Source organism: Felis catus, chromosome B3 (genome assembly GCF_018350175.1).
Source record: "Felis catus isolate Fca126 chromosome B3, F.catus_Fca126_mat1.0, whole genome shotgun sequence".
Lineage (NCBI taxonomy): Eukaryota > Metazoa > Chordata > Mammalia > Carnivora > Felidae > Felis > Felis catus.
This window is the reverse complement of record NC_058373.1, coordinates 32,291,669-32,529,111: the sequence shown is the minus strand read 5'-3', so window position 1 is coordinate 32,529,111 and position 237,443 is coordinate 32,291,669. Positions and strand designations below refer to the sequence as shown.

The 237,443-nt window shown below is 40.3% G+C and overlaps 2 protein-coding genes and 1 pseudogene across 3 annotated transcripts; 1 reads left to right on the top strand and 2 right to left on the bottom strand.

The window, feature by feature from the left end:
- The first annotated feature begins 11,921 nt into the window (after window positions 1–11,921).
- Window positions 11,922–118,632, top strand: REC114 (REC114 meiotic recombination protein). Its single transcript, XM_019832084.3, has 6 exons — window positions 11,922–12,482; window positions 35,232–35,321; window positions 101,604–101,687; window positions 109,621–109,833; window positions 115,525–115,614; window positions 118,368–118,632. The coding sequence occupies exons 1-6, from the start codon at window positions 12,324–12,326 to the stop codon at window positions 118,530–118,532; spliced, it is 801 nt and encodes a 266-aa protein (XP_019687643.3). The 5' UTR covers window positions 11,922–12,323; the 3' UTR covers window positions 118,533–118,632.
- On the bottom strand, window positions 118,631–193,208 carry NPTN (neuroplastin). Of its 2 annotated transcripts, none has more exons than XM_019832083.3 (9): window positions 193,002–193,208; window positions 154,883–155,230; window positions 149,824–149,995; window positions 146,110–146,204; window positions 133,463–133,596; window positions 128,049–128,322; window positions 121,113–121,122; window positions 120,208–120,282; window positions 118,631–119,657 (listed from the first exon to the last, which is right to left on the bottom strand). In XM_019832083.3, the coding sequence occupies exons 1-8, from the start codon at window positions 193,090–193,092 to the stop codon at window positions 120,222–120,224; spliced, it is 1,185 nt and encodes a 394-aa protein (XP_019687642.1). In that variant the 5' UTR covers window positions 193,093–193,208; the 3' UTR covers window positions 118,631–119,657; window positions 120,208–120,221. The 2 variants fall into 2 exon arrangements, with proteins under 2 accessions (XP_019687642.1, XP_019687641.1); XM_019832082.3 differs by having other exon boundaries at window positions 121,113–121,134; window positions 193,002–193,206.
- Window positions 193,209–218,972: 25,764 nt separating this feature from the next.
- On the bottom strand, window positions 218,973–219,477 carry LOC101089868 (annotated as a pseudogene).
- Between the last annotated feature and the right edge of the window lie 17,966 nt (window positions 219,478–237,443).

Below are 237,443 nucleotides of genomic sequence, written 5' to 3'. Positions count from 1 at the left end.
CCAGAATTTCCGACTTTGTGCTCCCCTATTTATAGAGTCCTAATGGTATTGAAACCCTCTCCTTTCTCCCTGTCAATGTTTTTGGGGAACAGATTTCTTGTTCAGTCCCTTGTGTTTCCACTCTTTGTCTTTCTCCCCAGCTACTTTTGGGAGAAGCGCTTTTCCTGAACTCTCCCCCACTTTCTCTGTCCTCTTTCCACAAAAACAGCTCCCTACCCTCTGTGGCTTCTCTCTCCCCCAGTTCACCTCTCTGCACTACATACCTGACAAGTTCTGTGGCTTAAGTTATGTCCTTATCTTTTCTCTTTGTCTTTATGTCTTACTTTCTGAGATAGTTCCTCAAATTTATTTTCCAACTCTTCTACTTTCTTTTATATTTATCCACAATCATATCTTTTATTTTCTGAGAGTACTCTCTTTTCTGTAATTACTTTTTTTTTCATAGCAACCTGTTCTTGTTTTATAGATGCACTAGCTTTTCATGTCTCTGCAGATTTTAATTATTATTTTTCTTCTCCTCCCCCCATGTTACCTTTATCCCCTAGGGTCATTTATCCTTTCTCAAAATCTCTTTTTTATGGTGAAATTTTTCTCAAATGTCTGATAATATTGTTGGTTTTTATTTAAGCGTGAGGCACTAAGCTGTTTGGAGATGTATAATGGGTTAGGCTTTAGAATTGGTGAACTTTGTCTTATGTTATCAGATAGGAAGTTTGCTTTTCCTGTGAGTGGTCCCCAAAAGTCAGATAAATAGGAATTATTCGGTTCTCCATGAAAGAACCCTCTGCCTTGGGAGAGATGCCCTGTGGCTAGATGTTTTACATTTAACTTGTGAGAAGTGGTTCATTTGTAGACATTCAATTCATCCATGTTTTCTGCCCCTTTGGGGATACATGCCATCTCTGCCCTTTGGTGATACATGCCATCTCTGCGGGCATGTTGGCTTTCTTCTACGTTATACTGTCCTTCTGGTATGCTCCAGGCTGCAAATTCCCTTGTCCTACTCTATCAATTCCCCTTCTTGATGTAATTTTCTCTCTTCAGAAACTTATTGAATTCTCTCCTCCACTTTGCTTTGAGATCATAGCCTTTTTTCCTCCCAGGTGAGCTGGTAATCTAAATTTATAAAAATGACAATACATTTGGTCTTTTAGGTTATTCCTTTGTTTAATACTTTCTTGTTATTTTACTATATTGATGTTTCACTTTATAATCTGTGTTTACTTTTCTGGGATATGTATGTATAACTGTGTATGTGGTGTTTTCTTCTGATAATTTGGATGTTTTACAGTCTGCTGTTCTTGTAATTGATAATATTATAATTCTAACATATAATTAATGTTATGTAATATAATTAATTCTAGCATATAACTAGATTTTTAAAAAATGCAATCTGATAATTCATGTTTTAATAAGTGTGTATAATCTATTTACATTTTTGTGAGTATGTGCATATCTGAATTTTTAATACCAGTTTATGCAGATTTCTGTTTACCATTTTTTCTTTATTCTTTCTTTCTGTTGATAGATTTTTCTTATCCCAATTCTCATGTTTTAGTGTACTTCTTTGAAAGCTATAGATTGTATTTCTATTTCTTAGTAGTTTCTCTAATTTTTTGAACATATACACAATTTCTTACCTTCTAACAAAACTAATGTTCTTAAATATTTCAGTTCTACCTTTGGACATTTTCATAATTTAACTGCTCTTCAAATACTTCTCATTCTTCATTTTATTATACTTCTTTAGAATTTCGCTTTTATATTTTTACACAAAAAGTATTTTTTTACACTCAATAGTTAAATTTCTCTACATTTTAATCAAGTTTCTGTGCTATCATTAAATGCATCCTCTAATAATTATTTCAATGAGTGTCTGGAAGTACTCTCTTAGTTGTTCTCATATTTAAAAATGTTAGGGCGCCTATGTGGCTCAGCAGGTTAAGCATCTGACTTCGGCTCAGGTCATGATCTCTCAGATCATGAGTTCGAGCCCTGCATCGGGCTCTGTGCTGACAGCTCAGAACCTGGAGCCTGCTTCAGATTCTGTGTCTCCCTCTCTCTCTCTGCCCCTCCCCCCCCCCTCTCAAAAATAAACATTAAAAATTGTTTAAAGATTTAAAAATGTATTTATTGCTTATATTGAATATTAAATTAGTGAATACCAAACCATTGTTCATAGGGAAAATACAGGGTTAGGCTCGTGAGAACCTCTGGAAACATTTCATAAACCAATCAACACATAATTTTGCTCAGTGTGTGTTTCTGCTTGATGATCCCTTATTTAATATATATTGTTGACTCATTAACACAAAATTCATGGCCAACAGCACTATAACTCAGGTCTGAAGGAAATTTATCTAACACACATATTTTCTACATAAGCATATCACAGCTTCTTGAGCTTAGGAAGACTAGCCAGCATTTTAGACAGCTTAAAAAAAGCACAAAAGGCACAAAAAATGCAAAATACATGGCACTAGGCAGACTACAAAAAGGATAATTGTTTACAATATGAAGATTGAAATAAGAAGGCAGAATGTTACCTTGAGTTTGACCTCAGATGGGACCATAAACATCTGATAACTCAAAATGTCCCCCTTACTGCTTATATCTGCGAATGACCACAAAGGGTACATGTGTTGATTTGGGGTTACAAATAAATTTTTGTGAGTAGGCAAATTCACAAATACAAAATCTGCAAATAATGAAGATTGACCCTATGTATAACACAATGACTTTTCACAAAGTAAAGGCATCCATGTAGCAAGTACCCAAGTCAAGAAACATAACATTTGTATCATGTCTTTGGGCTCTTTTCCAAAAGTAACCACTGTCCTGACTTCTAACATCATAGTGTAGTTTACCTATTTTTTCAAATCATTGTAAGCATGAGTTGTGTCCTCTTGTGTCTGGCTTTTTTTTGTTCAATATTACATTATTTATCCATGTTGTTGCAGGTTGTAATAATATTGCTCATCTTAAAGCATTTTTATTAGTCTGTTCTGTATAATTAGTTTTGTCAGAAGTGAGTTTATATTCTTATTGTTGCTTTGGTTGGCTTTCCTAGAATTGTATTTCCTCGTGAGTTTTGGATTTTCGATTTTCAAGTTCATTTTCAGTGGGAAGCTTCCTGCTTCCTCATCTCTCCCTTACTTTCTAGTAGTGTAGCAGGTGTACTGGTGCTTTCCCTGAACCTCCCCAGGCCCCAGTCCAGTCTTACAGGCATGTCTCTGCATACCTTCTCTGCAGCAACATTGGGGACATCCAGTCTCAGAGCCTGCAGGAGCCTTGGCTCGGGTCCTGCTTATGACGCTGTGTCCGTCCATCTGCCTCTGTAGGTCCTGATTTTCCTGAAAACAGTTACATTGAGCAGCAGAGTGGCAGCATTCTGGACCCCCTTCAAAGGAGGGGCTCCCCACTCCAGCCCCTAGCTTCATGCAGGGTGCCTGACTCTATGCTGTGCCTTGTGTGGAGCTGTTTCATTCCTGCTTCTCTGCTGGAATCAGTCTCCCACCACCATTGTCTGGGTCCAGAGCTGGAGCCCAGCAGGCCCTGGCTTCATCTTTGCTCACCTTTGTGGATTTCTGGTCCCAGAGATGCCTACCTTGTCTTTCATCTCAGCTATCTCTTTTTGGTTGTCTCTTCTTATATTTGACCTGTCACTGCTGTGTCTGGAGGTGGGAGAAGTTGTTGAGGACTGAACTTTACCATGCTCTCTGGAAGTCTGTATTGCTTTGTTTTTATCAGCAGAGCATTTTTATTCTTTTATTCTGAAATAAATAAAGCACTGTTCAGGAGTCCTCATCCAGGTGGAAACAACCCAAATGTCCATCAGCCAATGAGGGGTAAACAAAATGATATATATCTATACAATATAATATCAGCCAACCATCAAAAAGAGTGAAGTACCAGGGCACCTGGGTGGCTCAGTCGGTTAAATGTCCGACTTTGGCTCAGGTCATGATCTCGTGGTCCATGAGTTCGAGCCCCGCGTCGGGCTCTGTGCTGACAGCTCAGAGTCTGGAACCTGTTTCAGACTCTGTGTCTCCCTCTCTCTCTCTGCCCCTCCCCTGCTCACACTCTGTCTCTCTCTCAAAAATAAATAAACATTTAAAAAAATTAAAAAGAGTGAAGTACGACTATATGCCATAACATGGATGAATCTTGAAAAAATTATGCTGATTAAAAAGCCAAACGGGAAAGGCCAAACATTGTATTATTCCATTTATATGAAATATCCACAACAGGCAAATCCATTGAGACAGAAAGCAGATTGGTGGTTTCTAGGATATGGGGGAGGGGGAAATGGGAAGTGACTACTAATGTGTATGGGATTTCCTCCTGGGTAATGAAGATGTTCCAGAACTAGACAGTGGTGGTTGTTGCACAACATTGTAAATGTGCTAAATGCTGCTGAATTGTGTGCTTTAAAAGGGTTAAACTCATAGGGGCGCCTGGGTGGCTCCGATGGTTAAGCATCTGATTCTTGGTTTTGGCTCACAGTTTGTGAGTTGGAGGCCTGCAGGTTGGGCTCCGTGCTAATAGCACGGAGCCTGCTTGGGATTCTCTCTCTCTCCCTCTCTCTCTGCCCCTCTTCTGCTCACACTCGCTCTCTCTCAGAATAAAATAAACTTTTAAGAAAATAAATAAAATGGTTAAATGTGAATTTTAGCACAAGACACCTTACTGCCCACTTCCCTAACTGCTCCTGTTGGACAGTATCACCCTTTCTCTTTCTCGCACCTTCAGTGAGCATCTTTCACATTATATTGCAAGATGTTTGTCTTTGTGTCTGTCCCACCACCAGACCATAAGCACTGGCAGGAGGGGAGTGTGTCCTATTCAAATTGTTTCCCTGTCACCTTGCTTGGTGTCTGGCACAGAGTAAGCCCAACAAATACTTGCTGAATAAATGAAGGAACAAATTAGTTCAGCTCTTGTGACCACCGAGAAAAAAAATTCACTCTTCCTCTAGGTCTCTCAGTTTATTGTTAGAGTTATCCCCCCTGGAGAAAGGATTTTCATTCGGAAAACACATTGTGGGGCACGCGCTGAAGCCTTTTGTGTGAGGAAACAGGGCAAACAGCCCTGACCATTCCCCAGGGGAGTGGGGGGGTGGGGGGTGGGGGCTGAGGGGGTGGCTACAACTTTGTCCTCCCAGTCTCCGCCAGTCCCCAGTCCTCACCTAGCGTCTGCTGGAGGTGCAGTCCCAATGGCTGCAGGCTCAATTACTCAAAATATTCCCAACAACTAAGTGCAGAGATGCTTCTGCTGAGTCACCCTTCAGCACAAAGCGTTTTTTACTATGATGCTCTCATCTGTCCTCTGGGGTGTAAATTGCAAATATTGCAGCCTCACTCTACAGAGTGGGTTTAAACGACTTCTCCTGGCTTAGGCAACAAATGGTGAATAAACAATGTATCAGATTGGAAGAGACTTGAAGGGGCGCATTCTGTCTCTGCTCCTATATTTGACTCCATATTTGTGGGCTTCGGGGTTACACATTTCCTGACGATACCAGCTATCCAATTAAGGTTTTGAGATATAAAAATGTCTTCCTTGGCTTTGGCTACAATTTTCTTTATGACATGGCCAAAGATGTTTCTTCTTGTTCCAGCTCATGCGGAGATAAGGGTGGGGAAAAGTCATTAACCATTTCCCTCGTGTTTGCCCTTTATAGCCTCAAAGTGACTTTTAACCGATCCCTCTCACTCTCTCATATTAGAATTTGCAATCCTTGGGGCACCTGGGTGGCTCAGTTACTTGAGCTTCAACTTTGGCTCAGGTCATGATCTCATGGTTAGGTTTGTGAGTTTGAGCCCCACAGGGGCTTGCTGCTGTTAGCACAGAGCCCGCTTCAGATCCTCTGTCTTCATCTCTCTACCCCTCTCCCTGCTCTCTCTCTCTCAAAAATAAATAAGAAGCATTTTTTAAAAATTTGCAATCCTTTCATAAAAAAATTTAAGAATCTACCATGTGCCAGAAACTCTCGATTCCGACATAAGTAAAATATAATCCCTCTCTTCGAGGTATGAGTTCATTAGTCTTTCTTGAGGATTTGCTCCAAGTTCCTATTTCTGACTCTAACCCAGCTTTGTAAAATGTACCCGCAAATTTACCAGCTGGTAAACATTTTTGACTACCCTACTATTCTCTGTGCTTTTTAAAAAAATATTTGTTTATTTTTGAGAGAGACAAAATGAGAGTGGGGGAGGCACAGAGAGAGAGAGGGAGACACAGAATCCGAAGCAGGCTCCAGGCTGCGAGCTGTCAGTATAGAACCCTACGCAGGGTTCAAACTTACAGACCGGGTGACATCATGAGCTAAGCTGAAGTTGGATGCTTAACCAACTGAGCCACCCAGGCACCCTCTCTTTGCTTTTAATAAGTGGATAAAGTCACTATTAATCTCTCTTCGTGTTGTTGCAAATGCTCAGCAGCCTCTGGACAGGTTGGGATTGTCTGTGTCTAGTCACGCTGAAATCTCTTCAGTTACCTCAAATGGAGCAGTTAGTTTTTGCATGTGAAAGGTACAGAGTAGACGCTTGAAAATAATTGCTTTCTAGCAGTGAGTGTAGAGTTCCATGGAAACATGCCCTTCTTACATAGCATCCCCAGGTCTGACATCATGGCTTTTCTGGGAAACCCCACAGCCATCGACAGTGCCCTGCAGTTCTCAATCACTCTGTGTGGTTCCCAGAGCTGTTGTAAAGGGACATGGCAGGCAGAATAAAGGTGCTTATTTCTCTATCATCCAGAAGATAGACCCAAGGAGGCTGAAGCCACCATTTCCTTTGCTTCATTTCCTTTGGGGTCCCTGGTCTGCTTTGAGACGGATGTACTGGAATTCTGAAGCCAGCCCTACAGCCTGCTCCAACAATGATGCTGACTGCTAATGCAGCCAATATTTCTCTGTCATTCATACTACCTGCAAAATGGAGTTGAACAGTAAAAGGATTTGGGATAAAAAATGTTCAATGAAATAAACAAACTTTTTTTTTTTACTTTAGGTGCTAGGTTTTTGGTTTTTATTTCATTTTTGTAAAAAACTGGTAATAGCCTCTGAAAAGGGAGGGAGAGGTGCTAACTCATAGTCACCTGTCATTCATTAGTCCTGACCACAAATGCTGTTGTTCTGTTACTGGTGGTCAGCTTGATGTTGGCGGGTCTGCTTTGGATATGAGAATGACTTCTTCCTCCTCTTACTGCCTCCTGTACTATCTTGTATGCAACTATATTGTAGCAAAATACATGAAGGCGGGGACCTGTCTGTCTTGTTTGTCACTGTCTTAGTTTGGGTTCCCTCAGAAGCAGACCTTGGGGCAAAGATTCCTGAAAGTAATTTATCTGAGAGGCAATTCCAGGAAACAGTGGTTGGGGAGGAAGACAGGAGAGGGAGACCGGGAAGGGAAGCTAGCCAAAAACAGAAACATTATGAAGAAAGTTACAGCTTGGGTAACTGGAGCCTAATCCCATGAGTGAACTCTGGGAAACAGGGTATTACACAAATCTCAAAGTTATCCCACCTGAGGAGTGAAGAGATTGGGGTATTTATATGTCAACTTCCAACAGTCCTTGCTAAAAGGTTGTTCCTATCTAACATTAACTGCATATCTGCATAAAAAAAAAAACCAACCTTAAGTCCTACTTCATTTCCTCCAAACAATTTAGGGCCATATGCCTAGATGTAAAAGTTGGAACCATAAACTTTCTAGAAGAAAACATAGGAAAGCATGTGAACAACCTTAGGGTATGCAAAGATTTCTTACGACACACAAAGCACTAAAGAAAAAAAAGCACCTGAAAGATTAATAAATTGTTTCCATTCAGAATTAAATAATTCTGCTCTTTGAAAAACATTATGAAGAACATGAAAAGACAAATCACAGCACGGGAAAACTATTTTCAACACATATATCCGACAAAAGACATATATCCGACAAAAGACTTATATCCAGACTATGTAAAGAACTCTTACAAATGAATAACAGCAAATGATTTGAACAGACACTTCATAAAATAAGATATGCAAATGGCCAGTAAGCCATTGGAAATGGGCTGAATATTATTTATCATCAGGGAGATGCCAATTAAAACTACAATGAGACGTTACTATATATCCACTAGAGTTGCTGAACTAAAAGGACTTGACATAGCAAAGGTCAGCGAGGACAACTGGACCTCTCATATTTTACTATTAAGGAGTGTGAATTGTACAAGCAAACAAACTCTTTGGCAGTTTTTTTTAGCTTATTTATTATTTGAGAGAGAGAGAGAGAGAGAGTGAGGAAGGGGCAGAGAGAGAGGGAGAGAGAATCCCAAGCAGGCTCTGCACTGTCAGCAGAGCTGGATGTGTGGCTCGATCTCAGAAACTGTGAAATCATGACCTGAGCCGAAATCAAGAGTCAGACTCTTAACTGACTGAGCCACCCAGGCCACCCCTCATTGGCAGTTTTGTATATGATAAAAATACATCTCCCTAGAATACAGCAATTTCACTCCTAGGCATATATTGAATATAAGTGGCAGCACATATCTCTGAAAAAGACTGGTACAAAAAATATTCCTAACAGCTTTAAAAAAACACCAAAAATGGGGCACCTGGGTGGCTCAGTCGGTTAAGCGGCCGACTTCGGCTCAGGTCATGATCTCGTGGTCCATGAGTTCTAGCCCCACGTCGGGCTCTGTGCTCACAGCCAGAGCCTGGAGCCTGCTTTGGATTCTGGGTATGCCCCCCTCTCTCTGCCCCTCCCCCACTCGTGCTCTGTCTCACTCTGTCTCTCAAAAATAAATAAATGTTAAAAAATAATAATAAAAAATAAAAGAGCACCAAAAACAACCCAAATGACCATCAACAGGTGAAGAACAAATTACAACACAATCATACAATAGAATGCTATTTAGCACTAAAAAGGAATGGATTACTGATACACATAACAACACGGGATGAAGGTAAAAGACAAATTTATGCTGACCAAAGGAAGCACATATAAAAGGGTACATTCTGTATGATTTCATGTATGTTAAGTCCAGGAAAAGGAAAGCCAAGCCTTAGTGATAAAAAACAGACCAACAGTTGCTCTTGGGAGTTGGAGATTGACAAGAACAAGGCACTCCTAAGAGAACTTGGGGCTTTTGGAAATGTTTTATATCTTTTTTTTGGATGGTGGTTATACGAGTGTACGTGCCCAGACTTCCTTAATTGAACATGTAAGATCTGTGCTTTCATTGCATAAAATTGTACCTCAATAAATATTATAGATCTATCTTTAAGAAAGAAAATACAATGACCATTAAAAATATGGAGTAATTTGCTCAGTGTTCTGCACCCCCTCCCCAACTCCCTCCACCCTCCTGCTAGACTGTAAGCTTCAGGAGGGTAGAAGCCATACCTGGTTTGTTCTCTACTGTATCCCCAGCACCTAGCACAGCATCTGGGACCTTTTGAATGCTCGAGTCGCATTTGTTAATATCATAAGTTTTTAAGAGCCTCTGTGCATTGTGGTGTGGCTTTCTCATATCTCCCTTTGCAGACATGATCTGTTCTTGGCAGACACTGGTGGCCCCAGAAGCTCAAGCACAGGTGCATTGTCTAGGAAGGGAGCTTGCAGGTGGGAACCCAGCAGGGCCCTGGGTGTCCTTGGGCACTGACAGGGTCCCAACTGTGAGCACCATCTGCTCCTGTGAAGGGTGTCTGACAGCATCCACAGCCCTGGACCTGGAAGGTGAGTGCCTCTGAGACCGAATGTCAGGCTCCCATTCTCATCCTCCTGCCTACAGGGAGCCCACAGAAAGTCACTTTAACCCTGCAAATAGAAAGCACCAACATGTGGACTGCTTTGTAACTTACCAAGTATTTTCCCTCATATGATCTTATTTTATCCTTCCTGTGGCCCTGTATTTGCTAACCCTATTTTACAGAGAGGTTAAGTGACTTCCCCAAGGTCACACAGCTGGCAAGTGGTGGAACTGGGATTCCAACCAAATTTCTAACTATTCACTACTACATTAAATGCAGTAGTGCTGTGTCATTTGAGGACCTTCAGAAACAGTTTCTGAAATCTGACCCTTTCAAGCTCTACTGGCTAATGGAAAGATAAGTAACATATATCCTTTGCCTTGAATGCAATTTATTCTGTATGCCCCCCAAAAATCAGCCTGCCTTAGACCACCATTATAACAGTGTCACTCCCCTACACACACGTTCCAAGCTGCTTATCACCTACCAAGTAAAATTCACTCTCTTAAGCTGCTGTTCAGTGCTCTTTGGCCCAACTCAACTTTGTGGCTTCATCTTCCTTAAAACACCTTGCGCTCTAGCTGGTTATGTCACTATCTTCACCCCTGAAACTTTGCTCCTCAACTTGCCCTCCAGTTTCTTCTGTCTTCCCTTGGGAAAATTTCTCACCCTTCAAGTTCACACTGAAATGCCACTGCCATTCTTCCTCTGAATCCTTAGAGAACATGGTTTGTACGTTTCACGTGGCAGTAGCTATCAGGTATCATGGGTACCTCTCACCTTTCTTATAAGATGCTGAGGTCCTAGAAGGCTAGATGCATGCCTTAACCATTTCTGTAAACAAAGGGTGACTAGACACACTGTGGGTATTTAATCGGTGCTTTGAAGGATGAATAAGTTACCACCTCTCCAACCATTGTCTATCCACTTACTACCCTTTGACATTCAGTTTTAAAATTTATATGTGGGGCACCTGGGTGGCTCAGTCTGTTGAGTGTCGGACCTCAGCTCAGGTCATGATCTCTCACCGTTTGTGAGTTCGAGTTTCACATCAGGCTCTGTGCTGACAGTTTGGAGCCTGGAGACTGCTTCAGATTTTGTGTGTGTGTGTCTCTCTCTCTCTCTCAAAAATAAATAAACATTAAGGGGCGCCTGGGTGGCTCAGTCGGTTAAGCATCCGACTTCGGCTCAGGTCACGATCTCGGGTATGTGAGTTCGAGCCCCGCGCCGGGCTCTGTGCTGACTGCTCAGAGCCTGGAGCCTGTTTCCGATTCTGTGTCTCCCTCTCTCTCTGACCCTCCCCCATTCATGCTCTGTCTCTCTCTGTCTCAAAAATAAATAAACGTTAAAAAAAATTAAAAAAAAAATTACTTGCACCGGGCACCTGGGTGGCTCAGTTGGCTGAGCGACTTGACTTCGGCTCAGGTCATGATCTCGGGGTTTGTAGATTAAAGCGTCATACCAGGCTCTGTGCTGACAACTCAGAGACTGGAGTCTGTTTCAGATTCTGTCTCTAGCTTTCTGCCCCTCCCCCGCTTGCGCGCGCGCGCGCTCTCTCGCTCTCTCTCTCTCTCTCTCTCTCTGTCTCTCTCTTAAATATAAATAAATGTTAAAAAATTATTTGCATTATAACTCTATTTTATGTGTTTGGTTAACATAGTCTCCATCCTCTGTATACTCTGCTTCTGACTTGACACAGACTCGGTGACTACCTAAAATCTTGGCAAGTGGGGTGGACACTTGGGAGAGATTGTGGAGACCACAGTTTTGCTCTGGTTGTGTAACCCTGGGCAAATCGCTTTGACCCTCAGGGCCTTATTTTGCCTCCCATCTATTCAATGGGGGGCAATAATCTCTTTTTTGCTTAATTCACAAGGTTGTTGGGAGGGCAAATGAAATAACAGATGTAGAAGTGCTTTGTCAACGACTCTAAATCACCCAGACCTGTCATTTAGTTGCACCTGCTGTTTGATTGAGGCACATCTTTTATTGCCTGCAGCATGCTACCTATTTGCTTCTCTCTTTTGGAGAGAACTTAAGGGTCTGGAGGGAGTAGGTCCACAGAACGAGGAGAAAATAGCCTTACTTCCTGAACGGCGGGTGGAATTGATGCTGTGTTGTGATGGGTTTGGGGTGGGCAGGGACACTGTCATCTGAAAGGCTGCTGTGAGTAAGGGAAATATACTTGTCCACGCAGCCTCAGTCAGCGAGCCTAGTCTCAGCGCGTAGTTACAGGGAGTCCGCCAGCTTTGGGAAATGTCCCAGTCTGAGGGGCTGGACCGTGACACGGGCGGCCTGAGGGAAGGTGAGGGCCTCAAGGATGTAGAGGAGAGGCCAACTACTATCTCCTAGCGTCCCAGCCCCTCCTCAAGGTGGAAGTTACTCTCTCCACTTTGCCAAGGAAGAGGAGAAGGTCACAAGAGTTCAGGTGCCCACAGCCTCAGAAGCATGCAGGAGTCTTCGGGCCCGTCCATTGGCTTCCACTAGTGGGGGAGGTGGGCTTTGGGCCGTCTCGCTTCCTGATTGGTTGGCTGCGCAGATTGGCAGGTGTCCGCCTGCAGTGCACGTCGGGAAGCTGAACATGGCGGAGGCGGGAAAAGAGCCTGCAGGCCTCGCGTTCCCGGGAGGAGGTGCCACCCAATGGCCTCTGCAGCGGTATGGACGCTTCATGCCCTCAGGCACCGGAGAGCCTCCTGGTCCTGGTCAGGGCGCGGGGACAGCCTCTTCCCTCACATGGAAGGTGAGGCCTGAGGGAGGGAAAAGCCGCGAGGCGCTCACTCCCGTGGGGTAGGTGGGGGAGGGAGGGTAGACCGTGGCCAGATGCCACGCAGGGTTCAGTCCTCGAATGCCATGCAGGCAGGAGGAGGGGACACCGCGGGACTGACAGGAATGGCTACAGCTAACAGAAAAAAAAAATCTATGTAATATCTCGTGTTTGGACCCAACACATTCTCAAAATAATTATGCAAGGGAGTAGTCATATATTTAATATAGATTTACTGAGCGTCAATTATGTGTTAGATTTTATTCAGGGTGATTGGGAATATATCATCAGTGAACAAGATCGAAATGGTCCCTACCCTCATTTATGTTTCCAGTCTAGCGGAGGACACAGTATTTATCCAAATAACTTTGTAATTATTAGACCGGTTCCATACCCCTTATGTGGAAGCAATGGTTGAATAGTCCATAACCAAGTTGTCACGCTACAGGCAGTCAAGCACTCCCACAGAAGAAGGACTAAATTTCAATCCTTGCTTTGCCACTGAATTTCTGTGACCTTGGTTAAGTTATGGATCCCCTCTGTACCTTATTTAACTTACCTTAAAATAGAGATAGTAATAGTAACCACTTCATAAGGCTGTTGTGAGCAATGAATAAGTCAACATATATACATTACTTAAATCAGTGCCTTATACATTTATAGAAGGGTTTGCTATTATTATTTTCTGTTGTGGTGGTGGTATGTTTGGTATATTTTAACGCCAAGCGTTGCTAATCATTCAGTTCCTTTCGATCTGGTTTGACTTAGTTGACCCTGAAGTTTTGGATTGTGCCTGTGTATGGTAGTGTGATTTGGGTAGCAATGGGTAGGAAAAGAGTAAAAGAACAGATATTTCAGGTAGAGTTTGCAGCAAATGCAAAGGCCCTACACCTGGAAAACCTCAGTGTGTATAATGTATGGAGAAAAGAATAAGGCTGGTATTTAGAGGACAAAGGGAATGATAGCATGAGGCGAGATTGTCTGGAGAGGTATACAGGTGCCTTGTGAACATCATCCTAAAACAAGCTGGAAGTCACTGAAGGGTTTTAAGTAGGAGAATCTTCATATTTGAAAGATCATTGGCCGAAGTCTGAAGACAGAATTGAAGGGGAATAGGAGTAGATTCAGGAAGATCACTTAGAATGCCATTGCACTAGGCAGGTGATGATGACTAGAGTGGGAAGGGGTGTTGGAGAGGATGACAGTGAGGTTGGGGAAATGGCATATTGAAACTATATTTTGGAGGCCAAAATGATAGGATTTGGAGCTTGATTGGGTAGGAGTGGTGAGAGTAAAGGACTTCTGGGCTTCTAGCAGGAGCAACTGGGTAAATGATAAAGGAATCGAGAACATTGGAGGAGGAACAGTGAGAGAAAGATCCAAGGCTTCAGTTTTGGATGTATTGAGTTCAAATGTGTTTATGAAACATTCATATGGAGATGTTGAGTCGATAGTTGGGTATACTGGTGTAGGAGAAAGATCTGGGTTGGAGATGTAAATATGTTATCAGGCTGAAGGTGGGTCAACAGCATGAAGATGGTGTTTGTAGTTACGAGATTACATGAAATTCCAGGACCAAGTCCCAAGATAGTCCAACATTTGTAGGTCAGGTAGAGTAGACAGAGTCCCTAAAGAAGACTGACAAGGGACAGGGAGTTGGGAGGCACCCAGGAGAAAGCAGGTCTATCAAAGCTACAGAAAGTTGTTTTAAGAGGGAGAGAACAGTGAACTTTGTTCAATGATGCTGCAAGGTAGAGAAAAATGATAACAAAGGGATGTCAGTTGGATTTAGCAACATGAAGGTCCTTATGGTCTTTACTAAGAGAAGTTTCAGTGGAGTGAAGTGCAAACCAGATGCAGTGGGTTGAAGAGTGACAGGTAGGTGAGGGAGTGGAGCTGACATTCCTAGATCATTCTTCTGAGAGACTTGGCTGTGGATGAGAGTAGAGATGGGGCATAATGAATTGTTTGCCAAATTTTTGAATATTATAGCTAGGGACATTACTTAAAGCTTGAAATCAATATATCTAGGGCCATAAAAAGGGAGTTCAATACTTAGTTGTACTCTTGTAGAATGCTTTCTATATTCTGGAAAATTATATAGGCTGCAAATGCAAAAAGGCATGAGTAAAGTTAAATAGAAGGATGACTGATCTATAATTGTGTCTTATAAAAAACCTGGGCATGTTTGAGGACATATTTAATTTCTGAGATTGCCCATAACATTCCTTCACACCTTCTCTTAACACCGCTTCAAACTCTTTCTCCCAAGGCATCCGTGTTGGGTGCGTTGGCTCAGATGTACATGGGTAACTCTTGGATTCTTGTTCTGCAGCCCAGAGGCCATGGACATTTGGCTATTGTAAGGAGTTCATTGTTATTGCAGTTATTTTTCCCTTCTCTTTGCAAAGCTCTTCATAATTGCTTATGAGGAATGGCACTTTTCAACAGTTCTCAAATGTTTGGCATAAAGCCACAGCTCCAGTGACAAGAGATGAAGTTGGCTTTTGCAGTGCTTTTGAAAACTGAACATTTGTACCTTCCTTTGAATCTGTGCTGAAGCATCCTACCTGCTGTGATCAGTTTCAGCCTAGGTCTGTCATTTTTCTTTTTGGAAAAGCGAAAGAGAAAACAAGATTTGTTCTATTTTATGTGCACTGTGACTATTGTGTAATAGTAATAATAAAAGATGAGCCATCTAAAGAACTGTACTAAGTCCCATGTGAATTTCTTATTTTAAAACTATGTGGTACCTGCAGTAAAAAATATGTGTTAGGTAAAGCATAAAAATATATTATTGTGGAGGATAGAATCATTCTGGTCGTCTTTTCCCTAGGGAACTTTCTCTCCCCCCCCCCCCCCCCCCAGGGAACTTTCAAGTTCAACCTTGGTTGAAATTATTTTGAATTTTTCATTTTTTTCTGAAATTATGGGGGGAACTGATCTGGTATTGTTCTATATAGTTATTTAATTACACAGAAGATTTTGTCACAGTGGCCACATGCTAATGCTCACAAAAATGTTGACTCGAGAAAGTATGGATAGTACAGCAAGTCTTCTAAGACTTGAAATCATGGTTGAGAGGGGAGGTCAAGTCTGAGACATAAATATTATATAGAGAACATCTAATATATGTATATCAATTGGATTTATTTGTCTGAATTAAATATTCTTAAAAAAAATTTTTTTTTTTAATTTTGAGGGTGGGCAGGGGCAGAGGAGGGGGAGAGAGAGAATCCCAAGCAGGCTCTGCACTGTCAGCACAGAGCCCCATGCGGCTCGAACTCACAAACCAGACCGTGAGATCATGACCTGAGCTGAAACCAAGAGTCAGTCGCTCAACCGACTGAGCCACCCAGGCGCCCCTGAATTGAATTATTCTTGATGAAGAGTTACTATCTGGAGATAAGTCAATCAGTGTTTGGAAGCAAATAAACTTTTTGTAATACTGTTAAAAAAAAAAAAAAGTATGGAAAAAGATCAAGAATTTAAAACTTTGCTATTCAGGTTTCATTGTGCATAAAATCACTTGGGGGAGGGGGTGCCTAGGTGGCTCAGTCGGTTAAGCATCCAACTTCAGGTCATTGAGGGTTCATGGATTCCAGCCCCATATCGGGCTCTGTGCTGACAGCTAAGAGCCTGGAGCCTGGTTTGGATTCTGTATCTCCTTCTGTCTCTGCTCCTTCCCCACTCGTGCTCTCTCTCTGTCTCTCAAAAATAAATAAACGTTAAAAAAAAAAAAGAACTCACTTGGGGATTCTTTTTTAATGCACATTTGACTCAGTAGGTCTGGTATGCAGAATAAAATTCTGTAGTTCTAACAAGTTTCCAGGTGATGCTGATGCTCTGGTTATAGAACCACACTTGGAGAGGCAAGGGTTTAAAAGACCTTGAATGAAATGGGCAACCATACAATAAAATTAATAAAATGAATTTATGGAGTTATGAAGTAAGGCAAGTAGATTCATAATGAAAGTGCAGATGTTTTGTTAATAGGGTTAATATTTAAGCCATCTGTCATTTAAGTGGAATGAGCAAATGAAATACAAACTTGAACTTGATTTTATTTTATTTTATTTTTAAAATTAAAAAAAAAATTTTTTTTAACGTTTATTTATTTTTGAGACAGAGAGAGACAGAGCATGAACAGGGGAGGGGCAGAGAGAGAGGGAGACACAGAATCTGAAACAGGCTCCAGGCTCTGAGCTGTCCGCACAGAGCCCAACGCGGGGCTCGAACTCACGGACTGTGAGATCATGACCTGAGCCGACGTCAGACACTCAACCGACCAAGCCACCCAGGCGCCCCATTTAACTTGATTTTAAATCCTTACATCTGTTAGCCCAAGCCTTTCTGAAAAGATTATCACAATAACAGATTGGTCCATTTTGTGTATTTTACATCTGAATATAATTTGTTATACTAATTTCAGAATAATTTTGAAAGGTGGTGTTAATTGTAGGTTCCTTTTAAATTAAAGTTTTATCACGTTTTTCAGATTTCAGGATTTCTTAGACATGCCCTAATTGGTTGAACCTGACAATTTCTTATTTTTCCCTTTCAAAGGGAAAAAAAATCAACCTTTAATTTTTATAGGAGGAACTTAAAATAATTGCCCTACTTAGAAATTAAGAAACAGAATATGAAGTTTGTACTTGAGATGAACTACGAAATGCGGATTCAACATAAAATATACTTCGGGTCCTCTCTATAGTGGTCTTTTTTTTTTTTTTTTCCGTTGTATTCCTAGTGCCTAAATACCAACTAGCATATGATAGTTCCTCAGTAAATGTTTGAGTGTATGCTAATTTTTCTAAACTTTCCTTATGATGATGTGATAATTATGACATGATAGCTACTGTTTATTCAGTGTTTACTTTGGTATGTTTCTTATAGAAGCCCTATGAAGCAAATATTATCATACCATTTTATAGATAAGTAAGCCAAAATTCAGAGAGGTTCAGTGGCTTGCCCAGGAACAGAGATAAGAGTTTATTCAGAGTCTGGTTTTTCTGCCTCCAAAGCTTGTGCTTTTAACCACTATGCTGTTTGTCTTTGAAGAGTTAATATTTCATATGGGGAATAACAGTTCAATTATGTAGATGAGGGATTTTTGAGATTAACACACAGGGTGAAAATGATAAAAATGACAGTTTTTTTTTTTTTTTTTAAGGAAAATTTAAGATTCAGTAAAACCCCAAGAAAACTATTTTTAAAATAGCAAAGTAGTAGTTCTTCTTTACATGACTGGTAATTTTTGATTGGATGCTTGATGTTGTGAATTTTACCCTGTTGGATGCAGGATATTTTTGTATTCCTATAAATATTCTTGACTTTTCTGGGATAAGTTATCTGGAAACAGTTTGATCCTTTCAGGTCTTGCTTTAAAGCTTTGTCAGGTTGGGACCAGAGCAGCATTTGATCTAGGGCTAATTTTTTCCTCACACCTGAGGCAAAACTCTTCGGCCTATCCTACCCAATGAGAAATTATGAGGGTTTTCACCTGAGCTGATGAGAACAGGCACTATCCCCTGCCCTATGTGAGGTCTCTGGATTGTTGTCTTAAATCCTTTCAGGTGTTTTTTTTGCCCAGCCTCACACACACACACACATACATGCTGAAGAGTTGAGTCTCTGCAGGCATTGGGAGTTCTTTTTTCTGGTATTCTGTCCTGTGAACTGTAGCCACACTGTCCTTCCTGCACTCACAGCTCTATTCCCTAAACTCAGGAACACCTCACCTGGTTCTGCCTGAGCTCCTCATCTTTCTACTTTGGCCTGGAAACTTTCTCCAGGCAGTTGTAAGGCTCCCCTTTGTTTCCTGTTATTTCTCAGGAATCATGTTTTTTATTACCTAATATCCAGTGTCTTGAAAACTGTTGTGTCCTCTAATTTGCCCTTTTTTTTTTAGTTGTTTCAGGCAGGAAGGTAAATTCGGTCCCTGTTATTTTCTTGGCCAGAAATGGTGGGTCATTTGATTTGGTTCCACTTTGTCATTCTCCACGTCAGTTCATCAGTTCAACAAAATATTATTAAATTATCTACTGGGTACTTAGCATTTAGTGAGGCACTGGAGAGGCTATGGAGCTGTCCTTATGTTTCATCATGATCTTTTTTTTTTTTTTTTTTTAGCATTTATTTATTTTTGAGAGAGAGAGTACATGCCAGTGGGGGAGGGACAGAGAGAGGGAGACGGAAGATCTAAAGCAGGCCCCAACACGGACAGCAGAGAGCCCGAGTGGGGCCCAAACCCATGAGCTGTGAGATATGACCTGATCCGAAGTCGAAGTCGATGCTTAACAGACTAAGCCACCCAGGCGCCCCTCTTCACGCTCTTAAAATAACAGAGCATCAAGCACAGGATAACAAGGATGGGTAGCACCTGATCATAGAGCAGTGTTTCTCAAGGTGTAACGGGCACATTGCTTTCAACAGTGTCTTGGGGTATGTACTGAAAATGCAGTTTTGTGGTTCCTGTGCTAGACCTAATGAACCAGTCTCTGGGAGTGATGCTCCAGGTTATGTTTATGTACTGCAATCCATTCTCATGCTCCAATTCTGAAGGAAGGGTGGGGAAGAAGGAATAACTGACAAAGTAATTGATACTATATAGCTGTTTACAATTTGTAGAGTATTTTTGTAAACCTCTTCCAATTCTCACAACTTTTTAGATCTGTCTTACTACCATTTTATAGAGGAAGTTGAGGCCTGCCCAGGTTAAATGGCTTGCCAGAGGTTTTACGTAGGAAGTAGAAGAATTCGTTCCAAAACTCAAGTCTTAATACAAGCCAGTCCTCATTCTGTTGTACACTGCTGCTTCCTACATTGGTATTTTCTCTTAATGTAGATGTAGGAATATCATTGAGAGTTATTATTCTTTCATGCAGCTTGCTTTTTTTAAAGAGTTAACAGTTATGTTTTGTATTAGAATTGATATTGACTCTGAGTAACAATATAAAATAACAGTGGATTAAATGAGATGAAAGTTTATTATTCTCCACATGAAAGTTCAGGGCTGATATGACACTCCACAGTGTTAGGAACTGAGGAGCCTGTTTTGTTCCTCTGCCCCGTGTGGCCATGGTCAAATAGTCCAAGATAGAATTGATACTCCAGCTTGGTGGAGAGAGGGATCAAGAAGTTAAAGGCTATACACATGCTGTCTCTTAAGGAAGATTTCCCATAAGCTGCCACATGATACTACCTCCTACGGCACGGTGGCCAGGACTTGGACCTGAGGCCATCGTAACTGCATGGGCAGCTGGCATATGTAGTCTGTATTCCACGAGATCATGTGTCCAGCTAAAACCCAGCAGTTCTGTTACCATGTAGAAAGGAAAATGGATATTAGAGAATAGCTAGAAGTCTGCCACACACTCTTCTGAATCTGGAGACTGCTAAAAAATGAAGGCTTATTCCTAGGTTCCCTGGTTGGAACTGAAAGGCATTTTCTAATAACAATAGCAATAACCAAAAAAAAAAAAAACAAAACCCTGTTATTTAGTGCATAATTGCTGTGTGGCAATAGGTATGTATCATTACTTGTTTGTTTGTTTGTTTTTGCTCTGGGTGTTATGCTGTTGTAATTGTTTTTATTGTTACTATTAACACTTAGCATTTCTATGAAACAGCAAAAACACTGAATTTTATAGTTTGGTAATGGGTATGTAGCAGGATCACTTTTATTAGCATATATACTCTACTAGTTTGTTGAAATAATTTATGAGGCACTTTAGCTACCAAGAGGGAAGCAGCTGATAGCCTACTTAGCAGTTTTGCATGTTTTTCATATTTTGTAATGCATAAATTCCTTAGGGCCAATATATACAACTGTGACACTTTCTGAGGGGCCTCAAAAGCAGGAAAAAAAAAAAAAAACCCTTAATCAAGTACATAATTTGTCACATCTGGAGAGTAATGCTGTTTTAACCTTTCATCTAAGTATATTTGAAATATTTTTCTATATTTTCATATATTTCTTTTAACTGTTTTCCTTTTAACTTTAGTGTTATAGTGCAGTCTTGCACAAATACATGCATATAAAATATTAGAATATAAAAATATGCATGTATCTGATTTAACCAATGTATAAACTGTGTCTGAAAAACGAGCTTGTAATAGATAGGCTCTATATCTTAGTGCATCCTATTGTATTGATGTCAAAACACCACAATAGACAGAGGTCAGGTTGATGTAAACCTCCCCCCCCCAGTTTTATTGAGATATAATTGACATATAACGTTAAGTTTTTGATACACAACATAATGATTTGAAATATGTAAATATTGTGAAATGATTACCACAGTAAGTTTAGTTAACATCTGTAACCTTACATAGTTATACATTTTTTTCCTTGTGATGAGAAGCTTTAAGATCTACCCCCAGCAGTTTTCAAATATATAATCCAGTGTTGTTAGCTGTAGTCATCATGTTGTATATTGTATCCCCAGAACTTATAAGTGGAAGCCTGTACCTTTTGACCACTTTCACCTATTTTGCCCGCCTCTATTCTCCACCAATCTGTTTTCTGTTTCTATGAGTTTGGCTTTTTTTTTTTTTTTCAGATTTCACATGTAGGTAAGGTCATGCAGTATTTATCCTTCTGTGTCTGGCTTATTTTACTTAGCATAATGCCCTCAAGTTTCATCCATATTGCTTCAAATGGCAGGATTTCCTTCTTTTTCATGGCTGAATAATACTTCATTGTGTATGTATAAGTCTCAAATTATCTTTATCCTTTCATCTGTCTCTTGACCCTTAGATTGTTTTCATGTCTTGGCTATTGTAAATAATGGTGCAGGAAACATGGAGGTGCAGATATCTCCTTAAGGTAGTGATTTCATTTTCTTCAGATATGTACCCAGAAGTGGATTTGCTAGATGATGTGGTGGTTCTTTTAATGTTGTTTTTTTTTTTTTTTTGAGGAACCTCTATACTGTTCTCCTTCATAGTTATACGAATTTACATTCCCACCAACAGTGTACAAGGGTTTCCTTTTTTCCATATCCTTGCCAGCACTTGTTATCTCATGTCTTTTTCATAATAGCCATTCTAACACATCTGAGGTGATAACATATTGTGGTTTTGATTTATATTTCCCTGATGGTTAGTGATATTGAGCCTTATATCATGTACCTTTTGAACATCTTTGGGAAAATGTCTTTTCAGGTCCTTTGCGCATTTAAAAATTGGATTATGTGCTTTTTTGCTATTGAGTTATATGAGCTGCTTGTATATTTTGGATGTTAACCCTTTGTTAGATATGTGGTTTGCAAATATTTTGCCTTATCCATTGGTTGTCTTTTCATTTTGTTAATAGTTTCTTTTTTTATGCAGAAACTTGTTAGTTTGATGTAGTCTACTTGTTTATTTTTGCTTTTGTTTCTTGTGCTTTAGTTGTCATATCCAAAAAAATCATTACCTAGACCAGTGTCAAAGAGCTGTTTCCCTGTGTTTTCTTCTAGAAGTTTTATGGTTTCAGGTCCTACAGTTAAATTTTCAATCCCTTTTGAGTTAATTTTTGTGAGTGATGCAAGATGGGGTACTAGTTTCATTTTTTTTGCATGTGAATATCCAGTTTTCCCAGCACCGTTTATTGAAGAAACTGTCTTTTCTCCATTGAGTATTCTTGGATCCCTTGTCAAATATTACTTGACTGTATATGCATGGGTTTATTTCTAGGTTCTCCATTCTGTTCCATTGGTCTATGTGTCTGTTTTTGTGCCAATACCGTGCATACTTTTTTTGATGACCTAAATCTTAAGCCACATTTAGGTTAGAAACTAAAAAGAAGAGAAGATGTGAACAGGATAAATGTTCTCTCTGACAAATTAAAATTAATGTCTTTTTCTCTGATGACTTGGTCATTAGAGATAACATTTTTCTTTGAGCTTTCCATATTGTGCTAATGTGAACATTTCAGTAAAATGCTAAATCATCACTCATTAAAAATATTTCCCAAGAACCAGAAATAAGTAATTTCTTTTCTCAGATGCCTGGATTATACTAGGCATTATGATATTTGGAATTTGTAGAGTTAGGACACTGCATGTAGTATTCCTATGCTTTGTGTAAGCTAAATGCTTTCCTTAACCATAATTCTACCTATTCAACAAAGAAAATGGAAGGCTCTTATAAAACTTTTTGTTGTAAAGAAATTCAAACATAATCAAAGATAGATAAAAGAGTATAGTAAACTCACATGTATGTATCACCAGCTTCAATGGTTATCAACTCATGACCAATCTGGTTTCATCTATATCCTGTGTCCATTGTGTTATTTTGAAGGAAATCTCAGACAGCATACCATTTCATCGATTATTTCAATTACCTCTAAAAGATAAGGGACCAGGGGCGCCTGGGTGGCTTGGTTGGTTAAGCATCTGACTTTGGCTCAGGTCATGATCTCACGGTCCGTGAGTTCAGGCCCTGCGTTGGGCTCTGTGCTGACAGCTCAGAGCCTGGAGCCTGTTTCAGATTCTGTGTCTCCCTCTCTCTCTGCCCCTCCCCTGTTCATGCTCTGTCTCTCTCTGTCTCAAAAATAAATAAACGTTAAAAAATTTTTTTTTAAAAAATAAAAGATAAGGGACCAGTTTTTGTTTTATTTTATTTTTTTTAGAGAGAGAGAGAAAGTGTGCGCACATGTGCACATGCAAATGAGCAGGGGAGGGGCAGAGAGAAGGAGAAGGAGAGAGCATCTCAAGCAGGCTCTGTGCTATTGGTACAGAGCCAGACACAGGCTGGATCTCACAAATCATGAGATTGTGACCCGAGCTGCAATCAAGAGTCCCGACAATCCGACACTTAACTGACTGAGCCACCCAGGTGCCCCTGGATGCTGACTTTTCTTTCTTTCTTTTTCTTTCTTTTTCTTTCTTTTTTCTTCCTTCCTTCCTTCCTTCCTTCCTTCCTTCCTTCCTTCCTTCCTTCCTTCCTTCCTTTCTTTTGTTTTCTTTCTTTTGTTTTCTTTCTTTTTCTTTCTTTCTTTTTCTTTCTTTTCTTTCTTTCTTTCTTTCTTTCTTTCTTTCTTTCTTTCTTTCTTTCTTTCTTTCAAAATGTTTATTTACTTATTTTGAGAGAGACAGAGAGTGTATGCACACACATGTGAGTGGGGGAGGGGAGAGAGAATATCCCAAGCAGGTTCTGTACTGTCAGCATGGAGCCTGATGTGGAGTTCAGACTCACGAACAATGAGATCATGACCCTAGCCAAAACCAAGAAGAGTTGGATGCTTAACCAACTGAGCCACCCAGGCACCCCTGGATGCTGATTTTTAATAACTGCTCAAGGTGGGGTGCCTGGGTGGCTCAGTTAGTTAAGTGTCTGATTTTGGCTCAGGTCATGATCTCGTGGTTTGTGGGTTTGAGCCCTGAGCCGGGCAGAGCCTGGAGCCTGCTTTGGATTCTGTTGCTCTTCCTCTCTCTGCCCCTCCTCTGCTCATGCTTTGTCTTTCTCTCTCTGTTTCTCAATAATAAATAAACGTTAAAAAAATTAATAACTGCTCAAGGAAAGGTAATTGGTATTTGGTTTGGATTTGGGAAGGAAAGACTGTAAGGATGCAAGCTACGGTTTTTCCTAACTCCTTAGAAACTTCTAATTAGACAATTTCAGAATGTATGAGCATACTTTTAAGATCTTTTAGATGAAGGATTGCAACAAATATTTGAAAAATAGTATTATATACCCAGGTATTTGTGTAACCCTCTCATGCCTTCAAGTCTTTGCTCAAGCCTCACCTTCTCATGATGCCTACTGTGACCACATATTTATATTGTAACTTTCATGCCCTGTCTTTACACTCCTATTCTCTTGACCCTGCTTTACTATTTCCCTACCTCCTAGCACTTTCTGATATACTAGATTATTTATTTATTTATTATGTTAAGTGATGTGCCTAGAGCATTTGATACCCAGAGTGGATAATTTTTTTTAACATTTTTTATTTATTTTTGAGAGAGAGAGGGAGAGAGAGAGACAGACAGACACTGAGCACGAGCAGGGGAGGGGCAGATAGAGAGGGAGACATAGAATCTGAAGCAGACTCCAGGCTCTGAGCTGTCATCACTGAGCCTGAGGTGGGGCTTAAACTCATGAACCACGAGATCATGACCTGAGCTGAAGTTAGACGCTTAACTGACTGAACCACCCAGGCGCCCCTGGAGTGGATAACTTTTTTTAAAAATGTTTATTTATTTTTGAGAGAGGACAGAGCACAAGCGGGAGAGGGGGTAGAGAGAGAAGAAGACACAGAATCTGAAGCAGGTTCCCGGCTCCGAGCTGTCAGCCCAGAGCCTGATGCGGGGCTCAAACCCATGAACCACGGGATCATGACCTGAGCTGAAGTCAGATGCTTAACAGACTGAGCCACCCAGGTGCCCCTGGAGTGGATAATTTTTTAACACTCCACTTCCCTAAATGATGACATTATTTTCATAAAATTTTCACAAATGAAATTGTTCATTTATTTTGTAGATAGTAAATTTTTCTATTGAGCTTCATTATTATACTCATGGCAGTAAAATCAATGAGAAAAGGGAAATACACATTATAGTATAAGACAGGAAAAAAGCATAACTCCTTAGCCAATTGTTTTTACATCTTGTTAACTGAACTTTGATTCTTTGGTTAGAGGCTGATACTTTATGTAATTAATCACCCACAAACTAACAAATGATTAAAAAACCTGAATCTCCAATGGTACAATCTAAGCAACTAATGATAAAATTGCTGTTTTGTTCTCCTTTTTGTTCTTTAGTTTGGAAACATTTAATAATTTAAAATGTTAAAGTTATTATTAAAGTGTAGTAAAATACTTTTAGTGTGAGCTAAAATTTACACTTCAACAAAATGTCCCATCTTGTCAGTTGCACTTATAATAAACACAAATCTAAATACCAAGAGGTCCCAGATTTTGAGTAACTTAAATCCGTTTTTTTGTCTTTACAATCAGTGTGCTATCATTGTTTATTTTGAATCTAGTTTAAATGCAGAAGGACATAGTACCACAGGTTTGAAGTAAACTGCATCCTAAGAAAGAGTTGGAGACAAGAACTTTGCATTAAACAAGCTTGAAGTATTTCAAATCTTTGTGAGCTATTCTTGAAACAAATGTATGTGGTTAAGTCTGCATTTAAGTGGGCCAACGTTATAACTGGGAGTTTTCCAAATGAATGCGTAAAAGACCAAGTTTATTAAAGAATAACAATATGATAATTTGAAGCTTACATATGTGTTATTTAAACTTAGCAGTAATTGTAGCAGTTGTTTGGAACTAAGACCAACAAAAGACTTCTTTCAGGGAGTATTTTCTCAGTGACATTGATTAGAATTGTGGGCATGTGGTGGTAGTAAAAAGCAGAGTGCTTGTTAGTCAGTTTGACTATTGTTTATAAATTCTTGACAAAGCATTCCCTTATTGCCTGAACCAGGATTGACTGCTCTCAACATCCCACCCTTAGAGTGCCACTAATTATACTTGTTTATTGTAGTCTCTACCCTTGCCCAGCATCCCATCCCACATTAGCTCCATGAGGCCAACTAATATTTTGTTCAGTGATGTATCACATCTTTCAAAAAAAAAAAAAAACAACACACTTGACATCTAGTAGGTGCTCAATAAATATTTGTTGAATGAACAAATGAATGAATGAAGCTCAAGGTCAGGGACATTCCTTGCCATGTTTTTTTTTTTCTTTCCAAAATAGTTATAAAAGAAATTGGTGTATAGTGGATAGTACTTTGTTAATGTTAACCTAGTGAAATGCTTGATATATGGTGTTTTTGATCTCTACAGAAGAGTTTAGAATTTTTATTACTGCTATAAAAAATTGCCACAAACTTAGTGGCTTATGACAACTCAAACTTATTCTTTTATAGTTCTCGTGGTCAAAATAGGTCTTATGGGGCTAAAATCAAGGTGTCGGCAGGCTGCATTCTTTCTGGAGGCTCTAGGGGAGAATCTTTTTCTTTCCTGTTCCAGCCTCTAGTGGCTACCTGAATTCCTTGCCTTGTACTACCTTCCATCTTCCAAAGCCATCAATCACATTTCCGTCTCTGACTCTTCTGCCTCCTCTTTCCTTTATAAGAACTCTTGTGATTATATTGGGCCCCCCTGGACAATCCAGGCGCTCTCTCATCTCAAGATCCTTAACTTGCATTGCCTCTGCAGAGTCTCCTTTGCCACATAAGAAAGCATAATCATAGGTTCTAGAGATTAAGACATGGAAGTCTTTGAGGGGCCATTATTCTGCCTGCCTCAGCATTGTACCAATACTAGATGTTCCTATCCGTGAACAAAATGTCTCACTCCATAGATTTACATGTTCTTAAATTTCTGTCAATTTTCAGTGTGCAGGTCTTTCACTTTTCCTCATATTTATCCCTAAGTATTTCATATTTTTGATGCTGTGATAAATGTTGATATTTTTAAAATTTCAAATCCTTTTTTATTACAGTTTATTTATTTTGAGAGAGAGAGAGAGTGTGTGCGCATGTGCAGGAGGGGCAGAGAGAATATCCCAAGTAGGCTCCACGCTGTCAGCATGGAGTCTAGCATGGGGCTGAAATCCAGGAACCGTGAGATCATGACCTGAGCCAAAATCAAGAGCTGGGCACTTAACTGACTGAGCCACACAAGTGCCCCTAAAATTTCAAGTTCTAATTGTTCTTTACTAGTTTGTATACATTTAGTTTTCCTTTATTGCTCTTGTATCCTGTAACCTTTCTAGAATTCATTTATTCTAGGAAAATCAATTGGACTTTCTACATAAGTGATCCTGTTGTTTGTGAATTAAGACAGTTTTACTTCTTTCTTTACAATCTGGGTGTTTTCTTTCTTTTTCTTGCCTGATTGCAATTGTTAGAACCTCCAGGACAGTGTTGAATAGGAGTAGTGAGAGCTAATGTTGTTTGTCTTGTTCTTTATCTTAGAGAGAAAGCTTTTAGTCTTTCACTCTTAAGTATGATGTTAACTGTAGGTTTTTCATAGATGCCCTTTGTCAGCTCTAGGAAATTCCTTCTATACCTGGTTTGCTGAGTTTTTAAATCAGGAATGGATGTTAGATTTTGTCAGATGCCTTTTCTGTATTCTGTCATTATTGAGGTGATCATATGGTTTTTCTTTTTGAGTTTGTTAAAATGGTGAATTACATTCATTTCAAAATACTTCCTAATTTCCCTTTTAATTTCTTATTTGCTCATGGGTTATTTAGAAATATACTATGTAGTTTCAAAATATCTGGGGATTTTTTTCAGAGATTTTTCTGTTAGTGATTTCTAGTTTAATTGTGCTCAGAGAACATACTTATAAATTCACCAAGACTTGTTTTATGGCCCAGAATTTTGTCTGTCTTGGTAAATGCTTTCTGTACACTTGAGAAGAATGTGTATTTTTGCTGGTATTGGGTGAAGTATTCTATAAATATCAATTGGATTATGTTGGATGATAGTGTTGTTCAAGTCTACTATATACATTTGTTGATTTTCTATGTACTTGTTCTATCAATTTTTGAGAGAGGGGTATTGACATCTCTGAATGTAATTGTGGATTTGTCTGTATCCCCCTACAGTTCTATCAATTATTGCTTCATGTATTTTTAAGCTTTGTTATTGGAGACACAAATGTTTAGGATAATTATGTCTCTTGATTAACCTACTCCTTTATCAATAAAAATGAAATGACCTTCTCTATACTTTTTGATACTCTTGCCTAATGTTAATATAGATACTTCAATTTTCTTTTGACTAGTATTTGCATGATATTATATTTTCCCCACTCTTTTGTTTTTAACCTGTTCATGTTTTTATATTTAAAATGTGGGGTGCCTGGGTGGCTCAGTCGGTTAAGCATCCAACTTCGGCTCAAGTCATGATCTCCTATTTCGTGGGTTCGAGCCCTTCATTGGGATCTGTGCTGACAGCTCAGAGCCTGGAGCCTGCTTCGGATTCTATGTCTCCCTCTCTCTCTACCCCTCCCCTGCTCGTGCTCTTTCTGTCTGTCTGTCTCTCTCTCTCTCAAAAATATAAACACTTTTTCTTGAAATTTTAGATTCTTCTTTTATTTATTTATTTTTCTCATTCTGGTTTTTTTCTTCATTTAATTTTTTATTTAATTTTTTATTCAATTTTTTATTTTAACTTACATCCAAGTTAGCATATAGTGCAACAATGATTTCAGGAGTAGATTCCTTAATGCCCCGTGCCCATTTAGCCCATCCCCCTGCCCACAACCCCTCCAGCAACCCTCTGTTTGCTCTCCATATTTAAGAGTCTTTTATGTTTTTGTCCCCCTCCCTGTTTTTATATTATTTTTGCTTCCCTTCCCTTATGTTCATCTGTTTTGTATCTTAAAGTCCTCATATGAGTGAAGTCATGTGATATTTGTCTTTCTCTGACTAATTTCGCTTAGCATAATACCCTCTAGTTCCATCCACGTAGTTGCAAATGGCAAGATTTCATTCTTTTTTATTGCTGAGTGGTACTCCGTTGTATATACATATATGTATATATACCACGTCTTCTTTATCCATTCATCCATTGATGGACATTTGGGCTCTTTCCATAGTTTGGCTATTGTTGATAGTGCTGCTATAAACATTGGGGTGCATGGGCCCCTTAGAAACAGCATACCTGTATCCCTTGGATAAATACCTATTAGTGCAATTGCTGGGTTGTAGGGTGGTTCTATTTTTAATTTTTTGAGGAACCTCCATACTATTTTCCAGAGTGGCTGCACCAGCTTGCATTCCTACCAGCAGTGCAAAAGAGATCCTCTTTCTCCTCCTCCTCGCCAACATCTGTTGTTGCCCGAGTTGTTAATGTTAACCATTCTGACAGGTATAAGGTAGTATCTCATTGTGGTTTTGATTTGTTTTTCCCTGATGATGAGTAATGTTGAGCATTTTTTCATGTTTTGGTTGGCCATCTGGATGTCTTCTTTGGAGAAGTGTCTATTCATGTCTTTTGCCCATTCCTTCACTGGATTATTTGTTTTTTGGGTATTGAGTTTGATAAGTTCTTTATAGATTTTTGGATACTAACCCATTATCTGATATGTCATTTGCAAATATCTTCTCCCATTCCATTGGTTGCCTTTTAGTTTTGCTGAGTGTTTCCTTTGCTGTGCAGAAGCTTTTTATTTTGATGAGGTCCCAGTAGTTCATTTTTGCTTTTGTTTCTCTTGCCTCCAGGGACATGTTGAGTAACAAGTTGCTGTAGCCAAGGTCAAAGAGATTTTTGCCTGCTTTCTCCTCGAGGATTTTGATGGCTTCCTGTCTTACATTTAGGTCTTTCATCCATTTTGAATTTTTTTTGTGTGTATGGTGTAAGAAAGTGGTCCAGGTTCATTTTTCTGCATGTCGCTGTCCAGTTTTCCCAGCACCACTTGCTGAAGAGACTGTCTTTGTTCCATTGGATATTTTTTCCTGCTTTGTCAAAAGTTAGTTGGCCATACGTTTGTGGGTCCATTTCTGAGTTCTCTATTCTGTCACGTTGATCAAGTGTCTGTTCTTGTGCCAGTACCATACTGTCTTGATGATTACAGCTTTGTAATACAGCTTGAAGTCTGGGATTGTGATGCTTCCTGCTTTGGTTTTCTTTTTCAAGATTGCTTTGGCTATTCGGGGTCTTTTGTGGTTCCATACAAATTTTAGGATTGTTTGTTCTAGCTCTGTGAAGAATGCTAGTGTTATTTTGATACGTATTGCATTGAATATGTAGATTGCTTTGGGTAGTATTGATGTCTTAACAATATTTGTTCTTCCTACCCAGGAACGTGGAATATTTTTCCTTTTTTTGTGTCTTCTTCAATTTCTTTCATAAGCTTTCTATAGTTTTCAGTGTATAGATTTTTCACCTCTTTGGTTAGATTTATTCCTAGGTATTTTAAGGTTTTTGGTGCAATTGTAAATGGGATCAACTCCTTGATTTCTCTTTCTGTTGCTTCATTGTTGGTGTATAGAAATGCAACCGATTTCTGTGCATTGATTTTATGTCTTGCCACTTTGCTGAATTAATGGATCAGTTCTAGTAGTTTTTTGGTGGAATCTTTTGGATTTTCCATATAGAGTATCCTGTCATCTGCAAAGAGTGAAAGTTTGACCTCCTCCTGGCCGATTTGGATGCCTTTTATTTCTTTGTGTTGTCTGATTGCTGAGGCTAAGACTTCTAATACTATGTTGAATAACAGTGGCAAAGTGGTCATCCTTGTCTTGTCCCTGACCTTCGGGGGAAAGCTCTCAGTTTTTCCCCATTGAGGATGATATTAGTGTTGGGTCTTTCATATATGGCTTTTATGATCTTGAGGTATGATCCTTCTATCCCTACTTTCTTAAGAGTTTTTATCAAGAAGGATAATGTATTTTGTCAAATGCTTTCTCTGCATCTGTTGAGAGGATCATGTGGTTCTTGTCCTTTCTTTTATTGATGTGATGAATCACATTGATTGTTTTGTGGATATTGAACTGCGCCTGCATCCCAGGTATAAATCCCAGTTGGTCGTGGTGAATAATTTTTTTAATGTATTGTTGTATCCAAAACTAAATACACGTTTTAAAAAATAAAATGCATTTCAGGGTGTCTGGGTGGCTCAGTTGGTTGAGCCTCCGACTCCGGCTCCGGTCATGATCTCACAATTTGTGAGTTTGAGCATCCATTAGGCTCTGTGCTGACAGCTCAGAGCTTGGGGCCTGCTTCAGGTTCTATGTCTCCCTCTCTCTCTGCCCCTCCCCTGCTCACACTCTGTCTCTCTCAAAAATGAATAAACATTAAAATATAAATAAAATAAATTAAAGTGCATTTCTTATAGGCAGGGTATAGTCATACCTTTTTGTCCTGTTAGATTGTCTTTTATTCGGGTATTTAAGCCATTTACACTTAATGTGATCGATCATTGATAGGGTGGGTATAAGTGTATAATCTTGGTATTTGTTTTGTGCTTGTCCCATCTGTTCTTTGTTCCCTTTTTATTCTTATTCTGACTTTCAGATTGAGTATTGTTTATAATCCCATTTATCAATTACATTTTAAAGAAAATAGGTAGATAACAAGTAAATATAAAGTAACAAAAGTGGAAAGAACTATGGAGGAAAGCAAAGCTGGAAAAAGGAATAGGAGCCATCTGGTTTGGCAATGAGAGGAATTGGTGGCAGTTTTCAGTAGGATGGTCAGGAAAGGTATTACCTGAAAAGGTGATATTTAAGCAAAGACTTGAAGAAGTTGAAGGAGTGAGTTATGTGAATATAAGAGAATTTTAGATAGAACAGGACTGAAAAAGCCCTGAGATTTATAATCACGAATTTTCCTAGTAGGTTCAAAGAGCAGCAAGGAGGCCAGTGTGGATGGAGCAGAGTGCCCAAGGGTGATGAGAGCAAAGGGGCAGTAGGGGCTGGGTTGTAGAATACTTTGCATGAGTTTCCGAATGAGATGCAGGGCTACTGCAGGGCTTTGAGCTGGAAATAACATGATCTAACTTAGGTTTTAAAAGGATCACTCTGGAGGGGGCTCCTGGGTGGTTCAGTTAGTTAAGTGTCTGACTCTTGATTTCAGCTCAGGTCATGATCTCACAGTTCACAGGATCAAGCTGCTTGTCGGGCTCTGTGCTGATAGCATGGAGCCTCCCTCTCTCTCTGCCCTTCCCTGGTCACACTTTCCCTCCCACTCTCTCAAAATAAATAAACTCTAAAAAAAAAAAAAAATCACTCTGCTTACTTTATTGAGAATAAATTGTGTGTGTGTGGGGAGCAAGAACACAAAGGGAAAGCCATTTAGGAGGTTATTATGTTAATACAACTGGAGATGGTAACTCAGACCAGACCCGTGAGAAGTGATTGGATGCTGAATATTTTGAAGATAGACATGAAGGATATGCTGATGGATTGATTTGGATATGAGGAAAGGAGAGGATTTAAGAATGATTCCACCATTTACCTAAGAATTATATTCTTTGATGTGAAACTGTGGGAGTCAGATACCTACAACAGCCTGGTATGTGGTATGCATTTTGTGTTGGGAAGGCAGTCTTTTGTGCATGTAGTCTTTCAGGTCTTTTAGCCAAGACCATAAGAATGGGTCTGAAGCCTGGAACACTTCCTTTACCAAGGGAGAGTCCTCATAGCCCATGCTCCTTTGTTCTGCTTAAGTGTTATATGGCACCCAGCCAACCCTACTGCTGTATCTGTCCCTTTGGGGGAGGGAATGGCGTCCTTCTGCTGCAGCACCAGAGGGCTGAGAACAGGCCAACTGCTCTGTGTGGCTGCTGAGAGGGACCTGTTCTCTCTCCCCCGCCAGGGGGAACTGACCCCCACTACTCATGCTCATCTTGCTCTATTTATTCTGTATGTGAGTAAAGTGCTGTTCCATCCAGTACTTGACTGTGTTGTGTTTTCCATAGTGACTCCAGTACCAAAATGCAGTGGGCAGAAATGGTTGGATTTCTACTCCTGGTGATAGGCAACAGATGTCACTTGCTCGACACTTTATAAATATTCAGTGAATAAATGAATGAGTGGAGGGTTTGGACTTGGAATTAGGAGCTGTTAATTTTGAAATGACTGTTGGACCTTTAAGTGGAAATAATGAGTGGGCAATTAGATGTAACAATTTGGAGCCCAGGGGAGAAGTCTACTGGGATTCTCTTGGAAGTCATTAGTCACTACTTGAAAAACTTATAAAATAATTGGGAAAGAATTGGGGTCTCCATAGTGAGTGTTCCTACCTAACAAAAGACATATATAAAAATGTTCATAACAGCATTGTTAGTGGTAGACCTAAACTGGAAAACAATATTGATCAACAAGAGAATGAAAAAATAAATTGTGGTGTAGTCATAGAATGGTATTGTACAGTAATGAAAATGAATGAACTGGGTACATGCAACAACACTGATGAAGCCAGACGTAATTCTTTCTATATGATTCTATTCTTATAAATAAAGCTAAACTATGGTGTTAGAAATCAAGCTGTGTTAGGGGGAGGAAGGAGCAGGTAGTGATTGGGAGACAGCACTAGGGTACCTTCTGGAAGGCTGGCAATGTTCTGTTTCTTCACCTGGGTGGTAATTGTTATATGTTGACGTTATCATTATTCACTGAGTTGTACATTTAAGTGTTGGACACTTTGGGGGATATTTTCAGGGTGTATATTACATTTCTAAAAAAAATAAACTATCATGTTAACATATTGCCTCCTAAAGAATTTGTTGACCAGGCTCTAGTTTTGAAAGCTTCTCGTGACTCCTAGCTATCCTTGTGGTTTTAAGTGGTCATGAAGCATAAAAGATAATCTATTTAAACTGTGGCAGGAAGAGTATCATACAAATAGCTGAATTCTTAATACTAGAAAAGAGGCAGAATAACAACCACTGAAGTTTAGATTTTAGCATACCTTCCTTGACATCTAAAAATCCTTCAAGTTTTTTTAAGGTTGGAATTTAAAGTGAATTAGAGGAAACTCAGTAGGAAATCTTAAGTTTAAATATAGCATTAAAGCTGTAAACCCCACATATGAAACTATAAGAACATTATTTCTCAATAGAATGTAGTAACCTCATAAAGATATACTTGAGTTAGGTATGTGTTAATTGTTTTGAGCTTTGAGCATTGAGGTGAATCCATAATTTCATCTTATTATTTCTACAAGGTTGTTTACCTTACAGTGTATGAAAACCACCTATACAGGGTAGCCACTTAAGACCCAAATTCTACTAGTCTGTATCTGTCAGTCATGTCCTCCTTGACATTTTGATTTCATTGCCTCAACTCCCTACGAAAACTATGGACCAAATTTAACAAGATAAAATATAATGAGAATACATGCAAGGTCTTACATTTAGGTTCAGATGAAAATGAAAGTCTGATTTACCAGTATAAGTGATGAAGTTTCAGGAAGTTTTGCTGATATCAGATCATTCTTCAAATGGGACTACCCCCTCAAAAGGTTAATGTGATTATAGGCTGCATTAGTGCAAAAAATAGGAGATAGTTAGACCACACCAAGCGTATTATGGTCAGTTTTGGGCACCATATTTTAAGAGTGACATGGACAAATTAAAGTTCATGCAAGGAAAAACACCAGGTTTTGAGGGATTATAAAAATGGATTGTATGGCTGATGAAAGGAGGACTCTGAAGTCTCATAGCAACACTGTAGGGCATTATCCCCATTTTACAGAAAGGAAATTGAGGCTCAAAGATAATTAATGACTAATTAAAATGATACTGAAAAGTGGTTGGCTTAGGGCCCACATCTCCTTATTTTTAATCTAGTATTCTTTTCATTTCAAAATATATGTTTTAGTTATATTTTTTAAAAGCTGACTGTTAGCCCCTATAGAGGAGAAATTTGAAATGATAAGTAAATGATTACAGATCTGTAAATTTTTTTAATGTTTATTTTTTTTTAAAGAGAGAGAGAGAGAGAGAGAGAGAGAGCGCGCGCGCGTGAGTGGGGGAGGGGCAGAGAGAGAGGGAGACACAGAATCTGAAGCAGGCTCCAGGCTCCGAGCTGTCAGCACAAACTCCAATGCAGGGCTCAAAGTCATGAACCACGGGATCATGACCTGAGCCAAAGTTAGAGCTTAACAGACTCAACCACCCAGCCGCCCCTACAAATTAAACAGAAGGAAAAGAAATGTTCAGAGTAGGAAGCTCAGTGTGAGAAGATATTATACATTTATTGGTATTTCAGAAGTGTATTGTCTTATGCACATTTCTTTCACTTTTTCTTTTTCAAGGTTTTTGACTCCAGTGAAGAATCTGGGTATCTTGTTCTCACCATCGTTATATCAGGTCATTTCTTCATTTCCCAAGGACCCACACTGCTGGTAGGTTTTATGCATATAGTTTAATATGCAAATATATTTCTTTATATTTGTAGCTTTACATTAATTTTTGTATTCTCATGCTTCAGTCTCACAGAAATTCATCAGGTTCAACAAATTAAGCATTTATTGAATGTTCTTTAGCAGTAGGTAATACAGATACATACTGAAGAGGTTTAGGGTTCTGTTTTGGGAATCAAAGTGGATCAAAGGATTGAGATTAACCAGTATTATAAAGGATTCTTAACTGGGGAAATTGGGTTGAGACCGGCTAAATTTATAGAGAAATGTGTGGAGGGTTTTTCAAAGAAGGTAAAGAACATATGCAGAGGGATAGATTTGAGGAAATAGAAAACTTGAAACAGGCTATTAGTAACTTACATAGCCCTCTATAAAACTAATTTTATAAAGGTGCATTTGTTCTTTATTCTGAACACACACATGTATTGTAGGAAATTTTTGAAATGAAGAAATAAAGGAGAAAATAACATTCATTTTTGCTTGAAAGTTTGTCTGAATTGGTATTTAGAAACAAAATGAAGAAACAAGACAACTTCTAGTCAAAGAATTGTAAAAGAAAGGAAATATAAAGGAAGGTTATTACATCATTTACCTGTGAATAATATCTACATAGACATAATAAATTTGTACAGATATTTACTGAATATCAACATAGGCATAACTTATTCACTTAACGGGTATTTATTGAGCAATTATTACATAGTAGGCATTGTTCTAGGTGCTAGGGATACAGCAGTAAACAAAGACAGAAATCCCTATCATCATGGAGTGTCATCATTTTAGTGGGGAGAAACATCATAAACAAATAGGTCAAATAATAAACAAATAGGTCAAATATAGTTAAAAGATATGAATTTTTGGTGGATCCCTTATACATTCTATTTTATTAGGATGGCAGCATCCCACAGTCGTATATTGTGATGATCTGTCTCTCCACTTACGTGGTGTATAGCCTTATCCTTGAATGTGAAGTGACCTGCAAAGTCCTTTTTGTGTTCCTCCTGATTTTTAAAACTGCAGCAATGGTATCATTTTTGCTTTATTTACCACTGTTAGGGCTTGAATCATTTGCAGAAGAAAAGATGTCTTCTTTAGCTTTGAATGAAGAATATTCCAGATGGTGGACAGGGGGATGCCTGGTACACAGCTAAGTTTTCCTCTATGAATATTGTGAGACTTCACTGAATGATGACAGTAAGGCAATTTGGCTTCCTGAGACATAGGAGGACATCCTGTGCTTTGTCTGCTCCATCTGTTTGTACCAGTGGTAAATGTTGTTACAAACTGATAGAGGTCTCTTTGTATCATACATGAAACGATTTTTGCAAAGCAGTTGTAAAACTAAGGTTATCAAATTCCAAAGAACCACTACTGAGAAATACAGTGGTAACTCCACAGTTTGTTGCCTGTTGCCTGTACATATATACCTTATATATTGGATAATACTTAAAAAAAAAAAATTCTAGGTAGGCTTCATTCCCAGTATGGGGCTTGAACTCATGATCCTGAGATCAAGAGTCACATGTTCTACTGACTGAGTCAGCCAGGCACCCCTATTGGATAATACTTTTTAAAAGTCTTGCAGTGCCTGGGTGATTCAGTTGGTTAAGCCTCCAACTTTGGCTCAGGTCATGATATCACAGTTTGTGAGTTTGAGCCCTGCGTTGGGCTCTGCACTGAAGCTCAGAGCCTGGAGCCTGTTTCAGATTATGTGTCTCCCTCTCTCTCTGCCCTCCTCTGCTTGCACTCTGTCTGTCTCTCTCTCAAAAATAAACATTAAAAATTTTTTTTAAATCTTTATTAAATGCTTTGTTTTACTTTTTTTAATGTTTATTTATTTTCGAGAGAGAAAGAGAGACAGAGCACGAGTGGGAGAGGGGCACAGAGAGGAGACACAGAATCCAAAGCAGGCTCCAGGCTCCCAGCACAGAGCCCAACGCGGGGCTCAAACCCACGGACCATGAGATCATGACCTGAGCTGAAGCCAGATGCTTAACTGGCTGAGCCACCCACATACCCCTGTTAAGCACTTTTTGAAACTGTTTTATTGGGGTATAATTTACATAAAATCACTAATTTTCAGTGTTCAATTTGATGTGTTTTGGGAAATGAATATAGTTGTGTAACCACCATCACAGTTGTGATGTAGAACATCCCAAATAACTCTAAAAGTTTCTGTGTGCCCTGTTGTAGTCAGTCCCCTCTGAGGGGGGGAATCTACCCTTCTACCCTCAGATCCTGCTCTCTGTACCTACTGTTTTGCCTTCTGTAAAATTTCATGTAAATGAAATCTGATAATATGTAGTGTTTTGTGTCTGCCTTTTCCCACTTAGCATAATGCTTTTGAGATTCATCCATATTGTTCACTCCTTTTCATTACTGAATAGCATTTACTTTATATAAACCTCATTTGCTTCTATCCATTCATTCACCTTTTGATAAACATTTGGGTTGTTTCCATTTTGTTAATATGAATGATGCTGGTATAGCCATTTGTGTACAAGCCTTTGTATCTTTGTATGAACAAACGTGTTTTAATTTTTCTTTGATAAATTCCCAAGAAAGGAACTGCCGCAGGGTCATGTAGTACATCTGTGTTTATAAAATGCTGCACAGCTGTTTTTCAAAGTGGCATTCACACAAACAATGTATGGAGGTTCCAGTTGTTCCATGTCCCACTAACACTTGGTATTGTCAGTCTTAAGTTTATTTTAATGGGTGTCTGGTGGCATCTCATGGTGGTTTTAATTTGCATTCCCTTAATAACTAATGACATTGAACAACTTTTTATGTGTTGACAGGTGTACCTTGGAGATACCGCAGGTTAAGTACTGAACCACTGCAATAAAATGAGCACAATGAAGTGAATCAAATGAATCTTTTTTTATTTCCCAGTGTATATATGTTAGGTTTACATTACTCTGTAGTCTGTTAAGTGTGCCATAGCACTGTGTTTGAAAAAAAAAAACAACAGTGTACATGGATGCCTGGGTGGCTCAGTAGGCTAAGCATCCGACTCTGAATTTCGTCTCAGGTCATGAGCTCATAGTTTGTGAGATTGAGCCCCACATTGGGCTTTGCACTGACAGTGCAGAGCCTGCTTGGGATTCTCTCTCTACCTCCCTCTCTCCTCTCTCTCTCTGTCTCTGTTTCTAAGTAAATAAATAAACATTTAAAAATTCAAAAAATAGTGTACATACCTTAAATAAAAAATACTGTATGACTGAAAAATGCTAACTACCATCTAAGTTTTTGGTAAGCCATAATCTTCTTGCTGGTGGAGGGTCTTGCCTTGATGGTGATAGCTGCTGACTGATCAGGGTGGTGGGTGCTGAGGATTGGGGTGGCTGTGGCATTTCTTAAAACAAGACAACAGTGCGCTTTGCTGTATTGATGACTCTTCCTTTCACGAATGATTCCCTGTAGCGTGCAATGCTACATTTCCCCACAGAACTCCTTTCAAAATTGGAGCTGATACTCTCAAATCCTGCTGCTGCTTTATCAGCTAAGCTTCTGTCATATTCTAAATCCTTTGTTGTCGTTTCAACAGTCTTCACAGCATCTTCACCAGGAGCAGTTTCCATCTCAAGAAACCACCTTCTTTGCTCACCCATAAGAAACAACTACTTATCCGTTAAAGTCCTGTCATGATATTGCAGTAATTCAATCCTGTCTTCAGGTTCCACTTCTAGTTCTCTTGCTGTTTCCACCACATGTGGAGTTTCTTCCTCCACTCAAGTCCTGAACCCCTCAAAGTACTCCATGAGGGTTGAAATCCACTTCTAAACTCCTGTTCATGTTGATATTTTGACCTCTTCCCTTGAATCAGGAATGTTCTGAATGGCATCTAGAATGGTTAATTCTTTCCAGAAGGTTTTCAATTTACTTTGTCCAGATCCATCATAAGACCCTCTACAGCAGCTATCACCTTACAAAGCATAGTTCTTAAATAAAACTTGAAAGTCAAAATGACTCGTTGATCCACAGGCTGCAGAATGACTGTTATGTTTGCAGACATGAAAACAACATTAATCTTGTCATACATATTCATCAGAGCTTTTGGGTGACCGGGTGCATTGTCAATGTGCAGTCATATTTCGAAAGGAATCTTTCTCCGAGCAGAAGGTCTCAACAGTGGGTTTCAAATGTTCAGTAAACCGTGCTGTAAACAGGTATGCTATCATCCAGGTAATGTTGTATTTATAGAACACAGGCAAAGTAGATTTGCCATAATTCGGAAGGCCCTGGGATTTTTGGAATGGTAAATGAGCATTGGCTTCAACTTCCAGTCACCAGCTGCATTAGCTCTTAACAGGAGAGCCAGCCTGTCCTTTGAAGCCTTGAGGCCTGGTATTGACTTCTCTTTAGCTGTGAAAGTCTGAGACAGCATCTTCTTCCACTATAAGGCTGTTTCACCTACACTGAAAATCTTTTGTTTAGTATAGCCACCTTCATTATCTGAGCAGGATCTTCTGGATAACTTGCTGCTTCACCTTGCACTTTTATGTTATGCTTTCCTTACACCTCCTGAACCAACCTGTGCTGCCTTCAAACTTTTCTTCTGCAGCTTCCTCACCTCTCTCAGCCTTCATAGAATTGAAAAGAGTTAGGGCCTTTTTCTGGATTAGGCTTTGGCTTAAGGGAATGTTGTGGTTGGTTTGATCTTCTGTCCAGACCGTTAAAACTTTCTCTGTATCAGCAAGAAGACTGTTTCACTTTTGAATCATTCATGTGTTCACTGGAGTAGCACTGGTAATTTCCTTCAAGAACTCTTCCTTTGCATTCACAACTTGGCTAACTTGTTTGGCACCATTTGCTTGCACCTCATGTTTGGTACAAGTGGCCTAGCTTTCGACCTGTTCCAGCTTTCAACATGCCTTCCTCACTAAGCTTAATCATTTCTAGCTTTTGATTCAAAGCAAGAGACGTGTGACTCTTTATTTCACTTGAACACTTAGAAGCCATTTCACTGTGGGGTTATTACTTGGCCTAATTTCAGTATTGTTGTGTCTCAGGGAATTGAGAGGCCCAAGGAGAGGGAGAGAGATGGGGAAATGGCTGGTCAACAGAGCAGTCAGAACACACACAACATTTATTAAGTTTGCTGTCTTAGATGGGTGTGGCTCATGACTCCCCAGAACAATTATAATAGTAATATCAAAGATAACTGATCACAGATCACCCTAACAAATATAGTAATAATTAAATAATGTGAAATATTGTGAGAATTACCAAAACATGACACAAAGACATGAAGTGAGCAAATGCTGTTGGAAAAATGGCACCAATATACATGGCTTTGCACAGGCTTGCCACAAACCTTCCATTTGTTATAAAAACACAGTGTATGTGAAGCACAGAGGTTAAGTATTGCACAAAAGTGAAGTGCAATAAAATGATGTATGCCTGTATTTGCCATTTGTATGTCTTACTGGTATAGTGCCTTTTTATATCTCTTAAGCATTTTTAATTCAGTTGTCTTTTTATGTTTGAATTAAAGGAGTTCTTATTCTGATTACAGCTCTTTTATCAGAAATATGTTCTGCAAATATATTTCTGTGGCTTACCTTTTTATTTCTTAACAGTTTTTTGATGAGCAGAAGCCTAAAATTTTGATGAAGTCCTTTTTTCTTTACTTTATGGTTCATGCTTTTTATTTTTGAGAGAGAGAGAGAGAAAGAGCGAGCGAGCGCACGCACTGCTGCTTGTGCTCATGCAGGGAAGGAGGAGAGATAGAATCCCAAGCAGGTTTTGTACTGTCAGTGCAGAGCCTGATGGAGGGTTCGATCTCTCGAACTGTGAGATCATGACCTGAGCCAAAACTAACAGTTGGACGCTTAACCAACTGAACCACCCAGATGCCCCTATGGCTCATGCTTTTTTATGCTGTTTTAGAAATATTTGTCAATTTGCCACGATTGCAATAAAAATTTTCTGTGTTTTCTTCTGGAAATGTTAAAGTTTTAGCTCTTACATTTAGGCTTATGGTCCATTATGAATTTTTAGTATTAGTTGATGACACTAATATTTATTAGGGCCCCTTCTTCCCCTTAATTAAAGCAATGGGTATTGAGAAAAATTACTATATTGTGAAATATGATCATGGATCTTAGGGAATCTACTTCTGGAACCATTGAGTTAATTTTTAATGTATGGTGAGAATTAAGGGTCTGGATTAATTTTTTTGCAAGTAGATAGCAAATGTTCCAGCACCATTTGTTGCAAGACTAGCCTTTGCTCATTGAATTACCTTGGTACCTTTATGAAAATCAATTAGTGATGTATGTGTGGGCATATTTCTGGACTCTCTTTTCTATTGATCTATATGTCTATCCTTTCTTCCAGGAAGAGACTGTCTTGATTACTTTAACTTAGTTGTAATTTTTGAAGCAGGTAGTATAATTCCTCCAAATTTGTTCTTCAAAGTTGTTCTGGCTATTTTAGGTCATTTGCATTTCCATATAAATTTTAGAATCAGCTTTCCTATCAAAAAACCCTGCTGGGGTTTTCACTGTGATGCTTTGATTCTATAAATCATTTTGGGGGAGAACTGACATCTTCATAGTGAGTGAACATGTTATGATTATTTATATTCATTATTCCATTTGTTATATATACTTTTCCTCAGCAGTGTTTTGAAGTTTTCATAATAGGTCTTGCACATATTTAACTAACTTTATCCATAAATACTTCATAGTTTTTATGTTATTATAAATATAATTTTATGAATCTCAGTGTCTAATAGTTTGTTGCTAATGTGTAGAAACACAACTGATTTTTTACTTTGTATCCTGTGATGTTGCTAAACTCATTAGTTCCATAGCTTTTTTGTGGAGTTTTTGTAGAATTTTCCATATAGATGATCTGTTGTCAATACAGTTTTCCATTCTTTCTAATCCAACTACTCTCCCTTGCCTCCCTCCTTTCTTTTCCCCCAGGTGACACTGGATAGGACATCCTTTACAGTGTTGAATAGAAATGGTGAAAGTTGACATCCTTGCCTGTTCCTGATCTTAGGGGGAAGCATTCAGTCCATTCACCAATAAGTATAATGTTAGCACTGAGGTTTTTGTAGATACCCTTTATCAGACTGAGGAAGTTCCCTTCCATTCTAGTTTGCTGAGAGTTTTAATCATGAATAGGAGTTGAATTTTGTTGAATGCTTTTTCTGCATCTACTGAGATGGATTGTCTTTATTTTTTTAGTTCTGTTGATGTAATACATTTTTAAAGATATCTAGTTTCTTATTGAATCTTCCTTTATCATAGAAGTATTTGCTTTTTAAAATAATATACATGTCTAAGTGATTAAAAATAAGAATGCATATTAAAAAATGTACCACCTAAATTAATTAAACAACAATTTTTGTCAGTTCATACTATTTTTTTTTACAGTATTTCTGGGGTTCCACAAGAACCAAAGTATAGAAGAGCAAACACATTGGAATTATAAAACATTTTAATTACAATTTTATATTGGTATTATATTTATACACCCTCCCCCCCTCATGCTAATCTGGGTTGTGATATATTTTTAGAATTTTTCCCCTAAAAAGTAGGGACATAACAGCTATGGAAAGTTTAAGCCACTTCTGTTTTAGTAAGAGAATCCAATTGTTGGCATAGATTAAATTGTGCTATATTTGTACTATCAAATCTTTGTGGAAGCTGCACAAACCTCTAAAAAAGTCATTTATTTCAGAGAAACTGATAGCTAGGGCTCAGTGACAGCTCCCACTAGATATGTTTTTGTAGAAATCCAGACAGGTCAACAAGGCTTTGGACTTTCTGCTTGGATCTAGCCCCTATTTAAACTTCATTTCCCTTAAATTTCTTGGTTCTCAGATTGTCACTTCCTATTGAGGTCCATGGGAACTTAGTGTTTCAGATTAAATGTAACTTGGTGTCCAGTAGTACAATGGATTTTCGTTTAGCTCGTTCAGTTAGCACTTGCACTCTGGTGATGATTCACTGTTGGAAGGCGCTATGCACACCTACCACTGGGCCGTTCTATTGTTACTTCTTAAGGAGGGTTAGGATGGCAAGAAGACAGGGAGACCTTGGTGCCATCCTCATTCTGCCTTGGACTTGAGCTCAACAGGTTTCCCCTTTCCAGTCTTGGCATTTTGAACAGATTCTCCTTTGGCTATTTTGGGCTTTTAAAATTTGTTTTTATATAATTGTAAAATGCACATAACATAAAACGTGCCATTTTAACCATTTAAGTGTATTGTCCACTGGTATTAAGTGCATTCAGCATGATTGTGCAGCCAGGACTACTGTCCATCTCCAGAAGTCTTTTCATTTGCAAAACTGAAACTCTGTACCCATTAAACAGTAGCTCCCTACTTCTAGCCTAGCACCTGGCAACAATCATTCTACTTTCTATCTCTGTGAATGGTAACTAATCTAGGCACCTCATATAAGTGGGATCATACAGTATTTGTCTTTGTGTGAGTGGCTTATTTCACTTAGCAGAATGGCCTCGAGCTTTATCCAGCTGAAACATGTATCAGAATTTTCTTCCTTTTTATTTCATTGTTTTTTATTAATATTTTTTGAGTAGGCTCCACGCCCAGTGTGGAGCCCAACATGGGGCTTGAACTCACGATCTGAGCTGAAATCAAGAGTTGGACGCTCAACCAACCGAGCCACCCAGGAGCCTATCCCTCCTTTTTAAAGCTGAATAATACTCCATTTTATGTGTATACTACATTTTGTTTATTTATCTGTCCGTAGACACGGGTTCTTTCTACCTTTGCCTACTGTAACTAATACTGCTATGAACATGGGTGTACAGATATCTCTGTGAGACTCTGCTTTCAATTTTGGGGGGTATATACCCAGAAGTGGGATTATTGGATCCTATTATAATTCTGTCTTAAGAAAAGAACTGCCATACCCTTTTCCCACAGCGGATACGGTATTTGAAGCTCCCACTAACACTGCACAAAGGTTCCAATCTGTGCCAACACTTGTTATTTTGTTGTTGTTTCTTTAGTTGAGGCATCATTGACATACCATTATTTAGTTTCAGGTGTATAATGTAATTATTTGATATGTGTATACACTGTTAAATGATCACTACAACCATCTGGTTTAACATCTGTCACCTTATATAGTTACAAAACTTTTTTTCTTGTGATGAGAACTTTAATAAGATTTATTCTCTTAGCAACTATTTAATATGCAACACTATTATTAACTATAGACACCATGGTGTACATTACATCTCCACGACTTACTTATTTTACAACTGGGAGTTTGTACCTTTTGACTCCCTTTTCTTATTCCTCTCCTGCCCCCCACCAGTATCCACTCCTGGCAGCCACCAATCTCTTTGCTGTATCTGTGAGCTTGTTTTTGTTTTTGTTTTTAGATTCCACATATAAATGAGGTCATAGGGTATTTGTCTTTCTCTGTCACTTATTTCACTTAATATAATACTCTCGGGTATATCCATGTTATCTCAAATGACAGGATTCTTTTTTATGTCTGACTAACAGCCTGGTTTTGTGTGTGTGTGTGTGTGTGTGTGTGTGTGTAACATTTTCTTTATCCATTCATCCACTGAATGGACACTTAGGTTGTTTCCATGGCATGGCTATTGTAAATAATGATGCAGTGAACATGCGCTTTCATTTTCTTTATTTAATAAAGCATATTTAATAGTTGCTTTTCATTTTCTTCAGATAAAATAACCAGAGGTAATATTGCTGGATCATATGATAGTTCTAGTTTTAATTTTTTGAGGAACCTCCATTGTTTTCCATAGTGACTGCATCAGTTTACATCCCCACCAGCAGTACACAGAGGTTCCCTTTTCTCTGTATTGTTGCCAACACTTGTAATTTCTTATCTTTTTGATAATAGCCATTTTAACAAGTACTAAGGTGATATTTCACTGTGGTTTTGATTTGCATGGTGTATGATCCTTTTAATGTGTTGTATTTGGTTTGCTAATATTTTATTGAGGATTTTTGCATCTATTTTCCTCATAGATATGTTATTGGGCCATGATTTTTTTTTCCTTTGGTGTCCTTGTCTGGTTTTGGTATCAGGGTAATAATGCTGGTCTCGTAAAAGGAGTTCGGAAGCATTCCCTCTTCTTCTGTTTTTTATTTTATTTTATTTTATTTTTAAAGACTTTGAGAAGGATTGGTATTAATTGAATGTTTGGTAGAATTCACCAGTGGAGCATCCTGGTCCTTTTGAGAGGTTTTGATTATTGTCTTTTGAGAGGTTTTGATTGTTGATCCAATCTCTTTACTAGTAGTTGATCTGTTCAGGTTTTCTTTTTCTTTTCTTTTTTTTTTTAATTTTTTTTTAATGTTTGTTTATTTTTGAGACAGAGAGAGGCAGAGCATGAACAGGGGAGGGTCAGAGAGAGAGGGAGACACAGAATCCGAAGCAGGCTCCAAGCTCCGAGCTGTCAGCACAGAGCCTGACGCGGGGCTCGAACTCACAGACTGTGAGATCATGTCCTGAGCCGAAGTCAGACGCTCAACCAACTGAGCCACCCAGGCGCCCCTGTTCAGGTTTCCTTTAAAAAAAATGTTTTAACGTTTATTTATTTTTGAGAGATAGATCATGAGCTGGGGAGGGGCAGAGAGAGAGGGAGACACAGAATCTGATGCAGGCTCCAGGCTCTGAGTTGTCAGCGCAGAACCTGATGTGGGGCTCCAACTCATGAACTGTGAGATCATGACCTGAGCCGAAGTCGATGCTTAACTGACTGAGCCACCCAGGCACCCTTGATCTATTCAGGTTTTCTATTTCTTCATGATTCAGTCTTAGTAGGTTGTATGTTCCTAAGAATTTATCCATTTTTTCTAGGTTGTCAAATTTGGTGGCATATTGTTCACAGTAGTCTCATGATTCTTTGTATTTCTGTGGTATCAGTCATAAAGTCTCCTCTTTTCTTTCTTTTTTTTTTTTTAACATTTATTTATTTTTGAGACAGAGAGAGACAGAGCATGAACGGGGGAGGGTCAGAGAGAGGGAGACACAGAATCTGAAACAGGCTTCAGGCTCTGAGCTATCAGCACAGAGCCCGACGCGGGGCTCGAACTCACGGACCGCGAGATCTTGACCTGAGCTGAAGTCGGCCGCCCAACCGACTGAGCCACCCAGGCGCCCCTTTTATTTCTGATTTTATTTATTTGAGTCCTTGAGTCTAGCTAAATGTTTATCAATGTTGTATATCTTTTCAAAGAACCAGCTCATAGTTTCATTGATCTTTTCTGTTGTTATTTTACCTTCTATTTCTTTTTTCTTTTCTCTTTCTTGTTTGCTTGCTTGTTTGCTTTTTTGACTACCTCATCCTAATAGGAGTGAGGTAGTATCTCAGTGTGGTTTGATTTGTGTTCACTAATTATCAGTGATGTTCACTGTCTTTTCATGTGCATTTTGACAATTTGTAGATCATCTTGGGAGAAATCTCTGTTCAAGTCTTTGCATATTTTCTGATTTTTTTTATATTTCTGTTTTTAATTTAAATTTTAGTTAATATACAGTGTATTGTGTACTGGTTTCAGAAGTAGAATTCAGTAATTCATCACTTACGTACAGTACCCAGTGCTCATCGCAACTAGTGCCCTCCTTATTACCCATCACCAATCTAGCCCATCCCCCATCCACCTCCTCTATCAACCCTTAGTTTATTCTCTGTTGTTAAGAGTCTCTTGTGGTTTGTTTCCCTTTGTTCTCTTTCCCCCCTTCCCATGTGTTCATCTCTCTTGTTTCTTAAATTTCACATAGGAGTGAAATCATATGAATTTGTCTTTCTCTGATTGACTTATTTCACTTAGCATAATACATTCTAGCTCCATCCACGTTGTTGCAGATGGCAAGATTTCATTTTTTTTCCTGGCTGAGTAATACACACACACACACACACACACACACACACACACACACACACCCCATATCTTTACCTGTTCATCAGTCAGAGAACATTTGGGCTCTCTCCATAGTTTGGCTATTGTTGATTGGGGTTTTTTGTTGCTGTAGGATTGAGAGTTTGTTGTTGTTGTTACTGAAGTATATTATCACATTTAACACACACACACACACACACACACACACACACACACACACACACAGAAGCTGATGAATGCAGCTTCTTTTTTACTAGGTCTTATGTGATTTTCTTTTTCTCCCTTGTTTCTTCTTTCAGCTTGGGTAAGTATAGGCTGAGCATTGTGAGTCTTCTTTAGGAGGAAGACATGGAATAATGGCCTTTCTGGGGCACATCATTCTGCACCCTGCTGACCCTCACCCAGTCACCATTAAGTGCAAGATTGCCCCTGCCTCTGCTCAGTCCTGCTTGGCTCCTGCCCTCTTGGTGCTGGAGCTCCAGGTCAGAGTGAATTTATCCTTCAGTGAGATGTCATCTGTTTTCTCTTTCTCAAACCCTTTTTAAAAAATCTAGAATTCCTTGTACCCCAATGTTTATAGCAGCACTCTCAACAATAGCCAAATTGTGGAGAAAGCCTAAATGTCCATCAACTGATGAATGGATAAAGAAATTGCGGTTTATATACACAATGGAGTACTACGTGGCAATGAGAAAGAATGAAATATGGCCCTTTGTAGCAACGTGGATGGAACTGGACAGTGTGATGCTAAGTGAAATAAGCCATACAGAGAAAGATAGATACCATATGTGTTCACTCTTATGTGGATCCTGAGAAACTTAACAGAAACCCATGGGGGAGGGGAAGGAAAAAAAAAAAAAAGAGGTTAGAGTGGGAGAGAGCCAAAGCATAAGAGACTCTTAAAAACTGAGAACAAACTGAGGGTTGATGGGGGGTGGGAGGGAGGGTAGGGTAGGTGATGGGCATTGAAGAGGGCATCTTTTGGGATGAGCACTGGGTGTTGTATGGAAACCAATTTGACAATAAATTTCATATATTAAAAAAATCTAGAATTCATAACTCCTTTTGAGATATTTTTCTCCCATCCAAGTACTAACCAGGCCCGACCCTGCTTAGCTTCTGAGATCAGACAAGATCGGGCGCGTTTAGGGTGGTATGGCCATAGACGAGATATTTTTCTAAAGTTAAAAACATATTCTGTATATAATTGTAGATCTATAAAGATCCACCTTTTATCAGCATCTCCCTTCTCAAGCTAGAAGTTGCAGAAACCAAAATTCTAAAGATATCCAAATGGGGGAAATTACTTCCTAAGACTTTAGCCTTTATTTCCAGCCACTCCTTTTTATCTCACTTGGTTCTGATCCAGAACAAGTGTCTTCACCTAAATAAAACTATGTCTGAAACACAGGAGTTAAATGGTCTTGAGACAATATAAATTCTGTCTTCTTGGGGAACATGGGTCATCCTGGAAGTGATGGCATTCATAGTTTTTGTTCTGTTTTCCTTTTAACTTTTCACACTCAGCCCAAATATTCTTCAAAAAGAAATTGTCTTTCTGTTTACCAGTAGAAATGTTAAATTCCTATGTACATGAACTCTGGAAACTTCAAACACTACTTCTAACCCAGTTTAAGAAATATTTGTTTAAGTCTCAGTCTGAACTTAATAATCTTCTGAGAGGAAAGACTCATCAGAGAGTTTTAAAATCAGGTTATTGTTCACACAGTTAAATTCTTTAAATTAGAACCAGTCTTTTCTTTGGCCATCTTTTCAAGAAGGATCAAGGACAACAGAGCTTTTGTAACTTTATTATCACCCCCCTTCCCACATTTGAGACCACTGGCATCAACTGTATCATTGTTTTTTTGTCTTTTATCTCCCCTCCAGAGAGAATTGGGTTAGCAAGAGTTAAAGTATTCCGCTGCTCTATTTTTATACTTTCCCACTTCTAAATAAACTTCAGCGCCTATGCGGTACTGGCCTGAAAAGTTACTGACTACTCATCTAAGAGGCATGTGCAGGGCACCCTCCATCATGCCTCCCCTATCTCCCTGTGCTGCCTTTGGGGAACTGTAATCATTCCCACCACCTTCATTAGTGAGCTATCTGTGACTTACACATTAAACTGTCTTGCCTTTCCTCTTTTAAATTATCCATTGGGCTCAACTTGTCAATAAGTAAGAGAACAGCCTGTGAACTCCACTCATGACTACTCCAGAAAAAACAACTCTCATAGCTGCTGTAATTTCTCTCATCTCTGCCCAGACTTCCTCAGTCGTCACTTTCCTCTCTTGTCTTCCCAACACTCTTTCCAGACTTGTTTAACAAGGATGGTGGTGTGTCTGTGCCAGTCTCACTTGCCAATTTCAGGTGGGTGGAAGGAGAAGGCACACTCATGCACAATGGAGTTCAAGTTCCTTGCTTAATTGGCAATGGGAATATTATTAGAAGTCAGGTGACCACAGCTGACTGCAGTAGATACAGTGAATGTCAGCAGAGTCTCCCTCACTCTCTTGTCTGATGACACTGGTTTTTGCCAGGCTCTAGAAAAACTCACTTTTTGCTAATCCATAGCTTTTTATATGTGAGACTTATGTTACCATTCCAGAAAAATGAATCAGTCAGCTTCTGATTAAGGAAATGTTGGCAAGTATTAGATTCACATCTGTATCTTTTTTAAGATGGAAAACTGTCAGGGGTGCCTGGGTGGCTCAGTCGTTTAAGTGTCCTACTTCAGCTCAGGTCATGATCTCGCCACTCGTGGGTTCAAGCCCCGTGTCAGGCTCTCTGCTGACAGCTCAGAGCCTGGAGTCTGCTTCGGATTCTGTGTCTCCCTCTCTCTCGCTGCCTCTCTCCTGCTCACACTCTCTTTCTCTCAAAAATAAATAAACATTAAGAAAAAAAAAAAAGATGGAAAGCTGTCAGTGCTCAGGGGTTTCTGCAAGCTTTTCAGCATTCTGGAAACCCACGGTGTCTTTCACATTTTCTGTTGGGAAACTGGAGTTTTGTTGTTGGTATTATTGGCATTATCTTTCTAGAGTAAGAATATTAAATCTTTGAATGTATGGTGAAATCTATTTTCTTTTTTTTTTTTTTAAGTTTATTTTGAGAGAGAGAGTGCGTGTGTGCATGAGTCATGGAGGGGCAGAGAGAGGGAGAGAGAGAATCCCAAGCAGTTCCACACTGTCAGCACAGAGCCAAATATGGGGCTCGAACTCACAAACCATGAGATCATGACCTGAGCTGAAGTCAGATGCTTAACCAACTGAGTCATCCAGATGCCTGAAATCTTTTTTTCTTGATTTTCCATTAGCTTTTTTGAAAATGATTTTAATTGGAGTATAACTTACATAAAATAAAATGTACTCATTGAGTGCATGGAGTTTTGATAAATGTATATATACAGCCATACAAAGCATCATCACAAGCATGATATGGAACTTTTATTCCTCCAAATTCCTTCATGGCCACCCATCTCCATCCCCAGGCAACCACTTTCTTTCTGCCCTGCTGTCGCTGCAGATTAGTTTTGCCTTTGCTAACAATTGGTATAAATGGAATCGTATACTATGTACTCTTTCTTGTCTGGTTTCTCTTACACAGAATAATGTTTTCAAAACTGGTCCCTGTTGTTGTGTGTATCATGTGCTCTTTTATTGCTGGTTAGAATTTCATTTTATGAGTGTACTGCAATTTGTTTATCCACCATCTGTTGATGGATATTTGGTTATTTCCAGTTTGGGTCAATTATGACTAAAGCACTATGAACATTTATTTGTATACAAGTGTTTGTATGGACTGATGTTTTAATGTGTCTTAAGTAATACCTAGGAGTAGAATTGCTGGGTCACGTGGGTAAATGAATGTTTAACTTTATAAGAAACTACTGTACTGATTTCAAAGTAGTCCTATGATTTTTGCTTTCCCACCAGCTCTGTTTGTTAGTCCATGTTGCTCTACACTCTTGTTAACACTTGATAGTGTTGCTTTTTATAATAGCGATTCTAGTGTCTGTGTAATGGCATGTCATTGTAGTTTAATTCCCATTTCCTGAATGACTATTGATGCACATCTTTCATACACTTATTGTCCAGATTAAGAAACAGAACGTTTTTTGAAGTATAATTGACATATAATACTATGTTAGTTTCAAGCATATGATAAAATGATTCAGTGTTTGTATATATTATGAAATAGTCCCCCCAATAAGTCCAGTTAACATTCATCACCATACATAGTTACAAAGATTTTTTTCTTGTGATAAGAACTTTTAAGATCTACTCTTTTAGCAACTTCAAATATGCAGTACAGTATTATTGACTGTAGTCACCATGCTATACGTTACATCCTCTGACTTACTTATCTTACAGCTGGAAATTTGTACCTAAGAAAGAGAAAAAAGAGAACATTTTGATCACCCCAGAAACCTCTCATGTTCTCCTCCAGTCATTATTGTATATTACCACCCTCCTAAAGGCTAACCACCATTCTGACTTCCAACAGTATAGATGAGTTTTGCCAGGTTTTATATTTTATATAAAATGAGTAAATACCTGGTCTCTTCTATACCTGGATTCTTTCACTCACTATCATATTTATGAGACTTATCCATATTGTTGTATGCAAATATAAATTATCCATTCTCACTTTGTGAATATATCACAATTTACTTATCCATTGAATTGTTTATGGGTATTTGGTTAACTTCCAATATTTAGCTATTAGAAACAATGCTGCTGTGAATATTCTAGTACATATCTTTCAGTGAACACTTGTATATACTTTTGTTGGGCATGTAGGTAGGTGAGATGGGACAGCAGCTCTGCACTTAAAATTTTTTTTAATATTTATTATTGAGAGACAGAGAGAGACAGAACATGAGCATGGGAGGGGCAGAGAGAGGAGGAGCCACAGAATCTGAAGCAGGCTTCAGGCTCTGAGCTGTCAGCACAGAGCCCGATGCGGGGCTCAAACTCACAAACCGCAAGATCATGACCTGAGCCAAAGTCAGACGCCCAACTGACTGAGCCACCCAGGCGCCCCAGCAGTTCTGCAACTTTAATGTGCCTTGGCTCTTAATAAAATACCTGTTGTGAATCAGCAGGTTTTGGGTGTGGCCTAAGATTTTGCATTTCTTTTTTGTTTTGTTTTGTTTCGTAAAGAATTTATTTATTTTAGAGAGAGAGGGAAAGAGAGAATCTTAAGCAGGCTCTGTGCTTAGCACAGAGCCAATGCGGGGCTTGATCTCACAACCTTGAGATAATGACCAGAGCCAAAATCAAGAGTTGGACACTTAGCTGACTGAGCCATCCAGGTGGCCCCCCTTTAAAATAAAAAAAAGAAAAGAAAAAATACAAATAAATTTAAAAAATTAAAAAAATTTATCTTAGAATGGGGGAGAGGGACAGAAGGGAAAAGAGAGAATTGCAGGCAGGCTCCACGCTCATTGCAGAGCCTGACACGGGGCTGGATCCCGTGAACCCCAGGATCATGACCGGAGCCAGAATCAAGACTTGGACGCTCAACCAACTGAGCCACCCAGGCACTGCTAAGATTTTGCATTTCTAACAAACTCCAAGGTGATGCTGTTGCTACTAATCCCTAGACACACTCAGGGATATGCCTATGTTCAGCTTTCGTAGATACCACCCAAGAGTTTCCAGTGTGATTATGTTCAGTTTTTACTGTCATTAATAATGTGTGAGAGTGCTTCACATTTTTGACAACACTTGGTATTTTCTTTTTATTTTGGCAATTTTGGTAGGTGTGTGGTGATCTCGTGATTTTAATTTATATTTTTCTACTTACTAATGAAATTGTGTCCTTCTTCTTATATTTATTGGCAATCTGGATATCCCCTTCTGTGAAGTATATGTTGAAATCTTCTGCTCATTTTTCTATTGGATTATCATTGATGCAGTTTTTACTTCTGCTATTACACTTATTATTCTTCTGTTAACATTTTTTTAAAATTAAAAATTTTATTTTCATTTTTGAGGGTGAGAGAGACAGAGCACGAGCAGGGGAGGGCAAAGAGAAAGGGAGACACAGAACCCGAAGCAGGCTCCCGGCTCTGAGCTTGTGCGCACAGAGCCTCATGCGGGGCTCGAACTCATGAACCGCGAGATCATGGCCTAAGCTGAAGTCGGATGCTCAACCGACTGAGCCACCCAGGTGCCCCTAAATTTTTTTTAATGTTTATTTTTTGAGAGAGAGAGAGAGAGAGAGCGCGAGAGAGCGCATACACGAGTGGGGGAGGGGCAGGGGCAGAGAGAGAGGGGAGTCACAGATTCCAAAGCAGGCTCCAGGCTCTGAGCTGTCAGCACAGAGCCGGAGGCAGAGCTCAAACTGATGAATCTCAAGATGATGACCTGAGCTGAAGTTAGACACAAACAACTGAGCCACCCAGTCGCCCCATCCTGTTAACACCTTTTTATTCTGTTACATCTCTTAGTCGTCTTACTCTTTTCTTAATCTTTCTTTCTTTCCTTCCTTCCTTCCTTCCTTCCTTCCTTCCTTCCTTCCTTCCTTCCTTCCTTCCTTCCTTCCGCTCCCTACTTATTTCTGTTGACTCTTAGCCAGACTTCAGTCTGGTATACAATATCTGATCTGATAGCTCTGTTTTCAAAGAACCTGTTTTTTAAGTTTTTATTAAATTTCAATGTTTATTTATTTTTGGGACAGAGAGAGACAGAGCATGAACGGGGGAGGGACAGAGAGAGAGGGAGACACAGAATCAGAAACAGGCTCCAGGCTCTGAGCCATCAGCCCAGAGCCTGACGCGGGGCTCAAACTCACGGATCGTGAGATCGTGACCTGGCTGAAGTCGGACGCTTAACCGACTGCGCCACCCAGGTGCCCCGAGTTTTTATTAAATTTCATAAAATGCAATGTTAATTAAAATTTCTGTTTCCAGGGTTTTTTCAAAACTGTATGCCCTTGTCTGTATCTTGAGTGTTATATTTGACTTTTTTCCTTTTTTGCTACAGAACAATTTCATAGACCCAGCATGTGTGTTTTTTTTTCGCCTCCTCTGTTTACCTCTTCCCATCCTCTTTTTCCTCTTTTTCCTCTTTTTCCTCTTCTTCCTTCTCTTCCTCTTTCTCCTCCTTTTTTCTGTTTTATTAATCCTTATGCTTGGAGAAGTCTCATCCAGGGCTTGTGGGTGGATTCATTTGCAACAACCTCACTGTCCTTGGATACTAATAGATTTTCCTTTCAATTATTACATAAGTGACCTGGTTGATAGAAATTTATGTTTCTGTTCATCTACCCAGAAGCCTAAGAGGAGTAGATTGGGAGCCTGTCCTAGCAAGGAGTGTTGTCTCCAATTTCTTCTATGAGGAATTAAACTCATCAGAAGCTACGAGGCTAGCTTTTGCTAGTTGCAAGGCCAACAAAAAATATTATACAACTGTAATGTTGTTTCATCCACCTTCCTAGTAGATCTGCCCACTGTTTCTGGGAGAAATTGCTAGATTTCCTAAAACATTGTTTGGTATACTGCAGTGCATATCCTGGGGGTACAGTTGTTTCCAGCACTTTTGGCCAGTAGAACAGATTTCACATGAAAGGTTTCTTATTTTTTTCCCATGGTGTACCTGTTCCCTAGCTCTTGCCCTTCTTATTAAGGTATTTTTGCCAGTATCTCCTCTACTTTCTCTCTGACTCACAGCTCTCCTTTCTCAGGAAGATAAGTCACTAGTCGACTCTTAATATCTTTTTTCCGTCCCAGATTTATCTTTCTATGTCTTGCAGAAATTCTTCAGTTTTGTCCTATGAATCTCATCCATTCCTAGTTTCTAACATTGGTATAGTTCTCTCTTATTTTAGATTTGTTTTGGCATTTTAATTGTGATGAGATGAAGGTGATGAGTTTAATGCCACTATTCAAGATGTTCTCCTAACTGGGAGTATAAAAACCCTTTAGGTAATTTTTATGATTTTTTCCCACTGAAATATTTTATTCCACCAAAATGGAATAGAGTAACACCATAGAGTAACAAACATAGAATTAAAGTTTTGCAATTTTCTGTGAGGCTTGGTTGTTCATTGTATCTCAGATGAGTCTGTATTAGTAATTGGGTGATCTTCTATTAGTGGACTGGAATATCCAAATATAAATCAAGAACATTTCTGTACTTGAAAGTACTTAACAGACTATACTGGATCAGACAGATGAGGCACTCTAAATGGGTGATCTTTGACCTAAGCCTGAGTTACTTTGTTATACTAAGTGTTTTGTGGTGAGTGAGTGTATATATCTAGCTTCACTGATAAGGTAATGGCTCTGATAGGGAATTTAAGGGCTTATCTAGCCTGCTTTGCTTTTAAAACTATAATTATACTTTTGTTAGTTGGATTTTACTGGGGCTTTTCTGTGTATTTCTTGTCCTTCTTAAAGGACTAATTCATGACAGTCATTTGTAAAAAAGCTTCTATTTTGTATTTAGTGTGAAAACTCATAAGCATGTACAGCCCGTAATACTGATCATTTCTTCTTCTCTTTTCTCTAAAGTGAGTCATAACTTTGGAATGATGCTTTTGAAGGGGTATCAGCTACACACAAAGAGAAATTTGGACACTTGAAACCCAAGTGCTTCCCCCCATTCCTTTTCATGTCCACACATCTTGGAGTCAAATATATTTGCCAGATTTTGTGGATTGTGTCTTTGTTTTTAAAGCTCCCATTTACTTTACCAGATTGTAGTTTGGAAGAAAAAGTGGCTCTTTGGGGCTGAATTCTGGTTGGTTCTTATTTCATATGTTGAAAGTGTTTATCAATATAGAGCTCACCAGTTATCTGTGGTATACTCAAACAAAATATTGTGAATATCATAGTCTTAAAATTTTTTACAGGGCAAATCTTTTAAAAAAAATTCTTTTCATATTGTGTTTTACTGCAACAAATTCTTGGTTAATTAATATTCCTCTTCACTGTCTTATCAAAGGATGTGGCATGAGTTTAATCACAGGACTCAGCCAGGCTTCTAGATTCCTTCTCTGGTTAAGAAGTTATAGAATTTAGAGTCTTTCTTAAAATACATCTTTGGTATAAGATTTTTTTCCCTGTAGTATTCAAGCCTACACAGGTTTCAATTGGATCAGCTTTCCTTGGGTTGTTTTAAAATAGTAAATCTTTTACTATTATTGGAGAAAAGTCTTTTTTTGTGTGTGTTGCCAATCATTAACGAAGAGGAAAAGAACAGATTTTACTTTGGCCATTACTACTTAAACTCTTCTTTTTAAAAATAAATTAAAAATAATTTAATACTTGAGAATGTTTAGTTCTTCAGTGGAGCTTACTTAGGAGACAAAATTTATACACTTGCAACAAAGAAAATGCAACTCCAACTGATACGGTTTAGATTATAAGCACCAATAACTTTTTTTTTAACTGGTTATTTGGAAATAATTTCAGACCTAAACCAAAAGGTTGCAAAAATAATACAAGGAATTCCCACATACCTTTCACTCAGCTTCTCCAAATGTTCACATGTAGCAGAGAACAATGCTCAAAACCAGGAAATTCACATTGACACAATGCTATCGACTAATCTGCCTATTTTACCAGTTCCACTGGTCTAACTTAGGATCCCACGCTGTGCTTGGTTGTCATTTCTCCTTGAGCTCTTTCAATCTGGGACACCTCCTCAGTCTTTGTTTTGTTGTGCATGTCTTTGATACTTTAAGAGTACTGGCCAGTTATTTTGTAGGATGTACTAAAAGAAGTGTTTGGCCCTTCTCACTTCACCATCTCAGGAGGTACCTGATATTGCTAGGTCTCATTGCTGGTGAGGGCCACTTGCTTAAGGTAGTATCTGCCAACTTTCTCCATTGTAAACTTACTGTTTTCCCCTTGTAATGTGTATCTTGTGGGGAGATACTCTGAGGTATACAAGTTTCCTGTTTCTCATTATAGTCTGGTCCATTAATTTTACCATCCACTGATGACTCTTGCCAGCAACAGTTACTACTCTAGTGTTTGCCAAATGGTGGTTTTCTGTTTCTGTTATTTGGTCCACATTTATTCATTGGAAGGGGTGTCCCTTTCCCCTTATTTGTTTATTCATTTAGTTGGTTATATTGGTATGGACTCATGGATATTCTGTAGATTATCATCCACAACTATTATTAATTTTGCCACTAGCACCTTTTTTTTTTTTTTTTTTTAAGAATATCAGGGTTCTTAACTTTCCTGTGTACCATGAAATTTGGTTTCAGGCAAAATATTCAACTATTCTCACCCTCCAGTATATTCAGTAAAATGGAAATAATATCTGCTCTACTGTGTATAAAATAGATTTGCAAGTGCTAAAATGTGATACAAATGGTAACATTGTTACTATTTTGTTGTTAAATGCCTATGGCTATTCAGAGGACAAAGGCTGTTTTCAGGGGCAGACTTGAGAGTTCATTCTTTTAGACTCGGTCCTCAAGTCTCCTTCGCCACAGGGAGGACCAAGTCTAAATGAATGAAGGTGGAGAGAAATAGCTATATGGAGATAAGAGTCTGAAGAAAGACAGAAGTAAATCATAGATATACAGAGGCAGCACACATTCTCACATTCTGCTGTGTGCAATAAATATTTTCTGAATGCCCTAGAATATTATGCAATAGTAAATGTATTTCTTTGACTATTAATTTTGAAAACTCCTTTGTTTTGTGTAGCAAAATAGGTTGCCAGATTAAATATAAAAACAACATAATTTTTTCTTGTATCTTAAAGCATTGTCTGGTTTGGAAACGTTATCTCTGGTGTACTTTATTAAGGGTGTGTGAAACACAAGACCATAAGGTACCATGGATGTTATTGCTTTTGGCTTTTTTTTTTTTTTCCAATTTGCTTTGTGAGTCTTTCTTGGTACCTATGACAATACTGTGTGCAGAAGTGCAGAAATACTTGATGTGTCTTCCTCTTATTAAGTTTCTGAATCAATACCTATATGCTCTGCCCAGGATGATTTGTTCCTCTATCCTCTTTGCTTTAGATATTTGGGAGATACATCGAACATTAAATTTGCGACTTAAGAGCTCTCTTTTTTTGTCTTTGGGGATGAAAGTTTTATTTCTTCGTGTCACCACAATCAGGCAAAAAATAGTAGACTAAGCTGCTAAGTAGGTCGACCTGCCTCAGCACGGTGAGGTGGCAAATTCTAATGAGATTTCCTGACTTCAGCAGTTACTAGTGATGGGGACGGGGAGTGGAAATAGCAGTACTTGAACTGCAAATAGTCAAGGAAGAATAGATGAGATTCCACTGTGTTCAGCATTGTAACTGAGGAGACAGAAGACTTTACATCACAGTACGTTTTTTTCTATTTCATGTTAAAGAATGTGGCCAGATAAAGGCATGAAACCAGAATGAAATAAAGAACAGTCACAGTAAATAATTATATTAATGGATGGAGGACATTTCATTTGGCATCTTTTGTGTTCTCTTCTGCAGTAAAACATTAGAAATAGACTTGCCTCATCATTCTGTATGTTTATAAAAGCTAACATGAGGTACTGAAGCCATCAAAGGTTAATGTTTTTTTGCCAGTTATTTCAGGGATGGATGTTTTATAAAGTCCAGAGACCTCAAAATCAACAATAAATGCAGTGAACCTCAAACTTTGGGTTTGGCTTAGCTTTTGCTTTTAGCTTGGAATTTCATCTTTTTTTGTTGGTTTTCAGCTGTTGACTTGTTTGCACAATGGCACTCAGCTGAACTCTCCTCCTTGTCACTGCTGTTCTGACTTGGTCTGCCAAGTAGCTAAGATTCTCCAGCTGACCGTGAGGACATTGGACACTCTCAAGGAACACCTGCCAAGGTGTTAGTACTTCTTCTTTTAATTTTTTTTAATGTTTATATATTTAATTTAGAGAGAGAGAGAGAGTGCGAACAGGGGAAGTACAGAGAAAGAGGGAAAGACAGAATCTGAAGCAGGCTCCAGTCTCTGAGCTGTCAGCACAAAGCCCTACATGGGGTGCAAACCCACAAGCTGTGAGATCATGACCTGAGCCGAAGTCGGACGCTTAATTTACTGACCCAGGCGCATCAAGGTGTTAGTACTTCTAAGTCAATTAGTTTGATTCCTTTTGTTTTGTCGAACTGAAACCTATTATGAGGGGTAAAGTATTATGGAAAAATATGTTTAATTGCTGTAAGGCTGTGTGGAGAATTTTTAAACAGAAAAACTAAATATTCACCAGAATTCAGTTTGACCATTTGCTATCTAATGCAACCTTTTGTGCTAAATCTTTTAGGTTTGTATACAAAGAACAAAAAGCTAATTAAAAAATGTTTTAATTGAAGTATAATTAACATACAGTGCTATATTAGTTGCAGGTATACAGTATACAGCTGATTCTACAATTCTGTACATTATGGTATGGCTACCACAGTAAGTGTGGTCACCATCTGCCATCATACAGCAGTATCATTGACTGTATTCCCTATGCTGTACTTTTCATCTTTGAGATTTATTTTTTAAAATGTTTATTTACTACCCAGGGCACCTAGGTGGCTCAGTCAGTTAAACATCTGACTTTGGCTCAGGTCATGATTTCACGGTTCATGGGTTCGAGCCCTGTGCTGACAGCTCGGAGCCCGGAGCCTGCTTCAGATTCTGTGTCTCCCTCTCTCTCTGCCCCTCCCACACTCGTGCTCTGTCTCTCTCTCAAAAAATAAAATAAACATAAAAAAAAAATGTTTATTTACTTTTGAGAGAGCGAGAGAGTGAGCATGAGCACACGGGGAGAGAATGAGAGAATCTCAAGCAGGCTCTACACTGCTAGTGCAGAGCCTGACGTGGGGCTCGAACTCACAAACTGTGAGATCATGACCTGAGCCGAAATCAAGAGTTGGACGCTTAACCAGCTGAACCACCTAAGTGCCCCTTGACTTATTTATTTTGTAAGTGGAAGTTTATAGATCTTAATCCCCTTTATCTATTTCACCCATCCTCCCACCCACTTCCCGTCTGGCAGCCAACAGTTCTCTGCATTTAAGAATGTTTTGTTGTTCTGTTTGTTCTGTTGTTGTTGTTTTGTTTCTCAGATTCCACTTATAAGTGAAATTACACAGTATTTGTCTCAGTTTGACATATTTCACTTAGCATAATAGCATCTAGGTCCACCTGTATTGTCACAAATGGCAAGATCTCATTCTTTTTTATGACTAAGATTCCATCATATATATGTACCACATCTTTCTCCGTTCATCAATAAATGGCCTAACATGTGATCTATCCTGGAGAACCTTCCGTGTGTACTTGTAAAGAATGTGCATTCTGCTGGTTTTGGATGGACTATTCTGTGTATATCTAATAGGTCCATCTGGTCTAATGTGTTGTTCAAAGCCATTGTTTGATTTTCTGTCTGGAGGATCTATCCATTGATTTAAGTGAGGTGTTAAAATCCCCTACTATTGTTGTATTGCCATCAGTTTCTCTCTTTATGTTTGTTAATATTTGCTTTAGATATTTAGGTGCTTCTGTGTTGGTTGCATAGATAGTTCCAGGTGTCACATCCTCTTGTTGGATTGATTCTTTTATCATTATGTAGTGCCCTTCTTTGTCTCTTGCTACAGTCTTTGTGTTAAAGTCTATTTTGCCTGATAGAAGTATTGCTACCCTGGCCTTTTTTTCCCTGTTCTTCCATTTACATGGTGTTTTTTCCATCCCTTCGCTTTCACTATGTGTGCATCTTTAGGTCTGAAGAGGGGCGCCTGGGTGGCTCAGTTGGTTGAGCATCAGACTTTGGCTCGGGTCATGATCTCACAGTTTGTGGGTTTGAGCCCTGCGTCGGGCTCTGTGCTTGACAGCTGAGGGCCTGGAGCCTGCTTCGGATTCTGTGTCTCCCTCTCTTTCTGCTCCTCCCCTGCTCACACTCTGTCTCTCTCTCAAAAATAAATAAATATTAAAAAAAATTTAAATATAGGTGTAATCAGATCCTTCTCTTGCTTATGGTTGCTTTAGTAGCTCCTAGTTGCCTTAGAATAAAGCATGGGATAGAAGGACCTTAATGATCTGCCTGTCTTTCCTACCTTAACATCTACACTTCCCCAAATGACTTGTCGTTCTCTGAAAACTCTGTAGTTTTCCTTCTCACCTTTGCTTTTCATATTTCTCTTGCTTGGGGCACCTGGGTGGCTCAGTCGGGTAAGCATCTGACTTTGGCTCAGGTCATGATTTCACAGTTTGTGGATTTGAGCACCACGTCAGGCTCGGTGCTACAGCTCAGAACCTGGAGGCTGCTTCAGATTCTGTGGTCTCCCTCTCTCTCTGCCCCTCCCCTGTTCATGTTCTGTCTCTGTCTCTCTCAAAAATAAACATTAAAAATTTTTTTTTTAAATATTTGTCTAGCTAGCATGCTTTTGTCTCATCTTACTGATTAACTCCTATTTGTGCTTCAGGACAATTTAAACTTTATTATAGATATTGTCAAACATACGCTAGAGAAAATACTGTAATGACCCCCCACACATCTATCACTCATGTGCAGATAATCAACAGTTAGAAAATCTTTCAAGTTGTTCTATTTTTCCAACTCAGTCTTAAATTTTTTTAACGTTTTCTTTTTAATTTACTTTTGAGAGAGAAAGACAGAGTATAAGCAGGGGAGAGGCAGAGAGTGAGGGAGACAGAATCCACAAAGCAGGCTCCAGGCTCTGAGCTGTTAGCACAGAGCCTGATGCAGGGCTCAAACCCGTGAGCCACGAGATCATGACCTGAGCCCTAGTCAAATGCTTAACTAACTGAGCCACCCAGGAGCCCCTCCAACTCAGTCTTTATCAGAGTCTTCTATAACCTTTTTAGGCAAAGTGAGCCATTTCTCCCCTGTGTTCTCCTTAGAATGCTTATAAGTTGATATAATTACTCATTTACTTGTCTCCCCCTCTAGATTGTAAGTCCCTGACGAATAGGTACCAAGTAGAGGCACCTAGGTGGCTCAGTCAGTTAAGTGTCCAACTTCAGCTCAGGTCATGATCTCACTGTTCATGAGTTCGAGCCCTGAGTTTCGCTCTGTGCTGATAGCTTAGAGCGTGGAGCTGGCTTCAGATTCTGTATCTCCCTTCTCTCTGCCCCTCCCCCACTCATGCTCTGTCTCTCTCTCTCTCTCTCAAAAATAAACAAACATCAAAAAAAAAATTTTTTTTTTAAAGAGTAGGTACCCAGTTCCTTTTACCTCGTGTTTTATGTGCCTAATGTAGATACTGATACATAATAGGTATTTAATAAATATGAAAAGTAATAAACCAATCTCATATCTTTCCCCTGCTTGCCATTACCCCATTCTCCCCTGCTTCCCAGAAATACATACATTGAAAAAAAAAAACCCAAAAACTTTTTCCCCCAAAGAAACCAGATACAAAAGAGTACATATATTAAAGGAAAAACAAAACTAAGCTATGGTGATAGAAGCCAGAATAGTGGTTACCTTTGGCAGCAGGTGAGGTGGGGGCATTGCTAACCTGGAGAGATCATATGTGAAGGGAAATTCTAGGTCCTTGGTATGTTCTATCCTGATCTGGATGATGGTTAGCTATATATGTGTATAAAATGTATCAAGCTGTAAACTTCTGTGCTTTGCTTAAGGTAAATCCTCCCTCAATTTAAAAAAAAGGAAAAAAAGAACCCAACTTGCTCTCTTCCATTATTTTTTTCTTGCTGGTACCACCATTTTCTTGGTGACTCCAATTGGAAAACTGGGAGCTGCTTCAGACTCCCTGCTTCCTCTTCTGCGTAATAACACTTGTCCTTCCCTCCTGTTCATCCTCAGCACCTCTGTTCCTAGAATGCAGAACAGCCTGAAGATGGGCCTACTCTGTGTCAGGTCCCACCCTGGCCTTTTGGGTTGAGGGAGGGAGTGAGTCATTGGACTTACTGTCCATTTAACAGGAGTTGTAGTTTGGGGAGGCAGTGATACACTCACCAACACAGATTATGTGAGTATATAAGGCATGTTCATGAAACCATTTTCAGTATCTAGGTGAGAGTGTCCATGTAAATGGTGTATGATACTTGGCATAAAAAAAGACATCAAAACGTTGGTTTTACTAAGAATATTTTTTAATGGTTTTTAAAAATATTTATCTTTAAGAGAAAGAGAGAGTGCACACATGTGAGCAGAGGAGGGACAGAAAGGGAGACAGAGAATCCAAAGCAGGAGGCTCCATGCTGTCAACACAAAACCCGACCTGGGGCTTAACTCATGAACCATGAGATCATGACCTGAGCTGAAATGGGACACTCAACCAACTGAGCCACCCAGGTGCCCCACTACAGGAATATTTCTTATTGTATATCCATGAAGATGCAATATTCAGTCTAGTTGAATAAATGTTAATTGAAGTCTAAAAGACACAACTTTATATATGTAGTGTATAGTAGAATTTAAGGCAAGATGAAATTATTGCTTGTCATTTTCCTTTCTTGGAGGAAAATATATAGGAGGGTCCAAAATAAATAGTGAGAGTTGATGCTGCAAGTCTTGGCCAGTTTTATTCTTGAGGAAGGACAGAATCAATTCACTTCTAAGCAAGCTGATTTTATGTTTTATTTTTCAGAATAAATGTTTCATCAGCTGATCAGAGCAGGTGCGAAGGATGCAGTGCAATGACTGGAGCAGTAAATACTTACATATATATACACTTCAGGAACAGAATTCATTTTCTTGTGGGATGAATTTTATTAAAAGCCTATTCTTTATGCTCAGGACTTAAGAGAGTTCTGTTGTGAAAATACAATTCCAAGAATGATCTTAGCAAGGAGAGAAAGTAATTTTGGTTTATCTGGAATGTGACACTTGTATACGTTGTGTTCTCCATGCCTATTAAATAATAAACTTTAAGAAAAAAAATAATGAAAATATCAAGCTGAAGACTAAATTTCCACAGTAACATTATCTGTCACACTAAGTAAGGAAGATTAGATTACATTTAAGGAAGTTTGCTACTAAAATTTGTCAGGGTATAAAAGGTTAAATTTTGCATTGATTTTTTAAAATGAAATTTCAGCCTATTGTTTGGAATACCATTGCCTCCCTCAAAAAACTACTTGTAACTGTTATTTGCAAAAAGGATGATCTCTTCAAGACATGTATTGATACTGAAATTAAATAATTTTGTTTTGGCCATTTATAAGAAATCATAAGGGAAGATGTGGAGGCTATTTAAAGATGCTTTTTTATGAGAATATTCAAACAGAAAAACATGGGGAAAAACCATTGTATCTACCACTCGGCTTTAACCAGTCTTTAGTATTTTTCTGTTTATGTCAATTCTTACTGAATTGATTACATAGATTAAAGAAATGCAAATTAAAACCACAAGGCGATACAACTACATATCTATTAGAATGGCCAAGACTAAACAAATAAGAACTAAAATATTGTTTGCAAAGATGCAGTTTTCACGCTTTGCTGTTGGGAATGCAAAATAATACAGTCACAGGGGCAAAGAGTTTGGTGGTTTCTTGTAAAGTTAAATACATGCTTATCACATGGCCCAGCAGGAGAGGCTCTTAGATATTACTAAAGTGAAATGAAAACCTATTTTCACATGAAAATTGGTTCACAAATGCTTGTAGCAGCTTTATGCATTATCACCCCAAACTGGAAGACCCCAAATCTTCCAACTGGTGAACATAGGAATAAAACCTAGGTATATACATGTACTATTCCTCAGCAGTACAAATACCTGACTACCGGTATATACAACAATATGGACGAATCTTAAATGTATTTTGCAAGTGAAAGAAGTCGACTCAAAAGAGTATATGCCTTATCATTCCATTTACCTGACATTCTGGAAAAGGGAAGACTATAGAGGTGAAAAAAAAGGAGTGATTGCCAAAGGCTGGGTATTGGAGTCAGGGTTGACTACAGACAGGCAGCAGACAATTTGGGGGGATGATGAAAATCTTATTTATTTTGATAATGGTGGGTACACAACTATGGTCATTAAATCCACAGAACTGTATACCAAAAAGGGTGGATTTTACTGTATGTAAATTATACCTCAATAAATATGACTAAAAATTTTCCCATTTTTTAAAGACATAGCTAAAATATTTACAGAAAAAAAAATGCTGCAATGCCTGGAATTTGCTTCAAAATTAACTGGCATTTGGGGCCCCTGGGTGGCTCAGTTGGTTAAACATCCAACTTTGGCTCAGGTCATGATCTCGCGGTTTGTAGGTTCGAGCCCCACGTCGCACTTTGTGCTGCCAGCTTGGAGCCTGGAGCCTTGCTTTGGGTTCTGTGTCTCTCTCTCTGCCCCTTCCCTACTTGTGCTCTGTCTCTGTCTCTCAAAAATAAATAAACATTAAAAAAAAATTAACTGGCATTTGAGGTATAGATGAAATAAGATTGACTATGAACAAATGGTTGTTGGATTGGGGGAATGGGTGTATGGATGTCATTTTACTACTCTATTTTCATATATGCTTAAAATGCCCTAGTATAATAAAAAATTTTTAAAGTTGCTAATTTGGTGGGTAGGAAATAAGATTTTGTGTTTTTAAATTTTATTTTTCCTGATTATAATGAGCTTTAGCATCATTTCATAGTGGCAACTGAGGTTCCTTATATATGGATTGGATTTTTTTCTCCCCATGCCTGTTTTCCTACTAGTTTGTGTGACTTTTACTAATCAGCTTTTATGTATTCTGGATACTTGTCCCTTGCCATCAACTAGTATGTGAGTTGCAGATATCTTTTCCCAGTCTTTTGTTGACTTTTTCTAATTAGTTCGTGTTGACTTTTGCTGTACATAAGTTTCTAATATTTATGTAGGTGGGTTTATCCCTTGCTGCTTTCATGATTCTCTCCTTGCCTGAGTATTTTGTGAATTTGACTATGATATGCCTTGTTGATGGTCGGTTTTTGTTGAATCTAATGGGGGGTCCTCTGTGCTTCCTGGATTTTGATGTCTGTTTCTTTCCCCACGTTAGGAAAGTTTTCCGCTATGATTTGCTCACATAACCCTCCTACCCCTATTTTTCTCTCTTCCTCTTTTGGGACCCCTATGATTCTGATGTTCCTTTTTAATGAGTCACTGATTTCTCTAATTCTTAAATCATACTCTTTTGCCTTCATCTCCCTCTTTTTTTTCTGCTTCATTATTCTGTATAAGTTTGTCCTCTATATCGCTGCTTCTCAGTTCTGCCTCACCCATCCTTGCCACTGCAGCATCCATCTGTGATTGCAGCTCAGTTATAGCGTTTTTAATTTCATTATGACTAGTTTTTACTTTTTTTATCTCTGCAGAAAGGGATTCTAATCCCTGGATTCGACTCCAGCTAGTATTCTAATTATCGTGATTCTAAATTCTGGTTCAGACATCTTGCTTGTATCTGTGTTGGTTAAATCCCTGGCTGTCGTTTCTTCACGCTCTTTCTTTTGGGGTGAATTCCTTCATTTTGTCATTTTGAAGGGAGAAAGGGAATTAGTGAGGTAGAAAAATTAAAATTAAAAAAATTAAAATACAAAATGTTAAAATTAAAAAATTAAAAACACAAAAAAATTGAATACATGATGCTAGATCCTAGGTGTGTTTTGGTCTGGGGGTTGAAAGTGGTTTGACAGATTAGAGAAAAAAAGGGGGGAAAAGAAAAAGGAAATCATCTGAGAATTTGAAAAAATGAATACACTGAAGTAGACTAAAATGAAATGATGGGAGTAAAATAGAATTTGAAAAAATTTACACAAAAGTAAAGAATATAGTAGAAAAAATTAAAAATGTTTTTAATAAAAATTAAAAATAAAAATGAATTTTTTCTTTCTGTATTCAAGAAAAAGAAAAATGAAAAAGAGAAAAAAGAAAAAAAGGAAATCATTTGAAAATTTGAAAAAGTGAATACACTGTAGTAGACTAAAATAAAATGATGGAAGTAAAATAGAATTTGAAAAAATTTACATAAAAGCAAAAAGTGTAAAAAATTAAAGAAAAATATTTTTAATAGAAATTGAAACTAAAAATGAAGTTTTTCTCTTTCTGCATTCAAGAAAAAGAAAAACGAGGAAAAAGAAAAAGGAAATTGTTTGAAAATTTGAAAAAGTGAATACACTGCAGTAGACTAAAATAAAATGATGGAAGTAAAATAGAATTTGAAAAAATTTACACAAAAGTAAAGATTATATGGGGTGCCTGGGTGGCGCAGTCGGTTAAGCGTCCGACTTCAGCCAGGTCACGATCTCGCGGTCTGTGAGTTCGAGCCCCGTGTCAGGCTCTGGGCTGATGGCTCAGAGCCTGGAGCCTGTTTCCGATTCTGTGTCTCCCTCTCTCTCTGCCCCTCCCCTGTTCATGCTCTGTCTCTCTCTGTCCCAAAAATAAATAAACATTGAAAAAAAAAAAGATTATAGTAAAAAAAATTAAAAATATTTTTAATAAAAATTGAAAAGAAAATTGAATAGACGGACCTGCTAGGTAGATGGGTTTATCAATCTATTTCTTTGTGTTTTATGGTTTTTATATCTTGTTTCAGAAATTCTTCCATAGAAATATTTTCATATTTGTTTTTTGCATGTATGTCTCTATTCCTCCTGGAATTTATCTTTGTGTTTAGTGTGATAAAGGAACCCAATATTATTTTTTTCTGTGTGGATAACTAATTGTTCTAACACTGTCCTTTTCTTGCTGGTTTGGAATGCAGCCTACAGTTTGTCACTGGGCTGCCTGCTGATATTGGTTCCCTTCCTGGGCCCTGGTCCTGTTTGGCCAAAAGAATCCTAGCCTTTCCTCCTGCCCACAACAAGCAGTTGTTTCCCCTCCTCTTGAGTTTCTCCAGATACTCAAGACTTCAGGTTTGGATATGAATCATTTAAAAAAAATTTTTTTAATGTTTATTTTTGAGAGAGAGAGGGAGAGACAGAGTGTGAGTGGGGGAAGAGCAGAGAGAGAGAGGGAGACACAGAATCCGAAGCAGGCTCCAGGCTCTGAGCTGTCAGCACAGAGCTCGACGCACGGTTTGAACCCATGAACCGTGAAATCATGACCTGTGCTAGAATCAGACGCTTAACCGACTGAGACATCCAGGTGCCCCACCAGTGGATATGGATCATTTTTAATTCTTCCTTAGGAATATTCTTGAGGGAGGAGGACAGGGAGGAACAATCAACTGATTTTACAAGTTGGGTTGAGCTGTTTAATCTTTCTGTTATTTATTAAAGCATTGATTACATACATATTATGTGCTGCATGAAAATCTTGAGTTAGCGATTTTGTGGATTTTGTTAGACATGTTATTAGATTCTGTTCTAATCCAGTTTAAGAAACCCTGGACCTTGGGTTGCCTAAATTTCTACAAGAATAAAATTGCATCCTATTCTCTAATCAAACTAAATTAAATTGTCTTCCTTGTTCATATCGTATTTCCTCCACTCCTCTGTACATTTGTATTTGCTGTACTCACTTCCTGGAATGACTTTGTTTTCTCGTTCTCTCCCTAGAACACTTCTACGTGTTTATCTTCCTCGTTAGCTTGTGAGCTCTCTCCATGCCTTATTTATCTTTTAATCCTCTTTACCTTGCATAGCCCCTGCAGTGTAATAGGAGCCCTATAAATGTTCATGAATGATCTTACATTCACCATGTTTGTGGTATTCTTCACGTATCAAAGTTTGTAAACTTCTCCCCAATTTGGTTGGACATTTGGCAGTGTAAGTTTATCAATTAAATACATGTGTGTTACTGTTCAGTTCCTACCATGTGTACTCAACCTGTTTGTCTCATATTTGCTAAATCCACAAAGATTCTTAGGAAAATAGTTTTTTGTCCCATTGCTATGTATATAAATTTTCTGACCATCTCTTTGGGGCAGGCTAATTGGGAGCCTTTTATTAGTGGTAATTAATTAATTAATGAGAGAGAGAGAGGTGGGAGAGGGGTAGAGAGAGGGAGAGAGAGAATCCCAAGCAGGCTCTGCACTGTCAGCGCCGATGCTGACTCAGGGCTCAAACCCACAAACTGTGAGATCATGACCTAAGCTGAAACCAAGAGTCAGATGCTTGACTGATTCAACCACCGAGGTGCCCAGTGAGGTCCTTTGCACTAAATAGGGCCTTTTCTTACCCAACATTCAGCTCTAGTCCTTCTTAACCTGGTAATAGTTCATAGAAAATTCCCTGCTTATTGTTGCTCTGTAGTGTACTTTTAATTTGAAAAGGCTTTCTTTTTATTGCTACAGATAGAACATTTGAGGAGAACATGCCTGAGAAATGTGGTTTGTGCCGAGCACATCCTTTCTGAACTGACAGAATTAACACTCCGCTGCTTTTTTTTTCCTTTTTGTAAACATGTTTTCATATTAATTTTGTCCTTTTATGCAGAAAACTTATAGTAGGCTTCATAAATTAAAAGTAAGGAAAGCTTTGCTATTTCTTAGAGGCTAAAAGCTTTATGTTTTGCCTTTGGCCTTTTATCACACATATTTTCTAATAACGGAAGATAGTGAGAACTGAATTGTGACCCTTCTGTTTTTAAAAAAGCTGCTCCATTTTGTCTTGATTGTACTTCTGATGTCACTCAGTATTGTCTGAGTTGTACTGAAATAGCAAGAGGTGGCATTATACCTAGCTCAGCTGGTTCATTGCACTGTTATAATTACTACTACTTGTGAAATCTAAAAATTAAAGTTTAAAAAGATGCCTGTAGTGCTGATATAACATGACTGAAGTGCCACTAGAAATGAATGCGAGCAGAAGTGCTATATTTAATAATTCTGGAATTCGATAAGAAATGGACATTAACTGTGAACAATGTTGGTTCGATAAGGATTATAGTTTAATTCAGCTATAAATATTTCTTTATAAAAACTAAATTCTGTCAATGTAGAATCACTGTTACAATTATAAATCTTTTGGGGGATAAATGTAAATGAATGAGTGAGTTTTATAAATCCTGTCTTACATGCCTGAGAAGCCAATGACCACATCAAACTTAGAGGTCCCTTGGAAGATCAAAAATATAGGTCTGAAAGAAGGTACTTAACACAGATTTGTGTACTAACTCCATAACTCTCTTACCTTTGAAAGGTTTTTCAAAATCACCAAGGAAAATATCAAGAGATGCTGACTACATAGAAGTGGAAAACTTTGGTTTTATGGATTTTATTGGGCATAAAATAAACTAAAAAAAAATCTATTTATTTATTTAAAGTTTCTTTATTTTGAGAGAGATAGAGACAGCGCAGGTGGGGGAGGGGCAGAGAGAGAGAGGGAGAGAGAGAATCCCAAGCAGGCTCTGTACTGTCAGTGCAGAGCCCAACATGGGACTTGAACTCACAAAACTGAGATTGTGACCTGAGCTGAAACCAAGAGTTGGACACTTAACTGACTGAGCCATCCAGGTGCCACAAACTAGGAAAATTTTTAAATGGAGTGAGGAAGGTCTTTCTAATTAAGATGTAAAAACCCAGAATTTATAAAAGTTGATAACATTTGCTAATAAAAAGACTCAGTACTTACACATGGAGAAAATACCATAAACAAAGGTTTTTTTAAATAAAAATGACAAAAACATTCAACTCAAGACAAAGTGTTCATTTCTTAGATAGTGAAGAATATCTACAATTTAATAAAACTATAACTCGAAAATAGTTCAAGGCTATAAAGAGAAATACAGAGTATCCATGTCTCTGGAAATGGAAACTATGTGTGTATATAACTTAGATAAATATATATCATGTGATACCTGCTTGTATATGCATATGCATAGAGTATATCTAGAGGCTTTATGAGAAGTTAGTTTCAGTGTTTATGCCAGGTAGGGGACTGGATGGCTGAAGGAGATGAGAGGAGGAATTACTCCTTACTTTCAAATCTTTATCCTTTGGTATTTTTCCATTGCATATTCGATACTATGTCTATATGTATATATACACATGTGTATAAAAGCCTAAGAACAATATTTAGAGAACAAATTGACAATATTTTTTATGATAACAATGAGCTCATGCAAGTTAACAAAAACAAGACTGTTATAGATAGAAGTAAGCAAGCACACATGAACAAATAGTGAAAAAGGAAAACAGAATGAATAAATAAACATACAAAACTGTGTTCAATCTCAGTAGTAATCAGAATGAAGCTGAGTTATAACCTCTTAGGAAGTCATTCCTAAGCACCTAAAATCAAGGTAAGCACCATTTCTGTGTGTTTCTGGCACCTGGCCTTGTGGTTCTTATCTCATCTCCACCGTAATTACTAGGTTATGTGTTGATGTTTTCTGTCTCTACTTTTGCAAGTTCTTTGAGGTTAGAGAGTGTGTCTTTTTTTTTTTTTTAATGTTTGTTTATTTTTGAGAGAGAGAGCATGAGCGGGGAAGGAGTAGAGAGAGAGGGAGACAGAATCCAAAACAGGCTCCAGGCTCTGAGCTGTCAGCACAGAGCCTGAGGCGGGGCTCAAACTCAAACTGTGAGATTATGACCTGAGCTGAAGCTGGACACTCAACCGACTGAGCCACCCAGGTGCCCCAGAGAGAGCACAGGAGATTCTGTTACTCCTGACATCCATAATGGGGAAGGCCAGGAGGGTCTTGAAGAGGTCTTTACCAGAGCAGAGGCTTCTTCTGTGCTTTTAGACTTTTGTCTTGAGGTGTTTCAGGTCCTAAACGGTTCTTAAGATTTCTTGGCAGTTTATGATCTTCAGGATCTTCTGTTTACCAAGTAGATATGCAAATGTTTGCATATTTCACCCTTTCCACTTACTCCTTTGCAGAGCATATGAAAAAAAAAATTTTTTTTATCCTTAGAGAAGTAGGACGCTATTGAAGGATTCTAAGCAGAGGAGTGACAGGGCCAGTATGCTTTTAGATTAAAATGACATCTCTCACAGTAGTGTAGAGAAGGGAGTGGACAGAAGGTTACAAGAAGCCTACTTTAGGAGGCTATTTTAGTAAGTCAAGAAAGAAGATGTAGCTTATACTAGGATGGAGAGAAATGGGTTGATTGAAGAGATATTTAAAAGCTAAAAATCAGAGAGTAGTGGTGATTTGGAAATGGTGGTGATGGGGAGAGAGTTGTAAAAGAAACATTCTAGGTCTCTAGCTTATGCAACTCAACTGGAGGTAGCCTCGTTCATTGTGGTTACGGAACTCTAGAGAAGAGCCAGGCCCTGGCAGAGTGTGTGTGTGTGTGTGTGTGTGGACTGTGGCCCTGGTTTGGGACAATTTGAATGTGTGGTGACTTTGAGATACTCCAGCAGAGATGTCAGTTCCACACATCCTCATTTACTGTTCAACAACTAATCTCCTTGTTCTCTAAGGTCTCAGAGTGGTCTGCACTAGAGATCTGATTCAGGAATCAGAGGTATTGAAACAGTAATTGAGACTGTGGATGTAGTGAAGATTGCCTCGGGAGAGGGTAACAAAATAAACAAGGGGAGGGTGAAGTTAAGAAGAATAAACTAGCAAAGGAAGCAGAGAAGGAGCTGTCAGGGGTAGGAGGAAAACTAAAGAGTGTGGGATCATACAAGCCAAGCAGACATGTTTCAAAAAGGAAAAAGTGGTCAGCTGTGGTGAATACTGATAAGACATTGAGCAAGAGCAAGATAAAATTAATGTGTTAATTAGTGTATTGTTAAATGAGAGGATGTGGGGTTTTGAAAATGTTATGGCAATTGGACAGGGAAATTTGGAGACATATTTGAACTGTTAAAAAGTGAATTATGTTTGGGGGCGCCTGAGTGGCTCAGTTGGTTAAGCTTCCGACTTCATCTCCGGTCATGATCTCATAGTTTGTGAGTTCAAGCCCCACATCAGGCTCTGTGCTGACATCTCAGAGCACGGAGCCTGCTTCAGATTCTGTGTCTCCTTCTCGCTCTGTCCCTCCCCCTCTCACACTCTGTCTCTCTCAAAAATAAATAAACCATTTTAAAAAGTGAATTATGTTTGCTTTAAGCTGGATATTAATTAAATTCTTTGGGTTGCAAATAACAGAAACCCAACTCAGTTTCCTTTAAACAAAATAAATAACTTTTTGCCTTAGGGCATTGAAATGTCCAGATAGGAGTGGCCTCTGGCACAATTGAATCCAGGGGCTCAAACGATATCATTAACTATGTCTTTCTATTTCTGTCTCTCTCAGCTCTGCTTTTCTTTAAGGAAAGATCTCTTCTGGTGGTCCCTGGTAACTTTGGGCTTTTCTTATCCTTCCAATCCTAATGGAAAGAGTTCCTCCTTTCCAGTTCTAGCAAAAATCTCAGGATTTGCTTGGATTGTACGAATTTGTATCATGTGCTTATTCATAAACAAGTCACTTTGGTCAGAAGCAATCAGATATGCTGCCAGGCCAGGCCTGAGTCACCTGCTCAGCCCTGGAGCTGGGCCAGGTAAGGAAGTAGTCTAATCTGAATCACATGGGCTGTGAATAAGGGAGAAGTGATTACCCAAAGGAAAATCAAGATGTGTTCCCAAAATAAGGAAAAATGTGTGCTAGGCAGGCAGAAACAGCAGACACCTATTTCAGCTGTAAAAGTAACCTTTGGCCCAATATTTTTGGATACCTGCTTTGTGATATACTTTGTAAGTAATCTTTTGGCTGAAAGGATGATTGGGTCTATGTGTTATTGTAACTTACAGAAAGAGCCCCTGGATTTGATTCTTATGGCTAGAGAAATGTTGAAATTATCTTGTTGCGTGTGCTCCTGTGTTTGGGGAGCTGAATAATAACTAATCTTAAAGACACATTGAGATCAACAAACATATGAAAAGATGCTCACCATCACTAATTACTAGAGAAATGCATATCAAAACCACACTGAGATACCACCTCACACCCGGATGGCTACTATAAAACAACAACAACACAAACAGAAAATAACAGATGTTGATGAGGATGTGGAGAAATTGAAACCCATGTGCACTGTTGGTGTGTTGATTATAAAATGGTGTTAACTGCTATGGAAAACAATATCATGATTCCTCAGAAAATTAATAGACCTACCATATGATCTAGAAATCCCACTTCTGGGTATATAGCCAAAAGAATTGAAAGTAGGGTCTCGAACAGATATTTGTACACCATGTTCATACCACCATGATTCACAGTGAGCAAAAGATGGAAGCAACCTGACTGTCCATTGACAAATGAATGGATAAAATGGGGTATATACATACAGTGGAATGTTATTCATCCCTAAAAAGGAAGAAAATTGTGATATAAACTACAACATAAATGAATCTTGAGGACATTATGCTAGGAGAAATAAACCAGTCAGAAAAAGTTAACTTACATGACTCCACTTATGTGAGGTACCTAGAATAGTCAAATTTATAGAGACAAAATAGAATGGTGGTTACCAAGGGCTGGGTGAGGGAGAATGAGAAATTGTTGTTTGATGGGTTCAGAGTTTCAGTTTTGCGAGATATAAAAGTTCTGGAGATCTGTTGCACAGCAATGTTGAATGTATTGAATACCACTGGACTGTGCACTTAAAAATAGTTAAGATGATAAATTTTATGATACATATTTTTATCCTAATTAAAAAATTTTTTAAAAACACATTGATGAATCAACAAATTACAGATGTTCCTTAAGGACTAACTTACTACATTTTGAAATAAGGACTGATGCACCTAGCCAAAGGCAAGGGGATCTTAGGGGTTGAACATATCAAAAGCTGTCCGCTAGCACCACCATCACTGCCACCCCTGCTTCATTTTGCCTGGATATGACTCTGAAATACGTGGTGCTACTTGCAGTGGAATTGGTAGATTTGTCTGATCCATAATTTAATGTACTTTTCCCCAGTCTTCTTTTAAATAGTCCACCTGTATTATGTGTTATCAGTAACTACCTTTTAAAAGAGTACTTTTAATGTAGTGTCTAGGAATTTGTAATTTTTCATTATATTTGTTTGAGAAGTGCACACTTTTTATGCCATTGGACATTTTTAATTCATTCAAAAAACATAGGGGCACCTGGGTGGCTCAGTCGGTTAAGCGTCCGACTTCAGCTCAGGTCACGATCTCACAGTCCGTGAGTTCAAGCCCCGCGTCGGGCTCTGGGCTGATGGCTCAGAGCCTGGAGCCTGCTTCCAGTTCTGTGTCTCCCTCTCTCTCTGCCCCTCCCCCGTTCATGCTCTGTCTCTCTCTGTCTCAAAAATAAATAAACGTTAAAAAAAATTAAAAAAAAAAACATAAGTGCCTATTGAATATTATTAGTTTTTAAATATTTTTTAATGTTTGTTTTTGAGAGACAGAGCATGAGTGGGGGAAGTGCAGAGAGAGAGTGAGACACAGAATCTGAAGCAAGTTCCAGGCTTTGAGCCTGACACAGGGCTTGAACCCAGGCACCATGAGATCATGACCGGAGCTGAAGTTGGACGCTTACCTGACTGAGCCACCCAGGCACCCCTGAATATTAGTTTTTTAAATTGGGGGCACCTGGGTGGCTTAGTCAATTGAGCCACTGACTCTTGATTTTAGCTTGGGTCATGATCCCAGGGTCTGTCTCTGTCTCTCTCTCTAAAATAAATTAAAAAAAATAAAATTGAAGTAGAGTTGATATACAATATTTTGTTAGTATCAGATGTACAACATAGTGATTCAACAATTATATATATTACAAAATGCTCACCACAATAAGTGTAGTTACCATCTATCACCATACGAAGTTACTACAATATCATTGACGATATTTCCTATGCCGTGCTTTTCATTCCTGTGACTTATTTATTTTGTAATTGGAAATTTGTACCTCTTAATCCTCTTCACCTATTTTGCTTATACCCCCCAAACTCCTCCCGTTGCAACCACTAGTTTGTTCTTAGCACCTATAGGTCTGTTTCTGTTTGTTGGTTTAGAGTCCACATATAAGTGAAATCATATGGTATTCATCTTTCTGTGTCTAATTTCCCTTAGTATAATATCCTGTGTTCCATCCCTGTTGTTACACATGGCAAGATCTCATTCTTTTTTATGGCTGTGTAATATACCATTATGTATATTTACCACATCTCTCTCCATTCATCTATTGATGGACATTTAGGTTTCTTTCACATCTTAGATATTGTAAATAATACTGCAATAAATATAGAGGTGAATGTATCTTTTTGAATTAACATTTTTGTTTTCTTTGGGTAATTATAATTACTAGATCACATGGTAGGTCTGTTTAATTTTTTTAGGAACTTCCATACTGTTTTCCACAGTGGCTGTATTGGATTAGAATCCCCACCAAACATGCACAAGGGTTCCTTTTTGCCACATCTTTGCCAACACTTGTTATTTCTTGTACTTTTATTCCAGCCAGTCTAACAGATGTGAGGTGATATCTCATTGTGGTTTTGATTTGCATTTCCCTGATGATGAGTGATGCTGAACATCTTTTCATGTATCTATTGTCCATCTTCTTTGGAAAAATGTCTATTCAGGTCCTCTGCCCATTTTTAATTGGATTATTTGGGTTTTGGTGTTGAGTTGTGTAAGTTCTTTATATATTTTGGAGGTTAATCCCTTATTGGATATATCAGATTAAAATATCTTCTCTCATTCTATAGGTTGCCTTTTTGTTTTGTTGATGGAAAAAGTTTGACATAGTCCCAATTATTTATGCTTGATTCCCTTGCTTGGGAAGTCAGGTCTGGAAAAATATTTCTAAGGCTGATGTCCAAGAGGTTACCACCTATGTTTTCTTTTAGGAGTTTTGTGGTTTCTGGTCTCACGTTTAGGTCTTTAATCCATTTTGAGTTTATTTTTGTATATGGTGTAAGAAAGTAGTCTAGCTTCATTCTTGTTCACGTAGCTGCCCAGTTTTTCCAGCACCATTTACTGAAGCATGTCCTTTCCCCGTGGCATAGTCTTGCCTCCTTTGATCATAGATTAATTGACTTTAAAAACGTGGGTTTATTTTTGGGCACCCTATTCTGTTTCATTGATCTATGTGTATGTTTTTGTGTCGGTACCATACTATTTTGATGACTACAACTTTGTAGTATGTTTTGAAATCTGGGCTGGTGATACCTCTGGCTTTGTTCTTTCTGAAGATTGCTTTGGCTATCTGAGATCTTTTGTGGTTACATACAATTTTAGGATTATTTGCTCTAGTTCTGTGAAAAGTACTGTTGGTATTTTGATGGAGATTGCATTGAATCGATAGATTGCTTTTGGTAGTATGGCAATTTAAACAATATTAATTCTTCTGATCCATGAACATGGTATATCATTCCATCTGTTTGTGTCTTCTTTAATTTTTTTCATTCTTGTTTTATAGTTTTCAGAGCACAGGTCTTTCACCTCCTTGGTTAAGTTTATTCCTAGGTATTTTATCGTTTTGGGTACAATTGCAAATGGGATTGTTTTCTTAATTTCTCTTTCTGCTACTTCATTATTAGTGTATAGAAGTGCAACTGACTTCTGTGTATTTTGATTTTGTATCTTGCAATTTTACTGAATTCATTTATTATTTCCAATAGTTTTTTGGTAGAGTCTTTAGGGTTTTCTGTGTATAGTATTATATCATCTGCAAATACTGATGGTTTACTTTTTTCTTGCCAATTTGGATGCCTTTTTTTTTCCTTGTCTGATTGCTGTGACTAGGACTTCTAGTACTGTGTTGAATAAAAGTGGCAAGAGTGGGCCTCCTTGTCTTATTCCTTATCTTAGAGGAAAAGCTTTCATCTTTTCACCATTGAATATGATTGATGTTAGCTGTGAGTTTGTCATATATGGCCTTTATCATGTTGCGGTATGTTCCCTTTAAACCACTATTGAGAGTTTTCATCATGAATGGATGTTGCATTTTGTGAAATACTTTCTCTGCATCTATTGAGATGATCATATGATTTTTCTTTTTTGTTATGTTAGTGTGGTATATTATGTTGATTGATTTGCAAATACTGAACCATCTTTATATCCCCAGAATAACTCCCACTTGATTGTGGTGAATGATCCTTTTAATGTAGTTTGTTAATATTGAGGATTTGAGGATTTTTGCGTCTGTGTTCATTGGGGATATCGGTCAGTAGTTTTTATTTTTTGTTTCTGTTATTTGCATGGTGTGTCTTTTTCCATACTTTCACTTTTAGTTTGTATGTGTCTTTATTATTTTTTTAAGTAGGCTCCATGCCCACTGTGGGGCTTGAACTCATAACCTTGAGATCAAGAGTTGCATGCTCTTGGGGTGCCTGGGTGGCTCAGTTGGTTAAGCGTCCAACTTCAGCTCAGGTTATGATCTCGCGGTTTGTGAGTTTGAGCCCCGCATCAGGCTCTGTGCTGACAGCTCAGAGCCTGGAGCCTGCTTCAGATTCTGTGTCTCCCCCTCTCTTTGCCCCTCCCCTGCTCACATTCTGTGTCTGTCTCTCAATAATAAATACATGTTAAAAAATTTTTTAAAATAAAGGGGGTTGCATGCTCTACCAACTGAGCCAGCCAAGCACCCCTTGTATGTATCTTTAGGTCTGAAGTGAGTCTCTTGTGTGCAGCATATAGATTAAGTCTTGCTGTTTTTTTGTTTTTTGTTTTAAATCCATTCAGTCACCCTGTGTCTTTTAATTATTCAGACCATTTACATTTAAAGTAATTACTGATAGGTCTGTACTTACCACCATTTTGTTATTGTTTTCTGATTGTTTTTATAGTTCTCTGTTCTTCATCTCTTGCTGTCTTGCCTTATGATTGATGACATTCTGTAGTGTTATGCTTGGCTTTCTTTCTCTTCGTTTTTTGTGTATGTATTAGGTTTTGGGTTTGTAGTTACCATGAGTTTCATATGTAGGATCCTAAGTAGATAGCAGTTTATATTAAGTTGATAGTCATTTAAGTTTGAACACACTCTTAAAGGACTTCTTTTTTACTTCCTCCTTCATGTCTTTGTATATGTTGTCATATTTTACATCTTTTTATTCATAATTTTCTTCTAATTATGGCCTTTTCTTTTCCATTTAAAGAAGTCCCTTTAGCCTTTCTGGCAAGGCCCATTTAGTGGTGATGAACTCCTCTTAACTTTTGTCTGGGAGACTCTTTATGTGTCCTTCCATTCTGAATGATAACTTCACCAGATATTCTTGGTTTTGGTTTTTTCTTTTCAGATCTTTAAGTATATCATGCCAACTCCTTTCTGGCCTGCAGTGTTTCTGCAGAAAAATCAACTGATAACTTTGTGGTATTTCCTTTGTACTTAATGTTTTGTTTGTTGCTTAAAATTCTTTTTTTAAAAAAACTGTTTTGGGGCACCTGGGTGGCTCAGTCAGTTGAGCATCTGACTTTGGCTCAGGTCATGATCTCACGGTTAGTGAGTTCAAGCCCCACATCAGGCTCACTGCTGTCAGCATGTCAGCACAGAGCCGGCCTCGGATCCTTTGTCCCTCTCTCTCTGCCCCTCCCCTGCTTATACTCTGTTCTCTCAAAAAATAAAAATATTTAATAAATAATTTTTAAAAGTTTTAATTTTTTTTTAATTATTTATTTTGAGGGGAGCCCAGTGCAGGACTTGAACTCATGAACCGTGAGATCATGACCTGAGCTGAGACCAAGAGTTGCTTAACCAACTTAGCCACCCAGGCGCCTCTAAAGTTCTCTCTTTACCTTCAACTTTTGACACTTTGATTTGCATGTGTTGTGGTGGAGACCTCCTTGGGTTCATCTTGTTTGGAACTCTCTGTGATTCCTGAATCTTGATGTCTGCTTTCTTCACTTGGTTAGGGAAATTTTTAGCTATCATTTCTTCAAATAAGTTTTCTGCCCCTTTCTGTCACTCTTCTCCTTCTGGGACCCATTTAATGCAAATGTTTGTTCACTTGATGTTATCCAAAGGATCCTTTGCTATCCTCATTTTTAAAGTTCGTTTTATTTATTTTGAGAGAGAGAGAGAGAGAGAGCCGAAGTTGGGGGAGGGGCAGAGAGAGAGAGAGAGAGAGAGAGAAAGAGAGAGAATCGCAAGCAGGCTCCATAGTACCAGCACGGAGCCTGATGCAGGGCTCAAACCCATGAACCACAAGATCATGACCTGAGCCAAAATCAGACACTCAACTGACTGAGCCACGCAGGCATCCCAGCTATCCTCATTTTTAAAAATGATCTTTTTTTGCTGTTTAGCTTAGATTCTTTCCATTGCCTTTTCTTCCAGATTGCTAATCTGTTCTTCTATATCCACTAATCTGTTGATTCCCCCTACTGGATTTTTCATTTCAGTTATTGTATTTTTCAGCTGATTGGTTCTTTTAATATTTTGTATATCTTTGTTGAAGTTCTCACTGAGTTTACTCTTCTCTGCAGTGTTGTGAGCATCTTTATGATCGTTAAACTCTTTATCAGACATATTGCCTATCTCTGTTTCATTTAGTTATTTTTCTGGAGTTTTGTCTTATTCTGTCACATGGGGCATATTCTTCTGTCTCCCCATTTTATTTAACTTTGTTTTTGTTTCTATAAATTAAGCAAAACAGCTACTTCTAAACTTGAAGGAATGGTCTTGTGTATGGTGATTCTCCATGTAGACTGTGTGCCTGGTGACTTTGGCTGGTTGGCTGGAGCTGTGTCTGGTGTGGACCAGGGGTTCTGGGTCACTCCATGCTGGGCCACCCTAGTGAGATGGCCAAAGATGAAGTGGGTGTGGGCTGGGGTGGTCCTGGGGTTCTTTGAGCACAGCTGAACCTGAAATAGGTAAGCTAGAGTATCCTGGGGTTCTCCACATAGAGAGTGACCTGAAAGGACAGCTGGAGCCAAGGCAGGGTGACTGCAGAGATCTCAGGGTGCTCCACACTGGGATTGCCCTCACAGGACAGCTGTAGTTGAAGTAGGTATGGACTAGTGTGGTCCTGGAGCTCTTCCTACAGAGGGTACCCTGGGAGGACAGCTGAAGCTGAAATGGGTGCAAGTTGAAATGTTCAGGGTTCTCAGTGCAGGGGGTGCCCTGGTGGGGCAATTAAAGCTGAGACCTGCATGGGCTGGGGTGTCCTGGGGTGCTTTGTGCAGGGATGCCCCTGACCAGGGGTTCCTGGGCCCTCCACAAAGGGGCTATCCTGTCAGGGTGGATGAAACCAATACAGGCACAGGCTGAAGGTTCTCAGAGCATTCTGCACAGAGGGCACCCTGACACAGTGCATGGAGCTAAAGTAAGTGTGAGCCAGGGGGTCCCGGAGTCCTCTGCTCCAGGGATGCCCCAGCAAGCTGTCTGGAGCTGACGTGGTATGGGTCTGGAGTGTTGGAGTTTGTGCCTGTGTCACCTTGACATTGGCTGGAACTGTGAGTGCTGGCCAAGGGTGTCCTGATGTGTTGCACTGGGGCTGCCTTGATGGGATAGCTGGAGCCTGTGTGGGCTAGGGTCCTGGGGCATTAGATCTGGACCTTACTCCTGTCCACGCCCTCAAGTTGCAGAGGGGTGAGTAAACCATGGTGCTCACCAGCCCCTCCAACTTGGAGAGTGTCAGCAGCTCTTCAGCTGTTTGGCAGAGTTCTAGGGCTGGATCTTTTATATTCTAGTTGTTCTTTTAAATTATGGCTCTTTTTCTGTGCCCCAAGGCAGGAAAATCTGCTTATGGCTTTTCAGTGCTGTCCCTCCCCATTGCAGTTTGCAGCATTTGGGGTGGGGGTTCCTTTGTTACCACATCTCCATCTCTTCCTCTTCTCCATGTGGTCTCTCTTTGGTTGTGCAGAAACTGTTGAGTCAGCCCTCAGTTCTTCTTCAAGAGGAATTACTCTATAAATAGGTATCGATTTGGTGTGTCTGTGCCAGATGTGAGTTTAGGATCTTCCTATATTGCCATCATTGACCAGAACCTCTAGTTTCATCCTTTGGTATATAGCTTTCCAGTTTCCCCCCAACACTATCTGTCTATCTATCTATCTATCTATTTAATGTATTCTTTAGATGTATATTTTACTTAGTACATTTCACAGTATTCAACCCCTCATAAACATTTTGCAGTGATATCTATTCAATCCTGATGTGAAGTATAGGATTCCAGTTGATTCAAAGGGTATGATTCCTCTTTTCACTCATGCCCAGCACCATTTATTGAAGATACTCTCTTTTTCCCATTGTATATTCTTACCTCCTTTTTAGTAGATTAGTTGACCATATAAACATGGGTTTATTTTGGGGCTCTCTATTCCGTTCTGTTGACCTGTGTGTCTCTTTTTGTGCCAGTACCATACTCTTGGTTACTATAGCTTTGTAGTATATCTTGAAGTCTGAGATTGTGATACCTCCAGCTTTGTTCTTTATTCTCAAGTTTTCTTTGGCTATTCAGGGCCTTTTGTTGTTTCATACATATTTAATTATTAGTTTTTATAGTTTTGTGAAAAATGCTGTCGGTATTTTCATAGGGATTGTATTGAATATATAGATTGCTTTGGGTGGTATGGACATTTTAACATTATTTTTCCAATCCATGAGCATGGGATATCTTTCCATTTGTCTGTGTCATCTTTTACTACTAAGCCACAAAAAAGGATGAGATGCTACCATTTGTGACAACAGGTATGGACCTAGAGGGTATTATGCTAAGTAAAATAAGTCAGAAAGAGAAAGACAAATACATGATTTCACTTATATGTGGAATCTAAAAATATAGAACAAATGAATAAACAAACAAAAAGCAGAATCAGACCTATAGTTACAGAGAGCAAACTGATTGTTGCAGGGGGGAGGTTGTGGGAGGATGGGCAAAATGGGTGAAGAGGAGTGGGACATACAGGCTACTAGTTATGGAATGAATAAGTCACAGGAATAAAAGGTACAGCATGGGGAACATAGTCAATGGTATCGTAGTAGTGTCGTATGGTGACGGAGGGTTGCTCCACTTGCAGTGAGGAAAGCGTTAAGTAGAGAGTCGTTGTACACCTGAAATTAATGTAACATTTTGTGTCAACTATACTCAGATTTTTAGGAATAGAGAAAATAACATTAGGAATGAAAAGAGGTATATCACTGTAGAGTCTACAGACATTAAAGAGGTAAAAGAGGATATTTTTTTTTTAATTTTTTTTTTCAACGTTTATTTATTTTTGGGACAGAGAGAGACAGAGCATGAACGGGGGAGGGGCAGAGAGAGAGGGAGACACAGAATCGGAAACAGGCTCCAGGCTCCAGGCTCCGAGCTATCATCAGCCCAGAGCCCGATGCGGGGCTCAAACTCCCGGACCGCGAGATCGTGACCTGGCTGAAGTCGGACGCTTAACCGACTGCGCCACCCAGGCGCCCCAAAGAGGATATATTTTTAATATCTTTATTTCATGCCATTTGATTGTTTGGATAAAATGCACAAGTTTCTTGAAAAAATACAACTTACCAAAGCTAACAGAAGAATGAATAGAAAATCTGCATAATACAATGTCTATTAAGAAAACTGATTCCATTATTTAAACCTTCCTACAAAGAAAACCTCAAGCTGTATAACTTATCTGGTGAATTCTTTCAGATATTTAAGGAAGAAACACCAGTCTTGCAAAACTCTTCTAGAAAGCAGAAAAGGAGGGAGTAATACCTACCTCTTCTTGTAAGAAGGAAGTTATAGAATAATTTGCAAGGAAGGAAAATTGCAGGCCAGTCTCTTAGTGACTTTATTTATGGCGTAAAAGTCTTTAACACAATATTAGCAGATTGTATACATAAAAAAAGATAGTGTGTTACAGCAAAGTAGGTTTGTATCAAGTATGCAAGGGTAGTTTAATATTTAAAAATCAATGTATTTTACCACATTGACAGAAAATAGAAAAACTGTATGATCATTTTGATACATACAAACCTTTAAGCTTAGCATAAAAGGCCCTTTTCAAAGAACCTACCTCTGTCTGCAGCCTCCTCTCCTTGCATTGCCACGTATGCACAAATTCCTCCCACCATTTATGGAACAGTGTGCACTTTCTGTTATTTCTTGATTCTCTGCCTTGCTGCGTGTTGCACCACCTGCTTCTTTACCCAATAACTTGTTCTTCAAAAGGCAGTTTCCCCTCCCTTTATATATTCTGGATTTAAGTCCTTTGTCAGATATGTGTATTGTGAATATTTTCTCCCAGTTTATGGCTTACTTTTTAATTTTCTTAACATTGTCTTTCAAAGAGCTAAAGATTTAAAATTTTCATGAATTCTAATTTATGAACTATTGATTCTTCTATGGCTTGTACTTTTTGTGTCCTGTGCAAGAACTCTTTGCCTACCCCAGGGTTGCAAAGATTCTTCCCTGTATTTTATTTTAGAAGTTTTATAGTTTTAGCTAGTATGTTTAGGCTTAGGATTTATTTTCAGTTAATTTTTGTGTATAGAATGAGGGTAAGAGTCAAGGTTTATTTTTCTCCCAAAATAAGTAATTTTGTAGTCCCAGTACTTTCTTCAGTGAGTTACTGTGGCACTTTTATTGAAATCAATTGCCTGTGCATGTAAGGGTCTGTTTCTGGACTCTATTCTGTGACAAGGATCTATATTCTTAATCTTATGCCAAAATCTTGTTGTGTTTATTACTCTAATTTTATAATACTCTTGAAGATGGTGGTGTAAGTCTTCCAACTTTGTCTGTTTTCAAGCTTGTTTTAGCTAGGCTAGGTCCTTTGCATTTCTGTATGAATTTTAGAATCTGCTTATTAATTTCTAAAAATTTCTGAAAGATTTTAATTGGGATTTCACTATATCTGTATATCAACTAGGAGAGAATTGAATCTTAATAATATCATAATCCAGTCTGTGAACATGTATATCCCTCCATTTGCTTAGAGCTTAGTTCATTTGTTATCCAATTATGAAGTATCACAGTCCTGTACTACCTACTTCCCATTGTTTGAAAATAGCTGTTTCTAATAGTTTGTCCTGTTTTCTAGTTGTTTATGGCAGGAGTATAATTTTTGACCCTCTTACTCTTTCTTGGCCAGAAATTGCATCCTAGCTTTTGAATCTCCTCAAATCATCCTATAAAAATAGATCAAATAAGACTACAAAGCCAAAGACCCATGGATAACATCTACAACAAAACTAGGTGACTAGGCGTTTCTTTGACCCTCCAAATATGAATGGGGGAGGCTAAATCACTGACAGCTGAAGATCTGTGTGATACTACCATCAGTGCAGGAGGAAACAGGGAGGCAGCCTAGCTTATGATACATGTTCAGTGAATTGAAACAGCAAATCTATTTGAATTTGTGAGTTTCAAATGATACTTAAAAAAAAAAAAAAATCCCCTCATTGTTGTTATTGGAGTATACCAAGGAACCATCTTATTATTTTGAAAGCTGACAGATGAAAGAAGCAAGCATTTATCCTCCCTTTTCTGTTTTTACCTAGAGTGACAAAGTAGTTGATTAGGCAAAGTTTCTCTTTGCTGATGTACTTCAGTTCATAAATGAGTGAAGAATGAATGGAAAACTAACACATCACTTTGCAACCACTGATGAAATTAGTGGGTCTGGGCAGGGATGGTCAATGGCTGCTAATTCACAAAAAGGAAGAGAAGACATTCCTACAGAATCACACATGGCCATCTAGGAGGTAGTCTCACAAAATCTGAAGAAAAAAAAATCCGAACTGAATCTGATCAAGCTTACTGGTCCACCAGTTTACCAATCACAATTATGTATTACAATCACGTATTAAATCACAATCATTTATTAAAAGACACCATAGGGATACAATAGCAAAATTTAGTGAGGACAACTCTAGAGTAGGATTTGGCAAACTTTGGCCCATGGGACAGATCTGGCCCATTGCCTGTTTTTGCATGGCTTATGAAGTAGGAATAGTTTTTACATTTTTAAATGGTTGAAAAAAATCATGAAATGTGAAAATTAAATAAAATTCAAAGTTCAGTGTCCACAAATAAAGTTTTGTTGGAACACAGCCATGTTCATTTGTTTATGTGTTGTCTGTGGCCACGTTCATGCTACAGTGGTAGAGTTGTAACTGCAACAGAGACTATAAAGCCTACAAAGCCTAAAATATTTCCTCACTGGCCCTTCACAGAAAAAAAATTACTGATCCCTGATCTAGAGGACTAATGACCCAGTTTCTTCAACAAAAAAATGTAAGGGAACAAAAGAGATAAAAGGAAGAACCAACAGTTTGAAAGACACTTAAGAAATGTACCAGTTACCACAAGATATTTGGATCCCTAATCAAAAAAAATCAGGATGGCTGGCTGGCTCAGCATGCGACTCTTGATAGTGGGGTTGTGAGTTTGAGCCCCATGTTGAATGTAGAGTTTACTTAAAAATAGTCTTGTAAAAAAAAAAAATAGAGAAATGTGAACATTGACAAATATATTTGATATTAAGGAATTGTTCATTTTTAAAGTTATGATAACCATTTTGTGGTTATGTTTTAGGAAGAGTCCATAGCTTTTAGAGGTATATTCTGAAATATTTACAGAATATTACAGAATATCTGGAATTGATTCAGAATAATCTGAGGAGTGGGAGTTATTGGGTGTGGGTGTAAAAGATTGGCCATGTTATGAAAATTGTTGAGACTGAAAGATGAGTGCATGATGGTTCATTATACTATTTTACTGTTTAGTGTTGTGAATGTCTGAAAATCCACGTTACAGACTTAAAAATAAATCAGTTATTTCAAAATAGAAATTTTTAAAAAATTGATTCAAGAGCCATATCCTCTGGGCCTTGTAATCTAATGCCTCTTTTCTGTGCTTCTGCAGAAACATGGGATTTACCACATTGATTGTTACTGTTAAATGATTGTTTGATTTCCCTATGAGTCGCTGAGGGCAGGGGTCATGTGTTATTTGACTTTGATGCCTAGTGCTAATCATAGGACCTGGCACATAATAGATTTTTCATTAATATTTTTGGAACAAATTGTGACACTTCATAGCATATTTGATTTCTAGATGTTAAAGATTTCAAAATATAGTAACTCCTATTTTATTGACATTATTCATTAGTTTTTATTTGCTATATGCCTTCCAAACAGCCTGTGTTTCAGTATGAAAGCAAACTGTTTATAGCTCTTATAAATAAGGAAAAATATAACTCTAAAGTAAGTTACAGAATGGGCATGTTCATTTGAACTGTCTCAGTCTGAGACATGATATGGTTTGTTTATCTTCATGCTAAGTGTGGAGTAGTTCCTTCCAAATAAGACAATTATTTATTCTGTAGGCACAAAATTGTATATTTCTGAATGTAGGGGAAACATCCACATTCAAATGTAAGTTAAAAATCTAATCATCAAGGAATGCAAATTGGTGCACGCATTACGGAAAACAGTATGGAAGTTCCTCAAATGAAGATAGAGGGACTTACAGGAGTAGATGTAGGGCAGGGTAGGAGGGTCCTAAGCTCACCTTGTCCCATGGAAATGCCTAGATAACACCCACATTGGTGTAAACAACCCAGAAAATGACCCAAAGTCTGGCAGAATAGATTCTCCATAGCTAAATGTAGAGAAGAGAGGCCACATCATAAAGGATAGGAAGGGTGGAGACACAGTTGGGAACCAAACTAACCTGTGAGACTATCTGCGGAAGGGAGGGATGCTGTTGGCACAGAGAGGGGAGAGGAGCAGACCCCACACCAGGGACCCTGGGCATAGATAGGGACCTGTGCTGAGAAGATGAATTTCCATAACATTTGGCTTTGAAATCCAGAGGGGCTTAATTTTGTGAGTTCTGACAGTCAATGGAGCTTAACACCTAGAACTTTAAAAATAAGCAAGGGGTGCCTGGTGGCTCATTCAGTTGAGCATCTGACTCTTGATTTAGGCTCAGGTCATGACCTCATAGTTTGTGAGTTCAAGTCCTGTGTCAGGTTCCTTGCTGGCATTGTGGAGCCTGCTTGGGATTCTCTGTCTCTTTCTGACCCTCCCTGCTTGTTCTCTCTCTTTCTGCCTCTCTCAAAATAAATAAATTAAAAAATTGTTAAAAAAAAATGTTTTTAAAGACACCAAAAAAAAAAAAAAATCCCAAGGATGGACCTTGTTAGACTCAGAGGGCATTAGGAAACTGAGTCCTCACCCTTAAAGAGCACAACAAACAGTTCCACTGAAATATAGCATAGAAGCAGCAGTTTGAAGAACACCTGGGTGGGATGTAAAATGGGAGGGAAATTTATTTACCAATCTCAAAACGTGTTGGAGGGACAGAGACGTTTAGGAGACTTTTCTAAGAGCAAGAGCTAATGGTGCCATTTCCCTCCTATTCACCCCAGCCTAGATACATGGACACATGAAGGGACCAGTGTAGCATGAACACTCTCCACATAGTTTGTTAATAGCATGCCCTGTCCCCTTGCTCTTCTGCAGGCCTGCCCCCCCCCAACCCATCCTCAGCAGTTCTCCAAAGCAGCTACAGGTCCCTTCTCATAGCCCACCTGCGCAAACTTTGCTAACACTGTGTACCCTGTCCCCATGTTTTGTGAGCCTCCAACCCACCCTCAGCAGAAGTTCAAAGTGGTGCCACAAGTGTAGCAGAGTATAAGCAGCCCTGACAGGGCCAGTACCACTCCAAAATGACACCTACCCTGGAGAGAGAGGAAGATAACCACATATACCAGTTCATAGCCCCAGCAGTGTGCTGAGAAGACATCTGGTCTGACCGTAGGCCCTGCCCATCGATGAAAGCTTCCTGGGGCACAACACAGGAAGAGTGGCCTGAAGTTCACTGTGACCACAGCTCTGAAAGATGCCTGGTCTGATCCAACTCAAGCCCCAGGTGCTCCCATACTGGCCCACTGACAACACAGGGATCAAACCCTCCCCACACAGGCAGAGAGAGCCACTGAAGACAACTGGACTAAAAGCAAAAGTGGCTTAGCCACAACAGTAGGACACCCATGCAACACATATAGGAGACACCCCTACAGTGCCAGTTTCTGGTGAACAAGGAACATTGCGCTGCAGGGCACTACAGGACTTCTTCATAAAGCTACTACTTACTTCTTTTTTTAAGATTTTATTTTTAAGTAATTCCACACTCAGTATGGAGCTTAAATTCACAACCCTGAGATCAAGAGTCACATGCTTCACCAGCTAAGCCAGCCAGGCCCCCAATGCCACTACTTTCAAGAGCTGAAGACATAGCTGACTTTCCTAACACATAGAAACAGACACAGAGAGTTAGGCAAAATGAGGAGGCAGAGAAATATGTCCCAAATGAAAGAACAGGACAAAAATCACAGCAAGAGATTGGGACACCTGGGTGGCTCAGTTGGTTAAGCGTCTGACTTCAGCTCAGGTCATGATCTTGCAGTTTGTGAGTTCAAGCCCCGCATTGGGCTTTGTGCTGACAGCTCAGAGCCTGGAGCCTGCTTTGGATTCTGTGTCTCCCTCCCTCTCTGCCCCTTCCCTGCTCATGCTCTGTTTCTCTCTGTCTCTCAGAAATAAATGAACATTAAAGAAAATTTTTTTTGAATCACAGCAAGAGTGTTAAACAAAATGGAGATAAGTAGTATGCTTGATAGAGAATTTAAAGTAATGGTCATAAAGATACTCAATGGACTTAAGAAAAGAGTGGAAGACCTCAATGAGACCCTCAACAAAAAAACAGAAAACATAAAAAAGAATCAGAGATGCAGAACTCAGTAACTGAAATTAAAACTACACTAGATGGAATAAATAGTAGACTAGAGGAAGCAGAACAGATCTGCAATCTGGAGGACACAGTAATGGAAAGCAATCAAGTTGAACAAGAGAAAGAAAAAAGGGTAATAAAAAATGAGAATATATTAAGGGAACTCTGACACCATCAAGCATAATAACATTCCTATTATAGGGATCCCAGAAGGAGAAGAGAGAAAATGGAGCAGAAAATTTATTTGAAGAAAATTTCTCAAGTCTGGGGAAGGAAACTGATGTCCAGATCCAGGAGAAACAGAGATCCCCTAACAAAATCAACCCAGAGAGGTCCACAACAAGACACATAGTAATTAAAATGGCAAAAAGTAATGATAAAGAGAGAATTTTAAAAGCAGCAAAAGATAACAGTTACATACAAGGGAAGCCCCATAAGACTATCAGCTGATTTTTCAAAGAAACTTTGCAGGCCAGAAGGGAGTGGCATGATCTATTCAAAGTACTGAAAGAAAAAAAAAAAAAATCCTGCAACGAAGAATCTATCCAGCAAGGCTATCTTTTAGACTAGGAGAGATCAAGAGTTTCCCAAACAAAATTGAAGGAATTCATCACCACTAAACCAGTCTTACAAGATATGTTAAAAGGGATTCTTTGAGTGGAAAGGAAAGACCATAATTAGGAGTCAGAAAGGTAGGAAGCACAAAACGAGTAAAATTAAATATGTCAATAAAAATTAGGGGATTCACAAAATAAAAGGACATGAAGTATGACACCATATACCTAGAATGTGGAGGCAGTAGGAAGAGGAGCAAAAATTTAAGACTTTTAGAGTGGGTTCAAACTTAAGCAACCATCAACTTAATATAGACTCCTGTTTGCATAAGATGTAAACCTAATGGTAAACAGAAATCGAAAACCAATAGCAGGCAAAAATTAGAAAGGAATCTACATATATCACTAAAGAAAGGCAGCAAAACTGTGAAAGAGGAGAACAAGAGAAGAAAGGAGTAGAGAAAAATTACAAAACAACTACAGAACAAATAACAAAATGGCAATAAGTATGTACATATCAATAATTACTTTGATTTAATTTTTTAATGTTTATTTTTGAGAGAGTGTGTGAGTAAGGGAGGGGCAGAGAGAGATGGAGATAGAATCTGAAGCAGGCTCCAGGCTGTCAGCACAGAACCCGATGTGGGGCCTCAAACTCACTAGCCATGAGTTCATAACCTGAGCCTAAGTCGGACATTTAACCAACTGAGCCACCCAGGTACCCCTATCAATAATTACTTTGAGTTTAAATGGACTAAATGCTCCAATCAAAAGATACAGTGTAACGGAATAGATAAAAAAGGAAGATCCATCTATATGCTACCTACAACAGACTCATTGGAGACCTAAAATACACTTGCAGACTGAAAGTGAAGTGATAGAAAGGCATTTATCATGCAAATGTAAGTGAAGAGAAACCAGGGTAGCAGTACATATATCAGACAAAATAGACTTTAAAATAAGGACTGTAATAAGAGACAAGGACACTGCATAATCATAAAGGGAACAATTCAACATGATATAGTAATTGTAAACAATTATGCACCCAACATGGGAAAAAGCCACATACCTAAAGATAAAGGAAGCAATCAATAGTAATACAGTAATAGTAAGGGACACTAACACCTCACATCAATGGACAGATCATCCAAACAGAAAATCAACAAGGGAATGGTGGTTTTGAATGACGCATTGGACCAGATAGTTCTAAGATATATTTAGAACATTCTGTCCTAAAACAGTGGAATACACATTCTTTTCAAGTGCACGTGGAGAATTCTCCAGAATAAATTACCTATTAGGTCACAAAACAAGACTCAACAAATTCAAAAAGATTGAAGTCATATTCATCTTTTCTAACCACAACACTATGAAACTAGAAATAAACCACAAGAAAAAAATATGGAAAGAACATAAATACAGTGGGGTTAAGTAACATGCTATAAAATAATAAATGGGTCAACCAAGAAATCAAAGAGGAGATCAAAAAGTACATGGAGACAAGTGAAAATTAAAACACAATGGTCCAAAATCTTTGGGATTCAGTAAAAGTGGTTCTAAGAGGGAAGTTTATAGTAATATAAGCCTACCTCAAAAAGCAAGAAAAATCTTTAATAACCTAACCTTACACCTAAAGAAGCTAGAAAAAACAAAACCCAAAACCAGTAGAAGGAAGGAAATAAAAAAAGAGTAGACAAAAAAACAGTAGGAACAGTAGACCAGGAGCTGATTCTTTGAAAAAGCAACAAAATTGATAAACCTTTAGCCAGTCATTAAAAAGAAAAAGAGGACTCAATATCAGAAAGGAATGAGAAGAAATAACAACTAACACCACAGAAATACAAAGGATTATGAGAATATTATGAGAAATTATATGTCAACAGATTGGACAGCCTAGAAGAAATGGATAAATACCTAGAAACATATAACCTTCCAAAATTGAATCAGGAAGGAATAGAAAATTTGAACACACCAATTACCAACAATGAAATTGAATCAGTAACCAAAAACTCCCAACAGACCAAAGTCCAAGACCAGATGGCTTCACAGGTGAATTCTACCAAACATTTAAAGAGGAGATAATACCTATTCTTCTCAAAGTATTCCAAAAAATATAAGACAAAGGCCATTCTGTGAGGCCAGCATTACCCTGGTACCAAAACCAGATAAAGACACTGCTGAAAATGAAGTACAGGCCAATATCTCTGATGAACATGGATGCAAAAATCCTCAACAAAATATTAGGAAACTGAACCCAACAGTACATTAAAAAAAAATTACTTGCCGCAGTCAAGTGGGATTTATTCCCAGGATGCAAGAGTGGTTCAGTATTCACAAATCAATCAACATGATACATCATATTAATAAGAGGATAAAAGCCATATGATCGTTTCAGCAGATTCAGAAAAAGCATTTGACAAAGTACAACATCCATTCATGATAAAACATCTCAACAAAGTAGGTTTAGAGGGAACATACCTCCACATAATAAAGGCCATCTATGAAAAACCCACAATTAACATCATACTCAATAGTGAAAAACTGAGAGCTTTGCCCCTAAGGTTAGGAACAAGAAGACAAGGATGCCCACTGTCAATATTTTTATTCAACATAGTACTGGAAGTCCTAGCCACAGCAGTCAGACAAGAAAAAGCAATAAAAAGCATCCACATTGGTAAGGATGAAGTAAATGTATCACTATTTGCAGATGACATGACATTATATATATATATATATATATATATATATATATATATATATATATGTAGATAGATAACCCTAAAGACTCCTCCAAAAAACCTACTAGAACTGATAAATGAACTCAGTAAGGATGCAGGATACAAAATTAATATACATAAATCCATTGTATTTCTAGACACTAATAATGAAACAGCAGAAAGAGAAACTAAGAAAACAATCTCATTTGTAATTGCACCAAAAATAATAAGCTACCCAGGAATAAACTTTAACCAAGGAGGTGAAAGACTTGTACTCTGAAAACTATAAAACATTGATGAAAGATACTGAAGATGACACAGACAAATGGGAAGACATTCCATGCTCATGGATCCGGAGAACAAATACTGTTAAAATGTCAAAGCAATCTACAGATTTAATGCAATCTCTATCAAAATACCAACAGCATTTTTCACGTAACTAGGAAGTAATCCTAATTTGTATGGAACCACAAAAGGCCTTGAATAACCAAAGCAATCTTGAACAAGGACAAAGCTGGAGGTATCACAATCCCAGATTTCATGGTACAGTACAAAGCTATAGTAATCAAAATAGTATAGTACTGGCACAAAAATAGACACATAGATCATTGGAACAGAATAGAAAGCCCAAAAATAAACCCACGCTTTTATGGTCAGTTAATCTAGGACAAAGGAGGCAAGAATATGCATTGGGAAAAAAATCAGCTTCAATAAATGGTGCTGGGAAAACTAGACAGCTACATGCAAAAGAGTGTAACTGGACCACTTTCTTATACCATACAGAAAAATAAACTCAAAATGGATTAAAGACCTAAATGAGAGACCTGAAACCATAAAAATCCTAGAAGAGAGAAAAGGCAATAATTTATCTGACATTGGCCATAACAACATTTTTCTGCATGTGCCTCCTTTGGCCAGAGAAACAAAAGCAAAATGAAACTATTGGGACTACATCAAAACAAAAAGCTTCTGCACAGCAAAGAAAACAGTCAACAAAACTAAAAGGCAACCTATGGAATAGGAGAAGATATTTGCAAAGACATATCTGATAAGAGGTTAGAATCCAAAATGTATAAGGAACGTCTACAGCTCAACACCATCCCCCCCCCCAAATAATCCAATTTAAAAATGGGTAGAGGGCAGGAACAGACATTTTTCCAAAGAAGACACAGATGGCCAACAGACACATGAAAAGATGCTCAGCATTACTCATCATTAGGGAAATGCAAATCAAAACTACAGTGAAGTATCACCGCACACCTATCAGAATAGCTAAAATCAAAAACAGAAGAAAAACAAAAAAGGATATGGACAAAAAGGAACCCTGGTTCAGTGTTGGTGGGAATGCAAACTGGTGCAGCCACTGTGAAAAACAGTATGGAGATTTCTCAAAAAATTAAAAATTAATGTAAGACCCAGTAATTCCTCTACTGGGTATTTACCCAAAGAATATGAAAACAGTAATTTGAAGGGATATGTGCACCCCTATGTTTATTGTGGCTTTACAATAGCCAAGTTATGGAAGCAGCCCAAGTGTCCATCAATAAGTGAGTGGATAAAGAAGTGGTATATATATACACAATGGTATATTTCTCAGCCACATAAAAGAATGAGAACTTCCTATTTGCAACAACATGGATGGACCCGCAGAGTATTATGCTAAGTGAAATAAGACAAAGACAAAAACCAAATGATTTCACTCATGTGAAATTTAAGAAACAAACTAATGAACAAAGAAAGAAAAGACAAAAACACAGACTGTTAAATACGGAGAACAAGCAGATGGTTGCCAACGGGGAGATGGGGCGATGCAAATAGTTGAAGAGGATTAACAGTACCCTCATCTTGATAGTCGCTGAGTAATGTACAGAATTGTTGAATCATATTGTATACCTGAAACCAATGTAACATGGTATGTTAATTATACTTGAATTAAAAATTATTTTTTAATGTTTGTTTATTTTTGAGAGAGACAGAGCGCGAGTGGGGTGAGGGGCAGAGAGAGAGGGAGACACAGACTCTGAAGCAGGCTCCAGGCTCTGAGCTGTCAGCAGGCTCGAACTCATGGACTGGGAGATCATGACCTGAGCTGAAGTCAGATGCTTAACCGACTGAGCCTCCCAGGTGCCCCAAATTAAAAAATAATTTAAAATTATAATCCTCAAACCAGATGTTTTTTATCTTTTCCCTTTTATTAGCTTAATAAGTAATTGGTTATGATTATTGAAAAATTAATTTTTATTAAAAAAATTTTTTTTAATGTTTTTATTTATTTTTGAGACAGAGAGAGGCAGAGCATGAGCAAGGGAGGGGCAGAGAGAGAGGAAGACACAGAATCCGAAGCAGGCCCCAGGCTCTGAGCTGTCAGCACAGAGCCTGACACGGGGCTCGAACTCACAGACCGTGAGATCATGACCTGAGCCAAAGTCAGATGCTTAACTGACTGAGCCACCCAGGTGTCCCGAAAAATTAATTAAAAAAAAAAATTTTTTTAACGTTTATTTATTTTTGAGACAGAGACAGAGCATGAACGGGGGAGGGGCAGAGAGAGAGGGAGACACAGAATCGGAAGCAGGCTCCAGGCTCTGAGCCATCAGCCCAGAGCCCGACGCGGGGCTCGAACCCGCGGACCGCGAGATCGTGACCTGAGCTGAAGTCGGACGCTTAACCGACTGAGACACCCAGGCGCCCCCCGAAAAATTAATTTTTAAAGATCCCAGTTCTTTTTCTTGCTTTCTTCTCTGTGCACATTGTCATCTTCATATTTTGTAGCGGCTCTCGTATCATGGATATTTTTTTCCTATCTTCAATGTAACTTGAACCTCACAGACCTTGAGCTCCAGGCAAAGTGAGTCAGAAACACAACTCTGAAATTTAAGACAGGATCTAGTTTTTAAATACATCACCTGGCACCTAAACACCTCACATTCATCAAGAAGCCCTTTGGGTGTTCTGGGGTTAAGGACTAGGTAGGTTGTCTAATGGTTAGTCATCGAGTTATTTTTGTAACCATATTCTCCTCTGCTGTTTTCCTCTGAATCAGAGTATTTGTAGCAGGTGTGAGCATTTTTTAATTGTTACTTCCATAAAAGTAAAATGCTGTTCCTTCACAGCACTTATGATCATATCTGGCATGGTTTGAAAGCTAATTTACTTAGCTAAATGCGACGACCCCCATGATGCCCTCATGGCTTGCCTGCTCAGACCTGAGAGGAGTCTGAACCACTAACGAAACTAGTTCAGTAATAGAATCAACAGCAAGGGAAACAGTTTAGTCAGGGTGAAGGTGTGGGTTCCCACCCTCTCCCCCCCCCGCCCCCCGCCATCATTCTTGGATATCACATTGTCTACCTCTGACCTCTCCATTAATTAGTTCCTTTTTACTTTCTTTTGATTGGCTTCCTTTCTGGTAACTGTTAATTATTTATGGTAATGGAGGCCAAGGAGAAGGTGGATAACTAAAATCTAGAAATGAACTTTGTCATTTATAATACTTGAAAATCAAAGTTTGCGGTTCTGTTTATATATACAAAAGTGTGGTATGGTGCCCCTTGGAATCATGTGGCTTTGTGCCACTGCAGAGAGACTGTGCTGGAGCTGGACAGCAGGAGGGAATAGGCTACAGGATGATCAGAGGACATGGCGGGGGTGAGGGGGCCAGAGATTGGCACTCCTTTTTTAATTCAGTAGACACGCAAGATACAAAGATGAATGAAACAATTCTTGGTCTCATGGAGTTTGCAATAAAGTGGAATCTAGAAGGAGAGTGAGGTAGAGTGACACATACACAGACCTAGTAGCATCTAGTCCCACCTGCTGAATTCAGTGCAGACTTCATAGCCCTTATTTTCACTCCATCCCTGTGCATCACCTGACACTGTCGATCATTCTCTATTTGAAAGTCTTATTCCCTTTAGCTTCTGCATGCCTCTATCTTAGACATGACTTCTTAGTTTTGGCTCTATTCTTTCGACGGTGGTAAATTTTGCATTTCCTAGAGTACTCCTCTTTTTTTCCCCCTCTTACCCTATGCTATTAATTCCTAACCATTTTCCACCACCCAGCACTTCAAAGGGATATGGCAGACTCTCTTCAGGTAGCAGTGGCTTCTTATGGCAGTGGTTTTTGACCAGGTGATGGAACAGTATCCTGAGCACCAGGAGGAGCAGCTCCCTGGGTGATTCTGATGCATTCTCCCCTGCCCTTAGGCAGCTTCTGTGTCTTTTTAACGTATAGCACAGTAGTCAGCCGTAGTAGAGCTCAGTGATGGTGAGTCTTTAGTAGCAGCTGGTACAGTGTGCTGTAGGTGCACAGAGCAGGTTTACTTAACTATCTGAGAAAGTCAGGAGAGGCTGCATACAGGAGCTATCAGTTGAGCTAAACTGAATTTATCAGATGGATAAGCCTTAAAGGAGATTCAAAGAGGTGGATTTTCAGAGACAGGGAGATGCATTATTAAAATCTAGGAATATATGAATGGCAAGTGGTTAGGTACACAGGCTTCTTTATTAAAACCCAAAACATTAGGATGAAAAAGCTCTTTTTGAATCTTCAACAAGATTGGTATGAGTCAAATAAAAGTAAGATGTTCTGCATCATTGGACAGGTAATAAATGTATGGGCTTCATTGTTCCCAAGAAATACTGGCATGAAATATTCTGTTAATTTTAAGAAAGAGCTTCATTCTTTCATTCACTGAAAACTCGCTGAAGCATCTTCCAGTGTCAAACACTATTATGGGTGGTATATATCCAGTAGTGAGCAAAAAACAAACATAGCCCCTGCCTGCATGGGGCTTACAATGAGGGAAAAAATAGACATAAAGCAAATAATCACTACAGACACACCAACTGTGATCAGTGCTGTGTGTGCTATGAGAAAGTCTAACAGCGTGACCCAAGTGAGGTTAGGGATGAAATGAATAATGATTGGAGGTTAATTAGAAAAAACATCAGGGGGAGAGGCAGAGAGAAGACATATACAAAGTTCTAAGGCAAATGGTTTGGACAGGTTTTATGAAGGGCTCTAACATGGCTCGAATGAGAGACACTGTCAGGGAGGAGACACCACTTTTCCCCACATGGCCACTGCACAGAGTCCTAAGTGGAGCGGCCACTGGGGTGGATCCAGTAGCATTTGCTAAACATCGTGCTAGTTGCTGGGATCTCAAGGGGGTAATGAGACACATTCTAGAACCTGCCTTGCCTGCTCAGAGATTCCTCCTCAGTTTATGAAATGTAACCACTTAGGAGGTAAGTACAAGATCCTTTGAGAGCACAGAATTCTGAGGTCAGCCAACGTAGTCTCGGGGAATTGTGGAGAATAAGCTGCGTTTTCAAAAATCAATGAAAAAGGAAGCCATTTCAGAAGAGAGCTGTACAACAAAATCCAGGTGTGAGGAGCATGGCGCATTTGCAGAACTTCAGGGAGCTTTGTATGGGCTCCGGTACAGCGTTTAGATGAGAATTGAAGGAAATAATCACACATGAAAGGCAGAAGCCAAATGTTAGAAATTTACACGCACTGAGGAATTTGAACTCTATCTGGCAGGTGCTTCTGGCAAGCGGTGAGGGAGGGGATGATGAGGCGGTGGCATCGAAAGGGAATGACTTCATCTGATGCTTGTTTTACAAATTACTATTCTGGCAGTAGCACAAATAGATGGAGAAACTAGGCCTGGACCTAATTTCTAGGGGACCAGGGGATCTGGGGACCAGATCCAAGGATCGTGTGGCAATTCTGGGGACAATTGGTGGTGGCCTGCTGCAGCAGTGGCAGTGTACGTGGGGAGAATGGTGGGTGAGGAAGCTGTTTGGGGGTAGGATCTTGGAGGACTTCTTGGTGTTGAGGGAGGAGTGAGGAAAGGAGGAATCAAGCATGATGACCAGTGATCGTTTGGGTGACAGGCAGGTGTGCATGATGCCATTTACTAAGGCAACACCGTGTAGGAATGGCAATGTGTGCGGAGGACAACTGTCGAGATCCAGCTGGACAAGCTTGCATGGAGAGATCTGTGGAGCAGTCCAGTGAAGATGTCCCTTAGAGCCCAAACTGCACTAGAGACAGGAACAGGTGAGATCAGGGCAGGGCCAAGAGCTGTTCATTTCTTTCTTTCTTTTTTTTTTGAATCAGCTTTTTATTCTAGAATAGTTTGGGATTTACAGAAAAGTTATAAAAATCGTACAGAGTTCCCATGGATTTATCATTTCTTTAGGTCTTCTACCTCTTCCTTGAGTTTTTGCCGTATTGGAATGGGTGTCCTTGTTTTCACAGATATTCCCACATAAATGCTTAACAGGCTTATGTAGTTCAAAACACAAAGCAATATAAAAAGACATAGAGTAGGGACACCTGGGTGGCTCAGTCAGTTGAGCGCCCAACTTCGGCTTAAGGTCATGAACTCAGTTTGTGAGTTTGAGCCCCATATCAGGCTCACTGCTGTCAGCCTGTCAGCACAGAACCTGCTTCAGAGCCTCTGTCCCATTCTCTCTGCCCCTCCACCACTTGCACTTTACCAAAATATAAATATTTTTTCAAAAAAAGACAGAGTAAAAAAATCTTACTCCAACCCCTGCCCCCATCTGTACTGTTTACTCCCACTCTGTACAGATAGCTTTTTTTCTTAGTCTATACTAATCCTTCCAGTTTCTTTTTAATGTAAATATAAGCAAATAATAAGAATATACTTTGTATGTTTCCTCCTTTTCTTATCAAAATGTACTATATTGTGGACACTGTTCTGTCACTTGCTTTTTGCTGAACAATATACCTTAGAGATTAGTACGTATCGTAGAACTACACTGTCTGAGAAGGCAGCAACAGACTGGCCATAAGTGGCTACTGAGCACTCGAAATGTGAATGAAAACCAGAATTTAAATTTAAATTTAGATTTTAAAATGGAAGCAGTGTAAATTATTTTCCCATTAAACATTATTTTGGTAGAATGACCTTTCACTTCAGCCATCAAAAATGCAGTATCCAAATTAAGATGTGGTGTTAAGTGTAAAACACACTGGGTTTCAGAGACTTCATTTCATTTTTTTTACACTGCCGTAATGTTTTACAGTGTTTACATGTTGACACATTTTGACATATTAAGTTAATTAAAATATTAAAATTTTACCAACTTCTTATAAAATGTGGCTATTAGAAAATGTAAAATTACATATGTGGCTCAAATTATATTTCTACTGAACAGCACTGATATAGAGCATTACTTTTGTACAGTTGCATAGTATTCTGTTGTAGAGTACCATATTGAACCAGCCCACTGTTGATGTATACTTGAATTGCTTCCAGTCTTTTACTGTTAGAAATGCAGAAATGCTTAACCTTGTCCATGCATCACTTCCCATGTGTGCAGACTGATCTGTGAAATGAATTCCCAGGATTGGAGTTGCTGGGTTAGAGAGTACTGTGTTGGTAATCCTGATATTGCCAAATCATCCTCCATAAGAGTTGTACCAGTTTGCACTTTCCACCAACAATGTGTGTGAGTGCCAGGGTCTTCGTATACTGCTGTTTTACACTACAGTATCTACATGTTTAGGATCTGATAGTGAACACATTTCTTTTTGCTAATTCTGAGTTTTAAGAAATCACAGATGGTTTGCCTTTTTTCACTAAAAAAATAAAAGCTACTAACTAATGATGAAACTCTTAGAATCAGCATGTTTTTTTTTTTTTCTTTTTCAAATGAAAATGCCAAGGAATTAACACACGGTTTTCCCGGGCTCTCCATTTCTCTGGAAGTTGTGGTTTCACCAGATACAGATTTAGGAAGAGAGACTCTATGAGGGTTCATTATTTATAAGGGACATTTTCTTTTGTTTTCTAAAAGTAGGAGTTTTCTCAGATTCTTCCAGCAGCCTTCCCTGGCTCTGGTGGATTAACACTACAAGGTAGACAGGCAGTGAAGGCAGGATTTGTATACTGCTAGATTTTCAGTTCCCTGGATTAGTATTAGTGGAGCCTAACACATTCTAACTTGACAGGCTTCTTAACTGAGGAAATCCACTGACATAATTGGAGCTTATGAGTGACCATAATGGTTAAATAATCAATTGTTTGCTGTTAATAAGCTGCAGAAAAAGTTCATCTTTCTACCATAAAGATCTAACTGCCATCTCTCTTTTGAGACTAGTGTGCCCTCTACTGCCCTCTTTGCCTTTTCTTCTTTCAGATTGAAATGAAGAACTAGACATTCAGCGTCCAAAAACAAGTTGCTTCGATTTTTCCATTTGTAGGAATCGGAAAATGAGATTCTCATGAAGAGAACTCTGTGTACTTAGACGTGTCAGATAAGTTAATAAATTCTTATAATGGAAATCCTTTACTTACAAGGATGTATCGAATTACCAACATATTGGCAAATCCTAGAAATGTATTTTATAGCAAATATGACTATGGACATTAACTATCTGTAATATTTTATTGATTTTCAGTATGAAAAGTTTAAGCAAAGCTGAGACTGTTACTGTTGATCAGGCAGGAAGAGCCTTAGGACTTACTGGAATGGTCATCCTTGGCAACGGGTGATGTTGAGTCATTTCTACTCTGCTTAATCTAAGAATCAGTCTACAACTTTCCAATGGGAAGCAGCTGCACCATAGCTATTCTCCATGTCCCTTTTTGCTTCTTACAGCTAATTGTGCTTAATTATTTTGTTTCAGGAAGGGTTTTCACTCATTGGTAGCAAGAACTGGTTGAAGATTGTGAGACGCATGGATTGTCTGTTGTTTGGAACGACGATAAAGGCAAGATACTGTGTAGCCAACTATTTTTAAGCAAATGATCGTACCCTTGTCATCTTCTAACTATGCATGGGGGTGGAGTGAGTGCGGGAGCTTCTGTTTGCAGGGGAAATGGTACTGGGAAGAATATGTATGTTTAAGAAAGGTTTGTATTGGGAACATAACATGAAACAAGGTGTGTAGAGAGGCAGAAGCCTAGTTAGGAAGAGGGTGTTTCTGAAGAGCCAGGGCTTTGATTGATCTGTCGACGCCTGTCTGACAGAGCCGTGCAACCATTCTCCAGTCCCCAGGCACAAACTGCGAGGATGTGGGGTACATCATTGTTTGTCTTACTATTTTCGAATGCTTTACTGTGTCTTTTCATTTTCCCTTTTCAATATTCAAAAATTTCCCTTTTACTTGCTTCCTAGCTGCATTAAACATAAAGAATGATCCTCATCAGAGAAACATACAATACAGGCTAAACACCTGGATTATTTTCTTTCAGAAATAACTGTAAAAAAAACAGTCTGTTAACATTCACCCAGTAGATAATATTGAAATTTAGGTGAAAGCTCCTAATTTTTCATGGGCTCATAGACTGAGAGTTGGAAAAGCATCTAATAGAGCACCTAACAGAAGGGTCTTAGCCTGGGGTTCACAGACCCTCCAAAGGGTCCTTAAAGAATTCAGGAGACCATGAACTGCGTAGATATTCACTGACACCTAACTGAGATGTATCATTTCCTTCAGCTATGAATGTAGGCATCAGAGCCCAGTCGTATTAGACCTTTGCCCCAGTAGAAATCAGCTACTTTCATGCCGCATCACAGGTATCTTCAGTGTCAGGCTCATCACTGCCTCAGAATTATGGTGGTGATTAGTCCCTCTGCTAGAGCTTTTTAGTCATGTGTTAAGCATATGTATTGTTAATTCACAAATGAGTGTTTTAATATTGTAGTAAACTACTTCAGTATAATTGGTTTCCTTTATAATCCAATGTATTTTATGTGATTAAAAACATTGTTTTGACCGGGGGCGAGGGGGGTGCTGGGGTGGGGAGAGCTGGGTGGCTCAGTCGGTTGAGTGTCTGACTCTTGGTTTCGGCTCAGGTCTTGATCTCACACTTTGTGGGTTCAAGCCCTACACTGGGCTGCAATGACAGGCTCTGCTCTCTCAAAATAAATAAATAAACTCTATTAAAACACACACATACACATTGTTTTGAGAAGCAATTCACTGGCTTCACCAGATTGCCAAAGGGGTCTGGAGCACATACTCAAGAGCCCCTCTTTTCATTGATGTATGAGGGCACAGAATTCAACTTATGCCAATAGTCAAGGTTGTAACTGGCTGTCAGAGAACTGGGCCACCGACGTATCTTCTGACTCCCAGCCTGGGACTGTCATGCCAGAACAACATGAGTTTGAACTCGCAGGTTTGAACTTGTGGATTTTTTTTTTTTTTCTGATAAATACCATACGGCACTATAAGTGTATTTTCCTTATGATTTTCTTAACAGTTTCTTTTCTCTAGCTTACTTCATTCTAAGAATACAGTATATACATATGTAACATATAAAATGTGTTAATTGACTGTTTGTGTTATCAGTAAGCTTCCTGTTAATAGTAGGCTATTAGTAGCTAAGTTCTGGGGGAGTCACAAGTTCTACTCGGAATTTCAGCACTCCTCACTCCCACATTGCAAGAGTCAACTGTATATGTCTTTCTAAAAGTTACACCGTGCCATATGTCTGATATGTGAGTTCTAATTTTTTTCCTGATATATACTATTACAATTTTTAACTATAAAGAGTAAAATAAAAACCAACCATAATTTTGACCACTGACAAATAATCATTATTAACATTTTAAAGTTGCTATGTGGCAGGTATATTATGTCAAGATAGCATTCAGATGCACATGACAGAAAAATCCAGACATAGTGGCCCCCAAAATTAGGGGTGTATTTTTTTTTTCACTAAATAACAGAAATAGGGAGGTGGTAGCTTTGGCTCAGCAATTTCACAGTGCCAAGGTCAACATCTTAGCAATTCCTTGGCCTCTCCCTCACATTTGCAAAATGGTTGCTATAGCTCTATTGAATGTCTATTGAAGGAAAACGAGCTTCATCTGTCCCTTTCATAAGGAAAGCATAAACTTTCTATGAGGCTTCCACCTTGCACAACCCCTAGAATATGTCTACTTATGTCTCATGGACCAGACAATGTAATGTGGCCAATTCCAATCTGCTAATTAGCAAAATGAGTGCTTGGCTTTTCCAGCCTCTTGTATGTATCAGCTCATGGCAATGAACCCTGTGTCTGCTGTATAGATAATTTATAAACTTGGGATTGTAGTATACAGAGTACTTTGTATCCTGCCCTCTTGTCATGTAACATTATGTCAGGAATATTATACCAAGTCATTTCTTAGTCTTTGAAAATGTGATTGTTTGTGGCTACCTAGCATTTTATTGTTTGGATGCAACATAATTCAGTTAACTAATCCCCACGTTTCCACTATTATAAAAATGTTTTGATTTTCATAAGGATTTATTTGCAGGGCTCTTGAGACAGAAGCCTAGAATATATATTTATCTTGTACATTTGCCCTCTCTGTAGGTTGTTTCTGTTTCTACAGAACTAGTGGTATGTGAGAATGCTCATTTATCCAAATTCTAATAGGGCGTATCATTTAAATTTTGGCGCAGTTCATGATCTCATGGTTCATGAGATCAAGCCCTATGTCAGACTCCATGCTGAGAGCGTGGAGCCTGCTTGGGACTCTCTCTCCTTCTCTTTCTTCTCTTCCCTACTCACTCCACACCCGCCCACTCACACACTCTCTCTCCCCAAAGTAAATAACTATTGGGGCGTCTGGGTGGCTCGGTTAAACGTCTGACTCTTGATTTTGGCTCAGGTCATGATTTCACAGTTCTTGAGTCCAAGCCCCACATCAGGCTCTGTGCTGACAGCATGGAGCCCACTTGAGATTCTCTGTCTCCCTCTCTCTCTGCCCCTCCCCTGCTCATGCACACTTCTGCTTTCTCTAAAATAAATAAACATTAAAAATATTAAAAATAACTTTTTAAAAAGCTAGCTTCCAATCTGATTGGCAAACATGAACATCTTCCTTAAATTTGCATTTCTTTGATAACAAATGAGAATGAACATTTTTTGTGTCTTTGTTAGCCATCTATATTTCTTCTTTGAATCACTTACTGGCTAGTTTTGACTTACTTTCCTCTTCAAAGTATTTAGACAGAATATGTATAGAGATTACATGTTATATACATGTATAGATTACGTGCTATGTAGAAATATGTTTATGTAATTTGTGTAGTTATATGTATTTGTATATATGCCATATATGTAGTTTTTAGAAATATTGCTACATAGTTGTGCCTACTGTTACTGGGAATGATATTCTTTACCCCAAAGTTATTTCTAGCTGCTTATTATTAGATTTTTTCTGAATTGAAATTTAGCTTCCTTACTAAACTTTTATTAACTGATAATTTGTTAATTGTTTTAATTTCTAGGAAAGTGATTTTATAATCTACAATGACAATTATAGTTATTTCCAGTAGTTTATATTTATTACTTTTCTCACCTTACTGAATTATCTAGACCCTTCAGAACATTAATTTTATGGTTATAGCGTCATCTTTGACATCTTCCTGACCTGAATGGGAAGAAGTGTTTAGATGTTAAGAACATTTCTAGCTGTTGACTGGATGGATATTCTTTACCATTTAAGGGAAATATTCTTTCAGTTATAGTTTATCTATCAATACTTTTCTCAGGATTACATATTAAATTTTATCAAAAGCTTTTTGACACCTTACCAAGATCTTGTCTTTCTTTTTCCTTTCTATGATGTATTGACTTGATATATTAATATTGAACCAACAGATTCTTATTTTTGCCCTACCTGGAAAAGGATATCTTTGGTGTTCCTTGCCTTGGATAACTTTTAATTAACCAAGTATTATGTAACAAACACCAGTGTTTAAGTTGATAAATGGAAGAAGTATTTTGAAATAAAATTTTTATTCTGTTATCAGCAATTTAGTATAGCTTAAATTCTGTGGATAATAAAAGTTACTTCTTTTCCCTCTGGCTGAAGTAAGTAGATTATATAAGTTCTGCCTACTTGTAAGTTGGGCTTCCTTTTTTTTTGTTAGTAATTCTGATCAAAATGGTCCAGGCCAACCGGCAAAGGGTCAACATGTAATTACCTACCTAAAGGGACTTTGGTTTAAAGGAACAAACATAAACCACTCTCCTCTTTGCCCCCAGTAACTCACTGAAGAATGTTCTCATGATTTTGTCTAACCTAGGCTTTGAGTAATGCCTCTTGGTTTCAGAGTAAAGGATCAAAGAAAAGTGTTGAAGCCCCTTCTCTCATTAAGTCCTTTTTCTGTACTCCCCTCTCCCTCCTTTTCTGTGGTGGAGGAATTCTCTACCAGTGGTGGGGAAAACTGCTTTGGTTGGGGTCCTAGTGATGGGAGACTATATAGATCTGAGCATTGAATCTAAAACCAGCAGGAAAACCCGGCAAGCTGGTGAGGACTTGTATCTCTGTGGTTCTCCTCCCACGTGGTGTTAACCAGGTGCCTGTCTTCCACGTATGCTGGCACCATATAATACCAGCTGTAGAGCCTGAGGCTTAAGAATCTCCAAAAGGAGATGCTGTTCATGCCCAAGAGTCAGAATTTACTGGGCCAATGCCTTCCAGAAGCTGGAGCCTGACTTTCATGTGAGTACATGAAGAGAAGTGTCAAGAGGCAAGCCCTTATCCTTAACTTTTGTTTCCTCAAGGCGTCTGTGTGAAGGGAATTTTCTGTTTGTTGTAATAACTTGAAATTAAGTGTTCTAAAATAGGACAGAACAATCTAACATTACGCCATCACCTAAAATACAGTAATTTTGAGTTAATCTCCTTAGACGATAGACTATATTTAGGCCAGTTCATGGCTGTTGATACATACTTGAAAACTTTTCATTTCACCACAAGAAGCCCTTTCTCACTTAATTATGGCATAAGAATAAATCTGATTAAGATTTTCAACCTAGGAGTCCTTTTTGTTAACCCAGTGACAGTTTTCCATTGTGCCCCACGGCACTGAGGATGTGGGATGGTGATGTAACTCACTGTCACATTTTTCTTGATGTACCTTAGTTTTATCTTGGGTCCACATGCATTGAGGTGATATTTCTGGCTTCAGATGATAAAGCTCAAATTGTACCTGAGAATTTTACAGAAGCAAACACGGAGCCAGGCTTCAGTTAGGCTATTGAACACATAGCCTACCCTGTCATTCTGGGAACTACATTCTAAAGAAACCCTAACTGTCCAGACTCCTTCTTACGCACATTCACATACAGACACCTCTAGGCTTACATGATTGGTCTGAGATTTTTGCCCTGACAATACACTTAATACTCATCTGTTTCTGTATACAGCTTTTCATCCAGCTAAGAGGTACAATTTTTAATGTGATTACTTTTCAAAAGGTTAATTACAAAATCAGCATGGAAATATCTAATATAAAGGTATTTCATATAAAAAAGGTATTTCTTTTTTAATTTTTTAAAAATTTGTTTAACGTTTATTTATTTTTGAGAGAGAGACAGAGCACAAGCAGGGGAGGGGGCAGAGAAAGAGGGAGACCCAGAATCCAAAGCGCGCTCCAGGCTCTGAGCTGTCAGCACAGAGCCCGATGTGGGGCTTGAACCCATGAACCGTCAGATCATGACCTGAGCTGAAGTCAGATACTCAACCAACTGAGCCACCGAGGCGCCCCTAAAAAAGGTATTTCATATAGATGTCTTCAGATAGAGTTTAAAGTAGTGTAAGTAAATTGGAAACAGCTAATTAATTGTAAACAGGAAATCAGGTCAGTTTTATAAAAAACGATGCATAGAGTTACCAAAAATGAAACGTATAGTTCTCTTATCAGTTCTTTTCCCTTCCTCAGGGAAAAATCAGCTTTCAGTTACTCTTGAGAGTCTGGGGATTTATTCATCCAAGAGCAAAATGGCTAAGGAAATGAATAGGCAATACAGAAGAGATACAAGTGACCAATATGCAGAAGAAAAATATTCAACCTTATTTGTAATCAAAGAAATGAAATTCTGCAATAAAAATCTATGTTACCCTAGTAGATTTAAAAACATTTAAAAGAGGGGCTCCTGGGATGGCTCAGTTGGTTAAGTGTCCGACTTCAGCTCAGGTCATGATCTCCTGGTTCATGAGTTTGAGCCCCACATTGGGCTCTGTGCTGTCAGGGGGAGCCTGCTTTGGAACCTCTGTCTCCCTCTCTCTGCCCCTGCTCCATGCATGTGTGCACATTGGCCGGTGCTCTCTCTCAAAAATAAACTTAAAAAAATTTTTTTTAATTTAAAAGAATAAGAATCTCCAGTGTTGGAGAGACTCTCGGAGTAAATTGATACTATCCCGCCCACGGCAGTTTGGCACTACCAAAATACCCAAGACCTTTTGACCAAGCAAATTTGCTTTTAGGCATTTATGCACAGATGTATGTATAAGAATGCCTACCAAAGCTTTGTGGCTTACAATAGGAAAAAGGCTATAGATAAATGTTGGTAGGGGCCAGTTAAATAAAGGAATACTCTTCAGCCATTGAGAACAATGAACTATACTTCTATTTTATACTTCTTATTAAATAAAAAAATCAGGTTACTAAACAGTAGTATAGTCTACCATATATATATATATATATATATATATATATAATATATTAATATTTTATACATTATATATATTCATTGTTGTAGGGGATGATAATGGATTATTTTATACTTAGGAAAAAGATGAAACGCATTAAAAGATAAGATCACCCAACAGTGGCAGTAAGGAGGGGGGCAGGGTCTGTTCTTCTAAACATGACACCTTACCATCCATCACTTAGCCATGCTCAGAGTTTTCTCTAACTTAAATATGTGGCTTTGCCTGATGGCTTTATCTAAAAATGTAAATAGTGCAAATTGGAACTAGGCAAACCAAGGAATTTTTACCTGTGGGAACTTACAGGATTTTGTGAACTCTAGCTAGAAACATTTTCCTGTTAGCAGAGTGATTTATGTGTTTAATAAATGTCACTGTGCTGAGTTAGCATCTGGATTTCTTTACAGAAGAAACTGAACAAAGGCACACGATACATACCATCTGTTTGGTATATATCGACTCCTCTAAACTAGATGGAATATTAGACTAGAAAAACAGGAAACTGTTGCTACTAAAATACTGGATTTATCATTGTTACTGTTACAATTTAGTTCTAGTTTTAAACTTACAAGCCAGTAAGTATGATGTAGTTGCCAAATTTTTTACAATTCTAACTGCATCTCTCCCACATTTGCTGATTTGCCAAGGGATGGAACTCATACAGTAAATTAAAGGCAAAAGGCAATTTGTGTGGTAGTCTGGCTTCTTTAAGAATAAAGAGCACTACAGATTGCTAATAGGAGCTTCGTTAGCTCTTAGCATCTGCCTGTCCCCTGTTCCCCAGTCTCGTTTGTCAACTTCGCTGGTTTGTTTAGAGTACCATGTACCCAGTTTGCTCTTTTATATACTTAGGTTTAGAAAAATTTTGTTGAGCTAGCACTGATTTTTCACCTAAGGAATTAGAAGCTATGAAATCTTTATTCCAGAGTGAGACAAAACACCGGTATTTTACTGTAGTCAGTAGTGACTTTCCTGGTCTGTATGATACGGGCTTTTCCATTTTTGCTGATGTCAATTCCCTGAAGGAAACAAATTTAGTATGAGCAGCTCCCCAAAGGGGGAAGAAAAGAAATTACTGCCTTTTCTCTATCCACATTAACAATCTAGAGTTACCGCTCCCCGCAAAGGGAAGCACTCCCTAGAGGTGCCCACAGTAAATAAAAGTGAGGGCTTCTAGGGGGAACTTTGCATCTGTCCAACAGAACAAGAGCCGCATGTTCCGGGTGCAGTTTAGTGGAGGGTCCAAGGAGCAGGCGCTGGAAAGCTGCTGCAGCTGCGTGCAGAAGCTGGCCCAGTATGTGACCGTCCAGGAGCCTGACAGAGTCAGCCAGGAACTCAGGCCAAGTGCTGGCCTGCTGGGGGCAGGTGAAAGCCAAGGGAAGGATTGTGCACAGCACATCCCACCGCAGCACCGGGTAAGTAGGCCAGTGTGTTGGCTGCATGAGAAACCTGACAAAGTATTGCTTTATGGGGACGAAATCACAGTGGAATGTGTTGAATCTATCCGGTTTGTAAGTTAAAAGATACCTAATGTTGAGTGACATATTTGAAAAAAAAATTTTTTTTAATGTTTATTCATTTTTGAGAGAGACAGAGCACAAGTGGGTACAGGGCAGAGAGAGAGGGAGACACAGAATCTGAAACAGGCTCCAGGCTCTGAGCTGTCAGCACAGAGCCTGACACGGGGCTCGAACTCCTGAACCGGGAGATCACGACCTGAGCCAAGGTCGGACGCTCAACCGACTGAGCCACCCAGGCACCCCGAGTGACGTATTTTTAAAAATATTTTTGTTTATTTTGAGAGAGAGGGCGCACATGAGCAGCAGAGAGAAGATCGCAAGCAGGCCTCACGCCATCAGTGAGCCCAATGTGGGGCTCAAACTCCCAAACCATGAGATCATGACCTGAGTCGAAATCAAGAGTTGGACACCTGACTGAGCCACCCAGGCGCCCCCATAATGTTGACTGACTTGTTTAGATTGAAGATTGATCCTCATTGTAGCTACCTATAATCCTAGACATCAGATTAGCCAGGTGTCCCGGCTGCATTCTGGGTGTCGTCATAGACAGTGGTTCTCAAAGTATGGTCTGTGGACCCTTTCCTGAGACCTTTCTCAAGGGGTCCATAAAGTCACCATTATTTTTTATAATACTGAGACGTTATTTGCCCTTTTCACTTTGTCAGTATTTGCATTAATCTGACAAAAGAATTGTGAGCAAAGCTGCTGTCACCTTGGTACCCATCAAGGTAGTGGCCTCAAACTGTGCAGGTGGTGATCAGTCTTCACCAATCACTCGCAGTAAGAACACAGACAGAGCTGCTGTGCCCTGGGCACGGTGGCTGTTTGGAAGGGAAGTGCCTGAGGGCCTGTGCTGGGCGCTGAACCGGCCTTCTTCACGGAACACCGTTAGTACTTGAAAGAACAAGATAAACTAGGGTTATTCATACTTGGGCATTCAGTGGACACTTTCTCAAATGAAGGGAGCCTATCATTTCAGGAAAACAACTAATAGTATTTATCGACAATGATGAAGTAAGCTTTTCAAGGAAAAATTGGACTCTTGGAAAACGTGTATGTATCTGCCACTTGACCTCCACAGCTCCCTAACTCAGAAGACTATTCTGATAGTGCTTTTAACGAACATGAGTGTTTTTCTTAAAATCTTTCTTTTTTTTCAACGTTTATTTATTTTTGGGACAGAGAGAGACAGAGCATGAACGGGGGAGGGACAGAGAGAGAGGGAGACACAGAATCGGAAACAGGCTCCAGGCTCTGAGCCACCAGCCCAGAGCCTGACGCGGGGCTCGAACTCACGGACCGCGAGATCGTGACCTGGCCGAAGTCGGACGCTTAACCGACTGCGCCACCCAGGCGCCCCAGAGTGTTTTTCTTTGGATATAATTACGTGACAAGATGTTTCAACATTGTGGAAGATCTGTATAGTCCAGCCAATCAGTATTTTCCAAATGACCAATCCAATGATGCTACAAAATCATGCAGGGATAAAAGATCCATTCAAAGTGCAAAACAGACCAGTGGTTTTAATATAACAGAGTGTAACAAGTTAATTGCTATGATTTCAGATTCCATGTATACAGCTAACTTTTAAAAACCAGTCAATTGTTGAGTTTTGGTGTTCTATCAAAGAATATCTATCCACAATTATCCGAAAAGGCTACTGTAAGATACTTCTGCCTTTTCCATCTATGTATCTATGTGAAGCCAGACTTTCTTCATGTACCTCATCCAAAGCAACAGACTGAATGCAGTAGATAGGAGAGTCAAGCCATCTTCCATTAAGCTAGACATTCCAGAGATTTGCAAAATCATGACATCTTTATTTTAGGAAATAGAGTTACTTTTCATAAACATTTTAAATAACATATATTGGGTTCACTTTTAAATGAATATTTTTAATTTTTGCTTTCACTTTTAACATGTAAATATTAGATATAGCCTAAAAAGCCGCTGTCCGAGGGCCTCAATAGTTTGTCAGATCATAGAAGGAGCTTGTGATCCTAAGTTTGAGAAGCACTGTTACAGAATTTCTCCAGGAAGTACATATTCTCATGCTTCTTTGGCCTAATCCCAAATGCTGTTAGCATAGGCATTTGCCTCTGCTTTTGAGATGAAATTCTAGTTTCAAGTTGGGTTTTTTATTTTCTACTTTGAGAAATGATTTTCCAAACCTGGCTTTCTAGCCTTTCATCCTATAAGGGCCCTTAAACTCAATGGAGCAAGACCATTCATTGCTGCTGTTTTATCACCAAGTTTCTTGTGGTTCATAATTTATCTAGGGGGAACATAAATTTACATTATTTATCATAAGGTCTTTTTCTTTCAACAAGTGCTGTATGATTTCCTCTTGAATGTGTTCAGTTTGCCAAATAAGATTTCTAGAATTCTTTCCCTCCGTTTGTCTGATCTTTGTGAAGATTTCTTCATGCTAAAGCTCCATTTCTTACAAACCCTGGATCTGGTTTCATTTTGCCACATCAGCTCCTGCTATATTAAGAATCCCTTCCCTGCAAATGGGATGGAGTGGTTTATTACAAGGTACTCTATTAGTTTATGATCCTTTGCCCCCTAAGTAGAATGTCTTCTTTTGTAGGTTTCATCGATCGTTATTAGATTCAGATTACGGTACCCAGTGCGTGGAGTGGGACAGGACCCGAATAGGGTGCTAGAATTTGGGAAGTACGTCTGGAATGCCTTATAAAGGCAATGAAGACACGCCAGGCTGGAGCCTAACCAGGCTACACACTTATCTAAATATAAGAAGATAAATTGAGGCTGTAGCATGTAGGAGCAGATGCAGACTGAGGGTTCTGAGCTACAGCAACAAATGGAAGTTCTAGCTCTGATTTCAAAGGCTGGCCCCCAATACCCAGGTAGAAATATCCCCGGAGTGGCTAGAAATTTTTCACATCTTTCCTCGATGCTGTATTCAGGGACTTTGACGATCTGCAGTTGGGGGTTATGCAATGCTGTGCAAAGACCACAGGCTTCAGAATCAAAATGGATCTAGGTTTGAATCCTGGCCCTGCTAGTGGCCGCATGATTTCGTGAGCCCCTGAACCTCATCTGTAACATGGCAAGACGGAAATGCTGTATATACAGACATAGTACAATGCCTGGCAAACATCTAAATAACATTATTCATTATTACTATTATTGCCAGTACCGTTACCCTCCCAGATCTGTGTTCCCTTGCAAGTGAACACGTTAGCGCGCTGGTCAGTAAGCAAGGGTCAGAACTCCCAAGGCAAGGGGACCGTAAGATGGAACGTCTACAGCTGCAGAGCAGAAGACAAGGTAAAGCCACTAGGTTAATTTGCCAGAGTGTAGACATTGTGAAATACTGCCTAGAACATTCTAGTCTTCCTAATGGCAAAACATTCCCAGGTTTGTCGTAGCTGCTCCTGTGCAAATTTGGTATCACGTTCCCTTTCTCAGAATCCATCTTGAGAGTTGCAAGCTGTAGCCAAGTTCTAGTCCTCTTGCTGCCCTCCTGGACTCAGGTGTCATTTCCCCAATGCCTTATATATACCTTCTTATCTGAAATAGTTCTCTTCTTTGCAGGTAGAGATAATTTCCTGTCTTTTCATTTCACGTTCTTCAGTCATCTCCCAGAACATTTGGTTTTTATTCTTCCTCAGCCTTGTAATTTTACCAATTGTGGCCTAACCAAGGCTTCTCAACCTGAGGGTTTCTAAGGCAGCCCAGCCCACCCCGAAGAAGGGGGAAAGGAAAGACAGGAGGGCGAATGGCAGTTCCCAGCTGAACTGTCTGTTGTTGATACAAGAAGTCCAAAAGAAGAAAGCAGCCAGGAGGCTCCAGTTACTGTGTGCACAGCACCTTCCTTGTCTGTGCACTTGGGTGGAGGACGGTCTGATCCCGGAGCCGCCTACTCACCTCAGGTGGTTCCATCACACTTGGCTACTCTCCAGCGTAGCCAAGCGTGCAACATGATGTTGGGTTGTTGTCTGCCCCGTGTTTGAAGAACATGTGTGACGTGAACTGGCATCAAAAGTCAGAGCTAGAAGAAATGCCAGGCACTGGAGTCTTTTATTTTTACAGATGAGGAAACTGAACAGAGAAAGGGGTTTTGCCTAAGGACTCCTGATTCACTAGAGTCCCTTATGTTTTTGCTCATTTTTAGTATTCCTGACTAGTTTTCTTTTTGTTCTTTCCTTCCTGTCTCCCTCCCGTTTTTGATGCTTCCAGATCTGCTTTTCTGTTAGTACCTAGTGTTAATACCTATTATTTTTCTGTTAATACCCACTACTAGCAATAGTCAGCTTCACGTAAGAGGAGACAAAATTTGGACACTCTGACTTCTGCCAGCCGTGACGTGATGCTGTTAGAGGCATCTTCTAGGGAGAGCCTGGTTTCTCTCTCTATGCCACCAGCTTGTATGTGGGACGGGCGCACCTGTGTGCAATAGCCCCAGGTATCCAAAACCTAGCCAGAGCTGCAGACACGTGGCTAGGAAGGAGGGGTGGTGGGGTCTCGGAAACTGTGCTCTTAAGTAGAGGCGGCCTTCGGAGGCCTTTTAGGCCTCCAGGCCACCTCCTACACTGTGCTTTTGCCTGTGCTCTATCCAAGAAAACCCCCTCACATTGTAGATTCTTTTGAAATAGATTCTGAAGCATTCCTATACACTTCATGCTTAGTGTACCACCTACTATGGCTCACCCCCTCCACTGTAAGCTTGAAGTCTCATACCTGCCTTCATTCTAGCACCTCTTAGGTTGCATGCTAATCACTGTTCTACTTGTTAGGTTCTCACTTGGCTGTGGGTTCTTGAGGGCTGGACCACTACCTTGTTCTCCGTGGCCCCTTTCCGTGGTAGGCACTAACACTGTTGAATGAAGATATCTCAGTATTTTACTAACAGAAGAACTCATTCCCTTGGAATGTCTAAAATGAGATTTTTTTTTAAAGTTTTATTAAAAGCATATGGTTATCTTGAAATCATAGGGTTTATTTCTTCCCCTGCTTTGCTTTTCTGTCGTGACCATGTATCACTTGAGTTGTAACTCTCAGAAAGTAACAAATCAGGGGCGCCTAGTTGGTTGAGCTCAGTTGGTTGAGCGTCCCAATTCTTGGTTTCAGCTCAGGTCGTCTTGGCAGTTTGTGAGTTCGAGCCCCACATCGGGCTCCGTGCTGTCAGCACGGAGCCTGCTTGGGATTTTTTCTCTCTGCCCCTCCCCCACGTGCTCTCTCCTGCTCTCTCAAAATAAATAAACTTTAAAAACAAAATCATTATCGGAATCTGGACAGTGTCCACTGCCCTCCAGCACCAGCACATGGTCCTGGGCTGGGCCTCTGAAGGCAGGAGGACATGATGGGGTTGGACAGCCGGTGAGACACCGAGGAACACCAGGCGCAGGGCAGGAACCTCAGACAGAAACTGTGTCCATAACCCCCTCCTGTAGTAAATCAAGGGACAGCCCAGCTTAAACCAGGACAGAATCCACTGACAATGACTTTATGCCTTTACTGACACTGGTATTTTCTTTTCACGCAAGTACGTGTGTTGCTAGTCCTATGATGGCCAGTGGCATTTCTGATTACGTTCAGCTCGTCTCCTAATTGCAGTCACACCAGAAGCCAGAGAAGCAGCAGCAGCATGGACCGGCCGGCACAGGGACTTCAGGAGGAAGGACCTCAGTGAGTTGGTTGGCTCAGGTAGGGCCTATTTCCCTGTTGTCTTCCTTGGTCACGAGAAACCGTGATCCTGAGGAATTTGTATCCTTCTGTTCACCCCTCTGTGGAATAGTGACGTGAAGTGCCAGCAGAGAGAGGACAGTAGAGACAGACGGGGCCGCTTCCGCCTACCTGTGCCGTCGGGTGCGGTGGCGCCACTGAAGAGCTGCCCTCCGAGGAGGGGGTGGGGGCGCTGTTAGCTTTTCAATGTGTGACATAAAGAATTTAATTGCCACGCTCCCAAAGAGAAATAAAGGGAAGAATTTCCATTTAATTTCGAAAATGAGATTGAGAACTATCCTAAGACAGGTATCAATATGAATTTGGAGCCAGCTCAGTGATGGTCTCTGTAGCAGCAAATTTCCAGTGCTAAGAGCTGAGGATGTCCGGAAACCTGGGAGGATTCAGCCTTGTTCCCACAGACTTGCTTTCAGACATTCCCCTTCCCTTGCAGCCTGCTGTTACCAAAGCATCCCACAAAACCTATTCATTCAAATTCAGGGTTGCTTGATGCCCTGCTCTGCTGGGAGCTCCTGGAGGCCTGTCTCCTCCTCACTCGACAGCAGCTCTCCGGCCAACAGCTTGTGCTTTCCACACAGTTCTGCATGGAAATCAGTATTTAAGGATGAGTTTTCTTTTTAATGTATTTATTGAACTGTGCTAACAGTAGTATAAAACGGAAAATATGGGTGTTTCCTCCATCTGGCTTACCACTCAAAATAAATAGACAGTCCTACAATTAAAAATTTAAGACGATTAAATAAGAATTCACATCTATTTCTTTTAATAACTTAGCAACCACAACAAAAAAAAATTAAAAGCCTCTTTGTCCAGCAGCAGGACAAACTCCACAGTGTCCCAGTTTGTAGCCTCATATTTGCATTGTGGTTAGAGGTTAATTGAATGAGTGGCTGAGGAAAACATGGAAACAAGGCAGGGTATGATATCGTTATTCAGGAAAGATCAGATGCTGCAGAAGGCGGACCGTAGCCCAGCGTATTTACATAGTGGAGAACCACGTACGAACCATGCACCAGGCGGGCGGCTCAGATAGGTTTCTCATTTGCTCTAACCTTCTGGACAAGTTGTTGCACGAACATAAGTGCATAAAACATTTTAGGAACCAATTTAATGTTGTATCTTATTACCTAGAATTCCATTTCAGTTACACAAACATACACAGAAGGATGCTCTTCAGTGTTGTTCATAGTAACAAAACTGGCAACAACATAAATGTGCACTAGTAGGATACTAAGTGGTTTTAAGTGTGGTATAACCACAAATGGGATAAAAATACAGTCAATAAAAGTGATATATATCCCTATCTGTTGACGTGGAAAGATATTTGTAATACATTAAGTTTTTTAAAAGGTTAAAAACAGCATGGATGGTTTAGTTTTTATAGAAACACAAACACACAAAATAGGTCTGGAAAGAGATACACTGACCTGCTAACAGTGGCTCTCACTGGAGAACAGGGCTCCATGTTACTTTCACATTCTTCTGAGAGGCTAGTTTGAATTTATTAAATTTCTATTACAGTTTCTAGAAAAATATCAATTGTGCACACCAAAACACACCAAACCATGCCATCCATAGAAAGGGCATAAAACCACCTACCTAGTAGATGGAGTGTGAAGAGTAAATATGGCGACTGAGTCAAAGCAGCAAACACAGATGTAAGACAGCAGGGCTGGAGCCCATCGTATCACAGTAGACTGTGGATCTGCTGTCACCGTATCTTCCAAATTGCCAAGCACAGTCAGACTTTCATTTGAACTCTGCTATCTAAATCTGGGCAACTTAGCTGATTATTTTTTTTTATTTTGAGAGAGACAACTGAGCGGGGGAGGGGAAGGGGCAGAGAGAGGGAGAGACAGAATTCCAAGCAGGTTCCACACTGTCAGCACAGAGTCTGACTCAGGTTTTAATCCCACAAACCATGAGATCATGACCTGAGCTGAAATCAAGAGTTGGGACACTTAACTGACTGAGCCACCCAGGCGCCCCTCAGCTGGTTTAAAACACTGCAAGTTACCAAAGAAGTCATATAGGTGGCAAATAAGCATGTGAAAAAATGCTTGACATTATAGAACTTCCATTTATGACATTCTAGAAAAGGTAAAGCTACAGAGTAATGGAGAACAGATCAGCGGTTGCTTGCCAGGGGTTGTTTGACACTAAGAGTGTAGGCAGCATGAAGAAATTTTCGGCGGGAGGTGGAGAGGTATGGAAATGTCCGTGTCTTCTCTGTGGTGATAGTTACATGCCTCTCCCTGTCAAACTTCGTGGACAGGACTGGAAAGAGACATGAGTGAGCTAATTATCTCCTTTGGACAGTGAGTTTGTGACCTCTTTATTACATTCAGAACCCGCCTTCCACAAGGTGAACGGCTCACACCCATTCATCTGGGAGGTGAGAAAGATGAACTAAGCTAGTGCATTTCATTCATTGACAACTTTCTTACCCACAAAATGTTAACACAGTATTCTTCATTAAAGCAGGACCTTACCTTTGTAAATCATTTCATTAATTTGACATGCTTAAGGATACAAGTTTATCTCACTTCCTATGTGTAGTTAGAGGCATTATATATAGGAACCCCGTAAAGGTAATAAACACTAATTTTTGGTGTTTCCCTGATATTTCCTAAAAGCAAAGTTTTTCTGTGTTATTTCAGGCCATTGCTTTTGGCTATAATCACTAATAAACTACTCTTCTGGAATCCCCCTAGTCTCTCCTGGTGTCAGAGGAGCTGTCCCCGGCCTATGAACAATCTGCGTGGGACACGGAAGACTTACGCCCCTTTCTACGCTTGTGCCTCATGGATCAGAATTTCCCCGCATTTGTGGAAGAGGTGGAAAAGGAACTTAAAAAGCTGACAGGGTTGAGAAATTAACACTCCACGTACATATAGCACTAAGGAACTTGAAAAAGTTCACTGAAAAAGTGCTTCTTCCTAAGATTAGATACAAGAATAAAGAGTATTATTCCAAGCACCTTTTATCAATGTTTTATTTTTAAAAACAGTGAATCCACTTTTTTATACATCATTGCACTTCAACACTTACACAGAACACAAGTACATGCATCTACGGTTACACACCGCATGAGAACCCTGCCGGGTGAGAAAATCTACACTCAACTGTTTTAAATCAATGTGAAAAATACAGTGTCAACCCCAGAGGATAACTAGTTGCATAGAATACCATGCTATAACATTTCAAGGTCATTGAAAACAAAAGGTAAATTATAAAAGTTTGCCTTAATTGAATGTACAATAAGGTTCAACACATCAGTGCAAAAGGATTTAAGAATTTACATGATTTAACAGAAGAAAAAATAATCACTTAAAAAGCAATCATACATATATACTGCAATTCAATATATCCATTCAGTGGAGTGTTCCAGCTTTTTATCAAAGTCATAGGTTAAGCCCTTAAAATTATAGATTTCAGTTTATATTACTCATCTTTATGTACCAGAACTGCACAATCTCCTCATCTGACAACATACAGTAAGGAATGAATATCAGCAGCTAAAAAATGAAACAAGCATTTATTTTATTTTGGATTTCTCCCACCCCCAAAAATATAAATATATATATATATATATTTATATACTGTATATATCTGTAGGTTTTGCTGTACTTTACAAAAATGTTATCACTAGATGGCAGCAGTGCATTTTAGAGCTTTGCCAATTTAACAGCTGCATTAAGTAAAAAATGGCGCATGCATGATCCGATCCTCAGAGGACCTTTTCACTTCTACTTAAATATTTTAACAAAGGGGGGAAAAAAAGCAACATTCACAGCACATCAAGCCCCAAATAGTTTACACCTTCTACACTGAAGCATTGTTTAAAATGTACCTGACTAGATCACCCTTACAGGAAAGGCTAAATAAGGCATGCTTTAGACAGTCATTTGTGGTGCTGCTCACTTAAAAGGGGAGAGAACCAAAGAGGTCCAAGCAGAAAATTTAGCAGATCATGTTGCCACCAGTTTCAGGAACCTAAAGATCTGTGAAGAAAAAGTATTTGGAAATTAAAAGGGAATATGCACTGTCCCTGAAGACTACACCAAATCCTACATACAACAAAGCTTTGGTTCAGACAGCATGCGCAGGGATGTGGTGTGAAACTCTGATCTCCATGTGCCGGCATGGAAGGCACTCTGGCCCAGCTATGCCCGGCCACCATTCTTGCCTTGCCCTCACAAGCAAAGTGGAATTAACTGGCCTCTGGGAATAATCCACCCAAGGTGACAATTTTTACCTTTTTTTAAAAAATACAGTTAAATAGTGGTGCAAAGGATGCATTTTGAAACACCATACGTATTCTGAAACGGCACTTATATAAATATGTGGAACAACACAGCTGAAAATGTTCCTTTCCGGCTGCTGCACTGGAGGGAGGGCAAACAGAACTTGTTCCATCCTATCAACAGCTCTGAAATGAACTAGAAGATCCTACAACATGCTACCAACTACCAAAGAATGTGCAACAAGGTCAACAGAGGCAACGTTCGTTTGCATATAATTTTTAAAATTTCTAAGTAAGGCCATACTTACATTATAAGCAGTATTTAATTTGTGTTTCTCTGGCGCAAGTTTTTATCTTTGTGATTGTTGGTAGAGTTGGTTTTCCTTTGGAGGAAAAATTGCATTATAAGAGTTAAAGTCAGTGGCAACTCTTGAAATTATAACATGGAAATACAGGGATTCTTTCACTTACTACCATCCCTGGTATAGTAAGAAATTTTACTGCACAACATTAGTCAATAAAAATATTCTTTGTGTAAAGTGCATACACACACACCTTCAGTTAATCCTTTTGACTCCCAAGGCAGACAATATACAGGTAACTTTCCATCCGACTTACAAACTATAATCTAATTACTCTAACGGTGTATGGACAGTGGTTTCTTCTCTACTGAACACCACAGTCTCTCCTCAAATGATACAAGATAATCACACACAGGTGGGCAGTGGTGTGCCCTCTGGCACTTGGCCAATTTGGGCCTCTCACCCCTTAGTCCCCAACTCTAGGAGACTCCGCTTCTCCTGGACCGACTGAAAATTTGCAGTACCATCTGTCTTGGCTACACCCAATTGTTAATGAAGCCAGACAGCTTCTCCATGCTACAGTCCAGCTTGAAATTAACGTTCACAAAACTGGCAGTCTCCGATACACTTGTTATTTCCTCCACACTATCAATTCAAGTATGCAGGACGTGCAAAATTTTAAACGGTTTTTTGCATGGCGTTCCACCTTGTGTTGTTACAGAAAACAAAACTGCACAGCCTGTCCTGGGAATCAAATGGCTGTCAGCTCCATGTCTGTGTAGCTAGGGAGTCTACACTACAACACTCATTTCCACCTGCTGGCTCCCCACACCACCTTAGCTACTCACTCCATTCAATTAAACTGCAAATACAAAATAAACTACTGAATCAATGTCCAACAAAGTACTCACATTGGCCCAGCTGGTTCATCGTCTGTAAGGTATTCCGTTTTTTAATAATCCATTGAGAACAGGAGGAGAAAGGAGAAAATCGTGAGACTCTACATTAAGAATTAACAGAAGAGCAAACGGCAAGTGGCAAACATGGCTATTCATAGCATTTATTCAAGGCCATTCCATCTGGAGGTGCAAAACACTCATGGAGTTATTACTTCTAGATTCGAGTTTTTAATGGCGGGTATGTTGTTTCAATGGTTTTAGTTGACACTGGGAATGCTTGTCATGAAAAACTGCAACTGTAGCGGACAGACAGGCTGCGATATTATACTCATCTTGTCCCCAAGTTCCAGTGGTTCACTCTTAGAGAAATGAGAACACAAACCAACATTTCAGTTGTAAAATCCTGCTGTTTGTTTTCTTGTGGCGAATGCATGGCTCAATCCTGCAGTGTGGACGGATGTGTGTGTTCTATACATTTAGCCACACATCCTCACTTCCCCAAAAGACAGTGTTCTTGCTGTTTTGTAATCTTTAGGAGAGTCTTTAGTCTGGCGAATGAGATTGAGGGAGAGGAAGCCACAACAGTTCAACCTAATACTGGGTCAGCCCAGCTGGGCTATGCCAGCACAAGTGCATACATAACCAGAAGACGTTCTGTGACACATCAGGGAGAGCTGAATAGTGGTGACATCCCTCTAGAAAAGACTTCAGACTTCTGACAGAAAAGACAGGCTCAACTCGAGCCCTGGCCAAAACCAGAACCCGAATCCAGATGAGCCATGAGATAGTTTTTGTTTTGTTTTTTTTTTAAACCAAAAAGCTTACATCATCTGAGTTTAGAAGCCTTCTTAAATTGGTATTTCATTATTCTGATTTATAAGTTTTTCTTTCCTGTTTCAACTAAGGGCAACTTGGTCCCCTTTAAGCAGGGATATATGTACATGGGGAGGGAACAAGCAAGTGCTCTTAGTTTTTCTGTTTTATACCAGTCAGGTAGACTAAATGATTCTGAACAGTTTGGTTTAGCTGAAGGCTTCTAGAAAAACTCTCAGCAGGATTCCACAAGGGGGCTTGGTGCACATGAAGCAGTTATGGAGATTACAGTCTCAGTGTAGGCATCTGCAGGCGCACACGTCAGGAGTAATGTCTGTCACAGGGAGACATTGCTCCACCTGGTCCTTCGAGGCAACGGAGAGGCAAAGCCACCGCCAGCACACACAGTGACTGGAGCAAAAAAAGATTAAAAAAAAAAACAAAAAACAAACGAACGAACTAACCACAAACCAATGACTTCTCAGCCAAACAACAGGCTGGCGACACACCAGTGTCCAACAGGATTCTACTAGTAACAGTACACTACTGAACAGGTACAAAGAACAAACTAAGAGTCGAGGACACCCGAGACATCAGTGTGCTGTGTATGCAGTGAAGATATACGAAGACATATCAGGACTGAGACACACGAGCCCGGCCTAAATCTACCCTCACCACAACACCCGACTGCTCTCAGCATCCAGGCCAAGCCAGCTCAGCTACATGCTAGGAACTAAGCACTTCAGGGACTTAAAGGTAAAGACACAGGAGCAAACTTAGGATAGTTTTAGTGCTCTGGCTGTGTACCGGAAAACACAAAATTCTAAAGATAACTGACAAGACCACCACCAACCTACTCCCAATGTGGAAAGAAAAAGCAGGGGAGGGGGGACATCGCGATAGCCAAGCTACTCTTCTCAAAGCATGACGCTGTCGGCACCGACCCGAGCACTTTACACACAAGCTTTTCTTTTGGTGGGGGGTTACGCCCTGCTGTCCGCCCAGTGGGGTCGTCTTCCAGCCTGACAAGCCGGTAACGTGCAAAGGGCCGCACGTTGGGGTTTTAGCAACAGCGGCTCCGGTGCAGCTGCCATGCCTGCAAGTGGGAGCGGGTGCTATTCACGCTAGTGTCTAAGCCTCACTTCATCTCTCTCCCCACATCCACCTGCACATTTACAAGGAATCGAGAAAAGAGCCTCGTGTCTCCTACTGTCCTGGACTGAGCCACTATCCGCAGCACCACTCTCCCTTTACAGGTCAGACAATAAACAACCTGACCCTAACAGGGAAACCAGGAGAGAGGGAAAGAACAGAACTACAGAAAAAAAGGTACGAAAATCAAAAAGTAAATGAGAACTGAACAGCAAACTGAAATCCAAATTAGTTGTGAAAGTGAATGAAGTAAACTTGAAGAAAAGTGTTAACATCATGAACTGTGCATCGTATAGACTGAAGCGGAGATTAAACAAACTCCAAAAGCATGCATATCGCTCACTTACCACCATGTTTTAAGGGTTTGATGCAATTGAGGGGGGAAAAAAAAGAAGTCATAGTAACCGACAAATATCAACATACCCCAAACCCTCAGGCCAAAAGATAGCTGCTTAAACAAGGGCTCCTCTCTTCACCTAGGCATTACTCACAACCACTGGCTAGATGAGAGGAAGAGGACTGGGGAGAAGGGAAACAAGATGCTTCTGGAATCCACCTCAGGAGAGTGAAGTTCCTGGTGGAACTGCTGTCTTCCCAACAGACGTACTCCGGCCCTCGCTCCCCTAGATCACATGGCCGTGTCATCAGGAAGAGTGCTCTGCGATGCCCGCTAAAGAATGGGTTACCTGACATGGTAGCACCTCCAAAAAGATGGCTTTCCAGTCAGAATGACCAAGAGGGGCCTGTCTGGTCAAAGCTCCTTGTTCACTGCCTTCATCTCACGGAGGATGGGCTTTTATAGTTTCTAAACCTGCTTACATTTTGCCTCATCTCAGCAGATTAGCATTAAACCAGAGACTGATTAACAGTTACTTCCAGTTTCCTTTCATATTTGGTCCTATTGTATTTTCTCCATAAGGTAATGGACTCAGAGGACCCCTAGTTAAGAGACAATGAAAGGTGTGTTTTGCATGTCATTTTAAAGATCACATTTCTTTACCAACATTCCTGGTCTGTTGTGAAGCTTCATATTCCCAACTGATAGATTTTTCGGATGTCAGAATACCTCTTAATCGTAGAGTGTCTAAAAGAGTTCGAATGCATCAGAGCCACTAAAAATGGTCCCCCCAAAACCTCAGATCTCCATCAGTAACTCAGAAGAGTCCCTTTGAACTGCTTATAAAAATTATCTCCCTAAAGTGAAAACAGAAAACTCTTTTTGATGCCACCACTGCTTTTCTTAAATCAGCTCCTACTGTTTTCACCTGTGGTCACTAAAACGTCCAGTAGAACTGAAGGCACCAACCATGAGGCAGGTTCCCGCCTCATCTCCCCAGGTGAGCGGGGAGGGGGGAACTTGGAAGCACACACCAACCCCTCTGCTTCACTCAGCAGAGAACCAGCACAGAAGGTCTGCTCCAGGCATGTGAGCTGTAGGATGGATGGAAGGCTAGGGGGATGCTGGCTGGACCCACTCTTTTTAGAAAATTATCATGTAATATTTTCAGAGAATGTAGTCAAGTGATGAGTAAGCTGAAAAAACGAAGCCCTTGTTTGTCTCCATGACTCATCTGTTCCTGAAAACACTGAAGGTAAAAGGTGAGATGCAGACCATCTACCTAGAAGACAACCAATCTACTGGGCACCGATCCTCAAAGAGACCACAGCAGGGGCTAAAAGGGACTTAGTGTGAGTTTTGCTTAAAAATGTTCTGAGTAGATGCCAGTAGACTAAGACACAGAGGCCTTTTTTCCCCCTCCCCCTACTGGAAGTAGCTAACCCTTAACCCTAAGCATTTTTTATGTGAGAAATCTAAAGCAATCTTTGCCATTCTGGTGAAGCGTACTTGGAGTAAACTCTCTAAGTTCAAATTTGTGCAGGTGTGTAGTTTTAAACTGTTCACTTAGTGCTTTTCTGGTCAGGGGCTGAGTTACCAAGAACTCACAGACTACCCGAATAGAAGTATTATGAGTTTTATATGAAATTTTTTCACATAAGAAAAAGTTCAGTAAGTCAAAAATAAATCCTAGGTCTACCTTGATAATAAAAAGTACCTATTTTGGCAGAGAAAGCATGTCAGGCATATTAAAAAAATCCATTTTCACAGTGGCACAAATAAGTCGACAGAGCCACAGACGGCTGGCTGATAAAAATCCATCACCTCTAAAACTCCCAATTCGTATCAGATACAAGGTACCTCTTCATTCATTCCACAAAGGAGCGCCTGCATCTCTCTATATGTAGACCTGGGGACAGGGCAGGTGGGGAGAAAGCATATGAGGGACGCATGGGAGTTGAGGGGAAACTGGCTGGAAAAAAAGCCACAGCATAAGGAAAACTCACTGAGGAACAATCAACTTTTTTTTTTCTTTAATGATTAATTCCAGGAGGACAAGAAATAAAGGGGCATAGGAGCAGGGAGGGGTTTGAGAGGAGGAAGCAAACAAAGGAGAAAACTCTGGGATGGAAATGCCAGAGCAAGGCAGGGAAGTGGAGATGGAGAATGGAGCCTGGGCCGCGCTGGCTGTCGGGAAGGGAGCAGAGAGGAGGCGAACACCGCAATAATTCCAGCATCCCAGGTCTGTTGCCCCAATTCAAGAACAAAAAAAGTAAACGCTGCTTGCATTACATTTCTTCCAGGAGATCAGAGCAAAGAGATTTTACTTTGCACTTACCCACGTCTTTTATGTAGGATTCTTCCACTGTCTATAATAATTTAGCTTAAAAGAAGTACCTTCCCTTCAGGAAGCTGTTCAGAAGATTTACTGGCCACAGCGGTCTCCTCTACTCAACTAGCCACCACTTGAGTTCAGTAGCCATGGAGCTCTAGCTCTTTTAAGACAGCCACTTCCCCAGGCAGGTGTCTGCACTTGTCAGAACCAATACGAACCACTTCTCAAATCTAACCCAAATGTCTTCCAGACACGCTGGGAGAGCAACCTGGTAAACAAAGTGGCTTCCTACGAGGAAGACCGGAACCTCTGATGGAGACCAGCTAAGCCAACATACCACTCTGCCAAGAGAGCAGCACCCAGCCTCATCATCTTAAAATAAAAAATCAGGTCCGGAAGCCCATCTTTGCCCTTTCCTACCTGACTTTTTGCTTCTCCACCTTTCCAAAGGGAAGGCTGAGCAAGGTGATATTTAGCAAAGCAAAAGCATTCTGAGGGGATGAAAAGCCCTTTGCAGGACTGAGGCATAACTGCTTCTAAAGAGCTGTGCTAGAAATACAAACAACTTCCCTTTACTCTCAGGCCTAAATACAGGTATTCTGCCTTGCTTGGGAGTCCTAATTTGTAGCAGGAAAGAGAAAAATCTAGAGAAAAAAGCATTATGCATATGTGAAAAATCCCAAGAATGCAGTTCACCTCGTAGAACAGCAGTTCTGTGCACCTAGGAGAAGGAATGTAAAAATCCCGGGGGCACACTTCTGTTGCAGGGAATCAGCTCATTTATTCACACAGGCCCATCGACTTCCAGCTGGCGTCCGCCTCACTCCTCTGTCTAGCTCACTGCTGGATGTACACCGGGAGGGGTTCTGCCAGGGCTCCCTACATGCGTTGTTAGTGTCAGCGACAAATCTTTTTGCCAGCCTCCCTAGAATACTCCCCTCTACTTAGTGCAGGCAGAGATCTGGAGGTGCTGAGAAGAAACGAAAAGAGGGGAAGAGGCTGCTGTTCTCAAACATGGCCTCCCAGACAGGCTGAAGCCACCAGCATGCCTTCAGGGCTGCATGACTTCTGAGGGAGCAGCAGACCCCCCTTAGCAATTCTCTCCAGACACACATGGTTGGGGCTGCAGTCCTGCTGGTCAGCCACGGGGACAAGGACAACTCTGTGGGACAAGGACAACTCTGTGGGGCAAGGCACAGGACCACAGTGCACAAGCACAGGCCCAGAACAGTCACACCAGAGTTGGCAACCCCACCATCACCCAAGGCCCGCCTCCACTGAACTTGGGCACACACCCTTCTCATCTAGTCAGTGATGGACAAGTGGGGGTAATCTCTGGCTGGCCGATTCATTTGCTGATGACGTGACAGGACAGGAGGGTGGGGAGCTAGTCAGAAAGCTGAAGGAGCTACTGATACAAGTCTCCAGCAGGAGCTGTCCCCTGACTGGAATCCCAGGGTTACAAATGGAATACCAAAAAAAAACAAAAAAACAACAAAAAAAAGATTTCCTAGGACCTTCCTGATTGTAAGCATGTCCCCAAATCTAAGATCCATGTTCTTTCCAAAGCTTAATAGTTCACTGTAGTCCTAGTGCCGCTCTATCCACTCCCATCTCTGGCACTCCACCAGCCTGCGGGTGCCACCCTGGGGCCTGGGCTCCAGGTGTTACTGCTTAGCTATCTCTGCCTTAAAAGTGGGGGTGTGGATGGATCAGACTCCCACCATTTTGTCTGTGAGACAGAAAAGCCAAATGCTAGGTGCCTGCTTCACCAAGAACCTTGAAAACCTATCAAAGGGACCAACCAAGGGAACCAAAGGCTGGCTTGTTCCAATGGCTTTTCTCAAGAACAGTTTGACTGGACTGGGGCAGTTACCTACAGGGGCTACACGAGGCAACCATGTGACAACCAATTAGATACCTTAAATCTGCCTGAAAGGCCAGGTGGCCTGCGATCTTGGGGTGGCTTCTAGGCTTGACTTGGATTCTCCTCAAGCTCAATCTGCCTGATGATCTGTATTGAAGGAGGACAGAGCTGAACAAAGAGACTGACAGCTGCCCGCTCCCCACATGGGGCCTGAAGGGCAGATGGGACTGGGGCTTGGAGAACACCCAAATGGAGGGACAGAGCTAATAATTATAGCTCTAGGTGGCTAATCTTAGGGGTAGGGATTAAGGAACCAGTATGAGAATTTTCCTTCTCTCCTTTTGGGACTGAACCCCAACATACTTATAGTCCTCTTTGGGTGCTTGGAAACCATCCCAAGGAACCAACCCCAACATTATAGCTATTTTGTAGGGATGCTCTTACCATCAGGAACTTCATCTGGCCTCTTCCTCTTCTCATACACAACAATGATCACCACCAAGATGATGATTTCAGCCAGAATTCCCAAAAAAGGCCAGAGTGGGGCCAGGTGGCTCCGTACCCTGAGGATGGTGACAACGGAGGCAGAGCCAATGGAGTTGGTAGCATTACATTCATACTCGCCAGGGTCTTCCGTAATCTGGAGATTCACGATGTTCAGCTCAGTATAATTTTCCTTGTTGATGATGAAGAAGCGGCCAGAGGTATTGACAATGTCCTGCTCAGGGTGGAGAAAGGGAGAACACACAGAGGTCAGAGTAGTTGAGTTCGTGTCCAAGATAAGGTGGCACTGTTCTCCATTCTTAGCAAGATCATTGGCTGGGATGAGGGAGCAGTGTCTAGGACCATCTTTGTCCAGGTGACTTGTGAGCCCTTCATTATTAACTTCCTTTCAATATCAACAACAACAACAACACGTTAGTAAACTTCTGGTAGAGCCAGGTTAAGGCCTCCCCCACTGTTGGTCCTCCAGACTTCTCCAACTTCTATAAAGTGACTGGAAGACCTACTCAATCTAGAAAATGCTACTTCAAATACCATATGGTAAGAAACCATAACACAGAAGGAGAATTGAGAAGGAGGGGTGTGACCTCCACGGTCAGGCATATATGCTAACCTCAGGCCTGTCTGATGACTTCAGAGTCAGGACATCTACTTCGTGCTTGGTGAATTCTGGGAAGTCTCCTTAAACTTCCTCCAAAAACAATGCTAAGAACTTGCTCCTAGTCAAGACTAGTCAAGACTGCCCTTTCCTTTCAGAATTACAGGGTTAAAGCAAAGTTTATTCAATCAATCAACTATTTACTAATGTATGCTACATGTCTTATATCCTACCAAGGGGAAGGTGAAATAGGGAAAAGTATGATACAAAAACGAACAAGGAGACTGACCTCAAGAGGGAACCTCAAAAGGGATGGTCATAGGAATGCGACGAGAAGCCCCAATGGAGGGCATGTACCAAATACTGTGGGGCAGAGTGAGTGGCCAGTGCCAGAAACAGTCAGGGAAAGCTTGACAAGAGCCAGCTTTTGCACTAGATTGTGGGGAGGAGAGGTGCTAAGTAGGACGGGAGTACTCCAGGCCCATGTGGGAAGGCGGAGGTGAGAGTGCACAAGCAGGGCTCTAGGTGGAGCTGGGATCCAGCAGGCTTATAGCACTGATCCCCTGGGGTAGCAGGAAAATGGACTCATGTGCCAGTTGTTATGCAACTAAAGTGTAATCAGAAATAGTAGAGAGGAAAGGGGAAGATAATCCCCAGAATGATGTCTAGCTATAGCATACAATCGTGTCTGCAGTTGAGTGTGGGTATGCCTGAAATGGCAAACTCAACCTTCAAAACAAGTTATCCCATGAAGCTTCGACTCGAGGACTTGGAAAGCTGCCAACTTCTCTCACCCCCCCCCCCCACCCCCCTGCTCTACCGGCTCACTAATTCCATGTTTTTCACTTATAATCAGAAATGATTATTGTCTTCTTTGATCCACAGGCCTTCACTAAGTATTTTCTGAATAGCATTTTATGCAAGAAACTTTTAACCTTTTCAATCAATGCATAACAAGATACTGAGTGGAGACTTGTCCTGTTGCTACAGAATTGATGACTAAGGAGAAGCATCAAAAGTACCCTATATTCTTGGATGAAAGCACAGCATAGGGAATAGAGTCGATAATACTGTAATGACGTGTAAGGTAACAGATGGTGACTACGCTAATCGTGGTGAGTGCTGCATTATGTACAGAACTGTCAAATCTCTATGCTGTATACCTGAAACTAATATAACATTATATGTCAACTATACTTCAATAATAAAAATGTGTACATTTTTTTTTAAAAAAGGATTCAAACATCATTAATTTGCACTTAGGAAGCGTTCACATACATTTATGACTGATAGTGATTGATACTTAGGTTTCAGTATCAAGACTGTGTCACCTTAGTCATTAGATATTCAAACCTACAGTGTTGGTGATTTTTCATCTCACCTGTCAAAGACTAAAAATAATATATGTAAGTATGCCACCATATAATTGTGCTTCTGGCTACATTTCCTTGTATTTCCAATCTTTAATTCATTCATTTTGGAACTGTACTATGTAGTGTGAAAAGATCATGATAGCTTTGTCTTTATTATGGATTAATCCTCTTATCATGATAAAAAGGAACTCTTGGTTTAACCCTTTTAAGGTATTACTTTTTATTAGTTATTATTTTTTGAGAGAGAAAGAGACAGAGTATGGGGGGGGCAGGAAAGCGGGGGAAGAGGGGCAGAGAGAGACAGAGTATGTGAAGCAGGCTCTCCGCCGACAGCAGAGAGCCCGATGCTGGATTCAAACTCATGATCATGACCTGAGGTGAAGTTGGACACTTAACTGAGCCACCAGGCACCCTGGTTTAATGTTTTTTTTTTTTTTTTTTTAATTTTTTTTTTCAACGTTTATTTATTTTTGGGACAGAGAGAGACAGAGCATGAATGGGGGCGGGGCAGAGAGATAGGGAGACACAGAATCGGAAACAGGCTCCAGGCTCTGAGCCATCAGCCCAGAGCCTGACGCGGGGCTCGAACTCACGGACCGCGAGATCGCGACCTGGCTGAAGTCGGACGCTTAACCGACTGCGCCACCCAGGCGCCCCTGGTTTAATGTTTTTTATTTGAATTTCACTTTCTATGATGTTAAGATTTTCACTTGTTCTTTCTATTTATAGAATTTCACTATATCTTTGTCCATCACTTTCGTTTTAACACTTTTATATTATTTTGTTATATGTAGATTATCTTAAACAACATATCATATTTTTGTTTCTTAAATCTGCCTTTTAAGGAGGATACTTAAAACTTTGTATTTAACACGACTGTAATTTTTACATTTATGGTCAGAAATTATGATTTACTTTTAAAAAAAAAAGTACCTATCTCTTTAAAAAAAAAAAAAAAGGTTCAAACAAATCAGGGGGCAAATAGTCCTGCTAGGGCTTACTACAAGGGAGTCCATCAAGCTACCTTACCCCTCACATGACCACATCAACCCTCACCAATCTATAAAAGAGAAGACAGGATTAGAGGTGACAGGAAGAGAGTTACACTTGGCATTGCATGCAGCTTCCCACCCTGCAGCTGAGTGGAACAGGCACCAAGAGAATCACTCAGGCTGGGGGTGCCAAGAAGAAACTGTCTTTTTCCAGTGGGTATTTGTTTAGGCAGGAGACCGGCTGATGTGCCGTATGCCTCTCAATCTTGGAAAGGGCTATTTGGAGATCTGAAGGCAGAGTGGCCTATACTCCCAGGATTTGAAGAGCCATGATGTTCACGTTTCCCTGACAGGGTTGGTTGCCTTCTGGGTGAGAAGACCCCAGCAGTAAAAATCATCTGTGGCCGGAGCTAAGCAAGAAACAGAGATTTCGGTTAGAGTAGACCGCTAATATCTGAGAACTGGTCCTATAAGAACTAACACAAGTTCTTACAAGATCCAGATCTGGACACCTGACGCGCAGAGGCCACAGAAGGAGCAGCCAAGAAGCAGTGGGCTATAGGATAAGTCAGATGAGCCATACTTGTCCTCTTTCCCACTCCATACAGAAGAAAAACCCAGAAGACAGAATGAAGACAATCCTCTGCTCCCCCCCTTGCAGCCTAGGGAAAGGGGATGAGAGAGAAAACTGGAATTTTGGATTGGGCTGGACTAAATTCTTTAAAAACAAAGAGATCCAACAAAGTTATGGGATCTGTCTAGAAAAGGGATCTGTACTGAAATTAGTGTCTAGAAAAAAAACTGAAAGCATTTTATCTTAGCCCTCAACCAAGTTTAGACTGTTCGACAAACTGGTTTTCAAAGGCATCAACCTAGAAATTGCTTTTCTTTTCCCTACCCCTCTTTCATTAAAAGTTTTCTGTTTCCCAAACGATTCACAGCTTGAAAGCAACAAGAAGTAGTAATTGATTTCAAAGGTTCTTCACAATGTAACAGATAATTAAGAGTTCATGGGCATGAGGGGCATCTGGGTTGTTCAGGAGGTTAAGTGTATGACTTCATTTCGTGGTTCATGAGTTTGAGCCCCGTGTCAGGCTCTGTGCTGACAGCTCAGAGCCTGGAGCCCACTTCAGATTCTGTCTGTCTGTCTGTCTGTCTGTCTGTCTCTCTCTCTCTCTCTGCCCCTCCCCTGCTCACACTCTGTCTCTCAAAAAAAAAAAAAAAAAAACATAAAACAAACAAACAAAAAAAGAATTCATGGGCATGAGAAGAAGAGGAGATGAAAATATCCACTGAGGAATCCCAATCTGCTTTGGCAAAAGCTCAAGGGCTCTCCTACCCAGATACCAGGAGAGAAATGGGCATTTGCTTGCCAGCACTTTAGAGAATTAAATGTTTTGTTGACTTTTCAGGGCCTGCTCTGAAAATAACCTCTCCCTTCCTCATCACGACCCCTTATTAGTGGGTTTCTGAAATCTAGTCATCATTGTTAATGTCAGAGTCCTTACCACCACTTGACATATCATTATTGAGAGATCCTAGAGTGGGAAGAATTATGGACTTGAAATTTAAAAAAAAAAATGGATTTGACCCTTCCTTGGTTTTGTCACTAATTTACCTTGGTTAATAATGCAACCTTTCTGAAGAAGCAGATTAGATTATCTCCAGGGTCCCTTCTGATCCTGATGATTGACAAAGAGGATGCCTGAAAAGTACAGTGCTGGGCATGCAAGGCCTCGGGAGAGGAGGAATGTATGACACCCTCTCACAGAAAAAGAGACTGGCCAAATGTCACGAAATCAGAGAGAGAATGAGAGTCTAACAAATATTTGACTCCCCCAACACCATCAAGAATCATCCCACAGATTGAAAAAGATGTCTTCTTTGACCTTTTCTGGAGCAGATACTGTCAGATTTCCAATGTCTAAGGCTGCTCCTGAGGCTCATCATGTTGCCCCAATTCCTAATCAGTACTTTCTGTGTCCCAGGCATATACTAGTAATTGCCCTCATTGCCTTGTCTTTCCAAAAAACAAGAAAGGTATGTTAAGACTACACCAAGAACAGTATTTTCTTTAGGACAGATGCACTAGAATAATAAAAAAGAAGTTTAAGATTGGGATTAGCTCTTTCAGCTTCTTGTCTTGAAGGCAAACCAGTCAAATCGCTTAGTAGACAAACAGCTCTAACAGATCACGTAGGGATTCCAGTGCTGGACAGAGACTGTCAGTGACCTCCAGATTCATAACATTCATGACTAGAAAGGGTAACCAGGGCCATGCCATTATGGCAGGGGTTGCAGAAACTGGTCCAGATGTCTGGACCTCCCCAGGAGGAACTCCAGCAACCACAGAGACCCAGGTATAGAGAATCAGGGCTGCCTCCTACTCACCATGGGCATACCATTCTCCTTCTTGCGCCAGATCCACTCTGGGTGCGGGTAGCCAACTGATTTGCAATACATCATGGCATCTTGCCCTTCATTCTTGTTCTCGCTCCGTTTGTGGCCAGTGATGTCAGGAGCAGCTGTGAGAAAGAGTGTTGAACAGTTATCATGGGAAGCTATTCTGAAGAGGATACAAAGGCCCCACCTACTGACTCAGAGCCCTGCTTCTAAGATAGCCAATCTTTAGGCCCATCCTCATATTTATCTTTGATAACATGCATTTCAGGTCAGAACAGAGCAATGGAATCAAACCATGCCCTACCTCCCACCCACCAAAGCAGCCAAAGCAAATACCAGGATTGCTATATGTGAAGTTCTGCTATTAATACAGGTGGCTCTCTAACCTCCTGGAAGAGGAGGCATAGGCTCAACTGCCCTAAATTAAGACATCCTTTAAAAAAAAAAAAAAATGCAAACAGAAGCTATTATCATCTCCTCTTCCAGTCATGGTTTTTTCATGCCTGAACTAATAACAATTATGGATTATATCAAATGTCATATATTCCCTTAAGGAAATGAGAGATCTCTAAGGTCAAACATTTAAAATCAAGTCAAAGATTGCAAGCTATATAAAAATAATGAATGCCTGGAGAAGCTATCTGATGACTATCAATGGGCAAGGCTCTTCCAGGAAAGAGGAAATCCAGCAAACTGTCTTCACAAGAAAGGAATAAACAGGAAATTCAACCAGTGTCCCAAGAGATTTTATTAACAGTTTAAGAATCTGACCTGTACACCTGATTTGCAGTAATCTCAATAAACCCAATCTTGGGGGAATTTTTTCTAGACATGTTAGACGCTGCTGGTCTTCTCTGCTTTAAGGGATCACTTAGGAAGAAATAGACAGCACCTGTGGTTTAAAAATTAGATAAGTTTCAAGGATCCAGGAAGCCTGAGATGGGGGCTAATTCTTTGAATTTAGCCTCCTTTGATCTTGACAATATTTTCTACCATACCTCACCAGTTACAGTAAGTAATGTGAAAGCAATAAAACTCAAAGTAGGCCAGATGTCACATAGTTGGCCAAGACAGGAAAGAGAATCAACAGGTCTGGTCCAAATTCAAGTTTTGCTAGTTCTTTAATTATTCTGTGCTTCATTTCTACACCCATTATCAAATGGAGATAATCCTCGCCCCTGCCTACATCCAGGGGCCTTGGGTAGGAAAGATTTAAAACACTCACTTTGCAACTATAAAAGCCTGTACAATTGTATTATATCACGGGCTTATCCCATGTTCCCCCTCAAAACAGCCTGTTTTTTCTTGGCTTAAAACAAATCCAAAGTTCTGCTACTTCTCAGACTGTGCTTCCAAGGCCACCTCCAGAGGCACCTGGACAGAAATGGAATGAATGAGGTTCCAAGCTGTCTCTATCACCACTGCCAGCCAAACTGAAACCTGCTCAGTACTACACAGTGTGTGGTGTTTTCTATCTAAAGAGGAGGTTTTAAAGGAAATGCCTTTTTGTTTTTCCAGGTAGACTTCCTCACTGCAGAAGGGAGTGGGCCAGGCTGGCTCCATCTTACTGCCATGTCACCAGATTTCTCCCAAAGCCACTTGGTTACTGCTCAGACCTACTGCTCCCCCTGCCTCAGAGCTTTCTTCAGTCAGTAAAGAGTGAAGAACATCTTAAGTCCTCCAAGGAGCAAGCTCCGTGGCAATACACTAAGTAAAACACCATCATGGGGAAACACAGCAAGCAGGACTACCACATTTCGCTTATAGTTGTATTTCATTCATCCGACAAAGATTTGTTGAGCACCCACCACATGCCAGATACATCACTGACTAGTGGGGGAAGGTCTTTCTACTGAGGTGCATTTTAGCACAGTCATGAAGAACACTAAGGGAGGAGCACACTCCTGTATCTGTGGGAAGAACACTCCAAATAAAAGACAAAAAGCCTTGAGGCACAGGTGCACTTGTTATGTACAAGGAACGGCATGGAGGAGTTTGGCTGAAACACAGTAAGAAAGGCAAAGATGGTAGGAGATGAAATCAGAGTGAATGGAGCCCAGATTGAATAGGACTTTGCAGGCCACTGAAAGGACTTTGGCATTTACTCTGAGTCAGCTGGGAAGCCACTGGTAAATATCAAACATAGGTATAAAATGATTTGCATGTTTTAACAGGCTTCCTCTGGCTACTATGTAGATGACTATGTGGAATCAAGACCATTTATTTAAGGGAGCTATTAGAGTAATCCAGGCAAAGGAGAGGGTGGTTTGGATGAGGGCGGTAGAAGTGAAAGAGATTCCGATACATTTTACAGGTTGAGTTAGGTATTTGCTAATGGAATGGATGTGGGATGTGACGAAGAAAGTCAAGGATGACTCAAAGGTTTCTGGCTTGAAGAATTGTAAGAATGGAGTTGCCAGTTACTAGGATAAGACTACAGAAGAACCAGGTAGTTTTTTGTTGGCTTGCTTTTGTTTTGTTTTTGTTTAGGAATGGAGCAATGGCTGTGGTAAAAACCAGGAGTTCAAAGTTGAGGACATGTTAAGCTTAAGATACGTCTTTAACCTCCAAGTGAAGGTGTCAAGTAGACAGCTGAGTATCAAGTCTGAAGCCCAGAGGAGTAGTCTAGGGTGAAGATATAAATTTTAGAAATCAGCTTATGTGTGACATATTTTTCCGTTTTCCTTTGCCCCACAGAGAATACCCACTCTAGCCCAGTTAACTAACTAATTCCAATAGTACTGTGAATTCAGTACCATCAGCTTTTACCTTGGGGACTCATCTCAAGGTTACACATTAGAACCACCCAGAAGGCTAAAAGTCGATCTGGTGTATGGCACCATGGCCTCCAAGAAAGTCACTATTCTGTGCAAACTGGTGCAGCCACTCTGGAGCACAGTATGGAGGTTCCTCAAAAAGTTAAAAATAGAACTATCCTATGGTCCAGCAATTGCACTACCAGGTATTTACCCAAAGGATAAAAAGATACAGGTTCTAAGGGGTACATGCACCCTGATGTTTACTGCAGCATTATCAACAATAGCCAAACCATGCAGAGAGCCCAAGTGTCCATCAATTGATGAATGGATATAGAAGACATGATATTTACACACACACACACACACACACACACACACACACACACACACTGGAATATTACTCAGCCACCTAAAAGAATGAAATCTTGCCATTTGCAAAGTAAGTCAGAGAAAGACAAATACCATATGATTTCACGCATGTGGAATTTAAGAAACAAAACACATAAACATATGGTGGGGGGGAAGAAGAGAGATGGAAATAAACCATAAGAGACTTAAAGATAGACAACAAACAGAGGGTTGAGATGGAGGTGGGTAGGGGTTGGGCTTAGCTAAGTGATGTGTATTAAGGAGGGCACTTATTATGAGCACTGAGTGTTGTATATAAGTGATGAATCACGGAGTTCTACTCCTAAAATCAGTATTGCACTGTATGTTAACTAGAATTTACATAAAAATTTGAAAAGAAAAAAAAAGTCAATATTCTGAAAGGATGCAGACTAGAAGCCCAAGACCTGAGGAGAGAGATGGGGATGGTCTTCACTCCTACCTTGGTGTTTAGGAGAACACTACTTCTCCTTTTCATTCATCTACCTTGGTGTTCTACAGTGGCTTCTATTTATAGATGTGAACATGGCCTTAAAGGCCACTATGCAGAGAGATTATCTAGGAACTTAGCTACCCCATCACACTTCATTGGTCATATTTACATAGAATAAACCTACAGGAAAGAGTTTTCAATGGTTAGATCTGTTGCTTTCTCCTCAGCTTAGCAAAGAATACTGAGTGAAGCCCTGATTATTCACCCTTAGGATGGTGGGAGTGTCACTAGTATTATGAGCAGAGAGAAAATTAAGCCACATCACTCTATCCTTAAGGGAGTGATTATAACAACTATCACTTTAGCCTCTGGGTCAATGAAAAGTTTTTTCACTTCTCTCTTTCCTTTATGGTAACTGCTCAATCAAAAATCACGTTCCTCAGTTGGTAGCCACACTTGTGAACATAGCATGATGCACAAACTTGTCAAATCACAAAGTTGTGTACCTGAAGCTAATGTAACATTTTATGCCAACCATAGTCAAATAGTAAAAAAAAAAAAAAAAAAAAAAAAAAAAAAATGTTGGGGAGGGGGACAAAAAGAAAGCAAGCCTGTTCCTGTCCTACCAGCTAAACAAGACAGAGGAACCAAAGCAAAAAATGAAACCAGGCTCTCAGAGCACATGTAAAGCACTGGTCAGAGAGCAGAGGGGCCCTTAGGGCTCGGCGTCCACCCATGGTGGTTTTTAAATAGTCTCCAAATTCTTTGATGTTCTTCCCTTCAAAAGGTGAAGTGTAATAGCTCCCTCCCCTTGAGCGTGGGCTGGACTTAGTGGCACAATTCTCATGAATGAAGTAAAGCAGAAATAAAGGTATGCAACTTTGGATAGTTCACAAAGCCAGTGTGGCTTTCTCCTTGCTCTCTCTCGATCACACAATCTGGGGCAGGTTAGCTGTCATCCTGGGAGGCCACTCAAAACAGCCTGTGGAAAAGGCTCACACAGTGAGGAATTGACCAACAGCAGCCATGCGAGGCGGCCACTGAGGACACAGATCCTCCAGTGCCGGTCGAGCTTTCAGAAGACTGCTGCTTGCAGTCACCCCCACTAATCTGCTCCCTAATTCCTGACTCACAGAAACTATGAGGTAGTAAGAGTTTCTTGTTTTAAGCCACTAAGTTTGGGGGTCATTTAACGACCCAATGAAGAAAGAAAATATTACCCCATTTACATAAAAGAAAACTCAAGTTTGGAAAAGTTACTTAACATCTAAAATTACACTGCTAGTTAACAGTGAAGCTAGAAACAAATTCAGGGTTGATCCCAGAGGCTATGCTTTTTGAACTTTACATACAGAAGGGAAATAAACCAAACTAGAACAGAGTCCATAAAAATAAAAATATACAGTATGCTTTACAACATGCATAACAAACTGTCCAAATGTTATCTTTGCTTGTAGAGGTACTGGAACATTCCAGATCTGTAGTGGACTGATTTACCTGTCACAGTTTACTCCATACACTATAACATAAGTAAAAAAGCTTTGGACTTTAAGTCAGAGGAATTTAGGCTCTAATGAGACTACTACTCACCAACTGAGTAACCTAAGGCGGATCATTTAAAGTCCTTTAAGTCATTTAAGTTTCATTACTCACTTTTGTAAAATAGTAATATTCACATACCTCAAAGAGGTCTTGTAAGGATTAAGTTATATCTCTGTAACAACTAGAGCTCGGGGTCAAAAATAAACATTTAAATTGACCTATCAGTAGTCAGGGAAAGGAAAGACTAGGCTTAGACTCTGGCCTTTGAGTTCTAAGAAATCAAAGAGATGTTGATTATTATATTCTCTGTTTGCCGACACAAACAGGACTTGTGCTTGTAACTCCAGTAAGGTTTAATCGGGTCAGATACTGGACAAATTTTTATTAATGGCCTATTTATTTATATTAGTTAACGTGCCTTATCTTCTGTGGGCTTGCCACTTAATAAGGAACTGCTTAACCAGGATCTGCTGGTCTGAAGGTAGGTCTGAGGAGTCTGACACAAATACCTTACTTCCCTTTGCCCTCTCAAGGAGGCAAGGAGGAAGAGAGAGACTTTTAAAGAGCTCACAGACCCACTTGGGAATTAACTGGCTCTCTCCCTTCATTAGTCACATACTCTAATGAAATTAGATAATGGATAGATATCCTTCCAGTATCCTAATGAATGGCAATACAGGGGCTCCAAAAGAGTCTTAGTTCCCCATCAACACCCAACCCGATTTCATTATCTGGGTCTGTGGGTGAGAACAACCTCATGCTCCTCAATACCTTCTGTTGCCTGACCAGCCTACACTCAGAGCAGAGCGTCCAGCTTCTCTGTCAGACTGGTGGCTGTAGAAAGTGTCCACTTAGGCAATAGAGTTATGTTCACCTGAAGCTGATGTTAAATACAGTTAAGCACGACAGAGCCGAGAAAGGGGTCATGGTATGGAGTTTCTTACATGGACTGCTTCTTTGGTGCTCACTTTTCAAAGCAAATTCATAACCTCACAACTCGTTTTCAAAGAAACTCTATCCTCAAAGGTGTCAATGAGTAGCCTGTTTCTAAGTAAACATACTATTCCATATGATGATCTCATTGTTTCCTTTATGTAGCCTATCAGATCCCAAAGACACCTCATCTTGCTGTAGGCAAAATTAAGAGGCCTGGCTGAAGAAGGCAGAGATAACAGCAAGATTTACTGTTGGGGCACCTGGGTGGCTCAGTCGGTTAAGTGTCCGACTTCGGCTCAGGTCATGATTTCAGGGTTCGTGGGTTTGAGCCCCGCATCCGGCTCTGTGCTGACAGCTCAGAGCCTGGAGACTGCTTCAGATTCTGTGTCTCCCTCTCTCTTTCAAAAGTAAATATTAAAAAAAAAAAAAAAAAAAAAAAAGATTTACTGTTAAGCCAAGGGGTAAGCGCAAGAAGCAATATGAGACTGGTCAGGATGGAAGCAAGGATGCCGGCTTGTGGCTCAATAAGCCTTCTCTACACAGAGTAGATTCATCATCAACTGTAAAGATTAAAGCAGGGACTTGTGGGACTTGTGCTGCCTTCAGCAGATGAGGCTTTTCCCTTTCCTGCAGGAGAGAGCACTGAGTGGGTAGTAACTGAAGTCTCTTCTAAGACCATGATTCTAACCTCGGCTATATGCTATAATCACCCGGAATGCTCTGAATAAAGCCTGATGTCAGACCACATTGCCTACACATTAAATCAAGTTTGAGAACCACTGCTTTCATACCCTTCCTCGCACCAGTGTTTGAGACAAGGCGACTGTAAGAAGGAGTGTCCCCTAAGACAGGAAGATGAGTGGAAGTATGGGGAACACTGAGGTGACATTCACAAAGTTGAGAAGGTGACATAGCCGCTACCATGAGGAAAAGAAGCTTAGAGATCATTTTCCTTTAATAACCCAACCTCTCATTTGTATCCATATAAGGGAACTACAGACTGCTGGAGCCTTACAGGACCTCCAAGACCATCTATCTCATCCTGCTTCATCCCATGCTTGTGGAAGCTGAGGCCCAAGGTAAGAGAGCAAACGGTTAGGGCCACAGCAAGTTTAATGGCAGGGCAGGATCAGAATCCGATTCCTCTAACTCTCAGTCCAAGGCCTTCTAACTGTTATATGCTGCACACAGTAACATGGCTTAGTGTTCAGGAGCACAGGTGAGAACCCACGTTCCACTCTTTACCTGCCACACCAGTTAAGTCATCTAATTCCTTTGAGTCTCCATTTTCTCCCCTGGAAAGTAGGAATAACAACAGCATTTCCATCCAAAAGTTGTGAAGACTACTGGGAGGACAGAAACAGCAGTGCACCCAGAATGGCGCCTGGCATACAGTTAATGTGCAATGTTAGCCATTCTTATTCTTATTAATGAAGGTCAGGGTAGCACCATGAAAAGAAAGTATAGGTATGGTTATCTGGGCTGAAGTTGATGCTCAAAGTGTTCTAGAAGCTTCAAGGTATTATTATTATTTTGCTCTCGAAGACTTTTCAAGTATGGGCAATTCTGAGTCAGAACCAGCTTTGCCATCAGCTCTGACCTAAGGATGTCACAACCTCTAAGCGTCCTCACCTACCAAACTAGCTGCCTATCAAACAAATAACCATGAGAACAATCTGCATGCTAAAGGGCCATACAGATGAGAGATATGTATTATTACTCTTAATGATATTCGGTGTCATCACCATGAGGTCCATCTCGGCCAGTCTGAACTGTAATATATCATTTGTAAGGCCACACAACAGAGGAGGAAACAGGGATGCCAGACAAGGTCACTTAAAGAGATCCTAACATTTAGTCATAATATTAAAATACAAAAAAAACTAAGAAGTATGGAGGGAAAAACAAGATCAGTCTTAGCTCTGGTACCCCCCAGAAGACTGAACCTCACCTGCAGTGCCCAGTGAGCAGGAAGAGATAATGAGCCTGATGAGACCCTAGACCCAGACCTTCGTAGGGCTGGGATGTACCTTTCACAAGAGGCAGTAGCATGTTTGTTGCAGAGGATTTGATGACCACCAAAATCTTTTTCTAAAAACAGAATAAAATTGCATTTCCTTGTTTCTTGGATTAATCAAAATAACTGAACGATGAGGATGGGGTTTAGGAGTCATGAGAGGGATTTCTTCCTTTTTGCAGATTTCACAGACATTTTTATGTGGTTTTTTATGAGCACATTTTTTTAATTTTAGAAAAGGAAGAAAGGGGAAGAGGGAGAGAGTAAGAGTTAGAAAGGTTAAAGAATTACAGGAATAGAAAGTTCAATACTTATCCATTCACAAATGCTCTGTAATGAGCTGTGGACTCTCTGGAAGACATAAGCCTTGAAGAGTCAAAAAGCTGGGGAAAGAGATGCCTCCCCAGAGTTATCTAAGTGGATCCCCAGAGAGGCTGGGCTATGGGGCAGAGGCCCCACTAAGGTCTAGTCATTGCTGTTTCCTCTCCCCTGGCCAGCCCTGCTCCATCTTTCACCTCCAGCATCTGCTCAGGTCACCTGCTAGATACCTAAGAAATGTAATCCTAAACAGTAACAGTATCTTCCTGTTTACACTGTGCCTCATTCTTGGCCTTTAAGAAAAAAAAAAGTGAAAGAAAAAAACCCTACTTCAGACACAGGGCCTTCCCTACTACACGCAGATATTACCATCCTCAAAATTCCTTTCTTGACAGACTCAGGTGGAAAACACTGCCACCTCAGGTCTGTTCCAGGACACACACCCCTCCCTCGGATTCCTGCAGCCTTCTTTTCTCTTGCACACCACAAGTAACTCAAGATGTGCTGATCTGCTGCACAATGCCCAGTTCTGGCCTAGTATAAACCCTTCACTCCCCACAGTGCTGAGCCCAAATAACACCCCAGGGAGGAGGTGCTGAAATGCAATAAAAGCCAAATGGGGAAGAAAAGGACTGAGTGCAGAACAGGTGCTGAAGAGATCTGTCTGGTGTAAATTCTATTGCCCTGACACGCTGAGTTAGTTAAACCACAAAGAAGATGCTCAAGAGACTCCTTTCAACAGAGGTCACTCATGTTCCTTAAATCTCTCTCGAGTACAACCACCTCTTACCTGTATTACTCAGATTTTTCAAGTCTTTATAGCTATAAAAAGGTTAACTGTCTCTCACCCAACATAGAGGCACCAAGGAAATAAAACCAGAGTTTATATGAAAATGCTTTGGGAATCAATCAACCTCTCTCTCTCTCTCTCTCTCTCTCTCTCTCTCTCTCTCTCTCTTTCCCTCTCCCTCCCACCTTGGCTCCTTCTCTCTTTCCATCTCCCTCCCTCCCTCTCTCTCAATGCAAGGCATTGGGTTGGCAACCACAACCACCTAGCTTAGAATATGATCCTGGGGCACCCCTGGGGTGGCTTAGTCAATTAAGCGTCTGACTCTGGATTTCAGCTCAGGTCATTACTTCATGAGTCGTGAATTCAGGCCCGAGTCGGGCTTTGTGCTGACAGTGCAGTCTACTTGGGATTCTCTCTCTCCCCCCTCTCTCTGCCCCTCCCCCACTCACTCTCTTTCTCTCTCTCTCTCGAAAATAAATAAATAAACTTTAGGGGTACCTAGGTGGCTCAGTCGGTTAAGCATCCAACTTTGGCTCAGGTCATGATCTTACAGTTCATGGGTTCGAGCCCCACATCAGGCTCTGTGCTGACAGCTCAGAGCCTGGAACCTGCTTCAGATTCTGTGTCTCCCTCTCTCTCTGCTCCTCCCCTACTTGCACTGTCTGTCTCTCTCTCAAAAATAAACAAACATAGGGGCGCCTGGGTGGCGCAGTCGGTTGGGCGTCCAACTTCAGCCAGGTCACGATCTCGCGGTCCGGGAGTTCGAGCCCTGCGTCAGGCTCTGGGCTGATGGCTCGGAGCCTGGAGCCTGTTTCCGATTCTGTGTCTCCCTCTCTCTCTGCCCCTCCCCCGTTCATGCTCTGTCTCTCTCTGTCCCAAAAAAAATAAATAAACGTTGAAAAAAAAAATTTTTTTTTTAAATAAATAAACAAACATTAAAAAAAATTTTTTTTTTTAAAGAATATGATCCTGGGCCTATAGCAAATCTTTTTGAAGCTAAACAGAAAAACTCAAATGTTCAGTCTTTTCCATACTAAACTAAGGATCACCTGTAAGACATTAAATGTTCACCTGTCTTCTATCCAGGTATTAGGGGACAGAAAGGAGAAAGACTGGAATTCCCTGTGAATTTTCTTGAGAGACTAACATATCTGTCCAAGCTAATCACAGCATATGCTTAGGATTCTATGAAAGAGAATTTTCTTAAGGTCTTGTCTACTCCTTTAAAACCAGGATAGCACCACCTGCCCAATCTTCCTCGCAGAGCTGTTGTCAGTAAAATGCAACAGCACACATCTCACGCAGTCACGATAAGATGCCATGGAATGTTTTAACTTCCTCTGAAATCACTCCTGCTTGCAGCCTCCCATTCTCTGCCCCCCAGCCCACCACCTCCTATCTGCTAAAGACAATGTGAGGAAAGATGCTGCCTCAGGGGCCACTGAAGCCCACCTCTCAAGCAGCCAAGCCAATGGGAAACCTCCTCTGTCTCTACTCCTGAAAGTTCTGCTAGAAATCATTAGAGCCCAATCAGCACTATCACAGGGAAGCTAGGACTAGGAACTGCATGTAACCACCCTTTAGGTTTGGGGAGGGTGGCTAACTACACACACCACTTTCCCTCCCTCGCCCATCCTGCTACCTCCATACTTGGACGCTGTGCCAAAGGCTCAGCCTGGAATGCTGCAGGGCCTCTGGTCTCTGGTGGAGGAGTAAAACATCTCCCCATGCAGGCCAGCTCACCCAGGTGAGGAAAGATACATGGCAGGCTTAGAAAAAGGCGACTTCTCACACCTTCATCCTCATGTTGAACAAATGTGCCATCCTTCAAAAACAGAGATAAACCCAGATCCCTCCAAGAAAAGCCCTGAATTAATCAAAGCCCACATTCTCTGGCCGGTGTGGACTATTACCAGGCCATCGTGACTAAACCCTTTCAGGCATTTAGAATTCAACGTGGCAGCTGGAAGAGACACTGGCTGTCCTTACGTCAACTTACAAATTAGGGCTGGGTCACCAAGACACTACTTTCATTTAATAACAGATCATTGAAACTTGGAATCTAAGCCTTTCTTTAATCTGAATTTCTAGTCTTCTAAATATTTTAAAGAAAGATCTGATACTTGCTATTATAGGACCTTCCCATTTACTAAATTTATCCTTCCAGCTGCTAAGGATCACCCAAGGATTTGAAGAACAAATCCGTACCCTTCCTGAGCAAAATAAAGACTGAAAAAAATCTGAGGCGCCTGGGTGGCTCAGTTGGTTGAGCGTCCGACTTCAGCTCAGGTCATGATCTCATAGCTTGTGAGTTCGAGCCCCGCATCGGACTCTGTGCTGACAGCTCAGAGCCTGGAGCCCGCTTCAGATTCTGTGTTTTCCCCCTCTCTCTGCCCCTCCCCTGCTCATGCTCTGTCTCTGTCTCAAAAATAAATAAAAACATTAAAAAAAAATTTTTTTTAAACATGAAAAAAATTTAAAAACCCTCATTTCTTCAGTCTGACCTCAAACAGCAACCCCACCCCACCCCCACCCCCCCGGTCATTTTATAAAATGGAAAAACATGGGATTGAGAATCAAGATCTGGGTTCTAATGCTAGCTCTGCCACAAACCACTCTGTGTGAGCCAGAGTTCATGGCTGTACTTTTCTGGGTCTCAGCTGCTTCTCTGAAATAACACAGGAAAGCTGGGATTCATGATGTTAAGTAGCTTCAACTTTTACGGTTTTCTTGGCCCTTTTGGGAACTTTTAGCTACAGCTGCATCTTTAAGATGCCATGCACCCAGAGTTTCTATTAAAATTCTAATGAATGGGGCACTTGGGTGGCAGCAAACTTCAGCTCAGGTCATGATCTCACGGCTTGCTACTGTCAGCGCAAAGCCCACTTCAGATCCTCTGTCCCCTTCTCTCTGCCCCTCCCCCGCTTGTTCTCTCTCAAAAATAAAACAAACACTAAAAAAAAATTCTAATGAATTATCCACAAATAGTTTATGTTCACTCTGCACACTGTACTTTGCCAAATCCTCCTGGCCCATTGGAGATCTGTGTAATAATATTTGTACGGCACTATTTGCTCAAAAACATTTACATAGGTTGAACCATACGAAGCTGCCAACATTCAAACTTTTACCAGACAAAAACAGCAATTTCATATGGTTCAAACTACTACATTAACTTATTTATTCCTCCTTACAACCCCACGAGGTAGATTTTGCAAATGAGGAAACAGGAGCACAAAGAATCTAATAACTTGCCATAGTCACACAGCTAACAGATGATGGGGTTTGGATTTAAACCTGGGCAGCTGACCTCCTGAGCCTGTAGTCCTACCATAATGTTATATTGCCTCCCATAATGGGAACAAGAACAGCTTGAAGACTGGGAGTCCAGAACAAGGTAGTGTCTCAGAAGGAGAGGGAGAGGCTCACACTGCAGCCTCTGTTGGGTTGTACCTTTCACTTCAATGGTGGCATTTGCTTTAGGAGCACTGACAAAGTGATATACACAGTGGTATTCGCCTGAATCCTCAGCTCTCGGCTTATTGATCCTGCAGAGATGAGAAAAAAAAATCAAGTAAGGAAGCTGGGAACAAATATACAACAAAATATACAACAAAAGAAGAATCAAGAGGGTAACCAGGGACTCTCCTCTCCAAACTGTGTCCCTGAATGCAACTCCCCTCCTAACTAAAAGCAAAAGCCTCCCTCCATGAAACATTAATGCTTTACTCCTTACTGGGAGTAAGACAGAATACAAAGATAGAATGATACATGGTCTCTAACCTTAAACAAGTAATCAAAACAGAGGGCTGTACAAAATACTGTGGACTATATTTAGATATAGAGGATGGAGCCATCACCAAAAACTTTTTGCTCACCTTGTGGTTCTAGTCAAATAAATAAGAGCAGAAAAAAGCAAACCTTTTTCTGTGTTTCCCTAAAGACCCTTATTCTTCTCATCTTGTTCTTCCCACCCTGTATTTCAGTAGCATGCCTTTCAATACGTCTACTCACCAACAGGACCCAAGGGATAGTTTAAAAAAAAAAAAAAAAAATCCGCCATCACAGCACCGACCGCAGAGAGGCAAATACACTTTAAATGCTTAAGTGCAGCTAAAACTCCACAGCACTGCATAATCTGTCGTACCCTCACCTCAGCCACTTTCTAGCCCTGCTGGGCTCTTTTCAGTTTTTCAACGTGTCACACTCGTTCCTATCTCAAAACCTTGACACAAGGGGCGCCTGGGTGGCTCAGTCAGTTAGTTGGGCGGCCGACTACAGCTCAAGTCATGATCTTGTGGTCTGTGAGTTCGAGCCCCGCATCAGGCTCTGTGGTGACAGCTCAGAGCCTGGAGCCTGCTTCTGATTCTGTGTCTCCCTCTCTCTCTGCCCCTTCCCTGCTTGCTCTCTCTCTCAAAAATAATAAACATTAAAAAAAAAAGTTAAAAAGAAAAAAAGCCTTGACATGAGATGTTCCTTTACAGAGAATAGTCTTCCCATCAATCTTAGCCTACTTTTGTATCAGTCTCGGCTCACATCACTTCTTCCTACCCCCCAATCCAAATGACATCCCCTCCATGATAGTATCTCTAATATTACAATGTCATTCTTCACAAGCATTCACCACAACATGTAATTATATGTTTATGCAATTGTTTGATGAATGCCTAGTTTCCCAACAGACCAAGTTCTATGTGGACAGGCACTGTTTATTTGGTGAACAGATCTACACCCAGCTCATGGCCTCGCTGGAATATAGCAGGGGGATGAATAAATAAACGAGTAAATGATGGAGTGAATGTAAATTCAGAATGCATAGCTGTGCAGAGATCCCAACCAAGGTAAGTAGAGGGACAAGGAGGACTGTAGGAAGTGTGTATGGCCAGAACAGCACTTCCTCTGAATTCACAAGGTGATCCTTAACAAGCTGTCTTGCCCCTAATGACCAACTTCACACCAGCTCAGCACACTATGGCCCACACACACCCCCAAACATATGCAGAAAGGCTGGTGTGTAATTACCGAAAACAGAGAAATCCACATCTGATAACCATTACACAGATCCTGCTCTTTTACTCAGTGGTTAAAACAGAGAACTTGCAATGGTCAAAGCTCCACTGCACTAGTTAATGCCTGAGAAAAACTCAGAGAAACCTTGACCACTGAGTGGCTGAACATATTTCTCCACCTTACTGTTCAATCGCAAAAAAGAAATACGGGTTACTAGACCACGGATGAGGAGAGACACACAGTCTATCCCCAGGACTGTCTCAGCATACCCATGGCAACCTAATATTCTAAGAGGAACTGCCAAGAGTCTTCTAAACCTCATACAAGTGGCTCTTCTTAAACCAATATACTCCCAACTGGAAAACAGACACAAGTCAGCTGCTCTTAGCAAATGTTCCAGAGTTTGGAGAAAGAGCAGCAGCTATATCTTCAGAGCTCAGACTGACTCTAAGTTCCTTGAAAAGACTTAGAAAGATGACTCCCAAGCTTGAGCCCATGACTATGGGCTCAAAATCTCCCTACAACATTCCCGTCAACTAGCTACTGGGAAACAACGCAAATGGAAAACGTCCCCTACAGCTGAGCAGGAGCAGGGTCTCAGACTGGCTCCATGGCTGACCAAACTAACAGGTGGCTCAAGGGCTCATCAGCTGTTTTTTGGGTTTTTTTTCCACAAAATGTGGGAGAACACAGATTCCTTGAAAAACGGACAATGCAGAACACTCCTGGAGAGCTTCAAATAAACTAAGAGGAAGAAGAAAAAAGAGGAAGAAGGGGAGGAGGAGGAGGAAGAGGAAGGGGAAGAAGGGGAGGAGGAGCAAGGGGGAGGAGGAGGAACAAGGAGGAGGAAGAGGAGTAAGGGGAGGAGAGGGAGGAGGAGCAGGAGGAGCAGCATTTTATAAATTCAGGCTCAAATTTATAGTTACAGTTCAAATCTATATGGGTGACATAGTACAAGACCCAAGAGAAACACAATTGGATGTCTGGTACCTTGAAAGAGTTGTTAAAAAATACAAACTTGTAAAACTAAGAAACAGACCAGGAATATATATATGCCTTTCATTCCACCAAACACTTCTATTTGATTAACGTTTTCCAAACTATGAGAATACAGCTGAGGCTATATTTCCAATTTAATATGAGAAGAAACTACAGTCGAGACAGATTAGCTTGCCACTAAAATGGCAGGGGGAAAAAAAATGACCTAGATTCTAGAAAATCAGAAGACCTGGAACCAACCCTTGCTTCTGTAATTTACTAGATACAGTATTTGGCCTGGAAAACAGTCATTACTCTTGGAGTTTTAGCTTCCTCACTTGAGAAAAGGAGGAGGATCCAGAAATTAATGTGGGTCAATAAATAAGGGATATGAAAAGATCTCAATTTTGCAAAATACTGCAGAATGTCCTTGCTACTACTGGGTACACAAGTCTTCCTGATCTCACTCCAGTGCACTCTTTCTTCTCACTGCATAATCCTGCCAAACAGGATTAGCCGATCTTTTTCGGGATTAGGTTTTAAACACAAACTATTCTGAAAGGTGAGGTGCCATGTGTTCTAGATATTACAAAAAAGCACCAAATGTTTGGGTGTCAGGTTAACTTCAGCCAGCAAATATCCCCCCCTTTCATCAAAGGATGTTTACAGGCTACTAAACTTATTCCAGATCACTAAAGAGCCCTATATCCACCGGTCTTGATCTGGTTATGGTCATATTAATCACTCCTAAAAGGTAACTCACTAGGAATTCTACCCAATGGCGAAAGATCACTTACGGCGTTCTTGCTCTAAGAGTCCTAAAGCAGATTTCAATCTGATTCCTCAAAGCACTGAATTAAGTCAAGGGACCTGCATTCAAGTTCTGACTTTCCGACTGACTAGCATGGTTACCCTGAGCAAATCACACCTTATGCCCTCCGTTTCTCTATTATCATAATGAGAGGAACACCTAGAGCTCTCAAGCCTAGCTATTCATTGGACTCCGTCGGAAATCTTTAATAGGTTCCTGGGCCTCACCCGACACACTGGATTAGACTCTCCAGAGAAGGACCATATATATCTTATGTGTCTCCTACGTAACATAATTATGGATTATGAATGTCCATAGTAAGTTCACTGCTCCCTCCCATCTTCCAAGGAGCTGTTAGTCCCTCTCACCTGTATTCCATGTTGCTGGCATTCTTGCGAGTGGCAGTCAGCTCTACCCCATTCTTTGTCCAGTAGCTGTATGTAAGGGTGTGAGAGCTGGAAGTGAGGTTACACTGCAGAGTGACGGGAAGAACAGGGCTGTCTCGAAGAATGACCTCTTCACTGGTGACAATCCGTGGCTCTGTAATAAGAGTGCACAGTGATAGGGAGCCACAGCCTTCTGTTCTCTGTAGCCCTGGCCTGAGAATTGGATGGGGTAGGATGGGGAGACTAGAAGAAGAGGGAGGGCAGACAGGACCACATGAGGAATTTCACTTTACCAGTTTGGAGGAAGTCAAGAAAGGAAAAACAATGATTATAAGCAAATGACCACTAGCGCAGACAACAGCCTGAAGACCAGTTGGCCTAGACGTGAAAAGAATGGGAGTATTATGGGTACTTATACTGGCAACAATCCACTTACACTTTTAACACCACGGTTTTATGATATAAGAACCACCAACCAATTCAGCTTCAATTAGAAAACCAGGCTCCACCTTGCAGTTCTGAAGACAAAGGCAGTATCATTTATATAACTAATAAACTCCCTATGGAGTCACTAGGCCTTGGAACAGTAATTTCTATAATTAGATAATACATGTATGGCTTTTCCCACATTTAATTCTGATAAACCTATGGCAAATCAGCCATGGCCATTAATTATGCAAAAAAAGTGTAGATCCTTAAAAGCAAATTTTCTGCCAGAAATCTATTGTATTTTCCAAAATATGCCACGGGAAAATTCTTAAGGAATCATCACATTTCTTCTCTCCAGCCCATATTTATTCCCAAAACAAAACCTTTTCAGAATTCCTGTTTAAAACACATTCCACTGTAGAGATAATATAACTAGAATGCAGTATGTGTTGGTATCATGGGCTGTAAACATTTTAGAGCTGAGAGGCCCTTAGAGTTCACTAAACCCCACTCTTGAAGAGCTAGAGACAGAAAATGGCTTGTGTAAGGCCATAATTATTATTAGTGGCAAAGCTGGGCCTAGAACACACATCTGACTGAATTCTCTACCTCTGCCTCCCTTTCCCGGCCCCAAATCCCCCCACACACTTTCCACCCTACATCAAGTTACATACTTCATCTTCTGGTTCTATCCTGGGCTTGGATAACCTGGGGTCATTAGTTTAGAATCTACAAAAATAACCTATTTGACCCAAATATTAGAACACATTGAGCAGAAATTCTGTAAGGCACACTCTGTCATTCCTGGAAGGTTCATCCTTAAAGCCCTTTGAATTCCACCACTATATGAAAGTCAAGATGTTTGTTTGCTGTCTTTTTGTTGTTGTTACTTATCTCTAATCTTTTCCCACACTTAAACATTTTCAGGTAAAGTCTAAACTTTTCCCATCCACCATTAGAGGTATTTCTTCCTCTTTTATCCTTTTTCCACTTTTTCTCAGAAATTCTTGACTAGCTTCCCATTTCCCTGCCCCTGGCAACTCTGTAGCAGCAACCTAACACCATTTTACGCAGTATAGTGCTGACTCTTAACTCTTGAGGACAGAACTCTCTCCCTTCACTGGAACTAAACCTTGTTCACTGTGCCGGGAGGAGGATAGTATGGAGCAGTCATGGGACACTTGAAAAACATAATGCCCAAGGACCTCCTAATCAATGCAACATTTCTGACTGTAGACTCGTATCAAAGAACACTGTGGCAAATAAAGCAAATCCTCAAGTTTCTTCAATTAAATTGCCTCTCACTATTTTCTGACTCTGGCAAAAGGATAATGGTTATCTTCCATTCAGCACTGATCCTTACTGGTGACATCAAACAGGGTCTCTATGTACAGATAATGGAGGCATAGCAGCCACTAAGACAGAAGCAGATGCATGTAAACACGTTAGCGCAGTGGTGTCCCATGGTTTCCAAAACACACTGGACAGAAGCCAAATCCCTGGGCCTTTAAGTCGAGCAGAACGGCTGCAAACCCTGCAACGGAAGGCGCACACACACCATCAGCAGAAAGCACCACAATTCCAAGAAAAATCAAAACCAAGCAAAAACAAAAACAAAAACAAAAAAAAAAAAAAAAGAGAGAGAGAACCAGTACTCCACAGAAATTAAAAATATAAAGGCAACATTAAAACCCAAACACACTTTTAGGTTTTTACTAAATTTTTATTATCCAATTTTATTTCCTGTCCCATTTGGGACTCTCCTTCTGGTTCTTCTTCTCAGACTGCACTGAGAAAGGGTAAACTCTGAGAATGAGGCCAAGAGCTTCTAGATGTTTAAACACAAGGAGGCCAAAATAAATGCTACTCTTACCTGTGACGATGCAAATGCCCACTGCAGCTCAGGGAGATTAAGAAGTTGATGAGAGCAACCTGGTAGACTTTCTGCCAAGAATTCTTGGAAGGCAAAGGAAAGCACTTTTCCCCTTAAGTGTTAAAGATCCAGGAGAGAGTCGGCTGGGAGCAAGTGGATAATTTAAATAGGTTTAAATATGATTCTGCACCATAGGAAGGTTGTGGGGTGTGGTACCTCCCTCCAATGATCGCTGTATATGGAAACCAGTGCTAACCCAAGCTCCTTGGCCATGGTGCCACATCTGCATTCTGCACCAGGATGAAGGTGGAGCTTTTGTTTCTGTGGCCCAGCAATGCCCATGAAAGTCCAAGAGAGATGAACATTTAGGAGAAGCCCCAAAATTTTTGCCTGCCACTGACTCCTACAGAGAAGCCATGGATGGGAGACCCCTACCCTCACCGTCACACATGTGTAGAACATGCTATGGCCAGGGAGATACCCTAAAAACTGGGCATATTTCTCATCCTGTCTTATTTTACTCAAGGAGTTCTGGGGGGAAATACTGTCAAGGAGTCATTTTAGAAGACTTCAACCTCCTCCTGGAGGCAAATGTCCTTGGGATGCTAAGATCATAAAATCCAATTAGAGTGAATTCAGGGTGTTTTTTAAAAGTAGCATCAGCAGCTTGGCTCTCTAAAACAGTTAACTAGAATTAACTGATTGATGGGGAAGTCTGGGATGAGACTGAACCAGGGTTTGGTTCAACCACATGCAGACACTTCTAAGTTAGGAAGTTTATTTCCAAGTAAACTGGAGAAATGTTATGTATTCTCAGGATTGGTAGTAAGTACCCCAAAGACTCATCTTCTTCTAGCCCCAAGACATGACCTCTTAACTATGAGTCTACTTGAGTCAAGCTCCTGGAAGTACAAATACCAAATGCCCAGCCCAGTCCATGCCTACAAACTTCTGCAGGTCTTTGTGGCCATTTGGGTAATTCTGCTTTTATAAGGAAAGGAGCAGGGGGGCAGGAGAAGGAAGCGTGCAAGGGAAAAATTGTTAAATAAAAGGAAAATCGCTGGGTTAATATTCCCCATTTTCACATAGACAAGGTTTTCTTTTCCCCTTTCCAGAAGCAGGTTCTCTGATTGAACAGTGCCAGCTGCAGCAGCCTCTCCTACCTCTTCCCGAAGGCCTCTTCTCTCCATAAGCATCTTCTAAGGAACTATGAAGGACAGACAACTAACTTGCTATCTTCCATATTAAGTACATAGATAGATTCAGGGCCCATATCCTATTAATCCCTGTGTTACTACCAAATTCCTCATGAATGTGTTCTTACTATTTTTACTTACTCTTTCTAAATCAATCAGTTCTTTAAGCCAGAACTGGCTACAGGTCTGAGTTCTTAAAAGAGAAGGTGAAAACTCCAGAGGATCATTCAATTAAGTAGAGTATGCTCCCTCAATTACAATCAGGTCAGATGTGGGGCTAGAACTCTTCCTGGCCAGGAGCACTGGCTCTGTGGTGGCTTTTCCCTCCCTCTCCTTGCCTCTATACAAGTAGCAAGACACTTGCTAGAAAGAGAGGTGGCCACAAAAGTCCCTGTGTCTAATGTCTTACTTATACCTGACACAACAGATGAAGAGAAGAATTCTAAGCCAGCCGCTTAGCTTTCCCTCATCACTTAGTTGGACTTTAGTTTCTTCTTTTTTCAAAACACAAGAAAAGGCCAGTGTGAGTGGCTTCCAAACTATTTCTAGGGTTGCCAGCTTCTGGGAAGAGGAGCACTGTGCCAACAGTCAGTCATCAGAGTCAAACTATCTGTGAACAGGAAGCAGATGCAACTCTGACTCTGAAACAGCATGATGGGGTTTTAAAAAAAAAATACTTTGCAGCTTGTGTCACCTGGTGCCTAACAGCAAGACACATGGAGGAAATCTCAGACTACTGCTTTTAAAAGAACAGGAGACTGGATGGGCAGGACCAGTAAGGAGTGTGCTGCTGTAGTGCAGGGCTGTTATCAGAGAAGCACGTGCCACTGTTTTAGAAAAGAAAAAGAGCTGGAACTATGGAAATATCCAAGCTTACATGCCACCCAACAACCAAAACACACCATCACACCGCACCTATGGCAACATTCCCATCACAGAACAGGATGACACCAAGTCACAGTGAGGGAAGAAGCTGGGCAGACACAAACTTAAAATCATAGAGGTGAAGGCAGCTATTCAGAGAGCTTCAAACAGATGAACAGAAGAAATAAAAAGTAGTTAGACTGGGGAGAGAAACAAAAATAAAAAGGCACCAGAGAATAAATCAGCAAAAGGATAGCAGGAAACCTACTACAAAATTAAAAGGGAGGGAAAGAAACAATTCAACACTACTACCCTGGTTTAACTGCCTGGTCTTGTGAGTTTTAGGTGGTTTTCTGAGCCTCCCCAGTTCTCCCTCCCCACCTCTTCCCAATGCAGATGATTTTGGACAGGCACGGATATCCCCAAATTCTTTGTTCCTGAGGAGAAAGACACAGAGAAGGGTTGGGGGATGAGGGAGGTAGAAAGGACGGCAAAGAAAAAAAAAGTTGCCACAGATGTTTTTATACACTACAACCAGAAGGGTCGTGGGTTTGAAAAAACGAAGACAAGGGGTGGGGTGAGCGATCATACTGGGGAAGAGGGAAAGGAAGCAGAAGGGAAGGGTCATTGGGCCACCTCTAATGACTACAGTACTACTACTGTAGGGTGCTGGACTCACTCTGAAGGACGCTTATGGTGGCCTGGGCTCGAATCCATGTTATGGAGGGGTTTTGCCTCAAGTCATTCCTCTTGGGGTCGTTGCTGGCCCTGCACTCGTAAGTCCCAGAGTCCTCCAAGGTGAGCCGGGTTATTCTCAGCACACTCACGCCGTTTGACCCGTAGGCGGTGTTTACGGTGACACGGCGCTTCCGAGCACCGTCCCACAGCTGTCTGAAAGACTCTGCCCGGTTGACTTCTGCGTACCACCACTGGATCTCTGGCGTGGGGCTCCCGACCACGTCACAGTACAGCTCAAAGGCGTCCCCAGTGAGCTTAGTTTCTGACATGGGCGACTTGACAAACCCAGCTAGAGGGAGGGGGAGCAGGAATGCAGTGACAGGCCAAGCAGAAAAAAAAGAATCAACAGGTGTTAATAGTAATTTAAAGAAAAGAAAAAAGCAAATGAGTTGCAAAGAACAAAAAGGATTCATTTTTAAACTATAAAGATATAAAGAGACAGTAAATAGCATTTCATACAAGCTTTTAGAAGAAGAACCACCCTGGGAAGCTTATGAAGCAAAGGCAGGCTAATTACAAGCTGGGGCAGCCCAGGTGCTAGCCAGGCAGAAGCAAGCCCACTGGAAAGCATTTTAGCAATGGGCCCAGTTGGTAGGAATGAGAAAGCCTCAGGTCTCAGGGAAGAGTATCTTTCCTTAGAGCACAAACCATTACCTTTTCAAATTCAGGCAAGTGATGAAAGATAAACGCAAGTGGCAGTAGTTCTATATGCCAAGTCAGGATCTCTCTTTTGGATGGGGGAATACTTTGTCCGAGATGCAATGTCTTTTGTGGGCCTCAACAAGAAATATTAACTGACCTAATGACACCTTCTCTTGGGAATCAGGGTCCAAATTTCAACCGAAAAGGTAGCATAATTCTCTCATACAGGATTCCATCCTGAGTTCAGCACAGACTTCCCCCACATCCTATTCTTCCCTGGGCCTGTGGCAAACAAACAACCCAGCGGTCTGTGATTAGGTAGCCTCTACCCGAATGCAGACATTCAGGCACAGGTAAATAAGACAGTCTGTACACTTCAGAGTGAGAATTACGATGGGTGTCAGCTCAGGAGTGGAACCAACAGTAGCATCAACCCAACTCATTGCCAATGGAGAGACTATACCTTCCACAATTCTGTGAGTTCATACAACTAGAAAACTCTCCCGAAAAGTGAGTCTTCAAAATAACTATGGTACTTGACAGTCTGTCTACGTAGTTCAGTAGCCTAGCCCCCAGAGTCCAGCTCATAAAGAATAAGAAATGTATAATGATGAATTGAATTAAATTAAATTCTATGGTGAAGGCTAGGCCTCAACATCATTGCTAGGCATTTCCCAGGAACTAAAGTTGATGCCTATTTCCACTTGTCCAGAATTTGCTTTAGGTTACACTCCCATAAGACAAGGTGGCAATGGCAGAGACAGAGTAGAAAACCCAAGCTTATTTGAAGAACTTGGAGTGGGGTCCATAGTAAATTAAATCACAGTGCAAGCATACTCTCTCTCACCCATTTACTCCACCCAGGGTCCAGCAACATTTCTACCATTTCAGGCAGGATTCTAGGATACAGGGCAAGAAGCTACAAGAGGTACTCTCAGTGGCTGGGCAATTTCTCCTGGGACCAAGCTGGTCCCTCTGCAGGGAGGGGGGGGGGGGGGAATCTACCCACATCAGATTAAATACATTTCAGAGGGAAAGTATGAATTAAATGGAACAGTTTTCCTACAGTCCAGAAGCCAAGGACATAATGGAGCTGCCTGAAAATGGAGGTTGCTAAGTGGAAAATTTTCTGTTTATATCCATAGAAGTATTTGCCTTTGTAGATAAACTCCACCTTATGGACCTCAGAACCCTAAGAGAAGTACTATACTTATTCAAGTAGAGGTCAAGACCTCCAAATTCATACTAGCCTTTCAATTCATAAAACATACAAAATGTGGGGAGGATAGGAATCCAGTAACTAACAGCCTTAGACTAAATGTTCTACCTTGCAAATACTATTCTAAACTACCTATTCAAATTGTGTCAGTTCCTTGTAAGGAACTATCTACCAGAGGCTCCAAGAAGCCAAAAAGATGTCATTGTCAGATGCAAAGGAAGTTTCGGAATTTGAGAAAGGAAACACCAACCCCCAGCAATGAAAACCTGAGCTCACTTCCAGGTAAAGTGGTAATAAAGGACTAATGTCTTAATCTCAAAACCTGCCACCTGCCAACCTGTCAAAGTCGATGCCAACTAATATAGAAGGCTAGCTAAAGGAAGCTGGTTCCATTCATTTTACTATTGGTTTAACCACCATGGAAAACTGATTACCAGTAAACCCCTAGGGAGCAGTAAAGAGGAGTACTCTATTTCAATCACACTCTTGATCATTAAGTGGAAATTACGAGTGCTCTTATTCTCACATTCTCTGTGAACTGGGAGAGTTTATGCCCTCTCAAACACTGATTATGCACAAATCATCCTCGACTTAGCGATGGTGTTACATCCTAATAAACCCATTATAAGTTGAAATTTTAAGTAAAAAATGCATTTAATACACCTAACCTATTGAACATCATAGCATAGCTTAGCCTAGCCTACCTTAAACATGCTCAGAACACCTACATTAGCCTACAGTTGAGCGAAACCATATAACACAAGCCTGCCTACTTTACAAGAAAGTGTCGAATATCTAACATAATTTGTTGAATGTTGTACTGAGAATGAAAAACAGAATGGCTGTATGGGTCCAGAACAGTTTTAAGTTTATCGGTTGTTTACCCTCATGGTAGCATGGCTGTCTGGGAGCTACAGCTTGCTGCCACTGCCCAGCACTGTGACGGAGAAATGTACAGATCACTGCCTAGGAAAAGATCAAAATTCAAAATATGGTGTCTACTGAATACATTATCATTTTTGCACCATCATAAAATTGAAAAACTTTAAATTGAACCACAGTAAGTCAGGGACCATCAACTTGATTATGCTCTAGAAATCTGTTAGTGGGTTTTTGTATTTTTTTTCCCCTTCTGAAATGCGGGCTGACATTTAAACCTCTTTATCAATCTAGTGACCATGCTAATGTGAAGGGAATGCCTGCAAGTATGTAAAGAACCCCAAGAACCCATCCAATCCCAATGTAATCTCAAATCCCAACACCACACAATTCAAAGGTAGCCAAGAAACAGCCTGAACACAATTTTCATTGCACAGAATCAACCAAGTCTTTCAACCTGACACCACCACCCCTGGGCAAAAGTCACTTCCTAAGGAGGAAAGAATGCTGATCTGATTTAGTTAAATTTTCTATCTGAATACAGGAAAATGGGAGTAAGTAAAAAATAAATGTTCTTTGAATTAATAAATGTTATGATGTATATTTAAAAAAAACTTATCTAAAAACAAGATTTAAAATCCCTTAAAACACTAACAACAGACATCTATTTACGTATTCTTTGAAAGCTATTATTATTAGACATGTACATCAACAGGTAACACTTCCTAAGTATGTGTTTGTTATGTGCTGGACAATGTGGTAAGCACTTTATATTATCTCATTTAATCCTACAACAGCCCTATAAGATAGGTGCTATTAGAATGCCCTTAAAGATGGAAACTAAGGCCCAAAAAAGTTAAGTACTTTGCCCAGAGTCAGTCTGATCTGGAATCCAGGTGTGTCCAAAGACAAAGCATGGCCTCCTAACACTTTCCACAACTGCAGTCAATGTCCCTTACTACAACAGAAAAAGTTTTCTGTAGCTATTTAAAAGTTAAACATATTTTGTGTCACCGCTTAAATATAACTAATTAATAATTTCTGACTACAAAAAGCAAGGACGTGTCCACTGGAATGTGCAGCACACTATGATCACTAACTCCTTCAAATTATAATCCTAGTAAAGAATGAACATAGTGAAACACAGGATCAAAGAGTTTCCCAAGCAACTGGGGGGGGAAGGCATGTGTGTGTTGTGGGGGTTGTGGTGAGAAAATAAAAGAAAAGATGGTTCCAGAGGCAAGATTCCCCCCCCCCCCCCCCCCCCCAGTTCTAATGATTTCATCACCCTGCTCCTGAGAAGGCTGGCTTCATAGGAGGGAAGACATTAGATGTGGGCGCCTGGGTGGCTCAGTAGGTTAAGCATCCAACTTTGGCTCAGGTCATGATTTCATACTTCATGAGTTTGAGCCCCACATCAGGCTCTGTGCTGACATCTCAGAGCCTGGACCCTGCTTTGGATTCTATGTCTCCCTCTCTCTCTGCCCCTCCCCAATTGCACTCTGCCTCTCTCTCAAAAACAAATAAACATTTTAAAAAAATTTAAAAGACATTAGATGCATTTCTCTGGTATTGTGGTCAGTGGGCAAATTAACAAAGGGCAGCACCTGAAATTTTTATAAAACTTAACAGTTTACAAAGTGCTTCCACGTATATCACATCTCATTTCATTCACATAGTTTGACAAGGTTCATAGATGGGACAGGCACAGAGACAGATTCATGACTTGCCCAAGATTGCCTGGGTAGCTAATCCTGAATGGAGATGGGATCAGAACACAGGTCTTCAGCTCTTAGACTACGGTTCTTTCCATTAAACTGTAGTGCCTCTAAACAAACCCAAGCACAGGATTCTTGATAGCTCAACATGCATCAAAAATCATGAAAACAGATCTATTTCTCCTCCTAGCAGCAAGGAAAAGAAAAAACAAAAAAAAACAAAAAACAAAAAAACAAAAACCATCTTTACACAGTATCGTGAAATCACAATTAGCAAAGGAAAGTTATTAGCCACCATCTACCTCATTATCCATCCAAAATTAGCTCCAATTCAGAAGAGAACTAGCTTGCAGCAGCAGCAGCAGCAGCAGGAGGAGGCGGCAGACAGCTCAGACCCTGACTCACTGCCCTGCCTTTCATTATCAAGGGCTTTCAATCAAGTATCTGCTCTCAACGTAAGAGCACACAACTGCCTAAAGTTGGGAGGCCAATAGAAGCATCTGTTTGATCTCCAGCTCAAAGCCCATCCAGTATTTTGGGAAAAGCCTGAATTTCAGAAAAACAACTTCCTACCCCTTCCCCACCATCATCTCTATCCAATGTAATACGTAACTGGGCTCAGACCTCAAACAGGTTTCAGAAAGTACTAATAAAATACATTAAGTTCAACAATGATAAAGAGGGAAGCTGAAAGGTGGTCACTGGTTTGGGGGAAGGGAGGGACTAGAAGCTGGGGATGGAGGCAAGCAGCAAGCACAGTATAAAAAATAGAGACAGTAAAACCGGGAAAAGCGTAATGTAAAATTGCATAACTAGGGATGGGGGATGGGAGGCGAAGATGACAGCTGGGGCTAGCAGCCGGAGAAAAGGAGGAGCTCTCTGGCAGGAAAAACTGGATGTGTAGATATGTAGCAGCGGGTGAGAAGAAAAAGGGAACACAGAAGAGCAAGTTGAGCCCAATCCCAAGAAAACTGCTTTTATATATGCCCTAAGGAAGCAAAAAAACTCCTAGCCCCACACAAGAGAGACCATCACTGACTTTTACAGCTAAAATTCTTACTTACCTCCAGGGCAACTGCTGAACAGGTACGGAAGGAGACTAACTTCCCTCCCTCTCTCTCAGGTGACCATTGCCTGCTTTTATCACCTTTTATTTACTTTTTAAACAGCTGTTCCCTTCAAGCCCCAGTTTACTAATTCCCTGTGGGTGGCTCAGTGGGTTAAGCTCAGGTCAGGATCTCATGGTCCGTGGGTTGGAGCCGTGCGTCAGGCTCTGTGCTGACAGCTCAGAGCCTGGAGCCTGCTTCAGAATCTGAGTCTCCCTGTGTCTGTCTGTCTGTCTGTCTGTCTCTCTCTCTCTCTGCCCCTTCCCTGCTCATGCTCTGTCTCTGTCTCAAAAATAAACAAATCTTTTTAAAAATATTTAAATAAAGAGAAAGTGACAGCCAAGGACAAAAGAGCATTTCTCTCCCTCCCGCCCACCACCCCAAGCACACTATAATATGTACCTCAAAAAGAAGAAAGACTGAGCAAGACAAGCTGATCTCTAACTGTGGTTATATGCACAGTATTTCAAATCTGCTTAAATGACCGTGAACAGCTGTAAGGCTGTATACACAGGCTGTACACATCTCACCTATCCTCACTGTTAACTTAAGAATTATTATCACTATTCCTTAACAAAAAAGGCAGTTCATAAATCCATATGCACTTATTCTGTGTGTGACCATAAAGGGTAAGGCAGGCTTGAGGTCCTGGGAGTGAATGAAAACAGGATAACCTCATTTTTTGCAGCAGGAAGGAAGTATCTGGGTCTGATCTCATGGATTAGTCTGATCTGTCGGTAGAGAAGGCAGCAATTACAAAGCTTTCACAGCTATCTCTACCAAGCAAACATGACAAAGGTTTAGGGTTGTCACCATCACTAATTTCTAAGCCATGGTCCACCCTTTATTCAGAAAGTATACCTCCAAAAGGCTAAAGAAATCTGCTCAGCATTTTAGCCAGCCTTCTGCTTTGAAGAAACAGGGATATCTAGTTCAAAGGAGACTATCTAGTTTGGTGATTAAAAGCAGCAAACTCTAAAACCAGATTGCCTGGAGGTGCAATCACTAACTATATGACCTCAGGCAAGTGACCTAACCTCTCCAAACTTCTCCCTAATCTGTAGAAAGAGACTAATAATAGTAGCAACCTGACAGTGTTGTTGCAAGGATTAAATGAAATAACACAGTTTACAACAGTGCTTGGCACACAGAAAGTACTCAATACTGTTAGCTAGTATTATATGTCTCCACAGAAATAATGCTGAACAGGCCACATGCAATAGCCTTCAGCACTGCTCCACAACAGTGGAGAAACGTTACATCCAAAATGAGTTGTTGTTGTTGTTGTTCTTCTTCTTCTTTTTAATGTTTTATTTATTGTGGGGCGCCTGGGTGGCGCTGTCGGTTGGGCGTCCAACTTCAGCCAGGTCACGATCTCGCGGTCCGGGAGTTCGAGCCCCGCGTCGGGCTCTGGGCTGATGGCTCAGAGCCTGGAGCCTGTTTCTGATTCTGTCTCTCCCTCTCTCTCTGCCCCTCCCCCGTTCATGCTCTGTCTCTCTCTGTCCCCAAAATAAATAAACGTTGAAAAAAAAAATGTTTTATTTATTGAGAGAGAGAGAGAGAGAGAGAGAGAGAGAGAGCGAGCAAGAGCGCGAGCAAGCACAGACCCTGACTTGGGCCAATCCCACGAACCATGAGATCATGACCTGAGCTGAAATCAATAGTCGACACTAAACCAATTGAGCCACCCAGGTGCCCCTCAAAATGAGTTCTAATTTAGAACGAACTTCTTCAAGAAATAAAAATTAACCTTTAAAATTAGAACCAGAATGGAAATACTGATTGCAGGAGGCAATGAAAAAGGAGGGAATTCTTCATCCCTTCCTACTCTTAGAGCAAACTAGAATAGGGAGAGTCATAACAGCAGTGCAGACTCCAGCAATTTGCAAATTTCCTAGAGTTATAAACCATTAAATCTGTGATATTATGAACAATGTAGGAAGTCCAAGGGTAATGACAATAAAAAGAGGCAGTATAAGATTCTCCTTAAAAAAAAAAAAAAAAAAAAGTAAAGACTAAACCTACCAAGTATAAATCAAACTGTTTAGTAATGATATATGGAAAGATACTGAACACTGGTCAGGCCAAACTGTAAATTCACAAAATGTAAGATTAAATGGTAGTTATGGGATTTTGGACGATGTCCGATTAAGCTTAATCTCAGTGTAAGATGTAAGAGTGTCAGCTTTTGAGCCCATACCTCCACACCTTAAATTCTCTTAACGCTGAGCAGTTTCTTCAAACAGAAATGCTGCCACCTTCTTTATAGGGTAGTTGTGAAGGTCATGTAGTTCATATGGAAGAGCCTTGTAAACTGTAAAGCTCTATCCGAATGCTATTGTAGGACAGTAAAGGGATAAGCATCTGATATGACTGATCTTCAACAAGGAATTTCATTCAGTCCCACTGTCAATTCCCACTGACAAGCTAAAAAAAAGCATGATCTACCTAGATTCCTGGATCTAAAAATCAGTGACCCCCTCCCCCCCCAAAAAAAGAGGTTCTAAGTATGTTAAAAGGCATGGGTTTCTCTCATCCCAGAAAATACACTGAAACAAAATTCTGCCATTAATACAGGGGTGTCCCAGACACCAGATTAGACATCTGTGTCTGAACTGTACTGCTACTGAACGAGATCAGATAAAGGTCTATGAAGCTGAGAGAGCTGCTCACCTTATAGGGAAATGAGGCATGGTTTACATCTGGGTTGGATTCTTCAATTTCTTCAATTTTAATCTCCTCATCTGAAAACTGGGGATAATAATCCCTACCTTCTTCATAAAGTCATGGAAAAATTCACATAAACAACGGTCTGTAAAATTACTTTGTAACCTATATGGCTATAAATATAATAACATAGATGGTCATTTTATGCAAGCATTTTAGTCTGTAACAAAGGATGACTTAAACCAGTCTTGGGTGTTCTAAGACTCACCCATGGGGGACAGGTGTTATCTACTCCTATGGTTTTTCTTAATTTTTCAATTTTCCAAAAGAATAAAAGCATTGAAAACCCACAGAATTTAAACATGTTCAAGTAGAAAATGACATTAAATAAGGTAGGGTTGCCAGCAATTAATGATAAAATTTAAAATTCTGGTCCCTTCTTGCATTTCTTCACGGATACTAGCCTATGACCATGAATATCCTCAAAAGGGGCTCTAGCAGATTCAAAGCTCTGCTTATATGTTACTTATTAGAAAATCCTAGCCACTTAAGTCTTTTATAGACCTCAAATAAAGAGCTTCATTATTGAAGACACTCCTTGAGACTAACGTTTAGTCCTCAGTCCAAGAAGGAAACAGGCATTTTAATCTTGAACAAAGAGAGGCTAAGTATAACTGATCAGGTCCCATTTGTCTGTGATAGCAAAAGGTTTTTAAAAACTAAGGGTGCATCCAAGGAAGAAACATCATAGCCACAAACTGCTGTCAAGCTAGTCTTTTTAGGAAACTTTAGGAAATCTACTTTACTCCACAAATAGTACTCAAGCTGCTAGTACACAAAGGGAAAAAAGCTAGTTTCGCTAGCCATTAAAAACCAAGGCTATCTCATCCAAAGAAAATAGACAAATGCACATAAATCAGCTGTATGTCAAAGGGCGATCTTACTGAAAGGTCTGATTTCAAACTGTGAAACCCTTATATATTTAAGTAAATGCTCATAAAAGTTCTCTTATTCCAACAGATTGTCAAAAATAGCTATGCCCACCCCCCTCAAAAAACAGCTATGGGCCAATCTAGAACTATACCCAAATGGAACTTTGAGGTCAAAAACAATTTCTTCTGTGGTGGAGAGAACAGTTACAGAGCATTTTAAGAAAGTATGCCTCAGTTGACCCTCCAGTGAGGATTTATTAAAGGCAAAATGAAAACAATATGCTAGAAAGGTTGAATATTCCAGTTAAATAAGTGATTCTCAAAAGCCATGGGTAATTACTAATGAAAAGCTAACCTCCACCAATTACTTTTTCTGTGAAATTTACTTGCCTATAAATTCACTATAACTTTTAATATCAAACTCACTTTCTGTCCCTGTCAACATCCAACAATCAGGATGTAAATGTTAAACATAATACAATTCATCTCATTCTTTCATCATCATATATCCCCCATAAGAATGACAAAGGACATAAGCAGTGCAAGCTGATATTCTGGATATAATCTAGAAGAGATTTTATCTGAAAGAGGTAGAAAACCGGCTTTCTTTTAAACAGCCATTCCCAGAAACCAGAGTCAAATACTTTGCACATAGGGAAATTTAATCTTTGAATCACATCCCAGAATGTTAGGTAATATAGTCCCAGTCTTCTTTTCTGATGAGTTATTTCCAAAGCATAAATAGCATATAGTGGAAACCACACTGGAAACTTTGTTATTATATGTCTAAAGCAAAACTTTTCTTAGATGGCAGAATCCTAGAGCAGCTATTCTTAAACCTTATTATGTATCAGAATTATCTGTTAAAACACAGACTGCTATGCCCCATACCAAGATTCTGAGTCAACAGGTCTGAAAGTAGGGCCGGGCATGTGCATTTCTAACAAGGTCTCAGGGGACACTGATGTTGCTTGTCCACAGAACACACTTTGACAACTAATGTCTTAGTTGAAACTGCTAAACTCATCAGCTTTTTCAAAGAGAAGGGAAAAATGGGCATAGGAGCCACACAGATGTTTCTGAAACCATATATAATACTCTCCTAGAAGCTGAGTCTGATTCATAACCAACAAAGTGAATATGGCAAAAATGGTTGCTAAAAAACTGTATCACTCACTACAACTTGTGCTTGCTTTGGCAGCACATATACTCCTTATAACTTCATGACTTTTATCTTGTCTTTGCTCAACTTCTCCATCTATAAACTGTGAGCATGTTTTTAATTCAATTTGCCATTTTTTGAGGGCCTATTTACTAAAGACTGTACAGAGGAGTAATTAAAATAAAGTTTGTTTAAAAAAAAATGTAAATGAACTTTGTTCCTAAAGAGAGCTCAACCCTGAAGACATGACACAGAAAAATAATCAAAATACAGTAAACTGATAATGGTTACTTCTATAACAGATGTACAAAAGACAACAGGAACATACAAGAAATAACTAATTTTGCTGTAGGACAGGGCTGATACATGCACAGAAAACGTATGCATGTCAAAGTCTAGCCTTATCAGCTGTGTAGAAAGGAGAGATGGTTTGCTCTAGGCAAGAGGAAACAGTTGCAAGCACAAGGTTAAGAAGTGGCAGAACTGTTCTAGGTTCAGCTGAAAAAATTCAACTTTGAGTGCTTTTACATGCCAAGCACCTGTTAAGTACTCATGCTGCTCAGAAAAAATAAGATAGTCTGTAACCTCAAGACCTCACAATTGAGGGAGAATGACAAGCATCCTGCAGGCTAAGGCCTGGGCTTCTTTCCACAGAACAAGCAGTGTCACCAATCTGGTGGCAGTATGAAAGATCAGAAAAAAAAGGAGCTAGGAAACTCCTTCAATAATCCAAATGAAAAATGAGTCTGAACTAATTAAGAGTAGCTGTAGAAATGGTGAAAAGGTGATGGATGTGACAAATGTTTAAGGGAATAAGTCAACTGAAATTGTTGACCACCGGGTGGAGAGTGATACTGTAAATGGAATAAAGGAAGACGAACCAAGAGTTGGCTTTGGAGACACATACAGGATAAGCTATGCTGGTGAGTGAGATGTTCAGATGTAGTTAAAAATATGGATCTGTTATTCAGGAGAGAGGTGGAGGCTGGAAATACGCACTTGGGAATTATCAGCTTAGATGGAAGTTGAAGCCAAGGGAGGAGATGAGATCACTCAAGGAGGATGAAAAAGGAACTGAGAATGGAACTTTCTACATAATTACACTTCTTTCCAAATGATTCACCACTGAATGCAATGCACTTTTGCTAGGATAAAATATACCAAAATAGGAATTAATTCCCTTCCTTTATCTGGACAACACTTCTAATAACATCAGGTAAATAATGTATTATTCTGCTTTGGAAGATGTAAAAGAAGGGTCTTCTCATGTTGTTGCTATTAATGACTCGGATACAAGGCACAGGATCCATGCCAGAAGCTCCCAAAGCAACACTAGACTTTCCTTGAGTACAGTGCCTAATGCTATTTATTCACCTTTATAAAGAATCCTTAACCTTTCATAAAAACAGCACCCATTTGGTTCCAAAGATTATCTTGAGAAACAATTTTTCTTGGGATAAAGCTAATACTTAATCCCAACCAAATTTTCTCAACTTTTAAAAAGGAAAATGTATGGAATCTCAGCCTGAAGCCCAAGATTAGACTAACTCTCACCCTGCATGCACTCCACAGTAAAGTACTGAAAACAAAACCAATCAATATGCCACATACCAAATGAATCGGGGGGGGGGGGGGGGGGGGGGGGGGAAACAGGAATGTAGCTCCTATTTTCATGAAGTGCTGCAATGTTTATGTTCTTTTTCTCACCTTCTGGTCCTCTTCAATATTTCTATAAAGACTAACCAGATATGAATTTGGAAAATAAAGACAGTAACACACAGGCAAATGACCACGACAGATTCTCCACTTCAACAATGGCATGAAATGGGCAATTTCCTTCCCCAATCTAGGCTCCAATGGTCTCTCAACTTAAAAAAACTGAGGATATTCAATAAAACTATGTTGTGTCTTATTTTGAATTTTTAAAAATGAGTTATGAAATGAGACAAATTTGACTCCTTCACCTATTTTACTGAAATTGCAAACTTTCCTACTACTTAAGTCATGACAGTGGCAAAATTATATGGTGAGATTACGCAACAGAGACTAAGGAATATTTTGGTATTACACACTTCATGGAGATCTGTATTTCTCTCCAAATTCTCAACAACTGACATAATTATAGTTCACTCCTGAAATTTCACTTGCATCCCCAAAAGGGGCATATAATATGAAGAAAGTTTTAAGCAGGGTAAATCATGCTGAAAGCAAATAAACAATTTCACCCCCACTAAATGGGAATATAACATACATTCAATCTGCTGTTAAAAGAATTAAGATCCTACTTGTGGAATTTAGTAAGCCTACTTACAAAGAGACTATCAAGAACACTTTCTTAAAATTAAATATACTCCAGACAATGAAATATTATTCAGTGCTAAAAAGAAATGAGCTATCAAGCCATGAAAAGACATGGAGGAAACTTAATTGCATATTACGAAGTGAAAAAGCCAATCTGAAAAGGTTATATACTGTATGATTCCAACTATATGTCACTCTAAAAAAAGGCAAAACTATGGAGACAGTAAAAAGATCAGTGGTTGCCAGGGGCTAAGGGACAAGGGGAAAATTAACAGGTGGAACACAGAGGACTTTTAGGACTGTGAAACTATTTTCTATGATACTATAATAGTGGATACAGGTCATTTCATGTCTCAAAACTCCTAGAATGGACAACACTGAGAATAAACTCTAATGTAAACTATGGACTTTAAGTGATAATGTGGTATCAATGTGGGTTCACAAATTGCCACAAATGCACCACTCTGATAGGAATGGGGTATTAGTGGAGAAGGCTGTAGGTGTGGGTAAGGGCAGGGGATATATGGTATTTCTCTGTACCTTTTTGCTCAATTTTGCTGTGAACCTAAACTGCTCCAAAAACTAAAGTCCATTAAAAATAATTAAATAAACTAACTGAAAAATACTTATAACCACGTACTAAGATTTATTTGCCCTTGGGATTGAGTACCTGATTTCAGATAATTTTTTTTTAAATGACGCATAACGGGCACCTGGGTGACTCAGTCAGTTAAGTGTCCAACTATGGTTCAGGTCATGATCTGGCAGTTTGGGCTCTGTGCTGACAGCTCAGAGCCAGAGCCTGCTTCAGATTCTGTCTCCCTCTCTCTCTCCCCTCCTACTCATGCTCTCTCTCTCAAAAATAAACATTAAAAAAAACTTTTTTAATAAAAATAAAAATCAGACATAAATGCAAAATTATCTTTGAGCAATGAAAATTCAGTTTAACCCAGATAAGCTAAGTAATATCCACCAGTCTTGTGTTTCTGATGCAAGCACAAACACATAGGGCTCTTTTCTAGTCTATAAATCGTCAGCCTTGAGATCACCCAGACTTCCACAAGACTGTCTTTATCAATGACCTCCTAACTCCACTAAACAGAAATCTCTCAGCTTAGGGAAAAAACCTATTACCCAAAATAAGACATTTCATACATCTTCATCATATTAAAGTACACAAGGCAGATATCATGCTCATGAGCAAGGCAACCACATAATTTATTATCTAAACCAGGACACTTTAAAAAAAAATTTTTTTGAATGTTTATTTATTCTTGAGAATGAACATGAGTGGGGGAGGGGCAGAGAGAGAGAGGGAGACACAGAATCCGAAGCAGGCTCCTGGCTCCAAGCTGTCAGCACAGACGCCGACACAGGGTTCAAACTCACAAACCATGAGATCATGACCTGAGCCAAAGTCGGACACTTTACCAACTGAGCCACCCAGGCGCCCCTAAACCAGGACACTTTTAAGAGTGAAAGGGATGCTATGAATAATTGTGATGGGGCAATAGTCACCAACAGAGAATTATGGTTACCCCACTAATGGGGAACCTGGAGGTTGTACAGTGTAAAATCAAGCAATCAGAATGGAGCTATATAGATTAAAACTCCAGGTCAATTAACTTTCAATTCTAAATACAGTGTATTTATGATTTACAAACTTTTCCCAAGAACTCTAAGCAATAACTTTCCAAGAACCCCTTTGACTGTTAAAACAACGATGTCTCAAATTTAAGTATATCTAGTCCTACAAAGCACCTCCAAATTCCTGGATTCCCACCCCGCCCCCCAATCAAAACTGGTAAGTCCTCAACCCTATTCCTCTACATTCAATATTATTTGGTAGCTATACCACCCTTGGCTAAGATAATTTCCCTACAAACCATATAAAGTATGCATATATATCCAAGCTCTACTGCCTTGGTTTCCAATGACAGTATACAAAGATCAATGAACTCTAATATCTTCAAGAGGTAGTTCCCTACTTGGTAGTCTGAGAGTACTATCTTATCTAGTAAAATTAGAAAGCCTGGTACAAAATAGGCCAAGATTATGTAGGCTAGCACTGACTCTTTCAAATGTATTATTAGGTGCTTTCTGATACTGTTTCAGAAATGAACACCAATTTCACAGTAATAAAATGCTAGACATACCAATTTAAATTGTGACCAAGAAAAGTTATAATAATGTAAAGAAATCGTTCCATTTGGGAATATAGATGTTTCATCTGAAACCTCAGTTCACTTGTGTATATAATCATAAGATTGGAATGGATGATTTGTAAAGTCTTTTCTAATGTAACAGCTAATATTCTGTAAATCTGCATATTATTAATGGTCAATAAATTGAAATACAGTGTTCTCTGAATCCATGAAGATGCATAAAGCAATACTGTGCTTGAGAGTATATTTTAACAGATTATGAATTATTTGAAAACCAGAACAGGTCTATAATTTTGTATCCCCACAATGGCTTGCTGCACATATTATAGTCAATAACACCCGTTAAAAGAATGGTGAGAAATACAATTCTCATTAACAGAGGATTAAGGGTAAAACGCTTTTGTCAAATTTCAACCTATTAAAAACTTAATAGTGTACTAGTAATTAGTATGTTAATGAGTAGTACAATAAATGAAACCATATTTCTTAAATTAGTGGAGTTTTTCACAATATCAGTCATATTTCTGAGTATTGACAGAATCATAAATTCTAGAAAACTCGACTATGGTATGTTTGAATTTACCACAGATGCCCCTAGAAGTTACTGTCATTAAAAAGAAAAAAAAGGGGGGGGGGGGAATCCCTAACGACTGTTTTCTTGCTATGCATCCATATCCATTAATCCTAACAAGCAAGGGAATAAAAACTGAGTTAAAAAAATTTTTTTAACATTTATTTATTATTTTGAGAGACAGAGCACAAGCAGGGGAGGGGCAGGGAGAAGGAGACAGATAATCCAAAGCAAACTCCAGTCTCTAAACTGTCAGCACAGAGCCCAACACAGGCCTCGAACTCACAAACTGTGAGATCATGACCTGAGCTGAAGTCAGATGGTTAACCGACTGAGCCACCCAGGCACCCCCAAAATTTGAACTTAAATAGACTTTTGATATTTTACTTTACAGTTGGAATTCAGCTTTCCCATTCTTTTCCAAATTAGGTAATGATGTTGCCCATCATCCATCCCAAAAGAGAAGGAAATTCAGATTTCCCTGTAAACCTCCTGGAGTCAAAACCAAACAGCCTAGGGGCGCCTGGGTGGCACAGTCGGTTAAGCGTCCGACTTCAGCCAGGTCGCAATCTCGCGGTCTGTGAGTTCGAGCCCCGCGTCAGGCTCTGGGCTGATGGCTCAGAGCCTGGAGCCTGTTTCCGATTCTGTGTCTCCCTCTCTCTCTGCCCCTCCCCCGTTCATGCTCTGTCTCTCTCTGTCCCAAAAATAAATAAACGTTGAAAAAAAAAAAAAAAAACAAACAGCCTAGAAATTTCTTCTTTGGAAAGATAATCTTTAAGAAAGTCATCTATGGAGGAAAGGGCAGAAAGCAGGACATTTTCTAACTATTCTTTAAAAAAAAAAAAATTCTAGGGGCATCTGGGTGGCTTAGGTCATGATCTCATGGTCCGTGGGTTCGAGCCCTGCAACAGGCTCTGTGCTGACCACTCAGAGCCTGGAGCCTGCTTCAGATTCTGTGTTTTCCTCTCTCTCTGCCCTCTCCTGCTCGTGCTCTGTCTCTGTCTCTCTCTCAAAAAAAAAACATTAAAAATAATAATAATTAGGGGCGCCTGGGTGGCTCAGTCGGTTGAGTGTCCGACTTTGGTTCAAGTCATGATCTCACAGTCCGTGAGTTCAAGCCCCATGTCAGGCTCTGTGCTGACAGCTCAGAGCCTGGAGCCTGTTTCAACTTCTGTGTCTCCCTCCCTCTTTGACCTTCCCCCATTCATGCTCTGTCTCTCTGTCTCAAAAATAAATAAACGTTAAAAAAATTAAAAAATAATAATAATTTAAAAATTCTAAAAAGATAGTAACAGTTAACTGAATGTCTCTGAAAACAAATTTATTATAACAGCACCTAACCTTTACTGATCACTTATATATGTCAAGCATAGTGAAGTGTATATTATACAATCTCATTACATTAAACTACAGCCTATTCCTTGAGGTTGTCATTGCCATTCTACAGATACGCAGAGGCAGAATGCAGATGCTGGCAGTTATGATTCCAGAGTTCAAAACACTACACTGTTCTGCCTCACTGACAGCAATACTTTATTACAGATAACCAGACTAAATAATATCCTATATGCATTATGTAAACCAAAAACATTTTATCTCAGAATGACTATTGCACAGTATGTTCTACTTCTTTTTCATCAATATTACCAGTTCAGGCCTTTTTCAGTATACATCTATCCCCAATTATCTAAGTTACCTATACAAAAATTCTACGTGTGCCTATGAATTTAAAAGGTCTTTGGCATTCCCAACTGTGACATATTGTTTTAAGCTGGTGTTCCTAACTAGTAAACTGGTACTTAGTGGTAGATTTCTAGTTCTTATTGGCAGATTGCCAAAGTGGTTCTAAAACCACACATACCCTGAAGATTTTCCTCCCACGGAGGGATGAAAACGAACGGCACTCTGAATCCTTTTCCAGGCAGGGACTTAACAGCGTGGCTCTGCACTCTCCTATCTTGTGCATATTCTTGGATTTCAAAACTCAATGCATGTGACAAGCAGGTCTTTCTCACAAAGAGTCTGACAAATCTTGCAATAAAGATTATTTTAACAATTATTTTAACATTTTGCACAGGATGACTATCTTTGTGCTATTTGATAGATTCTGCCTTAAAGAGATCATCATTTCCTTTGGTCTTATGTCAACCACAAACAAATCTATTAGTATAAATACTTTAATCACTGACTTTGCCAAGTATCTACAGGACCTCTCCCAGGCAGCTATAAGACTGAGCAAGTAGATCATGAACCAAAGGTAAGATACATCCTTGTGCAAAAACTTCAGTAGTAGGTCTACAAAGAGGTCACCCATTTCATCAATTTTAAAATTCTGTTCCTCCAACCCTAAGGATTCTGGGGAACAATTAGGAATCTCCCTCTCCCCCTAAACACCTCTACTTGAGATTCTACTTGATGTTTAAATGAAAAAAAAATTTTTTTTTTTCAGCTGCTAAAAGTTGAAAACTTAGGGGCACCTGGGTGGCTCAGTCAGTTGAGCGTCTGACCCTTGATTTTGGCTCAGGTCATGATCTTGCGATTCGTGAGATTGAGTCCCGTGTCAGGCTCCCTGCTGACAGACCAGAGCCTGCTTGGGATTCTCTCTCTCTTCCTCTCTCCCTCCCTCCCTCCCTCTCTCTCTCTGCCCCTCCTCATCTCATGCACAGGCTCTCTCCTTCTCTCACAAAACAAACAAACATTTTTAAAAAGTTGAAAACTTAAATCTAATTCTTGCCCCAATCTACAACTTAACATATACCATGGTCCAAAGAGGCTCTAATTCAAGTGCAGCACCCTTACTAGAATCCAAATCTTCTGAATCCTATTCACTAATATTTTATCTACTACAATCTGCTCCCTCCTTAATTCCTCAGGAAATCCCAAAATTCAGGCAACAATTCAACTCTGTTCTCTGCTTTCATAATTATTTATTTGTACTCTAATCATCTTGTTTCAGGTCTTCAGTATCTCATACCTCCAAGATTAAGTAGTACCCCTCCACCACCACAATGAGGTTATATTACTTACTTAGTCTCCCAAACACCAGCAAAATATTGCCGCTTCTCTTGAAAAGGCACAGCAAAATTGTATCCAGAATGCTTTCACTAAAAACTAGCAGAGTTGTCCCAGGAATTATCCACATGGCTAAGATATTAAATGCGTGAACATTCAAGATTTCAGCCAAAAAAAAAAAAAAAAAATATGCCCCAAGATAAAAATAAATATATTGTTCTTTTCCATTTAATAAAGTTTTCCCTATTTGAAATGAAAAAGGCCCTCTCAGTGGGCCAGTTTCAGGTATCAAGAATTCAGTCATCATCAATGTAATTCCCTTCAGTGACAATGAGTAACAACAGATGTATTCTAAAGGCTCCATACACTTAATAAATAAAAATATCTATCATTCCAATTACCATAGTCAATAAAGGAAGGCTATAAATACCAAGATAAATTATATCATAATTAATACTACTAGAGCTTTACAGTCTATAAATTATGTCTACATAGAACAAGCTTTGTAAGGATACCCAACAGACTACTAACAGTGCTTGTTCCTGGAGAGTGGGAATCAAGGCATAAAAGGAGGAACTTTAATATTTTACCTTATACACCTGGGTATTATTTGAAATTACCATGTAAGCAAGCCCTTTCATAATTTTTTGATCCAGTAACTATCCCCTTTTTTCAAAAACTTAAATGAAATAACTCCACATCAAAATGGTTAACTAGTATCCAAGGCAGGAAGGTTTATCCTCCCTGTCTGCTAATATTCCCTCCTGTAGTAAATTATATCCATTCTTTGAAAATTCAGCCCAATGAAAACTTCATTATATTTTAGGTAGAGATAGCTGACAAGTTTTATGTATCTGGTTACCTCAGGCTCTCCTAGTTACTACTGGGCCTGTTAAGTTTTTCCAGTGGTGTATTTTGAGAGTTTAAGACTTGATACAATTCTTGAGCTGTTTCAGTGACAAATGGATACTGTTGCAGAATGGTAAAGTGATACTCTAAGACGCTACTGAAAACACATTCCTATTGTTTCTTTCCCATTCTGACTTTAAAGCTGCTAAAATATACATACCTGTTACTGAAATAAATACAAATGCTAGCCATCTCATACATCTACTGGTAATTTCTCAATTTTCACTATAGTTTAGTGTTGTCTCTAAAGTAAGAATTACTACTCCATATACTCTAGTGTTTTTTTTCTTTAGTGAACATCAAAGTTTGCCCTTTCGTCCTACAGCTGTAAAATCTGATTACCCCTAGCACCACCCCCATCCTATAACTGAATTTTAATGTCTGCCTGCCGAAGGATAGCAAATTATATGCTCTATAGGCAGACATTTCAGAATGTTTCATGTGCACTTCACAGTAAGTGGTAGCTTTGCAGGGAAGCACTAAAATTTGCCAGCCCACAGTAAGCACCTCATAGTTCATAATCAATATTCATTACTAGCCACCTGCCTGGAATTCTTTCTCTCTTTATGTCCTCACTTCTATAAGGAATTAACTTCCTTTGTGCTAGTCCTCGAAGACTAGCTGAGCAGTTTCTGGAAAATATGGACATTATAACCCTGTGGGAATTAAAAGATTTTAAGAGCATGTTAGAAAAATCTCCATCACATAAAGAAAATCATTAAACAGCTATTAGGAAAAGCAAGAATACCCAGAAGTCACAATATGCAAACACTCCGGCTCAAAAACATGAGTCAATTAAACTAAACTTTGCATATGACAAGTATAATTGAATTTGCCACCCCTCTGCCTCAAAGATATTCAAATAAAACAGAACAAAGAATTTAAAAGTGCCAAATGTTTGCCTAGAAACAATGGAAGACACCAGAATGGACAAGACCAGATAGGTATGGGTAAGAACTAAAATTAAGATAGAAAAAAAAAATAGGAAAAAAAGCAACATCTGTTGTTACTCATTGTCACTGAAGGGAATTACATTGATGATGACTGAATTCTTGATACCTGAAATTGGCCCACTGAGAGGGCCTTTTTCATTCCAAATAAGAAAAAAAAGGACTTTAAAAAATTATATGTATACTGTATGTATACTATATATATATATATTTTATATATATTTCTTGGTCTTACACATATATGTATATACACACATATATGTATATACACACATGTGTATATACATATACATACATGTATATATACATACATATACATATATATACATACATATATATATATATATATACACACACACACACGTATAAAAAGCACAGAGCTCTTAAAAATGACTCTAAATCATATTGTGGAGGAAAACAAAGATGAACAACAGAATTCTGAGGATGGGAATAAAGGAATAAAGCACACATTTCTTGTATTGCCTTAATCATTTAGGTATGTCTTAATGCCTAAAGTTAAAAAGAAAAAAAACTTCCTGCTGCTAAAGTATGAAAACAAGATGTACAGCAAGATCTACATGCTTTTAAAGCATTTTACAAGAACAAAGAAAATGTGGAACCTTTAAAGCATTCAATGCACAACTGGAAGAAAGTCATACATGTGAGTTTCCTAGTGAAAATTATGTTGCTAAATTTCTCACTCAAGCAACAACTATAAAAATATGTCACTACTATGGCATAATCGAATTTTGAAGGTGCAATAAAGTGTTGTAGTATTAGCAATATCGTTACTTCAAAATTAAATAGCACTGCTAAATAAACATAATTGCTAAGTTAAAATTGAAAGCTAACCAAAAGTCACTGATCTACCGAAATAGTTTGGAATTACCAATGTTTAGGGTTATAAGCATCAAGCTCCAAATACCTTAAATGGTTGATAGGTTGTGTGTTAGCCGAAAACTTTCATTTTAATTACTTCCTTGTTTTTATTAAAAATAAGGGACTAATATCCCCATATTAGAGATCTCAAATTTCATAATCATTTCACTATAAAACACAGCTAGCTTTGAGATTAAAAAGTAAACCAAGATAACTGAAATGGTATTAGTGACAGAAAAGGTTATCCAGCACATATCTTGTGTCAAGTATCATGCTAAGTGATTTACATATGCAATCTCATCCTAACCACCACTGTGTGTATGAGGTGTCTGTTATTCCTAGTTAACAGATAAGGAAACGGGGATTAAGAGAACTGCCAAAAATCAGGACTCCAATCCAATGTCTCAGGCTTCAAAACTCATAATATAATCCTTTGGTAAAGGGCATGCAAAACGGGGTCCAGCGACAGTTTTATTTGACCAGTACAGTATTTTTAGAGGTCCAACTTGCAGTGTTTTCAGTCCAAGCATGTAATGCAGTTTAGCAAGCAGTACTTGCCTCGCTCCTGCAATAACTGAATTTGCAACCCCTGCTTTCACGCATATTAACAAAAAGAGGGGCGCCTGGGGTGACTTAGTTGGTTAAGCATCAGACTTTGGCTCAGGTCATGATCTCATGGTTCATGGGTTGGAGCCCTGCTCGGTTTCTGTGCTGACGGCTCAGAGCCTCCAGCCTGCTTTGGATTCTGTGTCGCCTTCTCTCTCGGCCCCTCCCCTACTTGCACTGTGTCTCTCTCTCAAAAATGAATAAACATTAAAAAAAAATTTAATGCATGTTAACAAAATGAATAAAAAACAAGTAAACAGCTGCTCTCCTTGCCTTTCCATTCCTAGAACAGTGTGGCTTTGACCAATGGTTGTCCTGGGGACTAGGTACTATAATCCTCTAGCAGAGGATATTTACAAGTGGAGGGAATCATGGAGATATTTTCAACAGAGATTGCTCTGCCTTTTATGGAGCATTTTGGAAATCTGTGGGTGTATTTTTGATTGATACATGACTGAGATGGTACTACTAGCCTCTAGTAGGCCAAGTTCAGGGATCCTCAATATCCCACAAAGTAGGAATGTCTTGCACAACAAAGAGTTGTCCCCCTCTCCCTACACAACTTTCAAATGACATTCAAGATGAAAACCTTGCTCTGAGCCTAGAAACTCTGTTTTAAATATAACACAAAGTAAAAAACAATAAACAAATATTTACATGACTTTAATCATCATTCAATCTTCCAGGAATGCAATTACTACATAAAGTGAGGATAAACTGGACTTTGTTTCATTTGAAACTTCACCAAAACTTGTTCACTTTCTCAGAAAATGACACTGTCAATACCAATGCCACCTGTGGTATCTGAATCACCTTTACAAAGCAGGACTATATCAGCCTGCATTTGGAGCTATCACATTCTTGGTTTCTCTACATAAGAATATAAATGGCAGGCTACCTCACTGCCTTCCTATGCAGCCATGCCTGAACATTCAGACTGAAATAAGTATTTTAAGTTATATTCTCCTTTACATTACATTTATGGAATTACATATTTTTTTTCTTAATGTGTAGGAAGCTTAAAACATCTATGAAGTTCATGGAGGATAGCAAAGGAGAGTTACGAAAATGTGTTAAAAATGAGGACACAAAATATACTTTACTTTCTGTCATCTATCTAGGGGAAGGAATGAATAGGGATGAGGCATAACAGGGTGTCCCTGTAACCAGATTTAACATGAGATGACAGCAGTACAGGGAAGCACACTTCAAAGACTATAAAATTTTAGTATCAGCCTTCCCTAGCAGAGGGAGGATGATTCAGTCAAAAGGCTAGTCTGCTGACAACCAACTAAAATGCACATTCTAGGGGCACCTGGGTAGCTCAGTCAGTTGAGTGTCGACTCTTGATTTCAGCTTAGGTCATGATCCCAGGGTGGTAGGATCAAGCCCTACATCGTGGAGCCTGCTTGGGATTTTCTCTCTCCCTCTGCCCCTCCCCTGTTCACAAGTGCACATGCTCTCTCTCTAATAAATAAGAAACAAACAAATAAAATGCACATTCAAATAAAATAAAATGCATATTCTAAAATATAGTCATCATTTGTCAGAAAAACCAACCTTGAATTAATCTTGCCCTTCTCATTAGTACTTTATTTTCCTCTTCAATTTCCTATGAACCACCAGGGTTGCAGTTAACCTATAAGGGTAAATACTCTTATAAAGGACAAGGTCCTATACAACTGAATACTACACATGCATGCCACTTTACAATATAGCAGTCTATAAAGCAGGTTCCTGCACATCATTTAATCTAATGAAAATCCTATAGATTAAGTATTATACCAACTTAAAAAATAGAAACCATAGCAACTAAAATGGAAATAGGAATTCAAGTCTACTGCCAAATGCAGTGCTTTTTCTACTTAGCCACAATGTCCCACAAAAATAACATTTTAAACATAGTTTTTATTTACATTTTACATTCACAGGGAGGAAAGAATCTATCAGTTTATCCTGTAATATGGTCTCCAACTGAATTTAGGCACCAAATTTAAACTATATTAATTTTCTAGTTTCATAAAAACCATGAATTATTTTTAACACTTAAGACTGCATTAAATATATTTCAAATAAATGCATAAGTATAATTATGATTATGTTTTATGCTACTTTATATCATTCACCCTGGAACCTCTTACATTGTTCAATTCTTGTTATTTTTATAGCCACCTCACCCCAGCCCACATCAAAAGGACAGAAAGTAAAATCTCTTATACTGAACTATTAATACACAGTGACACACCTCTGGTCAAAGACCTTATAATTAAAGTTCACAAAACCATGATTTTTCTTAGTATTAAAATTTAACTGTAGGGGTGCCTGGGTGGCTCAGTTAGGCATCCGACTTCAGCTCAGGTCATGATCTCACGGTTCATGGGTTTGAGCCCTGTGTCAGGCTCTGTGCCAACAGCTTAGAGCCTGGAGCCTGCTTCGGATTCTATGTATCTCTTCTCCCTCTCTCTCTCTCTCTCTCTCTCTCTCTCTCTCTGCTCCTCCCCCGTTTGTGCACTCTCGCTCACTCACTCTCTCAAAAATAAAGATTTTTTTTAAATTGATAAATAAAATAAAATTTAACTGTAAAGAAATCATATCCCTAGACTGCAGAGCTAACATCTACTTTCTGACTCTTTACATCAGGTGGCTATAATTCAGCAAGCAAAAACTATTCTGAACCCACTAGGAGGAAAAGGGTGTGTCATATCTTCATTTATACTCTTCTTCCACACCAATAATGCAAATACATTCCAAGCCCCTGAGTAAAAAATCTGAAGTACAATCTTTGAACTAATAACCCCAGAATCATCTCTGTCATATACCCTCAGGCAATAGTGCCCTAAATTTTAAAATATTTTTAGGTAAGAAGAGAGGAATTGCTAAAAAATCTAACTTGAGACCTTCTGCTCACATCCTTCCTGAAAATAGCTTCAATTTTTAGACAATAAAAAACATATTCTATCAAATATAACAGAACTGAAGAACATATATAGAAATGTGATGGAACCAAAAAAAAAAAAACAAAAAACTACCCTATTTTCTCATACACAATTTGCAATATAAAACAATTTGGGTCATATTAAATCTACTTTAAAAAGATTTGTTTTGGGGGCCCCTGGGTGGCTCAGTCGGTTAAGCACACAACTCTCTTGGTTGCTGCTCAGCTTACAGTCTCACAGTTCATGAGTTTGAGCCCCACATCAAATCCCCTGCTTGGGATTCGCTCTCCCTCTCTGCTCCTCCACTCCATGTGCGTGCGCGCTCGCTCTCTCGCTCTCTCTCTCTCTCTCTTTCAAAATAAATAAACTTAAAAAAAAAAAAAGATTTCAAACTCACCAAATTACAAGACTCTTTGTCCTTAAGTTCTAAATGGAAAACCAAAATGGGGGTGGAAAAAGACATTCTTCTACTGTTTAACAAATAAAACAATAACAAATAAAAATTTCTCATTGTTTATCTGAAATTCAAATATAACTGACATCTTGCATTTTATCTGGCAACGCTACACTCTGAACTAATTAAAGTGAGCTCCCACCTCTACCAAAGTATTACAACACCAGCTCCCACTCAAAGAACAAGGGAAGGCTTCTATGCAGCAGAACTTTGACCAATGAAGTCTTAATGAGAGTCTGTAAGTGCTCTTTTCTGTTGATAAGTCTTTCTTAATAGCTGACATTTACCATATAAAAGACAAAGCCTAATTTCTAAGAGCCAAAGAAAGGTTAAACTTTTACTAGGTTCCACGCAGTCTAGTGAATGAACTCTTCTGAAGCTTATGCTTCCAAGTGTAAAACAAACTGTAAAAGTTTCATTGCATAGGTTTTTGACAACTAACCAAAAAAAGTTGTTTATGAAGGTTATAATAAAGAGAATCCCATTTTCAGCGTTACAGATAGATCCTAAAAGCTACTTTAGGGGTACCTGGGAGGCTTAGTCGATTGAGCATCTGACTCTTGATTTTTTTTCCCCTTTTCCTCCTTTTCTCCTTTTTTTAAAATTTAAATCCAAGTTAGTTAACATATAGTGTAATAATGATTTCAGGAAAAGAATTTAGTGATTCATCACTTCCATGTAAACATCCAGTGCTCATCCCAACAAGTGCCCTCCTGAATGCCCCAAGCCCCTTTAGCCCATCCCCCTACTCAACAAACACCCCACCAGCAACCCACACTTTGTTCTCTGTATTTAAGAATCTCTAATGGTTTGTCTGCCTCTGTTTTTATCTTATTTTTACTTCCCTTCACCTGTGTTCATCTGTTTTCTTAAACTTCCACGAGTGAAATGTTTTTTCTTTCTCTGATTTATTTCATTTAGCATGATACACTCTAGTTCCATGCACATTGTCGCAAATGGCAAGATTTCAGTCTTTTTGATCGCTGCTGACTCTTGATTTTGGCTTAAGTCAGTCCCAGGGCCATGGGATTGAGCCTTCGCTGGGCTCTGAGCTGAGCGTGGAGTCTGCTTGGGATTCTTTCTTTCTCTCTCTCTCTCTCTCTCTCTCTCTCTCTCTCCCTCTCCCTGAAAGATTTTTTTTAATGTATTAAAAAGCTACCTTAAAAAAAAAAAAAGCTACTTTAGTGGATTTCAAAATTAATCTACCATTTTTCTTGAATTCATAATCACAGAACTTTAGTGTTGGAAACAAACTAATTCTGACCCTTAGAAACTTCTGGACATCCCATTTCATTTTATATTCATTTCCATAAAGGTTTTTTCTTCTATTATTGAGCTTCTAAGTACTAGATATAACAGAAAGAGATCCTCCCTTTTGTTTTATGAGGTCCCTCCCAATCAGCTCTTTGTCCTACTTATAATGGCTCTGACAATGAGTAAGTGCAAATAACTATTCTTCTGCTAGTTTCATTAAAATCTTAATACTAAACCTATACTTTTCTTCCTCCTGCTCTAGGCCACCGCTCTTTCATACAGCCCATCCATCTTTGGAGACTGCCTAATTCCCTTACTTCATTTACACTGCTACCTTGAAGGTATTAATAGATAATCATATCCCCCCTAGTGCTCCCTTTTCCTAAATTTAGATCCCTCAGGATTTTTTCCTAAGTCTTATGCTACCATCAATGTAGAATTATCTGGGGGCGCCTGGGTGGCTCAGTCGGTTAAGCGGCCAACTTCGGCTCAGGTCATGATCTCGCGGTCCGTGAGTTCGAGCCCCGCATCGGGCTCTGTGCTGACAGCTTGGAGCCTGGAGCCTGTTTCAGATTCTGTGTCTCCCTCTCTCTGACCCTCCCCCGTATCGGGCTCTGTGCTGACAGCTCGGAGCCTGGAGCCTGTTTCAGATTCTGTGTCTCCCTCTCTCTGACCCTCCCCCGTTCATGCTCTGTCTCTGTCTCAAAAATAAATAAACGTTAAAAAAAAAAACTTATAAAAAATGTAGAATTATCTGCATTTCATCTTAAATGTGGATAGAAAGTGTTCATAATTATTTGAAGTTCTATCCTAGTAAGAAAACAGTAATACTGTTAGAAGTTCCATAATTTTGATATGTGATCACTAGGTTACTTGTCTAAGGGTAATTCAATGACAGCTCCCAGCAAGTTATCTGAAACCTCTTTATAGCTGCTTTTTCCCAGGTAGCAGTTTCCTGGTTTGCATTAAGACCATTTATTTCATCTTCCTTGGTGAATGATTTGATGTTCAACATTAACAAATACAATTTCAATGCTGAAGCTACTATGCCATTTTTTCCAGTTGTTCCACAATGGTTTCCAACCTGCTAAACTTAAATTAAAAATGAAAAATCCTAAGTTAAATGTAACATATTCCTTCAATCTATGGACTGAGAAGTACTTCAGTGGTGCCTCTGGCTCCATCAGTAGAGCCTATGATTCTTGATCTCAGGGTTGTTGAGTTCAAGCCCCAAGTTGGGTGTAGAGATTACTTTAAAAATAAGGTCTTTGGAAGGAAGGGAGGAAGGGAGGGAGAAACAGAGTATTCCAATAGTTGCCAAAACAGAACAAAGGACATATTGTTGCCTTTTTTTCCTCTAAGCAATGTCTAAAAATGAGAAAACAAACTTGCCAACTCTAGGATCTTAAACATGAAAGGCTAATGATTCTTCTGTGATGCTTCTTTCTTTTTCCCTCCCTTCCTCTGGCCAGTGCTCAAGTCATTCTGGACTCACCAGCAAAGTGCCTCAGACAACAGCATCAGAGTAAGCATTTAGCTCTGAGTAAACAGGTAGAGCTACCAGCCCTGTACTCAACCAATAATTCGAAGGCAGGGGCTACAGAATAAGGAACGTAAGTTCTAATTTAAAAGGACAACTAAACATACTACAAAACTTATGTTTTGCTTATGATATTCAAATTACTGTAGCTTCCTCTATGTCCCAAATCCAAATAGGGAAAACAAAAACCAATATTATACAAGTAATGGCTAATGTATTAATTCAACAATGCTGTATTTTCCTCTTTAATAGTGACCAGTAACAGTACATGTTGATACTACTGACAGATACGTTGTGAAAATCTTTACTATGTTTATAAAAATCTTGATTGTTCCAGACTAACATGGCATATAACAAATAAAAACAAAACAACCCAAAACTACTCCATACTAGAAAAGGCTGTTTTTCAAACAGGAGTCTCACCATCCATTAATGAACTAAGGATCTAGCCAGGTCACAATAGTTTTCTTCATATACATTACAAAGTGCAGACATTGCTGTACAAAATGTTACATATTTATGCATCTAGTTAGTCACAAATAAAATCTATTTCTCCATCTGGGTCACAGACTAAAGTGTGAAAGTCTTTTTCTAAAGAACTTTTATATTTTTAGAATCATTTCAACATAATTAAATGTGAACCAAATTGTTTCTATTTTACTAATAATAGAAGCTAATGTCTACTAAGTGTATTTCAGCAACTAGAAAATTTAATTTGTAATGTTAATTATCAGGTTATTTTAAAATTAATAAGCAGCAAGGATGTAGTTGATAACACTTGAAACTAGATAAGTATATGGGAGATTATTACATTACTTGCTCTGTATGTTTGAAATTCTAACAAAAACATTTTTAAAAAAGCAAGGAAATGGACATACCTAACAAATACAAAGAAGTATAATGAATAAACATATAAATTGAGACTTTTGAGGGGTGCCTGGGTGGCTCAGTCGGCTAAGCGTCTGACTTCGGCTCAGGTCATGAACTCATGGTCTGTGAGTCTGAGCCCCACGTCGGGCTCTGTGCTGACAGCTCAGAGCCTGGAGCCTGCTTCAGAATCTGTCTCCCTCTCTCTCTGCCCCTCCCCTGCTCATGCTCTGCCCCCCTCTCTCTCTCAAAAATAAATAAACATTAAAAAAATTTGAGACTCTTCAACACACTGTTTCTAAGGACTATCTCTCTAGGAACTTCCTCAGATTTAATTCCAGTAATAGTTTGATTGTCTTGTTCAACTATAATGGAAAGGGTTAGAGATCTAAAAAAAAAAAAAAAAAAAAAAAAAAAAAAAAAAAAAAAAAAAACTAAGGAGAAATGAAGTCATAAATAGAAAACAAACCTGCTCAAAGGAGAACACAATTATTTAGTGTGCCTCATTTTCTCTTCATGGCCTCCACAATAGCCAACTACTTTTCTTTTTTTTTTTTTTAAAGTTTATTTTTTGAGAGAGAAACAGAGCATGAGTTGGGGGGGAGAGGGGGCGGGGGGTTAGGAGGTTGGAGGACAGGGGGTGAAAGAGAGGGAGACACAGAATCCAAAGCAGGCTCCAGATTCTGAGCTGTCAGCACAGAGCCTGACGCGGGGCTTGAACCCATGGACAGCGAGATCACGACCTGAGCCTAAGTCTGATGTGTAACCTACTGAGCCACCCTGGTGCCCCAGTCAACTACTTTTCAACCAACAGAAAGAACACAAAATATCTACCTACCTGGCAGTGATTTTCATTTCTTAAAATGTTTAACTCACACTGGCAATTTTCCCAGTGAGTTTAATATAAGATCTCTATTACACCATTCTGCCTTCCTTGAAACAAAAACTACAAACATTGTCTGAAGTAGGTTTACAGGCAGTTGGGATTTCAAAGCAGTATATGCCTCAAAGTCAATTTTTCTTATTTCCAAAAAGTAAGTTTCTAAAAACTTATTAAAATAAAGTATTCTCTCCCTCGGGCCTCTAAGTTATAAGGTCAATAGAACTGTGTAATTTTAGAAATGGAATTTAGAAATCATCTAGTCAAAGTGGTTTTCAAATGCTGTATCAGGAAGAAAAGAAGAATCAATGTCCTAACAATTTATATACACAAGTACACTCTTCTTTTTACTGTATCATACTGCATAAGGAACATTTCGCCTTGTTAATATTCTATCAGAAAAGGACTTGACCTTTTGTCTTGTTCAGTATTTTATATTTAATCACTTTTAGAATGTGAGTATACATTTGAATATGATTTAAACTACTGGTACATTTTGGAACTTAATGTTTTCTGATAATAGAATCTTACATAATATATAGAACCCTGACACTTTCAGAGTGATTTCACATTGTCTCATTTATATTTCACTGTCTAGTCACTTTGAAGCGATACTTGGGTGTAACAACAATATAAACCAAGCTAAAACAGAACGAAGCAAAGCATATCTAAACTGATATACTTCTGGAAAATACCATAAAACACACCATAAGCTTCTAGTAATTATCTGGAAAGAAAGCCAGTCTTAAAACATTCCATAATTGTTTTCAGAGATGCAAAATACCATTCACAACTTTTTAGTACACAAGATTGTTTCCATCAAAGCTGACCACAATCTGTTTTAATGAAGAGATAGGACTGGGTTTTTAAAATCCGAAACATAACAAAAATAAGAAACAAAAAAACCAACAAGTGGGTGAGGAACATCAAATATGTCTCCCACTAATTTACTGTATGCAAATACTTAAGAAATTCTTTAAACCCCATTTCTACACAGATAGACCAATTAAAAGTTATGAGCAATGAAAACAAAAAAAAGTTATGAGCAATTAGGTAAAATTAACCTCAAGTTAATTAGGTTTGATTAACAAATGTATATCTTTGTATGTACATAAAAACAGACAAAAGTTAGAACTACTTTCAGTTTTAGGTAACACAGTAAATTAGAATTAGATAGGTACAAATCTGGACTCCTCCTAAACTGAATAAATTCTTGAAAAACAGATAATGTTTTACCTAGAAATAATGTTTTTTCGTAAGATCGCTGCAATGTCACTTTAAACTCAGTGAGAAGCATGTATTATATATTATATAACCTCACAAACAAGTTTAAAAATGCATTATCTAAGGTGCTTAAAATTAAACTCCATGTCATCAGGGGCACCTGGGTGGCTCAGTAGGTTGAGCATCTGACTTCGGCTCAGGCCATGATCTCACCATCTGTGAGTTCGAGCCCTGCGTCAGGCTCTGTGCTGACAGCTCAGAGCCTGAAGCCCGCTTCTGATTCTGTGTCTCCCTCTCTCTGAGTGCCCCTTCCCCTTTCACACACTGTCTCTCTAATAAAAAACTTAAAAGGGGCGCCTGGGTGGCGCAGTCGGTTAAGCGTCCGACTTCAGCCAGGTCACGATCTCGCGGTCCGTGAGTTTGAGCCCCGCGTCAGGCTCTGGGCTGATGGCTCAGAGCCTGGAGCCTGTTTCCGATTCTGTGTCTCCCTCTCTCTCTGCCCCTCCCCCGTTCATGCTCTGTCTCTCTCTGTCCCAAAAATAAATAAACGTTGAAAAAAAAAATTTTAAAAAAAGAATATGCGGGGCGCCTGGGTGGCGCAGTCGGTTAAGCGTCCAACTTCAGCCAGGTCACGATCTCGCGATCCATGAGTTCGAGCCCCGCGTCAGGCTCTGGGCTGATGGCTCAGAGCCTGGAGCCTGTTTCCGATTCTGTGTCTCCCTCTCTCTCTGCCCCTCCCCCCGTTCATGCTCTGTCTCTCTCTGTCCCAAAAATAAATAAACGTTGAAAAAAAAAATAAAAAAAACTTAAAAAAAAAAAACTTCACATCATCAATGGTAGTTTTAACAATTCATGTAAAACAATACAATAATGTTTTATTTAAAGAGGCACACTGAAAGTCACAGGAGGTGATTTCGCACCATTTTTTAAAAAAAATTTTTTTTGATGTTTACTTTTGAAGGAGAGAGAGACAGAGCGTGAGGGAGGAGGGGCAGAGAGAGAGAGAGAGAGAGAGACAGATCTGTAGCAGGCTCTAGGCTCTGAGCTGTCAGCACAGAGCCCTATGCCAGGCTCAAACCAGTAAACCATGAAATCATGACCTGAGGCGAAGTAGGAGGCCACCTACTGAGACACCCAGGTGCCCTGCATCATTTAAAAAAAATTTTTTTTAATGTTAATTTAGAGGGGGGAGGGAGGGGGGGAGAGAGAGAGAGAGAGAGAGAGAGAGAGAGAGAGAGAGAGAGAGAGAGAGAGAATGAGCGGGGGAGAAGCAGAGAGAGAGGGAGAGACACAGAATCCAAACAAGGCTCCAGGCTCCGAGCTGTCAGCACAGAGCCCGACCTCACAGACACAGCGAGATCACGACCTGAGCCGAACGAAGTCAGGACGCTCAACTGACTGAGCCACCCAGGAGTTCCGCGTCATTTTTTGTTGTTGTTGATGTGTGAGTTTACTTTAGAAGTTCCTGCTCTATTCTTTCTGACAGATTCTATTTTTCCAGATGCTTCTCAAATGAATATTTATTCCTCAGTCTTACATCTTACTTTTCTCCTTGTACTTCTGCAGCCTTTCCCTTTCTCTTACAACGTCATTCTCTATGTCTGATCCTGTCCAGACTGTGCTCACTGTAACCAAACTGAACAGATGTAGAAAATTTACAGAATTCACCTCTTCCAAAACTTCTTTGCACAATTTTACCCAAAGTTTTATTGAACATCTCCTGTATTTTATCCAACATAATCATTCATTGTGCTTTTACATACTTTACCATTTGTATAGATTATTAGCTACTCGCTACCTTCCCAAATTGTCTTGCAAACAAAACCCTTTACATAGATCCAGCAAGTATCAGATTTTACATATACCTTACTTTGAAAAAGTAGCTCAAACTAAGTAAATGAGAAAGTGTTCAAATTGTCACAGCACTTATTTGACCACATCTGTTCATCTTTGCAGACCCAGTTAAACAATTAACTTTTATTTTATAAAAGAAAAAGACAATACTCTTTTTGCCAGAGTACATTTTGCCTTTTACTAATACATTTTGCCTTTTACTAATGTCTAAAAATACATTTTAGGGGCGCCTGGGTGGCGCAGTCGGTTAAGCGTCCGACTTCAGCCAGGTCACAATCTCGCGGTCCGTGAGTTCGAGCCCCGTGTCAGGCTCTGGGCTGATGGCTCAGAGCCTGGAGCCTGTTTCCGATTCTGTGTCTCCCTCTCCCTCTGCCCCTCCCCCCGTTCATGCTCTGTCTCTCTCTGTCCCAAAAATAAATAAACGTTAAAAATACATATTGCCTTTTACTAATGTCTAAAAATATGCTCCACTAGAGAAAACATTTCATATCAAAATTGTATTTAGAAAAAGAACGGGATTCCTTCAAGACATAACAGTCTAATTCCTCATGAAAATTTGTATAACTCAAAGTCAGGCGTGTAATGATCTTCGATCTTAATTTTTGGCCAATGTTTGGACTATGGAGCACATTTATATTTAAACACTTTTATTTCCTTTTGTTGTTTTAAACCTTGGAGTATTAGCAGGTCAGCTCTATTAAGTCTCACAACACAAAAACCCCATCTGCATCTCTTTCCAATTTGAATCTAGTAACGTTGAAAAACAAAAACTTAAGAGCACAGGACCAATCCTGACGTAGTAACAGGGCCTTTCCACCCCAGACCCAGGACCAATTTCTCTTGCCTCAGTGCTCCGTGATATCAGCAGTGACACTTCTGTCAGTTGCCTAAGAGACTAGAGGCTTATAATCTCTTCAGGAAATGCTTTATTGCAAAGCAAACTATTTCTTCTGGTCATTTAAAATCTTATTTGGATTAATTATGTTAAGATGTGTTGCTTGACATCTGGCATGTCTTTTGTGCCACAGCTGCTCTAGGTACATCTGTCTTCTGTAGCTCATTTAAGTTCACCCAAAGAAGACATGCACAATCAATAGTGAATATATGTCTAAAAATGTACTTGGAGAGAAAACTGCCAAACCATTGAAGCAAAAAGCACTTGACAGAAAAGAAAAAGATTTGTGAATCATCTATCTCAAATACTGGCATTGCTACAAATCACAATGTTCACAACTACCCAGTATCACCCAAGCAAAATAGTTTCTTAAAGTTGAGCTCATTAATAATAAAATTCATGGGGCGCCTGGGTGGCTCAGTCAGTTGAGCATCTGACTTCAGCTCAGGTCATGATCTCATGGTCTGCGAGTTTGAGCCCCGCATCGGGCTCTGTGCTGACAGCACAGAGGCTGGAGCCTGCTTCAGATTCTGTGTCTCCCTGTCTCTCTTCCCCTCCCCCATTCATGCTCTGTCTCTCTCTCTCTCTCTCTCAAAAGTAAATAAACATTTAAAAAGTTTAAAAAAAAATAACAAAATTCATTAGGCTCCTTATTTTCTCCCACTGAGCAGTGTTAATTATCCAATTTTATATTTTCAGTATGAGTATATTACATTGTTACACTCCATTCCACATTCTTTCATCAGTTAACATCTCCAACACTCCTACTGTGTGCCAGGCACTACATTCAACTTCTTTTTCACAATGGGATTCTATGAAAAACTTCTAGATTCTATCTAGCCCATATGAAAAGATTATTTCGTTCACTGAAAGAAAAAGCCATGAAATCTCCCTGACAATGGAATGGAAATACAAACTTCCTCACCAGAATTTGCAACTGCAGAGGCAGCGCAGCTGGTCACTTTAAGTTATATAAGCTCAAGCACAAATCTCTCCGTTGAGGGCCTTCAAAATGGCCTACTTTACTTTATTCAAGATAGTGAACAGTATTAACTAACAAGTGGTTCAACATATACATGAAGAAAAATAATAATGCTACTTTTTAAAGGATAACAGTAACAGCTAACACTATAGTGAGCACTTAGTACATATAGTACTGTTATAGTACATAATATAGCATATGGCACATATAGTAACATATATTACATATAGTAAAAATTCACTCTATTAAAACTCACTCTCTATATGCCAGGTAGAAATCTAAGTACTTTATGGCCATTACCTCATTTAATCTTTGCATCATTCCCTAGGAGACTGGCATTATTATAAATTGCAAATTACAGATGATAAAACTGATATGTGGAAGTATTAAGCACTTTATTCAAAATCACTTAGCTAAAAGGGCTGGACTCAAACACAAGTCTATCAGGATCCAAAGTCTGTGTTCTTGATCACCGTATAATAACGCTTGGCTTACGCTCATTCAATTTTAAAGTCTAAAGTTCTTGAATGTCTTATCAAAAAGGTTACTTTTTTTGAGGAATTTAATTTTTTTTCAAGTTTTTATTTAAATTCTAGTTAGCTAACATATATGATTCCTCACTTACTTAAAACAACCAGTGCTCATTACAAGCGCACTCCTTAATACCCATCACCCATTTAGCCCATTCCCCACCTTTAAAACAAGTTTCTTCCTTTAAAATGAACTACAACTTTCTTGATACATACAAAAAAACCAACACCGTAACTAAGGATTTTAACTTAAACTGTGGTCCTACCAAGTCTAAATATTTGGATGAGAAACAAAGTCTACCTGAATGAAAGCCCTGAGTCTCTATGGTAATGGGTCACAGAGGTGAGAAGTAAGAGACCTTGAGGGTCCAAATTTTTCATTTTCGGGATAATGAAAGAGACTTTTTGAAAAACATTTATACTCAGTCTAAACTACCACATACTTAATCCAGAAACACTTAGGTGTTTTTTTTCCCTAAGTCATCATTTTAAATAAATAATCTAACATTTTGATATCATACAGAGCATGGTATCCATTTCTGATGCACTATGTAAGAAAACATAAACTCCATAACAAGAGGTCAGACTATTGTAGGGCTATTACCAGTTGAAAGCATGAATCTTATAAGACATGTTATAGAAAACTATAAAATGGCATCCTTACCTATATGGACTCAAACTCAAAAAAACAGCCATTTTTTTCTTTTAAATTTACATTCATTTGGGTCAGGAACAAGCTCAGCTCCACTTCACCAGTCATGTCATATGACTGAATTCAAGCTCATTTCAAGGAAAAGCTGCACTATGCTGTATTTAGAACACATTGCTGAGAATAGCCAGTTGAGTCTTTGGTAGGCCTATCCAAAAACCTTGCTTTAGTTGCTAAGAAACTACAATTTCACCGTATTATAAATCATTGAAAGAAGCCAAGCCACAGCACAGAGATTAAACACGTTAAGATCAACAATCTGTCACCTATTGTGCCAAATGAAACCATGCTGTTTCCACACATCAAATAGGTAAGGTGAAACTAGTATTAGGCTCCTTTAAGGCACATTGTTAACACAGACTAAAAACTGATGACACAAATCAGACTTCCACAGCGGCCTCATGCTTTGGAGGAAATCGAAAACTACCCAACAGACTTCACATGTTCAATGCTAGAGACAGAAGAATATTTCCTCGCTGACCCCTGCAGTGATAATTCAAGGCGGTGAAGCATACATAAGATTTGATTAGTGCAATCTGTTACAACACTTACATTTAACGGATAATGGGTTTTCAAGCCTTTATTGATGCATTTTCACTGTAATCTTCAGCATTTAAGCCCAGACTCTCCTTAGAATGCTTAACTCCGCTGGCTCTTTTTTTTTTTAAATGAGCCAATTTTTTTTTTCATTTTCATTAAAAAAAATTGAAAACCATTACATCTCAACTATTCTAACAAAAGTAATTTTAAATTGTTCTGGCATAATGAAGACACTGAGGAATTAGCAAAAGTAATTTATAGTTCACTCTCTAGTACTGACTTCTCATAAATTCTTCCCTATAAAAATACTTTAAAGGCTGTTTCCACAAGAGCAGAAACTAGTTCACAGTACTTTTCACCGGTGAAAGATCAATTCAGCAGCTGAATTGCAACACATGTCCTCACCAGTCAGAATTCTCTGTCCAGATCCCCCATCACGGGGATTCCTCACGATTTCTCTCCATCTTCTCTGAAGAGCTTCAGCTTAAAACCGAATTCTGTTTCCACCATCCCCTGCACGCATCTCAGGAACTACTTGTATGTTCCTCAGAAATAATGTCTGCTCTTCCTCGAAACTTTTAGATCTTAAAAACCCACTTCCTCCATCGCCTGGTCTTCAGGCGGATTCGGTCCCACCAGGGCAGTTCCAGTTACGTGTCCCTGCCTTCCCAAAGGCCTAACCAGTATCCTCCAGCACTCGCCACAACTCCGCTCCTCCCATCCCTAATATATCCTCCACACTGCACACCAACATTACACCCCCGGCTTCCTGTATTTTACTCCCTTCCCTTATTTTCTGCCTTCGCCTCACCCCCATCTCTCTACCCAGGCACCTTTACTGCTCTAATAAATATTCCCCCTGCCTCAGTTTCAACCCTTTCTCCCCATCCTCTGCTCATTTTTCCTCTCCTTATTTAGACACTCCTTTTTGCTCTCCCAACCACTACCCCAGAATGCCCAACACTCCACCCTCCTTAGCAAACCCAGCCCTCTTCCCCCATCTCGTTGAGAGCCCCAGCTGCTCCTCTTTCCAGATCCCTTACTGCAGTCAACCCACTACCTTAGCATTCCACCTACCTTCCCTCCACCTCCTTATCCAAGGTTCCCCGAGTCTTTGCCCCTCCTTGGGGCTCTAGTACTCTGCTCAGTATTCTTCAGGACTCCCCTCCCCCCTCCAAAGTCTCCCTTATTTTTTTAAGGATGTCGCCGGTCTCGCGGGGCTCCGGTAGAATCCCAGATGACCCCAGTGCCCGGGACCCCCGCTCTCTTGGGCAGCCTGACACCACTCTCGTCGCCTTAACCACAAATACCTGTTTTCCACCTCCTTCTTTAAAAGCTGCGCCCCCTCCCCATCCGCCCCCGCTACTCCAGCTCCTCACGTCGGCTTCCTGGGTGTCCCCTCCCTGACTCGGAGCGACGAGCCCCAAGATGCGGAGCCTCTAAGTCTGCAACACCTCAGGCTCCTAACGGACGCCCCCACCTCTCGGACCGGCGCCTCGGTTCTCACACCCGCGCCTCTTGGAACTCCAGACCGGCATCTCCTCTCGGGTCCGCAGCCCCTCAGATTCGACCGGCCCTCTTCCCCTTGCTCCGGCACCTCCTCGGGCCCGGGACGGCCTGCTCGGGTCGCCGGCGTCTCTCAGCCCCCGCCCGGCCCGCCCCCGGCGCCCCACTTACCGTTCTGAGCGGCGCCTGGCCCTGGGAGGAGGGAGCCGGAGACCAGCAACAGAGAGAGGGCCAGGGCGCTGGGCAGCGACGAGCCCGACATCCTCCCTGCGGAAGACCGAACAGCGAATGGGCCGGGGCCGGGGCCGGGGCCGGAGCCGGGGCCGGGGAAGGGAGGGGAGGGAGGGAGGGGGCGGGCGAGTGCGCGAAGGAGTGAGCGAGGGAGGCAGCAACAGCTAGGCTCCGTCCTTCTCCGTCCTCCTCCTACCGCCGCAGCGCCCAAGCCTCGCGAGATCTTCACTCCGGGCCGTGGGCGGCTAAGGAGCAACGGCGGCAAGGCTCGCGAGAAGAAGCGGCCTCGACTGTGTTGCTGCCGCCCCTCACACTCTGCGTCCCGCCCCTGCGGAGGCTGATTGGCCTAGAGCGGGATGGGTCACGTGCCAACGGCGCTTCTGGCCACGTGACGGAGAGAGGCGGGGCTCCTCCACTCCCTTGGCCCTGAGGAACCGAGTAGTGTGCTTGCAGCTTACCTTCTGTGAAACGGGAGCGCCCATAAATAAGAGGAAGCTTTGGGGACACAATATATTTCCTCCTCTCATCCTGCTTTTCATTTCTTGGAGCTCTTGGCCGCAGAATTTGATGCACCACCGCCTTTTTTACGCCTTCCTCTCATTGTCTCCAATCCAAGTCCTGTTATTTCTTCTTTCTGGTCGTTGACCTTAGACCCCTACAGGCATCTGGCTCGAACCTCCCTCCTAAACCTTATGTTTTAATTTTCCAGGCATAGTGATGTCTTCCCGGTGCCCGATACTACCTTGGCTTTCCTGCCTCTCGTGCTCCCGCCGCTTGAAATGTCCTCCTTTTCTGCGCTTCTCCTCCTCCTCCTCCCCCATTTTGACCTTATTTTGGTTTCATGGAATCTCTGGGCCTGAAGTTCAACTAGCCTAATAGCGCATCCATAGACACTAAATTCTACAAGGAAGTCATCATATATTAACTTGCATGAAGAATCTTCAGAAGCATTTTATGCAGCGAACATTTATTGAGTACCCGCTGGGTATCAGGTTTTTGCATATGCAATGAAACCCAGATGAAAAGATAGTCCCCATTTTCAGGAAGTTCACCACCTAGTCTATCAGGGGAGTGGGGAAGAGGACGACAAGTGGCTGCATAGCAAAACGACCCATAGGGAAGGAGCCAACGAAGTGCTCTGGCAGTATGATCACCATGGTTTGTATAGAATTGAGAAATGCACTTTTTAAGGGTGTTTTTTTGTACTGCTCTTAGCACCGACAATCCTTGGCTAACAAAGGAGTTTCTGTAGCTTAGCTCATCCCTGACTCAGAGCAGACATCCTGGGGAGTGTCCCTGGGGTGAAATTGTGAGAAGCCAAGTAAACAGTCCTGGAGATCTGACTTGATTCAAAGATAGAGCTTGGGGAACCTGGAAGAAGGATCACTCACCAAGACCCTCACACTCTCAAGCCAAAGCAGTCTCAGGCTTTCAATATGAACTGGACAGCTGGTGGTTCCAGACTGAATTTTCAAGCAAACACTGGGACTACAACTATGGCCATGTTGATGACGGAAATGAAAATATTCTCTGAGACGTTAGGTGTGTAAATGACCAAAAGGTTGGCATGTATCCTTGGGTAAAGGCTATTCTGCAGAGAGCTCCATATGCAGGGCTACAGGGCTGCCTGTGGTGAAGCAAAAATTGTCAGCTAATGGAAGCTTCAATGGGATGCAACTGTTCTGCCTCCTCATAACCATAAGCAACATCCCCCATTTAATTAGGGAGCCTCGTAACAAGGGATCCTTACAAAATGATTGTGCTCGTTTTGTGGGTAGGGAAACTGAGGCCAAGAAAGGCATGACCTGCCCAGGGCCTGAGTGTTAGTGGTAATCATTAATACCAAACAGCTTGTTTGACTCCTTCTGGGCTCATGGCAAGAGTGCATTTCCTTGCCCCTCCAAGTTGGGAGTGGCACATGACTTGCTTTGGCTAGCAAAATATGAGAAATGACACATACCATTTTCAAGTAGAAGCACATCATTTCAGTTGCAGACACTATAGCATACTCTTCTCTTTGTGTGGCCATCTGTGATGGTGGAAGCATGTGTCAAAATGAAGCTTATGTCAGCCTGGGTCCCTAAATTAGCACAATAAGCCCAGGCCTCCTGCCAACCTACACAAAACAGGTAACGTCTTTTGAGTTAAGCTACTGAGATTCAGAGGCGTTTACTCCTACTGCATAATCTGGACTATTCTGGTTAGGGGAACAATGAAATTCAAGTCCATCCCACTACCCCCGCCGCCCCTATTAGCTGTGTGGCCTTGGGCCAGTGACTTAATCTCTCCCTACTCATCTACCAAATGGGGCTAATGATAGCACCTACCTCATAAAATTATAGGAGGAATAAATGATCAATTTATATACAATGTTTACATCAGTTTCTGGTGCATGTAAACACTCAAATGTTGATTATAATGATAATAAATACTATTGTTGGTGCTGCTGCTGCTGCTGCTACAATTATAATTCCAGCCCTGTACTCTTCCCACTAAATCATGCTACTTACAAAAAAATTAAGTACGGTGTTACCATCAACCCTCAAAACCTGCAGTTATGAGGACTCCTTTCACTCAGGAGAAAATGTAAAACCCTACATGATAGTAGCCGTGCTTTTACATCTCTTTTATTGGAAAAATAAGTGATAGCCAAAGCCTTCCAATAGTTCAGTAAAGGAAGTAAAAGGAATTTAGGAATTTGTTTGGGGTTTTTGTTGTTGTTGTTGTTTTTAAGATTTACTTAATGCTTAAAATCTCCCTACAGGTAAGCGCAGCTGTGGGGAAGGATGGCTGAGCTCCTTGCAATATCTCACAAGAGCCCTAGGGGTCCTCAGTGCTCAGGCTGAGACACACTTTCCTGGCCTCCAGGGACTGCTTGGAGGTCTGCTTTCCAGTATTGACAGTGCTTCCTGGTGGCAAGACCTGTAATAAAGCATTCTCAGTTGAAATATATCTGGTGGTTTGGTTTGGTGTGGTTCATTGGCCATAGGAAGGATGCCAGTAAAATACAGTAGTGTCGCTAGAGTTGACTTTAAACTTCCTAATGGTTTTCCCCCACACCTCCTGCAAAGATCTCTGCTCATTTGTTAAGTTCTCTCCATTCAGATATACCACCCTGACCATCTTGATTGTTGTCACCTTCTGACCTCCCACGTAATCTTTTTCCCTGCCCCTTCCAACTCCTAGCACCATGCTTGAACACCATGGGTGAGTTCAACATCCATGTTGATGCTCTAGTCAATATCCTGGCCTCTCAGCCCTTTGACCTTCTCACCTCTAACAACCCTCTCAACTTAGCTACTCTTTCCAGGTTTACACCTTTGACAGTTTAATCACCCAAAAAAGGGCCCCATCTTTGAAATATGAAAGTATAATACCTCACTCTCCATGTGCCACCTCCTCTCCTTTAAAGTTCTGTGTGCTAGGACCCCATTTGCCATAATTCTTCAACCTCATTGAGTGAGACCTCTAATCCATTAATCCCACCAATTCTTGTCCATTCTTCACTTCCTTCCTGATCCAGCTTAGAGTCCATGATTCATCATTACAGTCATTTCCTTACCCACCTCAACCTCCAACATACTTTCTTGGAAAAACCACACAATCTACCTAAATAAGCACTATAGTCTGAGATGAGGTTTCATACCTGCACCTGAGCAGCTGAATGTTGCCAGAGAAAAAAACACACAAACAGGTTGAATGACTTCATTTTATTTATTTATTTTTGCAATGGCTTCATTTTGAATTCCTGGTCTCAAGCCTCAAATAGGTACTCGACATCACCCAGCAATCCTACTCTTTCCTATGTGGAAAAGCATGAATTTGCAATCAAATGGTCATGTGCAGGAAATGAGCATTTCTTCATTTCTCTAAATCAAATTTAATCCATTCTGAGCACCTTTCAGCTGAGATGACAAGAAATTCCATTTTGCTTATTATGAACTTCCCTCCCTACTTCCTGGGGTAATATGAAATTCCTGGGGTTGTATGCAGCCCAGGACATTACCAGGTTTTGTTTTGTTTATTCATTTGTTTAGTTCACTCTGGTCACTGCTGGTATGTGCATTGCCCAGAGCCACATGGTCCCTTGCAGGTGAATGGTTCAGTGCTTCCCACCCCTTGCCTCACAAGCCTCACCCCACACCATACTCCCTTTCAGTTCTTTATGATCGCTCTGCTCCTTCCCACCTTGGGGCCACAGCACATTCTGTGATCTTTGCCCAGAATGCTTATCACCCATCCTCTTTACCTCATCTGCTTCTTATCCTTCAGATATCAGCTTCAAATCATCCCTACTTAGTGCAAAGGGGCCTCTGGGTGGCTCAGTGGGTTGAATGTTTGGCTTTTGATTTCATCTCAGGTTGCGGTCCCAGGGTTGTGGGATTGGGTCCAACTCGGGTTCCACACTGAGCATGGAGCCTGCTTAGGGGATTCTCTCTCTCTCTCCCTCTGTCTCTCTCTCCCACATTGGGCTCTGTGCTGACAGCTCAGAGCCCAGAGCCTGCTTCATATTCTGTGCCCCCCCTCTCTGCCCCTCCCCTGCTCACACATGCCCCCCCTCAAAAATAAATAAACATTAAAAAATTAAAAAAAAAAGAGTTAACCAGGTATATAGGGGACAAGCATAGGCAGAAGAAGTGTGTTCCAAGTGGGTGTAACTTCCAAGTGTGAAGGGTCCCAAGTGGGAGGGAGCAAGGGCTAGAGAGAAGCCCAGTGTGCCTGGAACTCAGAGAGCAAGGGGGGAGGGTGTGTAAAAAGAGGCCGAAGTTGAAGGAAGGGCACTGGGGTCAGATCAGCAAGGCCTTGAGGACCATGTGAAGGATTTGAGATTTTGGCTCCTTTAACAAAACCTAGTCCAGAGCCTCTTCGGTTGGAAGTAAATCTCTCCATAGAGAGTGTTTAGCTGTCCTCTCCAGGCTCAACTGTGCTGCAGGGAATTAAGGGAAGGGCCATTTGTTCCTTGGGTTAGAACATGAATGGGCAGGAGTCCTCCCCTAAGGCCCTTGTATGCTGTCCCTAAGGGGAAAGTGAATGAAGCACAGAGGGCAGAGATCAGTGTGGTGGGTCCAGTCTTCCCTCAGCACAAGGAGACTCTAGTTATTTCCAAGGCTGGATGACCACCCCTCAATTTTTCCTCCTCCAGAAACCTATAAGGTATCTCTACCATTGAAAACTGTTATCAAGCCTTACATGATGGGTTCATCTAATACATCTCTCCACATCTAATCTCCCCATCTAGAATATGAGCTCATTGTAACAACCTCTTATATTTCACAGCTTTTCACAGATTACAAAGCATTTTCACATTCATTATCTCATTATTTCACTTGGTTATCAAAACTCTATTTCATACACAAGATAACTGAGTCTCAAAAAGGAGAATATCTTGTTCAAGGTCCCCAGCTGGCAAGTAATAAAACCAAATAGAATCTGAACCCAAGTCCTTTGTACTCCAAAAGGAATGTGCTTAGGGTGGCTGAGTCACTAGCCTGAGAAAGACAATCTCAGTCTCCTAAAATGACCCTCTTCAGACAGCCTGAGTCTTTTCTGATGACAAAGCAAGGTCTTTGGGCAAGATCTGCTGAGGTTAGAATAAGATTGGCTCGGGGCGCCTGGGTGGCGCAGTCGATTAAGCATCCGACTTCAACCAGGTCACGATCTCGCGGTCCGTGAGTTCGAGCCCCGCGTCGGGCTCTGGACTGATGGCTCAGAGCCTGGAGCCTGTTTCCAATTCTGTGTCTCCCTCTCTCTCTGCCCCTCCCCCGTTCATGCTCTCTCTCTCTCTGTCCCAAAAATAAATAAACGTTGAAAAAAAAAAAAAAAGAATAAGATTGGCTCATCTCCTGGTGAGGAGTTTGGTGTGCCCATGATTTCTTCAGAATGTACCTTGGGTACCATCTCTACTCTGATGGGGCAGGGCAACTCAACAGCCAAGTTAGGCTCTCCCTGGTGTTACAGATGGGGTTCTAGGGACTAATCAATACAGAACCTTCTTTTAATTCCTGCTCAAATTTGGAAACAATTGAAAGACATAGGAGTCAAGTGTTGACTGGATTAAGTTGGCCAAGAGCACCTAAGTGGCTGGGTCAGTTAAGCATCTGACTTCGGCTCAGGTCATGATCTCACAGTTCGTGAGTTGGAGTCCCACATCGGGTGAGCTGGAGCCCTGCTTCAGGTGAGCTTGAGCCTGAATCAGCTGAGCTCAAGTCCCATCCTGGGTGAACACAAGCTCTGCCTTGAGTGAGGCCCACTTCTCTCCCTCTCCCTCCCTCTTTCTCTCTCTCCCTCTGACCCTTGTAGGACTCTCTCTCTCCCTCCCTCTCTGCCCCTTGCTCAGTTGCCCACCCTCGCTCTCTCTCTGTGTTTCTCTCTCACTCTCAAAAAAAAAAAAAAAAAAAAAAAACTTTGGCCAAATTCAGGGGCAAAGTGTTAACAAGCTTATCTGGCTAACAGACTAATCCACATTCTCCAACATCACCTGTATAAGGGGGATATTTTATCTCCAAAGTGACGTTGGAGAATGTGGATTAGCCTGCTAACACACCTGTTAAAACTTTGCCCCTAAACTTGGCAGACCATCCAGGCAGAGACACCAGCAATGTGAAAAAAATCACAATTCTCCCACTGCCACTGGAAAACATGGGGCACCATGGAGATACAGACAAACACCTCTCTGTGGGTGGCAGGTCCCAGGCTTGCTCACATCCTTCTCCCACGCTTGCCCACCAGAAAACTCACTCCTGAGCCCATGGGGAAAAGCAAGTAACAGGAGGTTAGAAGTGTTACCATAATGAAGTAGTTCTCTGCCCTGACCACACATTAGAATCATCACAGGAGCCTGGAGAAACCCCAACGCCTATGTATAGATATATACTTGCTAATATCCAGTCCCAGCCCCAGAGATTCAGGCTTGTTTGATTTGGGGTGGGGCCCAGCATGTGTGGCCATGTAATGCATTCTAATGTGCTGTAATGCACGCTTCTCAAATTTGGAGGCACTTTAGGTCACCTGGGAACTTTAAAAATTCCCAATCCCTAAACCACAACAATTAAACCAGACTCTCTGGAGGAAGGACCCAAGCATCAGTGTATTTTTAAGACTCCCAAGGTGATTCCAATGTGCAGCTAAAATTGAGAACAAGTGCTCAAATTCAATCTTTTTTAAAAAATTAGGCACATAGCAGAATGACAAAGAAGGCTGTTCAAAAACAGATTTATTGGCCCCACTGTATTGGGGGACCTGTAGCTGGTGTATTAAATTAAGAATCTACAGATTATGATCTGCTGAATTAGGAGACACAAGCCACCCTGAGCAGCTGGGCTCCCACTTTGGGGAAGTGAAAACTCCAAGGGTCATTTTGATTGAAGGCACTATTTTAATACGTTCACACAAAGAAAATAAAGTCACACGATTTATTACTTACAGATCCCAGAAATGGGGATGAGGAGGTGTGCAATGAGCCAGTCCTCTGTCTCAGTCAGGAGCATGCAAAATAAAAGAGAGAAGGGCAGCAAACCCCTATTATTTATAAGGTGGTTGGGGTGGAGGTCACTAACTTTTTGCAGGCCGCACTCTGTGTGGTTAGTGTAAAAGATGCCTCTGGAAGAGCAAAGCAGGAGCTTGTGGTGGAAATCCTAACCTTGGTTCCTTATCGAAATGTCCAGACTCGTCGTGAGCAGGGTTGTCATACCATAAAATGAAACTCAAAATAGCTGTTTTCCTCGTGACATTTACCCCTAGAAATTCTGATTCAGTAGGGGTGGAGGCTGAAAATTTGCATTTCTAACAAGCTTCTAGGTAATGCCAATGTTCTTGGTTTGCAAACCACACTTTGAGACCTGCCTCTGCACAGGGCACAGCAGAGAAGTATTTCCTCCTTTAGTTGACAGAGCCATAAGCCTGACATGATAACTTTCATCTGTGAAGGTCCATAGGAAAATAATTTTTGGGCAAAAAAAAAAAAAAAACCCAGAAATCAGTCCAGTTGGCCCATGTGGGGTTTTAAAGAGGTTCTGGTTTTTAAAGGGATGCACTCTGCTAACTGTGGCTAGTGCCAGAATGCTCAAGATGTTCTCCAGGTCCCTGATCTTCCCACAGATGGGAAACTCATTTCTGTTGTTTCCATGTTAATAACTGATTAAAGTTGTACTGCAGTGTCTTTTTTTTTTTTCCTGAGAAATGCTCTGATCCACGTGGGTCTAATGGGACCATTTCATTCTTGCAAGACCCTTTTTCCCTGTTTGATTCAAAGGAGGAGGCAAGACTCCAGACAGGCTACCCAGAAGCCCTAGGAAATTTATGGATTATAATTTAGGAAAGCCGGCCAGTCTCTCTCTGCTCAGGGATATAAGCTATGAGATGTGAGAACTGAGGTGTCAGTGGCCAGGAGTCCTGCCATTTTCAGGAAGCCAATCTGCAGAGGGAGGATGAAGCTGATGAAAGAAAGAAAGAAAGAAAGAAAGAAAGAAAGAAAGAAAGAAAGAAAGAAAGAAAGAAAGAAAGAAAGAAAGAAAGAAAGAAAGAAAGAAAGAAAGAAAGAAAGAAAGAAAGAAAGAAAGGGAGAAAGAAAGAAAGAAAGAAAGAAAGAAAGAAAGAAAGAAAGAAAGAAAGAAAGAAAGAAAGAAAGAAAGAAAGAAAGAAAGAAAGAAAGAAAGAAAGAAAGAAAGAAAGAAAGAAAGAAAGAAAGAAGAAAGAAAGGAAGGAAAGGAAGAAAGGTCAATGTTCCCTCTTCACTATGAGCTCCTCAAGGAGGGACATTACTTTGGGTTCTGGCACAGTTAATACCACAAAGGAGAGAATCAATAAGTGTCATCAACAGTTTTATTGAGGTATAATTAATAGACAATGAACTGCACATATTTAAAGGGTGCAGTCTGATAAGTTTCGACATATTTATATACCTGTGAAATCATCACCATTCATTTCACTCCCAGAAGTTTCCACTTTTTCCTTTATAGTCCCTCCCCCCACTTCTCTCCAGCTACCCCCGGGCAACCACCGATCTGCTCTCTGTCACTATAAGTTTGCTTCTTCTAGAGTTTTATATAAATAGAATCATATAACATGTATTATCTTTGACAGCTTCTTTCAGGTTCGTTCACGCTGTGTGTGTCAATAGTTTAATCTGTTTTCCTGTGAGGAGTGTTTCATTGCATGGATATGTCACAATTGTTTTATCCATTCACCTGTTGATGGATCTTTGGGTTGTTTCTAGGTAATGCCTGTCACAAATAAAGCTGCATGAGCAATCTTGTACAAGACTTTGTGCGGACACATGCTTTCATTTCTCTCGGGTAAATACCTAGGTGTGGAATGACTGAATCAAATGGTAGTGTACGATTAACTTTTAAGAAACTGCCAAACTGTTTTCCAAAGGGGGTTATGCCATTACATTCCTGGCAGTGTTTGAGGCTTTGAGTTCTCCCACACCAACCCTTGGCAAGGTCAGTTTTTTAAATTTTAGTCATTCTAATAGGTATGTGGCATACCATTGTGATTTTAATTTGGATTTCTCTAATGATTAATGGTATCTTTTTATGAACTTATTGGCAATCCATGTATCTTCTTTGGTGAAATGTCTATGAACATCTTTTGCCCAATTTTATTTGGGCTGTTTGTCTTACTATTGAGTTGTAAGATTTTTTATATATTCTAAATATAAATACCAAATATGTTTTACAAATATTTTCTTCCATTCTGTGCCCTGCTCTTTCATTTCCAAAGTAGTGTCTTTTGAAAAGAAGAAGTTTTGATTATGATCAAATCTATTTATCAATGCTTTCTTTTAACATTTACGTTCGTGTGCCCTACCTAAGAAATCTTTGCCTACCCCAAGTCACAGAGATTTTCTCCTATATTTTATTCTGGAAGCCTTAAGTTTCAGCTTTCACATTTATGTCTATGATCCATTCAGAGTTAATTTTTCCATATAGTATGAAGTAAAGATCAAGATCCTTTTTTTTTTTTTTTAGTACCATTTGTTGAAAATACTGTCCTACCCCATTGAATTCCCTTGGCACCTTTGTTATGAATCAGTTGTCCATAAATGTACGGTCTATCTTTGGACTTTCTTTTGTTTCATTGATCTGTATGTCTAGCCTTCCCCAAATCACAATGCCTCAACTACTTTAAATTTATTCTAAGACTTAAGATAGAAAAAAAAAATAAGATAGAGAAAGTTATTTGGAAAGAATAAATATGTAAGTAAATATAAAAGACTTTTCCTCATTTAAAAATATTAAAATTATTTTTTAATGTTTATTTTTGAGAGAGACAGAGTGCAAGCAAGGGAGGGGCGGAGAGAGAGGGAGACACAGAATCTAAAGCAGGCTCCAGGCTCTGAGCTGTCAGCACAGAGCCCAACGTGCGGCTTGAACTCACAAATGGCGAGAACATGACCTGAGCTGAAGTTGGAGGCTTAACCAACTGAGGCACCAAGGTGCCCTTCATTTTAAAATATTTTGAGGGGCGCCTGGGTGGCTCAGTCGGTTGAGCGTCCGACTTCAGCTCAGGTCACGACCTCGCGGTCCGTGAGTTCGAGCCCCGCGTCAGGCTCTGGGCTGATGGCTCAGAGCCTGGAGCCTGTTTCCGATTCTGTGTCTCCCTCTCTCTCTGCCCCTCCCCCGTTCATGCTCTGTCTCTCTCTGTCTCAAAAATAAATAAACGTCAAAAAAAATTTTTTTTAAAAATAAAATATTTTGAAAGATAATTGACTGTTTAAAACAAAAATAATAGCAATGTATTATGAGGTTTATTATGTAGAATGTAAAATGTATGACAATAAAAAAAAGGCATGAGTGGGGAAAGGAGAGTATACTGTTTCAAGGTTCTTACACTTTGTATGAAGTGATATAATATTGTTTGGAGGAAAACTGTGATCCATTAAAGATTTAGTAGAGCAACTTGTAAAAACTAAAAGAGATAGAATTAATAAGAAATGGTGAAAATAAAATGGAATCTTAAAATATATTCAATTAGTCCAAAAGAAGGCAAGAAAGATAAAAAATTAACAAGGAAAAAATGGGTCAAATAGAAAACAAATAGTAATAAAATAGATTAAAACCCAGCCAGGGGCATCTGAGTGGCTCAGTCAGTTAAGCATCTGACTTCAGCTCAGGTCATGATCTCACAGTTCAGGAGTTTGAGGCCCACGTCGGGCTCTGTGCTGACAGCTCAGAGCCTGGAGTCTCCTTAGGATTCTGTGTCTCCCTCTCTCTCTGATCCTCCTCCGCTTACACGAGCTCTCTCTCTCTCTCTCTCTCAAAAATAAATAAACATTAAAAAAAAAAAAAGAATTCCAAGTTGACAGATGATTTTTTCCCCAATTCTTCAAAGATCCCATTGCATATCTTCTGGTTTGCATAGTTTCTGGTCAGAGGTCTACTGTAGTTTTTGCCTTTGTTCCTTTGAACACATGTGTCTTTTTTTTTTTTTTTCTGGCAGCTATTAAATTTTTCTCTTTATCACTGTGTTTCCAGAAATTTGATTATAATATATTTTGAAGTTTTTTGCTTTCTGTTTCATCTACTTGGACTTCATTGAGCTTATTGGATCTGTAGATTTATAGCTTTCATTGAAGTTCATTGGATTTGGAAAACTTTTAGCTATTATTTCTTCTAATATGTTTCTGTCCTCCTCCTCTTCTGCAACTCAGATAATACTTATTTTAAATCACGTAAAAGTGTCTCATGGGTGGGGTCAGTGCCTGGGTGGCTCAGTCAGTTGAGTGTCTGACTTAGGCTCAGGTCATCATCTGGGGTCAGTGGGTTCGAGCCCCCAGTCAGGCTCTGTGCTGACAGCTCGGAGCCTGGAGCCTGCTTGGGATTCTGTGTCTCCCTCTCTCTCTCTGACCCTCCCCCACTCACGCTCTATTCTGTCTCTCAAAAATGAATAAACGTTAAAAAAATTTTTTGGGGGGGCGCCTGGGTGGCTCAGTCAGTTAAGCGGCCCACTTCAGCTCAGGTCATGATCTCGCGGTCCGTGAGTTCGAGCCCCGCGTCGGGCTCTGGGCTGATGGCTCAGAGCCTGGAGCCTGTTTCAGATTCTGTGTCTCCCTCTCTCTGACCCTCCCCCGTTCATGCTCTGTCTCTCTCTGTCTCAAAAATAAATAAACATTAAAAAAAAATTTTTTTTAAGTATCTCATAGGATCACTAAGTTCTGCTAATTTTTTCAGTCTTTTTTTTTTCCCTCTGTGTGCTTCATTTTGGAGTTTTTTTTTTTTTTGCCATGTCTTTACATTCACTGGTCTCTTTTTCACTGCAGGGTTTAATCTGCTCTTAATCCAATCCTATATAAATTTCACCTCAGATCATTGTTTTTTATCTTTAAAAATTCCATTTGGGCCTTTTTATATCTTTAATTTGTCTCATTATTTTTATGTTTTCCTTTCAATTTTGAGTGTATGTAAAATAGCTACTCTGTTGCTTCTGGGTTTGTTTCTGTTGATCAGTTTTTCACTTAGCTATGTGCCATATTTTCCTTGCTTATATACATGCCTGGTGGTTTTTTATGCATGCTCTACATGGTAAAATTTACCTTGTTTTATGTTGCATCTTGCTGTATTTCTTTAAAGAGTGTGGGGCTTCGTTTTGGCATCCAGTTAAGTTATTGTGGATCAGTTTGATCATTTTGAGGCTTGCTTTTCCATGTTGTTATGACATGAGAGCAACATCTCTTGGTTTAATTAGGCCCTGTATTGGGGTTCCCCCTTCTTAGGATGTCCCATATATTACAAAGTCTCTTCACTCTGGCTGTTGGGAACAAAAACCAGTCCCAACTGAGTATGAGTTCCAGGAATTGTTTGACCTACTGCTTTCTAGTGGTTCCTTCCCCAGCCTCCTGGAGTTTCACCACAAACATGTTCAGATCATCATTCAGCCAAAGATTCGTCTCTAGGATCCTTCTGCAGATCTCCAGAGCTTTCTGTGTGTGTAGCTGCCTCCCTTCCAAGATGGTGCCTCACAGATTCTAGCCACCTGTCTCTCCAAATTCCAATCTCTGTCTCCTCAACTTAGATAGACTGATTCTGTTTGAGAAATTCTGAGAAAGAAGAAGAATCTCAAGCAGTCTCTGTGAAGCCTGATGTGGGGCTTGAACTCATAAACCCTGAGATCATGACCTGAGCTAAAGTCAGACAGTTAACCCACAGAGCCACCCAGGTGCCCCGAGCTGGGGCAATTTTAGGACTCACACGTTTGTTTCCCTTCTTTCAGTGATTGCAGTCCTGTGCTGTGTGATCAACTCACATTTCCTTCTTTACAAGATCACTGATATGAACCTGTGATACTTGAAAGAGACCCAGGTCAAATGGGTTCTCTTTTGCTTCCCATTTGAATGATGACTTTTTTTTTTTTTAATTTTTTTTCAACGTTTATTTATTTTTGGGACAGAAAGAGACAGAGCATGAATGGGGGAAGGGCAGAGAGAGAGGGAGGCACAGAATCGGAAACAGGCTCCAGGCTCTGAGCCATCAGCCCAGAGCCTGACGCGGGGCTCGAACTCCCGGACCGCGAGATCGTGACCTGGCTGAAGTCGGACGCTTAACCGACTGCGCCACCCAGGCGCCCCAAATGATGACTTTTTTGTACACGTTCTTCCCTAGAATTTCTAATTATCTTCCTCTGTTGTTGAGAAAACTAATATGACCATACCACTAAGCTCTTTCAGATTCTTTCCTACTACTTTTGCTTGAAATCTATTCTATGCTTCCTCTGAAAGACATTCTTGTTGGATCCTTCTGGGATGTTATCCTAATATGAAATGATTGGCTTCTAGATCTGTAACAATGTGGTCTTAGTGAGACTTCTTTCCCCTGGTGAGCACAATAGGAAGTATTGTAGTGAACACTGCTTGATTCCTCCATTCACATTCCACTGAGATGATTAGTCTAGGTCAACAATGATGATCCCATTCACTCTGCTAGTGATTGGCTCAGAAATGTGACTCAATTGTGGCTAATAAGACACGAGGATAAATTAGCGAAGGGGCTTCTGGGAAAGATTTTCTTGTTTCTTTGAGGGGAAAAATACAGAAAACAGTCTTTTTTCTTCCTCTGGACGTGCCATATGTAGATTTCACACTGAAATTGTGACAGCCATCTTGCTATCATCTTGAGGCTGAAGCCAACACTAAGAAATGGCAGAGCAGAGATACGAAAAGAATCTAGCCTCCAAGTGGTGTCACAGAGTTAATGAATCAACTAATTCTGGAATCACTACATCTGGATTTTCTTTTTCCTTACTGCTTAAGCCCTTCTTGCTTTGTAGAGCCAAAATTATGTTTTATGTGGTAAGCATTGTTGGCTGACTGCCCAATAATTTTTCTCCTTTTTTTTTTTTTTATTACTATGAGAACCTCACTTTTTTTTTTTTCTTTAGGAAAGGAAGGGGAATATACCTTAAAAATGCTTTTCTAAGCCAACCTAAAAAAAATGCTTTTTCTCTTTAGGTTCTTTTTCAGCTAGGGGTGGCTGGCCATATGATCCATTTAATTCTAGCTAATGAGATATAAATGAAAATTTCTGAGTGGGTCCTCAGGAAAATATTTTTGATGGGAATAGATTTGGCTTTTACATTTGCTTCTTCCTTCTTCTCCATGGGAATGGAGATGTGATGTTTGGAGTTACTGCAGCCATCTTGTTACAGGGAAGATGAAGATCAAATGTCAGAGTTGGTAGAACTGAAAAAGAAGGAGTGTAGAATCTAATGACACCCAGGAGCTCCTAAAGCAGCCATTAAATGCCCCCACCAGACTTTTTATGTGGAAAAAAACCCCATATTTATTTAAGCTGCCATTAGTTGTATTTTTTAGAAAATACATCAAGAATCCAACATCTTCCTCTTCCATGGTTTTTACCTGCATTTTATTTCATTATATCCTCAAGATTCTACCTCCTAAAAAGTATATAGGAGGTTAATGTTCTTAGTCTTTGCATATCTAAAATGTCTTTATTTTGTTTTCGTACTTGACTGATAGTTCCACAGTATGAGTGAGTATACAGTTCTAACTTGAAAATAATTTTCCCTCCGAACTATTGAAACGTCGCTTCATTTTCTTTTAGAGTGTAATGTTACTGATGCAAAGTCCACTATTAACTTGACTTTCCACCAAAGTAAGTGGCTTTTTAAAAAAAAAAATCTTTGCAAAATAATAATAAAAAGTAAGAATAGGTTAAAAGAACTCCGCAACATGGCGCGCCTGGGTGGCTCAGTCGGTTGAGTGTCCGACTTCGGCTCAAGTCATGATCTCGCGGTTCGTGAGTTCAAACCCCGCATCGGGCTCTGTGCTGACAGCTCAGAGCCTGGAGCCTGTTTCGGTTTCTGTGTCTCCCTCCCTCTCTCTGACTCTCCCCCGTTCATGCTCTGTCTCTGTCTGTCTCAAAAATAAGTAAATGTTAAAAAAAAAAAAAAAAAAGAGAGAGAGAGAGAGAACTCAGCAACATTATCAAGCACAATAGCATTCACATTATAGGGATACCAGAGGAAGAACAGAGAGAAAAGGGGGCATAAGATTTGTTTGAAGAAATAACAACTGAAAAAATTCTCTAATCTGGGAAAAGAAACAGACATCCAGATCCAGGAAGTACAGTGAGCTCCCACCAAAATTAACCCAAAGAGGTCCACATCAAGTCATACAATAATTGAAATGGCAAAAAGTAGTGAAAAAAAAGAGAATTTTAAAAGCAGGAAAAGAGTTACATACAAGGAAAACCCCATAAGGGGCTATCTGCTGTTTTTTTCAGCAGAAATTTTGCAGGCCAGAAGGGAATGGCATGATATATTCAAAGTGCTGAAAGGAAAAACCAGCAAAAAAATAAATAAATAAATAAATAAATGATAGAAAGAAAAGCAGAATACTCTATCTGGCAAGGTTATCATTTAGAATAGGAGAGATAAAGAGTTTCCCAAACACACAAAAGTTAGAGGAGTTTATCACTACCAAACTAGTCTTTGTTTTTTTTTTTTTAATGTTTATTTCTGAGACAAAGAGACAGCTCAAGTCAGGGAGGGAGGGACAGAGAGAGAGAGAGGGAGACACAGAATCCAAAGCAGTTTCCAGGCTCTGAGCTGTCGGCACAGAGCCCGATATGGGGCTTGAACTCCTGAACTGAGAAATTATGACCTGAGCCAAAGTCGGACCCCTGACCGACTGAGCCACCCAGGTGCCCCACTAGTAAACTGGTCTTGTAAGAAACATTGAAAGGAATTCTTTGAGTGGGGGGGAAAAAGGCCATAACTAGAAGTAAGGAAATTATGAAAGGAAAAAATGTCACAGGTAAATGCAAACATATAATAAAAGTAATAGATTAATCACTTATAAAACCAGTATGGAGCGGCACCTGGGTGGCTCAGTCAGTTGAGAGTCCAACTCTTGATTTCAGCTCAGGTTATGATCCCTGGGTCATGGGATCGAGTCCCATGTTGGGCTCCATACTGAGAATGGAGCCTGCTTGAGGTTCTATCTCTCTCTGCCCCTGTCCTCTGCTCACACACTCTCTTTCTCTGTCTTTCTTTAAAATAAAAAATTTTAAATACAAACAAACAAACAAACAAACAAACAAAAAACAGTATGGAGGTTAAAACACAGAAGCAGTAAAATCAATTGCATTGACAAAAATCAGTCAAGTGATTCACAAAATAAAAGATGTAAAATATGACATCAGACAGATAAAACGTGGTGGGGGGAGTAAAATCTAGTGCCTTTAGAATATGTTCAACCTTAAGTGACCATCAACTAGATGGCTATAAGCATAAGCTGTTATATATGAACTTAATGTATGAATCAAAAACCTGTAATAGATATACACACACACAAAGAAAGGAATACAAGCATAACAATATAGAAAGCCATCAAACCACAATGGAAGAGAACAACAGAAGAAGAAAGAACTGTAAAACAAATAACAAAATGGCAATAAGTATATGCCTATCAATAATTTCTTAAATGCAAATGGACTAAATGCTTCAATCAAAAAACCATAGGATGACTGAATGGATAAAAAAGCAAGACCCATCTATATGCTGCCTATAAGAGGCTCACTTCAGACCTAAAGGCATGCATATTGAAAGTGAAGGGATGGAAAAACATTTAACATACAAATAGAAGAAAAAGAAAGCTGGGATAGAAATACTATATCAGAGGGGCGCCTGGGTGGCTCAGTTGGTTGAGGGTCCGACTTCGGCTCAGGTCATGATCTCACGGTCTGTGAGTTCAAGCCCCGCGTCGGGCTCTGTGCTGACAGCTCAGAGCCCAGAGCCTGTTTCGGATTCTGTGTCTCCCTCTCTCTCTGACCCTCCCCCATTCATGCTCTGTCTCTCTCTGTCTCAAAAATAAATACACATTAAAAAAAAAAAAAAGAAATACTATATCAGATAAGGTACACTTTAAGCAAAAATTATAGCAAGAAACAAGGACACTCTATAACGCTAAGGTAATAATCCAAAGGATATAGCAATTGTAAATATCTATGCACTCAACATGGGAGTACTTAAATACATAAAGCAAGTATTAAAAGACTTAAAAGAAGAAGTTAACAACACAATAAATAATACAGTAATAATAGGAAATTTAACACCCTACTTGCAACAATGGATAGAGACAAGATGGGCCTAACAGATATATATAGAACATTCCTTCCAATAACCAGAGGAGTACATATTCTTTTCAAATGCACATGGAACATTCTCCAGAGTAGATCACATGTTAAGCCACACACACACACACACACACACACACACACACACAAATAAAATAAATAAATATCAATAAATTCAAGAATATTGAAGTCATATCATGCATCTTTTCTAATCACAATGTACAGAATTAGAAATCAATCACAATAAAAAATCTAGAAAGAATACAAATACATTGAGGCTGAATAACAGGTTACTAAACAATGAATGGGTTATCCAAAAAAATCACAGAGGAAATTAAAAAATACACGAGACAAATGAAAATTAAAAACACAATGGTCCATGGGGCACCTGGGTGGCTCAGTCGGTTGAGCGTCTGACTTCGGCTCAGGTCATGATCTCACGGTCATGAGTTTGAGCCCTGCATTGGGCTCTGTGCTGACAGCTCAGAGCCTGGAGTCTGCTTCAGATTCTGTGTCTCCCTCTCTCTCTGACCCTCCCCCGCTCATGCTCTGTCTCTCTCTCTGTCTCAAAAATAAATAAAAAAAAATTAACAAAATTTAAAAACAAAAACAAAACCAAAAAAACACAATGGTCCAAAATCGTTGGGATGCAGTAAAAGCAGTTCTAAGAGGGAAGTTTATAGCAACATAAGTGTGCTTTAAGAAAAAAGAAAAATCTCAAACAAACAACCTGACCTTACTCCTTAAGGAACAAGAAAATGAAGAAAAAATAAAACTCAAAGCCCATAGAAGAAAGGAAATAATAAAGATTATAGAAAAATAAATGCAACAGAAGCTAAAACAAGAAAAGACTACTAAAACCAGGAGCTGGTTCTTTGAAGAGATCACCAAAATTGATAAATCTTTAGACAGACTCATCAAGGAAAAAAATAGAGGATTCGAGGGGTGCCTGAGTGGCTCAATCAGTTAAGCATCTGACTTTGGTTCAGGTCAGAATCTCACAGCTCATGGGTTTGAGCCCTGTGTCAGGCTCTGTGCTGACAGCTCAGAGCCTGAAGCCTGCTTCAGATTCTGTCTCCCTCTTTCTCTGCCCATTCCCTGCTCATGCTCTGTCTCTCTCTCCTTCAAAAATAAACACATCAATAAATAAATAAATAAATAAGTAAATAAATAAATAAATAAGTAAATAAATAAATAAATAAATATTAGAGGATGCAAATAAATAAAGTCATAAATGAAGGAGGGTAAATGACAACTGATACCATGGAAATACAAAAGATTATGAGAATATTATGAAAAATTGCATACCAACAAGTTGGACAACTTAGAAGAAATGGATAAATACCCAGAAACATATAAACTACAAAAAGTGAACCAAGAAGAAATAGAAAATTTGAGTAGATTAATTTCTAATAATGAAATTGAATCAGTAATTTTTAAAAACTCCCAACAAAAGTCCAGGACCAGATGGATTCACAGGTGAATTCTACCAAACATTTAAAGAGGGATAATACCTATTCTTCTCAAACTATTCCAAAAAAAAAAAAAAAAAAAAAAATAGAAGAGGAAGGAAAGCAGTGGTCCTAAATTGCCTTTAGGTCTGAAGTGAACATCTTGCAGTCAGGTGGAAAATTGTGGTCCAAATTTGTTCTATGAGGCCTTACTTACCAGCATTACTCTGATACCAAAATCAGACAAAGACACTACAGAAAAAGATAACTACAGACCAATATCTCTGATGAACATAGATACAAAATTCCTCAACAAAATATTAGCAAACTGAATTCAACAATACAGTTTTAAAAAAGTCATTTGCCACCATCAAGTGGATTTATTCCAGAGATACAAGGGTGATTCAACATTCACAAATCAATCCATGTGATACATCATATTAACAAGAGAAAGGACAAAGATCATTTCAGTAGATGCAGAAAAAGCATTTGACAAAGTACAATGTCCATTCATGATAAAAACTCTCAACAAATTAGGTTTTGAGGGAATATACTGCAACCTATTAAAGGCGAAATATGAAAAGCCCACAGCTAACATCATACCCAGTAATAAAAAACTGAGCTTTTTCTGTAAGATCAGGAAAAAGACAAGGATGTCCATTCTCATCACTTTTATTCAACATAGTACTGGAAGCCCTAGCCACAGCAATCAGATAAGAAAAAGAAATAAAAGACATTCAAATTGATAAGGAAGAGGTAAAACTCCCACTATTTCAGATGACACGATACTATACATAGATAATATACTAAATATAGATACTATGTAGACAAAACCCTAAAGACTCCATCAAAAAACTGTTAGAACTGATTAAAAAAATGTCACAGCATAAAAAATTAATATACCTCTATATACTAATAATGAAGTAGCAGAAAGAGAAACTAAGAAAAAAATCCTGGGGTAACTGGGTAGCTCAGTTGGTTGAGCATCTGACTCTTGATTTTGGCTTGAGTCATGATCAGCACGTGGGATCCATGCTGAGTGTGGAGCCTATTCCCTCTCCCCTGCTTGCTCTCTCTCTCTCTCTCTCTCTCTCAAATAAATAAATTAAATTAGATAAATAAATAATTTAAAAAATCTCATTTACGACTGCATCAAGGAGAATAAAATGCCTGTAATAAATTTAACCAAAGGGGTGAAAAACCTGAAAACTATAAAACACTGATGAAAGAAATTAAAGATGACACAAATAGAAGATATTCCATGCTCATGGATTAGAAGAATTAATATTGTCAAAATTTTAATATTGTCAAATATGTCCATATTACGCAAAGCAATCTACAGATTTAATGTGATCACTAACAAAATACCAACAGCATTTTTCACAGAAATAAAACAATTAAAAGACCCCAAAGTAATCTTGAGAATGAAGAACAAAGCTGAAAGTATCACACTCCCAGTTTTTAAGATATACTACAAAGGTATCATAATCAAAACAGTATGGTGCTGGCACAAAAATAAACACATAGGGGGGCGCCTGGGTGGCGCAGTCGGTTAAGCGTCCGACTTCAACCAGGTCACGATCTCGCGGTCCATGAGTTCGAGCCCCACGTCGGGCTCTGGGCTGATGGCTCAGAGCCTGGAGCCTGTTTCCGATTCTGTGTCTCCCTCTCTCTCTGCCCCTCCCCCGTTCATGCTCTGTCTCTCTCTGTCCCAAAAATAAATAAACGTTGAAAAAAAATTAAAAAAAAAAACACATAGGTATTAATGGAACAGAATGGAGAACCCAGAAATACACCCACTCTTTTATAGTCAATTCATCTACGACAAAGGAGACAAGAATATGCAATGGGAAAAAGACAGTCTCTTCAATAAATGGTGTTGGGAAACTGGACAGCTACATGAAAAGAATGAAACTGTGCTGTCTCTCCCTGTCTCAAAAATAAAAATAAACATTAAAAAAAAATTAAAAAAAAAAAACTTGGGGCGCCTGGGTGGCTCAGTCGGTTAAACATCCGACTTTGGATTAGGTCATGATCTCGTGGTCTGCGAGGCAAGCCCCGCGTCAGGCTCTGTGCTGACAGCTCAGAGCCTGGAGCCTGTTTCAGATTCTGTGTCTCCCTCTCTCTCTGACCCTCCCCTGTTCATGCTGTCTCTCCCTGTCTCAAAAATAAAAATAAACATTAAAAAAAATTTTTAAAAAAAGAAAAAAAAGAAAAGAATGAAACTGGACCACTTTTTTACACCATATACAAAATAAACTCAAAATAGATTAAGCACCTACATGTGAGACCTGAAACCATAAAATTCCCAGAAGAAAACACAGGCAGTAATTTCTTTGACATCGGCCATAGAAACATTTTGCTAGATATGTCTCCTCAGGCAAGGGAAAAAAAGCAAAATTAAACTATTAGGACTACACTAAAATAAAAAGCTTTTGCACAGCAAAGGAAATGATCAACAAAACAAAAAAGCAGCCTACTGAATGGGAGAAGATATTTGCAAATGATGTATCTGAAAGGGGTTAGTATCCAAAATATATAAAGAACTTACACAACTCAACAACAAATAATAATAATAATAATAATAATAATCTGATTAAAAATGGGCATTTTTCCAAAGAAGACATACAGGTGGCCAACAGACAAATGCAAAGATACTCAACATCTCTAATCATCAGGGGAATGTGAACCAAAACCACAATAAGATATCACCTTATGCCTGTCAGTATGGCTAGAATCCAAAAGAAAGCAAGAAATAACAAGTGTTGGTGTGGATGTGGAAAAAAGGAAACCTTGTGCACTCTTGGTGGGAATGAACACTGGTGCAACAACTATGGAAACCAGTATGGAATTTCTTCAAAAAATGAAAAATAAAAATATCATATGATTCAGTAATTCCACTACTGAGTATTTACCCAAAGAAAACTAAAATAGTAATTTGAAAAGGATATATGCACTCTCACATCATTGCAACATTATTTACAATAGCCAAGATATGGAAGCAGCCCAAGTGTCCATCAACAGATGAACGGATAAAGCAGATGTAGTATATATACACAATGGAATATTACTCAGCCATAAAAAAAGAGATCTTGCCATTTGCAACATGGTTGGACCTAAAGGATATTATGCTAAGTGAAATACGTCAGCAGAGAAAAACAAATACCATATGGTTTCATTCATATATGAAATTAAGAAACAGATTGAAGGAACAAAGGGACAAAAAACCCCAGAATCCTAAATACAGAGAATAAATTGTTGAAGAGGTGAGTGAGAGGTTGGGTGCAGTACAAAAAGGGGATTAAGAGGTACAAACTTCCTGTTACAAAATAAATAAGTCACAGAGATGAAAATACAGCATAGAGAAAATAGTCAAATAACAATGGTAATGACGTTGGTGACAGAAGGTGACTACACTTATCGTGATGAACACTGAGTAATGTGTAGAACTATTTAGTCATTATATCGTGTGCTTGAAATTGACATAACATGTATGATAACTATACTTCAATAAAAGGGTTTTTCTTTGGAAGTTTTGGAAATGGCACTTGTTTTTGGTGTTCCAAAATGTATAAGGGTATGTTGAGGTGTGGGTCTTTTCCATTTATTATGTTTAATACTTGCTGGAATCTTTCAGTTAGAAAACTACTATCTGTTCACTACTTGGGATAAATTCTGACCCTCCATGTTTTTTTCCTCCCTTTCTGAATGTTTGACTTTCTGGATCAATTTTCTTTGTCTTACCTTTTTCTCTCATATTTCCCAGGCCTTTTGCTTTTTGTTCTGTGTCCTAAGATATTTTCTTTATTCGCCAATTCTTCTATTATATTTCTAACCTCAGCGATTATATTTAAAATCCTAAGAGCAATTTCTTATTCTGTGATTGTTACTTTATCAGAGCAATCTGTAATTCTTTTATGGATATATTATCTTTTAAAAATCTCTCTGAATAGGTAGTTTTTAAAGGTTTTCTGTTCTCTGAATTCCTTATTCCTTTTAGGCCAGATTTTAAAAATCCTGATCTTTTTCTTCTATTTGTGTGTGCGGTGATCTATATTTGCTTTTCTATATTTAAGAGAGAAAAACCATGTTGGTATTTCTGTGTAGCTGGTATGAGTTTCCTGTGTACTGTATAAGTCTAGATCTGTTTCCTCATTCAGTATCTCTCTGAAGGGGAAAGCTGCTCAGAGGCTCCAGAGGTTTGTTATTATGCCAAGACAGGGCTCGGAGCTGACTTTTAGAATTAGAGGGAGGGAAAGGAAGAGACGCCTCAAAAGGAGAAAATCTTAGGGCACCTGAGTGGTTCAGTTGGTTAAGCATCTGGACTCTTGAATTTGGCTCAGGTCATCATCTCATGGTTCTTGAGTTTGAGCCCCATGTAGGGCTCTGTGTTGACAGTGCAGACCTTGCTTGGGATTTTTCTCCCTTCCCCTTCCCCCTGCACATTCTCTCTCTCTCTCTCTTTCCCTCTCTCTCTCTCTCTCAAAATAAACTTTTTTTTTTTTTTAAAGGAGAAGACCTTATTCTGAGATTATTACCCACCTGGCAACCTTTGTTCTCTGTGGTTGACCCTCTCTGGTGAGCTCTGCCTGAGTGCTGATAGCAGGGGCGGGATGGTCCAAGGATGGCCTCTTGGGAAGTTGTTTATAGAAAGACTTCCACTTAGCTTCCTTTTAGATCTCCTTGTATCTCTTCTGTCCTTCCCTACCAACTCTTGGGCTCTGCTGGGCATTCCAGCTCCCTCCTCAGCTAAAGGCCCCTTTCTTCACTTATTCTGGACAGTGGGCTCACTCCATGTCTCATCCATCAATTCTCTCTACTTACTGTTTTCCAGAAAGCTTAGGAAGTCTCTTGCTTGGTGATGGTCCATCATCATTCTCTTTGCTGTATTAGGTTATTTTACTCTATCACGTTAATGGAGTTTTAGGAGAAAGAATAGTCAGATGTGTGTGCTTAACCACAATCTTTGCTAGTATTTTATTTCTAATTTTCCATCTGTGTTCATAAATGAGGTTGTTCTGATAGTTGTTCTTTTCTCCATGTGATCTTTCTTGGTTTTGGGTTCAGGGCTACAGTAGCTTTATTTTTTTTTTCAACGTTTTTATTTTTATTTTTATTTTTGGGACAGAGAGAGACAGAGCATGAACGGGGGAGGGGCAGAGAGAGAGGGAGACACAGAATCGGAAACAGGCTCCAGGCTCCGAGCCATCAGCCCAGAGCCTGACGCGGGGCTCGAACTCCCGGACCGCGAGATCGTGACCTGGCTGAAGTCGGACGCTTAACCGACTGCGCCACCCAGGCGCCCCTTCAGTAGCTTTAAAGAATGGTTGGCTGACATTCCAGGTTTTTCCATGCTTTGGGCTAATTTAAATTCACCCAACATTGGTCCAAGGACTACTGTATATACAGTGACTATATTTTTTAAAAAAACTTTTTTAATGTTTACTATTTATTTTTGAGAGAGAGAGAGAGACAGAGTGCGAGCCGGGGAGGGGTAGAGAAAGAGGGAGACACAGAATCTGAAGAAGGCTCCAGGCTCTGAGCTGTCAGCACAGAGCCCGCCACGGGGCTCAAACCCATGAACTGTGAGATCATGACCCGAGCCAAAGTTGGACACTTAACTGACTGAGCCACCCAGGCGCCCCGTATAGATTCCATTTATTTTTGTACCAATACAAGAAAAATATGAAATAATATACATAAATTGATAACATTTGTTAACTCGGAAGGAGTGGGAGAGAAATGGGGGGACTTCATTTTTATTTTATGCACGTCTTTATTGTTGGATTTTTTTTTTTTTTTTTTTTTTTTACACAACCACCATACATAACATTTGAAAACAAAATCTTAATGGAAAAAATAGATTGTCAGGGCAAACTTTGGAGACTCTAGTTCATTGAGTCTGGGAAGCCAGGAAATCTATATATGTATTTTAAAATGTACTCAGATAATTCTAAGGTACTTGCATACATAAACCTACAGGCCTGGGATTTGGAGGGGAAAGGCAGGGCAACAGAAGGGAAGGTAGCTCTTCAACTTCTTTTTTTTTTTTTTTAACATTTATTATTTTTGAGAGACAGAGAGTATGAGCAGGGGAGGGACAGAGAGAGAGGGAGACACAGAATTCGAAGCAGGCTGCAGGCTCCGAGCTGTCAGCACGGAGCCCAACGAGGGGCCCGAACTCATAAACTGCAAGATGATGACCTGAGCCGAAGTTGGACACTCAACCGACTGAGCCACCCAGGCGCCTCTCTTTGACTTCTTTTTCACTATTATTTATTTGTCCAGTTTCTCTGCTCTTCTTGAGCCAGTTTTGGTACTATATGTATTTACTAGGGAATCTTACCCACTCTTTTAAATCTATTCATGAGAAATTGGATCTATTAATTTCTTATTACCCCTACAATCACCTTTCCTTCCTTCCTTCCTTCCTTCCTTCCTTCCTTCCTTCCTTCCTTCCTTCCTTCCTTCATCTCCCTTTCTTTCTTTCTTTCTTTCTTTCTTTCTTTCTTTCTTTCTTTCTTTCTTTCTTTCTTTCTTTCTTTCTTTCTTTCTTTCTTTCTTTCCTTTCTTTTTCTTGACAAACTTTCTTTATAAACATCCAGAAGAAAGTTTTCTCACCCATCTTCTCAAGATGTCCCATGACAGAGGGAGGGGGAAGCTGCTTGGAACAGAGCTAGGACCAGGGCTACACCTGGTAGGGAGACTGTGGGGGCTCGGTCAGGCCAAGCCAAGCTGATGGTTTCAGAGGCTCCATGGGGTGCAGCAGAAGGGGGCCTTGGTGTCCCCAGAACAAGCCCTTCTCTTTATTGTGACTAACCCAGAAGCTGACAAGAGGGAGGCAGGTGGGGAGGGAGCCCTCAGTCTCAGTGGACTCTGGGCTTCAGGGACCACGCCCTGGGTGGGGCTGCCCGCAGGAATGCAGACAGCTCTGGGACTGGTGGCTAGCCTCCAGGATAGCGGAAGACGGTGGTTCTCATGAGTTCGTCCTTGCTGCTTCGGGCTGAGCTCAGCCGATTGGCTCTTTTCCAACCAGTCTTCTAGATGGTCCTCAGGGAGCTTGAGGACAGTTATTGGCCACTTCCTGGCCCACGTCTCCTTCTCCACCTGGATACTCTGCTCTTGCAGGTCTGTCTGTGACATGTGGGGAAATCTGCATTTGGAGCCAAAGTCACACTGGCCTGTCAGTAGAAACTTCCCACGGGGCCGCTTCTTCTGTTCATCTAACAAGATGGCAGACCCATCTTAGAACAGGTCATACCAGACGTTCTTGGCTTTGAGGTGCTGCAGCCCATTCAGGTGTTTCTTGTGGGTGTGGAGCTTGTCCTGGAAGGAGTGGTTGCCGTAGTCACAGAAGTAATGCTTCCCCATGGCCACCTACGCCGGGTGCTGCTGCTGCCTGGCTCTGCAGGGCCCAAGGGCTCTAAGCTCCTCCTCCTTCTGTGCCTTCCACCTTCTTTAGCTTTCATTTTAACCCCTTTCTTTTCCTTATTTGTGGTTTTTCTATTAAAGCGTTCTCTTGTGGTAAAATATGCATAATGTAAAATTTTCCATTTTAACCATTTTTAAGTATGCAATTCAGTGGCATTTAAGAATATTCAATGTTGTGCAACCATCACCACCATCTATTTCTGGAATTTTTCACCATCCTGAACATAAACTGTACTGTTAGTTAACCTTAAAAATAAAACCGCCAGTTCATTTTACCAGCAAAAATGGGTCTATTCGGGAATAGCAGAGACTTGCAATCTGGGACCAGCAAGCTACAGCAAAAACCATAGGTAAGTCTGAGAACAAAGGAGAGAAACTGCTCTTTTATAGAGGAAAGGGAGAAGTTGGGAGGGGTGTTATAAACAAAAAGTCCAGTGAAGTAAACTAGGATTTGGAAGCATAGTGGCTTCTCATTGGCTGAGTAGTAATTGTCTCTCATTGGCTGGGCTGTTGCTAGGGGGAGAGGAGGGTAGCCTTTTCCCTCCTGCCTGGATAGTAAAGGAGTACGGAGATGCAAAGTCCATTTCTTCCTCTTGGATTTGTAATTGATGATGAATGGTAGGACATGAGAGCTCCCCCTACCAGCCTTCCGATTCCATTTTAGTGGTTTCCCTTTATTAATTTTCATAATGCCCATTAAATAGTAACTTCTCATTCCTTCCTACTCCCAAGCCTCTGCTAACCTCTAAGCTACTTTCTGTCTCTATGAATTTGCCTCTACTGGGTACTGCATATAAGTGGGAGCATACAATTGTTGTCCTTTCGTGTCTGTTTTTTTTCACTTAGCATAATGTTTTCAAGGTTCATACATGTTGTATCAGAATTTCATTCTTTTTAAAGACTGAATAATATTCCATTATATGTGTATACCACATTTTGTTTTCCATTCATCTGTCGATGGGTATTTGGATTATTTCTACCTTTGGCTATTGTCAATAATGCTGCTATGAAGATTAACGTGCGAGAATTTATTTCAGTCCTTGCTTTCAATTCTTTTGGGTATGTACCTAGAAGTGGAATTCCTGAACCATCAGGTAATTTTTGTTTAACTTTTGAGAAACTGACAAAACATTTTCTATAGCAGGTGTTCCATTTTGAATTCCTATCAGCAATGCACAAGGGTTCCAATTTCTCCACATCCTCGCTAATACCAGTTATTTTCTGGGCTTGTGTGTTTATTTGTTTTTAACTGTAGCCATCCTAATGGTTTTGAAGAAGTATCTCACTGTGTTTTTATTTGCATTTCCCTAATGGCTAATGATATTGAAAGTCTTTTCCTGTGCTTATTGGCCATTTGTTTATTATCTTTGCAGAAAGTTCTTTTCAAGTCTTCTGCCCATTTTTGAAGTGGGTTGTTGGTTTTTGTTCAGTTGTATGAGTTTTTCTATTTTTTTATTGACTGGATTTATTTTTCTGTCTCTCCTGAATTCCTAGGAAGCATACAGTGGATCCTCTCTATTTGTGCTGTCCAATATGATAGCCACAAGCCACAGAGGACTATTTAAATTTAATTTTTTAATTTTTATTTATTTTTGAGACAGAAAGAGAGAGAGAGAGAGAGAGAGAGAGAGAGACAAAGTATGAGCAGGGGGAGGGCAGAGAGAGAGGGAGATGCAGAACCTAAAGCAGATTCCAGGCTCTGAGCTGTCAGCACAGAGCCCAATGTGGGGCTTGAACTCACAAACTGTGAGATCAGGACCTGAGCTGAAGTTGGAGGTTTAACTGACTGAGTCACCCAGTCACTAATTTTTTTTAATTTATTTTTTGTTTTAATGTTATTTAATTTTGAGAGAGAGAGACAGAGACAGGGTGTGAGCAGGGGAGGGGCAGAGAGAGAGAGGGAGACACAAAATCTGAACAGGCTCCAGGCTCTGAGCTGTCAGCACAGAGTCCGTTGCAGAGCTCAAACTCGCTAGCCGTGAAATCATGACCTGAGCCAAAGTTGCATGCTTAATTGATTGAGGCACCCAGGCACCCCGTGACTATTTAAATTTAAACTTTAATTGATTGAAATTAAATAAACTAAAAATTCAATTCTTCAGTGGAATTAGACACATTTCAACTTGTCAATCAATAATCATGTGGCTGATGGCTATCATATTGGACAGCACAGAATGAACACTTTTATCATCACAAAAAGTTCTATTAGACAACATTGTTCTAAATCTACCTTCCATATCTTTTTTTCCCCCTAATATTCTGCATCTCTATTTTTATGGTCTTCATCCTGAGAGAGGCCCTTGACTTTATCATTCACACCTTGAATTGGTCTTCAGTCATGCCCAAATACATTATTGACCTCCAATATTTAATTTTAAATCTTATTTAGCAATTGGCTTTATAAATGTCAATATTTCCTTTTGTTCTTCTATTCATAGGAGCATATTCTTTTTAAAAATTTTTTTCAACGTTTATTTATTTTTTTTGGGACAGAGAGAGACAGAGCATGAACGGGGGAGGGGCAGAGAGAGAGGGAGACACAGAATCGGAAACAGGCTCCAGGCTCTGAGCCATCAGCCCAGAGCCTGACGCGGGGCTCGAACTCACGGATCGCGAGATCGTGACCTGGCTGAAGTCGGACGCTTAACCGACTGCGCCACCCAGGTGCCCCGCATATTCTTTTTTTAAAAAATGTTTATTTATTTATTTTGAGAGAGAGCGAGAGTGTGAGCAAGGGAGGAGCACAGGGGGAGAGAGAGAGAATCCTAAGCAGGTTCCGTGCTCAGCACGCAGAGCCCAATGCAGGGCTTAATTTCATGACCATGAGATCATGACCTGATCTGAAATCAAGAGTCAGATGCTTAACCAATTGAGCCACCTAGGTTCCCCCATAAGAGCATATTCTTATAGATGCAGTTTGCTTTTGATTAACTACAAGGACTCGAATTCACTTAAAAAAACTTTTTTTTATGTTCTGTTTCCTGAATTAACTTTGTTTCATCCAGAGTTGAATGTCCTATTTGTTCCTCTTAGTTCTTCTCTTCCATGCTGTTGGTTTTCCTAATGTCTAGTGATTCTTAATTGTCCATTTACATTTTTAAAATGCAAGGCTATGTTGATATATAGCTCATATTTATTATCTTAACAATTGAAGTTCCATTTCCACAACTGGGCTCACTCCTTAACTGCAGGATTGATAGAAGGTTCTAGGTTGAGAACAGCCAGATAAGCTACCACAGTTGTTAAAACAAATGGAAGGCTTTATTCTAGAGGTGAGTGTTTCATTTCAATCATGGGTGGGGGCTGCATTGCCTTATTTTCTTTCTTCTTTTCCTCCATGTATATTGTGAATGTACAGAATTATCTTGGACCTAATTTGATTCTCTGGTCTCAAGAATTGACTAGGCAGGTTCTCCAATTTGATTAGAGAGTGGTAATCATGGGTCTATCCTGGGGCCAAATGCTGCAGCCAGCTGCTCTAAATAGAGAGAGGAGCTCAGATGATCCAGGACAGACCTTTAATTAGTTACTCCACGGTCCACTTGTGCTCCCTGCCCTTGCTGACTCCTTGAAGCTCTGAGAAAACTCATCTCCAGCTTACGTTTCAGATTTCTGCTACTTGTGTTTGTTTAGGATGTGGATTTCTCTACTCTGCTTTCTCCATCAGATGAATGACATCTGCCCATCTTCATTAATTGATCTTTGCTTTTGTGGACCTTTGGTGCATTAGGTGGTATTAATCCTCAATTTATAGTGATCAGTTATCATTAGTACATTGTTCCATCATCATTGTTGCTATCACTGTTTTTTTCATCATCACACACCATCTCAACTCCTTTCTTACAGGATGCATGTATTTTTGCTCGATGCGTGTTTGCATTTTTAACTGATATAAATGGTACTAAGAGATTTGTTTTCTTTTCTTCAATGTTGTGCTTTAAATATATACCTGTGATATCCTATAAACATCAAGTTAATGCTTCAGAATTCATCCTGATATTCCATTATAATCCTCCACTGCATTCATTTATTTATTCTCTGGTGTTGGACACCTCAGTTACCTCCAACTCTCTACTCCCACAAGCACTTGGTAGGGATCTCTATTTCCCCATATATTTCAACAACATTTGCTATTCCTCTACTTTCTAATTTTTGCCCGTCTGATAGACATGAAGTAGTATTTCATTGCTGCTTTAATGTGTATTTCTTGAGCATCTATTCCTATTTACATGTTAACAATTTGGATTTCCCCTTCTGCAAATTACCTGTTATATTAGCCAAGATATACTAGATTATGCTGTTCTAGCAGACAACCCAAAACACTGTTGGCTTATAAGAAGAAATGTTTATTTCTTGTTCTTGTTAGTGGTCGGAGAGGTTCTAGTCCTCAGCCACTAGGGGACCCAGGATGGTGGAGCAGCCATAATCTTAGAGATTGCCAATCATTATCCCAGAGGAAAAGAAAACTTGGTTAATCGTGTATTGACCCTGGAGCTTCCATTTGGCAATGACACACTTTATTTCTACTCACATTTCATTGCCGTAGCTAGTGACAGGGCCATGTTGAACTTTAAGGGTGTGGTAAAGTACAAGTGTACTATGTGCCTGGAAGGAGGAGAACTGGAAATATTTAGTGAACGTCCCTAATGACAACACTGGTCTGTCCTTCTGGTCAAAAAAAGTATTCAACTTGTTTGTTTCCACTCATAAAAACGACACTCCCTCCCTACCTAAGGCAGTTGTCTAAACATCTGGAGGGAAGGAAAATTTTTTTCTTTCTACCCTCTGGGGGACCCCTATAACAAAAGACAGATTAACAAGAGAAAAATAAAGAAAAGGTTATTAACACTTATATCTCATATGCACATGGGAGAAACTCAGGAAAATAAGTCAAAGAGGTGGCTTACAATGCAGGTTTATATAGCATCTTCAACAAAGAACAATGCATTTGTAGACAAATGATGGGACCAAAAACACCCCACACATTTTTAGGCTTCCAAGGGTGACAAATGAGGGAAGGCAAATATATGGGAAACTAATGGGGGCTAGTTCGTAAAGTTCATATGTAGATTCCAGGCTCATAGGGTCTAAAGTTACCTCTGGTGATTAACTTTCATTTTTTCTGGTAGAGAGGGAAAACTTATGTCCTACTTTTAAGCAAATAGAAGAAGGACAAGGAAATTTTCTTGTATTTGCTTTTTCTCAATTGCCTTCAGCTCAAAACAATCCTTATGCCAAAGTGGCATATTTCGGGGTGCGTATTCTGGTTTCTTTCACATTCCACCCAGTCATCCACACTCTGTATCCCAGGAATGCATATGTTCCTTGCTTCAGCCCCAATTCCCTGCTCTGGGAGTAGCTTCTCTGTCCTTTGTTCTCCATAACCCTTGGCTGTACCTTGTGGAAGTTTCTTTTTTTCCCACCATCCTCTTTGGCCTAATCTAACATAGACATTAGCACATTTCCTGCCCACTGATGGTGGGGGCTCTAGCATCATTTTAAGGCTTAAAGAGTCAGAACATTTATGCTTGTAATTTCTTTGGCCATACAATGCTTCCTAAAACCTTAGTAGCCTTCTTATTTATTTTATTCTAATTGATTCTGTGTGACAGAGCTCATCCACAGCCATTTTCTAGATGTACTTCTTGGATTTGCTAGGTTCCTTTCTCACCCTATTCCCCACCCTTTCCTTTTTACATTATTGCCTGGTAAGGTATTGAGTTTATCAGGCTGTTGTGGAAGAACTGCACGTTTAGTCTCTTAGAGCCATTTGGTCAAATTTAAAGGAATTACTGATACCTCACCTTTAGTTGAACCCTCGCCCCGAGACATCTTTATCCATTCAAAGGTTTTTATTGATGGATAAAACAGTTACAGACTTGACATGATCCATCAAGAGGCTGAGATTTTAATCAGCCTTGTCCTTCCAAGCCCTTAGCATTTTTTCCTTTTACTTGTGAGAGTTGAGAAACAGTTATCTCTTCCAACTGTGCAAGACCCCAGTTTTCTGGTCCCTCTCAATCTCCTTCCATTCCTGCTTGGAAATGTGCCAATAACTTTCTGCTTATTTCCAATGCAGTCAACAGAAACTAATGCTCACTACTCTCTTCCTTCCCTTTAGGGTTAAAAGTTTATTAGGTATAAGACCTACCTTCCAAGTTATTGCAGACGACAGTTTTATCCAATATTCTGCCACTACATAACATAAAATGCTATCTCTCCAACATCTGCTCACAGGTTCCTTGCCACCCGGTGACCAGCTCCTAAGCCATTGCCACATATTTTAGATTATGTTGTTATGGTGGAACCCCCTTTCTATATCTGATAGGATAGATTAAATTAGGCTTGGTGATGGACAACCATAAAATCTTAATGGCTTGAAACCACGAAGGAGTATTTCTGGGTCACTGCAAGTCAACAGGGGCTCCACTTATCACAGCCACTCAGAGACGCAGACTAATGGAGTGACTACCATCTCTAACATTGCTTGTCATCAGGCCAAAGGGAAAGAAAATATGGTAAACTGCACAATGATTCTTAAGCTTCTGCTTAGAAGCAATACTTGTCACTTTCACTGAAATTTCATCTACTGACCAAGCTACAATGGCCACGCCTAACTTTAAGGAAACGGGAAAATGTAATTCTACCATGCATCTGGGAGGAAAACCAGAAATATTTGATGGAACAAATAAGGTCACAAGATGTGATCATATACTTTCTTCTATTATGTCTATCTTATACTTTCCACATTTAGATTTTTAATGCATCTAGAGTTCCCTTTTTTAAAGAGTTATGTAGAACTAATTTATTTGAATCCTTAAAATAAGCCAATATTCTCAATATTATCAACTATAAAATTCATTATTTCTCCTCTGACTTATGATTCCATCTTCACCAATTTCAAATTCATGACATCTATTTTTGTTCCACTGACCTACTTGTTTGTTTCAATTCTGGTTCTACGTTATTTTTAGTACTATGGCTTTGTAGACTGTGTTAATATGTATTAGGAAAAATCTTTGCTCTTCTTCAAAGTTGTCTTAATTATCTGTGAACTAGTCTTCCCTATAAATTTCAGAATCAATGTTATGTTTCTAATTTATTCTTTTAATGTTTATTTATTTTTGAGAGAGAGAGAGAGAGAGAGAGAGAGAGAGAGAGAGAGAGAGAATGAGTGGAGGAGGGGCAGAGAGAGAGGGAGACACAGAATCTGAAGCAGGCTCCAGGCTCTGAGCCATCAGCCCAGAGCCCGATGTGGGGCTCGAACTCACAGACTGCAAGATCATGACCTGAACTGAAGTTGGGTGCTTACCCAGCTGAGCCACCCAGGTGCCCCAAGTTTGATAAGTTCTTTATAGAGTTTGGATATCCCCTTTATCATATATGTTGTTTACACATATCCTCTCCCATTCTATAGGCTACCTTTTCATTTTGTTGATTGTTTCCTTCGCTGTGCAGAAGCTTTTTATCTTGATGAAGTCCCAATAGTTTATGTTTGTTTTCATTTCCCTTGCCTTCAGCGACATGTCTAGTAAGAAGTTGCTCTGGCCAAGGTCAAAGAGATTGCTGCCTGTGTTCTCTATGATTCTGATGGCTTCCTGTCTCACATTTAGGTCTTTCATCCATTTTGAATTTATTTTTGTGTATGGTGTAAGAAAGTGATCCACTTTCATTCTTCTGCATGTCTCTGTCCGGTTTTCCCAACACCATTTGTTGAAGAGACCATCTTTTCTCCATCGGATATTCTCTCCTGCTTTGTCAAAGATTAGTTGACCGTATAGTTGTGGGTCCTGGATTTTCTATTCTGTTCCATTGATCTATGTGTCTGTTTTTGTGCCAGTACCATACTGTCTTGATGACTACAGCTTTGTAGTATAGCTTGAAGTCTGGAATCATGCCTCCAGTTTTGTTTTTCTTTTTTAGGATTGCTTTGGCTGTTTGGGGTCTTTTGTGGTTCCTGTATTTTTTTTTTTTTCTTTTAGCCCCTTAAACTTGTCATTCCATTTCCTTCTAGTTTCTATAGTTTTGGTGCAAAATTATCAAATCTTACTGTTGCTTCATTCTCTGGATGCTTTTAAGATTTGCTACTTTGCTTTGCTTTTCAGCTATTTGACCATTAAGTGCTTAGATGTGGATTTTTTTTTTTTTTTTTTTTTTTTTTTTTTTTTTTTTTGGTATTTATTCTACTTGGGTTTCAACAAGTGTCTTAAATCTGTACATTGATATCCTTTGTCAGTTTTGGAAAGTTCTTGATCTTTCTATCTTCCAATTTACTTCTTTTTTTTAAACTTTGTTTAGTGAAAGAGAGAGCGTGAGCAAAGGAGAGGAGCAGAGAAAGGAAAAGAGAATCTTAAGCAGGCTCCACACTCAGTGCAGAGCCCGACATGGGCTCAATCCCACAACCCTGGGATCATGACCTGAGCCAAAATCAGGAGTTGGAAGCTCAACCGACTGAGCCACCCAGGCATCCCCTGAATTTTACTTCTGTTTCATTCTCTCTATCCTTTAAGATTCTAATTGCACATATGTTTGAGCTTTTGATTGTGTCCCACATGTCTCTTGTGCTCTGTTCTTTTCATTCTTGTTTCTCTGTGGGCTTCAGTTTGGATAATTTGTATTGATATTTGAGTTCACTACACCTGTCTATTGCTGTTAAACCCAACCAGTGAATTTTTAATTACAGATATTATATTTTGTAGTTTCAGAAAGTCCACTTGATATTTTTATAGGTTACAATTCTCCATTAAAAGTATTCTTTTTTAGGGGCGCCTGGGTGGCGCAGTCGGTTAAGCGTCCGACTTCGGCCAGGTCACGATCTCGCGGTCCGTGAGTTCGAGCCCCGCATCGGGCTCTGGGCTGATGGCTCAGAGCCTGGAGCCTGTTTCCGATTCTGTGTCTCCCTCTCTCTCTGCCCCTCCCCCGTTCATGCTCTGTCTCTCTCTGTCCCAAAAATAAATAAACGTTGAAAAAAAAATTAAAAAAAAAAAGTATTCTTTTTTAACAATTTTTTTTCAAACTTTCCATTTTCCTCTTTGACATATTTATAATGGTTATTTAAATTTTTTTTCAACGTTTATTTATTTTTTGGGGGGACAGAGAGAGACAGAGCATGAACGGGGGAGGGGCAGAGAGAGAGGCAGACACAGAATCGGAAGCAGGCTCCAGGCTCTGAGCCATCAGCCCAGAGCCCGATGCGGGGCTCGAACTCACGGACCGTGAGATCGTGACCTGGCCGAAGTCGGACGCTTAACCGACTGTGCCACCCAGGCGCCCCTGTAATGGTTATTTAAAATGTCTTATCTGTAAAATAAAATAAAATAAAATAAAATAAAATAAAATAAAATAAAAGTTTCTTGTCTGCTAACCACAAAATCCGGGTCATCTGTAGATCTTCTCCTATTATTATTTTTTGTCCTGAGGATGTGTGATCACATTTTCCTGCCTTTTCACATGCCTTATAATTCTTTATTGTCCACTGGAGATTGTATATACATGAACTGAAGCTGAAGAAGATGATATTTTCCCCCAATAGGTTTTACCCCTACTTCATTAGGCAGATAAGGTAAGGGGACAATCACGATATAGTTTGGTTAGTTTCTACCTCTTTGGCTATAAGACACTGTGGGAAATTCCTTGATGCCTTTCAGAGGTTTGAACTTAGCTCTTTAGCCTCCAACCAACACAGCTTCAAAATTTGGCAAATATCATAAGAGAGAGCTGTATATTTGACAACCTTCCCCTTTCTCTAGCAGGACTTTGTGTCCTAAGCACTGTGAGCCTGTGGGAAATTTCAGTCTGTTATTCCACACCCTCTCGCCCCGACCACCATGCCCCCAGCTTCCTGTGCCACTCAAGCACTCAGCAAATGTTCTGTGGGAGAAAACTGAGGGCCACATCGATTTCCCATCTCTCATCCTTATTACTCCATTGTCGCCTCCTTCCCTCCAGCCCCAGGAAGGGATGCCTCCCCCCAGGCTCTGAATCCTGTCCCTTTCTGCTTTCTCAGACATCGTTATGTACCATATATCCTACCCCTTCTCCCTGTGCAACTTGTCTTCTTTCTTTCTTGGTCCCTTACCATGAGCACACAAGCTCAGGCCTCTCATATCTTGAAAAAAAGCACTGCAACCTTATTTCATCTGTGTGCTCTTCAACTACTGGTCCTTCCATTCACCCATCCACTTATTCGGCAAACTTTGATTGAATACCTCCTATGTGCCAGGCAGTATTCTAGGTGGAATATACAGCATGAACAAAAGAAAGTCCTGATTCTTACGGAAATTATATTCCATGGAGGGATACAGAAAATAAATGCGTAAGCGAGTAACATAGTCAGAAGGTTAATAGGTTTTAAGGGGGGGAAATCAGGCAGAATAAAAGAGTTGGAGATGACTGGGGATGGGGGCTAGGTGCCTATCACTTTATATAGGGTGGTCAGGGAAGCCTGCCGTGATAAGGTAACATCTGAACAGAGATATGGAAAAAAGTAAAGGAAGTTGCGGTATGGACACCTGGAGGAAGAGTGTCCCAGTCAGGGGGAATAGCAAATGCAGAGGTCCTGAGGCAAATGTGCCTGGTGTATTCAAAGAACAACAAGGAAGGAAGCATGGAGAGGAAGCAAGGAGGAGAGTGGCAGATGGGATCATACGAAGAGCAGAGGGTCAGGTCACGTAGGACTTTGTGAGCCAACATAAGGACTCAGCTTGTACCTTGGAGAAATCTGGGAGGAATCAAAATTTACCCATATTTGAAAGGACCATCTAGCCGTTGTGTAGAAAGTAAACTACAGACAGAAAAGGAAGCAAAGAGACCGAGTAGGATGCTATTGCACGTGACAAAGATGGCTTGCACCAGGGTGGTAGCAGTGGAGATGGAAAGGGGTCATCTGGTTCTGAATGTATTTCGAAAGTAGATACAGTAGGATTGCCAATATGGGATTTGCAAGGAAGAAAAATCAAGGATGACTGCAAGACTTTTGGCCTGAGCTACTGGAAGAACAGAGTTGTCGTTACCTGAGATGGGGAAGGCTGCAGGAGAAAAGGTTTTTTTTGGGGGGGGGGGGAGGGTGGTATTTTATTTTATTTCCATAATGAAGGGTGGGGGTGAGTAGAAATTATAAGCTTGATTGGAGACAAGTGGAGATGTTGAGAAGGCAGACAGATACACAGAATTCAAGGGCACATTCCAAGCTAGGGATTTAAATTTGAGAGTTACCATTGCATAGATAATATTTAAAGCGATTGGAAGATGAGAGGATGAAGGGAGTGGGCATAGAGCCGAAGAAAAGAGTTCTGGGTACTAAGTCCTGGTGTTCCCCATCACGAAGGGGTCAAGGGGAAGAGAACGACCCAGCCCAGGATATTAGAAGGAGCAACCAGTGAAGGGAGATGAAAAGCAAGGGACGGGAATGTTCTAGAAGTAGAAGTTCTTCAAGAAAGAGTGAATAAATCAGGGGAGAGAGTGAAAAGACGGATGATACAAGAGAGAGGGAGGGTGACTGGAGTAATGTCCTCAAGTAGGTGAGAGGACACACGAGGGGGCCGGCCTCCGTAGAGCACCCAGTCTCACCCACAGCACCAGGGGCAGGCGGAGCACGTGGGCCCAGTTGTTCTTTCTCCTCTTCTAGCTCTGCTGTCCTCAAGCGTGGCTTTCCCCTTCCGCCTCCACCACCTGACCCCTTTCTTGGTCTCAGATCCATGAGGCACACCCCTGGGGTAGTCAGATCAGGGTCTTCCCACCCTGTGCAGCGGGAGACCAGTGCCAGACCCGGACGCCCCTGGTGTTATTCACTTGTCAAATTCTTCCCATTCTTCAAAGTCGTCTAGAAGCCCATCTCCTCCTGGTACCCTTGCCTAACCTTCGCAGCCCCAGCCCACACTGCTTCCTCCTCCCCAGCCCTCCCACTTCCTCCTCCAACCCCAAAGCTGGCATCGAGGAGCATCCTTGGAGACCCAGGGTGGAGGGAGGATGGATGCCCCTTCGCGTGCATTTCGACGTATCACCAGGAGGGGGCTCAGTGTAGCAAGCGCGGTTGTCAACCACAGTGGGGAGAACTTGCAAAAGGGTGGTGAAGCTGGCGGCCATCTGTGAGTCCCTTCCTGACTTTGCAGACGGCTTGGACAAGTGCTAGCCTGTCTCATCAGTCCTGCCGGCTTCAGGGTCCCCGGAGGACATCCTTCAGGTGCTCTCAGTGAGAAACCATCAGGTGACTCAGCACACCCTGGAGGGGACTGGGCAAGCCCCTTTCAGAGGAAAATGAGGCAGAGACCCAGAACAGCTAACCCATTTAGCCTGGTCACAGTCCTCAGCAGGGCTGGGAGGGGGGCCCTGGTGTCCTGGTTTCCAGCCTACTGTCCCGTCTGCACCCCGTTCCTCCTAGCCTGGGTTAAGGCATTCGCTCCAGAGTTCAAGCTCTCTTTCAACTACAACATGAGAAGGGGTGGGGGTGGGGGAGGGGAGCCTGGCTGAGGAGCCTGGAGGGGAATGAGCTGGGGTCCGGCCTTGAGGAAGTCTCATCGAAATTACGTGGGCCATGCAGAGAACACGGGGCAGCTGGGCACGTGCTTCTTGAAGGACAGAGGGAAGTTAAGTGGATTTGTCCAGCTTGAGAGGCCTACCTCTGATAGACTCCTTTTCCCTGAGGGACACTGAGGGAACTGAGCTGTGCGAGTATTTACGGAGGCACGGAGGGTGTGAAGGATGATAAAGTGAGACCACATTTTGACAGCCATGCTGCCCCCAACAGAATGGTGAAGGGCTGACCAGGGAGTTTCTAGGGTGAGTGGAGACCCCCCCCAGGGGTGGTTGGGGTCATTCCTCAGAGGTGGCCACGCATCTTCCTGAGTGGATAAAATCAGTGCTGTGGCTAAAGGCCCGGTTTGGAAAGCCAAGGCCCGGCACGGGTTTGTCTGTGGAGGTGTCGGGTTTCCTCTCAAAGTCTGGTTGTAGAGATTTCTTTAGAAGTTGTATTTGTGATGATCTCATCGTGGGAAACGAGGAAAGAAGAGATGCCAAATATGTTATTGTGCTGAAAATCCTGTTTTAAGAAAACAATCGCAAGATTGTATTCATTAACAACTGCTAACCACAAAAGTGGAAAAAGCAGTGAGGCCAATAAGAAATAATCCCCACATCTGATGAAGTGAGTGTCCTTGGGGACTGGGCCAGGGGGAGAGAGCCCACTTCTGGCGGCAGAAGCTGGGTGGGAGGGACGCTGTCTGAGGGCTGACTGGGGACACTGCAGCTCATACAGCCTGCTTGCCTCGGACTGGGCTCTTCCCCAGGATCAGTGACCTGAGTGGCCACCCAGCCACAGCCAAGGCATGGTCCAAGAGGGGCCACTTCCATCACATGACACGTATCTCCAGATGAGAGGGAGAGCGGCAGGGGGAAGCCAGCAAGAGAAAGGGGCTGGGTTTGACTGTCGTCCTGCCTCAGAAATGAGGGATTGGCATGAAAAGCTGGCAGATGGGGGCGCCTGGGTGGCTCAGGCGGTTGAGCAACCAACTCTTGGCTTGGGCTCAGGTCATGCCCTCGCAGTTCGTGAGTTTGAGCCGCACGTCGTCGCATGGGGGCTCTGTGCTGACAGCGCAGAACCTGCTTGGGACTCTCTCTCTCCCTCTCTCTCTGCCCCACAGTGCCCTTTTACTCTTGTGGCTTTGTTTCTTAACTCCATTCCAGCCCTGCCGTTCAGAGAACCTCCCCGACCCTCCAGCAGCAGGACAGGCTCCAAGATGGATTCCTGGTAATGGGAGCGCTGTAAGCCTGGGATGGAGAAGGACGAGGAGAGGGGGAGGAGGCTGAATGGCTCCACCAGGGTTGGGGGAGGAGGCCAAACACTGGAGATGGTGATCAGGAAAGAAGAGGGGACCGCGGGTCAGACGGGGGCACAAGCTGCTTACACAAGCTTGGTTAGAAGATGTGCTGTTATTTTGCGGTGTGTATGTTGGATGGGGGGGTGGGGGCGGATAATCTTGAAGGATCAGTTCCACGCTTTTTTGCAGGCTGCTCCTGTTATTTTGCCGGCCAGATGCTTCCAGCTGGAAGTATTTGGATCTAGACACCTGAAATCTACTCCAACACTCAAGAGCCAGGAGGAAGAGAGCAGAAAGCAGGAGGGCTGTGACCATCTTCAACCCGATACTGGATCCAGTCATTTAGGGGAAACCTGGTTGCCTTAGACAGTCTGGGCTGGCTGGCTGGCTGGCTCCAGATGGCAGCCCTTTCAGCCCTAAATGAGTGGGTGGGGCTGGGTAGGGTGGTAGCCTTTGCCAAAACATCAGGGACGTGAGGCCTGAAAATGCAAACAATTCTGGAGGTAATGTGCAGCCTGAGCAGGGGGAGGCCAAGGCCAAGATGCTGGTAAGCTTCACAGAGAACTTTGAAAAAATGCCCCAATGGGGCCTTCAGTCCCCAGCATTGCCTAGACTGGATTTTTCTTTCTTATGGAAATGAATAGTTCTGGGTATTGTTCTTAGGTGAGGCCTGCCAATGTCCCTGAGCTGCTTTCTGAAAGATGGGCTGCTAGGCTGCTCCAAGGAGCCAAAAAGCCCCTACCTTAATTAATGCTGGGTTAAGGAATCCAGTTTGCTTGATTTAAAAGTGGATTGAAATAGACGAGGAAAATTCTTGTCCCTGTGTACGTTAAAGGAGGCAAAAGGAAGTTGTCTCTGAATTTTACCAGCAACTCAGAATTTCTGTTCTGAGGAAAGTAAGAAGAGGGTCAGATCACCCTGTCCCTTCGCCAGAATGATGGTCCTTACAGAAAGCCTGGGGAGGACAGGACTGTTGAGGGTCACCATTCATCGCTCAGTCAATACTGAACGAGCAATGGGGGCAGGCCAAAGGCTGGAGGCAATCCAGCCTGGGGTGACAGCTCCACAACGCCATCAGGAACCAGACTTTTTCTGGCTTTCTCCTCAGCCACCCTTAGCTTTTGTCCTCATAGTTGCAAGATGGCTGCTTTACAAATGGTTTTGTGTCTGCATTTTAGGCACAAAGAAAAAGAAGAACACAAGGCAAAAGGCAGAAGCACATGCCAGCTGAGACTGCTCCTTTTTATTATTTTTTAAAAAATTTAATTGTTGGGGGCGCCTGTGTGGCTCAGTCGGTTCAGCGTCCCAGTCTTGATTTAGGCTCATGTCATGATCTCATGGTTCATGGGTTTGAGCCCTACGTCGGCCTGTGTGCTGATAGTGCAGAGTGTACTTGGGATTCTCTGTCTTTCCCTCTCTCTCTCTGCTCCTCGCCTACTCATGGGCGCTCGCGCTCTCTCTCTCTCTCTCTCTCTCTCTCTCTCTCTCTCTCTCTCTCTCAAAAATAAATAAATAAACATGAAAAAAAAATAATTGTAGGGCACCTGGGTGGTTCAGTCGAGTCAGTTAAGTGTTCAACTCTTGATTTAGGCTCAGGTCATGACCTCACGGTTCATGAGAGGGAGCCCCGGGTCAGGCTCTGTGTTGACGGTGAAGAGCCTTGCTTGGGCTTCTCTTTCTCCTCTCTCTCTCTCTCTGCTTCTCCCCTGTGCACATGCATGCTCTCTTTCTCAAAATAAACTTAAAATATATATATTTAATTGTGTTAAAATATACAGGAGAGAAAACTTATCATCTTAACCATTTCTAAGTGCAACAGTTCAGTAGTGTAAGGTACATTCACCTTATTGTGCAACTAATCTCCAGAACTCTTTTCATCTTGTAAAACTGAAACTCTGTATCCGCTAAACAGTAACTCCCCATCCCCTCCTCCCCCAGCTCTTGGCAGCCACCCTTCTACTCTCTGTTTCTATGAATTTGACTACATTGGGTGGGTATTTCATGTAAGTGGAATCATACAGTATTTGTCTTTTTTGTTTGTTTATTTATTTTTGAAAGAGAGAGAACACAAACAGTGGAGGGGCAGAGAGAGAGAGAGAGAGAGGGAGAGAGAGAGAGAGAGAGAGAGAGAGAGAGAGAGAGAGAGAGAAAATCAAAAGCAGGCTCCAGGCTCCGAGCTGTCAGCACAGAGCCCAAAGGGGGGCTTGAACCACAAACTGTGAGATCTTTACCTGAGCCAAAGTCTGAAGCTTAGCTGACTGAGCCACCCAGGTGCCCCTGTCTTCTTGTGACTGGCTTAGTTGGCTTAGTATAATGCCCTCAAGGTTCATCCACATTGTGGTTTGTATCAGAATTTCCTTCCTTGCCAAGGCTGAATAATTTTCCATTATACATATTGCCACATTTTATTTATCCACTCATTTATTCATTTATCCACTCAAACAACTTGAGTTGTTTCTACTTTTTGGTTATTGTGAATAATGCTGCTATGGTTATACAAATATCTCTTTGAGACCTTGCTTTCAGTTCTTTTGGGTTTATACCCAGAAGTGAGATTGTTGGATCCCACAGTGATTCTATTTTTAGTTTCTTGAGGAACCACCATGCTGTTTTCCATAGTAGAAGCCTGTTCCTTTAACAAGTTTTTCCCCAAGCCCCAACCAGTGAGTTTCACTTCCATCTCACTGGCTGCAATGGGTCACGTGGCTACTCCTAGCTGCAAGGGAGTCTGGGAAATGATGTATTTTTGAGTAGGCATAGAATAAACATTCTCTCTGCACTGAGGAGATTGCTCTATACTGGGATGGCCACTCTGGCTGTTTGTGTCAAGGCCAGGTGTCTGAGTCTCAGCTGAGCCTGTCCTGCAGACACTCTGTCTATTCCCTGCCCTAGCTGTTTGCCCTTTCAGGGGGATCAGCATCCTCTCAAGCCACTGCTTCCAGTAATGAGAGGCAATACTCATTTCCTTCCCATTTGACCTGAACTCTCAAACAATTAAGGTAAAAGTCTCCCTCCTGCTCCATGCCAATATAAATTGCCCTGTGCTATTCCTTCACTGTCCATCATGGCTGAATCATATGTCTGCAAATTATGAATTCTCTGGGGCAGGACCTGTGTCGCCCCTGCAAGGCACAAGGCACAGGGTTGAATCTTGGTAGAGGGAAGGAGAGTACCTTCTAGATTCGTTCAAATGCCACCTCCAGGGTCCTGCTGCAGGGATCCTGGCTCTCAGCCTAGGGACAACACCTGTTCCTTGGATGTTTCTCCCCAAATTGTGGGGCTTGGTGGGGGCTGCTCATCCTGATATCTACGAGGCCAGGCCCAGGCTGGACATGCCCTGACAGGGCAGGGGGAGCAGCATGGGTTGGCGGGGAGGCTGATGACCTCCAAGGACCCTGGACCAGATGGCCAGGTCTTGAATGCCTGCTCTCTGCCCGCATCCCTAGAAGCAGTTACACAGACACACTGGCTATCAAGTTTATATTAAGAAACACAAGTGCACATAGACTCCAATACAGAATTGCTCACAAACACACATATCCATGCACCACTGACACACACACACAGACACACACACACACACAGAATTAAGTTTGCATTCAGCACTTAAACTTAAGGAGACAAATCCTGTTTTTCCACTTAACAGTCTTATCCTCTAGTAAGTTATTAATCTGTTTGTGTCTTAATTTCTTTATTTGTAACAATGACGATCATAATGGCGGTATGCACCTCACTGAGGCGTGAAGAGTAAATGAGATAAAATGGTAAATGAACTTAAAACAGTGGCTGGCACACAGAGACACGTATGTATTCATTTATATTTCCTGAGCCCTTTCCCCTTTTGCTGCTGCCACTTGATGGTGGGCCTGGCAAAAGCACAAGGTTAGAGTCCTTTCATCCAGCCTCAGGTTTCTCATCTGTAAAACGGAGATAATATTATCTATCCCTGGTGGGGCTGCTGTGAGGATCTAAAGAGGCCTAGCAAGGAAAGCTAGTAGACTAGACTCTGGCCCAAAGAAACCTGGCTACACTGTAGGTGTTACTGTCTGTAACTGATGAAGAACAGGTCAGAGAACAGGTGCAGGGACAGGA

Excerpts from the sequence above, each read along its gene's own strand:
- REC114 (XM_019832084.3), top strand. The coding sequence starts at position 12,324 with ATGGCGGAGGCGGGAAAAGAGCCTGCAGGCCTCGCGTTCCCGGGAGGA. Across the intron at positions 12,483-35,231 it reads CCTCTTCCCTCACATGGAAG|GTTTTTGACTCCAGTGAAGA; the intron begins GTGAGGCCTGAG and ends TTCTTTTTCAAG. Across the intron at positions 115,615-118,367 it reads CAGTGAGTTGGTTGGCTCAG|TCTCTCCTGGTGTCAGAGGA; the intron begins GTAGGGCCTATT and ends GAATCCCCCTAG.
- NPTN (XM_019832082.3), bottom strand. The coding sequence starts at position 193,092 with ATGTCGGGCTCGTCGCTGCCCAGCGCCCTGGCCCTCTCTCTGTTGCTG. Across the intron at positions 133,597-146,109 it reads TGCCACCATTGAAGTGAAAG|CTGCTCCTGACATCACTGGC; the intron begins GTACAACCCAAC and ends TCTTTCTCACAG. Across the intron at positions 120,283-121,112 it reads GATGAACCAGCTGGGCCAAT|GAAAACCAACTCTACCAACA; the intron begins GTGAGTACTTTG and ends TTTCCTCCAAAG.